The 274,621-nt window shown below is 52.5% G+C and overlaps 1 protein-coding gene across 1 annotated transcript; it reads left to right on the top strand.

Annotated features, from left to right (window-relative positions):
- Window positions 1–77,846: 77,846 nt before the first annotated feature.
- Window positions 77,847–259,935, top strand: LOC140386506 (B-cell receptor CD22-like). Its single transcript, XM_072468900.1, has 19 exons — window positions 77,847–78,010; window positions 105,314–105,369; window positions 106,126–106,488; window positions 128,970–129,266; window positions 163,281–163,541; window positions 169,375–169,725; window positions 190,082–190,378; window positions 194,538–194,813; window positions 197,023–197,310; window positions 210,358–210,624; window positions 222,088–222,354; window positions 223,064–223,327; window positions 227,708–227,983; window positions 230,246–230,333; window positions 233,205–233,289; window positions 237,433–237,581; window positions 239,724–239,814; window positions 250,641–250,821; window positions 258,300–259,935. The coding sequence occupies exons 2-18, from the start codon at window positions 105,324–105,326 to the stop codon at window positions 250,809–250,811; spliced, it is 3,837 nt and encodes a 1,278-aa protein (XP_072325001.1). The 5' UTR covers window positions 77,847–78,010; window positions 105,314–105,323; the 3' UTR covers window positions 250,812–250,821; window positions 258,300–259,935.
- The last annotated feature ends 14,686 nt before the right edge of the window (window positions 259,936–274,621 follow it).

Below are 274,621 nucleotides of genomic sequence, written 5' to 3'. Positions count from 1 at the left end.
CCCTTTTCTTTTATTTAAAAATGTTTTTATTCTCCATTTTCATATTTTCCTTCAAAGTTTACACCCCACCAACAGGCAGCAAACGGTAACAAATACAAAATCAATACTCTTAACATCAACAACGATTTCATCCCACCACTCCACCCAACTGTCAATATATGCATCAAATAAAACAAACCCTCCCACGGTGGAAAAAAAACCAAAGGCGAAAAAGAAAAAGAAGTCCGGAATCGCCCATGGCCACCATTAACCTATAGAGTCGTCTCCCCCCCCCCCCCCCCCCCCACGACGACACTCAATGCCATCCAACCGCCAAAAGAGTACCGTAAATGACGTCCAAGAGTTGTAAACACCCCCCCCTCCCAAACTCCTCCCCTCCACTTCCTCTTGTAAAACTCCTCCCCCCAGCCTCGGTTCCTTCCCCCCAACTTTCCACCCTGGCTAGACCCCTCGGACCCTGTCCTGCCAGGCTCTGATGGCCGCAGCCCCTCCCCCCACCTCACCCACGTTCACTGGCCGGCTTAAACCGGCCAGCGTGGAGGCCCCCGCACGGGTCTCTTTCCCCTTTGCCCGGCCCCAGGAAAAATCCAGAAGTCCCCTTTAGCACACAAACCCCCCATATACACCCACACCCCAAAGAACTCTCATTCCGTCTGAAAGTCCCATTTCTTCCCTTGTTCAAATATATACAACGTTGGTTCCTATAGCCCATACACCAGCACGCAGTGAAACAAAAAAGAAAAAATACAGTCATGAGGCTACATTGGTACATGACCATCTCTCAATTCTGCCACAGTCCTTCTGCCTTCGCAAACTCCTCCGCTGCTTCCGCTGTCCCAAAATAATAGTCCTTGAACTTGTAGGTCACCCTCAGCTTCGCTGGATATACAATGCCGCCCAGCACCCAGCCAACGTACAGTGCCCTTTTCACCCGGTTGAAGGCAGCCCGCCTCCTCGCCAGCTCCACCGTAAAGTTCTGGTATACGCGGATACCAGCTCCAGCCCACTGCACCACCCGCTTCTGCTTCGCCCAGCACAGGACCTTCCCCTTTACACTGTACCTACGGAAGCACAGAGTCACTACTCTTGGCGGCTCACTCGCCTTTGGTACAGGCCTCCACGACCGATGTGCCGGATCCAGCTCATATCGGGAGGGATCCTCCCCCTCCCCCAATAGTTTCGCCAACATCATGGCAAAATACTCAGTCGGCCTCAGTCCTTCCACTCCTTCTGGTAGCCCCACAATCCTCAAATTTTGTCGCCTGGATCTGATTTTCCAGGTCTTCCATTTTGCCTCGCAGATCCTTGTTGATCTCTATCACCTTCCGCATCTCCTTCTCCATCGAGGTAAGTTGACCACTGTGCTGCAGTAATGTCTCTTCCACTTCCTTCAGTGCCCTTGCTCCCGCACCTCCGCCACTGCGCTCGCCACCGCCGTCCTCACCGGGGAAATCGCCTCCTCCACCAACACACTCAAAACCTCCCTCATCTCCTTCCTCATTGCCTCCATATGTTTTGTAAACTGCCTTTCGAATTCCACGGCTATCATCTTAGTTATTTCTTCAGCCGTAAGCAATGCGGCCTCCCCTGGTGCTCCAGCCTCCATTTTGTTTACTGACCCCGCGGTGACCTTTCCACTCCCCGACGGACTTTCAGCTGCTTTTTTCACGGCCGTTTTTTTGCTGGTCTTCGACAGTTCCCTTCTCTGTGCTGTCTCCCGACTTTTACTGCCTTCGCTGGCCCTAGGACCGGGCGTTAACCCCCGACAATGCCATTCCCGAATGGGAGCCCTCCAACGCGCGGCTGCCTCCCGCCCGCCGTCACCGGAAGTCCAAAATCCCTTTTCAAGGGCGTGGCCCAGCACACTGTATTCCCACTTGAATGGGACTGACCCTGTTCCTGAAATTCTGATCCAGTTCCAACCAGCAGATTCAAACTCCTTCCGGAAAGCAACTATATCTGTAAAGTTACCAAGGCAGTTAGCCACAACCCATGGGCTGTTTACTGGAACAGCTTTTAAAATGAAAACAGAGAAAAACAGGGAAAACACTTTTTTCTCGTTCTGTAGTCCAAAGCAATCAAACTGAAACTGAAACCTAAAAAAAAAATCTCTCACCTGACAGCCACATCCCAATGTACTACAAGCCACGTGATAAGAGACCTTTCTTAAAGGGACACTCACATGACACTATCCAGTACCCCTTTTGCAGCCCCCTCCCCAACTACCCCACTCTCTATACACACACACATGTACGTCCACACACACATAAATACACACACATATACATTCTCACACACAAAGAAACAATCCACATGGGGAAAGGATGGTGGAATGGGAAAGAGAATATTAATAAACATAAAATGATAAGTATCTTTGATTCACTGGGATAACTTCCACTCAATGTCTTTCTGAAGTTTAGGCTTTTGTTTCAGTCGTAGTTCCTTCTCGGCATACAATGGTTTTCTCTGGCAAGGTTGTCCAGCTTCTCTGCAGTCTCAGCATTGTTTCAAGTTCACAGCAAAGAATGTGCCAGGCCCTCACTGCTTTCAGAACAATTGAGCAGTGCTGTAACTTCAGTAAGCACAAGAGATCGGGACCATACCTTTCACTTCTAAGATCTAAACACTTCTGCTAAGTTCTCTCAGAAAGCAGCACGCAGGAACCAATTACTGACTGTTGCCAGGCAAAGTACTGTCCCTGACGAATCCACCGGTTTCCCGTTAACCAATCGATCCATCAAGGCACATCCTGATTATGGGTCCACAGACAAAAACCATAAAATAAAACATGGGACAATAGAAATAAACAGGAAGGACTCTTACATATCACCCCACTTAGAGGGATGAAACACCATTGCAAAGACGTTACATCACAAAACACATATCCATTCACCCTTTCTTTTCCATTACCTGTCCTGGTCCACCCACATCGACGCTACCACCAAGAAGGCACAACAGCACCTACACTTCCTCAGGAAACTAAGGAAATTTGACATGTCCACACTGACTCTTACCAACTTTTACAGATGCACTGCAGAAAGCATCCTATCTGGTTGCATCACCGCCTGGTATGGCGACTGCTCGGCCCTAGACCACAATAAACTTCAGAGTCGTGAACACAGCCCAGTCCTTCACACTAACCTGCCTCCCATTCATTAACTCCATCGACACCCCCCGCTGCCTGGGGAAAGCGGGCAGCATAATCAAAGACCCCTCCCACCTGGTTTTCTCACTCTACCAACTTCTTCCATCGGGCAGGAGATACAAAAGTCTGAGGACACACACTAACAAATTCCAAAACAGTTTCTTCCCCGCTGTTACGAGACTCCTAAATGAGTCTCTTATGGACTGAACTGATCTTTTCACACATCTTCTCTACTGAGTAGTACTGCACTCCTGTATGCTTCCCTGTGTTTATGTATTTACATTGTGTATTTATGTACACCCTCTGGGTTTTTTTCATGTATGGAACGATCTGACTGGGCTGTACTCAGGACAATACTTTTCACTGTACCTCGGTAAATGTGACAATAAACAAATCCAAATCCAAATTATGGTCAGTATAGACGAAGCTCAGTTTATTATCTTGCCGGGTAAAAACTCCAAATGCGGAAGGGCCACTATCAATGTTAAGGCTTCCTTCTCAGTGCTGCAGTAGTGGGATCGCTTGCCTCGGAGGCGAGGTTACGCGGGAGATCGAATCGAAACGTTCAGAATCATGAGGGGGGTTTGATCGAGTTGATATGGAGAAAGTATTTCCCAGCAGGAGGCGGCTTGGTAACCAGAGGGGATAGAGATTGGAGAGAATCGGGCAAAGAACCGGGGGCCGGGGAGATGAGGAGAATTTTTATTTCACACACAGCGCGTTGTTGTGATCTGGAAGGTGCTGCCTGAAAGAGCGGTGGAAGCAGATTCAACAGCAACTTTCAAAAGGGAGTATCCTGCAAAATCAGGTCAATTTCAAGAGCTTCAGCTAATCTCCCTTGTGTCACTGGAGAACAGGGGGCGAAATTCTCCCCCAACGGCGCGATGTCCGCCGACTGGCGCCCAAAACGGCGCCAATCAGACGGGCATCGCACCGGCCCAAAGGTGCGGAATGTTCCGCATCTTTGGGAGCCGAGCCCCAACATTGAGGGGCGAGGCCGACGCCGGAGGGATTTCCGCCCCGCCAGCTGGCGGAAATGGCGGTTGTTGCCCCGCCAGCTGGCGGAAATGGCGGTTGTTGCCCCGCCAGCTGGCGCGGAAATGCGGCGCATGCGCGGGAGCGAGTTTACTGGCGCATACGCGGGAGCGTCAGCGGCCGCTGACAGTTTCCCGCGCATGCGCAGTGGGAAGAGTCACTTCCGCCTCTGCCATGGTGGAGGCCGAGGCGGAGGCGGAAGGGAAAGAGTGCCCCCACGGATCAGGCCCGCCCGTGGATCGGTGGGCCCCGATCAGGGGCCAGGCCACCGTGGGGGCACCCCCCCGGGGTCAGATCGCCCCGCGCCCCCCCCAGGGGGTAAATACCAGCTTTTATTTACGCCGGCGGGACAGGCAATTTCTGGGCGGGACTTCGGCCCATTCGGGCCGGAGAATTGAGCGGGGGGGTCCCGCCAACCGGCGCGGCCCGATTCCCGCCCCCGCCCAATCTCGGGTACCGGGGACTTCGGCGGGGGCGGGGGCGGGATTCACGGAGGCCAACGGCCATTCTCCGACCCGGGGGTGTCCAACATATTACTCAACCTCCGAAAGTGCAGCACTCCATTCCTATTGACCCTCTGACAGTGCAGCATTCGCTCAGTACTGACCCTCTGACAGTGCAGCACTCCCTCTGTACTGACCCTCTGAAAGTGCAGCACTCCCTCAGTACTGACTCTCTATCAATGCAGCACTCCCTCAGTACTGACCCTCTGACAGTGCAGCAATCCCTCAGTACTGACCCTCTGACAGGGCAGCACTCCCTCAGTACTGACCCTCCACAGTGCTGCAATCCCTCAGTACTGACCCTCTGACAGTGCAGCACTCCCTCAGTACTGACCCTCTGACATTATCATAGAATCATAGAATTTAATGTGCAGAAGGGAGCTATTCAGCCGATCGAGTCTGCACCGGCTCTTGGAAAGAGCACCCGAACTAAGCCCACAGGAACACCCTATCGCGTAACCAAGTAACCCCACCTAACCTTTTTTGGGAATGCTGAGGGCAATTCAGCATGGCCAGTCCACCTAACCGGCACATCTTTGGACTGCAGGAGGAAAACGGAGGGCCCAGAGTAAACCCATGCAGGCACGGAGGGAAAGTGCAAATTCCACACAGTCACACAAGCCGCATATCGAACCTGGGTCCCTGGAGCTGTGAAACATCTGTGCTAACCACTGTGCTAGCATGCTGCCTGTAACCACTCCCTCGGCACTAATGTTGCAACAATGCAGCTCTCCCTCAGTACTGACCCACTGACAGAGCAGCACTCCCTCAGTACTGACCCTCTGACAGTGCAGCACTCCCTCAGTGCTGACCCTCTGACAGTGCAGCACTCCCTCTGTACTGACCCTCAGACAGTGCAGCACTCCCTCAGTACTGACCCTCTGACAGTGCAGCACTCCCTCAGTACTGACCCTCTGACAGTGCAGCACTCCCTCAGTACTTACTCTCTGAGGGTGCAGCACTCCCTCAGTACTGACTCTCTGACAGTGCAGCACTCCCTCTGTAATAACCCCCTGACAGTGCAGCACTCCCTGAGGACAAACCATTCCACAGGGCAGCAATCCCTCGGTAATGACCGCCTGTTAGTGCAGTAGTCCCTCAGTACTGACCATCTAACAGTGTTGCACTCCCTCAGTACTGACTCTCTGACAGTGCAGTACTCCCTCAGTACTGACCCTCTGACAGTGCAGCACTCCCTCAGTACTGACCCTCTGACAGTGATGCACTCTCTCAGTACTGTCCCTCTGACAGTGCAGCACTCCCTCAGTACTGACCCTCTGACAGTGCAGCACTCCCTCAGTACTGACTATCTGATGTGCAGCACTCCGTCAGTTCTGAACCACCGACAGTGCAGCACTTCCTCAGTACTGAACCTCTGACAGTGCAGCACTCCCTCAGTACTGACCCTCTGACAGTGCAGCACTCCCTCAGTACTGTCCCTCCGGCAGTGCAGCACTCTCTCAGTACTGACCCTCTGACAGTGCAGCACTCCCTCAGTACTGACCCTCTGATGTGCAACACTCGGTCAGTACTGAACCACCGACAGTGCAGCACTTCCTCAGGATTGAGCCTCTGACAGTGCAGCACTCCCTCAGTACTGACCCTCTGACAGTGCAGCATTCCCCTAGTACAGACGCTCTGACTGTACAGCACTCCCTCAGTAATGACGCTCTGACAGTGCAGCACTCCATCTGTACTGACCCTCTGACTGTGCAGCACTCCCTCAGTACTGACGCTCTGACAGTGCTGCACTCCCTCAGTACTGACCCTCTGACAGTGCAGCACTCCCTCAGTACTGACTGTCTGAAGTGCAACACTCCCTCTGTAATAACCCCCTGACAGTGCAGCACTCCCTGAGTACAAATCATCCCACAGGGCAGCACTCCCTCGGTAATGACCGCCTGTTAGTGCAGTGGTCCCTCAGTACTGACCCTCTGATAGTGCCGCACTCCCTCAGTACTGAACCACTGACAGTGCAGCACACCCTCAGGACTGACCCTCTGACAGTGCAGCACTCCTTCAGTACTGGTCCTCCGACCGTGCAGCACTCCCCCTGTAATGACCCTCTGACAGTGCAGCACTCCCTCAGTCCTGATCCTCTGACAGTGCAGCACTCCCTCAGTACTGACCCTCTGACACTGCAGCACTCCCTCAGTACTGACCCTCTGACAGTGAGCACTCCCTCAGCACTGATCCTCGGACAGTGTATCACTCCCTCAGTACTGACCCTCTGACAGTGCAGCACTCCCTCAGTACTGAACCTCTGACAGTGATGCACTCACTCAGTATTAACCATTCGACAGTGCAGCAGTCCTTTGGTGTTGACTCTCCGAAAAGTGTTGCACGCCCTCAGCACTGATCCTCGGACAATGTATCACTCCCTCAGTCCTGACCCTCTGACAGTGCAGCACTGCCTCAGTCCTGAACCACCGACGGTGCAGCACTCCCTCAGTACTGACACTCTGACAATGCAGCTCTCCCTCAGCACTGACCCTCTGACAGTGCAGCACTCCCTCAGTACTGACCCTCTGACAGTGCAGCACTGCCTCAGTCCTGAACCACCGACGGTGCAGCACTCCCTCAGTACTGACCCTCTGACAATGCAGCTCTCCCTCAGCACTGACCCTCTGACAGTGCAGCACTCCCTCAGTACTGACCATCTGACAGTGCAGCGCACCCTCAATACAGATCTCTGACAGTGCAGCACCCCCTCAGTACTGACCCTCTGACAGTGCAGCATTCTCTCAGTACTGACTCTCTGACAGGGCAGCACTCCCTCAGTACTGACCCTCTGACAGTGCATCCCTCCCTCAGTACTGACCCTCTGCCAGTGCAGCACTCCCCCTGTAATGACCCTCTTACAGTGCAGCACTCCCTCAGTCCTGATCCTCTGACAGTGCAGCACTCCCTCAGTACTGACCCTCTGACACTGCAGCACTCCCTCAGTACTGACCCTCTGACAGTGAGCACTCCCTCAGCACTGATCCTCGGACAGTGTATCACTCCCTCAGTCCTGACCCTCTGACAGTGCAGCACTACCTCAGTACAGACCCTCTGACAGTGCAGCACACCCTCAGTACTGACCCTCTGACAGTGCAGCACTCCCTCAGGACTGAACCACCGACAGTGCAGCACTCCCTCAGGACTGACCCTCTGACAGTGCAGCACTCCCTCAGTACTGACCCTCAGAAAGTGCAGCACTCCCTCAGTACTGACCCTCTAACAGTGCAGCACTCCCTCAGTACTGACCGTCTGACAGTGCTGCACTCTCTCAGGACTGAACCACCGACAGTGCAGCACTCCCTCAGTACTGACCCTCTGACAGTGCAGCACTCCCTCAGTACTGAACCTCTGACAGTGATGCACTCACTCAGTATTAACCATTCGACAGTGCAGCAGTCCTTTGGTGTTGACTCTCCGAAAAGTGCAGCACTCCCTCAGTACTGGTCCTCCCACAGTGTTGCACTCCCTCAGCACTGATCCTCGGACAATGTATCACTCCCTCAGTCCTGACCCTCTGACAGTGCAGCACTCCCTCAGTCCTGAACCACCGACGGTGCAGCACTCCCTCAGTACTGACCCTCTGACAGTGCAGCACTCCCTCAGTACTGAGCCTCTAACAGTGCAGCACTCCCTCAATACTGACTCTCTGACAGTGCAGCTCTCCCTCAGTACTGACCCTCTGACAGTGCAGCACTCCCTCAATACTGACTCTCTGACAGTGCAGCTCTCCCTCAGTACTGACGCTCTGACAGTGCAGCGCACCCTCAATACAGATCTCTGACAGTGCAGCACCCCCTCAGTACTGACCCTCTGACAGTGCAGCATTCTCTCAGTACTGACTCTCTGACAGTGCAGCACTCCCTCAGTACTGACCCTCTGACAGTGCATCCCTCCCTCAGTACTGACCCTCTGCCAGTGCAGCACTCCCCCTGTAATGACCCTCTGACAGTGCAGCACTCCCTCAGTCCTGATCCTCTGACAGTGCAGCACTCCCTCAGTACTGACCCTCTGACACTGCAGCACTCCCTCAGTACTGACCCTCTGACAGTGAGCACTCCCTCAGCACTGATCCTCGGACAGTGTATCACTCCCTCAGTACTGACCCTCTGACAGTGCAGCACTCCCTCAGTACTGAACCTCTGACAGTGATGCACTCACTCAGTATTAACCATTCGACAGTGCAGCAGTCCTTTGGTGTTGACTCTCCGAAAAGTGTTGCACTCCCTCAGCACTGATCCTCGGACAATGTATCACTCCCTCAGTCCTGACCCTCTGACAGTGCAGCACTGCCTCAGTCCTGAACCACCGACGGTGCAGCACTCCCTCAGTACTGACCCTCTGACAATGCAGCTCTCCCTCAGCACTGACCCTCTGACAGTGCAGCACTCCCTCAGTACTGACCCTTTGACAGTGCAGCGCACCCTCAATACAGATCTCTAACAGTGCAGCACCCCCTCAGTACTGACCCTCTGACAGTGCAGCATTCTCTCAGTACTGTCCCTCCGGCAGTGCAGCACTCTCTCAGTACTGACCCTCTGACAGTGCAGCACTCCCTCAGTACTGACCCTCTGATGTGCAGCACTCCGTCAGTACTGAACCACCGACAGTGCAGCACTTCCTCAGGATTGAGCCTCTGACAGTGCAGCACTCCCTCAGGACTGACCCTCTGACAGTGCAGCATTCCCCTAGTACAGACGCTCTGACTGTACAGCACTCCCTCAGTAATGACGCTCTGACAGTGCAGCACTCCATCTGTACTGACCCTCTGACTGTGCAGCACTCCCTCAGTACTGACGCTCTGACAGTGCTGCACTCCCTCAGTACTGACCCTCTGACAGTGCAGCACTCCCTCAGTACTGACTGTCTGAAGTGCAACACTCCCTCTGTAATAACCCCCTGACAGTGCAGCACTCCCTGAGTACAAATCATCCCACAGGGCAGCACTCCCTCGGTAATGACCGCCTGTTAGTGCAGTGGTCCCTCAGTACTGACCCTCTGATAGTGCCGCACTCCCTCAGTACTGAACCACTGACAGTGCAGCACACCCTCAGGACTGACCCTCTGACAGTGCAGCACTCCTTCAGTACTGGTCCTCCGACCGTGCAGCACTCCCCCTGTAATGACCCTCTGACAGTGCAGCACTCCCTCAGTCCTGATCCTCTGACAGTGCAGCACTCCCTCAGTACTGACCCTCTGACACTGCAGCACTCCCTCAGTACTGACCCTCTGACAGTGAGCACTCCCTCAGCACTGATCCTCGGACAGTGTATCACTCCCTCAGTACTGACCCTCTGACAGTGCAGCACTCCCTCAGTACTGAACCTCTGACAGTGATGCACTCACTCAGTATTAACCATTCGACAGTGCAGCAGTCCTTTGGTGTTGACTCTCCGAAAAGTGTTGCACGCCCTCAGCACTGATCCTCGGACAATGTATCACTCCCTCAGTCCTGACCCTCTGACAGTGCAGCACTGCCTCAGTCCTGAACCACCGACGGTGCAGCACTCCCTCAGTACTGACACTCTGACAATGCAGCTCTCCCTCAGCACTGACCCTCTGACAGTGCAGCACTCCCTCAGTACTGACCCTCTGACAGTGCAGCGCACCCTCAATACAGATCTCTGACAGTGCAGCACCCCCTCAGTACTGACCCTCTGACAGTGCAGCATTCTCTCAGTACTGACTCTCTGACAGTGCAGCACTCCCTCAGTACTGACCCTCTGACAGTGCATCCCTCCCTCAGTACTGACCCTCTGCCAGTGCAGCACTCCCCCTGTAATGACCCTCTTACAGTGCAGCACTCCCTCAGTCCTGATCCTCTGACAGTGCAGCACTCCCTCAGTACTGACCCTCTGACACTGCAGCACTCCCTCAGTACTGACCCTCTGACAGTGAGCACTCCCTCAGCACTGATCCTCGGACAGTGTATCACTCCCTCAGTCCTGACCCTCTGACAGTGCAGCACTACCTCAGTACTAACCAACCGACAGTGCAGCACTCCATCAGCACTGACCCTCTGACAATGCAGCACTCCCTCAGTACAGACCCTCTGACAGTGCAGCACACCCTCAGTACTGACCCTCTGACAGTGCAGCACTCCCTCAGGACTGAACCACCGACAGTGCAGCACTCCCTCAGGACTGACCCTCTGACAGTGCAGCACTCCCTCAGTACTGACCCTCTGAAAGTGCAGCACTCCCTCAGTACTGACCCTCTAACAGTGCAGCACTCCCTCAGTACTGACCGTCTGACAGTGCTGCACTCTCTCAGGACTGAACCACCGACAGTGCAGCACTCCCTCAGTACTGACCCTCTGACAGTGCAGCACTCCCTCAGTACTGAACCTCTGACAGTGATGCACTCACTCAGTATTAACCATTCGACAGTGCAGCAGTCCTTTGGTGTTGACTCTCCGAAAAGTGCAGCACTCCCTCAGTACTGGTCCTCCCACAGTGTTGCACTCCCTCAGCACTGATCCTCGGACAATGTATCACTCCCTCAGTCCTGACCCTCTGACAGTGCAGCACTCCCTCAGTCCTGAACCACCGACGGTGCAGCACTCCCTCAGTACTGACCCTCTGACAGTGCAGCACTCCCTCAGTACTGAGCCTCTAACAGTGCAGCACTCCCTCAATACTGACTCTCTGACAGTGCAGCTCTCCCTCAGTACTGACCCTCTGACAGTGCAGCACTCCCTCAATACTGACTCTCTGACAGTGCAGCTCTCCCTCAGTACTGACGCTCTGACAGTGCAGCGCACCCTCAATACAGATCTCTGACAGTGCAGCACCCCCTCAGTACTGACCCTCTGACAGTGCAGCATTCTCTCAGTACTGACTCTCTGACAGTGCAGCACTCCCTCAGTACTGACCCTCTGACAGTGCATCCCTCCCTCAGTACTGACCCTCTGCCAGTGCAGCACTCCCCCTGTAATGACCCTCTGACAGTGCAGCACTCCCTCAGTCCTGATCCTCTGACAGTGCAGCACTCCCTCAGTACTGACCCTGTAACACTGCAGCACTCCCTCAGTACTGACCCTCTGACAGTGAGCACTCCCTCAGCACTGATCCTCGGACAGTGTATCACTCCCTCAGTACTGACCCTCTGACAGTGCAGCACTCCCTCAGTACTGAACCTCTGACAGTGATGCACTCACTCAGTATTAACCATTCGAAAGTGCAGCAGTCCTTTGGTGTTGACTCTCCGAAAAGTGTTGCACTCCCTCAGCACTGATCCTCGGACAATGTATCACTCCCTCAGTCCTGACCCTCTGACAGTGCAGCACTGCCTCAGTCCTGAACCACCGACGGTGCAGCACTCCCTCAGTACTGACCCTCTGACAATGCAGCTCTCCCTCAGCACTGACCCTCTGACAGTGCAGCACTCCCTCAGTACTGACCCTTTGACAGTGCAGCGCACCCTCAATACAGATCTCTGACAGTGCAGCACCCCCTCAGTACTGACCCTCTGACAGTGCAGCATTCTCTCAGTACTGACTCTCTGACAGTGCAGCACTCCCTCAGTACTGACCCTCTGACAGTGCATCCCTCCCTCAGTACTGACCCTCTGCCAGTGCAGCACTCCCCCTGTAATGACCCTCTGACAGTGCAGCACTCCTTCAGTCCTGATCCTCTGACAGTGCAGCACTCCCTCAGTACTGACCCTCTGACACTGCAGCACTCCCTCAGTACTGACCTTCTGACAGTGAGCACTCCCTCAGCACTGATCCTCGGACAGTGTATCACTCCCTCAGTCCTGACCCTCTGACAGTGCAGCACTACCTCAGTACTAACCAACCGACAGTGCAGCACTCCATCAGCACTGACCCTCTGACAATGCAGCTCTCCCTCAGTACAGACCCTCTGACAGTGCAGCACACCCTCAGTACTGACCCTCTGACAGTGCAGCACTCCCTCAGTACTGACCTTCTGACCGCTCAGCCCTCCCTCAGTGCTGACCCTCTGACAGTGCAGCACTCCCTCAGTACTGACCCTCTGACAGTGCAGCACTCCCTCAGGACTGAACCACCGACAGTGCAGCACTCCCTCAGGACTGACCCTCTGACAGTGCAGCACTCCCTCAGTACTGACCCTCTGAAAGTGCAGCACTCCCTCAGTACTGACCCTCTAACAGTGCAGCAATCCCTCAGTACTGACCCTCTGACAGTGCAGCACTCCTTCACTCCTGATCCTCCGACGGTGCAGCACTCCCTCAGCACTGACCCTCTGACAGTGCTGCACTCCCTCAGTACTGACCCTCTGACAGTGCAGCTCTCCCTCAGTACTGACTCTCTCACAGTGCAGCACTCCCTCAGTACTGACCCTCTAACAGTGCAGCAATCCCTCAGTACTGACCCTCTGACAGTGCAGCACTCCTTCAGTTCTGACCCTCTGACAGTGCAGCACTCGTCAGTACTGACCCTCTGACAGTGCAGCACTCCCTCAGTACTGACCCTCTGACAGTGCAGCACTCCCTCAGTACTGAACCTCTGACAGTGATGCACTCACTCAGTATTAACCATTCGACAGTGCAGCAGTCCTTTGGTGTTGACTCTCCGAAAAGTGCAGCACTCCCTCAGTACTGGTCCTCCCACAGTGTTGCACTCCCTCAGCACTGATCCTCGGACAATGTATCACTCCCTCAGTCCTGACCCTCTGACAGTGCAGCACTCCCTCAGTCCTGAACCACCGACGGTGCAGCACTCCCTCAGTACTGACCCTCTGACAGTGCAGCACTCCCTCAGTACTGAGCCTCTAACAGTGCAGCACTCCCTCAATACTGACTCTCTGACAGTGCAGCTCTCCCTCAGTACTGACCCTCTGACAGTGCAGCACTCCCTCAATACTGACTCTCTGACAGTGCAGCTCTCCTTCAGTACTGACCCTCTGACAGTGCAGCGTACCCTCAATACAGATCTCTGAAAGTGCAGCACCCCCTCAGTACTGACCCTCTGACAGTGCAGCATTCTCTCAGTACTGACTCTCTGACAGTGCAGCACTCCCTCAGTACTGACCCTCTGACAGTGCATCCCTCCCTCAGTACTGACCCTCTGCCAGTGCAGCACTCCCCCTGTAATGACCCTCTGACAGTGCAGCACTCCCTCAGTCCTGATCCTCTGACAGTGCAGCACTCCCTCAGTACTGACCCTCTGACACTGCAGCACTCCCTCAGTACTGACCCTCTGACAGTGAGCACTCCCTCAGCACTGATCCTCGGACAGTGTATCACTCCCTCAGTCCTGACCCTCTGACATTGCAGAACTCCCTCAGTACTAACCAACCGACAGTGCAGCACTCCATCAGCAATGACCCTCTGACAATGCAGCACTCCCTCAGTACAGACCCTCTGACTGTGCAGCACACCCTCAGTACTGACCCTCTGACAGTGCAGCACTCCCTCAGGACTGAACCACCGACAGTGCAGCACTCCCTCAGGACTGACCCTCTGACAGTGCAGCACTCCCTCAGTACTGACCCTCTGAAAGTGCAGCACTCCCTCAGTACTGACCCTCTAACAGTGCAGCACTCCCTCAGTACTGACCCTCTGACAGTGCAGCACTCTCTCAGGACTGAACCACCGACAGTGCAGCACTCCCTCAGGACTGACCCTCTGACAGTGCAGCACTCCCTCAGTACTGACCCTCTGAAAGTGCAGCACTCCCTCAGTACTGACCCTCTAACAGTGCAGCAATCCCTCAGTACTGACCCTCTGACAATGCAGCACTCCTTCAGTACAGACCCTCTGACAGTGCAGCACACCCTCAGTACTGACCCTCTGACAGTGCAGCACTCCCTCAGGACTGAACCACCGACAGTGCAGCACTCCCTCAGGACTGACCCTCTGACAGTGCAGCACTCCCTCAGTACTGACCCTCTGAAAGTGCAGCACTCCCTCCGTACTGACCCTCTAACAGTGCAGCACTCCCTCAGTACTGACCCTCTGACAGTGCTGCACTCTCTCAGGACTGAACCACCGACAGTGCAGCACTCCCTCAGTACTGACCCTCTGACAGTGCAGCACTCCCTCAGTACTGAACCTCTGACAGTGATGCACTCACTCAGTATTAACCATTCGACAGTGCAGCAGTCCTTTGGTGTTGACTCTCCGAAAAGTGCAGCACTCCCTCAGTACTGGTCCTTCCACAGTGTTGCACTCCCTCAGCACTGATCCTCGGACAATGTATCACTCCCTCAGTCCTGACCCTCTGACAGTGCAGCACTCCCTCAGTCCTGAACCACCGACGGTGCAGCACTCCCTCAGTACTGACCCTCTGACAGTGCAGCACTCCCTCAGTACTGAGCCTCTAACAGTGCAGCACTCCCTCAATACTGACTCTCTGACAGTGCAGCTCTCCCTCAGTACTGACCCTCTGACAGTGCAGCACTCCCTCAATACTGACTCTCTGACAGTGCAGCTCTCCCTCAGTACTGACCCTCTGACAGTGCAGCATTCTCTCAGTACTGACTCTCTGACAGTGCAGCACTCCCTCAGTACTGACCCTCTGACAGTGCATCCCTCCCGCAGTACTGACCCTCTGCCAGTGCAGCACTCCCCCTGTAATGACCCTCTGACAGTGCAGCACTCCCTCAGTCCTGATCCTCTGACAGTGCAGCACTCCCTCAGTACTGACCCTCTGACACTGCAGCACTCCCTCAGTACTGACCCTCTGACAGTGAGCACTCCCTCAGCACTGATCCTCGGACAGTGTATCACTCCCTCAGTCCTGACCGTCTGACAGTGCAGCACTCCCTCAGTACTAACCAACCGACAGTGCAGCACTCCATCAGCACTGACCCTCTGACAATGCAGCACTCCCTCAGTACAGACCCTCTGACAGTGCAGCACACCCTCAGTACTGACCCTCTGACAGTGCAGCACTCCCTCAGTACTGACCTTCTGACCGCTCAGCCCTCCCTCAGTACTGACCCTCTGACAGTGCAGCACTCCCTCAGTACTTACCCTCAGACAGTGCAGCACTCCCCCTGTAATGACCCTCTGACAATGCAGCACTCCCTCAGTACAGATACTCTGACAGTGCAGCACACCCTCAGTACTGACCCTCTGACAGTTCAGCACTCCCTCAGTACTGACCTTCTGACCGCTCAGCCCTCCTTCAGTACTGACCCTCTGACAGTGCAGCGCACCCTCAATACAGATCTCTGAAAGTGCAGCACACCCTCAGTACTGACCCTCTGACAGTGCAACATTCTCTCAGTACTGACTCTCTGACAGTGCAGCACTCCCTCAGTACTGACCCTCTGACAGTGCATCCCTCCCTCAGTACTGACCCTCTGCCAGTGCAGCACTCCCCCTGTAATGACCCTCTGACAGTGCAGCACTCCCTCAGTCCTGATCCTCTGACAGTGCAGCACTCCCTCAGTACTGACCCTCTGACACTGCAGCACTCCCTCAGTACTGACCCTCTGACAGTGAGCACTCCCTCAGCACTGATCCTCGGACAGTGTATCACTCCCTCAGTCCTGACCCTCTGACATTGCAGCACTCCCTCAGTACTAACCAACCGACAGTGCAGCACTCCATCAGCAATGACCCTCTGACAATGCAGCACTCCCTCAGTACAGACCCTCTGACTGTGCAGCACACCCTCAGTACTGACCCTCTGACAGTGCAGCACTCCCTCAGGACTGAACCACCGACAGTGCAGCACTCCCTCAGGACTGACCCTCTGACAGTGCAGCACTCCCTCTGTACTGACCCTCTGAAAGTGCAGCACTCCCTCAGTACTGACCCTCTAACAGTGCAGCACTCCCTCAGTACTGACCCTCTGACAGTGCAGCACTCTCTCAGGACTGAACCACCGACAGTGCAGCACTCCCTCAGGACTGACCCTCTGACAGTGCAGCACTCCCTCAGTACTGACCCTCTGAAAGTGCAGCACTCCGTCAGTACTGACCCTCTAACAGTGCAGCAATCCCTCAGTACTGACCCTCTGACAATGCAGCACTCCTTCAGTACAGACCCTCTGACAGTGCAGCACACCCTCAGTACTGACCCTCTGACAGTGCAGCACTCCCTCAGGACTGAACCACCGACAGTGCAGCACTCCCTCAGGACTGACCCTCTGACAGTGCAGCACTCCCTCAGTACTGACCCTCTGAAAGTGCAGCACTCCCTCCGTACTGACCCTCTAACAGTGCAGCACTCCCTCAGTACTGACCCTCTGACAGTGCTGCACTCTCTCAGGACTGAACCACCGACAGTGCAGCACTCCCTCAGTACTGACCCTCTGACAGTGCAGCACTCCCTCAGTACTGAACCTCTGACAGTGATGCACTCACTCAGTATTAACCATTCGACAGTGCAGCAGTCCTTTGGTGTTGACTCTCCGAAAAGTGCAGCACTCCCTCAGTACTGGTCCTTCCACAGTGTTGCACTCCCTCAGCACTGATCCTCGGACAATGTATCACTCCCTCAGTCCTGACCCTCTGACAGTGCAGCACTCCCTCAGTCCTGAACCACCGACGGTGCAGCACTCCCTCAGTACTGACCCTCTGACAGTGCAGCACTCCCTCAGTACTGAGCCTCTAACAGTGCAGCACTCCCTCAATACTGACTCTCTGACAGTGCAGCTCTCCCTCAGTACTGACCCTCTGACAGTGCAGCACTCCCTCAATACTGACTCTCTGACAGTGCAGCTCTCCCTCAGTACTGACCCTCTGACAGTGCAGCATTCTCTCAGTACTGACTCTCTGACAGTGCAGCACTCCCTCAGTACTGACCCTCTGACAGTGCATCCCTCCCTCAGTACTGACCCTCTGCCAGTGCAGCACTCCCCCTGTAATGACCCTCTGACAGTGCAGCACTCCCTCAGTCCTGATCCCCTGACAGTGCAGCACTCCCTCAGTACTGACCCTCTGACACTGCAGCGCTCCCTCAGTACTGACCCTCTGACAGTGAGCACTCCCTCAGCACAGATCCTCGGACAGTGTATCACTCCCTCAGTCCTGACCGTCTGACAGTGCAGCACTCCCTCAGTACTAACCAACCGACAGTGCAGCACTCCATCAGCACTGACCCTCTGACAATGCAGCACTCCCTCAGTACAGACCCTCTGACAGTGCAGCACACCCTCAGTACTGACCCTCTGACAGTGCAGCACTCCCTCAGTACTGACCTTCTGACCGCTCAGCCCTCCCTCAGTACTGACCCTCTGACAGTGCAGCACTCCCTCAGTACTTACCCTCTGACAGTGCAGCACTCCCCCTGTAATGACCCTCTGACAGTGCAGCACTCCCTCAGTCCTGATCCTCTGACAGTGCAGCACTCCCTCAGTACTGACCCTCTGACACTGCAGCACTCCCTCAGTACTGACCCTCTGACAGTGAGCACTCCCTCAGCACTGATCCTCGGACAGTGTATCACTCCCTCAGTCCTGACCCTCTGACATTGCAGCACTCCCTCAGTACTAACCAACCGACAGTGCAGCACTCCATCAGCAATGACCCTCTGACAATGCAGCACTCCCTCAGTACAGACCCTCTGACTGTGCAGCACACCCTCTGTACTGACCCTCTGACAGTGCAGCACTCCCTCAGGACTGAACCACCGACAGTGCAGCACTCCCTCAGGACTGACCCTCTGACAGTGCAGCACTCCCTCAGTACTGACCCTCTGAAAGTGCAGCACTCCCTCAGCACTGATCCTCGGACAGTGTATCACTCCCTCAGTCCTGACCCTCTGACATTGCAGCACTCCCTCAGTACTAACCAACCGACAGTGCAGCACTCCATCAGCAATGACCCTCTGACAATGCAGCACTCCCTCAGTACAGACCCTCTGACTGTGCAGCACACCCTCTGTACTGACCCTCTGACAGTGCAGCACTCCCTCAGGACTGAACCACCGACAGTGCAGCACTCCCTCAGGACTGACCCTCTGACAGTGCAGCACTCCCTCAGTACTGACCCTCTGAAAGTGCAGCACTCCCTCAGTACTGACCCTCTAACAGTGCAGCACTCCCTCAGTACTGACCCTCTGACAGTGCAGCACTCTCTCAGGACTGAACCACCGACAGTGCAGCACTCCCTCAGGACTGACCCTCTGACAGTGCAGCACTCCCTCAGTACTGACCCTCTGAAAGTGCAGCACTCTGTCAGTACTGACCCTCTAACAGTGCAGCAATCCCTCAGTACTGACCCTCTGACAATGCAGCACTCCTTCAGTACAGACCCTCTGACAGTGCAGCACACCCTCAGTACTGACCCTCTGACAGTGCAGCACTCCCTCAGGACTGAACCACCGACAGTGCAGCACTCCCTCAGGACTGACCCTCTGACAGTGCAGCACTCCCTCAGTACTGACCCTCTGAAAGTGCAGCACTCCCTCAGTACTGACCCTCTAACAGTGCAGCACTCCCTCAGTACTGACCCTCTGACAGTGCTGCACTCTCTCAGGACTGAACCACCGACAGTGCAGCACTCCCTCAGGACTGACCCTCTGACAGTGCAGCACTCCCTCAGTACTGACCCTCTGACAGTGCAGCACTCCTTCAGTTCTGACCCTCTGACAGTGCAGCACTCGTCAGTACTGACCCTCTGACAGTGATGCACTCACTCAGTATTAACCATTCGACAGTGCAGCAGTCCTTTGGTGTTGACTCTCCGAAAAGTGCAGCATTCCCTCAGTACTGGTCCTCCCACAGTGTTGCACTCCCTCAGCACTGAACCTCGGACAATGTATCACTCCCTCAGTACTGAGCCTCTAACAGTGCAGCACTCCCTCAATACTGACTCTCTGACAGTGCAGCTCTCCCTCAGTACTGACCCTCTGACAGTGCAGTGCACCCTCAATACAGATCTCTGACAGTGCAGCACCCCCTCAGTACTGACCCTCTGACAGTGCAGCATTCTCTCAGTACTGACTCTCTGCCAGTGCAGCACTCCCCCTGTAATGACCCTCTGACAGTGCAGCACTCCCTCAGTCCTGATCCTCTGACAGTGCAGCACTCCCTCAGTACTGACCCTCTGACACTGCAGCACTCCCTCAGTACTGACCCTCTGACAGTGAGCACTCCTTCAGCACTGATCCTCGGACAGTGTATCACTCCCTCAGTCCTGACCCTCTGGCAGTGCAGCACTCCCTCAGTACTGACCCTCTAACAGTGCAGCAATCCCTCAGTACAGACCCTCTGACAGTGCAGCACTCCCTCAGTACTGACCCTCTGACAGTGCAGCACTCCCTCAGGACTGACCCTCTGAAAGTGCAGCACTCCCTCAGTACTGACCCTCTAACAGTGCAGCACTCCCTCAGTACTGACCCTCTGACAGTGCAGCACTCTCTCAGGACTGAACCACCAACAGTGCAGCACTCCCTCAGGACTGACCCTCTGACAGTGCAGCACTCCCTCAATACTGACCCTCTGAAAGTGCAGCACTCCCTCAGTACTGACCCTCTAACAGTGCAGCAATCCCTCAGTACTGACCCTCTGACAGTGCAGCACTCCTTCAGTCCTGACCCTCCGACGGTGCAGCACTCCCTCAGCACTGACCCTCTGACAGTGCTGCACTCCCTCAGTACTGACCCTCTGACAGTGCAGCTCTCCCTCAGTACTGACTCTCTCACAGTGCAGCACTCCCTCAGTACTGACCCTCTAACAGTGCAGCAATCCCTCAGTACTGACCCTCTGACAGTGCAGCACTCCTTCAGTTCTGACCCTCCGACGGTGCAGCACTCCCTCAGTACTGACCCTCTGACAGTGCAGCGCTCCCTCAGTCCTGAACCACCGACAGTGCAGCACTCCCTCAGCAATGACCCTCTGACAATGCAGCACTCCCTCAGTACAGACCCTCTGACTGTGCAGCACACCCTCTGTACTGACCCTCTGACAGTGCAGCACTCCCTCAGGACTGAACCACCGACAGTGCAGCACTCCCTCAGGACTGACCCTCTGACAGTGCAGCACTCCCTCAGTACTGACCCTCCAACAGTGTCGCCATTCCTTCAATCAAGCGATCGCCTGGAATTTTGCTTTCCATTCTCTGAATTGGGATGTTGCCTTCCTCGCTTCGTCACTGCGGTGTGATAGGGAAAAATATAAATTCGCTGAATTAGATTTTGCACATGTTCGATGTGTTTGAGAGAGAGAAGGTGAGAATGACAAACCCACATCAGGTGCGAAATTCTCCGTTATTGGCGCAAAGTCCGCCGATCGGCGCCAAAAACGGCGCAAATCCGACCTTCATCACGCCTTCCAAACGTCGCATAGTCTCCGGCCCGGAATGGGCTAGCAGCGACATGACGGGATCCGCGCTTGCTCTCCCCCCCCACCCGACCGGAACACCCGACCGGATGGCCGCCCGCCGCTCATCCCCAACGGGATGTGGAGGCGCTCCTGGACGCAGTGGAGCAGAGGAGGGAGGCCCTGTATCCCGGACACGGCCGCAGAGTTGCCCCAAGCCACAGCCGGCGGCTGTGGAGGGAGGTGGCAGAGGCCATCACCGCTGTGGCCCTGACACCACGGACAGGCACCCAGCGCCACAAGAAGGTGAACGACCTCGTCAGAGCAGGCAGGGTGAGCCTCCCCCTGCCCGATATCCATATCCCCCATATCCCCCCTCCCCATATCCCCCCTTCCCCATATCCCCCTCCCCATATCCCCCCTCCCCCATATCCCCCCTCCCCCATATCCCCCATATCCCCCCTCCCCCATATCCCGTCTCCCCCATATCCCCCCTCCCCCTATCCCCCTCCCCCATATCCCCCCTCCCCCATATCCTCCATATCCCCCCTCCCCCATATCCCCCCTCCCCCATATCCCCCCTCCCCCATATCCCCCCTCCCCCATATCCCCCCTCCCCCATATCCCACATATCTGCCTTCCCCCATTTCCCCAAGTGAATCCAGCCCTAACCTTAACCTCTGCAATACACGCGCAGCCAATGGCGTGCATTCATCTCCCTGTCTAACACTGTTGCCTTTTGCCCCTGCCCACCACCCCCCCGCCCCCCCACAGGAGAAACGCGCACACAACACCAGGGAGCATGTGAGGACTGGAGGAGGCCCCGCTGATGAGAGGCCACTGACCAAACACGAGGAAAGGGCCCTGGAACTGGCTGGCGGACCTGAGGACCGGGAGGTTGCTGATGCAGAGGTCGGGGGCCCACCAGCAAGTGAGCCACCGACAGCCCGTCTCCATATCCCCCCTCCCCCATATCACCTGATCACTGCCTGTGTCTAACCATGCATGCTTCATTGTGTATCGCAGGAGCAAACGTCGCGGCACCCATCCCCGCAGATGCAGACCACCCGCATGATGCCCCTCGGAGGCCACGGGAGACGGAGAGACCCGGACCCTCCGGCATGCGACGCCTGCAGAATGCCCCTCGGAGACCACTGGAGACGGAGAGACCCGGACCCTCCGGCATGCGACGCCCGCAGGATGTCCCTTGGAGACCACTGTAGACGGAGCGACCTGGAGCAACAGGGAGACGATGCCCCCGTCTTCTGCGGGTGCGACGACGCAGGCGTGTGCCACCCAGCGACGAGAGGGGCAGCCACAGGCCCCCGTCACAGCCGAGCCAGGACACCACTACCCAGGACACCACTACCCAGGACACCACTACCCAGGACACCCCTACCCGGGACAGCACTACCCAGGAAGACGAAATACCGGACAGTGACTCAGAGTGGATGGGTGGAGACGAACCCCCACCCCAAAGTGCCATGGACTCAGAGTGGGACGAAGAGCATGACACAACGCCACTGCTGTCACCAACACCCTCCACCATCGCAGAAACACTCACCTCGGTTGGGCACTTTAGTGATGAGGCGTCTGGTACACTCACTGGTGCGCACAACACAGCCGTCCCGGTACAGCAGGCGGAGGTAGGAGCAGCAGAGGGGCCAGGCGGTCGGAGGGCAGCCCAGCCCAAGCGAACATCTGCCGCCCAGATGGATCCCGGGTTCCTGCAGTTACCACACCCACCCATAGATCCGATGCAACCACCGACCCGGAGACGAGCGAAGAGGGTGACGGCCGGCTTGCGGTGGCTGCAGTCGCAGGTGGAGGAGTCCACCCGCGTCTAAGAGCTGGGGGTGGTGCCGGTCATACGTGCCACCCAGGCCGACACCGCACGGGTGGCATCCGCGGTGGAGGCAATGGGTGCGACGGTGTCAGACATGGGGAACGGTTTGCGAGGTCTGGGACCCTCCGTGCAGGCGGCGTCTGTGGCCAAGGACATGGCTGCCCTCTCACAGGAGGCCATGAGCCAGTGCCAGCGCCAGATGGCAGAGGCGCTCAACGCCATAGCCCAGTCTCTGCAGGCCATGGCCCAGTCTCAGCCGGCCATCACTGAGGGCATCGGCGCCATTGGCCATGTGCGAGCCGGCGTCGCACAGTCACAGACTGGGTTTGCCAATCCCCTGAGCTCCATGGCTGCAAACCTTCAGACCCCTGTCGATACCAGCACGGGCCTCCAGGACAGGCAGCTCCAGATATCGGGGGGGCGTCGGATGGCCAGTCCGTTCGCATCCCCCACCCATGTAGAGGCCTGGGGGCCATCGGGCACCCCGAGGGAGGAGGAGGTGGTGTGGTCCATCCCGGCTCCCTCTGTAGGGGAGGTCCCGGAACACCGCGACACCTCCGTCTCCCCCCCTTCCGTCCCAGGTGCATCGGGTGGGCAACGGGCAGGACAGGCTGGCAGCTCGCCATCCCAGTCGCCCGGGCCGCAGCCTGGCCCATCTAGGCCAGGACGCCCCAGGAAACGGCCGCCAAAGGGATCCCGTGTCAGAGGGCAGGAATCACAGGAGTCCACCACTAGTTCTGCTGTACCGTCTGGGGAACCTCGTAGACGTAGTCATCGGGTCCGTAAGGCCAAACAATTAGACACTGAGTAAGTTGGCACGGGTGCAGGGCACAGATGAATTTTAGGGGCTAGGGCACGTGCATGAACTCCGTTCGTTATTAAAGTCAATGTTACACCTACAGAAGCTGCCTTTGTGCTCTGTCCGAAGCGTGCGGGGGTGTCATGTACGTTGAGCGCAAGTATGTGTGTGAGTGGTGGTCTTACCTCAGCCCCAGGTGAGTCTGCCCCCTTCCCCCTGGGCCGCCATCAACATCCCCCTGGGCAGAAGACGGGACCGTGCGCTGCAGTGTCACAGCCGCATGCAGGGATGGTCCGGGTGGATGGTAGTACTGTGGCCATGGGTCAGACATAGTCCAACGATGTGGAGCCAGGAGCTCATCGCAGGGCGGGTTGTCATCATCCTCCATGGCCTGCAATAGACACGCGTCCACCGGCAACTGTGTGAGCCCGGCCGTTGTGCCGCAGGTGGATCGGCAATGGGGGGGTGGTGTGCATGCGGGTGGGGTGGGTGGGGTTGGGGAGGGGGGTGAGGGTGCTGGGTGGGTGGATAGGTGGGGGGTGTGGGTGGTCGGCTGTTGCCATGGTGTGCGGTCTGCGGCTATACTACCCGATTCCCACGCCCATCTAGTCAGTGAAGCGGGCGGCTATCGGTCTGTCCCGTGCCCGCTGGGCCAGCCGGTAACGGTGGACAGCCACCCGCCTGTGTCTACCCCGTCTGCCCTGACCATTGCCCCCATCCCCCTCATCTGGGGAGGACTGCGCCTCTTCCTGCTGCTCCTCCACTCCGCCCTCCTCTGCCTGCGGCACATCGCCCCTCTGCTGGTTTATGTTGTACAGGACGCAGCACACCACAATGATGCGGCCGACCCTATCTGACCGATACTGGAGGGCACCCCCAGAGAGGTCCAGGCACCTGAAACGCATCTTCAGCATGCCAAAGCACCTCTCTATCACTCCCCTTGTCGCTACATGGGCATCATTGTAGCGGTTCTCCGCCTCATTGCGTGGCCTCCGTACAGGCGTCATCAGCCACGATCGCAATGGGTAGCCCCTGTCGCCCAGCAACCAGCCCCTCAGCCGGGGATGGCGTCCCTCGTACATGCCGGTGATGGATGACCGCGACAACACGTATGAGTCGTGTACACTGCCTGGGTAACGGGCGCAGGTGTGCAGGATCATCATGCGGTGGTCGCAGACCACCTGTATGTTCATCGAATAGGTCCCCTTCCTATTGGTGAACACGGCCCTGTTATCTGCAGGTGGCCGCACGGCGACGTGCATCCCATCAATCGCGCCCTGGACCATGGGGAACCCGGCCACGGCAGAGAAGCCCACGGCCCGACATCTTGGCTGGCCCGGTCCACGGGGAAGCGGATGTAGCGGTGCGCCATGGCATATAGGGCGTCTGTCACTGCCCGGATGCACCGGTGCACCGATGCCTGCGATATGCCGGACAGGTCCCCACTCGGTGCCTGGAATGACCCCGTTGCATAAAAGTTCAGGGCCACCGTACCTTGACGGACACGGGGAGAGGGTGTCCCCTGCCAGTGCCACGCGGTGACAGGTGTGCCAGCAGGTGGCAGATGTGTGCCAGCAGGTGGCAGATGTGTGCCACGGTTTCCCGCCTCATCCGGAGTCTCGTCCTGCATTCCCGGTCCATGAGGTCCTGGTATGACTGCCGGGGCCGGTACACACGGGGCACCCTCGGGTGCCTCCGTTGCCGTGGGGCCGCGATGTCCTCCTCCCCCTCCTCGTCCTGTCGGTCAGGTGTCCCTCCAGCCTGGGCGGCTGCCGCCTGCCCCTCTGCGGCAACCTGCGCCGCCTCTCTGGCACGCTCCTCCTCCTCCTCCTCCTCATCCAGGGCAACATGGACATTAGCGGCTACCGCCACGGCGGCCAACATCGCTGGATGATCGGAAAACATGACGGCCTGGTTGCGGGGGGGGGGGGGGGGGGGGGGAGGGAGGGGGGGGGGGAACGACGACGACATGCCATCATTGCCCATACCCCCTCCTCCCCCCAGCCAGGTGGCATGGACCGCGCATGGGTCCAACTGTTGGAGGCTGGCACCTGGCCAGGTGGACCAACTCACTTGCCCTCGCACCCCCCCTCCCCGGCACGGACCCCCCCATCCTCCTCCCCGGCACGGACCCCCCCATCCCCCTCCTCGGCACGGACCCCCCCATCCTCCTCCCCGGCACGGACCCCCCCATCCCCCTCCTCGGCACGGACCCCCCAATCCCCCTCCCCGGCACGGACCCCCCCATCCTCCTCCCCGGCACGGAGCCCCCCATCCTCCTCCCCGGCACGGACCCCCCCATCCTCCTCCCCGGCACGGACCCCCCCATCCTCCCTCCCCGGCACGGACCCCCCCATTCCCCTCCCCGGCACGGACCGCCCCCATCCCCCTCCCCGGCACGGACCCCCCCATCCTCCCCGGCACGGACCCCCCCAGCCTCCTCCCCGGCACGGACCCCCCCATCCTCCTCCCCGGCACGGACCCCCCCATCCTCCCTCCCCGGCACGGACCCCCCATCCCCCTCCCCGGCACGGACCCCCCCATCCTCCTCCCCGGCACGGACCCCCCCATCCTCCCTCCCCGGCCCTCCCCGGCACGGACCCCCCCATCCTCCTCCCCGGCACGGACCCCCCCATCCTCCTTCCTCGGCACGCAACCCCCCTCCCGGCACTCCCCCGGAGCCCAGCCCACTCTAACCACCCCCCCCCCCCCCGCCGCACACACACACACAAAACCCTGGACACACCTCTCCCCCACACATTCAGACTGCGGCCACGCCATCGCCTGCCCAGCGGCCAACCCCCCAGGCCGTCACCCACCTCCACGCTGGTCGGCGTAAACCTTGAGCACAGGTTGACGCCGATTAAAAGGTTTGATTTACGCCGACGTGACCCGTCATCACGTCGGCGGGACTTCGGCCCATCCGGACGGGAGAATATCGGCAGTCCCAGAATCGTCTGCCTTGCGCCCACCCGTGCCATCCTCCGACGTCTGCGGCGCCATTGACGCCCCGCCGACTTTTCTCCCTTCGGAGACTTCGGCGGGCGGCGGGGGCGGAATTCACGGCGGCCAACGGCTGGGGGGTCGGAAAATGATGCCCCAGGTGCTTCCTGAGACTCTAGGTTTACGTGAATATGTTGTCTTGTTATAATTCCCAGCATTGATACTTTTGGTTTTGTTCGATATAATATCGAAAGCCCTCACAGGATATGAAAGGGGAAATGAGAAAACTGACCCAACGTGACACCTGAAGGAGCAACCTCATCTCGTCAAGAATATGCACGTTTTGTATTCATTCCAGCAGTGTAAGCTTCGCTGAGTAGGCCCAACAATTAACTCACATCCTTATTTGCCATTGAGAAGCTGGTGGTGAGCCACATTATAAAACCACTGCAGTCCGTGTGGTGTAGGTACACCCACTGTGCTGTTGGGGAAGGGGTTCCATGATTTTGACCCAGCGACAGTGAAGGAACGGCTGAAATATTTCCAAGTCAGGATGGTGAGTGAGTTGACGGGGAATTTCCTGGTGGTGGGGTTCCCAGGTATCTGGTTCCCTTGTCCTTCTAGGTGGTAGTGGTCGGGGGTTTGGAAGGTGCTGCCTCAGGGTGGTTCTCAAGCAATGTACCGCCATGAGGACCCCCTCCATGCGTGCCGTGAAAAACATTCCAAATGATTCAATATTCACACAATCAAACTAAAACCACCCTTCATTTGTTGTTCTGTTCTGGCATCTCCGAGATCTGAGAAGACATGGGCCTCCCGCCTGTTCGCCTTCTGGGCAAGAGCCCACAACCCAAAGATGTGCAGGGTAGGTGGATTGACCTTGTTAAATTGCCCCTTATATGGAAAAAATGAATTGGGTACTCTAAATTTATGTTTTAGAAAAAGGAGTTTGTCGCCGCAGAATTCCCAGCCCTTGGCAGGATCTACTCCCTGACAAGGGAACCAGATACCCTCATTCTTCTAGTGGAGCGGGCAGAGAGGGGAGCGGTTTTTGAAGGGGAGAGCTGGAAGGTAAGCTGAGTTTTTGATTTTTAACTTACTTTTTCGGAGCAGGAAACCGGAAGTCGGCCTTGGGGAGACCTGGGAAGGTTGTATTACCCAATAAATTTGAACGGTGAGGAAACCCGAGACACTACGTGTGAAGTGTCTCCTACCCTCCATCCTCCTTAAACCTGAAAAAAAAAGACTCAGTGCTGGGAGCAGGTGAGCTATTTACCTTTTTTTTTCTTTTTTACTGGGAGACTAAGTAGAGGCCATGGCAGCTGGGGCAGTGGAATGTTCCTCCTGCAGAATGTTCGAGGTAAGGGAGACCACCGGTGTCCCTGCTGACTTCTCCTGCGGGAAGTCCAGCCATCTCCAGCTCCTCATAGACCGTGTTAGCAAACTGGAGCTGGATGAACTGAGGATCATTCGGGAAGCTGAGGGGGGTGATAGATAGAAGCTACAGGGACATAGTTACACCTGAGAACAAAGGTAGCTGGGTAACAGTTAGAGGTGGAAAGAGGAGGAAGCAGTCAGTGCAGGGATCCCTGTGGTTGTTCCTCTCAACAATAAGAATACCGCTTTGGATACTGTTGGGGGGGATTACCTAGCAGGGTTAGGCTGCAGTGACCGGGTCTCTGGCACGAGGTCCGGCTCTGGGGCTCAGAAGGGAAGGGGGGAGATTAGGAGAGCACTAGTTAGGGGACTCAATAGTTAGAGGTACAGACAGGCGGTTTGTGGGCACGGGTGAGACTCTCGGATGGTTTGTTGCCTCCCGGGTGCCAGGGTCCATGACGTCTCGGATCGTGTCTTCAGGATCCTTAAGGGGTAGGGGGAGCAGCCAGAAGTTGTGGTGCACATTGGTACCAACAACGTAGGGAGGAAAAGGGGTGAAAAGGGGTGTGGATGTAATAAACAAGTTTCGGGAGTTAGGCTGGAAGTTAAAAGCCAGGACAGACAGGGTTGTCATCTCTGGGGCGAAATTCTCCATTAACGGCGCGATGTCCGCCGACCGGCGCCAAAAACGGCCCGGCATCGCGCCGCCCCAAAGGTGCGGAATCCTCCACATCTTGACCGGCCGAGCCCTAACCTTGAGGGGCTAGGCCCGCGCCGGACTGATTTCCGCCTTTGGTCCCCCCCTAAGCTGGTGCGGAAATGACATTGCCGGGTGGCGCATGCGCGGGAACGTCAGCGGCCACTCACGGCATCCCCGCGCATGTGCAGTGGAGGGAGTCTCTTCTGCCTCCGCCATGGTGGAGACCGTGGCGAAGGCGGAAGGAAAAGAGTGCCCCCACGGCACCGGCCCGCCCGCGGATCGGTGGGCCCCGATCACGGGCCAGGCCACCGTGGGGGCACCCTCCGGGTCCAGATCGCCCAGCGCCCGCCCCCCTGGACCCCAGAGCCCACCCGCGCCGCCTTGTCCCGCCGGTAAGAGTTTAATCCACACCGTCGGGACAGGTATTCTAGCAGCGGGACTTCGGCCCATCCGGGCCGGAGAATCGCCGGGGAGGGGTCCGCCAACCGGTGCGGCGCAATTCCCGCCCCCGCCGAATATCCAGTGCCGAAGAATTCGGCAAGCGGCGGGGGTGGGATTCACGCCAGTCCCCGGCGATTCTCCGACCCGGCGGGGGGTCGGAGAATCTCGCCCCTGGTTTGTTGCCGGTGCCACGTGATAGCGAGGCTCGGAATAGGGAGAGAGTGCAGTTGAACACGTGGCTGCAGGGATGGTGTCGGAGGGAGGGCTTCAGGTATTTGGATAATTGGAGGACATCCTGGGGAAGGTGGGACCTGTACAAGCAGGACGGGTTGCATCTGAACCAGAGGGGCACCAATATCCTGGGAGGGAGGTTTTCTAGTACTCTTCAGGAGGGTTAAACTAATTTGGCAGGGGAATGGGAACTGGATTTGTAGTCCAGCAACTAAGGTAGCCGATGTTCAGGACGCCAAAGCGTGGTGTGAAGCTGTGGGGAAGGTAACACTGACAAAGGAGAGTACTTGCAGGCACTGAGATGGGTTGAAGTGTGTATACTTCAACGCAAGAAGCATCAGGAATAAGGTGGGTGAACTTAAGGCATGGATCGGTACTTGGTACTATGATGTGGTGGCCATCACGGAAACTTGGATAGAAGAGGGGCAGAAATGGTTGTTGGAGATCCCTGGTTATAGATGTTTCAATAATATTAGGGAGGGTGGTAAAAGAGGTGGGGGTGGCATTGTTAATTAGAGATAGTATAACAGCTGCAGAAAGGCAGTTCGAGGAGTATCACCCTAATGAGGTAGTATGGGTTGAAGTCAGAAATAGGAAAGGAGCAGTCACCTTGTTAGGAGTTTTCTATAGGCCCCCCAATAGTAGCAGAGATGTGGAGGAACAGATTGGGAAACAGATTTTGGAAAGGTGCAGAAGTCCCAGGGTATTAGTCATGGGTGACTTCAACTTCCCAAATATTGAGTGGAAACTCTTTAGATCAAATAGTTTGGATGGGGTGGTGTTTGTGCAGTGTGTCCAGGAAGCTTTTCTAACACAGTATGTAGATTGTCCGACCAGAGGGGAGGCCATATTGTATTTGATACTTGGTAATGAACCAGGGCAAGTGATAGGTTTGTTAGTGGGGGAGCATTTTGGAGATAGTGACCACAATTCTGTGACTTTCACTTTAGTAATGGAGAGGGATAGGTGCGTGCAACAAGGCATGGTTTACAATGTGGGAAGGGTAAATACGATGGTGCCAGACAAGAACTGAAGTGCAAAAGTTGGGAACATAGGCTGGCAGGGAAGGACACAAGTGAAATGTGGAACATGTTCAAGGTACAGATACTATGTGTCCTTGATATGTATGTCCCTGTCAGGCAGGGAAGAGATGGTCGAGTGAGGGAACCATGGTTGACAAGAGAGGTTGACTGTCTTGTTAAGAGGAAGAAGGATACTTATGTAAGGCTGAGGAAACAAGGCTCAGACAGGGCGCTGGAGGGATACAAGATAGCCAGGAACTGAAGAAAGGGATTAGGAGAGCTAATAGAGGGCATGAAAAATCTTTGGCGGGTAGGATCAGGGAAAACCCCAGGGTCTTTTACACATACCAAGATGTGCAGGTTAGGTGGATTGGCCATGATAAATTGTCCTTAGTGACCAAAAAAAATGGTTAGATGGGGTTATTGGGTTACAGGGATAGGGCTTAAATGGGTCGGTGCATACTCGATGGGCCGAATGGCCTCCTTCTGCACTGTATGTTCTATGTATCTATGTATGTATCTATATGTGAGAAATATGAGAATGACTAGAGCGAGGGTAGGTCCAATCAAGGACAGTAGCGGGAGATTGTTTATTGAGTCTGAAGAGATAGGAGAGGTCTTGAACGAGTACTTTTCTTCAGTATTTACGAATGAGAGGGGCCATATTGTTGGAGAGGACAGTGTGAAACAGACAGGTAAGCTCGAGGAAATACTTGTTAGGAAGGAAGATGTGTTGGGCATTTTGAAAAACTTGAGGATAGACAAGTCCCCCGGGCCTGATGGGATATATCCAAGGATTCTATGGGAAGCAAGAAATGAAAATGAAAATGAAATGAAAATCGCTTGTCACAAGTAGGCTTCAAATTAAGTTACTATGAAAAGCCCCTAGTCACCACATTCCGGCACCTGTTCAGGGAGGCTGGTACGGGAATTGAACTGTGCTGCTGGCCTGCCTTGGTCTGCTTTAAAAGCCAGCTCTTTAGCCCTGTGCTAAACCAGCCCCGAGAGATGAAATTGCAGAGCCATTGGCAATGATCTTTTCGTCCTCACTGTCAACAGGGGTGGTACAGGGGATTGGAGAGTGGCGAATGTTGTGCCCCTGTTCAAAAAAGGGAATAGAGATAACCCTGGGAATTACAGGCCAGTTAGTCTTACTTCGGTGGTAGGCAAAGTAATGGAAAGGGTACTGAGGGATAGGATTTCTGAGCATCTGGAAAGACACTGCTTGATTAGGGATAGTCAGCACGGATTTGTGAGGGGTAGGTCTTGCCTCACAAGTCTTATTGAATTCTTTGAGGAGGTGACCAAGCACGTGGATGAAGGTAAAGCAGTGGATGTAGTGTATGTGGATTTCAGTAAGGCATTTGATAAGGTTCCCCATGGTAGGCTTATGCAGAAAGTAAGGAGGCATGGAATAGTGGGGAATTTGACCAGTTGGATAACGGACTGGCTAACCGCTAGAAGTCAGAGAGTGGTGGTGGATGGCAAATATTCAGCCTGGAGCCCAGTTACCGGTGGCGTACCACAGGGATCAGTTCTGGTTCCTCTACTGTTTGTGATTTTCAGTAATGACTTGGACGAGGGAGTTGAAGGGTGGGTTAGTAAATTTGCAGATGATACGAAGATTGGTGGAGTTGTGGATAGTGAGGAGTTGTCGGCTGCAAAGAGACATAGATAGGATGCAGAGCTGGGCTGAGATGTGGCAAATGGAGTTTAACCCTGAAAAGTGTGAGGTTGTCCATTTTGGAAGGACAAATATGCGGAATACAGGGTTAACGGTAGGGTACTTGGCAATGTGGAGGAGCAAAGAGATCTTGTGCTCTGTGTTCATAGATCTTTGAAAGTTGCCACTCAAGTGTATAGAGCTGTGCAGAAGGCCTATGGTGTGCTAGCGTTCATTAACAGAGGGATTGAATTTAAGAGCCGTGAGGTGATGATGCAGCTGTACAAAACCTTGGTAAGGTCACATTTGGAGTTCTGTGTGCAGTTCTGGTCGCTTCATTTTAGGAAGGATGTGGAAACTTTGGAAAAGGTGCAAAGGAGATTTACTAGGATGTTGCCTGGAATGGAGAGTAGGTCTTACGAGGAAAGGTTGAGGGTGCTAGGCCTTTTCTCACTAGAACGGAGAAGGATGAGGGGCGACTTGATAGAGGTTTATAAGATGATCAGGGGAATAGATAGAGTAGACAGTCAGAGACTTTTTCCTCAGGTGGAACAAACCATTACAAGGAGACATAAATTTAAGGTGAATGGTGGAAGATATAGGGGGGATGTCAGAGGTAGGTTCTTTACCCAGAGAGTAGTGGGGGCATGGAATGCACTGCCTGTGGAAGTAGTTCAGTCGGAAACTTTAGGGACCTTCAAGCGGCTATTGGATAGGTACATGGATTACGGCAGAATGCTGGGGTGTAGATTGATTTGTTCTTAATCTCGGACAAAAGTTCGGCACAACATCGTGGGTTGAAGGCCTGGTCTGTGCTGTATTTTCTATGTTCTATGTACTCCCATTTGGAAGCAAATGGACGTATTAGCGAGAGGCAGCACGGTTTTGTGAAGGGGAGGTCGTATCTCACTAACTTGATAGAGTTTTCGAAGAGGTCACAAAAGTGATTGATGCAGGTCGGGCAGTGGATGTTGTCTATATGGACTTCAGTAAGGCCTTTGACAAGGTCCCTCATGGCAGACTGGTACAAAAGGTGAAGTCACATGGGATCACGGGTGAGCTGGCAAGGTGGATACAGAACTGGCTAGGTCATAGAAGGCAGAGAGTAGCAATGAAAGGGTGCTTTTCTGATTGGAGGGCTGTGACTAGTGATGTTCCGCAGGGATCAGTGCTGGGACCTTTGCTGTTCGTAGTACTTATAAATGATTTGGAAGGAAATGTAATTGGTCTGATTAGTAAGTTTGCAGATGACACAAAGTTTGGTGGAATTGCGGATAGCGATGAGGACTGTCAGAGGATACAGCAGGATTTAGATTGCTTGGAGACTTGGGCGGAGAGATGGTAGATGGAGTTTAATCCGGACAAATGTGAGATAATGTACTTTGGAAGGTCTAATGCAGGTCGGGAATATACAGTGAATGGTAGAACCATCAAGAGTATTGACAGTCAGAGAGATCTAAGTGTACAGGTCCACAGGTCACTGAAAGGGGTAACACAGGTGGAGAAGGTAGTCAAAAAGGCATACGGCATGCTTGCCTTCATTGGCCGGGGCATTGAGTGTAAGAATTGGCAAGTCATGTTGCAGCTGTACAGAACCTTAGTTAGGCCACACTTAAAGTATAGTGTTCAATTCTGGTCGCCACACTACCAGAAGGATGTGGAGGCTTCAGAGAGGGTGCAGAAGAGATTTACCAGGATGTTGCCTGGTATGGAGGGCATTAGCTATGAGGAGCGGTTGAATAAACTCGGTTTGTTCTCACTGGAACGACGGATGTTGAGGGGTGACCTGATAGAGGTCTACAAAATTATGAGGGGCATAGACAGAGTGGATAGTCAGAGGCTTTTTCCCAGGGTAGAGGGGTCAATTACTAGGGGGCATAGGTTTAAGGTGCGAGGGGCAAGGTATAGAGGAGATGTACGAGGCATGTTTTTTACACAGAGGATAGTGGGTGCCTGGAACTCGCTGCTGGAGGAGGTGGTGGAAGCAGGGGCGATAGTGACGTTTCAGGGGCATCTTGACAAATACATGAATAGGATGGGAATAGAGGGATACGGACCCAGGAAGTGTAGAAGATTTTAGTTTAGACGGGCAGCATGGACGGCACAGGCTTGGAAGGTCGAAGGGCCTGTTCCTGTGCTGTACTTTTCTTTTTTCTTTGTGTTGGTTGTTCTGACCTGCTCTGGTCGCCGCAGTATTTGTTTAGCTGGGTTCAGTTCAGTTTCATAGAATTTACAGTGCAGAAGGATGCCATTCAGCCCATCGAGTCTGCACCGGCTCTTGGAAAGAGCACCCTACCCAAGGTCAACACCTCCACCCTATCCCCATAACCCAGTAACCCCACCCAACACTAAGGGCAATTTTGGACACTAAGGGCAATTTATCATGGCCAACCCACCTAACCTGCACATCTTTGGACTGTGGGAGGAAACCGGAGCACCCGGAGGAAACCCACGCACACACGAGGAGGATGTGCAGACTCCGCACAGACAGTGATCCAAGCCGGAATCGAACTTGGGACCCTGGAGCTGTGAAGCAATTATGCTATCCACAATGCTACCGTGCTGCCCGTTTCTGGTCGAGGATAATGGTGTACACTGCTGCCTCCAACTTCACCGTTAACATCAGAATATCCTTCATAAAAGAACAGACATCCAAAAGAGAAACAGGAGTCGGCCCCTTGAGACTCCTCCACTATTCGACAAGGTCACGGCGATGTTTTGGCCTGCAAACTCCCCATCTACTTCCGCTAAACTTCAATGCCTTCGCCCAACAAGAATCTATCCACCACTGCCTGAACAATATTCAGTGACACAGTCCCCACAGACATCCGCCACCTCCTGAGGCAGAGAGTTCCAATGTCACACAAACTTCTCCTCATCTCTGTCCCATAAGGGGTGACCCATAATTTAAAAACCCTACCCTTTAGTTCTAGACTCAACCAACGGAAGGAAGCATCCCTTCCACATCCACCATGTCCACACCGTTCAGGATCTTACCCACCTCAATCCAGCCACCCCTCACCTTTCTAAATTCCCAATGAAACAAGCCCAGTCTGTCCGAATGTTCCTCACAATGTAACAAAAGTAAAGGCGCCATAGCACAGCCGACCATAGGTTTCTTTCTCCCTTGACGGGGTTTTTAGGGGTAGGGGGGCAGGGGGGAGGGGGTTTGACTGGTGGTGATTTGATCTGAGGATCACCACACCTCATGTGAGGGGGCAAGATTGAATAGGTAGGCTCTTCATGGATTAACTCAACTGGTGCGGGAGTTGAACCCGCGCTGTTCACCTCCCTCCGCATCCCAAACCAGCTGTCAAAGCTGAGCTAAACCGGACGCCTAGCAGTTGGAAGAATGCTCATTCAGTCCCCTCGAGCCTGTTACACAGGAACAGGAGGAGGCTCATTCAGTCCCCTCGAGCCTGTTACACAGGAACAGGAGGCGGCTCATTCAGTCCCCTCGAGCCTGTTACACAGCAACAGGAGGCGGCTCATTCAGTCCCCTCGAGCCTGTTACACAGGAACAGGAGGCGGCTCATTCAGTCCCCTCGAGCCTGTTACGCAGGAACAGGAGGAGGTCCATTCAGCCCCTCGAGCCTGTTACACAGGAACAGGAGGCGGCTCATTCAGTCCCCTCGAGCCTGTTACGCAGGAACAGGAGGAGGTCCATTCAGCCCCTCGAGCCTGTTGCACAGCAACAGGAGGCGGCTCATTCAGTCCCCTCGAGCCTGTTACACAGGAACAGGAGGAGGTCCATTCAGCCCCTCGAGCCTGTTACACAGGAACAGAAGGAGGTCCATTCAGCCCCTCGAGCCTGTTACACAGGAACAGAAGGAGGCCCATTCAGGCCCTCGAGCCTGTTACACGGGAACAGGAGGAGGTCCATTCAGCCCCTCGAGCCTGTTACACAGGAACAGAAGGAGGCCCATTCAGGCCCCTCGAGCCTGTTACACGGGAACAGGAGGAGGTCCATTCAGCCCCTTGAGCCTCTTACACAGGAACAGAAGGAGGTCCATTCAGCCCCTCAAGCCTGTTACACTGGAACAGAAGGAGGCCCATTCAGGCCCCTCGCGCCTGTTATACAGGAACAGGAAAAGGCCCATTTAGCCCCCTCGAGCCTGTTACACAGGAACAGGATGAGGCCCATTCAGCCCCTTGAACCTGTTCCCAGGAATAGGAGGAGGCCCATTCAGAGCCCTCAAACCTGTTACACAGGAGCAGGAGGAGGCCCATTCAGCCCCCTTGAGCCTGTTATACATGAAAAGAGGAGGCCCATTCACCTTTGAGCCTTTTCTTATTCAATTAATCCTGGCTGATTTGTATCTTAAATCCACCTTCCCACCTTGGCCCTGTAACCCTTGATCTCACCCAGCAAAAATCTATGAATCTCTGTTCTGAAATTTCCATTTGATCAACGCAACCGGACCAGATTGCACGGACGAGGCTTGTCCTGGATGATTCGAGAGAATCTATTCCCACCTTTTGGTGAGTATTGCTGAAAAAATGAAATTTTTGTCGAAGCTTTTCATCTTGCACTCATCAGGACAGTTTGCAAGAATACAAATACAAGGGACAACAAATTTATACTGTATGACAAGACAGCACTGATTCATTGGCAAGTGGGTGATGATTGGGAGAGGCATCGCTGTGGAGGCTGCACCAGTTGCTGGTGAGTGACAGCTAACTGCTGGGCATTGTTTGAAATTGAAACCTGGCAGCTTGAATCTGATTGGTCTAGGATTGGCCTTGAGGAATGAACTAGCAAATGGCTTTCACTGGTTTGGTTTGGCTGAAACAGTGGCAATGTGTGTTCAAACTCTTTCTGTCCTGAAAGAACAGGGCCCCATCTATTGATATATTGAAGTACCAGTGTACGCAAATGAGAGCTCGCAATCTTAAATTGTTTGCGAGCGTAACTCTGAGCTCACCACCAAATGACTGGTTGAGGGGGAGTTTCAGGAGTCAGGGGGGAGAGATGAGAGGCGGACCTTTCAGGAATGAGATTAGGAAACACTTCTAGGAAGAAAGGCTTAGTGCAATTGGGAACTCTCTTCCTCAGGCAGCAACCGAACTGGATATACTGTTAACCTTAAATCTGAGACAGGTGGTTCTGTGTTAAGCCTTGGAGCCGAAAGACAGATTGGGTTGAGCGCCTCCGAAGAATTGATACTGGATCCATTGTTCTCCCTGAATCTGAAATAGATAGGGCTGTGCTGAGCCTTCGAGCAGAAAGACAGATTAGTGTGTGTGTGACCCAAATAAACATTAATTGCACAGGTAAAACCTCGATAAGAAACAAACTGAATACACCAACTGCAGGCACAAATTTAATTCAGAGGGTCGGAAACCGTGCATGCTGGAGAACCGCACCTGTGGAACAAATCAAAAACTGACTAGTTTGAATAGGATTTTTAAAACATACATTAATGGGATGTGGGCATCATTGGTTGGGCCCAGCATTTATTGCCCACCCCTAATTGCCCTAAAAGTTAGAAAGGCAGCATAGAGGTAGCACGGCAGCATAGTGGTTCGCACTATGGCTTCACAGCTCCAGGATCCTTGGTTCGATTCCCGGCTTGGGTCACTGTCTTGGGTCACTGTCTGTGTGGAGTCTGCACGTTTTCCCTGTGTCTGCGTGGATTTCCTCCGGTTGCTCTGGTTTCCTCCCACATGTCCCGAAAGATGTTCTATTAGGTAATGTGGACATTCTGAATTCTCCCTCCGTGTACCTGAACAGGAGCCAGAGTGTGACGAGTAGGGGATGTTCACAGTAACTTCATTGCAGTGTTAGTGTAAGCCTACTTATGACAATAAGGATTATTTCATTAGATTTTCCCTTGAGAACGTGGTGGTAAGCTGCTTTCCTGAACTGCTGCAGTCCCATGTGGTGTAGGTACACCCACAGTGCTGTTAGGAAGGGGGTTCCTGGATTTTGACCCAGTGACAGGAATGGCCGATTTATTTCCAAGTCAGGGTGGTGAGTGACTTGGAGGGGAACCTCCAGATGGTGGGGTTCCCAGGTATCTGCTGCCCTTGTCCTTCTAGATGGTAGTGGCTGTGGGTTTGGAAGGGCTGCCGAAGGAGCTTTGGCGAGTTGCTGCAGTGCATCTTGTAGATGATACACACGGTTGCTGCTGTGCGTTGATGGTGGAGGGAGTCAATGTTTGTGGATGGGGTGCCAAAGGGCTGCTTTGTCCTTGGTCGTGTTGAGATTCTTGAGTGTTGTTGGAGCTGCAGTCATCCAGGCAAGAAATGATCTCATTGAATGGTGGAGCAGGTTCGAGCGGTTCATAATCCATATGTTAGTTGGTCCAGTCAGCTCTCTCAAGTCTGTTACTCAGGAACAGGAAGAAGTCCATTCAGCCCCCTCGAGTCTCTTATATGAACAGGAGAAGGCCCATCCAGCCCCCTCGAGCCTGTTACACAGAAACAGGAGGAGGCCCATTCAGCCCCTCCGAGTCTGTTACTCAGGAACAGGAAGAGGTCCATTCAGCCCCCTCGAGTCTCTTATATGAACAGGAGGAGGCCCATCCAGCCCCCTCGAGCCTGTTACACAGGAACAGGAGGAGGACCCTTCAGCCCCTCGAGCCTGTTACACAGGGAACACGGGAGGCCCATTCTGCGCTCATGAGCCTGTTAACAGGAGGAGACCAATTCAGCTCCTTTGAGCCTGTTAATTGGGACAAGGAGCTGAGTATATGCTGGAAACGCAAGTGAATTTCTTCAATGTTCCTGGGGATAGTTTTCAGAAGCCAGGGGCCAGTCCATATTAGATTTAGTCATGAGCCAGATTTAGCAAACAGCTAAATGGTGGATGAACATTTATCGAAAGGCCTATCATAATAGGATCGATATTGATGCTGTGTTTGGAAGGTGTAACAGTTATTACAGCTCTGGAATTTGGCACGGCTAAATTCAATGGCACGTAACAGAGAAAATTGGAACAATCTATGAATGAAGGAAATGGCTGGGGATTGGCAATGTACAATTAAACATATGAATTAGGATCAGGAATAAGTCCACTCAGCCCCTCGATTCCTGCTCCCCATTCAATAAGATCATTGGCTGATCTAATTGTAACTTCTTCCCCACATTCCTGTCGACCCCCGATAACCTTTCACCACCTCCCCCTCGTTAATCAGGAATCTATCCAGCTCGACCTTAACAATATTTAAAGATTCTGCTTCCACTGCCTTTTGAGGAAGAGAGTTCTAGAAACTCGTGACCCTCAGAAACGATTTTTCATCATCTCTGTCTTAAACTGGCGACTGCTTGGGCGCGATTCTCCGCTCCCGCGACTAAGTGCCCACGCCGCCGTGAACGCCGTCGAGGTTCACAACGGCGCGAAATGGCCCGATTCTCGACCGATTCAGGGCCCGAGAATGGGCTAGGTTCGGGGCCGCGGGAAATTCGGGGGGGGCGTGTCGCGAAAGCAGCGTCGTCGGCGCGCGCCGGGAATTGGCGCCACGTAAAAACAGCGCTGCATAAATGACGCGGCCAGTGCCACGTAACTGGCGTAACTGGCGTCACCCGCATGGTTGCCGTCCTCCCTGAGGCCGCCCCGCAAGAAGATGTGGGATGGATCTTGCGGGGCGCGGAGGAAAGGAGGTCCTCCTTCAGAGAAGCCGGCCCGCCGATCGGTGGGCACCGATCGCGGGCCAGACAGACCCCTTTTGAGTCCTACCCCGGTGAAAGAAGCCCCCTCGCCCCCCCCCCCCACAGGGCGCCCCCCCCCCAGCGTTCCCGCGCTGTTCCCACCGGCAGCGACCAGGTGTGGATGGCGCCGGCGGGAAGCCGTCGTTTTGGGCAGGCCGCTCGGCCCATCCGACCCGGAGAATAGCGGGTGTAGCGGAGAATCGCCATTTTGGGTGTCCCGGGCGATTCTCCGGCCTGCGCCGCGCAGAACTCGACGGGGCCGCTTGGGTGAATGGCGGGAGGGCGTCGGACCGGCGTCGTGGGGAAAAATGGCGCGCCAGGGGATTCTCCCAACCGGCGAGGGAGCGGAGAATCACGCCTCTTATTTTTAAACCGTGACCCTGAGTTCTAGATTCTACCACAAGATGAAATATCTGCTCCAGATTCACCCTGTCAATACCCTTCAGGATTGCCAAGGTTCCGATCAAGTCATCTCCCACTCTTCTCAACTCCAGCGGATACAAACCCAACCTCTCGGGTTGTTTTCTATGGGGCAGAGAAGGCTGAGGGGTGACCTGATTGAGGCCTATAAGATTATGAGGGGCATGGACAGGGTGGATAGGAAGCAGCTGCTCCCCTCAGTTGAAGGGTCAATAATGAGCCAACATCATGTTAAGGTGAGGGGCAGGAAGTTTAGATGGGATTTGAGGAAATATTTTTTTCACCCAGAGGGTGGTGGGAGTCTGGAATGCACTGCCTGGGAGGGGAGTCGAGACGGGAAACCTCACAACCGTTACAAAGTACTTGGATGAGCACCTGAAATGTTGTAACATTCAAGACTATGGGTTAAGTGTGGGGAAGTGGGAGCAATGTCGATGTGAGCAGTGTTTTCTTTGTTGGTGCAGGCTTGATGGGCCTCTTCTGTACTCTATGATTCTCTGATTCTAAAAATGGGGACATGAAGAAAAACGTTTTCACTGCCCAAGTTAGTGGTTGAGGCTGAAACGTTCAACTCATTTGAAAGGTACCGGGATCTACGTCTCAAGCACTTGAAACTACGAGGCTGTGGACCAAGGGCTGGACAGTGGGGTTAAAATGAACAGCTAGTTTCTTTGCTCACTTTTGGGGCCGGAGGAGACGCGATGGGCCAAATGACCTCTTTCTGCGCCGTAACCGTCCTATGGTCCCACATATTTCTGTCACGAACTCCTGGGCTAGAGCATGCTAAATTCCAGCCCCACTTGACCCGGGCTCGCAACACAGATGAAATCAAAGTTACTTAAATATCCGGTGCCTTTGGCCTGAAGCCGATTATGTACAGCTACATGGTTTGTAAATTCTATCTCATCCCTTTCACTTTCAAGGTCTAAGCACTTCTGCCCCATTCCCTCAAATAGCATTATGCAGGCACCAATCGCTGACACTTGTTAGGCAGAACACTATCCCTGGCCAACCCACAGGTCGCCAGCCAGCCAATCAAACCAACTTCCTCCACCACTGGTTCCCAAGAGTCACTTGATGGTAGGCCGGCACGGTGGCGCAGTGGTTAGCACTGTTGCCTCATTACACCAAGGGCCTGGGTACAATCCTGGCCCCGGGTCGCTCTCCGTGTGGAGTTTGAACATTCTCCCCATGTCTGTGTGGGCTTCACCCCCACATCCCAAAAAGATGTGCAAAATAGGTGAATTGGCCACGCTAAATTGCCCCTTAATTGGAAACAAAAAATTGGATACTCTAAATTTTTTTTTAATTTAGAAAATTAAGAAGAGTCACTCGGCGCTGTAAGGGCTCTTCTGTTAATTCCCTCATTTCCTTTTTTTTTACTTTGCCTTCATCATTTTTGATCCATGGATCTTTAATGGACATGAACCTTTAAGCCAAGCAGAGGAAGTGAGGAACTCAAAAGATGCAAAATAGCTAAGTGGTTGCTTTGACTGGTGCAGATACGATGGGTCAAAGAGCTTTTTCTTTGCTGTAGACCTCTATGACTCTAAAATAGTACACCGTGCTATGACGATTTAGATTTTGAACAGAAAAACTCAGATTTTATGGCACCTAAAAGATTGGAGAAATTTGCTGTGATTGGTTGGCTGATGGCAATGAAAGGACCAAGGACAGTATTCTGCCTGGCAACAGACAGTGATTGAGTCCTGCCAGGTGGGGAGTTTTCAGAGAAACCAGGAGAAAACTCCTGGAGGCAGGGAGGAGATGTTGGGAGTTGCTCTCTCTCTCACTCATTGTCTCTCCAAAACTGCTTCCTGTCTGCTGTTTCTGAGTCTGCAGGGACTCTGATGAATCTGCAGTGAAAACCATTACAGACTGAAAGCAAAGATATCGAACTGGAGGCCTTGACTAAAAGAATCTAACTAGAACGTGTCCATCTGAAACAGAGACTTTTACTTTTACATTCTGTGTTATTTTTCTTTTACACCCCTCTTTCCCCTCTGTGTTTGTCTGTCTTCTGTATGTGTGTAGAGAATGGGGCATGTTAAAGGGGGGGGGAGGGGGGATTTGGAATTGAATAATAGTTAACCAGCTGTGTTTGCTACCTATTTAATTGTAGCTATTGTTAATAATAAAAGTTAATTGTGTTTAAATTTACAAACCTGGTGACTGTAGTTACTGGGCAGCCAACGGCCAAAGACTGTGGGTATTTTCTGAGAATTAATAATTAATTTCAACTGTGTTGCGCCTCCGGGTCAAGTGGGGCTGGAATTGACCACCCATTGGCCCAGGGGGTCATAACAGCACCGGCAAGTCTGTTTTCTCCTCTCCAAAATACAAAACCTGCGAACACACTGTCCTGGCAAGCAGGCTGCTTCAGCTTAAGCCCTCTGCTTAAAGACACATTCCAACTATCAGTTCACCAACCAAAAATAATAAAATAACATAAAACAAATGGGCAGAAATAAAATAAACAGGAAGGAGTCTTACACTTCCACATTCGAAAGTGTCCACTGTGTGCAGCACTGTCTGCTGCAGTTACTACCTGGGTCAACCTTGTGGCAGCGATTTAGTTCCTGATAACAGTTTTTATTTTTATTCATTTAATTTAACCTTTCATTTTGCCGGCTGAGTCCATAGGACCATAAGACATAGGAGCGGAAGTAAGGCCATTCGGCCCATCGAGTCCACTCCACCATTCAATCATGGCTGATTTCAACTCCATTTACCCGCTCTCTCTCCATAGCCCTTAATTCCTCGAGAAATCAAGAATTTATCAACTTCTGTCTTAAAGACACTCAACGTCCCGGCCTCCACCGCCCTCTGTAGCAATGAATTCCACAGACCCACCACTCTCTGGCTGAAGAAATTTCTCCTCATCTCTGTTCTAAAGTGACTCCCTTTTATTCTAAGGCTGTGCCCCCGGGTCCTAGTCTCCCCTGCTAATGGAAACAACTTCCCTACGTCCACCCTATCTAGGCCATTCATTATCTTGTAAGTTTATATTAGATCTCCCCTCAACCTCCTAAACTCCAATGAATATAATCCCAGGATCCTCAGACGTTCATCGTATGTTAGGCCTACCATTCCTGGGATCATCCGTGTGAATCTCCGCTGGACTCGCTCCAGTGCCAGCATGTCTTTCCTGAGGTGTGGGGCTCAAAATTGCTCACAGTATTCTAAATGGGGCCTAACTAATGCTTTATAAAGCTTCAGAAGTACATCCCTGCTTTTATATTCCAACGCCGGCATCTCCACATCATTTATATTCCAAGCATCTTGAGATAAATGACAACATTGCATTTGCTTTCTTAATTACGGACTCAACCTGCAAGTTGACCTTTAGAGAATCCTGGTCTAGGACACCCAAATCCCTTTGCAATTCAGCATTATGAATTTTGTCACCATTTAGAAAATAGTCCACGCCTCTATTCTTTTTTCCAAAGTGCAAGACCTCGCACTTGCCCACGTTGAATTTCATCAGCCATTTCTTGGATCACTCTCCTAAACTGTCTAAATCTTTCTGCAGTCTCCCCACCTCCTCCATACTACCTGCCTCTCCACCTATCTTTGTATCATCGGCAAACTTAGCCAGAATGCCCCCAGTCCTGTCATCTAGATCGTTAATATATAAAGAGAACAGCTGTGGCCCCAACACTGAACCCTGCGGGACACCACTCGTCACCGGTTGCCATTCCGAAAAAGAACCTTTTATCCCAACTCTCTGCCTTCTGCCTGACAGCCAATCGTCAATCCATGTTAGTACCTTGCCTCGAATACCATGGGCCCTTATTTTACTCAGCAGTCTCCCGTGAGGCACCTTATCAAAGGCCTTTTGGAAGTCAAGGTAGTCAATTGAGAGCCAACTCTGGCTTGCATTCAGGACCAGGCAACAAAATATAAATTAGCAGCGAGACTCCTCAGTGAGAGACACCCACCCTAATAAAGTTAGCTAGCTCCAGGGCGGCACTCTGGCACAGCAGTTAGAGGTGCTGCCTCACAGCGCCAAGGACCCCAGTTCGATTCCGGCCTCAGGTGACTGTTTGAACTTTCTCCCCGTGTCTGTGTGGGTTTCCTCCAGGTGTTCCAGTTTCCTCCCACAGTCCAAAGATGTGCGGGCTAGGTGAGGTTACAGGAATAGGGCGGGGGAGTGGGCCTGGGTAGGGTGCTCTTTTGGAGGGTCAGTGCAGACCTAATGGGACGAATGGCCTCCTTCTGCATTGTGGGGATTGTATGAGTACAACGTTTTCAAGTCATTGACAGCCACAAACCGACTTGTTTCCCCAAAGGTGCTCACTCTTGGAGTTTTTTTAATTTACCCATTCATGGGCACTGCTGGCTAGGCCAGCAGTTAATACCCATCTGTAACTGGCCCTATCCGTGAGTATTTAAGAGTCAGCCACTTTGCTGTGAGCTCTGGATTCACAGATCGATCAGACCCGGTAAGGACAGCAGATTTCCCTTCCTAAAGGGTACATTAGTGAACCAAATGTTTTTTTACAAAAATCAACAATTGTTTCATGGTTCATTTTATAAGAATGGCTCCAGAGGTGTGAAACTTAAGCGATGAGGATAGACCAGGGAGGTTGGGACTGTTCTCCTTGGAGAGAAGAATGTTAAGAGGAGATTCGATAGAATCGTAGAATCCCGACAGTGCAGAAGGAGGTGATTTGGCCCATCGAGTCTGCACCCAGCCACTGAAAGAGCAGCCCAGCCAGGCCCACACCTTCGCCCTATCCCTGTACCCCAACCCAACCTGCACATCTTTGGACACCAAGGGGCAATTTAGCATGGCCAATGCACCTAATCTGCACATCGTTGGACTGTGTGAGGAGCACCCAGAGGAAACGCACGCAGACACGGGGAGAACATGCAAACTCCACGCAGGCAGTCACCCAAGGCAGGAATCAAACCCGGGTCCCTGGCGCTGTGAGGCGGCAGTGTTACCCATTGTACTACCATTCAAAATCAGGAAGGGGTTGGACAGAGCAGATGGAGAATGGAGAACGAGAGGCACAGATTTAAAGTGATTTGCAAAACAAGCAAATGTGATGTGAGAAAAAGCTTTTTAACACAAAGCGAGTGGTTTGAGGTTTGAAATGCATGGTCTGGATGTGTGGTGGGGGCAGGCTCAATTGAGGCACTCGAGAGGGCTTCAGATGATTATTTGAATAGAGACAATGTGCAGTGCTCTGGGGAAAAGGCAGGGGAACGTTACAAAGTCAGGATGCTCATTTGGAGAGCTCGTGCAGACACAATGGGCCGAATGGCCTTCTTCTGCAGCAGAACAATCCTTCGATTCTGTCTGCAGGTGAGTCAATCTTCTCTTCTGGTGGTCCATCATTTCCTTCTGTTTGTGTGGATGTATGTATTAGGGGTAATACGATACACCACGTGTCGACAGGCTATTGGTGGAGGGATGCCAGGTCCTGATAGGATCGGCCACCTACTGGACTCCACCCAGAAATGCCGGTAGAAGAACCCAGCTTTTCCCTCCATTTCCCTCAGCAGCTGCATTCTGTAACCACGCTGCTGGGGATAAAGTTCTGCTTAATAAAGCCTTCAATTGACATTACCTCAACCTGCCTCGCGTCATATTGACGGTGTTACAATTTATTAAGCAGAATTTAAATTGAAGAAAACGACGTGGGAACATGGAGCTCCGAATCACCCCGGAGTGCCTGCGCATCGCACCCCAAGCAGCTAACTCGGCCTCTATCTTCAAACACTGGATGGCATGCTTTGAGGGCTACCTCCGAACGGCCCCCGGCACACCGACTGACGAACAAAAGATGCAGGTCCTCTATTCCAGGGTGAGTCCTGACGTCTACTCCCTTATCGATGACGAGGACGGTTTCACCGGTGCCATCGCCGCGCTGAAGGATATCTACATCCGGCCCGCCAAACAGGTTTTTGCGCGCTACCAGCTTGCCACACAACGGCAATTTCCGGGGGAATCGCTGAACGAGTTTTATAACGCCCTGCAGATCCTGGGTCGAAACTGCAACTGCCCGGCGGTAACAGCGAGTGAACACACAGAGCTCCTGGTCCGCGATGCGTATGTGGCAGGTTTGGCCTCTTCCCAGATCCGCCAGAGGCTTCTGGAGAAAGAATCTCTGGGGCTTACAGAAGCTAGGGCCATGGCGGCATCCCTCGATGTGGCCTCGCGTAACGCCCGCGCCTACGCCCCCGACCGCACTACAGCCCCTTAGGCTCCGTGGACCCCCACTGCGGTCGACTCTCCGCCACCCCCCCACCCCCGCAAACCTGCGCGGCCAAAACACCAGACCAACCGGGGGGGCCCCGCTGCTATTTTTGCGGCCAGCCGAAACACCCTCGGCAGCGATGCCCGGCCCGCGCGGCTACCTGCAAAAGCTGCGGGAAGAAGGGCCACTACGCGACGGTGTGCAAGTCCCGCGGGGTCGCCGCTATCTCCGGGGAAGAAACGGGACCACAGACCCAGCCCCACCAGCGATCCACGTGTGACCAACGGACGCTGTCATTTTGGACCCCGGACGCCACGACCGCGCTCGATCCGTGGACGCCGCCATCTTGGCTGAAGGACCCCGACACAGACGGCCACATACTGCCTGATTACGATGCTCAACTTCAGCAACCACGTCTGGCTTCGACGACCCTCGACCAGTCGCGACCCCGGACTCTCCAGACTGCAACCACTACAGTCCTAGTGAATGGCTATGAGACGCCGTGACTTATCGACTCTGGGAGCACGGAGAGCTTCATTCATCCGGACATGGTAAGGCGCTGTTCCCTCGTAATTCGGCCAAGCACCCAGAAAATTTTCCTGCCGGCGGGATCCCACTCCATTCAGATCACGGGGTTCTGCATCGCTAACCTAACGGTGCAGGGGAGGGAGTTCCAAAATTACCGGCTGTATGTCCTCCCCCATCTCTGTGCACCCACACTCCTAGAGTTGGACTTCCAATGCAACCTCCAGAGTTTAACATTTACATTTGGCGGCCCTATACCCCCACTGACTGTCTGCGGCCTCGCGACCCTCAAGGTTGAACCGCCTTTCTTGTTTGCGAACCTCACCCCGGATTGCAAACCCGTTGCCACAAGGAGCAGACGGTACAGCGCCCAGGACCGAGCATTTATCCGGTCCGAAGTCCAGAGGCTGCTGAAGGAAAGCATCATCCAGGCTACAAACAGTCCCTGGCGAGCCCAGGTGGTAGTTGTTAAGACCGGGGAGAAACAGAGGATGGTCATCGACTATAGTCAGACCATCAACAGGTACACTCAACTAGATGCGTACCCTTTCCCCCGCATATCCGACATGGTCAATCGGATTGCACAGTACAAGGTCTTTTCCACCGTGGACCTTAAGTCCACCTACCACCAGCTCCCCATCCGTCCCAGTGACCGCAACTATACTGCCTTCGAAGCAGACGGGCGGTTATACCACTTTTTAAGGGTTCCATTCGGCGTCACGAACGGAGTCTCGGTCTTCCAACGAGAGATGGACCGAATAGTTGACCAGCACGGTTTACGGGCCACGTTCCCGTATCTCGACAACGTCACCATCTGCGGCCACGTCCAGCAGGACCACGACGCCAATCTCCAAAAATTCCTCCAGACCGCTCACGCCCTGAACCTCACTTACAACAAAGAGAAATGCGTGTTCCGCACCGATCGTCTAGCCATCCTTGGCTACGTAATGCGTAATGGAGTGATAGGCCCCGACCCTGAACGCATGCGCCCCCTCATGGAGTTCCCTCTCCCCCACTGTGCCAAAGCCCTGAAACGTTGCCTGGGCTTCTTTTCTTATTACGCCCAGTGGGTCCCCCAGTACGCAGACAAGGCCCGTGCACTAATCCAGTCCACTACTTTTCCCCTGACGACAGAGGCATGCCAGGCCTTTAGCCGCATCAAAACGGATATCGCAAAGGCCACGATGCGCGCCATCGACGAGTCCCTCCCCTTCCAGGTCGAGAGCCACGCATCGGATGTATCTCTGGCGGCCACCCTCAACCAAGCAGGCAGACCCGTGGCCTTCTTCTCCCGAACGCTCCACGCTTCAGAAATCCGCCACTCCTCAGTGGAAAAGGAGGCACAAGCAATAGTGGAAGCTGTGCGACACTGGAGGCATTACCTGGACAGTAGGAGATTCACTCCCCTCACTGACCAACGGTCGGTTGCCTTCATGTTCGATAATGCACAGCGGAGCAAGATCAAGAACGACAAGATCTTGCGGAGGAGGATCGAACTCTCCACCTTCAATTATGAGATCTTGTATCGTCCCGGAAAGCTGGACGAGCCATCCGATGCCCTATCTCGCGGCACATGTGTCAATGTACAAGTGGACCGTCTACAAGCCCTCCACGAGGACCTCTGCCACCCGGGGGTCACTCGTTTCTACCACTTCCCTAAGGCCCGCAACCTCCCTTACTCCGTCGAGGACGTCCGAACAGTCACCAGAAACTGCCAGATCTGCGCTGAGTGCAAACCGCACTTTTTCAGGCCAGATAGAGCGCAACTGGTTAAGGCCTCTCGACCCTTTGAATGCCTCAGTTTGGATTTCAAAGGGTCCCTCCCCTCCACCGATTGCAACGCGTACCTCCTGAACGTCGTTGACGAATACTCCCGTTTCCCTTTCGCCATCCCCTGCCCCGACATGACTGCGTCCACGGTCATTAAAGCCCTCGGTACTATTTTTACACTGTTCGGTTTCCCCGACTATATCCATAGCGACAGGGGGTCCTCCTTTATGAGTGATGAACTGCGTCAATTCCTGCTCAGCAGGGGCATAGCCTCGAGCAGGACGACCAGTTACAACCCCCGGGGAAACGGGCAGGTAGAAAGGGAGAATGGAACGGTCTGGAAGGCCGTCCTGCTGGCCCTCCGGTCTAGGAGCCTCCCAATTTCCCGCTGGCAGGAAGTCCTCCCGGATGCCCTTCACTCTATCCGGTCCCTGCTGTACACCACCATGAATCAAACGCCTCACGAGTGCCTCCTCCTCTTTCCTAGGAAGTCCTCCTCTGGAACGCCACTTCCGACCTGGCTAGCAGCTCCGGGACCCATTCTGCTCCGGAAACATGTGCGGGCGCACAAGTCAGATCCGTTGGTGGAACAGGTGCATCTCCTTCACGCCAACCCGCAATACGCCTATGTGGAGTACCCCGATGGCCGACAGGACACGGTCTCCTTGCGAGATCTGGCGCCCGCCGGAGATACCCACACCCCCCCAACGCCAATCATCACCTCCTCACTCACGCCGGCTCATCCCGCAGCCACCCCCTTCCCGGGGGGTTCGGTTCTCCTCCCAGACCCGCCCAGGAGTAAGGACACAGGGGACAGCGCTACGCTCCTAGAGTCGACGGGACTCGAGCCAGCGCCATCACCACCACGCCCGAGACGATCGGAAAGGACGACCAGGGCATCCATCCGGCTCATCGAATCACTTTAACTCTCAACGTTTTCAGTTATTGTGTCTTGCTATAGTTATGGCATCATGCCGACCCTGTTTGGCCCGTTGGCCCAGTTTTCAGTTATTGTGTCTTGTTATAGTTATGGCATCATGCCGACCCTGTTTGGCCTGTTGGCCCAGTTTTCAGTTATTGTGCCTTGCTATAGTTATGGCATCATGCCGACCCTGTTTGGCCCGTTGGCCCAGTTGAAGCGATAATTTTGTGTTTTGTTCAAAGGTACGGCACAGTACCGACTCTGTAAACCCCTACCACCATGCGAACCACCATCCCGCTGGGTTTTTTTCCAACAAGGGGTGAATGTGGTGGTATGTATTAGCCACGTGTCGACAGGCTATTGGCCAGGTCCTGATAGGATCTGCCACCTACTGGACTCCACCCAGAAATGCTGGTATAAGAACCCAGTTTTTCCCTCCATTTCCCTCAGCAGCTGCATTCTGTAACCACGCTGCTGGGGATAAAGTCCTGCTTAATAAAGCCTTCAATTGACATTACCTCAACCTGCCTTGCATCATATTGACGGTGCTACAGTTTGTTTTCACAGTTTGCAGCTCAGTTTTGCCAATGTACAACGGGCACTCATTGGATGTTACTTTCCATTGAACCCGGCAGAAACCAGGTTCATGCTATTGAATAGAAACAAGTCTTAATCTCCCTGCAACCACAAAACTCTGAACTTGAGCAGGTTTCCGCATGCAAATATCCCGGATCTGGCTGGTCCGTGCTTTGAATTTTATTTCCCATTGTCATTACCCAGTCAGCGATGTGGGTGTCGCTGGTTGGGCCAGCATTTATTGCACATCCCTTATTGCCCTATAGGGGGCAGTCAAGAGTCAATCATATTGCTGTGGATCTGGAGTCACATGTAGGGCCGACCAGGTAAGGATGGCAGATTTCCTCCCCTAAAGGATATTAGTGAAACAGATGGGATTTATGACAATCAACAATGTCATCGTTAGACTTTTTAATTCCAGGTTTTTATTGAATTTAAATTTCATCATCTGCTAAGGTGGGCTTCGAACCAGGGTCCCTAGAGCATTACACTGGGTTTCTGGTTTACATGTCCAGTGACAATAATACTAGGCCACCGCCTCCCCTTTTCCTCCACCATAGTAAGTTCAGCTTTGTTCACTCTGCCAGATGCATCACCGTTCAGATGCCTATCCCACCTGTTTTCATCCCGGTGAGCTTATTGATAAATTGGCCCCAAAAACCTCTCCTGGTAAGTTGGGTGTCCTGTGCCATGACTGAAGTCCTCTTTTCACCCCCCACCCACCCAGTGGCCGGGGCCCGATTGAACTGGTACCCATTGCCCGTTGTCCACAAGGTGCCAACTCCACTGGCCTCCGTTGACGAACCTCGGAGAAACACCTGCTGATTGGAAAAGTTTGTTACATTTTGGCATCTCCTCTTATTATCGGAGTTCACGTGACTTCATCAAACTGCTTGCTCGTTAGGGGAGTTGTTGAAGTAGTGCTATTGCCACAAAATCCAGTAATCCAGAGACCCAGGGTGATCCTTCTGGAGACAGGGGTTCAAATCCCTGCACAGCTGAAGATGAATTTTGAATTCAATAAAAAGTCTTGGATTAAATCACAGAATTGTTCACGGTGCAGGAGGAGGCCATTCGGCCCATCATGCCTGCACCGGCTCCCCAAACGAGTTTCCTGACTTCGTGCCGTTCCTCTGCCTTTTCCCCGGAACCCCCTGCGCATTGTTTTTGTTCAAATAATCATCTCGAGTGATAATAGGCCCTCTCGAGTGCCTCGATTGCAGCTGCCTCCACCACACTTCCAGGCCGTGCGTTCCAGACCATAACCACCCACATTGTGTGAAAAAGCTTTTTCTCACATCACATTTGCTTCTTTTGCAAATCACTTTAACTCTGTGCCCCTCTCGTTCTCGATCCTTTCACAAGCAAGAGCAGTTTTGCCCGACAGATTCAGTCTCAGACCCTCTTGTGATTTTGAACTTCTCTATCAAATCTCCTCTTCGCCTCCTTCCCCCCCGAGGAGAACAGTCCCAACCTCTCCAGTCTATCCTCATCACAACATTCCAGCTGAGGCCTAACTCATGCCTTGTATAAGGTCAGCATCACCTCCTTGCTCTTGTGCTCTATTAATAAAGCCCAGAATATTATCTGCTTTATTACCTGCTCTCTCCACCGGTCCTGCCACCTTTAATGATTTCAGCACAGATGCACGCAGGTCCCTCTGCTCCTGCAACCCTTTAAGAATTTTACCCCTGGAGACTTCCGGTGACGACGATATGCTGAGCAGTCGCACGTTAGATGGCTCTTCTCCCGTAGACCCCAAAAATAGCCACTTTTCAACGATAATTCACCAAAAAGACACAGCAATCCATTCCCCAACTTTAATAGGACAGAGGAAGGAAGAAAGTGGGAGAAATATAAGCAAAAATGCATGAAGGAAGCCAAACTAGAGGCAGAACAGAGACTACGAGTGGAAGGGACCACGGGCGACCACACTCGGACGAGCCAACCGGCGCACAAGGTGGCGGAGCGCTTGTTTCGCCAAAACAAAAAGAGCAGGACAGACAGGAACAAGTCCCTCCGACTGCAGCGGGGAACTGGAAGGCTTCCTTCACCGAGGCACTGAGGGAGTACCAGCAGGAGATAGGCGGAGGAGAAGCGGACATTGAGACTGCCGCGAAGGCAGCGGTGGCCATGACTCTGGCTCAAATACAGCTCACCCAGAGCAGAACAGAGAAGAGGCTGGAAGCCCAAGAGGCTACCATCAAAGAGTTGGAAAAGGCCGCAACTGACCAGAGCGATCGGACCGTGGTGCTGGAGAAAGAGGTGACGAGGTTGGTCATGACGGAGGGCAGTCTGAAGGGCACAGTAGAGGACCAAGAGAATCGATCGAGAAGGCAAAACCTGCGGATTGTGGGTCTACCAGAGGGGATCAAAGGCAGGGACCCCACGGTCAATGTGGCTGAGATGCTGAGCAACTTAGTGGGGAGGGAAACGTTCCCCAACCCACCAGAAATGGACAGGGCACACCGGTCACTGCGTGTGAAACCCATAGCCGGGGAGCAACCGAGGGCAGTAATTGCCGAACTGCACCGGTACCAAGACCAGGAAACAATCCTGCGCTGGGCCAGACAGACCAAGAACTGCCAATGGGAAGGACATAGTATTAGGATACACCAGGACATTGGGGCGGACCTGGCCAGGAAACAGGCTGAGTTTAACAGGGCAAAAGCAGCCTTGTACAAGTACGGCGTATGCTGTACCCAGCGAAGCTCTGAGTCACATACCAAGGCAAAGAACATTTCTTCACAGCGCCCGCTGATGAAAACAAGTTTGGCTTGGAATGCGGGCTGGAGCAGCGACAGTAGGGGAAGCGATAAGGGGCCTCTGGCAAGGGGCAGCAGCACGCCGACGATCCGACGAGCAGGGGGTGGGGATACACCTCGCACCCCGCCCCCACACCTGAACAATAAAAGGCAAACCACTACCCGTGGGACCGCCTCACGTAGGAAATCGGGACCTTGTACAAAAAAACGACCACAGCAGAGAAGGGGAAAGAACAAAGAACAAAGAAACGTACAGCACAGGAACAGGCCCTTCGGCCCTCCAAGCCTGTGCCGACCAAAAAGGCGCAGTGGCAAGCGAGAGGAGTGCAGGGCAAGACGGGGTAAGAATGGGCAAGTACCACAGAAAGCAGGCGAAGGAGAAGCGAGACAGTGACTCCGGGGAGGGGGGCCACCGCACTAGCGGGAAAGCTAGCAGCAGAGCAGGGCGCGGCACACCCCCAACAGGGGGGGCCGGGGGAACACACAACAAGGACGGGGGAGCAAACGGAGTAGGGGCGGGGGGGAAAGGGGGACCAAAGAGGGTAACACGGTAAAGGAGAGATAAAGGGGGGAAGAGAGGGATCGAGGGTGGGGGCCACAGGGAGGGGGGGAAAAATAGGTCCAGAGCGAGAGCAGCAATATGGCTACAAAGGGCTGCAAACAGGGGCCCGGAGCAAAGAATCACTGCGAGCAACCACCCGGTACGGTCTCTGGGCGAAGGGAGACCTCGGAGTGCAGGCGTCTACCCATGTGGTGGACGCGCAGTGGGCTGCCATGTTGGGTGCCCCCTGGACAAAGGGAGACATTGGAGTGCAGGGGCAGATTCACATGGCGGTCACACTGTTGGCGGCCATGTTGGGTGTCCCCTGGACAAAGCGAAACCCCGGAGCGCAGGGACCCGACCGCATGGGAAGAGCAGTAACAGCGGCCATCCTGGACGGCCCCCTAACAAGGGGAAACCCCAGAGTGCAGCGGTTCATCCACCAGGTAATTATGGTTAATCCCACAGGAACGGGGGGGACAGACGCCCCCCCCACCAGGATAGTCACCTGGAATATCGGGGGACTCAATGGCCCAGTGAAAAGATCCGGAGTCTTCATCCACCTGAGAAACATGAAAGCCGATATAGTCTTCCTCCAAGAGACACAGCTGATAGAGCAGGACCGACTGCGGGTAAGGAAGGGTTGGGTGGACAGACCTGCCATTCCTGTTATGGGACGAGGGCCAGGGTGGTGGTAATATTGATCAAGAGGACGATGTTTAAGGCAATAACGATGGTTACGGACCCAGGGGGACGGTACGTCATGGTCAGCGGGCCCTTAGATGGGGCGGCGGTAGTACTCATTAACGTGTACACTCCCAACTGGGGCGACATGAAATTCATTAAAATGACCATGGCCGAAATCCCCGACATAGCGACGCACCAACTGATCATGGGAGGGGACTTTAACTGTCTACAGGACCTACAGACAGACAGGTCTAACCCCAAAACAGGGAAGACCTCAAGCATGGCGAAGGAACTCTGTTGTTTTATGGAGCAGATGGGGGCAGTGGACCCTTGGAGGTTCACCCACACAGGGGAGAAGGAGTTCTCCTTCTTCTCTCCAGTGCACAACGTATACACCAGGGTCGACTTCTTTGTGATGGGGTAAACGGTGCTTCTAGGGCTGATCAAAATGGAACACTCCGCAATCGTAATCTCCGACCACGCTCCACATTATATGGATGTGAGGCTGGAGATGGGCAGGGCCCAACGCCCCGCATTGAGGTTGGACCCGCTCTACAAGCCGACAAGGCTTTCAGCGAAAGGGTATCGCTGGCCGTAGCGGAGTATACGGAGAACAACCAAAACGGGCGGTCTCACCCTCCATGTTCTGGGAGGCGCTAAAGGCCGTGATTAGAGGGGAGGTTATCGCCTTCAAAGCGCGAAGAGACAGGGAGGAGAAAGCGGTGAGGCAGCAGCTGCTCGACTCCATACTGGAGGTAGACCGGAAATACTCCGAGGCACCGACCGTAGAGCTTCTGGCAGCGAGGAAAAAGCTACAAATGGACTTTGACCTGCTCTCAGGAAAGCAGTGCACCAACTCCGCCAGGCACGGGGGACCCTATACGAACACGGGGACAAAGCCAGCCGCCTGCTGGCGCAGCAGCTGAGAAAGCAGGCAGCCGCTAGAGAGATTGTGCAAATCATAGACGACAGAGGCACATTAAAAACAGACTCAGATAAGGTCAACGTGCCTTTGAGGTCTTTTACCAAGGGCGGCACACCTCGGAGCCCCCAACAGGGGGGATGAAATGGTTCCTCACCAGTTGTGGGTGAGGACAGAAAAAGGGGCTTGTAAGCACCAGTAGAACTGGGAGAGGTCATGGACAGTATTAGTTCCATGGAGGTGGGGAAGGCACCACGACCGGATGGGTTCCCGGCTGTCTTCTGCAAAATATTTGCGACAGCACTGGCCCCGCACCAGATTCACTGGCTAGAGACACATTGTCACATAGACTAGCACAGGCCTCAATCGCGCTAATACCTAGGAAAGACAAAGACCCAATGGAATGTGGGTGACACAGACCCATCTCACTACTAAACGTAGACGCCAAAATATTGGCCAAAATCCTAGCCAAAAGGCTGGAGGACTGCGTTCCTGAGGTGGTCGCAGAGGACCAGACGGGCTTTGTCAAAGGTAGACAGCTAAGATCGAACATCAGCCGCCTGCTAAACGTGATAATGACCCCATCCGGGGAGAGAACACCAGAGGTGATCGTCTCCCTGGACGCAGAAAAGGCCTTCGACATGGTCGAGTGGCAGTATCTCATAGAGGTACTGGAGCGGTTCGGGCTCAGATCGGGGTTCACCTCCTGGGTGAGGCTCCTATACAACACTCCCATGGCGTTTGGACAAACAACACCAACTCCCAGTACTTCCAGCTGCACAGGGGCAGCAGGCAGGGATGCCCGCTGGCCCCGCTGCTGTTCGCCCTGGCGATCAAACCACTAGCGATCGCTCTCAGAAAGGCGAAAAACTAGAGGGGGATCCAAAGAGGAGGCAGAGAGCACAGAGTCTTGCTCCACGCAGATGACCTGCTTCTCAACATCTCGGACCCACAAACCAGCTTGGAAGAAATCATCACGCCTTCTCGGGCTACAAACGCAACATGAGCAAAAGCGAGATCTTCCCAGTGAACCCATAAGGGGGAGGGGCAGCACTGGTGGGACTGCCGTTTAAGCAAGCCTGATACAAATTCCGCTACCTGGGGATCCAAACTGCTCACGACTGGACGGGGTTTCACAAGTGGAACCTGACCAGCCTGACAGAGGAAGTCAAAAAGGACCTGCAGAGATGGAACACACTCCCACACTCCCTCGCGGGAAGAGTGCAGACGATCAAAATGAACGTGCTGCCCAGGTACCTCTGATGCACTATAAATTACGACGAGACGAGAGTAGGAGTAATCGAGGCTTTATTACACAGAGATGTGGAGCCTCCCGCAGCTGTTGCCGAAATGGCTGCAGCTCGGAGAGCCCACACATTTATACTCCACCTACTGGGTGGAGCCAGCAGGCAGGGATCTACCTCCGTACCTGCAGTACAGGGGCCTTACCGTAATACCCTCGTATGCAGTATATACAATACTGTCATAATATACACATCAGTATATGATGGTGCAGAGACACACACTGACTGACACACTGCAAGACCAATCAACACACACAACACAGCAGCCAATCACCAGTTAGGGCACGGTCACTATAAAGACAGAGGGCACTAGTTTTCCCGCCCATTCGGGATGCAGCGTCTGAGAGAGAAAGAGCCCGCAGTCAGTAGCACAAACATCCACCATGTGCTAGCAGTATAGGCTGGTCAGATTAGGCATAGGTCTTCAGTCAATCTAGCATAGTGTCGACCCACAGTGCAAGTATGTTTAACGGCTCTCAGTTAAATAAAATAGAGTTGTACTATTACAAGTGTTGGTAGCTTGTCTAAGTTACTGCTAAGGTAAACGCAGTCTCCACAGATCCAGAGTACCCAACACATTATGGTCCCAGTATGTGATGTTGGAGTTTAATAGACCTACCTTCAAGTAATCTGCCTTCGAGCAGCAATCAGCCATCCGGTAGTATGGACAGTGTCCGCCCTCCCCGCCGCTCCGCATCACCGGCAACCTCGGTGCGAACTGGAAAATCTTTAAACAACGATTCCAGCTATACCGCAAAGCTACAGACCTGGAAGCTGCCTCAGACACCAGGAAGATTGCTCTCTTCCTTTCCACGGCCGGGGACCACCCCATCCGTATCTTCAACTCTCTCACTTTCGCTGAAGGTGAAGACAAGTCCAAGTTCAAGACAGTCCTGCTCAAATTCGACAGTCACTGTGACATCGAGGTAAATGAAAGTTTTGAGCGCGATGTCTTTCAACAGCGTCCGCAGGGTAAGGATGAACCTTTTCAATCTTTCCTCACCCACCTTCGCATCCTCGCGCAGTCCTGCAATTACGGCTCCACCTCCGACTCGATGATCTGTGACCAGATCGTTTTCGGTGTGCAATCGGACCCCCTACGCCAGCAGCTCCTCAAGGTTAAACATCTCACCCTTGCGATAGCCATCGAGACCTGCGTTCTGCATGAACACGCCACTAACCGATACTCGCACATTCAAGCGGCTGAAACGGCACGGCAAGGTCCCCACGAGGCAGAGCGGGTGCAAGCCATGAAACAACTCCAGGGACTAAGCCTGGATGAGGGTGGCCATTTTGCGCGCATTTCGCGGGCTCCCGCGCATGCGCGCACTGACCGAGGGGACGGCGAGGCCGAAGACCGCACTACGCAGGCGCGCACTACATATGACCGCACCGCACATGCGCGGTGGTGTACCGAACGTTCTGACGCCACGACGTATGGCAACTGTGGCTCCACCCACTTAAAGCGGCAATGTCCTGCAAAATCCCGACACTGTCTCCAATGTGGCAAGCTTGGCCACTATGCAGCCCTATGCAGGTCTGCTCAACCTACTACCTCTCGTCGCTCCAACCAGCCACGTAGGGATGTCTGAACCATCCAGCCACCGGTCACCAATTCCGACTCCGACTTGATTCCGGACCTTGACACCGAGGACCCTAAAGCACCATTTCGGGTGGGCATCATCACCAAACACAAGATGCTCCAGAAGACAAAAGCCAAGTCTCTCCCAATATTCCGCATTGATCCGGACGACGAGTGGTGTGCCACCCTCACGGTCAACCGATCCCGCATCCGATTCCGCCTGGACACCGGCGCTTCAGCCAACCTCATTGCGCGGTCTGACCTCGAAAGCCTCCATGTCAAGCCTACCATCCTGCCATCCGCCTGCCAGCTTCTGGAGTATAATGGTAATGCCATTGCTGCCAGTGGCTCTTGCCAGCTTGAAGTGTCGCACTGGTCATTAAAGGCTAACCTGCCATTCGAAATAGTGGGATCCACTAAAGCCTCCCTGCTTGGTGCTCAGGCGTGCAAACTTCTAAACCTTGTCCAGAGGGTTCACTCTCTGTCACCCGCTGACGCTTCCGCATCTCAGGACGCTGACTTTCGGACACAGCTGAACGCCATCATCACCCGATACCACGGTGTATTCGAGGGCATGGGCACACTCCCATACACTTATAAAATCTTGTTAAAACCAAAAGCAACGCCTGTGGTGCACGCACCTCGCAGGGTACCAGCACCCCTCAAGGACCGCCTCAAGCAGCAGCTGCAGGACCTCCAGGACCAGGGCGTAATTTCGAAAGTTACAGAACCTACTGACTGGGTCAGCTCTATGGTGTGCGTGAAAAACCCATCCAGCGAATTACGCATATGTATTGATCCCAAGGACCTCAACCGCAATATTATGAGAAAACACTATCCCAGTCCAAAGCGCGAAGAACTCACCTGCGAGATGGCTCGCGCCAAATTTTTCGCCAAGCTACACGCATACAAGCGGTTCTGGCAGATCCAACTCGACGCATCCAGTCGGAAGCTCTGCACCTTTAACACCCCCGGTATTGCTACAACCGGATGCCGTTTGGCATCATCTCTGCATCGGATGTGTTCCACAGAATAATGGAGCAGATGATGGAAGGTATCGAAGGGGTTCACATATATGTGGACGACATCATCGTCTGGTCTACCACCCCGACGGAGCACATTCATCGCTTCCAAAGCGTCTTCCGACGAATCCATGAGCATGGCCTCCGCCTCAACAGGGCCAAATGCTCCTTTGGTCAAACAGAACTTAAATTCCTCGGAGACCACATTTCACAGTTTGGCAAGCAGCCGGATGCTGACAAGGTATCTGCCATTAAGGCCATGAAGACACCGGAGGACAAGAAGGCGGTCCTCCGCTTCCTGGGCATGGTCGATTTCCTGGGGAAATTCATCCCTAACCTCGCCTCCCACACCACGGCTCTCAGGAACCTGGTTAAGAAGACGACCGAGTTCCAATGGCTCGCCGCCCACGAACAAGAATGGCGGGAACTCAGGGTGAAGCTGACCAAGGCCCCCGTGTTGGTATTTTTTGATTCGGCCAAAGAAACAAAGATCTCCACGGATGCCAGGCAGTCGGGCATTGGAGCAGAGCTCCTTCAAAGTGACAAAGCCTCCTCATGGGCTCCTGTCGCATACTCGTCACGTGCAATGACGCCCACCGAACAGCGCGATGCGCAAATTGAAAAAGAGTGCCTGGGCCTTCTTACCGGAGTCGTCAAATTCCATGACTATGTCTATGGACTCCCAAAGTTCACAGTCGAGACAGACCACAGGCCACTGGTCAATATCATTCAAAAAGACCTTAACGACATGACGCCGCGCCTGCAGCGCATTCTCCTTAAACTCAGGCAGTACGACTTCAAACTCGTCTACACCCCGGGTAAGGAGCTCATTGTCGCCGATGCACTCTCCTGATCTGTCACCACACCCTGCGACACAGCGGGCTTCTTGTGCCAAATTGATGCTCAGGTGACATTCGCCGCATCCAATCTGCCCGCCATAGACGACCGACTCATCCAGATTCGTCGTGAGACGGCCAACGGTCCCCTGCTCCAACGTGTCATGCGCCACCTGACAGACGGTCGCTCAAGTGCCAATGCCCTCAATTCTATAACATTAAAGATGACCTGGCGGTGGTAGATGGAATTCTACTAAAGCTGGACAGGATTGTCATTCCGCACAGCATGCGGAACCTCGTCCTTGAGCAGCACCATGAGGGCCACCTGGGAGTGGAGAAATGCCGCCGACTGGCCCGTGAGGCAGTGTACTGGCCTGGAATCAACGAGGACATTGCCAATGCTGTTCTTAACTGCCCAACATGCCAGCGTTTCCAGCCTGCTCAGCCAAGGGAGACCTTGCAACCCCATGTGTTGGTCACGTCCCCCTGGACCAAAGTGGGCATCGACCTGTTCCATGCACTCGGCCAGGACTACGTCCTCATAGTGGACTATTTCTCAAACTACGCGGAGGTAGTTAGGCAACACGACCTCACCTCAACTGCGGTCATTCGAGCGTGCAAGGAAACCTTCGCTCGCCATGGCATCCCGCTCACGGTCATGTCCGACAATGGCCCGTGTTTTGCCAGTCAGGAGTGGTCCAATTTTGCCAAACGATACAACTTCACACATGTCACGTCCAGTCCCCATTACCCCCAATCCAATGGCAAAGCTGAAAAGGGGGTGCACATTGTCAAACGAGTCCTGTGCAAGGCGGCCGATGCAGGATCCGATTTTCACCTCGCCCTGCTTGTTTACAGGTCAGCTCCATTGTCCACCGGCCTGTCACCGGCTCAATTGTTGATGAATCGCACGCTGCGGACGACGGTGCTGGCCATTCATGTCCCGGACTTGGACAACCTTCCGGTCCTTCGTCGAATGCAGTTGTCTCGGGCCCAACACAAATCGGCGTACAACGGCCACGCCACGGATCTCCCTGCTCTGGCTCCTGATGACGAGGTCCGTGTCCAACTTCCCGATGGTGGTTGGTCCGCCACCGCTGTGGTGCTCAGACAAGTGGCCCCCAGGTCATTTTTGGTTCATCTACAAGATGGCTCTCTTCTTCGCCGAAATAGGCGGGCACTACGACTCCTTCCTCGCTCGCCACCAGATCATCATGTCCTGCCCCGCCGTCACGACGAACCCGTCACGGACTTTGCAGATCTCCCTTTCGCTCTGCCACCCTCTGAGTCTGACACAGTCCCGCCCATTCCAGAACAGGCGGCCCCTGACCCACCCTTGAGGCGGTCAACCAGAAATCGTCGCCCACCTCAGAGACTGAATTTATGAACTGCCTGAATTCATGGACTCTTTGAACTCATGAACTGATTGTTTCGTTACTCTGTTTGATTAACTCACTGGTTTGTACATACTGTTGTTCTAGTTATATTTTGTGTTACATACAGTCCATCTGCACTAGACACCTTCCAATGTAAATATCTTAGAGTTTCTGTACATAATCCTGTAAATATGCTCGCATGTGCCACACATAGTTAGGAACATTCGCATACTACATTATTTATTGCCACAAACACATATGATGGTGCAGAGACACACACTGACTGACACACTGCAAGACCAATCAACACACACAACACAGCAGCCAATCACCAGTTAGGGCACGGTCACTATAAAGACAGAGGGCACTAGTTTTCCCGCTCATTCGGGATGCAGCCTCAGACAGACAGAGCCCGCAGTCAGTAGCACAAACATCCACCATGTGCTAGCAGTATAGGCTGGTCAGGTTAGGCATAGGTCTTCAGTCAATCTAACATAGTGTCGACCCACAGTGCAAGTATGTTTAACAGCTCTTAGTTAAATAAAATAGAGTTGTACTATTACAAGTGTTGGTAGCCTGTCTATGTTACTGCTAAGGTAAACGCAGTCTCCACAGATCCAGAGTACCCAACGCATCAAATACAACAGTGGTGACTACCACCTTCACCCCCTGTTAAAAAAGAGTCCAGCGGAAGTGGTGGAAAATTATTTACAGACATGTGGTTAACATTTTTAGAAAGAGTTAACAAATTTAGACGATCGGGCGCCTTGATCCGTTGTTGCGAGTGCCGCAGTTCTGGTGGTGATTCAGGCGTTGGATTGGTCGTCGGTGACTCCGGGAGCGTGTCAACCTCATCTTCATCCCCGGGTGGGACCAAGAGGAGGACAGATCGTCCTGAGCGGGGAATGTGGTGGGGTGCGCTGGGGGGAGGGAGGGTGGCGCCGGGGCAGGGGGGGAGGTGTGTGGGGACCCAGCTGGCGCCAAGTTCCTGAGGGAGACTGTGTCTTGGCGGCCATCGGGATACGCTATCTAGGCGTACTGCGGGTTTGCGTGGAGTAGCTGTACCCTCTCAACCAACGGGTCCGCCTTGTGGAGCCGCACGTGCTTGCGGAGGAGAATGGGTCCTGGAGCTGCCAGCCATGTTGGGAGTGAAACCCCGGAGGTGGACTTCCTGGGGAAGGCAAAAAGACGTTCATGGGGAGTTTTGTTAGTCGCAGTGCACAGGAGCGACCGCATGGAGTGGAGGGCATCGGGGAGGACCTCCTGCCAGCTGGACGGCCTTCCAGACCGTCCCATTCTCCCGCTCCACCTGCCCGTTTCCCCGGGGGTTGTAGCTGGTCGTCCTGCTCGAGGCAATGCCCCTGTTGAGCAGGTACTGGCGCAGCTCATCGCTCATAAATGAGGATCCCCGGTCGCTGTGGACGTCGGCGGGGAAACCGAACAGAGCGAAGATGGTGTTGAGGGCTTTGATGACGGTGGCAGACGTCATATCGGAGCATGGGATGGCGAAGGGGAATCTGGAATATTCGTCGACCACATTAAGAAAGTACGTGTTGCGGTCGGTGGAGGGGAGGGGCCCTTTGAAGTCCACGCTGAGGCGTTCAAAGGGGCAGGAGGCCTTCACCAGGCGCGCACGGTCTGGCCGGTAGAAGTGCGGTTTACACTGCACGCAGACCTGGCAGTCTCTGGTGACAGCCCTGACCTCCGCAATGGAGTAGGGCAGTTTGCGGGCCTTTATGAAATGATAAAAGCGGGTGACCCCTGGGTGACAGAGTTCGTCGTGCAGGGTCCGGAGTCGGTCCACTTGTGCGCTGGCACATGTACCTCGGGACAGGGCATCGGGGGGCTCATTGAGCTTACCGGGACGATACAAAATCTCATAATTGTAGGTGGAGAGCTCGATCCTCCACCTGAAATGAAAATGAAAATTGCTTATTGTCACAAGTAGGCGTCAAATGAAGTTACTGTGAAAAGCCCCTAGTCGCCACATTCCGGCGCCTGTTCGGGGAGGCTGTTACGGGAATTGAACCGTGCTGCTGGCCTGCCTTGGTCTGCTTTCAAAGCCAGCGATTTAGCCCTGTGCTAAACAGCCCCTCAAGATTTTATCATTTTTGATCTTACCCCGCTATGTGTTGTTAAACATGAAGGTAACCGACCGAGGAGAGTGGATCTCCTGCCGGCCAGGTAATGCCTCCAATGCCGCACAGCTTCAACAATAGCTTGGGCCTCCTTTTCGACAGAGGAGTGCCGAATTTCAGAGGCATAGAGGGTGCGGGAAAAGAATGCCACGGGTCTGCCTGCCTGGTTGAGGGTGGCGGCCAGAGCAACGTCTGATGCATCGCTCTCGACTTGGACGAGGAGCGTCTCGTTGACCGTGTGCATCGCAGCCTTGGCGATATCGGCCTTGATACGGTTGAAGGCCTGGTGAGCCTCGGCCCTCAGTGGGAAAACGGTGGAGTGGATGAGTGGGCGGGCCTTGTCCGCATAGTTAGGGACCCAATGGGCATAGTACGAGAAGAACCCCAGGCATCGTTTGAGGGCCTTGGGGCAGTGGGGAAGGGGGAGTTCCATGAGGGGGCGCATGTGATCAGGGTCGGGCCCTAGAACTCCGTTCTGAACCACATTGCCGAGAATGGCTAATCGGTTCGTGCTGAACACGCACTTCTTCTTATTGTAGGTTAGGTTGAGGAGTTTGGCGGTGTGGCGGAATTTGGTAAGGTTAGCGTCGTGGTCCTGCTGGTCGTGGCCGCAGATGGTGACACTATCCAGGTACGGGAAAGTGGCCCGCAGTCCGTACCGGTCAACCATTCGGTCCATCTCCTGTTGGAAGACCGAGACCCATTAATGACGCCGAAGGGAACCCTAAGGAAGTGGTAAAGGCGGCTGTCTGCTTCAAACGCAGTGTACTGGCGGTCCGCCTTGCGGATGGGGTGCTGGTGGTAGGCAGATTTCAGGTCCACTGTCGAGAAGAGCCGGTACTGTGCAAACTGATTGACCATATCAGATATGCGTGGGAGGGGGTACGTGTCGAGCTGCGTGTACCGATTGATGGTCTGACTGTAGTCAACGACCATCCTGTTTTTCTCTCCAGTTTTCACCACTACCACTTGGGCTCTCCAGGGGTTGTTTCTGGCCTCAATGATGCCTTCCCGCAGTAGCCGCTGGACCTCCGACCTGGTGTAGGTCCTGTCCTGGGCACTGTACCGTCTGCTCCTGGTGGCAACGGGTTTGCAATCCCAGGTGAGGTTCGCAAACAGGGAAGGTGGGTCGACCTTAAGGGTCGTGAGACCACAGACAGTAAGGGGTGGTAGGGGCCCGCCGAATTTCAGGGTTAGGCTCTGGAGGTTGCACTGGAAGTCCAGGCCGAGTAGCAAGGCAGCGCAGAGGTTGGGGAGGACGTAGAGCCAGAAGCCGCTGAACTCTTCGCCCTGGATGGTGAGGGTGGCGGTGCAATACCCCCGGATCGCCACGGAGTGGGATCCGGAGGCCAGGGAAATTCTCTGGTTGATGGGGAGTACCGCAAGGGAGCAGCGCCTTACCATATCGGGGTGGATGAAGCTCTCAGTGCTCCCGGAGTCCAGAAGGCAGGATATCTTGTGCCCATCGACTTTCACTGTCGTCGACACAGTCACGAGGTTGTGAGGTTAGGACTGGTCGTTTGTGATGGTGGCCAGTCGCGGCTGGTCGGCGCCGGTTGCAGGCGATGAGCGGCCCGATGAGGTGGCCGACGAGCAGGGGTCCTGAGGCGGGGAAGATGGCGGCGCCCGCGGGCTGCACGTGTCCTGAGGCAGGCAAGATGGCCGCGCCCACGGGCCGCACGTGTTGTGAGGCGAGCAAGATTGCGAACAAGATGGCGGCGCCCACGTGCCGCCGTGTTGTGAGGGGGGCAAGATGGCGGCGCCCACGGGTCGCACGTGGTGTGAGGGAAGCAGGATGGCGGCGCCCGCGGGTCATACATGGGGGTTGCCGGAACAATAGTGGCGACCGTGCGGCCCTGGCACACAGCAGCGAAATGTCCTTTCTTCCCACAGGCCTTGCAGAGTGCGCTCCGTGCCGGGCAGCGTTGCCGGGGGTGCTTTGTCTGTCCGCAGAAGTAGCACCTGGGTCCCCCGGGGTTGGTTGGCTGCTGCGCGGCGCAGGCCTGGAATTGGCTGGGGGAGGTCGCTGATGGGGTCCACGATGCGCAGGAGGGGTGGGCCGTGCTGTCGGGGGCATACGCCTGTATATTGCGTGAGGCGACAGTGAGCGAGATCGCTAGTTTCTTGGTCGCCGCAAGGTCGAGGGTAGCCCCTTCTAAGAGGCGCTGGCGGATGTAGGCCGACCCTATGCCCATAACGAAAGCGTCTCTAAGTAGCAGGTCAGAATTTTCAGTGGCTGAAACGGCCTGGTAATCGCAGTCCCTCGCCAGGGCGTTCAGGACGCCAGAAATCTTCCACAGGAGAAATCTGCCGCGTGGACAGGAGGTGCCTGGTGTAGAGTTTGTTAGTCTGCTGAGTGTAGTTCTCTTTCGGTAGCACCATGGCCTCAGCGTAGGTTGGCGCGTCCCGGATGAGGGGAATGATATCGGAGCTCAGCCGCGTATACAGGATCTGGAGCTTCTGTGCCTCTGGGGGTGGGTCTGTCGCAGATCCCATTTATGCTACAAATCAAGCTAGCTAATGTGCGAAGGCCTACTTGGCATTGTCTGCTCGAGGGTGCAGCTGCAGGCGATCCGGCTTGATGCGGAGATCCATCTTTGTAAAATCTCTGCGTAATAAATTTGATGCGCTATCAATTATGACGAGACGAGAGTAGAGAGTAATCGAGGCTTTATTACACAGAGATGTGGAGCCTCCCGCAGCTGTTGCCGAAATGGCTGCAGCTCGGAGAGCCCACACATTTATACTCCACCTCCTGGGCGGAGCCAACAGGCAGGGATCTACCTCCATACCTGTAGCCTTACCGTAATACCCCCGCATGCAGTATATACAATACAACAGTGGTGACTACCACAACTACCACAACCTTTTCCTACTTAGATCGATCTTGATCCATATCCCCAAGGCCTTTTTCAACTCACTGGACAAATTAATCATGGCGTTTGTCTGGGGGAGGTGGAGGTGGGGAAGAATGTTAAGATTCCAAAGAAGGTCTTACAGAAAACAAAGTCCAGGGGAGGGCTAGCCCTCCCAACTACAATTCTCCCACTGGGTGGCGACAGCAGAAAGAGTAATGGGATGGATTAAGGAGCCATAAGCCGAGTGGGTGCGTGCGGAGGAGGCCTCGCCACGGAGGCACTCCCAGCCCCGCCAAAAAACACTCCAGCAGTCCAGTGGAACCAACCCTCCACACCTCGAATCAACTACGGCAGCAATTTGGCCTGACCGATATGTCCGACAAGTCCCCATCTGCAGCAACCATAGGTTTGTACCAGCGCTCGCTGACGCCATCTTTATAAAGCAAAGACAGGACAGGGGGACCATGACAATTAGGGATCTATATACCGACGGCAGGGTCACAACACTGGACAAGCTGACGCAGAGGTTTCAGCTAGCTAGGGGCAACAAACTAAGGTACCTGCAGCTTAAAAACTTCTTACGGATGGAGACAAGGACGTACCCATGGTTACCACGTCAGACACTACTAGAGGAGTTATTGGACGCAAACATTCTAGGTCAACTCCACCTCACATGCGCAAGACTCAACCTAACGCAACTAAAAATGGTAAATAGAGTCCAGTAAACAAGAACCCGAATGAGTAGGTTCTTCCTGGAGGTGGAGGACAGATGTGAACGGTGCCAAGGAGGCCCGGCCAACCACGGCCACCTATTCTGGTCTTACCCCAGACTTGCTGGGTACTGGACAGCCTTCTTCGAGGCAATGTCCAAAGTGGTGGGGGTGAGGGAGCAGCCGTGCCCGAAAGTGGCGGTCTTCGGGTGATCAGACCAGCCAGATCCCTTCATGGGGTGGAGGGCGGACCCCCTTGCCTTTGCCTCCCTGATCGCCCACCGTAGAATCCTGTTCGGCTGGCGATCAGCAGCACCCAAAGCTGCAGACTGGCTGTCCGACCTCTCGGAATCTCTCCAAATGGAGAAAATCTAATTCGCCATCCAGTGGTTGGAAGAGGGCCTCCTCGGAACATTGGAGACATTCACCTGACTGTTCCAGGACATGTTTGTGGCCAATGAACCAACAGAAAATAATCAAGTGGCCAAGAGACAGGGGAAAGTAGCCAAGACATGAGAAAAGAGAAGACCCGGGGCGCGGGAGGTGTGGGTACAGTTCAGGGCCGGGGTAGCGAAGCACAATAGAAAAGAAAGGACAGCTGCAGGGAGGGAGAGGGAGAGGAGGGCGGGGGAAAGAGGGAGGGGGGTTCTCCGCCGGCGGGAGTCTCCGTTTTGCCGGCGCCCGGGGGTTTCCCGACGGCGTGGGGCTGCCCCACAATGGGAAACCCCATTGACCGGCCGGTGTTACGGAGACTCCCGCCGGCCGGTCGGGGCATGTGGCGGGGCGGGTAGGAGAATTTCGCCCCATGGGTGGGATTCTCCGACGCCCCGCCGGGTCGGAGAATCGTCGGGGGCTGGCGTGAATCCCGCCCCGCCGGTTGCCGAATTCTCTGGCACCGGATATTCGGCGGGGGCGGGAATCGCGCCGCGCCGGTTGGCGGGCCCCCCCTTGGCGATTCTCCGGCCCGAATGGGCCGAAGTCCCGCTACTGGAATGCCTGTCCCGCCGGCGTGGATTAAACCACCTCTCTTACCGGCGGGGCAAGGCGGCGCGGACGGGCTCCGGGGTCCTGGCCTGCGATCGGGGCCCACCGATCCGCGGGCGGGCCTGTGCCGTGGGGGCACTCTTTTCCTTCCGCCTTCGCCACGGTCTCCACCATGGCGGAGGCGGAAGAGACCCCCTCCACTGCACATGCGCGGGGATGCCGTGAGCGGCTGCTGACGCTCCCGCGCATGCGCCGCCCAGCAAAGTCATTCCCCCGCCAGCTGGCGGGGCACCAAAGGCCTTTCCCGCCAGCTGGCGGGGCGGAAATCAGTCCGGCGCGGGCCTAGCCCCTCAAGGTGAAGGCTCAGCCCCCCAAGATACGGAGGATTTTGCACCTTTGGGGCGGCGCGATGCCGAACTGATTCGCGCCGTTTTTGGCGCCGGTCGGCGGACATCGCGTCGATTGCGGAGAATTTCGCCCCATGTTCATGAATTCTCTGGAATACCTTCTTGAGGCGAGCGATGTGTTCCTGGGGCGTTGTGAACCAGATAAGTACGTCATCAACGTATACTCGCACCCCCTCGATGCCTTCCATCATCTGCTCCATGATGCGGTGAAATACTTCGGAGGCAGATATGATGCCAAAAGGCATGCGGTTGTAGCAGTAACGACCAAACGGGGTGTTGAACGTGCACAACTTGCGACTGGACACGTCCAGCTGCATTTGCCAAAAACCCTTGGAGGCGTCCAGCTGAGTAAAGAATTTGGCATGAGCCATCTCACTGGTCAACTCTTCACGTTTTGGTATCGGGTAATGCTCCCTCATGATGTTGCGGTTTAGATCCTTAGGGTCAATGCAAATGCGAAGCTCCCCTGATGGCTTCCTTAAACAGACCATGGAGCTGACCCAGTCTGTTGGCTCTGTGACCTTCGATATGATGCCCTGGTCTTGGAGGTCCTGTAATTGCTTCTTCAGATGATCCTTGAGGGGTGCCGGCACCCAGCGTGGTGCATGATTTGTGTTCGGCTTGATCAGGATTTTATATCGGTATGGGAGCGTGCCCATTCCGTCGAACACGCTGTGGTACTGCGTGATAATGTCATCTATGTCGACTTGCAAGTTTCCACCAGGCGAGGCCATCGCCGGTGATGATGACATGGTGTGGACTCGCTGAACCAGATTAAGGAGCTTGCTGCTCGAGCACCGAGCAGGGACGCTCTGTCAGGCCTGTCGATTTCAAACCGCAGTGTTGCCTTGATCGCCTTGTTGGATACCCCTAGTTGACAGGAGCCACTGGCAGCTATGGCATTGCCATTGTAGTCAAGGAGCTGGCAGGCCGATGGAAGAATGCTTGGTCTGGCGCGAATGGTGTTGAGGTCGGATTTTGAGGTGAGGTTTGCTGATGCGCCGGTGTCCAGTTTAAATCGGATGCGAGCCTTGTTCACTGTGAGGACAGCACACCACTCGTCGTCGGGATCCACACTGAGGATCGAGAGGCGTTGCGTAGGTGTGGTGGAAGGCAGCGCATGTGTAGTTATGATGCCCACCCGGTATGGGGACTTGAGGCACTCAGCATCAGGCTCTGTTGGGCTGTCGGGATCGGAATCTGGCCATGCCTTGTTGTATTGAGCGGACACTTCTGCGCCACAGCTGGGATTGCTGGCTGCTGAGCGGTGGAGCAGATCTGCAAAGGGCTGCGTAGTGGCCAAGCTTGCCACACTGTAGACACCGGCGTCCTTTTGCCGGACATTGGCGCTTTAAATGGACGGAGCCACAATTCGGACACGTCATGACTCCGACGTCTGCGTGTTCCGTGCGCCATCGCGCATGCGCAGTGCGGTCGGTCGATGTACGCACCTGCACAGTCGGGTTGTTGGGCTCGTCGTCCACTCGGTCGTGGCGTGCATGCGCAGGGACCCGGGAAAAGCGCGCAAAATGGCCACTCTCCTCGATGCTCAAGCTCTGCATTTGTGCAATTGCCTGCACCCGTTCCGCCTCGTGGGAGGCCAGCTTCACAGTTTCTGCCACCCTGATGTGGGAATAACAATTCTTAGCATGCTCATGGACAACGCACGTCTCGATAGCGACAGAGAGGGTCAACTGTTTGACTTTCAGGAGCTGCTGCCGAAGGGAGTCGGAGTGGACCCCGAATACGATCTGATCCCAGATTATGGAATCAGCCGTCGAGTCATAGTTACATGACTGCGCTAGGATGTGGAGATGGGTCAGAAAGGATTGAAAAGGTTCATCCTTACCCTGAAGCCTCTGCTGGAAGATGTACCGTTCAAAGCTCTCATTCACCTCAATATCGTTGTGGCTGTCAAACTTCAGCAGGACTATTTTTTGAATTTAGTTTTGTCTTCGCCGTCAGCGAAAGTAAGGGAGTTGTAGATGTGGATGGCGTGGTCCCCCTGCGGTGGAGAGAAATAGCGCGATCTTCCTGACATCTGATGCTGCTTCGAGGTCGGAGGCCTCGATGTACAAGAGGAACTTTTGCTTGAAGATTTTCTAGTTGGCGCCGAGGTTGCCAGAGATGCGGAGCTGCGGAGGAGGCTGGATGTTTTCCATTTCACCGGATGGCTGCTTGCTGGTCAATGTTGATTCACTCGAGGTAGGTCCGTCAAGATCAGTATCACCCTGGTACCATGATGTGTTAGGCAGGTAGGTTCGATGTGGACTGCAGGGAAGCTAGAAACAGACGTCTAACACTGGAGAAGATCCAACACTGTTTTATTCAACGATAGAACTGATATACATATTCAGCTGTGGGTTGACACTATACTGAACTGACTGGAGACTTTTTAGTAGCCTGACCAGACTTACTAACTACCGCATGGTGTTTGCACTTACTAGCTTGTGGATTATGACTGTCTCAGTGGTTGGGTCCCGAGATAGCGGGAAACCTAATGGGCAACACGGTAACATTGTGGTTAGCACAATTGTTTCATTGCTCCAGGGTCCCAGGTTCGATTCCCGGCTTGGGTCACTGTCTGAGCGGAGTTTGCACGTTCTCCCTGTGTGTGCGTGGGTTTCCTCCGGGTGCTCCGGTTTCCTCCCACAGTCCAAAGATGTGCAGGTTAGGTGGATTGGCCTTGCTAAATTGCCCTTAGTGTCCAAAATTGCCCTTAGTGTTGGGTTATGGGGATGGGTGTGGGCTTGGGTACGGTGCTCTTTCCAAGAGCCGGTGCAGACTTGATGGGCCGAATGGTCTCCTTTTGCACTGTAACTTCTATGCTAGTGCCCTCTGGCTTTATAGTGGTAGTGTCTTGTCCGGTGATTGGCTGCATTGTGTTGTGTGCTTATTGGTCATCCTGTGTGTCAATCACTGCCTGTCTGCACTTCATTATATACATGAGTGGATATTATGACACACCCAACCTGCTGAAATATTTTTTCTCTATCGACCCCTACCTGTTCTCTTGATAACTTGATAACTTTGATTGAATCTCTGCCCACCTCCCCTTACCCTTCCGAATTTGGGGGAATACAAGTTAATTTGACTTTAACCTCTCCTCACAACTTAACCCTCACAGTCCTGGTCTTGTTGTGGTCAATTGACACCATGTTCCCTCCGAGGTTGGTGTACCCTCCCTGAGGTGTGGGACGCAGTACATCTCACACTGATTCAGGATGTGATTGAACCAGGGGGTTTGTACAGACTGAAGCACAACTCCTACCGTCTTGTTATTCTAGTCCATCGGCCTGCACCTGCCAGATGTACCATTAGCCTTGTAAATTAGAGGGCGTTGTTGAGCCCACATCTGGAATATTGTGGACAGTATTAGTCTTTTTATTTAAGGATGTAAATATGTTGTAAACAGTTCAGAGAAGGTTTACCAGACTAACACCAGGAATGGGCGGGTTGTTTGATGAGGAAAGGTTGGGGAGGTTTGGTTTGTATCTGCTGGAGTTTAGGAGAGTGAGAGGTGACTCGATTGGAACCTTGGCGATACTGAAATGTTTTCTTTCAGAGGATCATGAGTTTCACAAAACCCCTACAATGCAGAAGGAGGCCATTGAACAAAGCCATTCAAACCATTGAGTCTGCATCGACCCTCTGAAAGAGCACCCCACCTAGGCTGCTCCTCCGCACTATCCCCGTAACCCCACCTAACCTGCACATCTTGGACTGTGGGAGGAAGCCGGAGCACCGAGAGGAAACGAATGCAGACATGGAGAACATGCAAACTCCACACCGTCAACCAAAGGCTGGAATCGAACCTGGGACCCTGGCACTCTGAGACAGCAGCGCCCACCACTGTGCACTGCGGAACTCTTCCCCAAAAGCAGAATCTTTGAATATTTTTAAGGCCAAGCTGAATAGATTCTTGATCAATGAGGGGAAAGAAAGGTTACTGGGGGGTCAGGCAGGAGCATGGGGTTGAGGTCACAATTAGATCAGCCACAACCTTATCAAATGGGGGGGCAGGACTCGAGGGGCCGAGTGTCATCAGTAAGTTTGTGGTTATTACTTTTTGTTCCTGTTCCTGGCATTTTGCTGATCTCTGCACCAAATCTGACAAATTGCTTTGGACCGCTCAACTGTTTTGAATGTTTTCACAATTCAGGAGTTTCCCTGTTCTTTGCTGTATTTATTTAATGTTGGTGACCTCACATTTGCCTACATTGGAATCCACTGGAGCACATCAATACCTCTTTGTAATGCTCTACTTCCTTCTGCACAGTTTGCAAAGTGGCCTATCCCTGCGTCATTAGTTTATTTAAATGTGTGGCTTTCAATGCCAGCATCAAAGTCGTGAATGGGAACACTGAATGTTTTTGTACCCAACACATTTCCTTGTTAGACATCAGTAGTCAGATTCCTCCAGTCTGAGCCTGGCCAACGATCAACATCCTGGGGGGGTTACCATTGACCAGAAACTGAACTGGACGAGCCATATAAATACTGCGAGTATCAGGGCAGGTCAGAGGCTGGGAATCCTGCGGTGAGTAACTCACCTCCTGACCCGCTCAAAGCCTGTCCACTATCTACAAGGCACAAGTGAGGAGTGTGATGGAACACTCTCCACTTGCCTGGATGAGTGCAGCTCCAACAACAACACCCAAGAAGCTCGACACCATCCAGGACAAGGCAGCCCTGCTTGATTGGCACCCCTTTCGCAAACATTCATTCCCTCCACCACTGACAAACATTAGCAGCCGTGTGTACCATCTACAAGGTGCACTGCAGGAACTCGCCAAGGTTCCTTAGGCAGCACCTTCCAAAATGTCCGAGCCTATGTGTGTGACACAGTGAAAGAGATATTTACTGGAGGTGTTGTTGAGTACAACTGGGAAAATGTAAAAGTTATCTCCCACTTGAGAGTGGAAGTGGATTGTAGAAACTTCGAAAGGGCATAGGCATGTTAGTAGTGTGGGTCAGTAGGTGGTAGGTGAAGTTTGTTATGACCCTCTGGGCCAGTGTGTGGTCAATTCCAGCCCCACTTTACCCGGAGTCACAGCACAATTGAAATTAACAAATAATTCTTGCAAAAACATTCAAAGTCTTTGGCTGCCCAATAACTAGTCACCAGGGGTAGGAAGCCCCCTTTCTTTCCTTCTGTTTTTTTTAATCAAAGAGAGCACATACAACACCAGTAATACAAAATAGATCTGGGTGGGGGGGGGGGGGGGGAGAGAGAGAGAGAGAGAGAAAGAGAGAGAGAGGAGGAGGGCGGGGGGGGGGGGGGGGGGAGGGGAGGGGGGACGCGTGGGTGGCGCCCCTGATGTTGCTTGCTTCTCACGGTCGTTTTTCGCTGTTGTTGTGTGTTTGCCTCTGCTTCGGCCGTTCGTCGCTACTTCCTCCGACATAGAACATAGAACGATACAGCGCAGTACAGGCCCTTCGGCCCGCGATGTTGCACCGAAACAAAAGCCATCTAACCTACACTTTGCTATTATCATCCATATGCTTATCCAATAAACTTTTTAATGCCCTCAATGTTGGCGAGTTCACTACTGTTGCAGGTAGGGCATTCCATGGCCTCACTATTCTTTGCGTAAAGAACCTACCTCTGACCTCTGTCCTATATCTATTACCCCTCAGTTTAAAGCTATGTCCCCTCGTGCCAGCCATTTCCATCTGCGGGAGAAGGCTCTCACTGTCCACCCTAGAATGATGCCCATGGTCTCCAGCTCAACAGGGCCAAGTGCTCATTTGGTCAATTGGATATTAAGTTCCTGGGTGACCACATCTCGCAGCAGGGCGTGCAGCCAGATGCCGACAAGGCCTCGGCGATCAACGCCAGGAAGACTCCGGAGGACAAGAAGGCGGTCCTCCGCTTCCTCGGGATGGTCAACTTTCTCGGGAAATTAATTCCCAATATGGCATCCAACACCACGGCCCTCCGCCATCTCGTCAAGTAGTCGACGGAATTCCAGTGGCTGCCCACGCAGATGACATTATCACGCAAAGCTCACCACAGCCACAGTTCTAGCGTTCTTCCACCCAACCAAGGAAACCAAGATATCGACTGATGCAAGCCAGGACGGCATTGGGGCGGTGCTCCTTCAGCGAGATGACTCCTCGACCTGGGCTCCAGTGACGTATGACTCCAGGGCCATGACGCCCACTGAGCAACGGTACGCTCAGATTGAGAAGGAGTGTCTGGGCCTCCTGACAGGGATAGTCAAGTTTCACGACTACGTTTACGGCCTGCCAAAATTCATGGTAGAAATGGACCACAGGCCTCTAGTCCATATAATCCAGAAGGATTGAAATGACATGACACCTCGGTTACAGCGAATTCTTCTTAAGCTACGCCGCTACGACTTCGAACTTGTCTACACGCCAGGCAAAGAGCTGATCGTTGCAGATGCCCTATCCAGGTCCATTACCACACCATGTGAACAAAGTGACTTCATCTGTCATATAGAAACCCAAGTGCAGTTGTCTGCCTCGAACCTTCCGGCCTCCGACGAATGGATGGTCCAAATTCGTGAGGACATGGCCAAGGATCCTCTGCTGCAGTGTGTGATGCAGCACCTTACCAATGGCTGGCAGAAGGGACAATGTCCCCAGTTCTATAACGTAAAAGACGACCTGATGGTGGTGGGGGAATTCTTCTGAAACTTGACAGGATCGTAATTCCTCAGAGCATGCCGGCTATGGTGCTGGGCCAACTCCATGAGGGTCACCTTGGGGTCGAGAAATGCCGACGCAGAGCTCGGGAGGCGGTCTATTGGCCGGGCATCAGCCAGGACATTGCCGACACAGTCCTCAATTGCCCTGCCTGTCAGAAGTTTCAACCAGCTCAACCCAAGGAAACGCTGCAACAGCACGCGATCGTGACCTCTCCGTGGTCCAAAGATGGTGTAGACCTTTTCCACGCCAAGGGGCGTGACTACGTATTCCTGGTCGACTACTTCTCCAGTTACCTAGAAGTGGTGAAACTGTCCGACCTCACGTCGAAGGCGGTAATCAAAGTCTGCAAAGAAACGTTCGCCAGGCATGGGATTCCGCTCATGGTAATGAGCGACAACGGTCCTTGCTTTTACAGCCAGGAATGGTCTGATTTTTCACAGTCCTACAACTTCCGTCACGTAACCTCCAGTCCCCACTACCCGCAGTCAAACGGGAAGGCAGAGAAAGGGGTCCATATTGTAAAGTGGTTGCTGTGCAAAGCTGCAGACTCAGGCTCCGACTTCAACCTGGCGATGATGGGATACATGGCAACCCCACTGTCCACTGGGTTGTCTCCAGCGCAGATGCTCATGAATCGCACTCTGAGGACCACAGTTCTAGCCATCCATGTTCCAGACCTTGACCACCTCACGGTCTTACAGAAAATGCAGCAGTCACGGGCCCAACAGAAGGCTACATACGATGCTCATGCCACGGATCTACCCGAGCTGGCCCCAACTGATCATGTTCGTGTCCAGTTGCCTGAGGGCGGCTGGTCAGCCACAGCTGTTGTGATCAAACAAGTGACTCCAAGATCGTTCCTTGTACCCATGGCTGATGGCTCCCTGCTACGGCGCAACAGACGGGCATTGCGAAGAGTTCCACGCCCGCTACCTGACCGAAGTGCCCCGCCGCCTCGGATGCTTCCTCCGGACGTGCCCTACCACGAGACCACCGATCTACCAGCAATCCTGGCGGCCCATGCGACCACCGCAATGGCAGCGATCCCACCTCTCCACGTGCAGGCGGCTCCTGACCCACCTCTGCGGCGATCGACAAGAATTCGTCGCCCACCACAAAGACTGAATCTGTGGACTGGACTTTTCTACATTTTGTGACTTCATCGATTTAACCTCTGTAAATATTGTTTCGTGTATCTGCACTATCAACACCTTCCTATGTATATACGTTCATTTAGACACCGTTTGTATATAGTCAGGCATATATATATATATATATATACGCACGCACATCTTAGTATTTATTTATCTAAAAAAAAGGGGGGAGATTTCATAATATCCACTCATGTATATAATGAGATGCAGACAGGCAGTGATTGACACACAGGATGACCAGTAAGCACACAACACAATGCAGCCAATCGCCAGATAGGACACTACCACTATAAAGCCAGAGGGCACTAGGTTTCCCGCTCTCTCGGGACCCAACCACTGAGACAGTCAGAATCCACGAGCTAGTAAGCGCAAACACTATGCGGTAGCTCGTAAGTCTGGTCAGGCTACTAAAAGGTCTCCAGTCAGTTCAGTATAGTGTCGACCCACAGCTGAATATGTATATCAGTTCTATCATTGAATAAAACAGTGTTGGATCTTCTCCAGTGTCTGTTTCTAGCTTCCCTGCAATGAGTGCAGTCCACATCAAACCTACCTCCCGAACACATCAGGGTGGGTATCTCGGACCAGGCGCCAGAATCTAAAAATGAGAGGCGGATCCTTCAGGAGTGAAATTCGGAAATTTTCCGACACTCAAAAGGGCAGGAGAAATTTAAAACTTTCTTCCCCAAACGGAAATCGATACTCTGTCAAATTGTTCATTTTAAACCGAAGAGGTTGTGAGATTTTTGTTAACCTAAGGTATTCAGGAATATTGGTTCAAAGGTTGGGTTACAGATCAATCATGATCTTATTGAACAACAGGACGTGTATGAAGGGGCTGAATGGCTTCCTTTTCCAACTTTCTTGTATTAGCTCCAGTCTGGGAGATGAAGTGGATGAACTGATCGAGTGGTTCAAGATGATTGAAGGATTCAATAGGGAAATTATTTGCTTTGGCATAGTGCATAGTGGGTTAGCACTGCTGCCTCACAGCATCAGGGATCCGGGTTCAATTCCGGCCTCTGGTGACTGTTTGGAGTTTACATGTTCTCCCCGTGTGTGTGTGAGTTTCCTCCGGGTGCTCAGGTTTCCTCCCACAGTCCAAAGATGTGCAGGCTAGGTGGATTTGCCTTGCTAAATTACCCCTTAGTGTATAGGAGTGTGCGGGTTAGGTGGGGTTACAGGGATAGGGCACAGGGGAGTGGGCCTAGGTAGCGTACTATTTCAGAGGGTCGGTATGAACTCAATGGGCCGAATGGCCTCCTTCTGCACCGTAGGAATTCGATGGTACTATTCCATGGTGGATGGTGGGTGAGGGAGTGGTTAAGAGAGTCTGGAACAAGGGGGTGGCAAAATCGTGAAATTGGAGCCAGGCCATTTGGGGGCGACGGCAAGAGGGGGTGCGGTGTTAAGAGGCTCTTCCTCACACAAAGGGGAGGGTGGAAAATCTGGAACTTTCTCCCTCAACCCTCCCCACCCCAGAAAGAAAGCTGTCAAGGCTGGGAGGGGGTCAACTGGAAAATTTCCAAACGGGTTTATGGAGGAAGGGGATTGAGGGTTACGGACCGAGGCAGGTGGCTGGAGTTAAGACAGAGATCAGACATGCCATCATCAAGCGGTAGGAGAGGTTTGAGGGGCTGAATGGTCCCCTCCTTTTCGAATGGGCAGTTAGTGATGGGGGAGGAGGTGAAAAAACTGTTTCAAGACTTGTTAAGAAATGTTTACTGCTGATGATTCTGTGGAAAATATGAGTCACTGACGGCAGGGTAACTTGACAGTGGTTAACTTCTCAATCTGACTCTCACTTTAAATGTAGCTCGCCTGTGCCTCTATTGAACTGACAGGCTGTTGCCGAGATATTCAAATCAATAACTTCCTCCTCTCATTTCCCCGCCTCCTCCTCTCGCCACTGAACTCACAGCCTGAAGTTCAGCTCCAGACAAGGCTTTGACATCCCGACGTGCACCCACATCTCCCCACTGTTTTATATCATCCTGAGTTTGGCTTGCTGATGTTTCCAATGCCCTCTCGACAGTGAAGGCAGCCCCAGCACTCCGAACACAGGGTAAGTGACAAACCCACAGTTTATCCTCAGTCGATACGACCGTACAAGGAGTCGATAAGGAGAAAGTGTTTCCCAGCGGCAGGTGCTCGGTAACCAGAGGGGACACAGAATTGAAGAGAATCGAGAAAAGAACCAGAACGGGGGGAGATGAGGAGAATTTTTATTTCACACACAGCGAGTTGTTGTTATCTGGAAGGTGCTGCCTGAAAGTGCGGTGGAAGCAGATTCAATAGGAACTTTCAAAAGGGGCAATTGCAGAAATACTGGAAGGGGGAAAATTTGCAGGAATATGGGGAAAAGAGCAGGGGGGGCGAGTGGGAACTAATTGTAGAGATCTTTCAAAGAAACAGGACAGGCTGAATGGCCTCTATCTGTTGCGTATCTTTCAATTATTCTGTGATTCTCTGATGGGACAGGATTCCACTTTGCCGCAGCCCTCCAGTTAACGCCTTCACCCTGGTCTCAGTCATTCTCTCCATCTCTCATTCCCGCTTTCTCTGCCTCATTCATTCTCTCTGCATGTTCGTCTCTTTCTCTCATGGTGTTGCACCCTGTCACTATCACTTAATTTGTTTTTGCCGCTTCTCCTTCTCTCTCCACACTTATGAATCGGAGGTTGTAAATACTAGTTCGTGCCCCAACGCATGAGCCTTATAATGCAGGCCAATTATCGTCAGCGTTAGTACTGAGGGAGTGCTGCACTGTCAGAGGGTCAGTACTGAGGGAGTGCTGCACTGTCAGAGGGTCAGTATTGAGGACGCCCTGCACCTTCAGAGGCTCAATACTGAGGGAGCGCTGTACTGTCGGAGGGTCAGTGCTGAGGGAGTGCTGTACTGTCGGAGGGTGAGTACTGCGGGAGTGCTGCACTGTCAGAGGGTCAGTACTGAGGGGCAGCGGCACTGTTGGAGGGTTAGTACTGAGGGAGCGCTGCACTGACGGAGAGTCAGTGTGAGGAAGTGCTGCACTGTCAAAGAGTCAGTACTGAAGGAGTGCTGCAGTCAGAGGGTCAGTACTGAGAGAGTGCTGCACTGTCAGAGGGTCAGTACTGAGGGAGCGCTGCACTGTCATAGGGTCAGTACTGAGGGAGTGCTGCATTGTCAGATGGTTAGTACTGAGGGAGTGCTGCACTGTCGGCAGGTCAGTACTGAGGGAATGCTGCACCGTTGGAGGGTCAGTACTGAGGGAGTGCCGTACTGACGGAGGGTCTGTACTGAGGAAGTGTTGTACCGTCAGAGGGTCAGTATTGAGGGAATGCTGCACTGTCGGAAGGTCAGTACTGAAGGAATGCTGCACTGTTGGAAGGTCAGTGCTGATCGAGTGCTGCATTGCCGATAATAATAATAATAAGCTTATATTGTCACTAGGATGAAGTTACTGTGTAAAGCCCCTAGTCGCCACATTCCAGCGCCTGTTCGAGTAAGCTGGTACGTGGATTGAACCCGCGCTGCTGGCCTTGTTCTGCCTCACGAACCAGCAGCAATGAGGGAGTGCTGCACTGTTGGAGTGTCCGTACTGAGGAAGCAACCCACTGTCGATGAGTTGATCTGTTGCCACAGGAGGACAGTTTGGGGTTTGTAGCGCAAATAGACAATGAATTTGTATGGAATAAACTGAATGCATTGCGGGGGTTTGATCCCTTGAAGAGTATGATGTGGGGTGTGACTGTGAGACAACCTGGCTCAGTGCAACCACCAGGCAAACTAACTGATCTCCTATCACAGCCAAACCTGAGGTGGTGGGCGCAAAGAAACCTGAATTAATTTGTCTCAAAATGTAAAGTTAAAATAGGAAAGGAAGATCGATATCTACTGACCCACACCCATATATACTGACAATGCATATAGATTTCCATTTATTTACATTCATGTCTTTCCCGCTGTTATATTGGAGTAACAGTTTGACAAATTCGTACATCATAGTGAACATTGCAAATCTGCGAGCTGCTTGCTGATATCAACAGGCTTTATTTAATTTGGCTCATGCTATCCTAATGACTATATTGATTGTGCAAGTCCTGGAGCAGCTGATGTGGCAACCCAGTCTCCCAGAGCGTCCGATCTCATGCAGGCTCCGGATATACCCACTGAAATTCCTGGCAAGTTCTAACACTCCGATGTCCCGTCGGCCTGCACCGGGAACTATCTGATTCTCCGATATTTAAATCTCACGGTTTTCTTATGAGGCGTGTTTGAGTGGGTTACGCCACTACTCATGGCAGTTTAGAAGGTTGAAAGGGGACCTTATTGACACAGAAAGGATTCTCGGGGGCTTGACAAGGGTAGATGCTGAGAGGATGTTTCCCCTTGTGGCAGAGCCTCGGACCAGAGAGCATAATCTCAGAGGGGGGGGGGGGGGGGGTCACCCATTTCAGAGAGATATAAGGGGGAATTTCCTCTCTTGGAGCGGAGTGAATCTGAGGAATTCTTTACCGCAGAGAGCTGTAGAGGCAGGGTCGTTACGTTGTTCATTGCTAAAAGAGACAGATTTTTAAAAAATATATATGTTTTTATTAAGAATTTTTCAATAACAATATTTTCTACCTTTCAAACAACGCCCCCCCCCGCCCCTCCCACCCCCGTAACAAAAAAAAGAAAATAGAACTGGCGTGGCAAGACATGAACATGGCAAGTCAATAAGATACAAAACTTTGTACAGTGGATTCTTCCCGTACATGTCAGTTTCCAGATCCTACCATGTGTTTCCTTGCTCAAATGCCCCCCAGAAAAAAAACCTCTCCCCCCCCTCAGCCGCTGCCCCTCCCCCCGGGTTGCTGTTGCTGCTGTCCGACCTTCCTCTAACGCTCCGTGAGATGGTCTAGGAACGGTTGCCACCGCCTGTAGAACCCTTGCGCCGACCCTCGCAAGGCAAACTTTATCCTTTCCAACTTGATAAACCCAGCCATATCATTATCCAGGCCTCCACACTGGGGGGCTTCGCCTCCTTCCATATTAGCAGGATCCTTCGCCGGGCTACGAGGGACGCAAAGGCCAGAATGCCGGCCTCTTTCGCCTCCTGCACTCCCGGCTCGTCCACTACTCCAAATAGTGCTAGCCCCCAGCTTGGCTTGACCCGGGCTTTCACCACCTTAGATACTGTTACCGCCACTCCCCTCCAGTGCCGGACATGACCAAAACATATGGACATGGTTCACTGGACTTCCTGAGCACCTCCCACATCTGTCCTCCACCCCAAAGAACCTACTCAGCCCCGCCCCCGTCATATGCGCTCTATGAACCACCTTAAATTGTATCAGGCTAAGCCTGGCACACGAGGAAGCGGAATTAACCCTACTTAGGGCATCAGCCCATAGCCCCTCCTCAATCTCCTCACCCAACTCCTCCACCCATTTACCCTTCAGCTCCTCTACCAAAGCCTCCCCCTCTTCTTTCATCTCCTGGTATATCGCCGACACCTTGCCCTCCCCGACCCATACGCCCAAAATCACCCTATCTTGAATCCCCTGTGCCGGGAGTAGCGGAAATTCCTCACCTGCCGCCTCACAAATGCCCTCACTTGCATGTACCTGAAGGCGTTTCCCGGGGGTAGCCCAAACCTCTCCTCCAGCGCCCCTAAGCTCGCAAACGTCCCGTCAATGAACAGGTCCCCCATTCGTCTAATCCCTACCCGATGACAGCTCTGAAATCCCCCGTCCATCCTTCCTGGGACAAACCGATGGTTGTCTCTAATCGGGGACCACACGGCTCCCGTCGCCCCCCTATGCCGTCTCCACGGCCCCCAGGTCCTTAGCGTTGCCGCCACCACCGGGCTCGTGGTATACCTTGTCGGAGAGAGCGGCAGTGGTGCCGTCACCAGCACCCCCAGGCTTGTTCCTTTGCAGGACGCCATCTCCAACCTCTTCCATGCCGCCCCCTCTCCCTCCATCACCCACTTACGGATCATTGCCACGTTCGCTGCCCAATAGTAACCCTCCAAATTCGGCAACGCCAACCCTCCTCTATCTCTGCTATGCTCCAAGAACCCCCTCCTTACCCTCGGGGTCTTGCTTGCCCACACAAATCCCGTAATGCTCCTGCTTACCCTCTTAAAAAAGGCCTTAGTGATCACAATTGGGAGGCATTGGAATACAAAAAGAAATCTCGGGAGGACCACCATTTTAACCGACTGTACCTTACCCGCCAGCGAGAGTGGCAACATGTCCCACCTTTTAAAATCCTCCTCCATCTGTTCCACCAACTGCGACAAATTAAGTTTGTGCAGTGCCCCCCAGCTGCCTGAATCCCCAAGTATTGAAAGCTCCTTTCCGCCCTCCTCAACGGTAGGTCGTCTATCCCTCTTCCCTGGTCCCCCGGATGGATCACAAAGAGCTCACTCTTTCCCACATTGAGCTTATAGCCCGAAAAGTCTCCAAACTCCCGTAGGATCTGCATAACCTCAGCCATCCCCTCCACTGGATCCGTCACATACAGCAGCAGGTCGGCTGCATACAGCGACACTCGATGTTCCTCTCCCCCTCGAACCACCCCCTTCCATTTCCCCGACTCCCTTAACGCCATGGCCAAAGGTTCAATTGCTAATGCGAACAGGAGAGGGGACAGGGGGCACCCCTGCCTTGTCCCTCGATACAGCCAGAAATACTCTGACCCCCGCCGGTTCGTGGCCACACTCGTCACCGGGGCTTTATACAGGAGCTTAACCCAACTGATAAACCCTCCCCCGAACCCAAACATTCTCAACACTTCCCAGAGATACTCCCACTCTGCCCGATCGAAGGCCTTCTCCGCGTCCATCGCTGTCACTATCTCCGCTTCTCCCTCCACCGATGGCATCATTAGCACATTTAGGAACCTTCGCACATTAGTATTTAACTGCCTACCCTTTACGAATCCCGCCTGGTCCTCATGAATCACCCCCGGGACACAGTCCTCAATCCTCATGGCCAACATTTTTGCCAGTAACTTAGGGTCTACATTAAGGAGCGAGATCGGTCTATACGACCCACATTGCAGTGGGTCCTTATCCCGCTTCAAGATCAAAGAGATCGTCGCCTCCGACATTGTCGGGGGCAGGGTCCCCCCTCCCTCGATTCATTGAAGGTCCTTAACAGGTCTACATATTTCCTGTAGAACTCCACCGGGAACCCATCCGGCCCCGGGGCCTTCCCTGCCTGCATGCTCCCCAGTCCTTTAACCAGCTCCTCCACCCCAATTGGTGCCCCCAAACCAGCCACCTCCTGTACCTCCACCCTTGGGAACCTCAACTGATCCAAGAATCGCCGCATCCCCTCTTTTCCCCCTGGGGGCTGGGACCTATACAGTTCCTCATAAAAGGCCTTAAAAGCCTCATTCACTTTCCCTGCCCTCCACACCGTAGTTCCCCTGCCGTCTAGGACTCCACCTATTTCCCTCGCTGCCATCCTCTTACGGAGCCGGTGTGCCAGCATCCGGCTCGCCTTCTCCCCATATTCGTATATCGCCCCCTGTGCCTTCCTCCACTGTGCCTCTGCCTTCCCTGTAGTCAACAGGTCGAACTCCGTCTGGAGACTTTGTCTCTCCCTGAGCAGTCCCTCATCTGGAGCCTCTGCATAACTCCTGTCCACCCATAAAATTTCTCCCACTAACCTCTCCCTTACCCTGCTCTCTCAGTTCACCCTGTGAGCCCTGATGGAGATTAACGCTCCCCTGACCACCGCCTTCAGCGCCTCCCATACTACTCCCACCTGCACCTCCCCGTTGTCGTTAGCCTCCAGATACCTTTCAATACACCCCCGCACCCTCCCGCACACTTCCTCGTCTGCCAGCAGTCCCACATCCAACCTCCACCACGGGAGTTGGTCCCTCTCCTCCCCCAACTCCAGCTCCACCCAGTGCGGGGCGTGGTCTGAAATGGTTATGGCCGAGTATTCCGTTCCCTCCACTTTCGGGATCAATGCCCTGCCCAGAACAAAAAAATCTATCCGGGGGTAGGCCTTATGAACGTGGGGGAAAAAAGAAAATTCTCTGGCCAAAGGCCTCGCAAATCTCCACGGATCTGCTCCCCCCATCTGATCCATAAACCCCCTAAGCACCTTGGCCGCGGCTGGCCTCTTCCCTGTCCAAGATCTGGAACGATCTAATGCTGGGTCCAGCACCGTGTTAAAATCCCCACCCATTATCAAACTCCCTACCTCCAGGTCCGGAATACGCCCCAACATCCGTTTCATGAATCCAGCACCGACCCAGTTTGGGGCATATACATTCACCAGTACCACCTCCGTCCCCTGCAACCTACCACTCACCATCACGTACCGACCTCCCTTGTCCGCTACTATGTTCTTGGCCACAAACGACACCCCTTTCCCACCAGTATTGCCACCCCTCTATTCTTTGCATCCAGCCCCGAATGGAACACCTGTCCCACCCATCCGTTCCTTAACCTGACCTGATCTGCCACCTTCAGATGTGTCTCCTGAAGCATGACCACGTCTGCCTTCAGTCCCTTTAGGTGCGCGAACACTCGGGCCCTCTTAACTGGCCCATTTAGGCCTCTCACATTCCATATGATCAGCCGGATTAGGGGGTTACCTATCCCCCCCCCACCCACCCCCTGCCGACTAGCCATCTCCTATCTTAGGCCAGTTCCGTGCTCGCGCCTCCCGTACCCTCCAGTCCCCCAGGCGGGGACCCCCGCCCCGACCACCTCTTCCATTTTCAGTTCCCCCTCGGACAGTGCAGCAGCAACCCTAAACTCCCCCCCTCCCTCCCCCCACCCCCCCCTCCCTCCTGCTAGATCCAAATCTAGCACTTTTGCTCCCCCCATATTACTTCCGTGAGTCAGCTGACTTCTGCTGACCCCGGCTTCCTCCGCCTTCCCGTTGATCTCCCCGTGTGGGAGTCTCTCCTCCTCCTTACCTTCCTCCATCTCCCCCCCCCCCCCCCCCCATTTTGGCGCAGGAAAAAGCCCGCGTCTTCCTGAGCCAGCCCTGCCCACTATGGCGCAGCTCCTATTGCGGCCATTATCCCAGTTCCCTCATCCCGAGTCTCACCTCCCTCCAGCACCGACGCCCACATTCCCCATCATCATCATCTTGTCTGCAGAAAAGAAAAAAGGAAATTTTAGGAATTTTAACCAAGACTCTACACACATCCCCATCCATCATCCCACCCATGCAATATTCTTTACCCATATTTACAACCCCATATACAATCAACATCTCCCCCCACAACCACATCCCCTCAGTTCGAGTCCAGTTTTTCCATCTGAATAAAGGTCCAAGCCTCGTCTGGCGTTTCAAAATAATGGTGTCGGTCCTGATAAGTGACCCACAGTCGCGCAGGCTGCAGAATGCCGAACTTGACTCTTTTTTTGTGCAGCACCGCCTTGGCCCGGTTGAAGCCAGCTCTCCTCCTTGCCACCTCCGCGCTCCAATCCTGGTATACTCGGATCACCGCGTTCTCCCATCTACTGCTCCGCACCTTCTTGGCCCATCTCAGCACACGTTCTTTGTCCGCAAAGCGGTGGAACCTTGCCACTATCACCCTTGGCGGCTCATCTGCCTTGGGTCTCCTCGCCAGGACCCGATGAGCTCATTCCAGCTCCAGGGGGGTCGGAGAGGCCTCCGCACCCATCAGCGAATGGAGCATCGTACTCACGTATGCCCCGGCATCAGCTCCCTCCACTCCTTCGGGAAGACCCTGAATCCGGAGGTTGTTCCTTCTCGACCTGTTCTCCAGGACCTCAATTCTCTCGGCCCACCTCCTGTGCACCGCCTCGTGCGCCTCCATTTTTACCGCCAGGCCCAGGATCTCGTCCTCGTTGATATTCACTTTCTCATTCACCACACTAAGCTCCACCACCTGGGTCTACTGGGTCTCCTTCAGCCCCTCGATCGCCAACAGCATCGGCGCCAGCACCTCCTTTTTCAGCTCCTCCACACATCGCTTGAGGAACTCCTGCTGGTCTGGCCCCCATGCTGCTCGCTCTCCGCCCTCCGCCATCTTGTTTTTTTCCCCTTGTTTTGGTCTCTGATCCAGGGCCTCTTTCCTCGTCGCTCCACCGCTGATCTCTGCCATATATTGTGAGGGGGGACCTCACTGCACCTTCCCACATGGGATTAAATCAAAACAGCTCCGTTGGGGCTCCTCTGGAGAGCCCGAAAGTCCGTAGTCGCGGGAGCTGCCGAAACGCGCGGCTTAGCTCCGCATCGCCGCAACCCGCGTCCAGAGACAGATTTTTAATCAGTGAGGGAATCGAGTGTTATGGGGATAAGACGGGAAAGTGTGAGTTGATCTCATTGAATGGCAGAGCGGACTAGATGGGCCGAATGGCCTACTTTTGCTCCCACGTCTTGTGGTCTTAAATCGCATATTGGGGTTGGTTCCAACTCTCGCAGCTGACTAGTTACCCAGGAAAAGTCAGAAGGATTTAAAATAATTTTTAACTCCTGGTGACGATAATACTGACCTCCACCCCCAGTGCAGCAACGTCCAACCACTCCCGAAAACCCAACACCACTCCAAAACCACCTCCTGACCAACCGAGACCCCCCCCCCACCAACCACCAAGCGACCCCCCACATCACCCGACCAGACTACATGAGCCCCTCCATGGACCCCCCGCTCAACCTCCAAGAACGTGACAGCCCCTAACTCTTCCCATCACATCTCACTCCCCACCCAGGGCATCAAAAACATTCCACCACCACCCGACCCCCAGGACCCTCCCTGCCTCCCCCCACCCCATAAGGAGCGTCAACTCCTACCAATCACATCTCTGATCCCGGTCCCCGGACTACACCCGCCAGCACCCCCCCAATTCCACCTGCCAATCACCTCCCCCAACAACTCCAGCCCCTCAGTATTGGTCTGCCCTCCCTAAACCAGGTTATCGGGTCGATGGGAAATGAATATGGCCGACAGCGATGGGCGGGGGTTGAGTTTTGTTTGGGCGAGGAATGAGAGTTCTCTCCAGTGTCCAATATTCATATCCCTCCACCAACTTCATTGAACGAAAACAGGAATGATCAGAGTCATTATCACATTTGACTTTGCGGGATCTCCCTCTGCACAAATGAGCTGGCCCGATTCCTAGGTTATCACAGTCACCCCACTTCCTGAAGTGTACCATTTGGGTTGTCAGGTGCCGTAGGAGGTGCTGAGGAGGTAAAAGACCAAGATAAAAGTCTTTCAATCCAACAGTACCATTTGAAACATGTGCAGAGGCGGTAATGAGAAACATCCATCGACTTCACGCTAACGCATTCATTGCCAAAGTGAGGGGGGATTACAGACAGTCCAACCACTACAACAGGGAAACTTTTAAAAATCCTCATTCTTTTCTTAAATCTCCCCTCTCAACCCTCCCTACCTCTGTAACCTCCTCCAGCAACTATCACCCTCCTTATTTCTGTAACCTCCTCAAGCCCCAACAAACCTCCCTATCTCTGTACCTTTCCAGACCATATAGACCTCCCTATATCGGTAACCTCCTCCAGACCGTATACACCTCCCTATATCTGTAACCTCCTCAGGCCACAACAACCCTCTCTGACTCAGAAACCTCCTGCCGTCCCTACAATTCTCCCTATCACTGTAACTTCCTCCAGCCCCCAATACCATTCCTATCTCTGAAACCTCCTCCAGGACCTACAACTGTAAACTCCTCCTGGCCCTATCTCTGTAACCTCCTCTAGCTGCTACAACCCTCCCTCTCTCTGTAACTTCCTCCAGGCCTGATAACTCTCCCTATCTCTGTAAGATCCTCCAGCGACTACAACCCTCTCGATCTCTATAACATCCTCCAGCGCCGACAACCCCCTCATCTCTGTAACCTCCTCCAGCCCCTCCAACCCTCACTATCTCCTTAACCTCCTCCAACCCTTACAACTCTCCCTATCTCTGTAGCCTCTTCCAGAACCGACAACCCTCCCTACCGCTGTAACCTACTACAGACCCAACAACCCTCCCGATCTCTGTAAACTCCTCCAGCGCTACAAGCCTCCCTATCTCTGTAACCTCCTCCGGAACCTACAAACTTCCCTATCACTGTAACCTACCATGGACCAGCCAAAACCCATATCTTTGTAACCTTCTTCCGACCCTACAACCTCCCTATCTCTGTAACATATTCCAGCCGCTACAGCCCTCCCTATGTCTGTAACCTCCTCCAGACCCGAAACACCTCCCTAACACTAACCCCCTCCAGCCCTCAGTATCTTTCCTATCTCTGAAACCTCCTCCAGCCCCCAGTACCCTCACTATCTCTGAAGCCTCCTCCAGTCCCTACAACCCTCCCTATCTCTGTAACCTCCTCTAGCTGCTACAACCCTCCCTATTTCTGGAACCTACACCAGTTCCTATAACTCCTCTGATCTCAGTAACATCCTCCAGTGCCGACAACCTCCCATCTCTGTAATGTAATCCAGCCCCTACAATCCTCCCTATCTCCTTAACATCCTCCAGCACCTACAATCCAATCTAGCTCTATGACCTGCCCCAGCCCCGACAATCCAATCTTGGTAACCTCCTCCAGCCCCAATATCCTTCCTTTCTCTGTAACCTCCTCCAGCACTTCAACCCTCCCTATCTCTGTAACCACCTCCAACTCCTACAACCTTCCCTATCTCAGTAACCTTATCAAGCCCCAGTACCCTTCTCAAGCCCCAGTACCCTTCCTGCTTCTGTAAGCTCCTCCAGTGCCTAGATCCCTCCCTATCTCGGTAATCTCCTCCAGCTCCTAGAACCCCCCTATCTCTGTAATTCCTCCAGCCCTCCAGAACCCTCCCTAGCTCTGTAACCTCCTCTAACCCCTACAACCCTCCCTATCGCTCTAACCTCCTCCAGTTACTACAACCCTTCTTATCTCTGTAACCTCATCCAGTCCCCGTATCCCTCTCTATCTCTGTAACCTCCTCTAGTCCCTACAACCCTCCCTGTCTCCGTAATTCCTCCAGCCCCAGAACCCTCCTATCTCTTTAACCTCCTCCAGCCCCTGCAACCCTCCCTATCTCTGTAACCTGTTCCAGCTCCTACAGCCCTCCCTATCTCTTTAACATCCTCCAGCCCCTACAACCCTCTCTATATCTGCAACCTCCTCCAGCCTCTACAAACTTCCCTATCTCAGTAATCTCCGCCAGTCCCTGCAACCCTCTCTATATCTGTAACCTCCTCCAACCTCTACAACCTTCATTATCTCAGTTACCTCCTCCAGCCCCTACATCCCTCCCGATCTCTGTAACCACCTCCAGTCCCCCACCACTCTCCCTATCACTGTAACCTTCTCGAGCCCCTACAACCCACCCTATCTCAGTAACCCCCTGCAACCCCCTCCAACCCTCCCTATCTCTGCAACCTCCTTCAGCCCCTATAACTCTCCCTATCTCTGTAAGCTCCTCCAGCGACTACAACCCTCCCTATCTCTGTAACCTCCTCTAGCTGCTACAACCCTCCCTATTGGGCAGCACGGTAGCCTTGTGGATATCACAATTGCTTCACAGCTCCAGGGTCCCAGGTTCGATTCCGGCTTGGGTCACTGTCTGTGCGGAGTCTGCACATCCTCCCCGTGTGTGCGTGGGTTTCCTCCGGGTGCTCCAGTTTCCTCCCACAGTCCAAAGATGTGCGGGTTAGGTGGATTGGCCATGATAAATTGCCCTTAGTGTCCAAAATTGCCCTTAGTGTTGGGTGGGGTTACTGGGTTTTGGGGATAGGGCGGAGGTGCTGACCTTGGGTAGGGTACTCTTTCCAAGAGCCGGTGCAGACTCGATGGGCCGAATGGCCTCCTTCTGCTCTGTAAATTCTATGATAATCTATCATCTCTGTAACTTCCTCCAGCCCCTATAACTCTCCCTATCTCTGTAACCTCCTCCAGCGACTACAACCCTCCCAATCTCCATAACATCCTCCAGCGCCGACAACCCCTTCATCTCTGCAACCTCCTCCAGCCCCTACAACCCTCACTATCTCCTTAACCTCCTCCAGCACCTAGTATCCATCCTATCTCTGTAACCTGCTCCAGCCCTGACAATTCTATCTTGGTAACCTCCTCAAGTCACTACAACGCTCCCTATCTCTGTAACCTCCTCCAGAACCTGCAACCCTCATACCGCTGTAACCTACTACAGACCCGACAACCCTCTCGAACTCTGTAACCTCCTCCAGCGCTACAAGCCTCCCTACCTCTGTAACCTCCTCCGGAACCTACAACCTTCCCTATCGCTGTAAACTACTACGGACCAGACAACACCCCATATCTTTGTAACCTTCTTCCGACCCTACAACCTCCCTATCTCTGTAATGTACACCAGCCCCGACAGCCCTCCCTATCTCTGTAACCTCCTCAAGCCTCAACAACCCTCCCTATCTCTGTACCTTCTCCAGAACCTATGGACCTCCCTATATCGGTAACCTGCTCCAGACCCTAAACACCTCCCGATATCTGTGACCCCCTCCAGACCCTAAACACCTCCCTATCTCTGTAACCTCCTCCAACCCTCACAACCCTCACTGTCTCTGTAACCTCCTCCAGCCCTTCAACCCTCCCTATCTCTGTAACCGCCTCCAACTCCTACAACCTTCCCTATCTCAGTAACCTCCTCAAGCCCAGTACCCTCCCTATTTCTGTAGCCTCCTCCAGCCGCTACAACCCCCCCTATCTCTGTAATTCCTCCAGCTCTCCAGAAACCTCCTTAGCTCTGTAACCTCCTCTAACCCCTACAACCCTCCCTATCGCTCTAACCTCCTCCAGCTACTACAATCCTTCTTATCTCTGTAACCTCCTCCAGTCCATATAATCTCTCTCCATCTCTGTAACCTCCTCTAGTCCCTACAACCCTCCCTGTCTCTGTAATTCCTCCAGTCCTCCAGAATCCTCCCTATCTCTTTAACCTCCTCCAGCCCCTAGAACCCTCCCTATCTCTGTAACCTGTTCCAGCTCCTACAACGCTCCCTATCTCTGCAACCTCCTCCGGCCTCTACAAACCTCCCTATCTCAGTAACCTCCACCAGTCCCTGCAACCCTCTCTATAACTGTAACCTCCTCCAGCCCCTACAACCCTCCCTATCTCTGTAACCTGTTCCAGCTCCTACAACGTTCCCTATCTCTGCAACCTCCTCCAGCCTCTACAAACCTCCCTATCTCAGTAACCTCCACCAGTCCCTGCAACCCTCTCTATATCTGTAACCTCCTCCAGCCTCTACAAACCTCCCTATCTCAGTAACCTCCGCCAGTCCCTGCAATCCTCTCTATATCTGTAACCGCCTCTCGCCTCTACAACCTTCATTATCTCAGTTACTTCCTCCAGTCCCTACATCCTCCCTATCTCTGTAATCCCCTCCAGCCCTCTGCAACCCTCCCTATCTCTGTAACCTCCTCCAGCCCCTACAACCCTCCCTATCTCTGTAAACTCCTCCAACCCCTGCAACCCCACCCAAATCCGTGGAGGGATTTTCAGGTATATGGCTTCACAGATATCCAGCAGTATCCATGCCAACATGCCCACAAGGCCATACCAGAGGCTGCTGTGGGCAGCGGGGGCGGTGCGGGTTGCGCGGTGGAGGGGGAAGTGTAACATGATAACGGTCCCATGTCTATTTGAATGTTTACGACAAACACCTTTCACCAATGTTGTGTCCTGCCTAGCGAAGCAAGCGATGCAGTAGCTGATTTCAATCACTCTTATCTCTTGATCAATATGTGGTTTATTTACTGGGTTTCTATTTTTACAAGCCTGATCATGAGAGTTCCTGTTTTGCTGGTCTCTCTCTCTCTCTCTCTCTCTGCACTACCCTACCAGTTTATACCAGTGCAAAGCTTCCCGTCCAAGTCCCAGGAACTCCCCCTGTCGCTAAGCCTGATTACTTCCTGCCCCATTGGCGGGATGAATGCGCAGGAGCTGTTGGCAGGCGCATCTGAACATTGCCTCCGGAAAAAATGTCTCCACATCTCCATTTTAAACGAGCAACCCCTTATTTTTAAACAGTGACCCTGAGTTCTATATTCTCCCACAGGTAACTCTCCACACCCATCCTGTCAATACCCCTCAAGATTCCGATCAAGTCGCCTCTCACTTTTCTTAACTCCAACGGATACAAACCAAACTTCTCCAGCCTTTCCTCATCAGACAACCCGCCCATTCCTGGTATTAGTCTGTGTGGTGAACCACTGTATTAGGGGATGTAAGGTAGGACCTGTACTACAGGTTCGCCGGTAGCCCCTGCCGGCTGGCTCCGCCCAGTAGGAGGAGTATAAATATGCGTGTCCTTCATTCAGCTGCCATTTCGCCAGCTGCAGCAGGAGGCCACGCGTCTGACTGCAATAAAGCCACAGTTGTACCCAACTTTAGTCTTTGTGCAATTGATCGTGCATCAATTTATTGCAGTCAGATTTCCTGCAGGATGGACATCCGTATCAAACCAGATCGCCTGCAGTTGAATCCGCAATCGACCGACGCCAGAAAAGACTTTAATCACTGGCTAGCTTGCTTTGAGGCCTATATTGACTCAGTGACCACCCCACCGACGGAGGCGCAAAATATACAGGTCCTGTATTCCAGGTTGAGCTCAAGCGTGTTCCCACTGATCCAGGTTGCCCCGACTTACGCAGAAGCCATGGCACTCCTCAAAGAGAACTACGCGCAGAAAACGATCACAGTCTTCGCCAGGCACGTACTCGCCACTCGCTCTCAACTCCCTGGTGAGTCCATCGAAGACTTCTGGCGGGCCCTAATCCCACTCGTCTGGGACTGTGACTGTCAGGCCGCTACGGCCGCCGAACATTCTAATCTCCTCATGCACGATGCTTCCATAACGGGAATTGGGTCGGACCTCATCCGACAACGATTGCTGGAAGGGACCACACTCGACCTAGCAGAGACAAAACAATTAGCGATCTCCATGACGGTCGCCTCCCGTAATGCTCAGGCCTACCCCTCCAGCCGCGCGGCCCACCCCTCCTATCCCTCCTGGACCCCGCAAATGACCGCCCCAGCTGGGGCCCTGCCTAGCCAATACGCCTGCGCCACATGCAAAACTGCGCACCCCAGGGGTCCACGATGCTATTTCTGCGGTCAGCAGAAGCACCCTCGCCAACGCTGCCCGGCTTGCGCCGCCAATTGTAAGGCTTGCGGCAAAACGGGCCACTTCGCCGCAGTGTGCCAGGCCCGCGCAGTTGCCGCTATCGCCCCCTCCCCTCTGCCAAACGCACAATGGGCGCCACTCTCTTCACCCCCACGGACCACGCGCGGCCAGTGGGCACCGCCATCTTCACCGTCCGGGGCACGCACGGCCAGTGGGCGCCACCATCTTCTCCCCCTCAGTCCACGTGCAGCCCATGGGCGCCGCCATCTTGTCCTGCTGCACCAACGTGCGGCCCATGGGCACCGCCATTTTGTTATGCCCCCGCAACGTGTGCCCCACAGGCGCCGCCATTTTGTTCCCCGCAGGACCTCCAGCCGCCATTTAGCCTTCTCCACGGGGCATGGATGCAAACGACCTTCCACGACCTGGGCCCCCAACGCTCTTCGTCTGAAACCAGTGACGATCACCCGCAGCTCGCCTCGGTGACGCTGGACCAGTCTCGTCCACACAACCTGCCACCGCTTCGACAACAGTTAAAATCAACGGCCACGCGACCTTTTGCCTGCTGGACTCCAGGAGCACTGAAAGCTTCATACACCCGGATACGGTAAGGCGCTGCTCCCTCGCGGTTCACCCCGCCAATCAACGGATCTCTCTGGCCTCCAGGTCCCACTCTGTCCCGATCCGAGGGTTCTGAACAGTCACTCTCATAGTCCAGGGCGTAGAGTTAAGTGGCTTTCGCCTCTACCTCCTTCCTAACCTCTGCGATGCACTATTGCTAGGCCTGGATTTTCAGTGCAATCTCCAGAGCCTCACCCTCAAATTCGGTGGGCCCCTTCCACCCCTCACTGTGTGCGGCCTCATGACCCTAAATGTCGAAGCCCCTCCCTTTTTGCCAATCTTACTTCAGATTGCAAGCCGGTCGCCACCAGGAGCAGACGGTACAGCACCCAGGACAAGACCTTCATCAGGTCCGAGGTCCAGCGGCTGCTTCGGGAGGGTGTCACCGAGGCCAGCAACAGCCCCTGGAGAGCCCAAGTGGTAGTCGTTTAACTGGGGAGAAACACTGAATGGTCGTGGACTACAGCCAGACCATCAATCGGTACACGCAGCTCGACGCGTACCCCCTCCCACGCATATCTGATTTGGTCAATCAGATTGCGCAGTACCGGGTCTTCTCAACGATTGATCTAAAATCCGCCTACCACCAGCTCCCCATCCGTAAATCCGACCTCCCATTCACTGCCTTCGAGGCGGACGGTCGTCTCTACCATTTTCTTAGGGTTCCTTTTGGCATCACTAATGGGGTCACAGTCTTCCAAAGGGAGATGGACCGAATGGTCGACTGGTACGGTTTGCGGGCCATGTTCCCGTACCTAGACAATGTCACCATCTGCGGCTATGATCAGCAGGACCACGACGCCAACCTCGCTAAATTTCTCCGCACCGCCACTCTCCTCAATCTTACTTATAACAAAGAGAAGTGTGTGTTCAGCACAACCCGCTTATCCATCATCAGCTATGTGGTCCAGAATGGAGTTCTGGGGCCTGATCCCGACTACATGCGCCCCCTCATGGAGCTCCCATTCCCCCACTGCCCCAAGGCTCTCAAACACTGCCTGGGGTTCTTTTCGTACTACACTCAGTGGGTCCCAACCTATGCAGACAAGGCCCGCCCACTCAAACAGTCCACCCAGTTCCCCCTCACGGCCGAGGCACACCAGGCCTTCGCCTGTATCAGAGCGGATATAGCCAAGGCAGGGATGCATGCAGTAGATGAGACAGTGCCCTTTCAAGTAGAAAGCGACGCATCAGATGTCGCCCTTGCCGCCACCCTCAATCAGGCAGGCAGGCCCGTGGCATTCTTTTCCCGCACCCTTCATGCCTCAGAAATTCGGCACTCATCCATCGAAAAAGAGGCCCAGGCTATCATTGAAGCTGTGCGGCATTGGAGGCATTACCTGGCTGGCAGGAGACTCACTCTCCTCACTGACCAACGGTCGGTAGCCTTCATGTTCAACAACACGCAGTGGGACAAGATCAAAAATGATAAAATCTTGCAGTGGTGAATCGAGCTCTCCATCTATAATTACGAGATTTTGTATCGCCCTCGCAAGCTCAACGAGCCACCAGACGCCCTCTCCCGAGGTACATGTGCCAGCACACAAGTAGACCAACTCTGTGCCCTTCACGACAGCCTTTGTCACCCGGGGGTCACACGACCGTACCATCTCATCAAGGTTCGCAACCTGCCCTACTCCGTCGAGGAGGTACGGACAGTCACCAGGGACTGCCAGGTCTGTGCGGAGTTAAAGCCGCACTTCTACCAGCCGAACCGTGCGTGCCTGGTGACGGCCTCCCGCCCCTTTGAACGCCTCAGCGTGGATTTCAAAGGGCCCCTCCCCTCCACCGACCGTAACACGTATATTCTCAGTGTGGTCGGTGAGTACTCCAGGTTCCCCTTCACCATCCCATGCCCTGATATGACGTCCGCCACCGTCATCAGATCCCTCAACACAATCTTCGCTCTGTTTGGTTTCCCCGCCTACATCCACAGTGACAGGGGATCCTCATTCATGAGTGATGAGCTGCGTCAGTTCCTGCTCAGCAGGGGTATCGCCTCCAGCAGAACGACCAGCTCCAACCCACGGGGAAACGGGCAGGTAGAAAGAGAGAATGGGACGGTTTGGAGGGCTGTCCAGCTGGCCCTACGGACCAGGAACCTTCCAGCCTCTCACTGGCAGGAGGTCCTCCCTGACGCTCTGCACTCCATCCGGTCACTATTGTGCACCGCCACTAATATCACACCCCATGAGCGTCTTTTTACCTTCCCCAGGAACTCCACATCCGGGGTGTCGCTCCCGACTTGACTCACAGCTCCAGGACCGATCCTGCTCCATAGGCACGTCCAACTCCACAAGGCGGACCCGTTGGTGGATAGGGTACTCTTGCTCCACGCCAACCCCCAGTATGCCTACGTTGCGTACCCCGACGGCCGCCAAGATACTGTCTCCCTCAGGGACCTGGGACCGTCAGGTTCCAACCGAACACACTCCCCCGCCCCGGCGCCATCCTCCTCTTCCCCGATGCTTCCATCATTGTCCTCACCAGGCCCATCCCTCCTTCCCCTGCCCACGCAAGAGGATGACGAAGATTTCGGCACACCCCCGGAGTCATCTAACAGCAGGCTGTCGTCGCCACCGTTACGCTGCTCCCAGCGGACATCAAGGCTCCAGACAGATTGAATCTTTAACTGGACCTTCAAAATGGACAATTTTTTTTCTCTCTCCATGTTGTTTCTACGACATTGTAAATAATGTTCAACACTGTATATAGTTCCACGCCACCCTCGCCGGACTCATTTTTAACAGGGGGTGAATGTGGTGAACCACTGTACACCTGCATTAGGGGATGTAAGGTAGGACCTGTACTACAGGTTCGCCGGTAGCCCCTGCCGGCTGGCTCCGCCCAGTAGGAGACGTATAAATATGCGTGACCTTCATTCAGCTGCCATTTCACCAGCTGCAGCAGGAGGCCACGCGTCTGACTGCAATAAAGCCACAGTTGTACCCAACTTCAGTCTTTGTGCAATTGATCGTGCACCAGTCTGATAAACCTTCTCTGAGCTGTTTCCAACCAATTTCCTTCAATAAGGAGACCAATAATGTATGCCAGGAATGTCAAAACCGTTTGATGTGGTGGGCCAGATTAGAGGGTAGAAGGCATTAATGCAGGCCAAAGTCCGTCCAGTGTAATTTTAATCCACGTATCTATCACAATTAGCAGCAGTTAAGACATTGTAGCCTAGGCTAGTAGCTGCTGAATGAAGTCTGGCCTCAATTAACAACAGGCCTACCAAATTTAAAAGCACAATAATACAAATCTACAAATATAATTTAAAACAATTTTTAATCCCATTAATTCTGTGTATTGATGCTCCCTGACACTTGGTGCCTCCATGCCTTAACCAGCGAGCAAATATTGACTGTTTTTTTTAACCAGGGCCCCCGAATAATTCTGCTAATTTGTCTTTGCGTTTGTGATACTTGGCGCCATGGTGCGATATGTAACATCTCTCGACCTCGTACTGCAGCGGTACAGCTGCTTGCATATCAGATGCGTAGGTTTATCATTCACGTTCAAAAAATGTCATGGGCATGATGTACCGACACCATGCAAGTGCCTGATTTGGTGACGAGGCCGTTGAATATCGCGAGATCCAGATTGACATAGTTAAGTGAGCCATTAGACCCATTTAAATGTCTGAGCTGAATTCTTCTGATTCCCTGAAACTAATGGCCGCGCCTGGGTGCCCTTGCCAAGGCACCATTTAGCACTGGTCTACACAAACGTGGAGCAGGCATGACGGCACCAGGGGGAGGGTCTCCCAGGCCATTAGTTAGCCCGGGGGGGGGGGGGGTGTCAGGCTCTGGCCAGATTTGCTTCCTCGCACTCGAACACCTTGCCACTGCCAGCCTGACATCTTAGCACTGCTACCTGGGCACCCAGGCAGTGCCACCCTGGTTGTCTGGGTGGCACTGTCGGGCTAGCTAGGGCACTGCCAGGATGCCAGGGTGGCACTGCCAAGCGCCAAGGCAATATCTGTGGTCATCTTGGACATATCTAGTCTTGCCTCAGTAACAGAGGCAATAGCTTTGCCTGTAGGATGAAAATAAGACCCTTAAAAGGCATTTTCAGAGGTTTAATGTGTATGGTGCTCCAATTGCTGTCATGCCAGTGAACTATTTATTATTTTTTAAAAAATTAGTATATTTTATTTCCATCGCTTCACGGGCTCGATTGCACATGCCACAACTCACAGGCCCCCCAAATAATTCTGCTGAATAATATTCCCCCGAATAATAAAGTTGAGGCATCTGCTGTACACGATACTCAGATGTGGGCGGGATTCTCCGCGAGCCGGCGGGGCGGGCCACTCAGGCGCCGAGGAGTGGCGTGAACCACTCCGGCGTCGGGCCGCCCCAAAGGTGCGGAATCCTCCGCACCTGCAGGGGCTAGGCCAGCGGCAGAGTGTTTGGCGCTGCGCAAGCCGGCGCGGAAGGGCTTACATTAACACTGCAATGAAGTTACTGTGAATATCCCCTAGTCGCCTAGAAATTTCCTAGACACTAGAGTGCCTGTTCAGGTACACTGAGGGAGAATTCAGAAGGTCCAATTCACCTAACAAGTATGTCTTTCGGGACTTGTGGGAGGAAACCAGAGCGCCCTGAGGACACCGCACAGACAGTGACGCAAGCAGGAACCAAACCTGGGTCCATGGTGCTGTGAAGCAGCAGTGCTAACCATTGTGCTATCATGCCTTTATCCACAACACATGTTGCTTCCTCAAAGGACTCCAATAAATTGGTTTAACATAATTTCCATTTCACAACTATGTCACTAAACATTTTATTTTAAGGACTTCAGCTGTTTCTTGACATCATGTGGCATTGCCATCACTGAATCACCCAGTATCGGGGGTTACCATTGACCAGAAACTGCACTGGACCCAGCTATCTGAATACTGTGGCTACAAGTGCAGGTCAGAGACTGGGAATCCTGCGGCGAGTAAATCACCTCCTGAATCCACAAAGCCTGTCCACAATCTACAAGGCACAAGTCAAGACGGTGATGGAATACTCTTTACTTTCCGCACAGTGACAGCCATGTATACTATCTACAAGATGCACTGCAGGAACTCACCAAGGCTCCTTAGGCAGCACCTTCCAAACCCACAACCGCTTCTATCTAGAAGGACAAGAGCAGCAGATACCTCGGAACCCCACCATCTGGAGGTTCCCTTCCAAGTCACTCACCACCCTGACTTGGAAATATGTCGCCGTTCCTTCACTGTTTCTGGGTTAAAATCCTGAAACTCCTTTCCTAACAGCACGGTGTGTTATTACAATCTCGGACAAGGCCCCAACAGTGTCCAGGATACTAGACAGACACCCCAATATTTTATTTTAATTTTGTATGACTGTGAGGAAAGGATACCTCACTGCAGGAGTGATTTCACAAAGAAATAGGGATATGGTTAATTGAAACAAACTTTATTACTGACACAGTGTTAAAATATCTTTAATATCTCACCAGAAAATAGCTGACAATTATCTCTTAGACTATGCTAATCAATACAGTGACACAATAACCATTAACTGCTATCTTTATTCCCATTCAAATAACAAAACCATCTCAGCTCTTAATCCACTTTCAAATACAATTAGCAGACCGAGGCATACTTGTTTAAGATAACCGTTTAAGAGATGGATCTGAATCCTGCCAGAACAATGCAGGATCTCGAGCTGAAGACTTCAAATTGCCTTCACAGTTTGACTTGCATTTCCCAAGTGCAAACTCAAGTTTGTCTCAACTCACTGTTGAAACTGCCGATCCTGATCACAGGCAACCCTGCTTCTGGTCTGTCCCCAGTCAAATCTTTAACTGAATTGCAGCGAGAGAAGATGCTTGACTTCTGCTCTCATCCCAATCTAAATCTCAACTATGCTTTTCTGCAAAATACCAGGTACTCTAACTCCTCCAATTAGTTACATCACCTTACCAAGCTGACACACAGTGCATCAAATTAATTACTCCACAGGGAACCAGCTTAATCCAAAAACAAACTCCATTAGTCTAAGCTTTTATGATGCTTTAATTGTACCCCTGGAATTCTCAAATAATAGTTGCCTTTTAAACCAGGATTATTTTTTAAAACACAGGACCGCAGCAGGCACACAAACCTACACTTTTAGGCCCTTACTGCACCAAATACCTATAACACAATATATTTGCAATTCCTGCAATCATCACAGGGTGTACCTACACCACATGGGACTATGGTGGTCGAAGAAGGCAGCTCACCACCACCTTCTCAAGGGATGGCCAATTGCAGACAGAAGCTGGTTTCTAAAGTGGAAGAGACTGGACTGAAGAGGGGTGGGGTTTCCTGTTTCTTCGAGATCTCTCCTGGGTAGAATTGAGTCAATATGAACCTGTCACCAACATCACATGATCGCAGCCAGAAATATATCGCAGGCTGCAGATGTTCTCGCACATGTGGGTGGAATTACTCAAGTGAAATTCCTGTACCGGCAGTGAGGTCGAGAGAGCTGGAGACATCGAACAGCCGCTTGCACAATCTACCGCTCACAATCATCTTCCCTCACTCCCGCCATCTCTCTCTCTCTCTCTCTCTGTCACAATCACTCTCCTCTGCCTCTCACTCTCCCAGCCACAATCACTCTCACTTTCTGTCTCAGTCTCAATCTATCTCTTGCCTGTTGCAATCACTATCTCTTCCGCCTCTCTCCCACCCACAATCACTCTCACTTTCTCCCTTGGTCTTAAACTTTCTCCCTGTCACAATCACTCTCTCCTCTGCCTTTCTCTCTCACCCATCCATTCACTCTCCTTCTTCCTCTCTCTCTTTCTCCCCTCTTCACAATCACACTCCCTCTGTCTCCATTACTCCATCTCTCATCCAGTCTTCTTCACTCTCACTCTCTTACTGTTTTCCTCGCTCTTACCGTTTTCCTCTCACCCTCTGTCCCTGCTCTCTTCTCCGGGTCTCCATCTCTTCTCAACATCTCTCTCTCTCTTTATCTACCTCTCTCTCCCTATGTGTCCCTAATGCTCCATGCCCCCACCCCAATCCCTCCTCTCTCAGATCCCCATTTCTTTGCCAAAATCCCTCTCTCTTTCCCTCCCTGTCTCCAGTGCTCTCTCCATCCCTCTCTCATTTCCTCACCCTCCCTCTCTCCATCGCTCTCTCTAGTTCCCCATCCTCTCTCTCTCTTATTCTCTGTTCCCTCTCCCCATCTCTCTCTCCCTCACCCTTTCTCTCTCTTTCTCCCCCTCCTTTCCATCTCTACAATTTGTCACTCTCCCTCCCTCTCCATCTCTCTCTATCCCTCTCTCTCCCCCTCCCTTCTTCTCCCTCCATATCCATCTCTCACACTCAAGTCCCACCCTCTCCTTCTGTCTCTCCCCTCCCTTCATCTCTCTTGCTCTCCCTTCCACTCCTCACCATTTCGCTCTCTCAGCTCCACCCTCTATTCCTAATATTCAACCTCACCCCATCTCTCTCCCACTCCTCTCTTTCTCCCCCACCCTCTCTCATTCTCCATTTCTCCCTCCATCTCTCTGACTCTCTCCTAACCTCTCCTTCTATCTCTGCTCCTCCATCTGCTGTGCCTTTTTTTATCTATCTAAACCACAATGTGTGTTTAACCTGTATACGGTGGGCAAATGATCACACAAATTGTTTTGTACAATAATAGTTCATTACCATACACAAGATTGTTTACTTAATCAATCACACGTTCATGCCCATTGTACTGTAAACTAATACATTGTGGATAGCACAATTGCTTCACAGCTCCAGGGTCCCAGGTTCGATTCCGGCTTGGGTCACTGTCTGTGCGGAGTCTGCACATCCTCCCCGTGTGTGCGTGGGTTTCCTCCGGGTGCTCCGGTTTCCTCCCACAGTCCAAAGATGTGCAGGTTAGGTGGATTGGCCATGATAAATTGCCCTTAGTGTCCAAAATTGTCCTTAGTGTTGGGTGGGGTTACTGGGTTATGGGGATAGAGTGGAGGTGTTGACCTTGGGTAGGGTGCTCTTTCCAAGAGCCGGTGCAGACTCGATGGGCCGAATGGCCTCCTTCTGCACTGTAAATTCTATGATAATCTATGAAACCTTAACTTAACTTCTAGGTGACTGGCAAGTACAGAGCAGATAAGGCCTTATCTGAGATCTGGTAGTCTGGCAGTGCTGGAGCTCTTGGTGCTGGTTGTCTGTGTCCTCGGCTCTTGTCCCTCTGTGGATGGCATGGATGGTGCTCTTCTTGGCTGGTGATGAATTCACCGTTGTTGTTGGCTGTCGAAACTTCTAGCTATCGTGCCCTTTTCGGCGGTCCCAGGTGAAGGTCCAATGGATCGATAGGGTCTCAATCACCCTGACCAATTGGGGGCAGATACCTTGATGCTGGCCGTTAGTGTCCGAGGCAAGTAGGCCTTCCCAAATAAGGAAAGCAGGTGCCGTTGAGTCTGCCACTTATTGTCAGTTTCTACCTGGAACCCATTGTCCCAGGAAGACCTTTTAATGGCCTTTCTCCTGTGTTACTTTCTGCATTAGTCTGAGCTACAGCTTTGTATATTTGCAGGCTGCAGGTTGTCTGTGTTCAAGCTTGGCCAAATTTCCCATCGACCTTTGCGGGCGGCCATTTTAGATGGTCACACATCCCTCCTCCCCCTCTCTCCCTATCTCTACCTTCCGCCACCTCTCGGTCCTGTCATAATATACACCAGTATATCATGGTGCAGATACACACACACTGATGGACACACAGCGGGACCAATCAACACACACAACACCACAGCCAATCACCAGTTAGAGCACACGCACTATAAAGACAGGGCGTATCAGAGTGCCCGCTGATTCGAGCTGCAGCCTCCTAATAGGACAGAGCTCACAGCCTGCAGCACAGATTTTCACCATGTGCTGAGTGCATAGACTGGTTCGGAAAAGGCATAGGTCTTTAGATCAATCTAATATCGTGTTAACCCACAGTGAAAGTATGTTCAACAGTTTCTGACTTAATAAAATAGTGTTGCACTATTTTAAGTGTTGGTGGTCTGTATGTGTTCCATGGATCCATAGCACCCAACACATCAGCTCCCATCCTCCATCTCCCTTTGCCCTTCTCTCCCTCTTACTGTCATTTGCTCTCTTTGCCATTCCTCTCTCGTTACTCCTTTTCATCCATTCAGATGATCCTTCCTGCATCTCTTACCGTTTGATCTGTTTTGTACACTCCCTCACTCTCCAGCAAACTGTACTGAATGAATTCTTTCAGCAGTTTTTTCTCTAACTCCATCTCTCCCTCTCTTTGTGTAACTTTCTACATTTTATTAAGCTGACACACATTTTCCTCAGTTTTGGTCCAACCAGTTTTCTCCCTGTGTTTGCACCTTAGAGATCTGCTCTTTTCCTCTTGCTCACAGTCAGAGTGGGAAACAGGCCAGAGTGTGGGCGTGCAGCAAGATCCCACAAGAGGCAATGAGATAATGACCTGGATCAGCTGATGGTTTTTTCGCGTTGAGGGTTAGATATTGGCCCCAGGAAAAGAGGGAGAAACATTCACACATGTCGCCTCCTTCCACCCCACTCCCCACAACTCTCCTTCCAAATAGTGGTCATGGGAGTTTTACTCCTACACAGGATGGCAGTTGGAGCATCGGATTAATTTTTCATCATAAAATACAGCAAATCCGACAGTGTGGCACTTCCTCGTACAAACCCTCCGACAGTGCAGCACTACCTCAGTACTGACTCTCCTACAGTACAGTACTCCCTCAGTACTGACCGTCCGACAGTGCAGCACTCCCTCAGTACTGACTCTCTGACAGTGCAGCACTCCCTCAGTACTGACCCTCTGACAGTGCAGCACTCCCTCAGTACTGACCCTCTCACAGTGCAGCACTCCCTCAGTACTGACCCTCTGACAGTGCAGCACTCCCTCAGTACTGACCCTCTGACAGTGCAGCACTCCCTCAGTACTGACCCTCTCACAGTGCAGCACTCCCTCAGTACTGACCCTCTGACAGTGCAACATTCCCTCAGTACTGACCCTCTGACAGTGCAGCACTCCCTCAGTACTGACCCTCTGACAGTGCAGCACTCCCTCAGGACTGACCCTCTAACAGTGCAACATTCCCTCAGTACTAACCCTCTGACAGTGCAGCACTCCCTCAGTACTGACCCTCTGACAGTGCAGCACTCCCTCAGTACTGACCCTCTCACAGTGCAGCACTCCCTCAGTACTGACCCTCTGACAGTGCAGCACTCCCTCAGTACTGACCCTCTGACAGTGCAGCACTCCCTCAGTACTGACCCTCTGACACTGCAGCACTCCCTCAGGACTGACCCTCTGACAGTGCAACATTCCCTCAGTACTGACCCTCTGACAGTGCAGCACTCCCTCAGTACTGACCCTCTGACAGTGCAGCACTCCCTCAGTACTGACCCTCTAACAGTGCAACATTCCCTCAGTACTAACCCTCTGACAGTGCAGCACTCCCTCAGTACTGACCCTCTGACAGTGCAGCACTCCCTCAGTACTGACCCTCTGACAGTGCAACATTCCCTCAGTACTGACCCCCTGACAGTGCAGCACTCCCTCATACTGACCCTCTGACAGTGCAGCACTCCCTCAGTACTAACCCTCTGACAGTGCAGCACTCCCTCAGGACTGACTCTCTGACAGTGCAGCACTCCCTTAGGACTGACTCTCTGACAGTGCAACATTCCCTCAGTACTGACCCTCTGACAGTGCAGCACTCCCTCAGTACTGACCCTCTAGCAGTGCAGCATTCCCTCAGTACTAACCCTCTGACAGTGCAGCACTCCCTCAGTACTGACCCTCTGACAGTGCAGCACTCCCTCAGTACTGACCCTCTGACAGTGCAACATTCCCTCAGTACTGACCCTCTGACAGTGCAGCACTCCCTCAGTACTGACCCTCTGACAGTGCAGCACTCCCTCAGTATTGACCCTCTGACAGTGCAGCACTCCCTCAGGACTGACCCTCTGACAGTGCCGCATTCCCTCAGTACTGACCCTCTGGCAGTGCAGCATTCCCTCAGTACTGAACCTCTGACAGTGCAGCTCTCCCTCAGTACTGACCTTCTGACAGTGCAGCACTCCTTCAGTACTGACCCTCTGACAGTGCAGCGCTCCCTCAGTACTGACACTCTGACAGTGCAGCGCTCCCTCAGTACTGAACCTCTGACAGTGCAGCATTCCCTCAGTACTGACCCTCTGACAGTGCAGCACTCCCTCAGTACTGACATTCTCGGTAATGGTGTATGAGACGGGGCATCCCATTCTCTTTCTGCTGGAGAATTCCATAGATTTTGAACCATCGGAATGAAAATGGTTCTCTTCACCCTAGTTCAAAATAGCCGACCACTGCCTGAATGGTGCTGGTTTAGCACACAGGGCTAAATCGCTGGCTTTTAAAGCAGACCAAGGCAGGCCAGCAGCACGGTTTAATTCCCGTACCAGCCTCCCCGAACAGGTGCCGGAATATGGCGACTAGGGGCATTTCACAGTAACTTCATTGAAGCCTACTTGTGACAATAAACAATTTTCTTTTCATTTCAATGAGGGAAGGTTGTGGAATGTTTGGAGTTATCTTCCTGCTGGAGGACACCTCAGTGAGATTCGGGGATGAGGGAAATTCAGTGGTTGCTGAGTAAACCTGTCTATTAATTGTCTGTAATTTTCTTTCAGAATTTTGGAAATGGACTCTTTACTTGTGACCTTGCTGCTGTTGTTGGCTTCTTGGGGTAGGTATCCTGGGGTGAGGGGGCAAGAGTGGGATTAGACTGGGTGGGATATTAAAGTGTGAGGGGAGAGTGAGATTAGACTGGGTGGGATATGACAGGGAGTGGGGAGTGAGGGGGAGAGTGGGATTAGACTATGTGGGATATTAAAGTGTGTGGGAATGATGGGGAAAGTGGGATTAGACTGGGTGGGATATTAAAGGGTGCGGGAGTGAGGGGGAGAGTGGGATTAGACTGGGTGGGATATGACAGGGTGTGGGGAGTGAGGGGGAGAGTGGGATTAGACTATGTGGGATATTAAAGTGTGTGGGAATGATGGGGAAAGTGGGATTAGACTGGGTGGGATATTAAAGGGTGCGGGAGTGAGGGGGAGAGTGGGATTAGACTGGGTGGGATATTAAAGGGTGTGTCTGTTAGGGGAGAGTGGGATTAGACTGGGTGGGATATTAAAGGGTGCAGGAGTGAGGGGGAGAGTGGGATTAGACTGGTTGGGATACTAAAGGATGTGGGGGAAGAGTACGATTGGACTGGTTGGAATATTAAAGGTCGTAGGGAATGAAGGGGAGAGTTGGATTAGACTGGGTGGGATATTAAAGGATGTGGGGAGGGCGGGAGAGTGGGATTAGACTCGGTGGTATATTAAAGGATGTGGGGAGGGAAAGGGGTGTGGGATTCGACTGGCTGGGATATTAAATATCTGTTCTTGTGATGTTTAAATTGATATGGTCACTATAATAATGCACAATATTATTGTTCTAGATCTTCTTTGTCAGGAATGGCATGTGAAAGCCCCAGAGTCTGTAACTGGAGCAGTTGGGTTGTGTGTGGTCATTCCTTGCACATTCCAGCACCCTTACACTAACACTGAAGTGTCCATCACAAGAGTCGGGTGGTTACACCAGGAAAAGGTGGATGGAATCCAAGTGGTCAATTCAACTGGCTTCGTGCACTCTCACTTCCAGGATCGCACAAATCTCCTTGGCAATTGGCAGACTGGTACAGATTGCACCTTGGAAATAAAGAATTTACAACAAGGCGATGAAGGAATATATCACTTCAGAATGGAATTCAGTGACAGAAATAAATACTCAGACCCAAACGGAGTCTTGCTCAACCTAACCGGTAAGTTTAAACATTTTCCCAAACAGACATACTCAAATTAAGAGAAGACAGGTTGAGCGGTCTGAATAGGCCTCCTCCTTTTCCTGTGTATCAGACTTGAGGGGGCTGAATGAGTTTATCCTGATCCTGTGTAACGGCGTTATGTTTTCAAGTTTGTGCAGGTTTTGGAGAGTTCAGCATCTTACCCTGCAGGAGCAACATCTCTTAATAAAACCATGAATAATGTCTTTACAAAATTAGAGCATGACACCGCTATTTATTTTCTCTTTTCGGCAAACAACAAAAATATGACAGATGAGAAAACTGGCGATGAGGATTTGGGGCAGAAACCAGCAGCGAGGATTTGGGATGGAAAACGTGCGGCGAGAATTCGGGCCAATAACAACCATTGATGAGGATTCGAACCATAAACCATCTTCGATGAAGGTTTGGACCAGAGAAAACCTTCAGTGAGAATTTGGGCTGGAAGCGATCAGCAGCACGTTTGTCACAAGTTAAAAGAAAAACTTTAACTTCCGGTGATGGTGACGTGCTGAGTGGACGCACGTTAGGTGGCTCTCCTACAAACCAGAACCAGAAAAGGCACTTTTAGTCAAATTTCTCCCAAAATTCGAATACAAAACTACCTCAACAGCAAGAAGAAAACAACCATGAGAGCATGCCAGCAAACGGGAGCGCGAGGGGCCGAAGAGACGGCATAAGTGGCCACCCAAGAGAGAGGGAGACCAATGACCTGAGCATCAGCCTTCCCCCATCATCTGGAGATGGATGGAAGAACTTTCTTATGAAAGAGCTGACGGCCATGAAAGAGTCAATCAGAATAGAAATCCAGGTGACGGTCAAGGTGGCGGCGACAGAGGCGATGGCCACCATGCAAAAGGGTATTGATGGGTTGGGGAAGAAAGTGGAGACGAAGAAGAAGATCCTCGATCTGGAGAAGGCCTCGACGGATCAGAGCGACAGAATTGGTGCCCTGGAAGCGAAAAGGTTGGTGGCGGCCCAGGGGAACTTAAAGGGGAAGGTCGAGGGCCAGGAGAAGAGGTCCCGATGACAAAATATTTGGATTATGGGCCTGCCAGAAGGCATTGAGGGAAGGGATCCGATGGGCAATGTTGCCCAAATGCTGGACAACCAAGTCGTGATAGACAGTTTCCCCAACCCCCCAGAGCTCGACAGAGCGCACAGGTGGCTCTGGCCGAAATCCAAAGCCGGGGAGCATCGCAAAGCTCCACCGATACCAGGACTGTGAGAGGATCCTGCGGTGGGTGCGTCAGACAAAATCAAGCACCTGGGAAAGACACAAAATCCTAATTTGTCAGGACATTGGGGCAGATCTGGCAAAAAGCAGGCCCAAATCAGCTAGACGAAGTCAGCGCTGTACAAGAACGGGGTACGTTTTGGTACCCAGGCTCTGGGTCACAAACCAGAAGAAAGAACATTACTCTAACACCCCGGAGGAAGCGAATGAATTTGTTAGAAACAATGGCCTGGACAAGGAACAGGCAAGGCAGCGATGAGAGGGGAAATCAAAGACTCATTGGATTGTGAGCCAGTTTGTGCGGGACTGTGCTGCCTCACTCTGATCATAAGGGGAAGACTGGGTCATAGAAGGAAGCGAGGACAGGGGAAGGCAGGTGAGAGGTTAGACAGGGAAAACTGGCAGTCAGTGGGCATAAGGAAGGCGCTACACCAGTCCCAGGAGAGGGGGCCACAACACTAGCAGGGATAGCTAGCACAGGAAGACAGAACGCAATGGGACTGCGGTGCACCTCCCGGGAGGGGCGGAGTGCCTGGCCTGAGGGGGTAGCGGGTGGTGGGGGGGGGGGGGTGGACAAAGGCACGGGGAAGGGGAAAGCAGAGGAGGAGATGGGAAAAGGGCGATGTAGGAAGAGGGGCTGGGGGGGCGCGGGGCGAAAGAGCGCAAAAGAAACAGAACAAGGAAACTTAGTTGGCTTTCATACAGGCTTTGGTGGGTGAGGAACGAGCTGAGGAAACAAGATGGCGCCGCAAGCAGCCACTTTGGATGGTCTCTAATCAAAAAGAGACCCCGGAGTGCAGGGTCTCACCCACGTAGTGTGTAGTGATATTCAGATATCAATATACATGATCAATGTATGTAAATGTAATATAGTCATTTCAACACTAGATGTCTCACAGTCAGATACTATAAGAACAGGATTCCCGCTCCTTTTAGTTAGTCAGAGTGTATGATCTAGAACAGTGAACAAGCAAGACATAGAATAGCTAGAGTGAGAGAAGTTAGAACTAGATTGTTATAATAGTTTATAGTTATATAGTTATCGGTATTGTACTTTATTTCTTTGTAGTTAGTTTAGTATTGAGTAAAAGGACTCACAGTTTATTATTTTGTTACTCATTAAATAGTTCATCTTTCAACAAGAAGACTATTGGGCATTTTATCATCCTCGTGGATTCAAGAGTAATATATATATTTTAAATCAGTCATTATTTAAAATATAACATGGTACCAGCGAGTTTAAAATCTTTTAAAAAAGACGAACGAAGATTTAGTAGAGAAAAGAAGAAAGAAAAAAGAAAAACCGGATTCAACTATAGCAATCATCGCAACTTTGAAAACTTCGATGCAAACAACCTATCAATGGACCAAGTTCAAGGACCAAGACATCTAAAGACCACTGGTAATTTAAATTTAAATTGGAAATTGTTCAAGCGACAATTTCAACTTCACCTCGAAGCTACAGATTTAAGTGCAGCACCAGAATCTAGAAGAATCGCGTTATTTCTGTCCCTGGCAGGACAGCAAGCAATCAAAATATTCAACTCATTTAATTTCAACTGATGCAAGTAAAAATGGCATTGGCGCTGTTTTACTGCAACAAGACCATTTTGATAATTGGGTTCCTATTGCCAATGCGTCAAGATCAATGACTGACACTGAGTGTAGGTACGCCCAAATCGAAAAAGAGGTTAGTCACGGGGATATCCAAATTCCACGACTAAGTATATGGTCTATCCAAATTCACAGTAGAAATTGACCATTGTCCACTAGTACACATCATAGAAAAAAACTTTAATGACTTGACTCCCAGACTTCTACGTTTAATGATGAAATTGAGAAGATACGATTTCACACTGAAGTATACACCAGGTAAAGCATTAGTAATTGCTGATACTTTACCTTGGTCAGTCAACACTGACATTCTCCAAGAAGAATCCATCAATGATGTTGATTCACATTTGCAACTATTGAAAGAATTACTACCTGTATCAGATGTCAAGTTTCAGCAAATTCGCATTGAAACACAGAAAGACACCACGTTGAAGACAGTTATAAAACATCTTCAAGAAGGATGGCCCAAAGGCAATTGTCCGCAATATCAATCCATTCAGTCGGAACTGGCTATTGTAGGTGGTATACTGCTGAGACAAGATCGCATTGTAATTCCACAAAGCATGCGTTCTGAAATGCTGTTGAGATTACATGAAGGTCACCGAGGCATTGAAAAATATAGAAGACGTGCCAAGAGACTGGAGAATTGCGTACCGGAGGTGGTCGCAGAGGACCAGACGGGCTTTGTCAAGGGTAGGAGTCGAATGGAAATATCTCATAGAGGTACTGGAGTAGTTTGGGCTCGGGACGGGGTTCACCTCATGGGTGAAACTCCTGTACAACACCCCCAAGTTGAGCGTTCGGACCAGCACTACCAGCTGTGAATATTTCCAGCTACAAAAGGGCACTTGGCAGCGATGCCCACTGTCCCCGCCTCTGTTCACTCTGGCAATTGAACCCCTGGCAATCGCTCTGCGAGACGCGAAAAGCTGGAATGGCATCCAAAGAGAGGGCAGAGAGCACAGAGTGTCGCTCTATGTGGATGAAATCATAGAATTTACAGTGCAGAAGAAGGCCATTTGGCCCATCGAGTCACCACTAGCCCTTGGAAAGGGCACCCTACTTAAGCCCACTCCGGGGCAATTTATCATGGCCAATCCACCTAACCTGCACATCTTTGGACTGTGGGAGGAAACCGGATCACCCAGAGGAAACCCATGCAGACACAGGGAGGAAGTACAAACTCCACACAGTCATGCAAGGCTGGAATTGAATCCTGGAGCTGTGAGGCAGCAGTGCTAACCATTGTACCACCATGCCGCCCATGTGCCAGCATGCTGACCTGCTCCTCTACGTCTTGGACCTACAGAATGCCTGAAAGCAATTGTGCAACTGCTCTGGAAGAGTTTGGAGCCTTTTCGAGCTACAAACTCAACATGGGCAAGAGCGATGCATTCCCTGTGAACCCAAATGAGGGAGGGTCAGAGCTGGAGGGACTAAATTGAAACAAGCCCAAAACAAAATTCGCTACCTGGGGATCCAGATAGTCCATGACTGGACTCGGATCCACAAGTGGAATCTCACCAGTGTGGCGGAGGAAGTTAAAAAGGACCAACAGAGATGGGACGCACTCCCACTGTCCCTGGCGGGGAGAATGCAGATGAATATCCTGCCTAGTGTCCTCTTCCTGTTTAGATCCATACTGATCTTCATCCCCAAGGCCTATTTACACAAAGTAAATAAAATGATCATGGTGTTTGTGTGGGTGTGTGTGGGCGGTGGGGTGTAAGAGCCCAAGAATCCCGAAGACAAGAAAAACACAGGCAGTCTGGCCCTGCTGAACAGTATTGCCACTGGGCAGTGTTATGGGCGAGGCGAGGCGTTTTCAGAAGCCCAAAATGTATCATGGAGTTCAACCAACCTCCCCCTTTAATGTATTTGTTGCTTTTCCAAGCACACGGCTTGTTCCACAGGTGTGATATTGCAATTATGGACACGTGGTTTTTAACACAAAACAATGTTTATTCTATGAACTCAACTTAACCTTTTAAATAAACATTGGATCCCTTAACACCCCTTACTTCAAAGATAACCCCGAAAATAATACAGCACTAAATAATCCCTCAAAATGTTCCTTCAAACATCCAAAAGGCTTCAAACCTTCAAAACAGTAACACACCAGGTCACAATTAATATATATTTTCTCTTGGACGGCAAAGATATATCAGCTTGGTTGCTTAAGCTCCAGCACCTTGCTTTTCTTTCTGCAGCTCTCTGGAAACATGCAGACACACACAAGCTGCTTTTTCAAACTGAAACCAAAAGCAGAAGTGAGCTCAGCTCCCTCTTGACATCACTTCAGTAATATGAGCAGCTTCATTTGTTAAAGGTACATTTCTTCAACATCCAATTCTTAAAGGCACTCTCGCATGACACCTCCCCCCCAAGAAAAAAAACAAAAAACCATCAACTTCAAGATGGTTTCATTTTTCACTTTTGCACCATCCACTAAGAAATGTACACACTAAATATACCTTTTCTTTTTTTTTTAAAAACAGCACATGCAAACAGGTATAATAATATAGTCCATTTTTCTTTGTTCTTCTTCCTCCAACCGAAATCCTTCTCGATTGACAGTCTCTTTGAACAAAGTCTCTGCACGATCCATCCATTCCGCTACTCCTCGGCATTTCTCTTTAGAATCAGATACTTTAGTTCAATCACAGAGTCCCTTGCAATTCTCCAATACAGGAGCATTGGTTATCACAGCTTTCAGGCAGTCAAATGCCTGTTGAAAGTCCGCTGTCCATTGAAATTTTTGACGTTTCTTTAGCATGTCCATCAGTGGAGTAATCATGCCACAAAACTTTAGCACAAATGTTCGATCAAATCCGCTCACGGTAAGTCTTGAGGGTATCAGAAACTCCGCAAGGAGAGTGATTCTGGCTTCTCCAAATTCACTTTCGGCTAGGTTCATCACCAAACCCACCTCCTGAAGTCAATCGAAAAACTCCATATGATGTTTTCAATGTTCTTTCCATGTCTGGAAGTTGGAAATAAAAGCAGATTGTCCCACTTTCTCAATGCAATCCTTCAAACATGGGATAGGATAAGAGTCCTTTCTTGTAACTGTATTCACCTTTTGATAGTCCACACACAACCTTTGGGTACCATCTGGTTTCGATACCATCATTATGGGTGAGCTCCATTGGCTGCAACCTACTTCAATTATGCCATTTTTAAGCATACTCTCAATCTCTCTGTTAACTTGTGCCAATTTTAAAGGATTAAGTCTATATGGATGTTGTTTGATCGGAACAGCATTTCCCACATCCACATCATGTATAGACATTTTAGTACTTCCCAATTTATCTTTACAATCTTGCCCATGTGATATCAATAACTCTTTCAGGTCAGTTTGTTTTTCCTCTGGAAGGTAACTTAACAATTCATCCCAATTTTTAAGAACATCCTTATTTTCCAATTTAATTTGAGGTATGTCAAATTCACAGTCATCTGGATTTGGTTCGTCACTTTGAGTTAGAATCACTAAAACCTCCTTTTTCTCTCCTTCCCTTTCAAAGTACCTTTTAAGCATATTCACATGACACACTCGGTGAGTCGTCCTTCTATCTGGTGTTTTTACCACATAATTCACCTCACTTAATTTCCTTTCAATCTGATACGGTCCACAAAACCTAGCTTGTAAAGGCTCCCCTACCACTGGTAACAACATTAAAACTTTATCCCCACTGGCAAAACCACGAACTTTGGATTTCTTGTCCGCTACCCGTTTCATCACATTTTGTGCAACTTTCAAATGTTGTCTGGCCAATTCACCTGCTCTATTTAATCATTCCCTAAAATTTGATGCATAATCCAATAATGTAATTTCCGATTTCTCACCCACCAATTTTTCCTTAATCAATTTAAGTGGTCCTCTTATCTCATGACCAAAAATTAGTTCAAAAGAACTAAATTTGGTAGACTCATTAGGTGCATCCCTAATTGCAAACTATACAAATGGAATTCCTTTATCCCAATCCTCTGGATAATCTTGACAATACACCCTCAACATTGTCTTTAATGTCTGATGCCACCTTTCTAAAGCGCCCTGCAATTCTGGATGGGTATGCAGTTGATTTAAATTGTTTTATTCCTAAGCTATCCATAACTTCTTTTAATAACTTTGAAGTAAAATTTGATCCTTGCTCTGATTGAATTTCTGTGGGTAGTCCATATCGAGTAAAGAATTTAAGTAACTCCTCCACAATCCTTTTAGCTGTAATATTATGTACTGGAATTGCCTCTGGAAACCTCGTAGACACATCCATTATAATCAAAAGATATTGATTCCCACTTTTTGTTTTAGGAAGCGGTCCTACACAATCAATTAGGACCCTCGTAAAAGGTTCCTCAAATGCTGGAATGTGTATTAAGGGCGCTGGTTTTATCACTGCTTAAGGTTTCCCTATCACTTGACATGTGTGACATGATTGACAAAGTTTAACTACATCTTTATGTAGTCCAGGCCAATTAAAAAGGTTTCTGGATTTTAGCTTGAGTTTTCCTTGTTCCCAAATGACCTCCCACTGGTACCTCATGTGCCATTCGCAACACCTCCTGTCTATACCCTACCGGCAATATTACTTGATGAACTTCTGCCCACTTTTCATCCACCTGCATATGTACAGGTCTCCACTTTCTCATCAAGACATCATTTTTACGGTAATAACACTCTGGTATACTCTCAGATTCCTCTTCCGTATATGCTTTCTGACTCAAAGAGAGTATATGCTCTTCCGTATATGCTTCAACATCCAATTCTTAAAGGCACTCTCGCATGAAAGCAGCCACAGCCGAGAGGGTGAGTGGATGGGTTTGAGAGCCAAACATGACATGGGTGAGGCTGGAGGAGTCCTCCTGCAAGGGAATGACCATCGGAGCCCTCTCCATGGCAGCGCTCCTACCCCCCCCAACAAAGTACACATCCTGCCTGGTGGTGGTAGCCACACAGAAAACATCAAATCAAATGAGGCAACATTTCAGTTTAACCATGATGTCCCCCATGGCCCCCATCTGGGCAACCACAGAGTCCCACCAGCCATCCTCGACGCCACATTTAAAAAATGGAGACAGGACGGGAGCACGCTAGCAGTCAGGGACCTTTACATGGGAGACAGTCTTCGGCGAACTGACGAAGGACCTGGAACTACCGACAGGACAGGAACTCAGACACCTCCAAATTAATCACTTTCTCCGCAGGGGCGGCAAGATACCCCAGGGTCCGAGCGACTCACTGCTGGAGGAACTAATAAATACGAACAGGAAAGAGGGGGAAAACTGTGGAACATATACGGATGGTTACTGGATAGGGCACTGGAAGAAGCCAGACAAAGGTTTGAGGATGAATTGGGGACAGATGTGGGTTGGAGACTCTGGAGTGAAGCACTGAGCAGGGCCGACGCCACCTCCTCCTGTGCAAGGTTAATCCTCATGCAGTTTAAAGTGGTGCACAGAACACACAAAACAGAACCTGAATGAGCAGGTTTTCTTCCTGGAGAGAGACTCGGCTAACCACACCCACGTGTTCGGGGCCTGCCCAGACTTGTCGGGTTCTGGACAGTCTTCTTTGAGGTGATGTCCAAGGTGGTGGCGATGAGGGTGGAGCCGTGCCCAGGAGTGGCAGTCTTCGGGGTGTCGGATTAGCCAGAACTTCATATGGGGAAGAGGGCGGATGCCCTGGTTTTTGCTTCCTTAATCGCCCATTGGAGAACGCTGCTTGACTGGCGATCAGCAGCATCCCCCACACCTGCAGGCTGGCTGGCAGACCTGTCAGGATTCCTCCATCTGGAGAAGATCAAATACACCATCCGAGGTTCCACAAAGCGTGGGGGCAATTCATCAGCCTGCTCCAGGGCCTGTTCGTGGCCAGCAGCGACTAGGAAGAGAGGGGTGGGGGGGGGAAAGAGAGGGAGAAAGACAAGGAAAGTCACACAAGAGAAAGAGGCAGACGAGGGGGAGGGGAGAAGGGAACCCAAGAGGGTCATAAAACAGAACATAGGGAAAAGGAGAGGAGGGGAGGGACCACGCAACCCCCCCCCCCCCCATCAAAAACTGAAACCCGAACAGAAAGAAGGCAACACTAAGCGGAATACCAAGCTACCAACCCGGGGTGGGGGCTGCAGATGGGGGAAATCACAAGTAAAATGTTGGGTAAATAAGAAACACCTTTATTTGTAAATATCAGACACACTTGCTGTTACTCTGTATAAACTGGAAAATACCAATTAAAATATTTCTATAAAAAAGATTTTGGGACGGTATCGATGAGCAAATTGATCAATTGCCACCATCGCTCGTGCAAATGGGGCTTGGAAAATAAATCGATATAACTGTGGGTAACAGGAGCATATCTTTAAGCAAGTAAGCAAAGTTTTGTGGTATTGCTGTTCGTAGTGGGTAGGAGCTCCGGAGACGACATACGTGGCTTCATAAATGGTTTGAGTAAGGCTGCCAACTCTGCAACCTCCTGCTCGGGGATCGGTAGTCCAGGCAAGGGAAGAACCAGTTTGTTTGTGGGCTCGGAGATGGTTGCTTTCGGGAAATGAAATGGAAGGGAGGAAGGCTGAAGTCTGAAGAAGCGCAGACCAGGGATCCAGGATCCAGAAAATGGTGGGAAAAAGCGGCTCCATGAACACATATGACGAGGATTATGAGACGTGATTTCTATGAGAAGCAGTTCCAATTGTATCTTGCAGCAAATCAAACATTGGAAAACTTGTAGGCTGCCACTTTCCTCAGCTCGGTTGGGCGATAAACATTCATGTTGTTACAAAATTTTGCCCACCCAGCTAAACCAGGAGAAAACACTGACAAAGAGTTAATGACTATCTTGGAAGGGCATTTCTCTCCCCTTCCCTTGCTGATGGCTGAAAGATTCCGCTTCCATCGTCTTGCTCAAAAGGAAGGGGAAAGCATTTTGCAATTCGTAAATGAGCAAAGCGCTGTGAATTTGGTCACATACTTGATGATACCCTTCGAGACAGGCTGGTCTGTGGACTCAGAAATGAAGCCATCCAAGGGACACCGTGGACTTAAGGTGCATTAACCATGAAACCCACTGTGGAAATCGCTACTTCCATGGAACCTACATAAAAGAGGTTGCGTTGATTGGAATCTGAGTCAAAGTTCATAAGGTGGAGGCTGCTAAAAGCAAGTCTGCGAACAATCCACCCTGTCATCTTTGCACTCAAGTGGGATATTGAACAGGAGAATGTTGAAGTAAGGAGAATAACTGCAAAAACTGTGGTAAAGTTGGCAACATCGTCAAGGCATGTTGTCACACCAACCTTCATCGGCACAAAAGAATTATACCAAGAGAAATACAGCCAAGTCTTTTCGGCTTATCAGTTTGATGACTGAACTGTGTCAAGTCAGCTTCAAGAATTCAATCTTGCTGTTTTGTCAGTACAAGGTGATCAGCAACACCCTCAGGAGAAGAACGACAGATGGTATTTGCCTCTAGAACATTATCTAGGGCAGAATTGAATTATGCCCAGCTAGAAAAAGAAGCTTTGAGCATCATTTTCGGCATAAGGAGGTCTCACCATTACCTTTATGGATGTCACTTTACAATTTTGACTGACCATGACTCTTAACTACAATCTTTGGGAGATTTAAGACTTCTTTAGCAGCCAGTCGATTGCAAAACTGGTTGATGGTTTTGTCGGCATACCATTATGACATCCAGTATCATAAATCAGAGCAATACGCAAATGTGGAGGCTTTATCCAGACAGCCGCTATAAGTCAAACAAGGATCAGAAGAAAATCTATCGTGTTTCTCATTGGCGGGATTCTCCGGTCCGCCAGCCACATTTTCCTGGCCAGCGCACCCTCACCAGCAGTGGGATTCTCCATTCTCACCACCTGTCAATGGGATTTCCCATTGGGGCCACCCCACACCACCGAGAAAGCCGCAGGTGTGGGTGCGCTGCCAGCGCAACGGAGAAGCCCGCCAGTGGAGAATCCAGACCTATATCTCTCGCACGTGGATAATGGACCTATGACTTCATCTCAAGTACTGAGGCATACAAGAACCGATCCATTGATGGGGGGGTTATTTGATATATGATCCTAAAAGATATGGTAACAGATGCGCAATGGAAGAATCCAGGTCTCGAGCCCTACACCATGTGGCGACATGAGTTCACTGTCCGGAGCAGAGTTCTGCTAGGGAGTTTGAGTGATTATTTCTCTGTGCCTGCATAACAGAATCTGTGATCGGCGACATGAAGGACATCCTGGTATGGTGAGGATGGAGGAATTGGAACGCAGTCAGTTTTGGTGGCCGGGATTAGAAGCCCAAATTGAGGAAAAGGTTGGGCAATGCCAATCCTGCGCTACATTGAGGAATACTCCACCCCTGCAACCTTTGCATCAGCGTGAATGGCTGACAGAGTCATGGCAGAGAATTCATATTGACTTTGCTGGTTCAACTGAGAGGCGTATGTTCCTATTGATGGTCAACGCACACTCAAAATGGCCAGATGTCACAATCATAAAACCCATGACAACTGAACAAGCCACTGAGAGTCCAGATGAGGTATGCACAAGGTTCATAAGGTCGGAGAAACTCAGAAGTGATAACGGAACTCAATTTGCATCAAAAGAGTTTGAAGATTACTTGAAAGGGTTTGGTATCCGCCATATTAAATCTGCTTTATTTTACCCTCTAACCAAAGGGTTTTGTTAGCCAGACATGTTAACGACTGACTAATGTCATATAGAAATTCCGCCCATTCAACAACGCAGAGCTCACTGGCGATGCTACTCTTCAAGAGGAAACCGAGGACACAATTCGACCTCTCGGTACTACCAGATACTTCAGAAATTGTCAGGTGACAACCGCAGAGAGCAAAGCGCGAAGTGTAGTCTTCAACCGAGGGGAATGAGTATCAGCCAGAAGCTATTCCACAAGTGACAGCTGGATACTAGCCATCATCCTAGCGAAGATGGGTCCACTATCTTACACCTTCCAGACGGATGATGAATGAGTTTGGCGATGTCACACTGATCAATTACTAACATCGCAAAGTGAATATACTGAGTCTTCACCCTGAGTATTCACGTCGGAGTGTATGGACGGTGATGGGTCAGAACCAAAATCTACCACTGCAGAAATGACTGAATCTGTCACTACAGAATCATCAGTACCACAAAGACAGGTACCGAGGTAGTTTCTTAAGATGTATCACCAGCAAGTGAACAGGAAGACTGGTGAATATATTATACCAATAATCCACCACTGTATCAGTACCATGCTTTGCCTTTGTATTTGCATCTATGCTATGTTGTTGCCCTTGTGGGCTCCACATATGGGCCATTGTATGGCATCATCCATAGGCGAACATGTTGGGACACATACGGGCTCCGCCCATGGCTCCTCCCCTTGAGGGGGGTATAAAGAGCAGTCGACCTGTAGGAGGCGCACAGTATTGCACACAGTATCCAAAGATGTGCAGGTTAGGTGAATTGGCCAATGATAAATTGCCCTTAATGTCCAAAATTGCCCTTGGTGTTGGGTGGAGGTGTTGAGTTTGGGTAGGGTGCTCTTTCCAGGAGCCGGTGCAGACTCAAAGGGCCGAATGGCCTCCTTCTGCACTGTAAATTCAATGATAATCTATGATTAATCTAGGACAAAGGTTCGGCACAACATCGTGGGCCGAAGGGCCTGTTCTGTGCTGTATTTTCTATGTTCTATGTTCTATTGTATCAGTCGCAAGCAGGCACTGTTCTAAGTTGATTGAAGCCACGGTTTACCTTTACTCTTGCCTCGAGTGAATTGATGGTCGAATCAATTTAATCAACTTAAACGCAACTATGGAATCGGCCCTCAAACCTGACCGACTGGAATTCGGTCTGCAGGCCGCAGAGGCAAAATAATTTTTTTTGCATTAGCTTTGATGCTTCAAGGCTTATCTCGCAGCCTCCTCCACGCCTTCCGTCACTGACGAACAGAAGCTGAGCCTCCTCCACGCACGGGTGAGCCATTAGATCTCTGTTCAACTCGACGTGGCCTCCTCCTATACAGATGCCCTCGCGAAGCTCGAACGCCTCTATGCGCGGCCCGTGAACGAGGTCTACGCGCGACACATCCTCACCACTCGCCGCCAGCGTCCCGGGGAGTCGCTAGATGACTACCTACGCGACCTCAAAGCCCTTGCACATATAATTTTAAAATTATTTGTGCTCCCAGACCTCTGCGCTCCTCTCCTATTGTGACTAGATGTACAATGCAACTCGATGCGTACCCCCTTCCCTGGATTGCAGACATGGTAAACCAGATCGCACACTACCGGGTGTTCTCCACGGTGGATCTGAAGTCTGCATACCAACAGCCCCCAATCCCCCAAGAGGACCGCCACTACACGGTTTTTGAGGCAGACAGCTGCCTTTTCCACTTCCTCCGGGTCCCCTTTGGCGTCATGAACGGGGTTTCGGTGTTCCAAAGAACAATGGACCAAATGGTGGACCAGTACGGGCTGCAGGCCACATTTCCGGACTTGGACAATGTCACCATCTGCGGCCGTGATCAACAGGACCACGAAGCCAACCTCCACCGATTTCTCCAAACCGCCCAAACCCTCAATCTCACCTACAAGAAGGAGAAATGTGTTTTCCACACGACCAGACTAGCCATCCTCGGCTACGTCGCGAAGAACGGGGTCCTCGGACCCGACCCTGACCGTATGCGTCCCCTCCTGCAACTCCCCCTCCCTCACTGCCCCAAGGCCCTGAAGAGGTGTCTCGGGTTCTTCTCATATTATGCCCAGTGGGTCCCCAAATATGCGGACAAAGCCCACCCACTAATCAATGCCACCATCTTTCCACTGGCAACTGAGGCCCGCCAGGCCTTCAGCTGCATCAAGGTAGACATCGCCAAAGCCGTGAGCGCACGGTGGACGAGTCCGACCCCTTCCAGGTGGAGAGCGATGCATTAGAGATCGCTCTCGCCACTACCCTCAATCAAGCAGGCAGACCGGCAGCGTTTTGTTCGCACACCCTCACCACCTCTGAAATTCGACACTCCTCGGTCGAAAAAAAAGCCCAAGCCATTGTGGAAGCCGTACGGTACTGGAGGCACTACCTCACTGATAGGAGGTTTACCCTCGTCACCGACCAACGATCGGTAGCCTTCCTGTTCGACAAAATGCAGCGGGGCAAAATCAGGAACGATGAGATCTTGAGGTGGAGGATCGAACACTCCACCTGCAACTACGATAGAGTATATCGTCCTGGGAAGCTCAACGAGACCCCAGATGCCCTGTCCCGTGGCACATGTGCCAGCGCGCAAGATGACCGACTAGGGGCTATCCACGATGACCTCTGCCACCCGGGGGTCACCCGGCTTATCCACTATATCAAGGCCCACAATCTGCCCTCCTCCACCGAGGAAGTCAGAGCCATGACCAGGGACTGCCCGATCTGTGCGGAGTGTAAACCGCACTTCTATCAGCCAGGTAAGGCCCACCTGGTAAAGGCATCCCGGCCCTTTGAGCGCCTCAGTATCGATCTCAAAGGGCCCCTCCCCTCCAATAACCGCAATTCATATTTCCTCAATATTATTAATGAATTCTCCCGCTTCCCCTTTGCAATCCCTTGCCCCGATATGACCACGTCCACCGTCATTAAAGACCTACATAGTGTCTTCACCCTGTTTGGTTTCCCCCAATTATGTCCACAGTGACCGGGGCTCGTCGTTCATGAGCGACGAACTGTGTCAGTACCTGCTCGGTAAGGGCATCGCCTCGAGCAGGACTACCAGTTAGAACCCCCAGGGAAACGGGCAGGTGGAGAGGGAGAACGCAACGGTCTGGAAGACCATCCTACTGACCCTGCGGTCCAGGAATCTCCCAGTTTCTCGCTGGCAGGAGGTCCTCTCCGATGCGCTCTACTCTATTAGGTCCCTACTTTGCACGGCCACAAACGAGACCCCTCATGACCGCCTATTTGTTTCCCCTAGGAGATCCATCTCAGGGGCCTTGCATCCATCCTGGCTGAAGACACCGGGGCCAGTCCTACTCAGAAAACACGTCAGGAGCCATAAGTCCGATCCCCTGGTAGAGGGGGTCCAGCTCCTACACTCAAACCCTCAGTACGCTTATATGGAACACCCCGTTGGCCGACAGGATACGGTCTCCCTCCGGGACCTGGCGCCCGCCAGTTCCACCACCACCGCCGCCCCTCCACTATATCCCGCCCAACCTACCATGACCAGCGCCCCCGCCCCTATATGGCTCCCGCGCTCCCTCCCACCCGCCATCCCCCCATCACTGGTCCACAGGAATGAAGCTCCAGAAGAGACGCTCCCGGAGTCCATGTGTGTGCCCGCACCGGCGCCCCCACTACCGATGCCAGCACGGATGAGCTCGACACCCGGGCCAGCAGCAACGCCAGAGCTTTGGCGATCACAGCGCACGATCCGTGCGCCGGACCGGCTGAACATATGAACACGTCACCCCTGCCGGACTTCATTTTTTTTAACAGGGGGTAAATGTGGTGAATGTATTATACCAATAATCCTCCACTGCATCAGTACCATGCTTTGCCTTTGTATTTGCATCTATGCTATGTTGTTGCCCTTGTGGGCTCCACCTATGGGCCATTGTATGGCATCATCCATAGGGGAACATGTTGGGACATGTATAGTCTCCGCCCATGGCTCCTCCCCTTGAGGGGGGTATAAAGAGCAATCGACCTGTAGGCGGCGCACAGTATTGTGTCAGTCGCAGGCAGGCACTGTTCTAAGTTGATTAAAGCCACGGTTTACTTTTACTCTTGCCTCGAGTGAATTGATGGTCGCATCAAAGACACTTCTCTTATCTCTAAGAGCCAGACTCCTGAATGTCGGATATTATCTAAACGAGTCAGACATCGGCCAAAGAGACTGGCTTCCCGATGTGCAGATATACAAATACCATAATGGTGAACTGCAATGAATATAGTGTTGAATCTGAAATGAAATGAAATGAAAATCGCTTATTGTCACAAGTAGGCTTCAAATGAAGTTACTGTTAAAAGCCCCTAGTCGCCACATTCCAGTGCCTGTTCGGGGAGGCTGGTACGGAAATTGAACCGTGCTGCTGGCCTGCCTTGGTCTGCTTAAAAAGCCAGCTATTTAGCCCTGTGCTAAACCAGCTCCGAGACTAAGCAGAATCTGCTGCTTAGTGTTTACAGAGTGTTTAAAAGAAAGATCATTAGCACTAAAGGAGTAAAAGGGGAAGGATGTTATGTATTCAAGTAACACTATTGGCTGGTAGAATGTTGCGTGATCTGTAGTGACGTCAGGAGTGTTTGTCGGGGTTTGGGGTGTTCACCATCTTAGCCTGTACAAGCTCTGAATAAAACCCTGCACTATTTTCTGACGAACTCTGACACCTCTACTTCTTTTTCTCTTTGAGGCAACCAATAATAATATAATGAACAGGCTTGTGGGGGGCTGAATGGCCCTCATCCTCATCCCTCATGGAGGTTGAAAGTCTCAAACAGAGTAATTTTGTTTGGTGGATAAGGGCTTTGAAAATAGACCAAACGTATGAAGCTCTCAGAGAAATTATACTTTTGGAGGAGTTTAAAAATTCAATTCCTGATATAGTGAGAACTCATGTGGCAGAACAGAGGGTTAAAACTGCGAGATTAGCAGTGGAAATGGCAGATGATTATGAATTAGTTCATAAATCAAAGATTGGTTTCCGACATCAGTTTCAGCCGGTGAGGGATAGAAACTGGGGACATGAGAAATACTCAAGTAGTAAAGGTAAAGGTGATCTGATGGGAGACAATAAAGAGAGTGCACCTCAGATTAAAAAGGAAATCCAGGAGGGTGAAAAGAGATGAAAAGTTTCAGATGTTTTCACTGTAATAAACTAGGCCATGTAAAGTCACAGTGTTGGTGGTTGAAGAAAAGCACTGGGAAGGCTGATGTGGAAACAGGATAAGGCAGTGGGGTTTGTTAGAGTGGTAAAGGAACACCCAAGGGAAACGAAGGAGGTGCAAACGATTGTACAGCCTGTTCAAGAAGTCATTGTTAAGAAGGTGACAGATGTCTTTAAAGAATTTACTTGTGTGGGTAAATTCATGTGTATCAGGAGGAGCAGGTAAAGAAGTAACAATTTTAAGAGATACAGGGGCTAGTCAATCTTTAATGGTAAGAGATGAGGAATTATGTAGTTTGAGAAGAATGTTGCCTGAAAAGGTGGTGATATATGGAATTCAGGGTGAGAGGAGTAGTGTTCCATTATATCAGGTAAGGTTGGAAAGTCCAGTGAAGAGTGGTGAAGTGGTAGCAGGAGTAATAGATAAACTATCTTGTCCAGGAATACAGTTTATCTTGGGTAATGATATAGCTGGATCGCAGGTGGGAGTGATGCCTACTGTGGTTGATAAGCCATTGGAAAATCAGTCAACTGAAGTGTTGAAGGACGAATATCCTGGGATTTTTCCGGATTGTGTAGTAACAAGGTCGCAAAGTCACAGGTTAAGACAAGAGGAGAAATCAAAGAGTGAAGATGAAGTTGAAGTGCAATTATCAGAAACGATTTTTGATCAGATGGTTGAAAAAGAACAAGAACAGGTGGAGGATCAGGTGGATATTTTTAGTTCAGGAAAATTGGCGGAGTTACAACAGAAAGATGTAGAAATAAAACAGATATATCAAAAAGCATATACGGAAGAGGAATCTGAGAGTATACCAGATTGTTATTACCATAAAAGTGATGTCTTGATGTGAAAATGGAGACCTGTACATATACAGGCAGATGAAAAGTGGGCAGAGGTTCATCAAGTAGTATTGCCGGTAGGGTGTAGAAAGGAGGTGTTGCGAGTTGCACATGAGATACCAGTGGGAAGTTATTTGGGAATCAGGAAAACTCAAGCTAAAATCCAGAAACATTTTTATTGGCCTGGACTACATAAAGATGTAGTTAAATTTTGTCAATCATGTCACACATGTCAAGTGATAGGGAAACCTCAAGTAGTGTTAAAACCAGCGCCCTTAATACCCATTCCAACATTTGAGGAACCTTTTACAAGGGTCCTAATCGATTGTGTAGGACCGCTTCCTGAAACAAAAAGTGGGAATCAATATCTTTTGACTGTAATGGATGTGTCTACTAGGTTTCCATAGTCCATTCCAGTATGTAATATTACAGCTAAAAGTATTGTGGTGGAGTTACTTAAATTCTTTACTCGATATGGACTACCCACAGAAATTCAATCGGATCAAGGAACGAATTTTACTTCCAAGTTATTCAAAGAAGTTATGGATAGCTTAGGAATAAAACAATTTAAATCAACTGCGTGCCATCCAGAATCGCAGGGAGTGTTAGAAAGGTGGCTCAGACATTAAAGACAATTAAATGTATTGTCAGGATTATCCAGAGGATTGGGATAAAGGAATTCCATTCGTATTGTTTGCAATTAGGAATGCACCTAATGAGTCTACCAAATGTAGTCCTTTTGAACTAATTTTTTGTCATGAGGTAAGAGGACCACTTAAATGGATTAAGGAAAAATTGGTGGGTGAGAAATCAGAAATTACACTATTGGATTACGTGTCAAATTTTAGGGAATGATTAAATAGAGCAGGTGAATTGGCGAGACAACATTTGAAAGTTGCACAAAATGTGATGAAACGGGTAGGGGACAAGAAATCCAAAGTTCGTAGTTTTGCCAGTGGGGATAAAGTTTTAGTGTTGTTACCAGCGGGAGGGGAACCTTTAAACGCTAGGTTTTGTGGACCGTACCAGATTGAAAGGAAATTAAGTGAGGTGAATTATGTGGTAAAAACACCAGATAGAAGGAAGACTCACTGAGTGTGTCATGTGAATATGCTTAAAAGGTACTTTAAAAGGGAAGGAGAGAAAAAGGAGGTTTTAATGATTCTAACTCAAAGTGACGGACCAAATCCAGATGACTGTGAATTTGACATACCTCAAATGTAATTGGAAAATGAGGATGTTCTTAAAAATTGGGATGAATTGTTAAGTTACCTTCCAGAGGAAAAATGAACTGACCTGAAAGAGTTATTGATATCACATGGGCAAGTTTGTAGAGATAAATTGGGAAGTACTAAAATGTCTATACATGATGTAAATGTGGGAAAGGCTGTTCCGATCAAACAACATCCATATAGACTTAATTCTTTAAAATTGGCACAGGTTAACAGAGAGATTGAGAGTATGCTTAAAAATGGCATAATTGAAGTGGGTTGCAGCCAATGGAGCTCACCCATCGTGATGGTACCTAAACCAGATGGTACCTAACGGTTGTGTGTGGACTATAGAAAGGTGAATGCAGTTACAAGAACCGACTCTTATCCTGTCCCACCATTGAAGGATTTCATTGAGAAAGTGGGACAATCTGCTTTTATTTACAACTTCCTGACATGGAATGAACATTTCAAGCATCGTATGGAGTTCTTCGATCGACTTCAGGTGGCAGGTTTGGTGATGAACCTAGCCGAAAGTTAATTTGGAAAATCCAGAATCACTTTCCTTGCGGAGTTTCCGATACCCTCAAGACGAAGGGAAATAATGCGATTTCTCAGCATGAGTGGATTTGATCGAACATTTGTGCAAAAGGTTTGTGGCCTGATTACTCCACTGATGGACTTGCTATAGAAACTTTAAAAATTTCAATGGACAGCGGACTTTCAACAGGCATTTGACTGCCTGAAAGCTGTGATCACCATTCTCCTGTATTGGAGAATTGCAAGGGTCTCTGTGGTCAGATTGAACTAAAGTATCTGATTCTAAATTGAAATGCCGAGGAGTAGAGGAATGGATGGATCGTGCAGAGACTTTGTTCAAAGAGACTGTCAATCGAGAAGGATTTCGGTTGGAGGAAGAAGAACAAAGAAAAATGGACTATATTATTATACCTGTTTGCATGTGGGGTTTTTTTTAAAAACAAAAAGGTATATTTACTGTGTACATTTCTTAGTGGATGGTGCAAAAGTGAAAAATGAAACCATCTTGAAGTTGATGGGTTTTTTTTTTCTTGGGGGGGGGGTGTCATGTGAGGGTACCTTTAAGACATGGATGTTTAAGCATTGTACCTTTAAGAAAACAGTGATGTCAGAGAGTGGGTGGGGCTGAGGTCAGTTCAGCCATTTTGAAGTTTTGGCAGTTTAGTTTTGCAGTTTGCAGGAAGAAAGCAAGGTGCTGGAGCTGAAGTCACCCAAGCTAGTATATCTATGCCATTCTACAGAAAGTCTTTATATCCTTTAACCTGATGTGATTTTGTTTAAAGGTGTTAAGTCTCTTGGAAGTTTGAAGGAACATTTTAAGGAATTATTTACCGTTGCAATATTTTCTGAGTTATCTTTGAAGTAAGGGGTGTTACGAGATCCAATGTTTATTTAACATGTTAAGTTGAGTTCATGGAATAAACAGTGTTTTGTGTTTAAAAACCCATGTGTCCATAATTGTAATCCCACACCTAGGGAAAAAGCTGCGTGCTCGGATAAGCAACAAATCCATTAAAGGGAGAGGTTGGTTGAACCCCATGATACATTTTGGGGTTCTGAAAACGCTTCGCCCATAACAATAAATAAACACAGAACTAACCATATTAACATCAAATAAATTCCTTTACAATTCACGGTTAAACAATTCTTAAAATAAAAGGAAAACATCTTTAACTTATGCCCTATACCTTCACTATAAATATTCCCACCGAGCAACCCCAATACAGTTCAAAGCCATTTATACATCAAGTTAACACAACAAGTTTACTTGTGGTTTTTTGTGTAGAGACTTGTGGAGAGAGAGAGACCCTTTCAAGAGCAGATCCAGTACACATCTGTCTTGTCAGACCCTTTTGTTCAATCTAACAGCATTTGACAAAACTGTTTCCCACTAAGATGTCTCATCACCTGCTTAGTGAGGACTAAACACAATCCCTCAGATTATCTACACTCCAGGGAACCTCCTGCAATCAAAGCTATGTTCCATTAGCCATCTGTAAACAAGTAAATGGTTAAAATCAATGATTGCCTCACCTTTTATGGCTCCTTAATTATAACTTTAATAGACACACTGCCTGTATGTATTTTAAACCAAGGTTTTTAATACCAGTATTGCTACAAATATGAAATATAATATATAACAATTTCAACATTCATCATACAGTCACTCCACATGTTCCTCACCCCTGGATATGTTCCAATATATCTTCTCACACCCTGTCTGAGACCCTGACATCCTACCGAAAGTGCAACAGGCCCAGAATTGGGCACAACACTGCAAAACCTAAGAACAAGTGACGGGTGAGCCTGGGGGAGGGGGAGTATTTTTGCATAGGAACAGGAATTGTTTGGGGCATACAAAAAGGGGTCAAGATGGAGGATAAAGTTCACAGTCTAAGGTTGTTGACTTCAATGTTAGGATCTGAGGGTTGGAACGTGCTAATAGGAAGATGAGGTGCTGCTCCTCCAGCTTGTATTGGGCTTCACTGGATTATTGCAGCAGGCCAAGGACCGACAGGTGGGCATGGGAGCAGGGTGGTGAGTTAAAGTGGCAAGCGACAGGAAGGTTGGGCTCACACTTGAGGGCGCAGCTAAGGTATTCTGCAAAGGGGTCACCCGGTCTGTGATCAGTCTCCCCAGTGTAGAGGGGACTGCATTGGGAGCAGTGAATACAGTCGACCAATTTGACAAAGATGCAAATCAAACACTGCTTAACCTGGAAGGTGTGTGTGGCCATGGACAGTGGGGAGGTGGGAGGTAATGGGGCAGCTTTTGCACCTTCTGCAATTCTCAGTGAGGGTGCCACGTCGGAAAGGGATGAAGGGTTGGACATGATGGAGGAGTGTACCAGGGTATGACGAGGGACTCAGTCCCTGCGGAATGCTGATGGGGTGTGGGAGAGGGGAAGATGTAATTCTCAAACTCGAAAGGTGTCTCGGGGTATGGGGAGAGTGGGGGTGTGATGTTCAGATAGAGGATCAGTCATGTCACATTGAATGGGAAGCAGGCATGAAGGGCTGAATGGTCACCTCCTGCCCATCCTTTCTATCTTTTTATGCGCACAGCTCTGGCCCCCATATCCCTTGGTCAGACCACACTTGGAGCACTGTGCATAGTTCTGGAGCTGGATTCTCCGCCGTCGGGATGCTCCATTTTGCCGGCAGCCCGGGGGCTTCCCGATGGCGTGGGCCTGCCCCATTGACCAGCCAGCGTAACAAAGCATCCTGCCGGCATGCTGAACCAGAAATCTGTCGGGACGGAGAATCCAGCCCCTGGTCTAAATATCTCCCAGTTAGCCCACACTTGGAGCACTGTGCATAATTCTGGTCTCCATATCCCTTGGTTAGGCCACACTTGGAACACTTTGCATAGTTCTGGTCCCCAGATCCCTCGGTTAGACCACACTTGGAGCACTGCACAGTTCTATTCTCCATATTCCTTGGTTGGACCACACTGTCCCTGCCTCCATATCCCTCGGTTAGACCACACTTGGAGCACTGTGCATAGTGGTGTCCATTTGACTCAATATAATGTAATCTGTGCCTGCTCGCCCAGGAGGCATCTGGGTGATTTATTTATTGTTTAAAACTGTTGTTAATTAATTAAGGCTGTGTTTCCCTTCTCCATTTCTATAAAGATGCGTCTAGTTTGATAACTATATCACCACGGACAGCGATGAAGGAGGGAACGGAGGTGGACATTCTTTGTTCGGTCAGGTATCTGTGCCGTGGCCTCCTCAGATGGATTGATGTTGATCGCTTAAACAGATCCAAATCATCAGAAATCATTGGCACTGCCCAAAATGAATGGGGTACCGGCCTTCAACTGAGCTTCGTCACCTCGTATCGGGATAATGAAAGGACGTTGAAATGCAAAATACACACATCCACATCTCAGGAAGAAGCCAACAGAGAAACCATCTTAAACGTGCAGTGTAAGTAATGAGCTCACTGTATTCTAGAGATTGTTAGAATTCCCCTTGGCTCAAACATAAAGTCATTCCGGCACAAGATGAGGCCATTCAGCCCATGCTGTCTATTCTATCTCTTTAAGTAGGCCAATCCCGTCAGTCCCATTACCCCCACTTTACACCTCCGGATATCCGTAAGTTACTTCACTCAGGTCGCTGTCCACTTTCTGGATTTGAGTCCCTCAGTCAGGACGTGCAGAGTACAAGGCCGAGACTTCACACGTAAGCGGTCTCTATGAGAGAGAGTCAGTACTGAGAGAGTGTTGCACTGTCAGAGGGTCAGTACTGAGGGAGTGCTGCACTGTCAGAGGGTCAGTACTGAGGGAGTGCTGCACTGTCAGAGGGTCAGTACTGAGGGAGTGCTGCACTGTCAGAGGGTCAGTACTGAGGGAGTGCTGCACTGTCAGAGGGTCAGTACTGAGGGAGCGCTGCACTGTCAGAGGGTCAGTACTGAGGGAGTGCTGCACTGTCAGAGGGTCAGTACTGAGGGTGCACTGATCTGTCAGACGGTCAGTACCGAGGGAGTGCTGCACTGTCAGAGAGTCAGTACTGAGGTAGTGGCGCACTGTCGGAGGGTCAGTACTGAGTAAGTGCTGCACTGTCAGCGGTTCAGTAGCGAAGGATTGCTCCAATGTCGGAGGGTCAGTACTGAGGGAGTACCGCACTGTTGGAGGGTAAGTACCGAGGGAGTGTTGCACTATCGGAGGGTCAGTACTGAGGAAGTCCTGCACTGCCAGAGAGTCAGTTCTGAGGGAGTGCTGCACTGCCAGATGGTCAGTACTGAGGGAATGCTGCACTGTCGGAGGGTCAGTACAGAGGGAGTGCTGCTCTGTCGGAGGGTCAGTACTGAGGAAGTGCTGCACTGTCAGAGGGTCAGTACGGAGGGAGTGCTGCACTGTCAGAGGATCAGTACTGAGGGAGTGCTGCACTGTCAGAGTATCAGTACTGAGGGTGTACTGCACTGTCAGAGGTTCAATACTGAGGGAATGCTGCACTGGGAGAGAGTCAGTACTGAGGGAGTGCTGCACTGTCGGAGGGTCAGTACAGAGGGAGTGCTGCACTGTCAGAGGGTAAGTAGTGTGCTGGTGCTGCACTGTCAGAGGGTCAGTACAGAGTGAGTGCCGCACTGTCGGAGTGTCAGTACTGAGGAAGTGCTGCACTGTCAGCGGTTCAATACTGAGGGAGTGCTGCACTGTCGGAGGGTGAATACTGAGGGAGTGCTGCACAGGCAGAAGGCCAGTGCTGACGGAGTGCTGCACTGTCAGAGGGTCAGTACTGAGGGAGCGCTGCATTTGTGGGGAGTCAGTACTGAGGAAGTGCTACACTGTCGGAGGGTCAGTAATGAGGGAGTGCCGCACTGTTGGAGGGTAACTACTGAGGGAGCGCTGCATTTTTGGAGGGTCAGTAATGAGTGAGTGGTGCACTGTCAGTGAATCAGGACTGAGGGAGTACTGCACTGTCTCATAGTCAGTACAGAGGGACTGCTGCACTGTCGGAGGGTCAGTACTGAGGGACTGCTGCACTGTTGGAGGGTCAGTACACGGGAGTGCTGCACTGTTGGAGGGTCAGTACTGAGGAATTGCTGCACTGTCAGAGGGTCAGTACTGACGGAGTGCTGCCCTGTCAAAGGGTCAGTACGGAGGGAGTGCTGCACTGTCAGAGTGTCAGTACTGACGGAGTGCTGCACTGTCAGAGGGTCAGTACGGAGGGAGTGCTGCACTGTCAGAGGGTCAGTACTGAGGGAGTGCTGCTCTGTCAGAGTATCAGTACTGAGGGTGTACTGCACTGTCATAGGTCCTCTGCTGAGGGAGTGCTGCACTGGGAGAGAGTCAGTTCTGAGGGAGTGCCTCACTGTCAGAGAGTCAGTACTGAGGGTGCACTGCTCTGTCAGAGGGTCAGTACTGAGCTCATGGCGCACTGTCAGAGGGTCAGTACTGAGGAAGTGCTGCACTGTCAGGGGTTCAGTAGTGAAGGATTAGAACATAGAACATAGAACAATACAGCGCAGTACAGGCCCTTCGGCCCACGATGTTGCACCGAAACAAAAGCCATCTAACCTACACTATACCATTATCATCCATATGTTTATCCAATCAACTTTTAAATGCCCTCAATGTTGGCGAGTTCACTACTGTAGCAGGTAGGGCATTCCACGGCCTCACTACTTTTTGCGTAAAGAACCTACCTCTGACCTCTGTCCTATATCTATTACCCCTCAGTTTAAAGCTATGTCCCCTCGTGCCAGCCATTTCCATCCGCGGGAGAAGGCTCTCACTGTCCACCCTATCCAACCCCCTGATCATTTTGTATGCCTCTATTAAATCTCCTATTAACCTTCTTCTCTCCAACGAAAACAACCTCAAGTCCATCAGCCTTTCCTCATAAGATTTTCCCTCCATACCAGGCAACATCCTGGTAAATCTCCTCTGCACCCGCTCCAAAGCCTCCACGTCCTTCCTATAATGCGGTGACCAGAACTGAACGCAATACTCCAAATGCGGCCGTACCAGAGTTCTGTACAGCTGCAACATGACCGCCTGACTCCGGAACTCAATCCCCCTACCAATAAAGGCCAACACTCCATAGGCCTTCTTCACCACCCTATCAACCTGGGTGGCAACTTTCAGGGATCTATGGACACCTAGATCCCTCTGCTCATCCACACTTTCAAGTACTTTACCATTAGCCAAATATTCCACATTCCTGTTATTCCTTCCAAAGTGAATCACCTCACACTTCTCTACATTAAACTCCATTTGCCACCTCTCAGCCCAGCTCTGCAGCTTATCTATATCCCTCTGTAACCTGCTACATCCTTCCACACTATCGACAACACCACCGACTTTAGTATTGTCTGCAAATTTACTCACCCACCCTTCTGCGCCTTCCTCTCGGTCATTGATAAAAATGACAAACAGCAACGGCCCCAGAACAGATCCTTGTGGTTCTCCACTTGTGACTGAACTCCATTCTGAACATTTCCCATCAACCACCACCCTCTGTCTTCTTTCAGCTAGCCAATTTCTGATCCACATCTCTAAATAACCCTCAATCCCCAGCCTCCGTATTTTCTGCAATAGCCTACCGTGGGGAACCTTATCAAACGCTTTCTGAAATCCATATACACCACATCATCTGCTCTACCCTCGTCTACCTGTTCAGTCACCTTCTCAAAGAACTCGATAAGGTTTGTGAGGCATGACCTACCCTTCACAAAGCCATGCTGACTATCCATGATCATATTATTCCTATCTAGATGATTATAAATCTTGTCTCTTATAATCCCCTCCAAGACTTTACCCACTACAGACGTGAGGCTCACCGGTCTATAGTTGTCGGGGTTGCCTCTGCTCCCCTTTTTGAACAAAGGGACCACATTTGCTATCCTCCAGTCCTCTGGCACTATTCCTGTAGCCAATGATGACATAAAAATCAAAGCCAATGGTCCAGCAATCTCTTCCCTGGCCTCCCAGAGAATCCTAGGATAAATCCCATCAGGTCCCGGGGACTTATCTATTTTCAGCCTGTCCAGAATTGCCAACACCTCTTCCCTACGTACCTCAATGCCATCTAATCTATTTACCTGGAGCTCAGCATTCTCCTCCACAACATTGTCTTTTTCCTGAGTGAATACTGACGAAAAATATTCATTTAGTATCTCGCCTATCTCTTCAGACTCCACACACAACTTCCCATCCCTGTCCTTGACTGGTCCTACTCTTTCCCTAGTCATTCGCTTATTCCTGACATACCTATAGAAAGCTTTTGGGTTTTCCTTGATCCATCCTGCCAAATACTTCTCATGTCCCCTCCTTGCTCATCTTAGCTCTCTCTTTAGATCCTTCCTCGCTACCTTGTAACTATCCATCGCCCCAACTGAAACTTCACACCTCATCTTCACATAGGCCTCCTTCTTCCTCTTAACAAGAGATTCCACTTCTTTGGTAAACCACGGTTCCCTCGCTCGGCACCTTCCTCCCTGCCTGACCGGTACATACTTATCAAGAACACGCAGTAGCTGATCCTTGAACAAGCTCCACTTATCCAGTGTGTCCAACACTTGCAGCCTACTTCTCCACCTTATCCCCCCCAAGTCACATCTAATGGCATCATAATTTCCCTTCCCCCAGCTATAACTCTTGCCCTGCGGTGTATACTTATCCCTTTCCATCCTTAACGTAAACGTCACCGAATTGTGGTCACTGTCCCCAAAGTGCTCACCTACCTCCAAATCCAACACCTGGCCTGGTTCATTACCCAAAACCAAATCCAATGTGGCCTCGCCTCTTGTTGGCCTGTCAACAAACTGTGTCAGGAAACCCTCCTGCACACACTGTACAAAAAATGACCCATCTAATGTACTCGAACTGTATCTTTTCCAGTCAATATTTGGAAAGTTAAAGTCTCCCATAATAACTACCCTGTTACTTTCGCTCTTATCCAGGATCATCCTCGCTATCCTTTCCTCTACATCCCTAGAACTATTTGGAGGCCTATAGAAGACTCCCAACAGTGTGACCTCTCCTTTCATGTTTCTAACCTCAGCCCATACTACCTCGGAAGATGAGTCCCCATCTAGCATCCTCTCCGCCACCGTAATACTGCTCTTGACTAGCAGCGCCACACCTCCCCCTCTTTTGCCTCCTTCTCTGAGCTTACTAAAACATCTTAACCCCGGAACCTGCAACATCCATTCCTGTCCCTGCTCGATCCATGTCTCCGAAATGGCCACAACATCGAAGTCCCAGGTACCAACCCATGCTGCCAGTTCCCCTACCTTGTTTCGTATACTCCTGGCATTGAAGTAGACACACTTCAAACCACCTACCTGAACACTGGCCCCGTACTGCGACGTCAAATCTGTGCTCCTGACCTCTATACTCTCATTCTCCCTTACCCTAAAACTACAATCCAGGTTCCCATGCCCCTGCTGCATTAGTTTAAACCCCCCCCCCAAAGAGCACTAACAAATCTCCCCCCCAGGATATTTGTGCCCCTCAGGTTCAGATGTAGACCATCCTGTCTGTAGAGGTCCCACCTTCCCCAGAAAGAGCCCCAGTTATCCAGAAATCTGAATCCCTCCCGCCTGCACCATCCCTGTAGCCACGTGTTTAATTGCTCTCTCTCCCTATTCCTCATCTCACTATCACGTGGCACGGGCAACAACCCAGAGATAACAACTCTGTTTGTTCTAGTTCTGAGCTTCCATCCTAGCTCCCTGAAAGCCTGCCTGACATCCTTATCCCCTTTCCTACCTATGTCGTTAGTGCCAATGTGGACCACGACTTGGGGCTGCTCCCCCTCCCCCTTAAGGACCCGGAAAACACGATCCGAGACATCACGTACCCTTGCACCTGGGAGGCAACATACCAAACGTGAGTCTCTCACGCTCCCACAAAATCTCCTATCTGTGCCCCTGACTATCGAGTCCCCAATTACTAATGCTCTGCTCCTCTCCCCCCTTCTCTTCTGAGCAACAGGGACAGACTCCGTGCCAGAGGCCCGTACCCCATGGCTTACCCCTGGTAAGTCATCCCCCCCACAAGTATCCAAAGCGGTATACTTGTCTCTCAGGGGAACGACCACAGGGGATCCCTGCACTGACTGTTTTTTCCCAGTCCCTCTTACAGTTACCCATCTATCTCCAATCTTTGGTGTAACTAATTCCCTGAAGCTGCTATCTATGACCCCTTCTGCCTCCCAAATGATCCGAAGTTCTTCCAACTCCAGCTCCAGTTCCCTAACTCGGTCTTGGAGGAGCTGGAGATGGCAGCACTTCCTGCAGGTAAAATCAGCAGGGACACTGACGGCATCCCTCACCTCAAACATCCTGCAGGAGGAACATTGCACTCCCTTCCCTGCCATTCCTCCAACTTTCTACCAAGATCTGGCTAACAACTAAATTAAATTTTAAAAACAAAAAAAATATTAATAACAATAATAAAATATGGTACTTACCTCACACCAATGGCTTTTATTATTAGGTTAGAGGAGGAGGGCGGGTGGGAGACACTACACGTGTAGTGTCTCGGGTTTCCTCTCCACCAGAATTTATTGGTGAGGGTCTTCCCAGACGTCCGCAGGTCGACTTCCTGTTCCCACCTTAAACACTAAAATTAAAAAAAAATTAAAAATAAAAAAAAATTTAAAGGAGAGACTTACCTCCCAGAAATCACTTCCGCACTGCCACCGCTGAAATGGACTAGCCTGCTCCGCTCCTGCTGAAATCGACTGGTCCTGCAAGGTAAGTAAGTTGTTAATCAGTACTTACCTCACCCAGGCAGCGACCTTTTAAACGGTCCCCTCTGCCTCGCAGCTCCCGCGCTTTTTCAAATTCCTGCGCTGTTTCTAAGGTCCCGGCTCTCTCTCCCGAACTAAACAGCTGACCTGCAAGGTAAGTAAGTAGTTAATCAGTCCACTGTCGGAGGGTCAGTACTGATGGAGTGCCGCACTGTTGGAGGGAATGTACCGAGGGAATGTTGCACTGTCGGAGGGTCAGTACTGAAGGAGTCCTGCACTGTCAGAGAGTCAGTTCTGAGGAAGCAAGCACTGTCAGAGAGTCAGTACTATGGGAGTGCTGCATTGTCAGAGCATCAGTACTGAGGGTGTACTGCACTGTCAGAGGTTCAATACTGAGGGAGTGCTGCATTGTCAGAGAGTCAGTACTGAGGGAGTGCTGCACTATTGGAGTGTCAGTACTGACGCAGGGCTGCACTGCCAGAGGGTCAGTACTGAGGGAGTGCTGCACTGTCAGAGCATCAGTACTGAGGGTGTACTGCACTGTCAGAGGTTCAATACTGAGGGAGTGCGCACTGGGAGAGAGTCAGTACAGAGGGAGTGCTGCACTGTCGGAGGGTCAGTCCAGAGGGAGTGCTGCACGGTCGGAGTGTCAGTACTGAGGGAGTGCTGCACTGTCGGAGTGTCAGTACTCAGAAAATGCTGCACAGTCAGGGGGTCAATACTGAGGGAGTGCTAAACTGTCGGAGGGTGAATACTGAGGGAGTGCTGCAAAAGCAGATGGTCAGTATTGAGGGAATGCGGCACTGTCGGATGGTCGGTACAGACAAAGTGCTTCACTGTCAGGGGACCAGGACTGAGGAAGTGCTGCATTGTCAGGGGGTCAGTACTGAGCGAGTGCTGCACTGTCAGAGTGTCAGGACTGAGGGACTGCTGTACTGTCAGAGGGTAAGTACACAGGAGTGCTGCACTGTTGTCGGGTCAGTACAGAGTGAGTGCCGCACTGTCGGAGTGTCAGTACTGAGGAAGTGCTGCACTGTCAGCTGTTCAATACTGAGGGAGTGCTGAACTGTCGGAGGGTGAATACTGAGGGAGTGCTGCACAGGCAGAAGGTCAATACTGAGGGAGAGCTGCTCTGTCAGAGGGTCAGTACTGAGGGAGTGCTGCACAGGCAGAAGGTCAGTACTGACAGAATGCTGCACTGTCAGAGTGTCAGCACTGATGGAGCGCTGCATTTGTGGAGAGTCAGTACTGAGGAAGTGCTGCACTGTCAGGGGATAAGTAGTGGAGGATTGCTGCACTGTCGGAGGGTCAGTAATGAGGGAGTGCCGCACTGTTGGAGGGTAAGTACTGAGGGAGCGCTGCATTTTTGGAGGGTCAGTAATGAGTGACTAGTGCACTGTCAGTGAATCAGGACTGAGGGAGTACTGCACTGTCTGATAGTCAGTACAGAGGGAGCACTGCACTGTCAGAGAGTCAGTACTGAGGGAGAGCTGCACTGTCAGAGGGTCAGTACTGAGGGACTGCTACACTGTCAGAAAATCAGCACTGCGGGGGTGCTGCACTGTCAGAGAGTCAGTACTGAGGAAGCAATGCACTGTCAGAGAGTCAGTACTATGGGAGTGCTGCACTGTCAGAGAGTCAGTACTGAGGGAGGGCTGCACTGTCAGAGGGTCTGTACTGAGGGAGTGGTGCACTGTCAGATGGTCAGTACTGAGGGAATGCTGCACTGTCGGAGGGTCAGTACAGAGGGAGTGCAGCACTGTCGGAGGGTCAGTACACGGGAGTGCTGCACTGTTGGAGGGACTGTACTGAGGAAGTGCTGCACTGTCAGAGGGTAAGTAGTGAGGGAGTGCTGCACTGTCGGAGGCTCAGTCCAGAGGAAGTGCTGCACCGTCAGGAGGACAATACTGAGGGAGTGCTGCGCAGGCAGAAGGTCAGTACTGAGGGAATGTGGCACTGACTTAGGGTCAGTACAGAGGGAATGCTGTACTATCCGAGGGTCAGCACTGAGGAAGTGCTGCAATGTTGGCAGGTTAGCACTGAGGGAGTGCTGCATTTTTGGAGGGTCAGGAATGAGTGAGTGGTGCACTGTCAGTCAATCAGGACTGAGGGAGAACTGCACTGTCTGATAGTCAGTACAGAGGGAGCACTGCACTGTCAGAGAGTCAGGACTGAGGGAGAGCTGCACTGTCAGAGAGTCAGTATTGAGGGTGCACTGCACTGTCAGAGAGTCAGTGCTGAGGGAGTGCTACACTGTCAGAGAGTCAGTACTGAGGGGGCACAGCACTGTCAGACGGTCAGTACCGAGGGAGTGCTGCACTGTCAGAGAGTCAGTACTGAGGTAGTGGCGCACTGTCGGAGGGTCAGTACTGAGGAAGTGCTGCACTGTCAGGGGTTCAGTAGTGAAGGATTGCTCCACTGTCGGAGGGTCAGTACTGAGGGAGTGCCGCACTGTTGGAGGGTAAGTACCGAGGGAGAGTTGCACTATCGGAGGGTCAGTACTGAGGAAGTCCTACACTGTAAGAGAGTCAGTTCTGAGGGAGTGCTGCACTATCAGATGGTCAATACTGAGGGAATGCTGCACTGTAGGAGGGTCTGTACAGAGGTAGTGCTGCACTGTCGGAGGGTCAGAACTGAGGAAGTGCTGCACTGTCGGAGAGTCAGTACACGGGAGTGCTGCACTGTTGGAGGTTCAGTACTGAGGAATTGCTGCACTGTCAGAGGGTAAGTAGTGTGGGAGTGCTGCACTGTCGGATGGTCAGTACGGAATGAGTTCTGCACTGTCGGAGTGTCAGTACTGACGGAGTGCTGTACTGTCAGATGGTCAGTACGGAGGGAGTGCTGCACTGTCAGAGGGTCAATACTGAGGGAGTGCTGCATTGTCAGAGTTTCAGTACTGAGGGAGTGCTGCACTGTCAGAGGTTCTATACTGAGGGAGTGCTGCACTGGGAGAGAGTCAGTTCTGAGGGAGTGCCTCACTGTCAGAGAGTCAGTACTGAGGGACTGCTGCACTGTCAGAGAGTCAGTTCTGAGGGAGTGCCTCACTGTCAGCGAGTCAGTACTGAGGGTGCACTGCTCTGTCAGAGGTTCAGTACTGAGCTCATGGCGCACTGTCGGAGGGTCAGTACTGAGGAAGTGCTGCACTGTCAGGGGTTCAGTAGTGAAGGATTGCTCCACTGTCGGAGGGTCAGTACTGAGGGAGTCCGGCACTGTCAGAGAGTCAGTCCTGAGGGCGTGCTGCACTGTCAGAGGGTCAGTACTGAGGAAGCAATGCACTGTCGGAGGGTCAGTACTGAGGGAGTCCGGCACTGTCAGAGAGTCAGTTCTGAGGGCGTGCTGCACTGTCAGAGAGTCAGTACTGAGGAAGCAATGCACTGTCAGAGAGTCAGTACTGAGGGAGGGCTGCACTGTCAGAGGGTCTGTACTGAGGGAGAGGTGCACTGTCAGATGGTCAGTACTGAGGGAATGCTGCACTTTCGGAGGGTCAGTACAGAGAGAGTGCAGCACTGTCGGAGGGTCAGTACACGGGAGTGCTGCACTGTTGGAGGGACTGTACTGAGGAAGTGCTGCACTGTCAGAGGGTAAGTAGTGAGGGAGTGCTGCACTGTCGGAGGCTCAGTCCAGAGGGAGTGCTGCACTGTCGGAGTGTGAGGACTGAGGAAGTGCTGCACCGTCAGGAGGACAATACTGAGGGAGTGCTGAACTGTTGGAGGGTCAATACTGAGGATGTGCTGCACAGGCAGAAGGTCAGTACTGAGGGAATGCGGCACTGACTTAGGGTCAGTACAGAGGGAATGCTGTACCATCCGAGGATCAGCACTGAGGAAGTGCTGCAATGTTGGCAGGTTAGTACAGAGGGAGTGCTGCATTTTTGGAGGGTCAGTAATGAGTGAGTGGTGCACTTTTTGTGAATCAGGACTGAGGGAGTACTGCACTGTCTGATAGTCAGTACAGAGGGAGCACTGCACTGTCAGAGTCAGTGCTGAGGGAGTGCTACACTGTCAGAGAGTCAGTACTGAGGGAGTGGTGCACTGTCAGATGGTCAGTACTGAGGGAATGCTGCACTGTCGGAGGGTCAGTACAGAGTGAGTGCTGCACTGTCAGAGAGTCAGTAGTAAGGTAGTGGCGCACTGTCGGAGGGTCAGTACTGAGGAAGTGCTGCACTGTCAGCTGTTCAGTAGCGAAGAATTGCTCCACTGTCGGAGGGTCAGTACTGAGGGAGTGCTGCACTGTTGGAGGGTAAGTACCGAGGGAGTGTTGCACTATCGGAGAGTCAGTTCTGAGGGAGTGCTGCACTGCCAGATGGTCAGTACTGCGGGAATGCTGCACTGTCGGAGGGTCAGTACAGAGGGAGTGCTGCACTGTCGGAGGGTCAGTACTGAGGAAGTGCTGCACTGTCGGAGGGTCAGTACACGGGAGTGCTGCACTGTTGGTGGTTCAGTACTGAGGAAGTGCTGCACTGTCAGAGTATCAGTACTGAGGGTGTACTGCACTGTCAGAGGTTTAATACGGAGGGATGCTGCACTGTCAGAGGGTCAGTACTGAGGGAGTGCTGCACTGTCAGAGGGTCAGTACTGAGGGTGTACTGCACTGTCAGAGGTTCAATACGGAGGGATGCTGCACTGTCAGAGGGTCAGTACTGAGTGAGTGCTGCACTGTCAGAGTATCAGTACTGAGGGTGTACTGCACTGTCAGAGGTTCAATACGGAGGGATGCTGCACTGTCAGAGGGTCAGTACTGAGGGAGTGCTGCACTGTCAGAGGGTCAGTACTGAGGGAGTGCTGCACTGTCAGAGGTTCAATACGGAGGGAGTGCTGCACTGGGAGAGGGTCAGTACTGAGGGAGTGCTGCACTGTCGGAGTGTCAATACTCAGAAAATGCTGCACAGTCAGAGGGTCAATACTGAGGTAGTGCTAAACCGTCGGAGGGTGAATACTGAGGGAGTGCTGCAAAAGCAGATGGTCAGTACTGAGGGAATGCGTCACTGTCTGACGGTCGGTACAGAGGAAGTGCTGCACTGTCAGGGGATCAGGACTGAGGAAGTGCTGCACTGTCAGGGGGTCAGTACTGAGGGAGTGCTGCACTGTTGTCGGGATAGTACAGAGGGAGTGCTGCACTGTCAGAGGGTGAATACTGAGGGAGTGCAGCACTGTCAGAGGGTCAGTACTGAGGGAGTGCTGCACTGTCAGAGGGTCAGTCCTGAGGAAGTGCTGCACTGTCAGGGGGTCAGGACTGAGGAAGTGCTGCACTGTCAGAGGGTCAGTACACAGGAGTGCTGCACTGTTGTCTGGATAGTACAGATAGTACTGACCCTCTGACAGTGCAGTGCTCCCTCAACACTGACACTCTGACAGTGCAGCACTCACTCAGTACTGATTCTCTGACGGTGCAGCGCTCAGTCCTGACTGTCTGAAAGTGCAGCATTCATTCAGTACTGACTCTCTGACAGTGCAGTACTCCCTCAGTATTGATCTTCTGACAGTGCGGCACTCCCTCAATACTGACCATCCAGAAATGCTGCGCTACCTCAGTACTTACGCTCCGAACATTGCGACACTCCCTCAGAACTGATCCTACGACAGTGCAGCATTACTTCACTACTGAACCCCTGACAGAGCAGCACTTCCTCAGTACTGACCCTCTGACAGTGCAGTGCACCCTCAGTACTGACTCTCTGACAGTGCAGTGCTCCCTCTTACTGACCCTCCGACAGTGCAGTACTCCCTCAGTCCTGATTCACTGACAGTGCACCACTCACTCATTACTGACCCACCAAAAATTCAGCGCTCCCTCAGTACTTATCCTCCAACAGTGCGTCACTCCCTCAGTACAGAGCCTCCGTCAGTGCAGCAATCCGTCACTACTGAACCCCTGACAGTGCAGCACTTCCTCATTACTGACCATACAAAAATGCAGCACTCCCTCTGTACTAACCCGCCAACATTGCAGCACTTCCTCAGTACTGACCCTCTGAGAGTACAGCATTCCCTCTGTACTGACCCTAAGTCAGTGCCGCATTTCCTCAGTACTGGCCTTCTGCCTGTGCAGCACTCCCTCAGTAATGACTCTCCGACAGTTTAGCACTCCGTCAGTATTGTCCCCCTGACGGTGCAGCACTTCCTCAGTACTGCCACTCCGACAGTGCAGCACTCCCTCTGTACTGACCCTCGGACAGTGCAGCACTCCTTCACTACTAACCCTCTGACAGTGCAGCACTTCCTCAGTACAGATCCTCCAACAGTGCAGCACTCCCGTGTACTGACCCTCCGACAATGCGCCACTCCCTCAGTACAGACCCTCTGACAGTGCAGCCCTCCCTCAGTACTGACTCTCTGACAGTGCAGCACTCCCATAGTACTGACTCTCTGACAGTGCATTGCTTCCTCAGTACTGACTCTCTGACAGTGCAGGGCTCCTTCAGTACTGACCCTCCGACAGTGCAACATTCCCTCTGTATATACCCTCCAACAGTGCGGCACTCCCTCAGTACTGACCCTCCGACAGTGCGCCATGACCTCAGTCCTGACGCTCTGACAGTGCAGTGCACCCTCAGTACTGACTCTCTGACAGTGAGGCACTCCCTCAGAACTGACTCACTGACAGTGCACCACTCACTCATTACTGACCCTCCAAAAATGCAGCGCTCCCTCAGTACTTACCCTCCAACAGTGCGGCACTCCCTCATTACTGACCCTCCGACAGTGCGCCACTACCTGAGTACTGACTCTCTGACAGTGCAGTGCACCCTCAGTACTGACTCTCTGACAGTGCAGCACCCCCGCAGTACTGACTCTCTGACAGTGCAGCACTCCCGCAGTACTGATTTTCTGACAGTGCAGCAGTCCCTCAGTACTGACTCTCTGACAGTGCAGTATTCCCTCAGTCCTGATTCACTGACAGTGCACCACTCACTCATTACTGACCCTCCAAAAATGCTGCGCTCCCTCAGTACTTACCCTCCAACAGTGCGGCACTCCCTCATTACTGACCCTCCGACAGTGCAGCAATCCTCCACTACTTATCACCTGACAGTGCAGCACTTCCTCAATACTGACTCTCCACAAATGCAGTGCTCCCTCAGCACTGACCCTCTGACAGTGCACCACTCGGTCAGTACTGACCCTCTGACAGTGCAGCACTTCCTCTGTACAGACCGTCCGACAGTGCCGCAATCCCTCAGTACTGGCCATCTGCTTTTGCAGCACTCCCTCAGTATTCACCCTCCGACAGTTTAGCACTCCCTCAGCATTGACCCTCTGACTGTGCAGCATTTTCTCAGTACTGACACTCCGACAGTGCAGCACTCCCTCTGTACTGACTCTCCGACAGTGCAGCACTCCCTCTGTACTGACTCTCTCCCAGTGCAGCACTCCCTCAGTATTGAACCTCTGTCAGTGTAGTACACCCTCAGTACTGATACTCTGACAGTGCAGCACTCCCTCAGTATTGACCCTCTGACAGTGCAGCACTCCCTCCGTACTGACCCTCTGACAGTACAGCACTCCGTCAGTACTGACACTCCGACGGTGCAGCACTCCTTCCGTACTGACCATCCGACAGTGCAGCACTCGCACACTACTTACCCTCTAACAGTGCAGCAATTCCTCAGTACTGAACCTCCAACAGTGCTGCACTCCCTCTGTACAGATCCTGAGACAGTGCAGCACTTCCTCAGTACTGACCATCTGATAGTGCAGGACTTCCTCAGTACTGACCCTCCGATAGTGTAACACTCCCTCGGTACTTACCCTCCAACAGTGCGGCACAACCTCAGTACTGACCCTCCGACAGTGGAGCAATCCTTCACTACTGAACCCCTGACAGTACAGCACTTCCTCAGTACTGACCCTCCGACAGTGCGCCACTACCTGAGTACTGACTCTCTGACAGTGTAGCACTCCCTCAGCACTAACTCTCTGACAGTGCAGTGCACCCTCAGCACTGACTCTCTGACAGTGCAGTGCACCCTCAGAACTGACTCTCTGACAGTGCAGCACTCCCTCAGTACTGATTTTCTGACAGTGTAGCAGTCCCTCAGTTCTGACTCTCTGACAGTGCAGTGCTCCCTCTGTACTGACTATCAGACAGTGCAGTACTCCCTCAGTCCTGATTCACTGACAGTGCACTAGTCACTCATTACTGACCCTCCAAAAATGCAGCGCTCCCTCAGTACTTACCCTCCAACAGTGCAGCACTCCCTCATTACTGACTCTCCGACAGTGCAGCAATCCTCCACTACTTATCCCCTGACAGTGCAGCACTTCCTCAGTACTGACTCTCCACAAATGCAGCGCTCCATCAGTACTGGCCCTCTGACAGTGCAGCACTCCATCAGTATTCACCCTCTGACAGAGCAGCTATCCCTCAGTATTGACCTTCTGACAGTGCAGCACTCCCTCAGTATTGAACCGCTGACAGTGCAGCACTTCCTCAGTACTGACAATCCGACTGTGCGGCACTACCACACTACTTACCCTCTGACAGTGCAGCACTTCCTCAGTACTGACCCTCCAACAGTGCAGCACTCCCGTGTACTGACCCTCCGACAGTGCTGCACTCCCTCTGTACTGACTCCCTGACAGTGCAGCACTCCCTCAGTACTGACTCTCTGACAGTGCAGCACTCCCTCAGTACTGACCCTCTGACAGTGCAGCACCCCCTCAGAACTGACTATCTGACAGTGCAGGACTCCTTCAGTACTGACCCTCCGACAGTGCAACATTCCCTCGGTACATGCCCTCCAACAGTGCGGCACTGCCTCAGTACTGACCCGCCGACAGTGGACCAATCCTTCACTACTGAACACCTGACAGTGCAGCACTTCCTCAGTACTGACCCTCCGACAGTTTAGCACTCCGTCAGTATTGTCCCCCTGACGGTGCAGCACTTCCTCAGTACTGTCGTGTACTGACTCTCTGACAGTGCAGTGCTCCCTCAGTACTGACTCTTTGACAGTGCAGCACTCACTCAGAACTCACTTTCTGACCGCAGCACTTTCTCAATACTGAACCTCCAAAATGAGGCACTCCCTCGGTACATACCCACCAACAGTGCGGCACTCCCTCAGTACTGACCCTCCGACAGTTTAGCACTCCCTCAGTACTGACATTCCGACAGTGCAGCACTCCCTCTGTACTGACCCTCCGACAGTGCAACACTACCTCACTAGTTGCCCTCTGACAGTGCAGCACTTCCTCAGTACTGACCCTCCAACAGTGCAGCACTCCCGTGTACTGACCCTCCGACAGTGCTGCACTCCCTCTGTACTGACTCCCTGACAGTGCAGCACTCCCTCAGTACTGACTCTCTGACAGTGCAGCATTCCCTCAGTACTGACTCTCTGACAGTGCAGCACCCCCTCAGAACTGACTCTCTGACAGTGCAGGACTCCTTCAGTACTGACCCTCCGACAGTGCAACATTCCCTCGGTACATACCCTCCAACAGTGCGGCACTGCCTCAGTACTGACCCGCCGACAGTGGACCAATCCTTCACTACTGAACACCTGACAGTGCAGCACTTCCTCAGTACTGACCCTCCGACAGTGCTATCCAGAGGGAGTGCTGCACTGTCAGAGGGTAAGTAGTGTGGTAGTGCTGCACTGTCGGAGGGTTAGTACAGAGTGCGTGCCGCACTGTCGGAGTGGCAGTACTGAGGAAGTGCTGCACTGTCAGCGGTTCAATACTGAGGGAGTGCTAAACTGTCGGAGGGTCTATACTGAGGGAGTGCTGCACAGGCAGAAGGTCAGTACTGAGGGAATGCGTCACTGTCTGACGGTCGGTACAGAGGAAGTGCTGCACTGTCAGGGGATCAGGACTGAGGAAGTGCTGCACTGTGAGGGGGTCAGTACTGAGGGAGTGCTGCACTGTTGTCGGGATAGTACAGAGGGAGTGCTGCACTGTCAGAGGGTGAATACTGAGGGAGTGCTGCAAAAGCAGATGGTCAGTACTGAGGGAGTGCTGCACTGTCAGAGGGTCAGTATGAAGGGAGTGCTGCACTGCCAGAGAGTCTGTACTGAGGGAGGGCTGCACTGTCAGAGAGTCAGTACTGAGTAAGTGCTGCACTGTCAGAGAGTTAGGACTGAGGGAGTGCTGCAAATCAGAGAGTCAGTACTGAGGGAGTGCTACACTGTCAGAGAGTCAGTACTGAGGGAGAACTGCACTGTCAGAGGGTCAGTACTGAGGGAGTACTGCATTGTCAGAGGGTCAGTACTGAGGAGGGGCTGCACTGTCAGAGGGTCAGTACTGAGGGAGTGCTGCACTGTCAGATTGTCAGTACGGAGGGAGTGCTGCACTGTCAGATTGTCATTAATGAGGGAGTGCTGCACTGTCAGTGAGTGACACTGAGCGAGTTCTGCACTGTCAGAGAGTCAGTATTGAGGGTGTGCTGCTCTGTCAGAGAGTCAGTACTGAGGGTGCACTGCACTTTCAGAGAGTCAGTACTGAGGGAGGGCTGCACTGTCGGATGGTCACTACTGAGGGAGTGCTGCTCTGTCAGAGGGTCAGTACGGATGGAGTGCTGCACTGTCAGAGGGTCAGTACTGAGGGATTACTGCACTGTCAGAGGGTCAGTACTGAGGGAATACTGCAGTCTCAGAGGGTTTGTACTGAGGGAGTGCTGCACTATCAGAGAATCAGTACTGAGGCGTACTGCACCGTCAGAGGGTCAGTACTGAGGAAATGCTGCACTGTCAGGGGCTCAATACTGAGGGAGTGCTAAACTGTCGGAGGGTCAGCACAGAGGGAGTGCTGCACTGTCGGAGTGTCAGTACTGAGGAAGTGCTGCACTGTCAGCGTGTCAGTACTGAGGGTGTGCTAAACTGTTGGAGGGTGACTACTGAGGGAGTGCTGCACAGGCAGAAGGTCAGTACTGAGGGAGTGCTAAACTGTTGGAGGGTGAATACTGAGGGAATGCTGCACAGGCAGAAGGTCAGTACTGAGGGAGTGCTGCACTGTCGGAGGGTAAGTACATAGGGAGTGCTGCACTATCGGAGGGTCAGTACTGAGGAGGTGCTACACTGTCGGTGGTTCAGTACTGAGGGAGCACTGCATTTGTGGAGAGTCAGTACTGAGGGAGTGCTGCACTGTCAGGGGATAATTGGTGAAGGATTGCTGCACTGTCGGAGGGTCAGTACTGAGGGAGTGCCGCACTGTTGGAGGGTCAGTGCTGAGGGAGTGCTGCACTGTCAGAGGGTCTGTACTGAGGGAGGGCTGGACTGTCAGAGGGTTAGTACTGAGCGAGTACTGCACTGTCAGAGGGTCAGTACTGAGGAGGGGCTGCACTGTCAGAGGGTCAGTACTGAGGGTGTGCTGCACTGTCAAAGGGTCAGTACTGAGGGAGTGCTGCACTGTCAGATGGTCAGTACTGAGGGAGTGCTGCACTGTCAGATAGTCAGTACTGAGGGAGTGCTGCACTGTCAGATGGTCAGTACTGAGGGAAGCTGCACTGTCAGATGGTCAGTACTGAGGGAGTGCTGCACTGTCAGAGGTGAAGTGTTGGGTACTCTGATACACAGACGAATCAACACGGTTGCGAATTGTACAACACAGTTTTATTTCAATCAACTATTAACATAATGTGGAGATGCCGGCGTTGGACTGGGGTGAGCACAGTAAGAAGTCTTAAAACACCAAGTCAAAGTCCAACAGGTTTGTTTTGATGTCACTAGCTTTCGGAGCGCTGCTCCTTCCTCAGTTGAATGAAGAGGTATGTTCCTGAAACCTATATATAGACCATAAGACCATAAGACATAGGAGTGGAAGTAAGGCCATTCGGCCCATCGAGTCCACTCCACCATTCAATCATGGCTGATTTCAACTCCATTTACCCGCTCTCTCTCCATAGCCCTTAATTCCTCGAGAAATCAAGAATTTATCAACTTCTGTCTTAAAGACACTCAACGTCCTGGCCTCCACCGCCCTCTGTGGCAATGAATTCCAGACCCACCACTCTCTGGCTGAAGAAATTTCCCCTCATCTCTGTTCTAAAGTGACTCCCTTTTATTCCATGGCCTCACTATTCTTTGCGTAAAGAACCTACCTCTGACCTCTGTCCTATATCTATTACCCCTCAGTTTAAAGCTATGTCCCCTCGTGCCAGCCATTTCCATCTGCGGGAGAAGGCTCTCACTGTCCACCCTATCTAACCCCCTGATCATTTTGTATGCCTCTATTAAGTCTCCTCTTAACCTTCTTCTCTCCAACGAAAACAACCTCAAGTCCATCAGCCTTTCCTCATAAGATTTTCCCTCCATACCAGGCAACATCCTGGTAAATCTCCTCTGCATCTGCTCCAAAGCCTCCACGTCCTTCCTATAATGCGGTGACCAGAACTGTACGCAATACTCCAAATGCGGCCGTACCAGAGTTCTGTACAGCTGCAACATGACCTCCCGACTCCGGAACTCAATCCCTCTACCAATAAAGGCCAACACTTCTTCACAACCTATCAACCTGGGTGGCAACTTTCAGGGATCTATGTACATGGACACCTAGATCCCTCTGCTCATCCACATTTTTAAGAACTTTACCATTAGCCAAATATTCCGCATTCCTGTTATTCCTTCCAAAGTGAATCACCTCACACTTCTCTACATTAAACTCCATTTGCCACCTCTCAGCCCAGTTGGTAGGATTTCGCAGGCCAGATGGTGGGGGATGAATGTAATGCGACATGAATCCCAGGTCCCGGTTGAGGCCGCACTCATGTGTGCGGAACTTGGCTGTAAGCTTCTGCTCGCCGATTCTGCGTTGTTGCGCGTCCTGAACTCCGCCTTAGAACGTTGTCTACCTCATACGCTGCAGGAAAGGATATCCCGAAGCATGGTACATTGGCGAGACCATGCAGACGCTGCGACAACGAATGAATGGACATCTCGCGACAATCACCAGGCAGGAATGTTCCCTCCAGTCGGGGAACACTTCAGCAGTCAAGGGCATTCAGCCTCTGATCTCCGGGTAAGCATTCTCCAAGGCGGCCTTCAGGATGAGCAACAACGCAGAATCGCCGAGCAGAAGCTTATAGCCAAATTCCGCACACATGAGTGCGGCCTCAACCGGGACCTGGGATTCATGTCGCATTACATTCATCCCCCACCATCTGGCCTGCGAAATCCTAGCAACTGTCCTGGCTTGACACAATTCACAGCTCTTTAACCTGGGGTTACCCATCTCTGGATCTGTAAAGATTTAATTACCTGCTAATGCTCGCATTCCAAGCATTGTCTGGCATCTTTGAATCTGTCTATATATACGTTTCTGGAACATACCTCTTCATTCACCTGAGGAAGGAGCAGCGCTCCGAAAGCTAGTGGCATCAAAACAAACCTGTTGGACTTTAACCCGGTGTTGTACTGAACTATTAACATAGTAAACTCTGGTACTCAGCACATGGTGAATGTCTGAGTGGCTGGCAATGAGGTCTGTGCCCTGAACCGTCTCTTTCTCGAGTGCCCAGGAAGTGTTGTGTTCCCTGTGTTGTACTGTGTATGCTCTTGCCTGCGATTGGCTGTCGTGTTGTGTGTGTTGGTTGGTCCGTTGATCTGTCCATCATTATGTATGTATGTGCTGTGATGTTCACCTGAATATCATGACATCCCCCTTTTTTTACAAGATTATGTGCCTATGTGGTTATAAATAGAGATGTGTAATGAGTGTAGCTAAATGTGTGTGTGTGCAATATCTACAGCATGTACATGGGGCTAAACTATATACAAGGGGCGATGTCGGGTGTGACATAATAACGAGATTGTACCATTATCAAAGAACAGGGAAATGTGTAGCGATAAAACAAATTCCTGTAACGATAAGAACATAAACATATTAACAAAGTGGTTGCATGAGTTCAATGTATAAACAGTCTCATAAGTCCAGTCTAGTAGGTGGGCGACGAATTTGTGTTGACCGCCTCAAGGGTGGGTCGGGAACCACCGGCTGAGGAATGGGCCTGGCCACGGGCGACGACGGAAGGGGCATGGTAGCAGGCAGCTCCACGAAGTTGATATCAGGAACAACAGGAGGGCACGGTGTCAGTGTAAGGTCTCGTAGTGAGCGTGGAAGCAGGCGAAAAGCCCGGCGATTGCGCCTACGAACGGATCCATCAGACATGCGAACCAGGAACAAGCGGGGAGCCACACGTCGGAGAACTTCGGCAGGTGCTGACCAGCCACCTCTGGTAGGTGGATGCGGACTTCGTCTCCAGGGGCCAGGGCGGGAAGATCAGTTGCCCGTGTGTCATATGACCTCTTCTGGTGACCGCGCTGCAGTTGCATCCTGTGCAGTACAGGAGCATGGTCGATTGTGGGTGCCAGAATGGATGGCACAGTGGTCCTGAGGGTGCGACCCATCAACAGCTGTGCTGGTAAGAGACCAGTGGCTAGAGGGGCCGAGCTATAGGCCAGCAGGGCGAGGCAGAAATCCGATCCGGCAGCAGCATCCTTGCAGAGGAGCCGCTTGACGATGTGAACGCCCTTTTCCGCCTTTCCATTTGACTGGGGGTGCAGAGGGCTGGATGTCACGTGTGTGAAGCCATACGAGGCAGCAAAGGATGACCATTCCTGGCTGGCGAAACAGGGCCCATTGTCCGACATGACAGTCATCGGAATGCCGTGGCGAGCAAAGGTGTCTTTGCAAGCCCCAATGACAGCGGACAATGTCAAATCGTGCAGGCGTATGACCTCTGGGTAGTTGGAGAAGTAGTCAACAATGATGACATAGTCCCTGCCGAGCGTGTGAAAGATGTCCACACCCACCTTCGGCCAGGGGGACGTCACAAGGTCATGGGGCAGAAGCGTTTCAGCAGGTTGCGCCAGCTGAAACCTTTGGCAGGTGGGGCAGTTGAGCACCACATTGGCAATATCATCACTGATGCCCGGCCAGTATACCACCACTCGGGCCCTCCGTCTGCACTTCTCGACCCACAGGTGGCCGTTGTGTAGTTGGTCGAGAACCAGCATGTGCATGCTGTGCGGAATCACAATCCGGTCCAGCTTCAGAAGGACACCATCAATGACGGCCAGGTTGTCTCGGACATTGTAGAACTGCGGGCACTGCCCTTTGAGCCACCCTCCCATCATGTGGCGCATCACACGTTGTAGAAGGGGGTCGGCCGCAGTCTCTCGGTGAATACGGGCCAGACTGGAGTCGTCAGCTGGCAGATTTGCTGATGTGAAGGCCACCTGCGCCTCGACCTGACAGACGAACCCCTCCGCATCTGGCGGCGTGCTCACTGCTCTGGATAGGGCATCCGCCACGATGAGGTCCTTCCCTGGAGTGTAGACCAGTTGGAAGTCATACCTCCTAAGTTTAAGTAGGATGCGCTGGAGGCGAGGGGTCATCTCGTTCAGGTCATTGTTTATGATGCTGACCAGGGGGCGGTGGTCAGTTTCAACAGTGAACCGGGGAAGACCATACACATAGTCATGGAACTTGTCTAAACCGGTTAGCAAGCCCAGGCACTCCTTTTCGATCTGCGCTTAGCGCTGCTCTGTGGGGGTCATGGCCCGCGATGCATGGGCGATCGGGGCCCATGACGCAGTGTCATCCTGCTGCGTGAGCACTGCCCCAATGCCGGACTGGCTGGCATCAGTCGAAATTTTAGTGTCACAAGATGTGTCGAAAAACGCCAATACCGGGGCTGTGGTGAGCTTAATTTTGAGCTCCTCCCATTCCTGCTGGTGTGTGTGCTGCCACTGGAACTCCGTGGACTTTTTGGCGAGGTGGCGCAGAGCTGTCGTGGTGTGGGAGGCAAGGTTGGGAATGAACTTCCCCAGGAAGTTGACCATGCCAAGGAAGCGTAGCACTGCTTTCTTGTCTGCCGGCTGCGGCATGGCTGTGATGGCGCTCACCTTGTCTGCATCCGGACAGACCCCTGACCGGGAAATGTGGTCCCCCAGGAACTTCAGCTCGGTTTGGCCGAAAGAACACTTGGCTCTGTTGAGGCGCAGGCCGTTTTCACGTATGCACGCAAAGACGCGCTGGAGACGATTGATGTGCTCCTGTGGTGTGGTGGACCAGATGATGACGTCGTCCACATATACGCGCACCCCTTCGATGCCTTCCATCATCTGCTCCATGATCCTATGAAAGACCTCGGATGCCGAGATGATGCCAAATGGCATTCGGTTGTAGCAGAGCCTGCCGAAAGGGGTGTTGAAGGTGCACAGCTTTCGGATGGACGGATCGAGTTGGATCTGCCAAAAACCCTTAGAGGCATCCAGTTTCGTAAATATTTTCGCCTGGGCCATTTCACTGGTGATCTCTTCCCGTTTGGGTATGTGGTAATGTTCCCTCATAATATTGTTATTTAGGTCTTTTGGGTCAATACAGATCCGGAGCTCGCCGGAGGGCTTCTTGACACACACCATGGAGCTGACCCACGGCGTGGGCTCCGTGACCCGGGACAGCACCCCTTGGTCCTGGAGATCCTGCAGCTGCTGCTTGAGGTGGTCTTTGAGTGGCGCAGGGACTCTGCGAGGTGCGTGAATGACTGGGGTGGCGTCTGGTTTGAGCCGAATTCTATAGGTGTATGGCAGTGTTCCCATGCCCTCGAATGCCTCTTGGTTGTGGGCGAGGAGCGATTGGAGCTGTGCGTTGAACTCTGCATCCGTGAAGTCAGACGTACCGTCTGGAGAGAGAGAGTAGACTCGTTGCACGAAGTGGAGAGCCTTACATGCCTGTGCCCCTGGCAGGGAGTCCTTCAATGAGCCGACTATCTCGAATGAGAGTATGGCCGTGTGTGCGTTGTGTGTCACCTGGAGCTGGCAGGATCCCATAGCCGGGATAATGTTCCCGTTGTAGTCGACCATCCTGCACCGGGACGGCCGAATTGGTGGTCTGACCTTCATGGCGTAGAAGGCTGACCATGCTATGAGGTTGGCGGAGGCGCCAGTGTCCAGGCAGAAAGTTATCGGCGATCGGTTGACCGTCAGGGTGGCACACCATTCATCACCCGGATTGATCGTGTTAACTCGGTTCCCATCAATAACCGCAACACGGAAGGCGTCTCGGACATCTGTGTCACCGGTCTGGATGTCGTATGGGCACGATTCATAATGGGGAGGCTGAAGGGTCCACACGTCCCTGCGAGGTTGTCGGAGTTGTGGAAGATTGACAGGTTGAGCTGCTCGACAGTAAGCAGTGTAGTGGCCCACCTTGCCACAGCGTAGGCATTGTCGGGTTCTTGCCGGACATTGCCGTTTTAAATGTGCAGCTCCACAGTTGCCACATGTCGTGACGTCATGGCGTTCGTTGCGCCACTGCGCATGCGCAGTTCGGTCGTGCGTCGCGTGCGCCTGCGCATCACGTCCCTCAGTGTTGCCGTAGGTTTTGGCGCGCACAAGCGCTGGAGGCCTCGAAAAGTGCGCGAAATGGCCGCCCTCGTCCGGGCCGCCGGCCGGGAGGAACTCGATCGCCTGGACCCGTTCGGCCTCGTGGGGCACCTGGCTCGCCGATCCGGCCGCGTAGAACCCCCGCAGCGCCGATTCGGTCGCCTGAAATTGGGCATAGCGGCTAGTTGCTGTCATGATATTCAGATGAACATCACAGCACATACGTACACACATAATGATGGACAGATCAACGGACCAATCAACACACAAAACACGACAGCCAATTGTGGTGTTGGGTGCTCTGGTGCACAGATGAGCTAACACAGTTGTATGTGGTACAACTCTATTTTATTTTAACTCTTATAATACAGTTCGTTCTGGATACTCTGCACGTGCTGTCTCCCTGAGTGTGTTTGGTAGCAGATCTGTCCTGGTCCTCCTCTGCAGCTAATACTGACCACCGGGGGTCGTGTCTGTGCTTTTATATCTTTCTGTCATTGGTTGTGGTGTTGTGTGTTCTGATTTGTCTGTTGATGTGTCTATCATGATGTGTGTGTTTGAATATCATGACATCCCCCTTTTTTACAAAGATATGTGCCTACGTGGTTATAAATATAATTGTGTTGTGAGTGCATCTAAGAGTGTGTGTGTGTGTTGTGTACAGCGTGTGTATATGACGTAACTATTTACATGGGGCGATGTCGGGTGCGTCACACTAACAAGGTTGTACCATAACAAAACATGGATGCGAGAGAGAAAAAAAAACTTGAACAGTGGTCCGGTCAGACGATATCTGGAACAATAAACAACAACAGGTTATAATACAGAAGTGTTTGACTTTTTGAACGTATGAACAGCGTTATAAGTCCAGTCTAATGGGTGACCGCCTCAAGAATGGGCAGGTCCTCAAGCCGGTTCAGCTGTGGAGATTTGTGGTCACACTGGTTCACCTTGGACTGTTGGAGGTGATGCTGTTGCCGAAGTCTCTACTTTACCATTTGTTGTACTTCGTGCAGTGCTTGGTTTTTTCATTCGTGCAAATATAACATTCAACATCTTTGTTAGTGTTGCCTTGGCTGTGGTTTGGTTCTGGTGGCGATGGAAGGGGCATGATCCGTGGCATCTCCACGAAGTCATCCTTGGGAACCAGTGGAGGATCCGGCGTGTGCGTACGGTTCAGTTGCGAGCGTGGAAGGCGGCGCAAAGCTCGCTGATTGCGCCTACGCACCAATCCATCCGCCCTGCATGCCAGGAACAAGGTGGAGTCTTTTTTCTTTTTCTGTTTGTGGTGGACGGCATCTTGTAGCCGATGGGTCGTTGCCATCGAAGTAGCACCATCACTAATATCATGCAAGGCGATGACTGTGCCAGATGTGGAAGTTGGCCGAGACCGTGCACGCTGGTTCCGGCCACCTGCTGTGCCGGAAGGGCGACTCCACAGAGAAACGTTGAAGCATGTCGCCTTGGAGAGGGAATTGTTGCTCGCATCAACGTCTGGCGATGGCGCGAATTGGTGTGTCCATCTTGGACCGCCGGTGCTGGTTGCCACTGCCGACCCAGTGGGACTGCCACGCGATCCATTCCCTGTCGCCGTGGCATCCGCCGTCACCCTGAGCGTGCCATCACCGAGGCCGCGACACCGCCCGTCCGGAGCAAGGTCTGGCGTGTGCGAATCAGAGTCGGCGCTTGGCTGCTCCCCATCTGGAGTCCGGTCTGCCTTCCGTCGATGCCCCCCGTCCGGAGTCCCAACAGGTTCACTGGAGGCAGCCGAGATTCCCTGAAGCTGCACTTCTGGAGTCGGAACATGCAGGAATGCACCAACCAGTGGAGAGGGTCGAGCCATCGAGGGTGGAAGCGGTGCGCTGCCACCGCAGTCGTCAGTGGTCCCACCGCGATCGTCGAGTGCCTCGGTACGCACTAGGCGAGGTCTGTCACCTTGCACCTTTTGCATGGGAAGTGGGATGCTGTCGTCACTCGTCTCACATCCCGTGGATAGATCCTCATTAGCAGCTTGCTGTTCACTAGGGTTGGGTAAATTGTCAGAGTTTTCATCTGGTGGTGCACACCATGTCGGTGGATTGTCATTGTCTTGCCGTTGTCCTTCATTTGGGCTTTTCTTCTTTGGAATTTTAAATCTTCCCCCAGACATTGCAGAACCTTGTTTATTATCCCCAAATTCTCCCATATGTATGGTCTCGAATATAGGATCCAATGTTTCTATCGACATTGTACTATTTTCCAAAGAACATTCCGTTTCACTTTTCTTCTCAGGTACCTCATATGTATCTTTGTCTAATGTACATGCCTTCATGGTCTCTGGGTCTGATTTTGCTGGGACTGGCATGGTCACAGTCTCTCTTTTACTGTTCTCAATTGCCCACATTATACTCCCCATACATAACTGCTTAATCACTGGGGTTAGTGTGGTACAATGGATAATTGGTCGACCTTATCTGCATCTTCACCATTAGTGGAAAGCACACTTGGTTCACTTGAAACTGCTGCGGGTTTTAAATTCGTTATCTGGCTACTCGATGTCGGTGTCCTCAGGATTCTTGCTCCAATGTTCTGCTCATTTATCAGTGGAGTGTGTATAGGTTCAATGCAATTAATGTTCCCCTCAAGGTTTGAAGAGTCATTACTGACTAACTGCTGGTCTTCGAAGTTGGGACTTTGCGGCGTTTTGTTGAAGGGAGACATTTGTCCCTGCTGTAGATATGATTCAGGTTGTGTTATTTCCATTAAGTGAGGATCAATGTCTTGTCCATTTTTTCGATCCGTACTAAAACACTGGCAATTCTCAGTCTGCTCCTTGCAAGTTAAACATTCAATTAATTTCTTTAGCAAATCCTCAGCATCCTTCTGTGGCCGTGCAGCATTATTCATCTCTGTTCGGCTATAATGATCCTGAAGGTCAGCGCATAAACCTTTTTTCTTCGGGCTTGGACGAGGCGATTCCTTTGGCTTGTCTTCAGTTGGGCTTGAACAGTCTTCAGCGCTGTGCCCTTCATTGTAGCATGAGAGACCGTCATGGTCATGCTGCTGTGTAGTGGAGCATGGTAGGCTGTTATAGCCTTCTTGCTGTTCACGTGAGCATGGCAGACTTGCATCGTCTGCCGCTGGTTGGTCAGGAGAGGTTGCTAGACCCTCATGGTCGTGTTCCTGCAAGGACTGCACTCTGGAGTCTTGCGTTGCTTCTATCGTGGAGGCTGTCCACGAGCTCCCTGTGGAGGCTTGTGACTCTGGAGTCACTTCTTGTTCATGCAAGGACTGCGCTCTGGAGTCTTGCGTTGCTTCTATCGTGGAGGCTGTCCACGAGCTCTCTGTGGAGGCTTGTGACACTGGAGTCACTTCTTGTTCGTGCAAGGACTGCGCTCTGGAGTCTTGCGTTTCTGCAATTGTGGAGTCTGTCCACGAGCTTGCTGTGGAGGCTTGTGACACTGGAGTCACTTCTGGTTCATGCGAGGACTGCGCTCTGGAGTCTTGCATGTCTTCTTTCATAGAGTCGGGAACGTTGAGCGGGACGTGGACCACGCTCTGTGTGGCAGCAGGGCGCTCTCCGTGTGCTTGCAGCGCTCTCTGTCTGTTAATGTCAGGCTGCAGCATCATCCGGTACTGATAAGTTGGGACGTCATATCTGCTGGATTGAAGATCCTCAAATCCGAAAAATGAATCCGCATCTGCGTCGGATTCAATGTGGGGGCCGCCAATGTGCAACACGAAAGGTTCGTCCGAGTCATAGTCGTATAGGACCACGGAGCTATCATTGGGCTCGCGAGGTCCGGAAACACTGTAAAAATCGTCATCGAAGTATTCGAGGTCGGAATCATCGGCTTGTGCGTAGGTAACTGCTTGTCGGAGGGTTCTTCGGAGGTCAAATTCATCTCCTGGGTCAATTTGCGGCAATGTGCTGTCATTCCAGGTGAGGGAAGGTTGTTTTACAGCTTTAACAGATTTTAGTTTTTTTGATTTGGGACGTTTCCCTTTTAAATTGGATTTGGGACGTTTCCCCTTTAAATTGGTGCAGTCTGGGGCCTCTGACATCCTGACGCTCGGTATGTAGCACGTAGCAAGCGACTGCGCATGCTCAGATCGCTGTTCCTTTACCGATGGCCGTTTTCTTGACTGCGCATGCGCAGCATCTCGCGCATGCGCAGCATCTCGCGCATGCGCAAACGAAACTTCTGGTTCTGCGCACTGCTCGCGCAACTGTGCTAGCGTGATACCTTTAGCAAGATGGCCGCCGACCTCGACCCAGCCCTCTCTCAGGCACGGGATTTCGGCCTCTGGGAATTCGGGCTCCGGGATCCCGGCCACGAGGTGAGTACTACAGCTTTTCTTACCTTTACTTGCCGATTGGATTGCGTTTTCTTCACAGTACTTGGAGAATTTGTCCAGGACTGCCTGGTAATCGTACCTTTGCTGCCTCCTGAAGAACCTGAACCTTGTGAATATTTCTCTTGCCCTTGCACCGGCGATGGTGAGGAGAAATTCAATTTTTTCGCTATCACCCAGGTCTTGGAGTTCAGCTGCCACCAGGAACAATTCGAACACTTGCCGGAATCGCCGCCAGTTTTCGCGGAGATCGCCGTAGCACTGGAGCGGCTGCGGAACCGGGAACTCTATCATTTTGCCTGGGCACTGCTGGTTGTCTGTGTACACTGAGGTATGCCGGCAGGTATCGATCCACTCCTGTACCATGTGGTGTTGGGTGCTCTGGTGCACAGATGAGCCAACACAGTTGTATGTGGTACAACTCTATTTTATTTTAACTCTTATAATACAGTTCGTTCTGGATACTCTGCACGTGCTGTCTCCCTGAGTGTGTTTGGTAGCAGATCTGTCCTGGTCCTCCTCTGCAGCTAATACTGACCACCGGGGGTCGTGTCTGTGCTTTTATATCTTTCTGTCATTGGTTGTGGTGTTGTGTGTTCTGATTTGTCTGTTGGTGTGTCTATCATGATGTGTGTGTTTGAATATCATGACACCAATCACGGACAGGAGCACACACAGTACAAAGCAGGGAACATGACACTTCCTGGGCACTCGAGCAGGAGAGGGCTCAGGGCACAGACCTCATTGCCAGCCACTCAGAGGTTCACCATGTGCTGAACACCAGAGTTTAATATGTTAATAATTTATTGAAATAAAACTGTGTTGTACCATTCGCAACAGTGTTGGTTCGTTTGTTGGATCCTCATAAGGTCTTCCCTCCATACCAGGCAACATTCTGGTAAATCTCCTCTGCAGCCTTTCCAATGCTTCCACATCCTTCCTACAATGCGGCGACCAGAATTGCACGCAATACTCCAAATGCGGCCGCACCAGAGTTTTGTACAGCTGCAACATGACCTCGTGGCTCCGAAATTCAATCCCTCTAGGAATAAAAACTAACACACCGTACTCCTTCTTAACAACCCTCTCAACCTGGGTGGCAACTTTCAGGAATCTATGTACATGGACACCGAGATCTCTCTGCTCATCCACACTGCCAAGAATCTTACCATTAGCCCAGTACTCTGTCTTCCTGTTATTCCTTCCAAAATGAATCACCTCACACTTTTCTGCATTAAACTCCATTTGCCACCTCTCAGCCCAGCTCTGCAGCTTATCTATGTCCCTCTGTAACTTGTCTGTATCCTTCCGCACTGTCCACAACTCCACCGACTTTAGTGTAATTTGCTAATTTACTCACCCATCCTTCTACGCCCTCCTCCAGGTCATTTATAAAAATGACAAACAGCAGTGGCCCCAAAACAGATCCTTGTGGTACACCACTAGTAACTGGACTCCAGTCTGAACATTTCCCACGCACCACCCTTTGTCTTCTTCCAGCTAGCCAATTTCTGATCCAAACTGCTAAATCACCTAGAATCGCATGCCTCCGTATTTTCTGCGATAGCCTACCGTGGGGAACCTTATCAAACGCTTTACTGAAATCTATATACACCACATCAACTGCTTTACCCTCATCCACCTGTTTGGTCACCTTCTCAAAGAACTCAATAAGGTTTGTGAGGCATGACCTACCCTTCACAAAACCGTGTTGACTATTTCTAATCAAATTATTCCTTTCCAGATGATTATACATCCTATCTCTTATAAACCTTTCCAAGACTTTGCCCACAACAGAAGTAAGGCTCACTGGTCTATAGTTACCGGGGTTGTCTCTACTCCTCTTCTTGAACAAGGGGACAACATTTGCTGTCCTCCAGTCTTCTGGCAGTATTCCTGTCGACAAAGGTGAATTAAAGATCAAAGCCAAAGGCTCAGCAATCTCCTCCCTGGCTTCCCAGAGAATCCTAGGATAAATCCCATCCGGCCCAGGGGAATTATCTATTTTCACACTTTCCAGAATTGCTAACACCTCCTCCTTATGAACCTCAAGCCCTTCTAGTCTAGTAGCCTGTATCTCAGTATTCCCCTCGACAACATTGTCTTTTTCCTGTGTGAATACTGACAAAAAATATTCATTTTGCACCTCTTCTATCTCCTCAGACTCCACGCACAACTTCCCACGACTGTCCTTGACTGGCTCTACTCTTAACCTAGTCATTCTTTTATTCCTGACATATCTAGAGAAAGCCTTAGGGTTATCCTTGATCCTACCTGCCAAAGACTTCTCATGTCCCCTCCTGGCTCTTCCTAGGTCTCTCTTTAGGTCCTTCCTAGCTAACTTGTAACTCTCGAGCGCCCTAACTGAACATTCACGTCTCATCTTTACATAAGCCTCCTTCTTCCTCTTGACAAATGTTTCAACTGCTTTAGTAAACCATGGTTCCCTCGCTCGACCACTTCCTCCCTGCCTGACAGGTACATACTTATCAAGGACACGCAGTAGTTGTTCCTTGAACAAGCTCCACATTTCCATTGTACCCATCCCCTGCAGTTTTCCTCTCCATCCGATGCATCCTAAGTCTTGCCTCACCGCATCATAATTGCCTTTCCCCCAGATATAACTCTTGCCCTGCGGTATATACCTATCCCTTTCCATCACTAAAGTAAACGTAATCGAATTGCGGTCACTATCACCAAAGTGCTCACCTACCTCCAAATCTAACACCTGTCCTGGTTCATTACCCAGTACCAGATCCAATATGGCCTTGCCTCTTGTCGGCCTGTCTACATACTATGTCAGGAAACCCTCCTGCACACATTGGACAAAAACTGGCCCATCTAAAGTACTCGAGCTATAGCGTTTCCAGTAAATATTTGGAAAGTTAAAGTCCCCCATAACAACTACCCTGTTTCTTTCGCTCCTATCCAGTATCATCTTTGCAAACCTTTCCTCTACATCAGGAGGGTCAGCACTGAGGGAGTGTCGCACTGTTGGAGGGTAAGTACCAAGGGAGTGTTGCACTGTTGGAGGGCAGCACGGTCGCATTGTGGATAGCACAATTGCTTCACAGCTCCAGGGTCCCAGGTTCGATTCCAGCTTGGGTCATTGTCTGTGCGGAGTCTGCACATCCTCCCCGTGTCTGCGTGGGTTTCCTCCGAGTGCTCCGGTTTCCTCCCACAGTCCAAAGATGTGCAGGTTAGTTGGATTGGCCATGATAAATTGGCCTTCGTGTCCAAAACTGCCCTTAGTGTTGGGTGGGGTTACTGGATTATGGGGATAGGGTGGAGGTGTTGACCTTGGGTAGGGTGCTCTTTCCAAGAGCCGGTACATACTCGATGGGCCGAATGGCCTCCTTCTGCACTGTAAATTCTATGATCTATGATCTCTGGAACTTTTCGGAGGCCTATAGAAAACCCCTAACAGGGTGACCTCTCCTTTCCTGTTTCTAACCTTAGCCCATACTACCTCAGTAGACGAGTCCTCATCAAACGTCCTTTGTGCCACCGTAATACTGTTCTTGACTAACAATGCCACCCCTCCCCCTCTTTTACCACCTTCCCTGAGCTTACTGAAATATCTAAACCCCGGCCCTGCAACAACCATTCCTGTCCCTGCTCTATCCATGTCTCCGAAATGGCCACTAGGGTCAGTACTGAGGGAGTGCTGCACTGTCAGAGGATATGTACTGTGGGAGTGCTGCACTGTTGGAGGGTCAGTACTGAGGGAGTGCCGCACTGTTGGAGGGCAAGTACCGAGTGTCGTGTTGGGTGTTCTGGTCTACAAACAGGTCAACACGGCTGGAGATGGTGTAACTCTATTTTATTAACAACTTGACTGTAATAACATACTGTAAGCTTGGGTATGTGCATTACCAGCTTATCTGTGGACCCTGTCCTATCACTATCTAGGTGAGGCACTCAGCACATCGTGAATGTCTGAGAGGCAGGCTGTGAGCTCTGTGCTCTGAGCTGGCTGCTGCTAGAATGAACAGGAACTCTGGTGTCCCCTGTCTGTATCGTGCGGATGTTGTGCTCTCACTGGTGATTGGCTGCGATGTTGTGTATGCTGGTTGGTCCTACTGTATGTCCATCAGTGTGTCAGTGTGTGTGTGATTGCACCATGATATGCTGATGTATATCATGACATCCCCCCTTTTCGCAAAGAATATGTGCCTACATGAGAATAAATAAAGTGTAGTGAGTGTGTCTGATCATGTGTGTGCATTATTTACATCAATATGTACATGTGGCTAAACTATATACACGGGAAGGTGCCAGGTGCAGAGGAAAACTATGTTCCACCAAGAACGACGCAAATGCTGTTAACAAACGATGAGAAACTCTTAAACAGTACGGCGGAACAAATCAGGGAGTCCAATACTGCAAGGTTTATAAATCAAGTCTTTGGGGTGGGCGGCGAATTCGGGTTGACTGTCAGGGTGGCACACCACTCGTCGTCCAGATTAATGCTGTGCACCGACAGCGGCTGGTGCGTTCGACTCGGGGACAGCTTGTTCTTGTTGATGACAGCAATGCGGAAAGGCTCCCTGTCCTCAGTGTCACTGGTCTGTATAATGTCAGGATCGGACTCGGTGAACGTGGGTAGAATTGCCCAAACATTTCTACGAGGCTGGTTAAACTGTTGCGAGTTGGCAGGCTGAGGTGCTCGACAGCAGGCAGCAGAGTGGCCAAGCCTGCCACAGCGTAGGCATTGTCGCGCTTTGGCCGGACATTGCTGCTATAAATGGGCGGAGCCACAGTTGCCACACGTCATGACGTCAGTGCGTTCGTTGCGCCACCACGCATGCGCGGTGTGGTCTTGCGTAGTGCGCGCCTGCGCATCGCGTTCCTCCACGTCAACATCCCCTCTTTTGCCGCGTACAAGTTCAGGAGGGCTCGGAAAGCGCGCAAAACGGCCGCCCTCCTCCGGGCCGCAGGCTGGGAGGTACTCGATCGTCTGGACCCGCTCCGCCTCGTGGGGCCCCTGCCGCGCCGTTTCAGCCGACTGGATGTGTGAGTACCGGCTGGTGGCGTTCTCATGCAGGACACAGGTCTCGATGGCCGTCGCTAGGGTGAGTTGCTTGATTTTAAGGAGCTGCTACCGCAGGGTGTCCGACATGACCCCGAAAACTATCTGGTCGCGTATCATGGAGTCAGAGGTGGGCTCATAGACTGGAAAGGCTCGTCCTTACCCTGCAGGTGCTGCTGGAACAGCTTTCGAAGCTTTCGTTAACTTCAACGCAGAAGTGTTCATCAAATTTTAGGAGCACCGTCTTGCATTTGGTTTTGTCCTCGCCGTCCGCGAATGTAAGGGAGTTAAAGATGTGGATGGCGTGTTGCCATGCCGTGGAGTGAAGAAGGGCAATCTTCCTGGTGTCCGATGCATTCTCCCTGTCTGTGGCCTCTAGGAAGAGCTGGAAGCGCTGTTTAAAAAGCTTCCAATTCACCCCGAGATTGCCAGCAATGCGTAGCGGCAGGATGGCGGATTGCTGATAAGTTGCAGGTAGGTCTCACAGGGGCTAGTATGCATTGACTCCTGGAACCATGTCGTGTTCAGTGTTCTGGTCTACAAACAGGTCAACGCGGCTGGAAATGGTGTAACTCTATTTTATTAACAACTTGACTGCACCATGATATGCTGATGTAAATCATGACACCGAGGGAGTGTTGCACTGTCGGAGGGTCAGTACTGAGGGCGTGCTGCACTGTCAGAGGGTACGTACTGTGGGAGTGCTGCACTGTTGGCGGGTCAGCACTGAGGGAGTTTTGCACTGTTGGAGGGTAAGTACCGAGGGAGTGTTGCACTGTCAGAGGGTCAGTATTGAGGGAGTGCTGCACTGTCAGAGAGTTCCTACCCAGGGAATTGCACTGTCTCCTTTTCCTCTGTAACAGATGCGAGGGGTTGAATGGGTCTGCTCCTGTTCCTGTGTCCCTATTACCTTCCAAATACAGATGTGTCATCTGTGGTAATTTGTTGTTTTTGACGGGCTTTGGGCCGTCTGTATTGCGCCTGATCTCTGTGATATCCTGCTGGTTTTAACGTGTTTTATTTACTCTGTTCTCTTGTTAATCAGATGCTCCGAAGCTGGTTTACATCGATTCTTCTCATTATACACAAAGCTACGAAGGTGGAAGAGTGACTTTAACATGTGTGGTTTTAAACAGTAACCCTCCAGTGACAAGTTACACATGGCGGAGAGAAGGTAGAGTTGGATTCTATGGAAGCACGCATGAGAAATCTTTGACGATATCTACAGTTCATCAGTCTTATCGATGTGAAGCAACTAATTCATTGGGAACAACCTCCTCTGATGACGCCAGCCTGGTAAAATTAAGTACGTATCGAAATCTTCCACCCTCAGTGAACATCATCTCATCCATAACTGCTGAACCTCCCATGCCCTCCGTCTTAACCCAAACTGAGACCCGTTTACCCGTCACCCACTGTCCGCTCACTTACTGACTCGGGCTCTCTATGCAGTAAACCCTCACATTTTCTAATATCATCCCTGGGTTATTTCCTCACGCCTTCCAACCTCCTCCCTTCTCTCTACAACCTCCTCCACCCCCTGCAACCCTCCCTATTTCTGTACAAGATTCTATGGAATCCTCCAGGCCGTAAAACTTCACGGTAGCACAGTGGTTAGCACTGTGGCTTCGCAGCGCCAGGGCCCCAGGTTCGATTCCCCGCTGGGTCACTGTCTGTGCGGAGTCTGCACGTTCTCCCCGTGTCTGCGTCGGTTTCCTCCGGGTGCTCCGTTTCCTGCCACAAGTCCCGAAAGACGTGCTGTTAGATAATTTGGACATTCTGAATTCTCCCTCTTTATACCCATAATGTGGCGATAGGGAGCTTTTAACGGTGGCTTCATTGTAGTATTGATGTGTGCCTACTTGTGACAATAAAGTTTATTAAAATTAAAACATTCCTTATCTCTGTAATCACCTCCAAGACCTACAACTATCCCGACCTCTGTAACCTCCTCCACACCCTGCAAACCTCCCTATCTCTGTAACACCCTTCAGCCCCGACAACTTTCCCTATCTCAGTAATCTCCTCCAGTTCCGATAACCCTCCCTATCTATGCTACCCCCCTCCACCCGTTAAAACCCTCCCAATCTCTCTAACCTCCTCCTGCCCCGACAACCCTCCCGGTCTCTGTAACATCCTCCAGCTCCTAGAATCCTCCCTATCTCTGTAACCTCCTCTAGCCCCTACAACACTCCCTGGGCGAAATTCTCCGGAAACGGCGCGATGTCCGCCGACTGGCGCCCAAAACGGTGCAAATCAGACGGGCATCGCGCCGCCCCAAAGGTGTGGAATGCTCCGCATCTTTGGGGGCCGAGCCCCAACATTGAGGGGCTAGGTCAGCACCGGACGAATTTCCGCCCCGCCAGCTGGCGGAAAAGGCCTTTGTTGCCCCGCCAGCTGGCGCGGAAATGACATCTCCGGGCGGCGCATGCGCGGGAGCATCAGCGGCCGCTGACAGCATTCCCGCGCATGCGCAGTGGAGGGAGTCTCTTCTGCCTCCGCCATGGTGGAGGCGGAAGGGAAAGAGTGCCCCCACGGCACAGGCCCGCCCGCGGATCGGTGGGCCCCAATCGCGGGCCAGGCCACCCTGGGGGCACCCCCCCCCCGGGGCCAGATCGCCCCGCGCCCCCCCCAGGACCCCGGAGCCCGCCCGCACCGCCTTGTCCCGCCGGTAAGGTAGGTGATTTAATTTACGCCGGCGGGACAGGCATTTTAGCGGCGGGACTTCGGCCCATCCGGGCTGGAGAATCGAGCGGAGGGGCCCGCCAACAGGCGCGGCGCGATTCCCGCCCCCGCCAAATCTCCGGTGCCGGAGACTCCGGCAACCGGCGGGTGCGGGATTCACGCCAGCCCACGGCGATTCTCCGACCCGGCGGGGGTTCGGAGAATTTCGCCCCCTGACCGGGATTCTCCGACCCCGCGCCGTGTCGGAGACCCCGGAGATTCCCTGGGCCCCGACCGGCCAAGTGGCCGCCGAGTTCAGCTGAGTCCCGCCGGCGTGGGTCACGTATGGTTCACGCGGCGGGACCCGGAAGTTCTGTGTGCGGGGGCTATCCTGGTGAGGGGACGGGGCAATCCAACCACGTGGGGGATCTCCAAGGTGATTGGCCTGCGATCGGGTCCTACCGATCGGCGGGTGGGCTGGTTCCGTGGGGGCCTATGTTCCTCCGCGCCGGGCCCCTGGAGGGCTCCGCCATATTGCCCGGGGGCTGGCGCGGAGACGCGAACCCACACGCATGCGCGGAATCACGCTGGCCATAGCGGCCATGCGCGAACCCGCGCCGGCTGGAGCTGCGGGGACCATTCCGGCACCGACCTAGCCCCCCAGAAGGGGAGCGTGCTGGACAATTGAGAACCGTTTACGCTGGAGTGGCTCATGCCACTTTTCACGCAGGCATCAGAACTTGGCTGCGGCACTGGAGAATCCTGGCCCCGATCTCTGTAACCTCCTCCAGCCTTTACAACCCTCCATATCGCTGTAACCTCCTCAACCTCCTGCAACCCTTCCTATCTTAGTAACATCCTCCACCCCCTGACAATTTTCCCTATCTCTGTAACTCTCATCCACCATTAATACCACCCCTATCTCCCTAAACGCCTCGTGCCCCTGCAACCCTCCCAATCTCTGGAACATCATATAGCTCCTACAATCCTCCCCATCACTGCAACCACCTCCATCCCCTAGAATGCTCCTATCTCTGTAACTTCCTCCATCCCCTCCAACACTCTCTATCTCTACAACATCCTCCAGCCCCAACAACTGTCCCTATCTCTGTGACCTCGTCCAGCCCATATAACCCTTCCTATCTCTGTAACCTCCTCCAGACCCTTCAACCCTACCAATCTCTGTAATATTCTCCAGACCCTACAACTTTCAATATCTATGTAACCTCCTCCAGCCCCTATAAGCCTCACTAACTCTGTATCCCTCCTCCAGATGCTAATACCTCCCATCAGTCTAACCTCCTCTAGCGCTTACAACCCTACCTATGTCTGTAACCGACACCGCCCCAAACAACACTCTCCATCTCTGTAACCTCCTCCAGCCCCGACAACCCAACCTATTTCTTAATGTTCCTCAGCCCCGATACTTTTCATGATCTCTGTAACCTCATCCAGCCCCTTCCACCCTACCTATCTCTGTAACTTCCCCAACCCCTGCCACCCTCCCTATTCCTGTAACCTCCTTCAGCCCGACAACCCTCCATATCTGTGTAACCTCCTCCAGCCCCAACACCCCTCTCTATCTCTCTAACATCGTCCATCTCCTATAATCTTCCCTATCTCAGTAAACTCCTCCAGCCCCTACAATCCTCTTATCTCTGGAACATCATCCAGCCCCTCAACCCTCCCAATCTCTATAACCTCCGACAGCCCTTACAGCCTTCCCAATCTCTGTAACCTCATCGAGCCCCTAAACCCTCCCTATGTCTGTAAGCTCCTCCAGCCCCTACAACACTCCATATCTCAATAACAACCTCCAGCCACTCCAACTTTCTCAACTTCTGCAACATTCTCCAATCCCTACAACCAGCCCTATTATTGTAACCTCACCCAGCCCCTTCAACTCTCCCTACCACTGTAACCTCCTCCAGCTCCTCCGACCCTCCCTGTGTCTGTAACCTCCTCCAGCTCCTACAATCCTCCATATCTCTGTAACATCCTCCAGCCACTCCAAATTTCCCATATTCTGTAACTGCCCCGGCCCCTTCAGCCCTCCATATCTCTGTAACATCCTCCAGCCCCTATAACCCTCCCTATTTCTGTAACCTCCTCCAGCCCCTACAACCCTCCCTATCTCTGTAACCTCCTCCAGCCCCTACAACCCTCCCTATCTCTGTAACCTCCTCCAGCCCCTACGACACTCCCTATGTCTGTCAGCTCCGCCAGCCCCTACAACCCTCCCTATCTCTGTAACCTCCTCCAGCCCCTACGACACTCCCTATGTCTGTAAGCTCCTCCAGCCCCTTCAATCCTTCATATCTCTGTAACATCCTCCAGCCCCTACGACACTCCCTATGTCTGTAACCTCCTCCAGCCCCTACAACCCTCCCTATGTCTGTAAGCTCCACCAGCCCCTACAACCCTCCATATCTCTGTAACATCCTCCAGCCCCTACAGCCCTCCCTATGTCTGTAAGCTCCTCCAGCCCCTACAACCCTCCATATCTCTGTAACATCCTCCAACCCCTATGACCCCCCCTATGTCTGTACGCTCCTCCAGCCCCTACAACCCTCCATATCTCTGTAACATCCTCCAGCCCCTACGACCCTCCCTATGTTTGTAAGCTCCCCCAGCCCCTACAACCCTCCATATCTCTGTAACATCCTCCAGCCCCTATGACCCTCCCTATGTCTGTAAGCTCCTCCAGCCCCTACAACCCTCCATATCTCTGTAACATCCTCCAACCCCTATGACCCCCCCTATGTCTGTACGCTCCTCCAGCCCCTACAACCCTCCATATCTCTGTAACATCCTCCAGCCCCTACGACCCTCCCTATGTTTGTAAGCTCCCCCAGCCCCTACAACCCTCCATATCTCTGTAACATCCTCCAGCCCCTATGACCCTCCCTATGTCTGTAAGCTCTTCCAGCCCCTACAACCCTCCATATCTCTGTAACATCCTCCAGCCACTCCAAATTGCCCAAATTCTGTAACCGCCCCGGCCCCTAGAAACCTCCCTGGCTCCGTAACATCGTCCAGCTCCCCAATCCTCCCTATCTCTGTAACCTTCTCCAGCCTCTACAACCCTCCCTATATCTTTAACCTCCTCCAGCCCCTACAACCCTCCCTATCTCTGTAAGCTCTTCCAGCCCCTACAACCCTCCCTATATCTTTAACCTCCTCCAGCCCCTACAACCCTCCCTACCTATGTAAGTTCCTCCAGCCCCTACAATCTCCTTATCTCTGTCACATCGTCCAGGCCCGACAACCCTCCCTATCTCTGTAACCTCCTCCAATCCCATACAACCCTCCCTATCTCTGTAACCTCCTCCAATCCCATACAACCCTCCCTATCTCTGTAACCACCTCCAATCCCATACAACCCTCCCTTTCTCTGTAACCTCCTCCAGTCCCTACAACCCCCCCTATTTCTGTAAGCTCCTCCAGCCCCCATAGCCCTCCATAATCTCTGTAACCTCCTCCTGCCCCTATAACTCTCCTTATCTCTGTAACATCGTCCAGCTCCTATAATCATCCCAACCTCTGTAACCTCTTCCAGCCCTGACAACCGTCTCTATCTCTGTAACCTCCCCCAGTCCCTCCAACGTTTCCTAATGCTGTAACCTCCTCCAGCTCCTTCAACCCTCCCTATCTCTGTGACACCGTCCAGCTTCTATAATCATCCCTACCTCTGTAACCTACTCCAGCTCCTACAACCTTCCCTTATCTCTGTGTGGTAGTATGTATTGGGGGTCATGTGGGACTGGAAGCCCTAATGTCATTGGCTGACAGATCCCGGGTCCTGGTTGGCCGTTGACCTCATACTCCGCCCTGAAGGCGAAGTATAAGAAGCCGGTGCCTTCCCCCGCATGCCAGTTTACTATCGGGCTGCTGGGGAACAGACACGCTTAATAAAGCCTCATCGACTTCACTCTGTTTGTCTCACGGAGTCTTTGTGCGCCACACTCTGTTACATCCTCCAGCCCCTACAACCCTCTCTATCTCTGTAACCTCCTACAGCCGCTACAATCCTCAGAGTGCTCTGCCTGATCGGGTGGTCGTGTTGGATCCCTCACATTTAAGAAATATTTAGGTGAGCACTTGAAACTCCAGAGCATACAAGGCTACGGACCACTGCTGGAAAATGGGATCAGAGTACTTGACGACTGGCACACACACGATGGGCCGAAGGGCCTTGTTGTGGGCTGTAAAACTCCACGACTCTGTAAAAGTGACGTGAGGACAGGTTTATCTCACCCAGAGGGGGGACAGAGACTGGAAGGATCTTCTGAAGAGGGCAGGTTTGATCGAGGCGTTTGAAAGGGGGATGGGATGGCTCGCTCGCTGAGAAGGGATAATGTGTGGGGTTTACGGAGGACAAGGGCTGGGAAGCGAGGGATGAGGCGCAGCGCTCTTTCAGCAAGCCCCAATCCCCCGACACTGTAAAGGAGTCTGTGATTGTGTGTCCATTACAGGCGACAACAGCTGGGGGGTGTGGAGCCCCCTCGCAGTGCGGGCTATAGAAGGTTCATGTGCGGTCATCCCCTGTCGGTTCCACTACCCAAACACGGTTCAGGGTACCGGTGAGAAGACTGGAAAATGGCTCAAAGGACACCATTACCACGGAGACCAAGTGTATCTCAGCACAGGACAAAATGCCGCTGATCACAGTCGACGTGTAGAGTTTCTCGGAAGTATGGACAGCGGAAACTGTACTTTGAGGATAAATGATTTAAATAGAACGGATAGCGGGAAATATTATTTCCGGATCGAGATAGGTGAAGATAAATGGTCGCAGAAAACCGGAAGCCGACTTCTGGTATCTGGTGAGTTTGTGATCAGAATGGTGAATATTAATTTTCTCCAGAATTTCAGATGTGGCTAAATGGATATTCTCTCTCTTTCCATTTCTCTCCCCGCTCTCTCTCTGTCTCCCTCGCTCTCTCACACACTCTCTCTCCTTCCACTACTCTGTCGCTCTCTGCCCCTATCTCTACCTCTCCCCCACTCTCTCTCTCCTGCTCTCCCTCTTGCTCTACTGCACTCTCCTTCCCGCTCTCTCTCTCATGCACTCTCTCTCCTTCCTTCTCTCTCATTCTATCACTCTCACCTCAACCTCTTTGTCTCTTAATCCCCCTTTCTGTCTCTGTCCCTCGCCCCCACTTTCTCCTGCACTCCTTCCCTCTCTACCTCCTGCACTCTCTCACTCCCTCTCTCTATTTTCAGAACTCTCTCACTCCCTTTCTCCAGCAATCTCCTACTCCCTCTCTCTCTCTATTTCCAACACTCACTCACTCTCACTCCAGCAATCTCTCACTCCCTCTCTCTATCTCCTGCGCTCTCTCACTCCCTCTTTCTCTCTATCTCCTGCACTTTCTCACTCCCTCTCTCTATATCTAGCAATCTCTCACTCCCTCTCTCTGTGACTCCTGCACTCTCTCACTCTGACACTCTCTCTATGGCAGCACAATGGTTAGCACTGTTGCTTCACAACGCCAGGGAGCCGGGTTCAATTCCCGACTTGGGTCAATGTCTGTGAGGAGTCTGCATGTTCTCCCCGTGTCTGCGTGGGTTTCCTCCAGGTGCTCCGGTTTCCTCCCACAAATCCCAAAAGACGAGCTTGTTAGGTGAATTGGACATTCTCAATTCTCCCTCAGTGTACCAGAACAGACGCCGGAGTGTGGCGACTAGGGGATTTTCACAGTAACCTTATTGCAGTGTTAATGTAAGCCTACTTGTGACACAAATAAGGATTATTACTATCTCCAAAAATATCCCACTCCCTCTCTCTCTCTGCAGCCCTCTCAGTCTCTCTCTGTCTATCTCCTGTACTCCCTCACTCTCTCCCGATCTCCTGTAGTCTCTGTAATGTATTGTTGAATGGGCTGATTTATATTACAAGAACATTTGCAGCTAAAGCTATAAATGATTTATTCACATTCACTGTGGGTAAACTATGTGTGGTAAACCACTGTGTTCTGATATTAGAGGTTGTACGGTAGAACCTGCACTACAGGTTCACCTGGGCCCCTGCATGCTAGCTCCGCCCAGGAGCCGGGTTATAAATATGCATGGCCTCCAGCTCGCAGCCATTTCGTCAGCTGCTGTGGGAGACCACACATCTGACACTAATAAAGCCTCAGTTTGAATTCAACTTCGTCTCCAGCCAAATTGATCGTGCCTCAATTTATTAGTATCAGATTCAGAAGATGGACCTCCGGATTAAACCAGATCGCCTGCAGCTGGATCCACACACACGCGACGCCAGAAAGGACTTCCAGCACTGGCTAGCTTGTTTTGAAGAGTATATCGACGCGGCGCCGATCCCTGTTCCAGAGGCTCAGAAGATTCAAATCTTGTACTCCAGACTCAGCTCTAAAATCTTCCCGCTGATCCAGGATGCGCCCAATTATGCTGATGCTATGACTCGACTCAAAGAAAATTATGAGCAGAAGGCGAACACGCTCTTCGCCAGACACATGCTCGCAACGTGCACTCAACGACCTGGTGAGTCAATCGAGGACTTCTGGAGGGCTCTGATCCCACTAGTTCGGGACTGTGACTGTCAGGACGTTACAGCTAAGGAGCACTGGGATTGGGTCCGATGTTATCAGGCAGCGGCTCCTAGAAGGGGCCACACGCGACCTCGCAGAGACTAAAACACTAGCGCTTTCCATGACGGTCGCCCTGCGCAATGTACAGTCCTACGCCCCCAGCCACGCGGCCTACTCCTCCTATGCTTCATGGGCCCCACAGGCAGCCGCCCCAGCGGGGGCGCTACCCACCCAATACGCCTGCGCTACGCGCCAGCCAGTGATCTCCGGGGGGCCCCAATGCTATTTTTGCGGCCAACAAAGACACCCCCGCCAACGCTGCCTGGCCCGCGCTGCCCTTTGCAAGGTCTGCGGGAAGAAGGGCCACTATGCAGTGGTGTGCCAGGCCCGCTCAGTGGCAGCGGTCGCCCCCACCCCCCCCGGTCACGGACAATGGGCGCCGCTATCCTCCCCTCCTCCCCAGGCCATGGGCGAGCAATGGGCGCCGCCATCTTCTCTCCTGCACAACATGTGCGTTTCATGGGCGCCGCCATCTTGCTCCAACCCCGCAACGTGCGTTCCAAGGGCGGCGCCATTTTGTGACCCTCCAGGATCTCCGGGCGCCGCCATCTTGTCCACCCCGCAGCACATGGAGACCAACGGCGTTTCAGGACCCTGACTCAGTGGCCGCCTCACGACCCGACGATCAACCACGACTCGCATCCATGGCAATCGACCAGTCCCGACCACACACTCTGACCAACGCATCCACCTGCGTGAAAGTCAACGGCCACGTGACCTCCTGCCTACTGGACTCCAGGAGCACCGAGAGCTTTATACATCCAAATACGGTAAGGCACTGCTCCCTTACGGTACACCCTACCAATCAAAGTATCTCCCTGGCCTCCGAATCCCACTGCGTAGCGATCCGGGGGTACTGCACGGTCACGTTTACAGTCCAAAGCGTAGAGTTCCACGGATTTCGCCTCTACGTCCTCCATAACCTCTGCGCTGCATTTATCCTTGGCCTGGATTTTCAGTGCAATCTCCAGAGCCTGACCCTTAAATTCGGCGGACCCGTACCACCCCTCACTGTGTGCGGCCTCGCGACCCTAAAGGTCGATCCTCCTTCCCTCTTTACCAATCTAACTCCAGATTGCAAACCCGTCGCCACCAGGAGCAGACGGTACAGCACCCAGGATAAGCCTTCATCAGGTCCGAGGTCCAGCGGTTGCTTCGGGAGGGAGTCATTGAGGCCAACAACAGCCCCTGGAGAGCTCAAGTGGCAGTGGTTAAGTCTGGGGAGAAAAAACGAATGGTCGTGGACTACAGCCAGACCATCAACAGATACATGCAGCTCGACGCGTACCCCCTCCCACGCATATCTGACATGGTTAACCAGATTGCACAGTACCGGGTCTTCTCAACGGTGGACCTGAAATCCGCTTACCACCAGCTCCCCATCCGTAAATCGGACTGGCCATACACCGCCTTCGAGGCAGACGGCCGGCTATATCACTCCCTTAGGGTCCCCTTCGGCGTCACCAATGGGGTTTTGGTCTTCCAAAGGGAGATGGACCGAATGGTCGACCGGTACGGCTTGCGGGCCACGTTTCCGTACCTAGACAATGTCACCATCTGCGGCCATGATCAGCAGGACCACGACGCCAACCTCGCTAAATTTCTCCGCACCGCCACTCTCCTCAACCTCACGTATAAGAAGGAGAAGTGTGTGTTCCGCACAAACCGCTTAGCCATCCTCGGCTACGTGGTCCAGAACGGAGTTCTGGGGCCCGATCCCGACCGCATGCGCCCCATCATGGAGCACTCCCTCCCCCACTGCCCCAAGGCCCTCAAACGCTGCCTGGGGTTCTTCTCATATTACGCACAGTGGGTCCCCAACTATACGGACAAGCCCGCCCACTCATACAGTCCTCATTTCCCCCTGATGGCCGAGGCCCAAGAGGCTTTCCCCGGATCAGAGCTGATATTGCCAAAGCTGGAATGCACGCTGTAGACGAAACACTTCCTTTCCAAGTAGAAAGCGACGCATCGGACGTCGCCCTTGCCGCCACCCTCAACCAGGCAGGCCCGTGGCATTCTTTTCCCGCACCCTCCATGCCTCCGAGATTCGGCACTCATCCATCGAAAAAGAGGCCCTGGCTATCGTTGAGGCTGTGCGGCATTGGAGGCATTACCTGACTGACAGGGGATTCACTCTCCTCACTGACCAAAGGTCGGTTGCCTTCATGTTCAACAACACACAGCGGGGCAAGATCAAAAATGACAAAATCTTGCGGTGGAGAATCGAGCTCTCCACCTATAACTACGAGATTAAGTATCGCCCTGGCAAACTCAACGAGCCCCCAGACGCCCTATCCCGAGGTATATGTCCCAGCGCACAGGTAGACCGACTCTGGACCCTGCATGACAGCCTTTGTCACCCAGGGGTCACTCGGTTGTACCACTTCATTAAGGCACAAAATTTGCCCTACTCCGTCGAGGAAGTAAGGATAATCACCAAGGACTGCCAGGTGTGTGCGGAGTGCAAACCGCATTTCTACCGGCCGGACTGCGCGCACCTGGTGAAGGCCTCCCGCCCCTTTGAACGCCTCAGCGTGGATTTCAAAGGCCCCCCTCCCCTCCTCCTCCGACCCACACATGTATTTCCTCAGTGTGATCGATGAATACTCCCGTTTTCCCTTCGCCATCCCATGCCCCGACATGATGTCTGCCACCGTCATTAAAGCCCTTAATTCTATCTTCACTCTGTTTGGCTTCCCCGCCTACATCCACAGTGACAGGGGATCCTCATTCATACGCGAGTTCTTGCTCAGCAGGGGTATCGCTTCCAGCAGAACGACGAGCTACAACCCCCGGGGAAACGGACAGGTAGAAAGGGAGAATGGGACGGTATGGAGGGCCGTTCAGCTGGCCCTACGGTCCAGAAATCTCCCAGCCTCCCGCTGGCATGAGGTCCTCCCTGATGCACTACATTCCATTCGCTCATTACTTTGCACTGCTACTAACAGTACACCGCATTTTTGCCTTCCCCAGGAAGTCCACATCCGCGGTATCACTCCCAACTTGGCTAACAGCTCCGGGAACCGTGCTTCTCCGTAAACATGTGCGGTTCCACAAGGCGGATCCGTTGGTGGAAAGGGTGCACCTGCTCCACGCAAACCCACAGTACGCCTACGTGGCGTTCCCCGACGGCCGCTGGATACCGTCTCCCTCAGGGACCTGGCACCAGCAGGTTCCACCCCCGCACCACCCCCGGCGCCACCCTCCCCTCCCCCGCCGTCTCCATCACCCCCCCCCAGGACTGTCCGTCGTCCCCCTGCCCACCCCCGTTGATGAAGAGGATTTTGGCACGCTCCCGGAGTCAACTTCGACCACGATAGCACCAACATCACCGGCTCCACTTTGTCAATCCCAGAGGACGATCAAGGCGCCGGACTGGCTGAACCTCTGACCGGCCCACCGGATGACCAGAGACATTTTTTTACCATTCTGTAAATATTAAAGATTGCGAATTGTATATAGTTATCCACCAACCCCGCCGGACTCAATTCTAACAGGGGGTGAATGTGGTAAACCACTGTGTTCCTATAATAAGGGTTGTACGGTAGAACCTGCACTACAAGTTCACCTGTGCCCCTGCATGCTAGCTCCGCCCAGGAGCCGGGTTATAAATAGGCGTGGCCTTCAGCTCGCAGCCATTTTGTCAGCTGCTGTAGGAGGCCACACGTCAGATACTAATAAAACCTCAGTTTGAATTCAATTTCGTCTCCAGCCAAATTGATTGTGCCTCAGTATGTACAAAACAACAGATGAATAACAGTCTGATCATGCATAAGCAACTTCTCTTTCCAGCTCCCTCCAGCCAGTCTGAGGGGGTCACCTGACTCTAACGTGCACTTATATACTAATGAGACACCTAGAGGTCAGTTGGTGAATTCCAACACATCCATGATATCACAACAGCCTCATTCCCACTCTCTATCTCCTGCACTCCGTCGCTCTATCCCTCCCTCCCTTCATCTTTGTGCCTCCCAATCCCCCTTTCTGTCTCTGTCCCTCACCCACAATCTCTCTCTTACACTTTTCCTCCCTCTATATCTCTATCTTTGCTCTCTATCTCTCTCTCAATTTTGTTACGGGCGGGGCTTAGAAACTCCAAAGTGTATTATGAAGTTCACCTGACCTACAACATTTACGTTGAATTTGGCTGGGATGAACACAAGAGCCTTCACTGCAGGTGTGATTCATCAGACTTCCGAGACACTTTAATCAAAACAAGGTTTATTCTAAGAACGTAGTTAACATATATATTTATAAACGAGCAAGGATGTTTATCAATTACAAACATAAAGACACCACACAGCTACTATAATCTATGTACATAACACTTAATGAATTCTCCTGTAGCTGTTCCAATTCAATAACTAAATCCAATTAATTAAAACCCCTTTTCAAGTGTGTGGCCCAGTACACTGTATTCTCACTTGAATGGGACTGGTCCTGTTGCTGAAATTCTGATCCAGTTCCAACCAGCAGATTCAAACTCCTTCTGGAAAACAACAATATCTGTGAAGTTACCAAGGTAGTTAGCCACAGCCAATGGGCTTTTTGCTGGAACAGCTTTTAAAATGAAAACAGGGAATACACTTAATTCGCCTTCTGAAGTCCAAAGCAATCAAACTGAAACTAAAACCTAAAAAAATCTCTCACCTGACAGCCACAGCCCGATGTGCATGATAAGTCACATGATAAGAGACCAAACCTTTCTTAAAGGTTTGTCCCTCTCCCACTCTCTCTCTCTCTATCTTTACTGACCGTCCAACAATGCAGCACCCCTTCAGTACAGATCCTCTGAGAGCGCAGCGCTCCCTCAGTACTGACCCTCTGACAGTGCAGCACTCCCTCAGTACTGACCTTCTGACAGTGCAGCACACCCTCAGTACTGACCCTCTGACAGTGCAGCACTCCCTCAGTACTGACCCTCTGACAGTGCAGCACTCCCTCAGTACTGACCCTCTGACAGTGCAGCACACCCTCAGTACTGACCCTCTGACAGTGCAGCACTCCCTCAGTACTGACCCTCTGACAGTGCAGCACTCCCTCAGTACTGACCCTCTGACAGTGCAGCACTCCCTTGATACTGAACCTCCATATTTCTCCCTGAAGCCTTTTTCTGGAAGGTTGAGGCGTTGAACTCAGAATTTGTGTGGGTGGGGAAGGTGCCGAGGGTGAGGAGGGCTCTGCTACAAATTCAGAGGCAGGGAGGTGGGTTGGCACTCCCAAAGCTGATACACTGCTACTGGCCAGTGAATGCGGAGAAGGTGAGGCATTGGTGGCGGGGTGGAGGAGTGGGGAGGGGGCGGGTGGATTGGATCAGGATGGAGGAGGAGTCCTTTGAGGGTCCTGGTGACGGCGCCGTTGCCGTTGGCTCCGAGGAAGTATAACGGGGTTCTGGGGGTCGAGTTGACTATAAACATCTGGAATCAGCTGAGGAGGCACTTTAAACTGGGCCACTTGTTGGTGCTGACACCACTGTGGGAATCGTACGTTTTTGCCGGGAGGATGGATGGGGTATAGGCGGGGGGTCGGAGTGGGCCAGGGATATGTTCTCGGAAGGGAATTTCACTGAGTTGGATGAATTGCGGGAGAGGTTCGAGATGCCGAGGGGAGTGAGTTTAGGTACTGGCAGGTACTTTGTGCGAGAGGATCTGTCTACCTTCCCCAACTACTGGGTGACACGCTACTGGAGAAAATAGTGCCCCCAAATGAGTGTGGGATGGCAGGAGTAGGGATATGTATGGGTAGTTGTGAGGGCAGGGCAAGGCATTAATGAAAAGGATCAAGCGAAAGTGGGAGGGAGAGAGGATGGGGGGCTCTGGCGTGAGGCGATTCGGTGAGTGAACTCGACCTCCCCCTGCACACGAATGAGCTTGATTCAGTTTAAAATGGTGCACAAGGTGCACATGACTCGGGCTTAACTGAGTGGGTTTTTTCCAGGGATAGCAGACGGGTGAGACGTGTAGGCGGGGGGCCGGCGAATCATGTCCACATGTTTTGGGGATGCAAGCAGTTGGAGAGTTACTGGCAGGTGGTGTTTGGGACAATGGGAGCCGGGGTGACGCCAGACTCCGTGGCGGTGATCTTTCGGATGTTGGAGGTGCCGGCGCTGCTGGAGGGGAGGGGGGCCGATGCCGTGGCCTTCGCCTCTCTGATTGCCCGACGACAGGTTCTTTTCAATTGGAGTTTGGATACGCCACCGGGGACTGCGGCCTGGCTGGGAGACATGTTGCAGAAGATTAAATTTGCCTTGAGGGCGTCAAAAGAGGGCTTTGAGGTACAGAGGCGGCCATTCATAATGATACTTGAGGAACTGTTCATCGCGGGAGGGAGGGGGAGGGAAGGGAGTAAAAGGGGAAAATGTACAAACTGTTACCATTGCTTTCTTGGAATGTTGTCTTGTTATTTACGATTGGGACAAAGTATCTTTTTTTGTAAAAAGTGCTGACCTCATGAAGGGGAGCACTTTCTCCGCACTGACCCTCAGAGAGTGCAGCACGCCCTCAGTACTGACTTTCTTGTCATGATATCCAGATCAGCATATCATGGTGCAATCACACACACACTGATGGACAGGCAGTTGGACCAACCAACACACACACACACAACATTGCAGCCAATCACCAGTGAGAGTACACGCACTATAAAACAGGGAACACCACAGTTCCCGCTCATTCTACCAGGAGATAGCTCAGAGCACAGAGCTCATAGCGCGCCACTCAGACATAGACCATGTGCTGAGTGCCTCACCAAGATAGTGATAGGGCTGGGTCCACAGGTTAGCTGGTGAAGCATGTACCCAAGCCAGTAGTTAGTTGTTACCGTTGATTAGACAATAAAACAGAGTTGGACCATCTACAGCCGTGTTGGATCATTTGTGCATCCGAACACCCAACACGACATGGTACCAGTAGTGGACGCAAACCAGCGACTGTGAGACCTACCTGCACCCTTTCACACATCCGCCATCCTGCTCCATGGAAAACATCAGCCCGCCGCAGCCGCTCCGAATCGCTGGTAATCTCGGCGTAAACTGGAAGCTGTTTAAACAGCGCTTCCAGCTCTTCCTCAAAGCCACAGACAGGGCGAATGCATCGGACACCAGGAAGATCGCCCTCCTCCTCTCCACAGCGGGGCAACATGCCATCCACATCTATAACTCCCTGGCATTCGCGGAAGGCGAGGACAAAACAAAATATAAGACGGTGCTTCTGAAGTTCAATGAACACTTCAGCGTGGAAGTCAATGAGAGCTTCGAGAGGTGCCTGTTCCAGCAGCGCCTGCAGGGTAAGGATGAGCCTTTCCAATCTTACTTAACACACCTCCGAATCCTCGCGCAGTCCTGCAGATATGAGGCCACCTCCGATTCCACGATACGGGATCAGATAGTTTTTGGGGTCATCTCGGACACCCTCCGCCAGCAGCTCCTTAAAATAAAGCGACTCACCCTAGCGACTGCCATCGAGACCTGCGTCCTCCATGAGAACGCGACCAACCGGTACTCCCAAATGCAGGCGGCCGAAACGGCACGACATGGTCCCAACGAGGCGAAGCGGGTCCAGTCGATCGAGTACCTCCCGGCCCACGGCCCGGACGAGGGCGGCCATTTCGCGCGCTTTCCGAGGCCTCCCTTGTTCACGCCAAAAGAGGGGATGTTGATGCAGAGGAACGTGATGCGTAGGCGCGCTCTACGCAGGACCGCACCGTGCATGCGCGGTGGTGCAACGGACGCCATGACATCACGACGTGCGGCAACTGTGGCTCCGCCCACTTAAAACGGCAATGTCCGGCCAAAGCGCGACAATGCCTACGATGTGGCAGGATGGGCCACTATGCTGCCTGCTGTCGAGCAGCTCAACCTGCCAACTCTCCGCAATGCCACCAGCCTCGCAGGGACGTGCGGACCATTCAGCCCACATACACCGAGTCATATCCAGATAGTATGCAGACCAGCGATACCAAAGACAGGGAGCCCTTCCGCGTTGCGGTAATCCACAAGAACCGGATGTCCCCAAGTCGGAACCACCAGCCGCTGCCAGTGCACAGCATTGATTCGGGCGATGAGTGGTGTGCCACCCTAACGGTCAACCGATCACAGATCACATTTCACCTGGACACTGGAGCCTCCGCCAATCTCCTCGCATGGTCAGCCTTCCAGACCTTGAAGGTTAAACCACTGATTCTGCCATCCCACTGTCAGCTGGTTGACTATAACGGAAACGTCATCCCGGCCATGGGGTCCTGCCAGCTCGAGGTTACACACAACTCACACAAAGCCACATTGTCTTTTGAAATCGTAGGATCCTCGAAGGACTCTCTGTTAGGCGCACAGGTGTGCAAGATCCTCCACCTCGTTCAGCGGGTACACACTCTGTCTCCAGAAGGCACGTCCGATTTCCCAGATGCAGACTTTAGGGCGCAGCTCCACTCACTCCTCGTGCACAACCAGGAGGTTTTCGAGCATATGGGCACACTGCCCTACACGTACAAAATACGGCTCAAACCAGACGCCACCCCGGTCATTCACGCACCTCATAGGGTCCCAGCACCACTCAAGGACCGCCTCAAGCAACAGCTGCAGGACCTGCAGGACCAAGGAGTGCTTTCCCGGGTCACGGAGCCAACGCCATGGGTCGGCTCCATGGTGTGAGTCAAGAAGCCCTCCGGCGAGCTCCGGATCTGTATCGACCCAAAAGATTTATATCACAACATTCTAAGGGAACACTACCCCATACCCAAACGAGAAGAAATCACGAGCGAGATGGCTCGGGCAAAAATATTCACCCAGCTTGATGCCTCAACGGGCTTTTGCCAGATTCAATTGGATCAGTCCAGCAGGAAGCTGTGCACTTTCAACACTCCATTTGCCAGATACTGCTACAATAGGATGCCATTCGGCATCACCTCGGCCTCCGAGGTGTTCCATCGCATCATGGAACAGATGATGGAAGGCATCGAACGTGTACACGTCTACGTAGACGACATCATCATCTGGTCCACCACACCGCAGGAGCACATCAGTCGTCTCCAGCGTGTCTTTGCACGGATACGGGATCAGGGCCTGCGCCTTAACCGAGCCAAATGCTCTTTTGGCCAGACTGAGCTAAAGTGTTTGGGGGACCACATCTTCCGGTCAGGGGTGCGGCCGGATGCCGACAAAGTGGCAGCCATCGCAGCCATGCAGCAGCCGTCAGACAAGAAGGCAGTGCTGCGCTTTCTCGGGATGGTCAACTTCCTGGGGAAGTTCATTCCTAACCTTGCCTCACACACGACTGCTCTTCACCACCTGGTCAAAAAGTAAACGGAATTCCAGCGCTCCCTCAGTACGGATCCTCTGACAGTGCAGCACCCCCTCATCATAATTCCCCGCCAGTGCAGCACTCCCTCAGTACTGACCCTCTGACAGTACAGCACTCCCTCAGTACTGACCCTCTGACAGTGGAGAACTCCCTCATTTTCTGAACATCTGACAGTGCAGAACTCCCTCCCTACTGACACCTCGACAATGCAGAACTCCCTCAGTACTGACCCTCTGACAGTGCAACACCCCCTCAGTACCGACGCTCTGACAGTGCAGCACTGCCTCGGTACTGACCCTCTGACAGTGCAGCATTGCCTCAGTACTGACCCTCTGACAGTGCAAAACTCCGTCATTATGACTCCCCGACAGTGCAGCACTCCCTCAGTACGGACTCCCCTTAAGTACAGCAATACCTCAGTACTGATCCTCTGACACTGCAGCACTCTCTAAGTACTGACCCTCTAACAGTGCAGCACTCCCTTAGTACTGACCTCTGACACTGCAGCACTCTCTAAGTACTGACCCTCTAACAGTGCAGCACCCCCTTAGTACTGACCCTCTGACAGTGCAGCACTCCCTCAGTACTGACCTCTGACACTGCAGCACTCTCTAAGTACTGACCCTCTAAAAGTGCAGCACTCCCTTAGTACTGACCCTCCTACAGTGCAGCACTCCCTCAGTACTGACCCTCTGATAGTGCAGCACATCCTCAGTACTGACCCTCTGACAGTGCAGCACTCCCTCAGTAGTGACCCTCCGACAGTGCTGCACTCCCTCAGTACTGACCCACTGACAGTGCAGCATTGCCTCGGTACTGACCCTCCGACAGTGCAGCACTCCCTCAGTAGTGACCCTCTGACAGTGCAGCATTGCCTCAGTACTGATCCTCCGACATTACAGCACTCCCTCAGTATTGATCCTCTGACAATGCAGCATTCCCTCAGTACTGACCCTCTGACAGTGCAGCACTGCCTCAGTACTGATCCTCCGACAGTACAGCACTCCCTCAGTACTGACCCTCTGACAGTGCAGTACTGCCTCAGTCCTGACCCTCTGACAGTGCAGAACTCCCTCATTATGACTTCCCAACAGTACAGCACTCCCGCAGTATTTATCCTCTGACAATGCAGCATTCCCTCAGTACTGACCCTCTGACAGTGCAGCATTGCCTCAGTACTGATCCTCCGACAGTACAGCACTCCCTCAGTACTGACACTCTGACAGTGCAGCACTGCCTCAGTACTGACCCTCTGACAGTGCAACACTTCCTCAGTACTGACCTCCTCACTCCCTCAGTGCTGATTCTCCGACAGTACAGCACTCCCTCAGTACTGGCCCTCTGACAGGGCATGGCTCCCTCAGTACTGACCCTCTGACAGGGCAGCAGTCCCTCAGTATTGGCTCTCTGACAGTGCAGCACTCGCTCAGTACTGACCCTCTGATACAGCAGCACTGTCTCAGGACTGACCCTCAGACAGTGCAGCACTCCCTCAGTACTGACCTCCGTGTAGTAATACCAGGTATTGCGGTACCTGAGAGGTGGATGACTCCCTGACAGTGCAGCACTACTGCAGTACTGACTCCCCGACAGTAAAGCACTCCCTCATTACTGACCCTCTCACAGTGCAGCACTCCCTCAGTACTGACCCTCTGACAGTGCAGCACTCCCTCAGTACTCACCCTCTGACAGTGCAGCACTCCCTCAGTACTGACCCTCTGACAGTGCAGCAGTCCCTCCGAACTGACAATCTGACATTGCAGCATTGCCTGCGTACTGACCGTATGACAGTGCAGCTTTCCCTCAGTACTGACCTCTGACAATGCAGCACTCCTTCAGTAGAGACCCTCTGGCAGTGCAGCACTCCCTCAGCACTGACCCTCCGACAGTGCTGCTCTCACTCAGTACTGACCCTCTGAAAGTGCAGCAATGCCTCAGTTCTGATCCTCTGACAGTGCAGCACTCCCTCCGTACTGACCTTCTGATGGTGCAGCATTCCCTGCGTACTGACCGTCTAACAGTGCAGAACTCCCTCAGTACTGATCTCTGACAACGCAGCACTCCTTCAGTACTGACCCTCCGTCAGGGCAGCACTCCGTCAGTACTGACCCTCTGTCAGTGCAGCACTCCCTCAGTACTGACCCTCTGACAGTGCAGCACTCCCTCAGTACTGACACTCCGATAGTGCAGCACTCCCTCAGTCCCGACCCTCTGACAGTGCAGCGCTGCCTCAGAACTGACCCTCTGACAGTGCAGCACTCCCTCAGTACTGACACTCGGATAATGCAGCACCCTCTCAGTACCGACCCTCTGACAGTGCAGCACTGCCTCAGTACTGACCCTCCGACAGTGCAGCACTCCCTCAGTACTGACACTCTGACAGTGCAGCATTGGCTCAGTACTGACCCTCTGACAGTGCATCACTATCTCAGTCCTGACCTCTGACAGTGCAGCACTCCTTCAGTACTGACCCTCCGACGGTGCAGCACACCCACCGTACTGACCCTTTGACAGTGCAGCACTCCTTCAGTCGCCCCGACAGTGCAGCACTCCCTCAGTACTGACCCTCTGACAGTGCATCATTGCCTCGGTACTGATCCTCTGACAGTAAAGCACTCTCTCAGTACTGACCCTCTGACAGTGCAGAACTCCCTCATTATGACTCCCCAACAGTGCAGCACTCCCTCAGTTCTGATTCTCTATCAATGCAGCACTCCCTCAGTACTGACCCATTGACAATGCAGCACTCCCTCAGTACTGACCCTCTGACAGTGCAGCACTCCCTCAGTCCTCACCCTCCGACAGTGCAGCACCCCCTCAGTACCCACCCTCTGACAGTGCAGCATTGCCTCAGTACTGACCCTCTGACAGTGCAGGATTGTCTCAGTACCGACCCTCTGACAGTGCAGCACTCCCTCAGTACTGATCCTCTGACCGTGCAGCACTGCCTCAGTACTGACCCTCTGACAGTGCAGAACTCCCTCATTATGACTTTTAAACAGTACAGCACTCCCGCAGTACAGACTCCCTGACAGTGTAGCACTCCCTCAGTTCTGACTCTCTATCAATGCAGCACTCCCTCAGTACTGACCCCCTGACAGTGCAGCACTCCCTCAGTACTGACCTCCGTGTGGTAATACCAGGTATTGCGGTACCTGAGAGGTGGATGACCATTGGCTAGACCCAGGAGTCTTCCATTGTCTGATGTACATAGCTCCGCCCTGAGAGGCGGAGTACAAGACCCAATGCCATCCCAGCAGCCTTCTCTTTCTGTATCGAAGCTGCTGGGGAACAGTTCTAGCAGATTAAAGCCTATTAGTTATGACTCACCTGACCTGAGAATAATTGATTGCGCATCAATTTAATCTGCCACAACTTTAGTTGAAAGGATGGATCTCCGTATCAAACCGGAGTGCCTTCAGCTCAGCCCCCACGCGGACACCTCTGCTGCTATCTTCAAACATTGGCTGGCGTGCTTTAAGGGCTACCTCGACACGGCCGCCGACACCCCCACGGAAAGACAAAAGATTCACCTTCTACACTCACGGGTGAGCCCTGGGATCTACCCTCTGATAGAGGAGGCGGAGAATTATGCTGCAGCGATCGAGCTGCTAGAAGGACATTATATCCGCCCTGTGAACCAGGTCTACGCTCGTCACCTGCTGGCGACTAGGAGGCAAAGCCCCGAGGAAACGTTGGAAGACTTCTACCGGGCGCTGCTGGTGCTGGGACGAAACTGCGGCTGCCCGCCTGTTTCGGGGAACGAACACACGGAATTTTTGATCAGGGATGCTTTCGTGGCAGGCATGACCTCCCCCGATATCCACCGAAGGCTCCTAGAAATGGGCACTCTGGGACTGACTGAGGTGCGGGCCCTGGCGGGGTCCATGGACGTTGCGTATAAAAACGCGCTGGCTTTTCCTCCCAGACGCGCGGCGGCCCCCTGGGCTGCGTGGCACCCCTCGGTGGCAGCCCCGCAGACCTTCCCCCTGACCCCGCAAACCTGCGCGGCGAGACGGCCCGCTACCGCCGCCGGACAACGCTGGTTCTTCTGCGGGCAGGCGAATCATCCCCGCCTGCGCTGCCCGGCCCGCACCGCCACCTGCAAAGGGTGCGACAAGAAGGGCCACGGTGTTGGGGCCTGCCAGGCCCCCGCCATGGCCGCTGTCTCCAGCGACTATCAGTAGCCCCCCTTTCAGGCCCCGGCTGTCCAGCGCCCACTGCCACCCCCCTATCCTCAGGCCGCGTGCGACCTGCGGGCGCGGCCAATTTGCCCCCGGCCACCACGCTGGACGGATGTGCGCTGCCATTTTGTCCCTCGCCGCCGCCATCTTCTTCATCCCCAGACTCCATGTGCGACCCGTGGCTGACGCCATCTTGGATGGGGCCCCAGGCCCCCAGCACAGCCGACTACATGCTGCCCGACCAGAACTCTCCATTACTGCAGCTGGCCTCGGTGACTCTGGACCAGAGTTGGCCCCGGACGCTTGCGAAAGCTACAACGACGATCTCCATCAACGGCCATGTAACGTCGTACTTGGTCGACTCTGGGAGCACGGAAAACTTTGTTCACCCCGACACGGTAAGGCGCTGTTCTCTTGTCACCCATCCCGTTAACCAAAGGATCTCTCTGGCCTCCGTGTCACACGTGGTGGAGATAAAGGGGTTCTGCCTAGCGATCCTCACTGTCCAAGGCAGGGAATTCCACAATTTCCGTCTGTACGTTCTGCCGCATCTCTGCGCAGCCACCCTCCTTGGGCTGGATTTCCAGTGCCATCTGCAAAGCCTGACTTTTAAATTTGGCGGCCCTATACCCCCCTTACTGCCTGCGGCCTCACGACCCTTAAGGTCGACCCGCCCTCCCTGTTTGCGAACCTCACCCCGGATTGCAAACCCGTCGCCACCAGGAGCAGACAGTACAGTGCCCAGGACAGGACCTTCATCAGGTCGGAGGTCCAAAGGCTGCTGAGGGAAAGGGCCATCGAAGCGAACAACAGCCCCTGGAGGGCTCAAGTAGTGGTGGTAAAGACCAGGGAGAAACATAGGATGGTCATTGACGACAGCCAGACCATCAACAGGTTTACGCAGCTGGATGTGTACCCTCTCCCCTGTATAGCCGATCTGGTGAACAGGATTGCGCAATACAAGGTTTTCTCCACGGTGGATCTCATGTCTGCCTCCCACCAGCTACCCCTCCGTAATGGTGACCGCCAGTACACTGCCTTCGAAGCAGATGGGCGGCTCTATCACTTTTTAAGGGTTCCCTTCGGTGTCACGAACGGAGTCTCGGTCTTCCAACGAGAGATGGACCGAATGGTTGACCGGTATGGCTTACGCGCAACGTTCCCGTATCTCGATAACGTCACCATCTGCGGCCATGACACCAATCTCCGAAAATTTCTCCAGACCGTGAATATCCTTAATCTGACCTACAATAAGGATAAATGCGTGTTTAGCACCGACCGGCTAGCCATTCTGGGCTATGTGGTGCGAAGTGGAGTCATAGGCCCCGACCCTGAGCGCATGCGCCCCCTCATGGAGTTCCCCCTCCCTCACTGCCCCAAGGCCCTAAAGCGCTGCCTCGGCTTCTTCAGCTATTATGCACAGTGGGTCCCCAATTACGCAGACAAGGCTCGACCCCTGATCTAGTCCACAACCTTCCCCCTGTCGACGGAGGCCCGCCAGGCCTTCTGCCGCATCAAAGCAGACATTGCTAAAGCCACGATGCGCGCCATCGATGAGTCCCTCCCCTTCCATGTCGAGAGCGTTGCGTCCGACGTAGCTCTGGCCGCCACCCTCAACCAAGTGGGCAGGCCTGTGGCTTTCTTCTCCCGCACTCTCCATGCTTCCGAAATTCGCCACTCCTCGGTCGAAAAGGAGGCCCAGGCCATAGTAGAAGCTGTGCGACACTGGAGGCATTACCTGGCCGGCAGGAGATTCACTCTCCTCACGGACCAACGGTCGGTTGCCTTCATGTTCGATAATGCGCAGCGTGGCAAGATAAAGAACGATAAGATCTTGCGGTGGAGGATCGAACTCTCCACCTACAATTACGAGATCTTGTACCGTCCGGGGAAGCTGAACGAGTCTCCTGATGCCCTGTCCCGCGGCACTTGTGCCACCGCACAAGTGGACCGCCTCCGATCCCTCCACGAGGACCTCTGCCACCCGGGGGTCACTCGTCTCTGTCATTTTATCAAGACCCGCAACCTGCCCTACTCCATCGAGGAGGTCAGGGCCATCACCAGGGACTGCCAAATCTGCGCGGAGTGCAAACCGCACTTCTACCGGCCAGAGAAGGCGCACCTGATAATGGCTTCCCGTCCCTTTGAACGCTTCAGCATGGATTTCAAAGGCCCCCTCCCCTCCACCGACCGCAACACGCACTTCCTGAACGTGATTGACGAGTACTCCCGGTTCCCATTCGCCATCCCCTGCCCAGACATGATAGCAACCGTTATCAAGGCCCTCCAGGGTATCGTTACACTGTTCAGTTTAACCGCATACATTCACAGTGATAGGGGGTCCTCCTTTATGAGTGATGAACTGCGTCAATTCCTGCTCAGCAAAGGCATCGCCTCGAGCAGGACGACCAGTTACAACCCCTGGGGAAACGGGCAGGTTGAGAGGGAGAATGGCCCTGCGGTCCAGGAATGTCACAGTCTCCCGCTGGCAGGAAGTCCTCCCGGTCGCCCTTCATTCCATCCGGTCGCTGCTCTGTACTACCACAAATCAGACACCTCATGAACGTCTCCTTGTTTTCCCCAGGAAGTCCTCCTCCGGGACCTCGCTCCCAACCTGGCTAGCGACACCCGGACCCATCCTGCTTCGGAAACATGTGAGGGCGCACAAGTCGGACCCGTTGGTTGAGAGGTCCACCTGCTGCACGCCAACCCCCAGTACGCCTATGTAGCGTTCCCTGACGGCAGCCAAGACACGGTCTCCCTTCGGGACTTGGCGCCCGCCGGAGCCCCACGCGCACCCGTACCAGTGCCCCCACCCCCACCCTCCCCGCAGCACCTGACCAGAGGGTCAGCACTCCCGCCGCCCCTGCCTAGGCCCGAACAAGCACCGACATCCCCTACAGGCGCCCCCCCTGCCCACGTTTCGCCCCCACAGCGCCGCCTAGGGGTGACGAAGCTGCCTGGGAGGACGACACCACGTTCCTGGAATCGCAACCGCCGGGACCCTCATCAGGATCACCACCGAAGCCCAGACGCTCCAGAAGGATGACCAGGCCACCCGATCGACTGATTGCTGCACCATGAACACTTTACTATTACCCTCGACATCACAGCACCTCAATACCTGGTCCTACCATGCGAAAGGTGACATTAACGCTGGCCATCACCCCGCCGGGCTCTTTTTTAACAGGGGGCGAATGTGGTAATACCAGGTATTGCGGTACCTGAGAGGTGGATGACCATTGGCTAGACCCAGGAGTCTACCATTGGCTGATGTACATAGCTCCGCCCTGAGAGGCGAAGTATAAGAACCGATGCCATCCCAGCAGCCTTCACTTTCTGTATCGAAGCTGCTGGGGAACAGTTCAAGCAGATTAAAGCCTATTAGTTATGACTCACCTTGTCTCAAGAGTAATTGATTGTGCATCACTCCGACAATGCAGCACTCCCTCAGTACTGACCCTCTGACAGTGCAGAACTCACTCATTGTGACTTCCCAACAGTACAGCACTCCCGCAGTACAGACTCCCTGACAGTGCAGCACTCCCTCAGTACTGACCTCCGACAATGCAGCACACCATCCATACTGACCCTCTGACAGTGCAGCACTCCCTCAGTACGGACACTCTGACAGTGCAGCACTCCTTCAGTCCTGACACCCCGACAATGCAACACTCCCTCAGTACTGACCCTCTGACAGTGCAGCACTCCCTCAGTACTGACCCCCTGACAGTGCAGCACTCCCTCAGTACTGACCCTCTGACAGTGCAGCACTCCTTCAGTCCTGACACCCCGACAATGCAACACTCCCTCAGTACTGACCCTCTGACAGTGTCGTGCTTCCTCAATCCTGTATCCAGTAACCTGGAGTCATCTTCTTTCTGGTCTGCGTATTCCACAGATATCCCGGAGGAACCAGTGATCACATCACCAGAGATGATGAATGAGGATCAATTTGGCACCGTGACCTGTTCTGTTCAGAGTTCCTGTCTTGACAGTGCAGCACTCCCTCAGTACTGACCTCCACACTCCCTCAGTCCTGATCCTCTGACAGGGCAGCAGTCCCTCAGTACTGACCTCCACACTCCCTCAGTCCTGATCCTCTGACAGTGCAGCAGTCCCTCAGTACTGACCCGCTGACAGTGCAGATCTCCCCCAGTACTGACCCTCCTCACTCCCTCAGTACTGATCCTCTGACAGTGCAGCACTCCCTCAGTACTGACCCTCTGACAGGGCAGCAGTCCCTCAGTACTGACCCTCTGACAGGGCAGCAGCCCCTCAGTACTGACCCGCTGACAGTGCAGATCTCCCTCAGTATTGACCCTCCGCACTCCCTCAGCACTGACCGTAAGACAGTGCAGCACTCGCTCAGTACTGACCTTCTGACAGTGCAGCACTCCATCAGTACTGACACCCCGACAGTGCAGCACTCCCTCAGTACTGTCTCCCCGACAGTGCAGCCCTTCCTCAGTGCTGACCCTCTGACAGTTCAGCACTCCCTCAGCCCTGACCCTCTGACAGTGCAGCACTCCCTCCATACTGACCCTCTGGCAGTGCAGCACTCCCTCAGTACTGACACTCTGACAGTGCAGCACTCCATCAGTACTGACCCTCTGACAGTGCAGCACTCCCTCAGTACTGACGCAACGACGGTGCAGCACTTCCTCAGTACTAACCCTCTGACAGTGCAGCACTCCATCAGTATTGGCACCCTGACAGTGCAGCTCTCTCTCACTCCTGACCCTCTGACAGTGCAGCATTCCCTCAGTACTGACCCTCTGACAGCTCAGCACTCCCTCAGTACTGACCCTCTGATAGTGCAGCACTCCCTCAGTACTGACCCTCTGACAGTGCAGTACTACCTCAGTACTGACCCACTGACAGTGCAGCACTCCCTCCGTACTGACCCTCTGATAGTGCAGCACTCCCTCAGTACTGACCCTCTGACAGTGCAGTACTACATCAGTACTGACCCACTGACAGTGCAGCACTCCCTCAGCACTGAGCCTCTGACAGTGAAATGCTCCCTCAATCCTGTATCCAGTATTCTGGAGTAATCTTTTTCCTGGTCTGCGTATTCCACAGATACCCCGGAGAAACCAGTGATCACAGCACCAGAGATGATGAATGAGGATAAATTTGCCATGGTGACCTGTTCTGTTCAGAGTTCCTGTCCTGATGAGATCCCTGTTTTGCAGTGGAACACCACATTGCGCAGCAACCTATTGGACACTGTGAATTCTTATAGGGATAATCTGTGGATATATTCCCGTGCGGTGACTTTCACCCCGAGATTTGAGGACCGGGACCAGACTCTGAGATGCTGGGCTCAGTTTGAGAAGGGTGTCACTGCCAAAAGTGAGCTGCAACTGAATCTTCAATGTGAGTATGTGAATGTAAACTGTACTCCTAACCTGAGCACCAAGCACATTCTGGTAAGGATAGAATAATATAGCGCAGCAGCGGCCATTCAGTCCAACATCCCTGAGTTGTCTCTTTGATCAGACTCATCGATTAATCCCGTACCTCCCATTCTAACTCGTCCCAATCATTTGTTACTTTGTCGAATCTTATACCTGTTTTAAGATTCTGTTTTTAAGTGGGATTTGTTCGCATTTAGCTCCGATTTCCACGTATCTCAGTGAATTTGATCTCATCTGAAACCCCTGCCTTCACTCGCAACACATCCCAACCAGTTGACTGGCCGATCTTGGCTCCTGATCAACCAACATCCGGACTTCAAAATTCCAATTCATATTTTCAAACCCTTACCACCTCTAATCTCTGTAATCTACTCCAGCCCCTACAACGCTCCCCATCTCTGTAACCTCCTCCAGCCCCAACAACCCTCCATATATCTGTAACCTACTCCAGCCCCAACAACTCTCCCTATCTCTGTAACCTCCTCCAGCCCCAACAACCTTCCCTATCCCTGTAACCTCCTCCAGCCCCTACAACGCTCCCTATCTCTGTAGCCTCCTCCAGCCCCAACAACCCTCCCTATCTCTAACCTCCTCCAGCTCCGACAATGCTCCCTATCACTGTAATCTCCTCCAGCCCCACTAACCCTCCCGATCTCTACAACCTCCTCCAACCCCAACAACCCTCCCCATCTCTGTAAACTCCTCCAGCCCCTACAACCCTCCCTGTCTCTCGCACTTCCTCCAGCCCCTGCAATCCTCAGAGATCTCTGCGCCCTTCCAATTCCAGTCTCTTGAGCATCCGTCTGTGCGGTGCACTGTCTGTGAGGAGGCTGCACATTCTCCCCGTGTGTGTGGGTTTCCTCCGGTGTTCCGGTTTCCTCTAACAGTCCAAAGATGTGCAGGTTAGGTGGATTGGCCATGCCAAATTGCCCTTAGTGTCCAAAAAGGTTAGGTTGGGCTACAGGGCTACGCGGATGTGGTGGAGGTGTGGGCTTGGATGGGGTGTGATGCACAATCAATACGTTTGAGTCCTACGTTTGTGTTGCAGCTGGCCTCCGCCACGCTGGAGCAGCGTGCACCGCCAGTTTGCTCCACCCCGCCGCCATCTTCCGAGTCCACGGACTCCACGTGCGATCCATGGCCGGCGCCATCTTGGATGGGGCCTCAAGCCCCCAGCGCGGATGGCTACGCGCTGCCCGACCAAAACCCGTTGTTGCAGCTGGCCTCTGCCTCGTGGAAGCAGAGTGCGCCGCCATTTTGTCCCGACCGTTCCAGGCCCACCGCCGCACTCCCTTTTCCCAGCCCCGCCGGCCCAACGCGCACCGCAGTTTTTGCCCCGCCAGGCAACGTCGCTGCCACAGCCTTTCTTCTCCACGGCAACCACGCTGGAGGAGTACGCACAGCCATTTGGTCCCTCGCCGACCCAATTGTCGGGGTCTCCGTCCCCGAACTCCACGGGCGACCCCTGGACGGCGCCATCCTGGACGGGACCTCAAGCCCCCAGCGCGGCTGGATACGCGCTGCCGGGCCAAAACCCCTCGCTGTAGCTGGCCTCCGTCACACTGGAGCAGCATGCGCCGCTAGTTTACTCCTCCCCGCCCAAAACGCCGCAGCTCCAGGCCCCGACCACCCACCTCTCCCCGCCCCGCGCCGTGGCCGCGGTCTTCTGTGCACCCGGAACGACGTAGCATGCCCCGCTCCGGGCCCCGACCGGTCAGCGCTCACCGCCCAAAACGCCGCGGCACGCCCCGCTCCAGCGCTCACCTCCACCCCCCTGCCCTAGGGCCACGGCCGACCCACGGGCGCAGTCTTTCTGGCAGGTCCCGGCCGTCCAAGGCCCACCTCCGCCAGTTTGCTCCCCCCCGCCGCCATCTTCCGAGTCCCCGGACTCCACGTGCGATCCATGGCCGGCGCCACCTTGGATTGGGCCTCAAGCCCCCAGCGCGGCTGGCTACGCGCCGCCCGACCAAAACCCTGTGTTGCAGCTAGCCTCCGCCACGCTGGAGCAGCATGCGCCACCAGTTTGCTCCTCCCCGCCGTCATCTTCCGAGTCCCTGGACTCCACGTATGATCCATGGCCGGCGCCATCTTGGATGGGGCCTCAAGCTCGCAGCGCGGATGGCTCCGCGCTGCCCGACCAAAACCCGTTGTTGCAGCTGGCCTCCGCCTCGTGGGAGCAGAGTGCGCCGCCATTTTGTTCCTCCCCGCCGCCATCCTCGGAGTCCCCGGACTCCATGTGCGAGCCATGGACGGCATCATCTTGGATGGGCCCTCAAGCCCCCAACACGGCTGACAATGCGCTGCCCGATCTTCACTCCTTGCTGCAGCTGGCCTCTGTCACCCTGGACCAGAGTCGGCCTCGAACGCTAGCAAAGGCCACCGCGATGATCGGCATCAACGGCCACGTGATGTCATGCCTCATCGACTCCGGGAGCATGGAGAGTTTCGTCCACCCCGACACGGTAAGGCGCTGTTCTCTGGTCACCTACCCCACCCAACAAAGGATCTCCCTGGCCTCCGGGTCACACACGGTGCAGATAAAAGTGTTCTGCCTCGCGAACCTCACTGTCCAAGTCAGGGAATTCCACAATTTCCGCCTATACGTGCTGCCGCACCTCTGCGCAGCCACCCTTCTGGGACTGGATTTCCATTGCCACCTACAAAGCCTTACTTTTAAATTTGGCGGCCCTATACCCCCCCCTTACCGTTTGCGGCCTCGCGACCCTTAAGGTCGACCCGCCTTCCCTGTTTGCGAACCTCACCCCGGATTGCAAACCCGTCGCCACCAGGAGCAGACGGTACAGTGCCCAGGACCGGACCTTCATCAGGTCCGAGGTCCAAAGGCTGCTGAAGGAAGGGGTCATCGAAGCGAGCAACAGCCCCTGCAGGGCTCAAGTAGTGGTGGTAAAGACCGGGGAGCAGCATAGGATGGTCATAGACTATAGCCAGACCATCAACCTGTTTACGCAACTGGACGCGAACCCCCTCCCCCGTGTAGCCGACCTGGTGAACAGGATCGCGCAATACAAAGTCTTCTCCACGGTGGATCTCAAGTCTGCCTACCACCAGCTACCCCTCTGTACTAGTGACCGCCAGTACACTGCCTTTGAAGCAGATGGGCGGCTCTACCACTTTTTAAGGGTTCCCTTCGGTGTCACAAACGGGGTCTCGGTCTTCCAGCATGAGATGGACCGAATGGTTGACCGGTACGGCTTACACGCAATGTTCCCGTATCTTGACAACGTCACCATCTGCGGCCATGACCAGCAGGACCACGACACCAACCTCCGAAAATTTCTCCAGACCGTGCACCTCCTGAATCTGATTAAATTGATGCACAATCAATACGCTTGAGTCCACGTGGAGTCATATCGATTCAGCTTTAATCAGATAGAACTGTACCCAGCAGCGAAGTTACAGAAGTGAAGGCTGCTGGGGACGGCACTGGTTCTTATACCCCGCCTCTCAGGGCGGGGCTATGTACATTGCCCAATGGTAGACCCCGCGGTCTAGCCAATTGTTATTCCTCTCTCTGGTACCGCAATACCTGGTATTACCACAGGGTGCTCTCTCCAAGTGCCGGTTGGGGCTAGAGGAGGTTACAGAGATAGGGAGGGTTGTAGGGCTGGAGGAGGTTATCGAAATTGGGAGGGTTGTAGGTGCTGGAGGAGTTTACAGAGATGGGGAGGGTGTTGGGGTTGGAGGAGTTTACAGAGACTCGATGGGCCAAATGGCCTCCTTCTGCACCATAAATTCTATGATTCTATGATGTCCCGAATCCCATCGCTCCGCCATTGGCCTGGGGCGGGGGGGCCTAATCTCTGGACTTCCCTCCCTAACCTCTCTACCTCTCTCTGTCTCACTCCCTATCCCTCACCCGTCCTTGAAGACGCTCCTCCTAAACTGACCACTTTGACCAAACCTTTGATCTCCTGACTCTGATATCTCCTCATGTGACTGAAAGGCGATTATTGGGGAACGATTAGGTGACGAGTTGCGAGTTGAGAAGGGGATCTGTTCGCACCATAAGCTGTGAAAGGGGCGGCTTGCGCCCAATGGCCTGTTCCCTGTGTTGTTGGGTCGATGGATTTCATTCTCTGCATTGTGCACATTTTCAGATAAACCTCGTAACGTGAGCATGTCACTGACCATAAACGGGAAAGCAGCCAGCAGGATGAAAGAAGGAGATCATGTTGTTTTACAGTGTGATGCTGCAATCAGTAATCCAGCAGTCAGTCAATACACTTGGTACAATTTAAAGGGGATAAGGCAAACCTCAGGTCAGATCCTGGAATTCTATCAAATCACCTACACTGACTACGGGAAGTATTTTTGCAAAGCTTCCAACAGCATTGGGGTCGGCATCTCAGAGGTTATTGAACTGCAAGGCCAGTGTAAGTATTTAACAGAGGAAAGCTCGGTTTGTCGGGGGGAGAGTGGGAATCGGTGACGGGACACTGTCCCTTTAATGTTCACTTGTTACTGTGCAATCATGGAAATGACACGGCACAGAAAAAGAGGCTACTCCGCCCATCACATCTGCGATGGAGGAGAGGAGAGTCTGTCTCAAGGGCCAGCACGGTAACACAGTGGTTAGCATTGGTGCTTCACAGCTCCAGGGTCCCAGGTTCGATTCCCTGCTGGGTCACTGTCTGGGCGGAGTCTGCACGTTCTCCCCGTATCTGCATGGGTTTCCTCCGGGTGCTCCGGTTTCCTCCCACAAGTCGCGAAAGATGTGCTGTTAGGTGAAATGAACATTCTGAATTCCCACTCAGTGTATCCGAACAGGCGTTGGAATGTGGCAACTAGGGGATTTTCACAGCAGCTTCATTGCAGTGTTGATGTAAGCCTACTTGTGACACTAATGAAGATTATTATTATTAAAAAAACATTGACAGGATAAGTGATTTTAGTTCATGCGGAGAGACTGGGAGAAGCTGGGATCATTTTCCCTGGTGGAGAGAATGTTAAGGGAGAGATTGAAATGAGACGTTCAAAATCATGAGAGGTGTTTGGATAAAGTTGATAAGGAGAAAGTGTTTCCCAGCGGCAGGAGGCTCGGTGACCAGAGGGACACAGATTGAAGAGAATCGGGAAAAGAACCAGAGTGGTGGTGGTAGTGGTGGTGGGTGGGGGGGGGGAGATGAGGATACAGCGAGTTGTTGTGATCTGGAAGGTGCTGCCTGAAAGGGCGGTGGAAGCAGATTCAACAGGAACTTTCAAAAGGGGCAATACGAGAAATACTGAAATGGGGAGAATTTGCAGGAATATGGGAGAAAGAGTGAGATATACTGAGGGCCTCTCTCTGGTGGGTATAACGATCCCAACGGGATCACAGCAGGGAGGTGTTCTGGGACCAATAGCCATGCCATCAATATAACATTCCTTCTCCCTCAGTAGAGATGGTTACACTTGTGCATGGGGAGCAGAGCCCTCGGGAGAGGGGTCATTAATATGCAACAGTAAGAATTCGGGAGAAACGTCTTTACCCAGAGAGTGGGGAGCATGGGGGACTCGCTCCCACAGGGAGTGGGGAGCATGGGGGACTCGCTCCCACAGGGAGTGGGCAGCATGGGGGACTCATTCCCACAGAGAGTGGGGAGCATGGGGGACTCGCTCCCACAGGGAGTGGGGAGCATGTGGGACTCATTCCCACAGAGAGTGGGCAGCATGGGGGACTCGCTCCCACAGGGAGTGTGAGAATGTGGGACTCATTCCCACAGGGAGTGGAGAGAATGTGGGACTCGCTCCCACAGGGAGTGGGGAGAATGTGGGACTCGCTCCCACAGGGAGTGGGGAGAATGTGGGACTCATTCCCACACAGAGTGGGGAGCATGGGGGACTCGCTCCCTCAGGGAGTGTGAGAATGTGGGACTCGCTCCCACAGGGAGTGGGGAGAATGTGGGACTCATTCCCACAGAGAGTGGGGAGCATGGGGGACTCGCTCCCTCAGGGAGTGTGAGAATGTGGGACTCGCTCCCACAGGGAGTGGGGAGAATGTGGGACTCACTCCCACAGGGAGTGGGGAGAATGTGGGACTCGCTCCCACAGGGAGTGGGGAGAATGTGGGACTCATTCCCACAATGAATGGGGATAATGTGGGGCTCACTCCCACAGGGAGCGGGGAGAATGTGGGATTTGCTCCCCACAGGGAGTGGGGAGAAATTGGAACTCTCTCTCACAGGGAGTGGGGAGAATGTGCGACTCGCTTTCCACAGGGAGTGGGGAGAATGTGGGACATGCTCCCACAGGGAGTGGGAGAATGCGGGACATGCTCCCACAGGAAATGGAGAGAATGTGGAATTTGCTCCCCACAGGGAGTGGGGAGAAATTGGAACTCTCTCTCACAGGGAGTGGTTGAGGTGAATTATGTTGATGTATTTCAGGGGGAAGCTGGATAAACACATGAGAGAGAGAGAAATAGAAGGATATCATGATGGGGGGAATGAAGAGGGGGATAGGAGGAGTCTTGTGAGGGGCATTAATACCGGCAGGGTGTGTATGGGCCGAATAGCCTGGTTCTGCACTGGAAGAATTCTGTGTAACATGAATACCAGAAAATATTACACCCGTGACTGAAACTAACAAAATTCTCTGTTGCAGATGCTCCCAGAGATTTTGACATTTCGTACATGCTTAACAATGAGAAGATTCTTAATTTGGTAAATGTTATGGAGAATGACTGGCTGAATATTACCTGTCAGAGTAGGAAAAGTGATCCAGCAGTCACAGGATACAACTGGTTCAGGACTGGAAGGACACAGTCCATCTGCAACACTCAGATGCTCCTCTTCAACAACGTCACCAGACAAGACAGGGGTGAATATTACTGTCAGGCGTGGAATGGTATCACGGCCGGGAAATCGAACATTATCACCATTAATGTAAATTGTGAGTATACTCCACATCACCCTCCTCCAATAGATTGACTGTACTTCACTGATCCATCCACTAATGCCTGGTGTCACTGAAACATTAAATGATTGAAAATAGGAGCAGGGGGAGGCCATCCAGCCTTTCCAGCCCGCCCCGCCATTCAATATGATCATGGTTGACCATCCAACTCAGCAGCCTGATTCTGACTCTCCCCCCACCCCCCCCACCCCCCCCCCCCCCCCCCCCCACCCCAATCCTTTGATCCTCTCCTCCCCAAGAGCTATATCTACCTACTCCTGGATTAACTACACCTAACTACTACAATGATTTTGGCCTCAACTGCTTCGTGTGGTAGAAAATTCCACAGGATTACCACTCTCCGGGAGAATACATTTCTCCTCATTTAAGTCCCAAGCATCCCTAAATAGCACTGGGTTCTCTTGAGGATTGTGTCAATGGCTTTGTTCAAGAGATCAGGGCGATATCCGATCTCACCACTGAGGCAGTATTTCGGAAGGTGGGGGAGGGGTGGTCCCTCGGCGATGTTGCCCGAGGTACCCGCCGCCTCTCCGGAAGCTTTGCCGCCGCTTTGGGAGGCTCCTGGTTCAGCCGCTTCGGTGGGATTGTTGTAGATTTTCGAGGGGTCTTTGAGGGCGCCCTGGAGGCATTACCTCGGTCCTCCCGTATTGAAGCAATAACCGGTCAACAGGATTCTACAAAAGTGCAATTGGAAGAGTGTCTGTCCCCTGTGAAGAATGTACTTCACTGAATGCTTTGATAAATTGTTCCTCACACATTGTCCAAATGTTAGACACACCTCAATTCTGACATAGCAGAAGCAAAGTGTTGTTTAGATTTGTTCAGACAACAACAGAGAAGAACCTCACTGAAACTCACCATTAACACAAAACATGCTTCAGTCCCACACACCCAGAGATGGAAACTATAATCCAATATGGACATCTATAATCCAGTACTGAGATAGTTCTGAACTGTCAGAAGATCAATACAATGGGAACGCTGAACTGTGGGAGGGTCAGGGCTGAGAGAGTGCTGCACTGTGGGAGGGTCAGTACTGAGAGAGTGCTGCACTGTCAGAGGGTCAGTACTGAGGGAGTGCTGCACTGTCAGACGGTCAGTACTGAGGGAGTGCTGCACTGTCGGTGGTTCAGTACTGAGGGAGTGCTGCACTGTCGGAGGGTCAGTACTGAGGGAGTGCTGCACTGTCAGAGGGTCAGTACTGAGGGAGTGCTGCACTGTCAGAGAGAGGGTCAGTACTGAGGGAGTGCTGCACTGTCAGAGGGTCAGTACTGAGGGAGTGCTGCACTGTCAGAGGGTCAGTACTGAGGGAATGCTGCACTGTCAGAGAGTCAGTACTGAGGGGGAGTGCTGCACTATCAATGGGTCAGTACTGAGGGAGTGCTGCACTGTCAGAGAGAGGGTCAGTACTGAGGGAGAGCTGCACTGTCAGAGGGTCAGTACTGAAGGTGTGCTGCACTGTCAGAGTGTCAGTACTGAGGGAGTGCAGCACTGTCAGAGTGTCAGTACTGAGGGATAGCTGAACTATCAATGGGTCAGTACTGAGGGAGAGCTGCACTGTCAGAGGGTCAGTACTGAGGGAGTGCTGCACTGTCAGAGGGTCAGTGCTGAGGAAGTGCTGCACTGTCAGATAGTCAGTACTGAGGGGGTCTTGCATTCTCAGAGGGTCAGTACTGAGTGGGTGCTGCACTGCCGGAGGGTCAGTACTGAGGGGGAGTGCTGCACTGTCAGAGGGTCAGTACTGAGGGAGTGCTGCACTGTCGGAGGGTCAGTACTGAGGGAGTGCTGCACTGTCGGAGGGTCAGTACTGAGGGGGAGTGCTGCACTGTCAGAGGGTCAGTACTGAGGGAGTGCTGCACTGTCGGAGGGTCAGTACTGAGGGAGTGCTGCACTGTCAGAGGGTCAGTATTGAGGGAGTGCTGCACTGTCAGAGGGTCAGTACTGAGGGAGTGCTGCACTATCAATGGGTCAGTACTGAGGGAGTGCTGCACTGTCAGAGAGAGGGTCAGTACTGAGGGAGAGCTGCACTGTCAGAGGGTCAGTACTGAAGGTGTGCTGCACTGTCAGAGTGTCAGTACTGAGGGAGTGCAGCACTGTCAGAGTGTCAGTACTGAGGGATAGCTGAACTATCAATGGGTCAGTACTGAGGGAGAGCTGCACTGTCAGAGGGTCAGTACTGAGGGAGTGCTGCACTGTCAGAGGGTCAGTGCTGAGGAAGTGCTGCACTGTCAGATAGTCAGTACTGAGGGGGTCTTGCATTCTCAGAGGGTCAGTACTGAGTGGGTGCTGCACTGCCGGAGGGTCAGTACTGAGGGAGTGCTGCACCAGCAGAGGGTCAGTACCGAGGGAGTGCTGCACTTTTACATAGTCAGTAATGAGGAAGTGCTGCATTGCCGGAGGGTCAGTAGTGAAGGAATGCTGCACTATCGGAGTGTGAATAGTGAGGGAATGCTGTACTGTCAGAGGGTCAGTACTGACGGAGATCTGGACTGTCAGGTGGTCTGCACGAAGAAAGTGTTGCACTATCAGAGTGGGTCAGAGAATTGGCATGGTTTTAAGCAACAATTCAAACTCTTATGTTGTAGCCCTTGGCCTGCAGGCACAGCCTGACGAGAGGCGGATCACGGTGGCAGGTTCTGAAGCCATCTAAATTCATAATACCTTCGCGTTTGACAGCGAAGGAGGAAGCAAAAATATTGATGAAGTAATTAAATACTTTGATCGGCATTGCTCCCCGTAGAAAAATTAAACGTTCAAGCATTATATCTTTCGCACGCATATTCAGAAGGCATTAGAATATTTCGATAGTTTTCTAACTGACTTGCGGTTGATGGCGCAGTCGTGCAATTTTAGTACGTTCAAGTCATCGATGCTCCGCGATCAGATAATGTTCGAGATATCAAATGATAAGCTATACAAGAGGCTATTGAGGGAAGAAGAGCTTCAATTAGAAAATGCTACAAAGATTTGTCATGCAAGTGAGCTAACTGCACATGAAACATTTTGGTGCCAATGTGGAAGAAGACGCCAGTGCCATAAGCTTAGCGATGCTTCCAATAAGAATCATGATCCAGTGTGGGCGTCCATTTTAAACAGCCAACCACTGGATCTACCATTTTGTGCCAGCGTTCATTTTGATAATAAACAATCTTACGAGTCAAGGAACTAGATGTTCTGTGTGCATCTTTACCACGGCCACAACACAGAACATAACAGGAGTGCTGCACAGTCAAGGCATCAGTACTGAGAGAGTGCTACACCGCCGGAGGGTCAGTACGAAGGGAGTGCTGCACTGTCATAATATCAGTACTGTCAGAAGGTTAGGACTGAGGGAGTGCTGCACTGTCAGAGGATCAGTAATGAAGGAGCACTACACTATCTGGGGGTCAGTACTGCGGGAGTGCTGCACCGTAGCAGTGTCAGTAACGAAGGAGCACTGCGCTGTCGGAGGGTCAGTACTGAGGGAGTTCTACACTGTCAGAGGGTCGGTGCTGAGGGAGTGCTGCACTGTCAGAGGGTCAGTACTGAGGGAGTGCTGCACTATGAGAGGGTCAATACTGAGGGAGTGCTGCACTGTCAGATGGTCAGTACTGAGGGAGTGCTGCACTGTCAAAGGGTCAGTACTGAGGGAGTGCTGCACTGTCAGAGGGTCAGGACTGGGGGAGTGCTGCACTGTCAGAGGGTCAGTACTGAGGGAGTGCTGCACTGTCAGAGGGTCAGTACTGGGGGAGTGCTGCACTGTCAGATGGTCAGTACTGAGGGAGTGCTGCACTGTCAGAGGGTCAGTACTGGGGGAGTGCTGCACTGTCAGATGGTCAGTACTGAGGGAGTGGGGCAGCACGGTGGCGCAGTGGGTTTGCCCTGCTGCCTCACGGCGCCGAGGTTCCATGTTCGAGCCCGGCTCTGGGTCACTGCCCGTCTGGAGTTTGCGCATTCTCCCCGTGTCTGCGTGGGTTTCGTCCTCACAACCCAAAGATGTGCAGGGTAGGTGGATTGGCCACGCTAAATTGCCTCTTAATTGGAAAAGAATAATTGGGTACTCTAAATTTAAAAAAAAAGAACAAAAAAGTACTGAGGGAGTGCTGCACTGTCAGATTGTCTGTACTGAGGGATTGCTGCACTGTTAGGGGGTCAGTACTTCGGGATGTAGTGATCTCTATATGAATATACATGATCAATGTATGTAAATGTAGTACAGTCAATTCAACACTAGGGGCAGGATTCTCCCGTAACTGGCCGGATGTCCCGACACCGGTGCCAAGAGCGGCGTGAACCACTCCGGCGTCGGGCCGCCCGGAAGTTGCGGAATCCTTTGCACTTCCGGGGGCTAGGCCGGCGCCGGAGGGGTTGGCGCCGCGCCAACCACGCCGAAGGGCCTCCATGGGCCGGCGCGAGTTGGCGCATGTGCAGAACTGCCGCCGTGTTTCCTGAGCATGCGCAGAACCGCGGGCGTGTTTCCTGTGCTTGAGCAGGCGGTTTCTTCTCCGCGCCGGCCATGCGGAGCCTTACAGAGGCTGGCGTGGAGGGAAAGAATGCCCCCACGGCACAGGCCCACCCTCAGATTGGTGGGCCCGATCGCAGGCCAGGCCACCGTGGGTTGCCCCTGGGGCTGGATCCCCCCCCGACCCCCCCGAGGACTCCGCTCACCGCCCTCCGAGCCAGGTCTCGCCGGGTGGCCGCTCGGCCCATCGGGGCCCGGAGTATTGCCAGGGGGGCTGCTGCTAAAAACCGGCGCCGGAGAATTCGGCAGCCGGCGTTGGAGTGGCGGGGCGGGATTCATGCCGCCCCTGACGATTCTCCGACCCAGCGGGGTGTGGGAGAATCCCGCCCCAGATGTCTCACTGTCAGTTGGTATAAGAACGACTTTCCCGCTCTTTCTGAGAGAGTGCTTCAGGAAAGTGAATAGACAAGACCTAGATTAGCTGAAGAGAGAGAAAAGTTATAACTTATTTCCTTATTACATTGTATAGTTAGTTAGTTATAATTACTGTATTTTATTTCTTTTACTAGTTGTGTATTAAGTACTAAGGACTCACAAATATTATTTATATTACTCATTAAATTAGTTCATCTTTAAAAGAAGACTATTGTTTATTTCATCAACTCGGCTGGTTCAAAGAGTAATATAACATGGTACCAGAGTGATTAAAGCTTTCAAGAAAGACTTGTGAAGATTTAGAATAACAAGGAAAAAAAAATCAAAATCAACTATTTGACTACAGAAGTCATCATAACATCGGAAACTTCGACAAAAACAACTTTTCAATGGCCTAAGTTCAAGCACCCAGACATTTCAAGACCACTGGTAATTTAAATTTGAATTGGAAACAGTTTCAACTCTGTTTAGAAGCAGGTGACTTAAGTGCTGCACCAGAAGCTAGAAGAATTGCTTTACTTCTGTCCCCGGCAGGACAGCAAGCAATCCAACTCTTCAATTCCTTGAATTTTAATGCTGGTGAAGATAAAACAAAATTTGATCAAGTTATAGCGCAGTTCGATGAACATTGCAAAATGCAGACCAATGAAATTTTAGAACGATTAAGATTTCACAGAAGAGTTCAAAAAGTTGGTGAACCGGTGAATAATTTCATCACTGATCTCAAACAATTTGCTAAGACGCGTAACTAAGGCAGATTTACATGATTCACTTGTACGGGACCAAATTGTTTATGGCATACTTGATGAAATAGTCAGAGAAGCATTAATTTGGCAACATTACAAATCGCGATTGATAAGTGCATCTCTGTGGAACAGACCAAAAGTCAGTATTTAGCATTTTATCCCAAGGAAAAAAGCGCGAATCTCTACCACGTGGCAGAGAAAATCAAAATGGTGTCGCAGGCAAAGCAGAAGACTGTGAGGAACGGAAGCTATCCTTCACAAGCATTTTCGGGCTCTGCACAAGCGCACTATGCACAGAAATGCGAGACGTCAAAAAAGGAGTATGCTCATGAGCGCCCACTTTAAGGGAAACTGCCCTGCTTTTGGTAAACGGTGTTCAAGATGTCAGAAGTTAAACCATTTTGCTTCTCGGTGTCAATCATCCACAAGTTACATTCCTCCTGCACAGAAAAAATATTACAAAGTGAGGGCTGTGGACAAGAAAAGAAGAAATCAACACACAAGAAGATTTCACGGACGATGATATTTTCTCATTATAAAATACTTTCTTCATTGGTGTAGTTGAATCGCCCACCAAGAATGATTTGCAAGCAAGTAAGAATCATCTGAGAGCAACAAAGCCAGCTCATGAAGAAAATGGACAGGATCTTTAAGCTACGAAAGATCAGAGTCAATGTCGTTGGCAATGAATGGATGACTACTGTGTACATTAACACAATTCCAATTACTTTCAAACTGGACACAGGTGCCTCGGCGAATGTTTTGAATTCCAAGGACTTGTCCAAGATGCAAAGTCATAATTAAATGATACCTCCAGAATGCTCATTGCATGACTTCAATGGTAATCCCATTTTCTCACATGGTTCGTGTTTCCTGAGTGTCACAAACAGGGACATTCAAAAACAAGTACGATTTGAGATTGTCAATGATACTCGTTCCTCTTTACTTGGAGCTCAAGCGTGCAAAGATTTGAAGCTCATTCAACAAATTTTTTGAATACCTGTCAGTCGACTACGCTCAAAGATGACATTCAACAACTCTCACAGGAATACCCTGATATATTTCAAGTATGGGTACGTTACCTTTTCAGTACAAGATACAACTGAAGAAGGATGCCAAATCGGTAATCCATCCACCGAGTCGTGTACCTGCTCCCCTTAAAGACAGACTGATGGCTGAACTTTCAAGTTTACAAGTTCAAGGTACCATATCAAAGATTACTCAACCCACTGACTGGGTTAGCTCCCTAGTCTGCGTAAAAAAAACCTACAGGTGGGATAAGAATCTGTGTGGATCCAAAGGATCTCAATCGCAACATCAAAAGAGAGCATTATCCAATATCTAAGCAGGAAGATATTACTGCAGAGATGGCCAATTCCAGAATTTCTACCAAACTTGATGCCTCTCAAGGTTTTGGCAGATGCAACTAGAAGACTTCAGTAAACTTCTCTGTACTTTTAATACACCTTTCAGAAGGTACTGTTTTAACAGGATGCCCTTTGGAATTATCTCAGCTGCGGAAATTTTCACAAAACGATGGAACAAATGAGCGAGAACATAGAAGGTGTTCGGGTTTATGTTGACGACATCATCGTCTGGTCAACAGCACCTGAAGAGCATATGAAACATCTTTGGGAAGTATTCAAAAGGATTAATTAATATGGTTTGAAACTGAACAAAGCCAAATGCATGTTTGCCGCCTATTCTTTCAAATTCTTAGGTGACAACATCACAGCTGGCGGAATAAAGCCAGATCAAGATAACGTGCAAGCTATCAACGCAATGCAAATTCCGAAAGACAAGAAGGCAATCTTACACTTCCTCGGTTTTGTCAACTTTCTTGGAAAGTTTATTTCAAATCTAGCTAACAGAACAACTGCACTACGGCAACTGATTAGAAAGAACACAGATTTCATTGGACTGAAAAACATACTGAAGAATGGACAGATTTAAAACAACAATTGATACAAGCTCCGTGCTTATCATTTTTGATCCGACGAGCCCTACTAAAATCTCAACGGATGCTAGTAAAAATGGCATAGGTGCTGTTTTACTTCAACAAGACCATTTCAATAATTGTGTTCCTATTGCCTATGTGTCAAGATCCATGACTGAGACTGAATGTAGGTACGCCCAAATTGAAAAGTAGTGTCTCGGGTTAGTTACTGGGATTTCCAAATTCCACGACTATGTTTATGGTCTACCCAACTTCACGATAGAAACTGACCATCACCCACTTGCACACGTCATTGAACAAAACTTGAATGATATGACTCCCAGACTTCAACGTCTGATGTTGAAATTAAGAAGATATGATTGCACACTGAAATACACACCAGGCAAAGAATTAGTAATTGCTGACACCTTGGGCGGAATTCTCCGGAAACGGCGCAATGTCCGCCGACTGGCGCCCAAAACGGCGCAAATCAGACGGGCCTCGCGCCGCCCCAAAGGTGCGGAATGCTCCGCATCTTTGGGGGCCGAGCCCCAACCTTGAGGGGCTAGGTCGGCGCCGGATGAATTTCCGCCCCGCCAGCTGGCGGAAAAGGCCTTTGGTGCCCCGCCAGTTGGCGCGGAAATGACTTCTCCGGGCGGCGCATGCGCGGGAGCGTCAGCGGCCGCTGACAGCTTCCCACGCATGTGCAGTGGAGGGAGTCTCTTCTGCCTCCGCCCTGGTGGAGACCGTGGCGGAGGCGGAAGGGAAAGAGTGCCCCCACGGCACAGGCCCGCCCGCGGATCGGTGGGCCCCGGTCGCAGGTCAGGCCACCGTTGGGGCACCCCCCGGGGGCAGATCGCCCTGCGCCCCCCCCAGGACCCCGAAGCCCGCCCGCGCCACCTTGTCCCACCGGTAAGGTAGGTGGTTTAATTTACGCCGGCGGGGCAGGCATTTTAGCGGCGGGACTTCGGCCCATGCGGGCCGGAGAATCGAGCGGGGGGCCCGCCAACCGGCGCGATTCCCGCCCCCGCCGAATCTCTGGTGCCGGAGACTTCGGCAACCGGCGGGGGTGGGATTCACGCCAGCCCCCGGCGATTCTCCGACCTGGCAGGGGGTCGGAGAATCTCGTCCCATATCTAGATCAGTCAACACTGACATTATTCCAGAAGAATTGATAAATTATGTTGATTCTCAACTGCAATTATTCAGAGAATTACTTCCTGTCTCTGATGTCAAATTTCAACAAATTAGCTTGAAACACTGAAAGATGCTACTTTGATGAAAGTAATGCATCATCTTCAACAAGGATGGCCTAAAGGTAATTGTCCGCAATGCCAAAGCATTCAGTCTAGAACTGACTATTGTAGATGGTATTTTGCTGAGACAAGATCGTATTGTGATTCCACAAAGCATGAGGTCTGAAATGCTTTCTAGACTTCATGAGGGACATTTAAGCATTGAAAAACGTAAACGTCGTGCCAGACAATCAATCTATTGGCCAGGTATCAACAATGATATCTCAGACATGTTATCATCATGTTCAACATGCCAGTCACATCAAAAGCATCAATGCAAAGAACCACTGCAACCACATGATCTTGTAACATCACCATGGATCAAGGTTGGTGATGATCTCTTTCACTTATTTGGTAAGGACTATCTCGTAGTCATTGACTATTTTTCCAATTTTCCTGAACTAGTGAAATTGAACGAAATCACATCCAGTACTGCCATAAAGGCGAGCAAGAAAATATGTGCCAGGCATGTTATTCCTCGTATCATCATTTCTGACAATGGCCCATGTTTCTCAAGTCATGAATGGCAAGAATTCTCATTGAAGTACAATTTTGAACATGTAACTTCAAGCCCTCATTTTCCACAGTCCAATGGAAAAGCAGAAAAAGGTGTTCACATTATGTAACAGCTGCTTAGCAAATCAAAAGATTCGCAATCTGATTTTTATCTAGCTTTACTCAATTACAGAACATCACCTTTATCCACAGGATTATCTCCATCTCAAATGTTATACAACAGAACTTTGGGGACAACTTTACCTCAGTTACATTTTCCTGATCCTGAACAACATTGCACTGTGAAGAAAATTCAACAACAGCAAACAAAGCAAAAGAGATATTTTGATCTTCATTCAAAAGAATTGTCTACTCTATCTGAGAATGATACTGTTAGATTAAGACTTCCTGAAGGAGGTTGGTCTGACATTGCTCGCATAATTAGGCAACACTCTCCAAGATCTGATCTGATAAGAACTTCAGATGGAAACATTCTGAGAAGAAATCGTAGAGATCTACTTCAAGACACAGATACTGCGAAGGTTTTTCCTAATCTTGATTTGAATCAGAAAATCCCAAAACAAACTGAACAGCAAATGCATTCAAATTTGATGATTGACAAAGACATAAAAACTTCTTCATCACCTTTGATGTTAAGAAGGTCGTCTGAATTTGTGAACTTTTTCATGATTCTAGTGATTACTGTACATTGTGTACACTGCATTTCACATGTAACTAAATTTTCTTTTAACATTTGCGAGAAAATGTTGAAAAAAAAGGATTTGTAATGATCTCTGTATATCAAAATACATGATCAATGTATGTAAATGTAGTACAGTCAATTCAACACAGATGTCTCACGATCAGATGGTATAAGAACGACTTTCCCGCTCCTTCAGAGAGAGTGTGCTTCAGAAGAGTGAACGGACAAGACTTAGATTAGCTAGAGAGAGAGAGAGAAGTTATAAGTTATTTCATTATTACATTGTACAGTTAGTTAGTTATCTTTACTGTATTTTACTTCTTTTATGGGTTGAGTATTAAGTGCAAAGGACTCACAAATATTATTTATATTACTCATTAAATTAGTTCATCTTTAAAAGAAGACTATTGTTTCTTTCATTAACTTGGCTGGTTCAAAGAGTAATATATATATATTACATAACGTAATATAACAAGTAGGTGGTGGACTCTCGGAGGGTTAGTAAAGGGGAGCACTGCACTGTCAGAGTGTGTGTATTGAGTTTGTGCTGCACTGTCGGAGGGTCAGCCCGAAGGGAGCGCTGCACTATTGGAGGGTCAGTTCTGAGGGAGTGCTGCACTGTCAGACGGTCAGTACTGAGGGAGTGCTGCACTGTCACAGGGTCAGTACTGAAGGACTGCTGCACTGTCAGAGGGTCAGTACTGTGAGAGAGCTGCACTGTCAGAGGGTCAGTACTGAGGGAGTGCTGCACTGTCAGAGGGTCAGTATGAGGGAGTGCTGCACTGTCAGAGGGTCAGTACTGAGGGAGCACTGCACTGTCAGAGGGTCAGTACTGAGGGAGTGCTGCACTGTCAGAGGGTCAGTACTGAGGGAGAGCTGCACTGTCAGAGGGTCAGTACTGAGGGAGTGCTGCACTGTCAGAGGGTCAGTACTGAGGGAGTGCTGCCCTGTCGGAGGGTCAGTACTGAGGGAGTGCTGCACCGTCAGAGGGTCAGTACTGAGGGAGTGCTGCACTGTGAGAAGGTCAGTACTGAGGGAGTGCTGCACTGTGAGAGGGTCAGTACTGAGGGTGTGCTGCACTGTCAGAGGCTCAGTACTGAGGGAGTGCTGCACTGTCAGAGAGTCAGTACTGAGGGAGTGCTGCACCGTCAGAGGGTCAGTACTGAGGGAGTGCTGCACTGTGAGAAGGTCAGTACTGAGGGAGTGCTGCACTGTGAGAGGGTCAGTACTGAGGGTGTGCTGCACTGTCAGAGGCTCAGTACTGAGGGAGTGCTGCACTGTCAGAGAGTCAGTACTGAGGGAGTGCTGCACCATCAGAAGGTCAGTACTGAGGGAGTGCTGTACTGTCAGAGCATCAGTACTGAGGGAGTGCTGCATTCTCGGAGGGTCAGTACTGAGGGAGTGCTGCACTGTCGGAGGATCAGTACTGAGGGAGCACTGCACTGTCAGAGAGTCAGTACTGAGGGAGTGCTGCATTGTCAGGCTTTCAGTACTAAGCGAGTGCTGCACTCTCAGAGGGTCAGTATTGATGGAGTGCTGCACTGTCAAGGCACAATACTGAGGTAGTGCTGCACTGTCAAGGGACAAGTAGCGAGTGAGCGCTGCAGTATACGAGGGTCAGTATTGAGCGAGTGCTGTGCGATATGAGTGTCAGTACTGTGGGAGTGCTGCACTGTGCTCATGTGAGAGTACCTTTAAGGAATGGGTGTTTGTAAATAGGTTTGTATATAAATATCTGTAGTGAGAGTACCTTGAAGAAATTGGTGTTTATTACTGTAGTGATGTCAGAGAGTGGATGGAGCTGGGCTAGCTGTCCGCTTTTTACTTTTGTTTTAGACTGTTTGCTGCAGGGTGTGTTTTAGTTTTGTTTTCAGAGCTGGATAGCTGCAGTTACAGCCAGAAGGTGTATTAGAGTCTCGCTCTATAATCTAAAGACTGTAAATCGATCTTGGTGATTTAAAAGTAATAACAGTAATGACTTTAACCTGATGTGCTTCTGTAAAAGGTGCTTTAAGTCTTATAGATGTTAAAAGAAAACTTTAAAGGATTACTTAGTGTTGTATTCTTTGGGGGTTGTATTTGAATTAATGGTTGCTAAGATGTTCGCTGTATGATTTAAAAACGTTAACTTTAGTTCATAGAATAAACATTGTTTTGCTTTAAAAAATACTTTTCCATTTCTGCTGTCCCACACCTGTAGAGTGGGTCGTGTGCGCCCCATACCACAATCTATTAAAGGTTGTGAGTCAGGTGAGCTCCATGATACACTTTGGGGTTTGCTAAACCCTGGGCCATAACAAATGTCAGAGGGTCAGTACTGAGGGAGGCTGCACTGCCAAGGTGTCAGTACTGAGGGAATGCTGCACTGTAGGAGAGTCAGTACTGAGTGAGGGCTGCACTGTCAGAGGGTCTGTACTGAGGGAGTGCTGCACTGTTAGAGGGTCAGTACTGAGGGAGTGCTGCACTGTCACAGGGTCAGTACTGGGGGAATGCTGCACTGTCAGATGGTCAGTACTGGGGGAGTGCTGCACTGTCAGAGGGTCAGTACTGAGGGAGTGCTGCACTGTCAGAGGGTCAGTACTGCGGGAGTGCTGCACTGTCTGAGGGTCAGTACTGAGGGAGTGCTGCACTGTCAGAGGGTCAGTACTGAGGGAGTGCTGCACTGTCAGAGGGTCAGTACTGCGGGAGTGCTGCACTGTCTGAGGGTCAGTACTGAGGGAGTGCTGCACTGTCAGAGGGTCAGTACTGAGTGAGTGCTGCACTGTCAGAGGGTCAGTACTGAGTGAGTGCTGCACTGTGTGATCTCTTTCCTTTCAGAATAGATGTTAAAATCCATTGGATTCTCGGACGGGTAATTTGGATCCCAGGGTCCGTATCTGAATGAAAATCAGAGGGGGAGATATCCCTGGTACTGGGGACCAATTTTTATCCCATGGTGAACCTCACTATTTAACCATCATCTCTTTTCATAGATCCTCCCAGCAATGTGAGAATCGATTGCTCGAATTCCGTTCAAGATGGAAAATCAGTGAAATTAACTTGTGAATCCGAAGCCTATCCGAGTCCATATTACTTCAGTTGGAGTAAGGAATGCAGTGGTGCTCCATCAGCTCTCTGTGGAAATGTCCAAAGTTGTACCTTCACGGTTACGGTGAAAGATGCTCTCTGTAAATATTACTGTACAGCAGCTAATCGTATTGGTAACCAGAGGTCTGGACCCAAACAATTGAATGTGCTGTGTAAGTATTCACAGTGTTGACTCACTCTGACTCAGAATATTCAGTCAAACCCCTTATACACATTCAATTCGGATCCTCAGGATCAAATTCCTTCCTAACCCCCTCGTCCTGCACAATTTGTGTAACCTCCTACAGCCCCCTTGACACTCCCAATTTCTGTAACGTCCTCCAGCCCCTTAACCTCATCCTATTTCTGCAACCTCCTCCAGCCACTACAACCCTCGCTATCTCTGTAACCTCCTCCAGCCCCACCAACCCGCCCTATCTCTGTAACCTCCTCCAGCCCCTACAACCCTCCCTATCTCTGTAACCTCCTCCAGCCCCTACAACCCTCCCTATCTCTGTAATCTCCTCATGCCCCTACAACCCTCCCTATCTCTGTATCCTCCTCCAGCCCCACCAACCCTCCCTATCTCTGTAACCTCCTCCAGCCCCTACAACCCTCCCTATCTCTGTAACCTCCTCCAGCCCCTACAACCCTCCCTATCTCTGTAATCTCCTCATGCCCCTACAACCCTCCCTATCTCTGTAACCTCCTCCATCCCCACCAACCCTCCCTATCTCTGTAACCTCCTCAAGCCTCACCAACCTTTCCTATCTCTGTAACCTCCCTCAGTCCCTCAGATCCCCCCTATCTCTGTGTCCTCCTCCAGCCTTTACAACCCTCCCTATCTCTGTAACCTCCTCCCACCCACTACAACCCTCGCTAACCATCTCCAGCCTCTACAACCCTCCCTCTCTCTATAACTTGCTCCAGGCCTTACAATCCTCCCTATCTCTGTAACCTCCTCCAATCCCACCAACTAATGTCCATTAGGGAAGGCAATCTGTCATCCTTACCTGGTCTGGCCTACATGTGACTCCAGACCCAAAGCAACGTGGTTGGCTCTTGAATGCCCTCTGAAATGGCCGCGCAGGCCACTCTGCCACAAAACACAAAAAAGGAACGAAACCGGCCGGACCACATAGCATCAACCCTGGCACTGGAAACAACAATGTCAAACCCTGTTAACCTGCAAAGTCTTCCTCACTAATATCTGGAGGCTTGTGCCAAAATTGGGAGAACTGTCTCACAGACTAGTTAAGCAACAGCCTGTCATAGCCATACTGACAGAATCATACCTTATAGACAATGTCCCATACAGCTTGATCGCCACTCCTGGGTATGTTCTGTCTCACCGGCAGGACAGACCTAGCAGATGGGGCAGCACGGTAGCATTGTGGCTAGCACAATTGCTTCACAGCTCCAGGGTCCCAGGTTCGATTCCGGCTTGGGTCACTGTCTGTGCGGAGTCTGCACATCCTCCCCGTGTGCGCGTGGGTTTCCTCCGGGTGCTCCGGTTTCCTCCCACAGTCCAAAGATGTGCAGGTTAGGTGGATTGGCCATGCTAAATTGCCCTTAGTGTCCAAAATTGCCCTTAGTGTTGGGTGGGGTTACTGTGTTATGGGGATAGGATGGAGGTGTGGACCTTGGGTAGGGTGCTCTTTCCAAAAGCCGGTGCAGACTCGACGGGCCGAATGGCCTCCTTCGGCACTGTAAATTCTATGAAAGCAGAGGTGCCAGCACAGTGGTATACAGTCGGGAGGGAGTTGCCCTGGGAGTCCTCAACATTGCCTCCGGACCCCATGAAGTCTCATAGCTTTCGGTTAAACATGGGCAAGGAAACTTCCTGTTGATTACCACGTACCGGCCCTCATCCCCAAATGAATCAGGACTCCTCCATGTTGAAGACCATTTGGAGGAAACACTGACGGTAGTCCTGGCACAGAATATACTCTGGGTGGGGGAACTTCAATGTCCATCACCAAGACTGGCTCGGCAATACCACCACAGACTGAGCTGGCTGGTAGCTGGGTCCTAAAGGACATAGCTACCAGAGTGGGACTGCAGTAGGTGGAGAAGGAACCAACAAGAAGGAAAAACATACTTGACCTCATCCTCAACAATCTGCCTGCTGCAGATGCATCTGTCTATGACAGTATAGGTGCTGCTGAGGGCCCACAGCGTCCCAGGGGTGCCCAGTCTTGAGTTGCTAGATCTGTTTGAAGTCCATCCCATTTAGCACGGTGGTAGTGCCACACAACACGATGGAGGATATCCTCAATGTGAAGATGGGACTTTGTCTCTGCAAGGACTGTGCAGTGGTCACCTCCAGAATTGTATTCAAACACAATCTGTAACCTCATGGCCTGGCATTTCCCCCACTCTGCCATTACCACCAAGCCAGAGTTTAACCCTGGTTCAATGAAGAGTGCAGGAGAGCTGTCCAGGAGCAACATCGGGCATACTGAAAAATGAGATGTCAACCTGGTGAAGCCACAACACAGAACTACTTGTGTGTCAAACAGCATCAGCAGCAAGTGATAGACAGAGATAAGCGATTCCACAACAAACGCATCAAATATAAGCTTTGCAGTCCTGCCACATCTAAACATGATTGGTGGTGGACAATTAAACAACTACTGGAGGAAGAGGCTCCACAAATATCCCATCCTCAATGATGGAGGAGCCCAGCATGTTAGTGCAAAGGACGAGACTGAAGTATTTGCAACAATCTTCAGCCAGAAGTGCCAAGTGACTGATCCACCTCAGTCTCCTCCGGGGGTCCACTGCATCACAGATGTCAGTTTTCAGCCAATACGATTCACTCCACGTTATATCAAGATAAAGCTGAAGGCACTGGTTACTGCAAAGGCTATGGGCCCTGACAATATCCTGGCAATAATACTGAAGACATGTGCTCCAGAACTTGCGGCACCCCTCGCCAAGCTGTTCCAGCACAGCTACAACGCTGGCATCTACCCAGCAATGTGGGATATTGTCCAGGTGTGTTCTGTACACAAGAAACAGGACAAATCCAACCCAGCCAATTACCACCCTATCAGTGTACTCTCCATCATCAGCAAAGTGTTGGAATGAGCCATCAAGAGCGCTATCAAGCAGCACCTACTCAGCAATAACCTGCTCACGGGCACTCAATTTGGGTTCTGCCAGGGTCACTCAGCTCCTGACCTCATTACACCCTTGGTTCAAACATGGACAACTGATGCTGAATGCCAGAGGTGAGGTGAGAGTGACTGCCATTGACTTCAAGGCAGCATTTGACCGAGTATGTATCATAGAGCCCGAGCAAAGCTGGAGTCAATGGGAATCAGGGGAAAGCTCTCCGTTGGTTGGAATCATACCTGGCACAAAGGAAGATGGTTGTGGTGACTAGAGGTCAATCATCTCAACTGCAGGGCATCACTGCAGGAGTTCCTCAGGGTAGTGTCCAAGGCCCAACCATCTTCAGCTGATTCATCAATGACCTCCCTTCCATCATAAGGTCAGATACGGGGATGTTTGCAGATGACTGCACAATGTTCAGCACCATTGGTGACTCCTCAGACACTGAGGCAGTCCATGTCCAAATGGAGCAAGACCTGGACAATATCTAGGCTTGGGCTGACAAGTGGCAAGTTACATGGGTGTCACAAAAGTGTCGGGCAAGGACCTGCTCCTACAAGAGAGGATCTAACCATGATGCCTTGACATTACCATTGCTGAATCCCCCACAATTAACATCCTGGGGGGTTACGATTGATCGGAAACTGCATTGGATTAGCCATAGTAACACTGTGAGAGGTCATGGAGAGTATTAGCTCCATGCAAGTGGGGCAGGCGCCGGGACCTGACGGTTTCTCGGCGGACGTCGACAAAACATTTGCGATGGCACTGGCCCCACACCTGTGGGAGACATTTACAGACTCACTGGCGTGGGGCACACTGCCACCTATGCCAGCACAAGCCTCAATCTCGCTGATACATTTTTACATTTTATTTTATTTAATTTTTAAAATAAATTTAGTGTTCCCAATTAATTTTTCTTCCAATTAAGGGGCAATTTAGCTTGGCCAATCTACCTCCCCTTTGGGTTGTGGGGGTGAGACCCATGCAGACAAGGGGAGAATGTGCAACTCCACGGACAGTGACCCGGGGCCGGGATCGAACTAGGGTCCTCGGTGCCGTGAGGCAGCAGTGCTAATCACTGCACCATTGTGCAGTCCTAATCTCCCTGATACCTAAGAAAGACAAAGACCCAACAGAATACGGTTCCGACAGACCCATCACGCCACGAAATGCAGACGTGAAAATACTGGATAAATTCCTCGCCGAAAGGTTGGAGGAGTGCATACCAGAGGTGGTAGTAGAAGACCAAACGGGCTTAGTTGGCTGGACAGCTAACATCGAACATCAGGCGCCTGCTGAACGCGATTGTGGTAAACCACTGTTACACTTGTAACAGGTGATGTAAGGCAGGACCTGTACTACAGGTTCGCCGCTAGCCCCTGTCTGCTGGTTCCATCCAGTAGGAGGAGTATAAATATGCGTGTCCTTCATTCAGCTGCCATTTCGCCAGCTGCTGTGGGAGGCCACACATCTTACTGCAATAAAGACACAGTTGTATCCAACCTGAGTCTTTGTACAATTGATCGTGCATCAATTTATTGCAGTAAGATTTTCTAGAAGATGGACCTCCGAATCAAACCAGATCGCCTGCAGCTGGATCCGCAGTCTAGCGACGCCAGAAAGGACTTTAATCACTGGCTAGCCTGCTTTGAGGCCTATATCAACTCAGCGACCACCCCTCTGACGGAGGCTCAGAAGATACAGATCCTGTACTCAAGGTTGAGCACCAGCGTGTTTCCGCTGATTCAGGGCGCCCCAAACTACGCGGACACCATGGCGCTTCTCAAAGAAAACTACGCACAGAAAACGAACACACTCTTCGCCAGGCACGTACTCGCCACTCGCTCTCAACTCCCTGGTGAGTCCATAGAAGACTTCTGGCGGGCCCTAATCCCACTAGTCCGGGACTGTGACTGTCAGGCCGTTACGGCCACTGAACATTCTAACCTTCTTTTGCACAATGTTTTTGTAACGGGGATTGAGTCGGACCTCATTCGCAAAAGGCTGCTTGAAGGGGCCACGCTTGACCTATCGGGGACTAAGAAGCTAGCACTCTCCATGACGGTCGCCTCACGTAATGCTCAGGCCTACCCCTCCGGCCGCGCGGCTAACCCCTCCTATCCCTCGTGGACCCCACAAACGGCCGCCCCAGCCGGGGCTTAACCCAGCCAATTCGCCTGTGCCACACGCCAATCCGCGCACCCCGGGGGTCCCCGATGTTACTTCTGCGGCCAGCAGAAGCACCCTCACTAACGCTGCCTGACCCGTGCTGCCATTTGCAAGACTTGCAGCAAAAAGGGCCACTTCGCCGCGGTGTGCCAGGCCTGTGCAGTCACCGCTATCGGCCCCTCCCCCCTGACCCACACACAATGGGTGCCGCCATCTTTATCCCGGAGCACGCGCGGCCAGTGGGCGCTGCCATCTTCACCTCCCGGAGCCGCGAGCGGTCAGTGGGCGGTGCCATCTCCCCCCCCCCCGCAGTCCACGTGCGGCCCATGGGTGCCGCCATCTTGTCCAGCCCCCACAACGTGCGGCCCATGAGCGTCACCATTTTGTCCCCCGCAGGATCTTCAGGTGCCGCCATCTTGTCTTCCCCACGGGACATGGACACCGACAGCATTCCTCGACCTGGGCCCCCACCCTCTCCATCTTCGGACGCCAGCGACGACCAACCGCAGCTCGCCTCAATTGACGCTCGACCAGTCTCGTCCACACAACCTGGCCACCGCCTCGACTATGGTGAAAATCAACGGCCACATGACCTCTTGCCTGCTGGACTCCGGGAGCACTGAAAGCTTCATCCACCCGGATACGGTAAGGTCCTGCTCCCTCATGGTCCACCCCGCCAATCAAAGAATCTCCCTTGCCTCCGGATCCCATTCCGTCCCGATCCGGGGGTTCTGCACAGTCACTCTCACGGTCCAGGGCGTAGAATTCAGCTGCTTCCGCCTCTACATCCTTTCTAATCTCTGCACTGCGCTACTACGAAGCCTGGACTTCCAGTGCAATCTCCAGAGCCTCACCCTCAAATTCGACGGGCCCCTACCACCCCTCACTGTGTGCGGCCTCGCGACCCTCTTTGCCAATCTATCTTCTGATTGCAAACCCGTTGCCACCAGGAGCAAATGGTACAGCACCCAGGACAAGACCCTCATCAGGTCCGAGGTCCAGCGGCTGCTTCGGGAGGGCATCATCGAGGCCAGCAACAGCCCCTGGAGAGCTCAAGTGGTAGTGGTTAAAACTGTGGAGAAGCACAGAATGGACTACAGCCAGACCATCAATCGGTACACGCAGCTCGACGCGTACCCCCTCCCACGCATATCTGATATGGTCAATCAGATTGCGCAGTACCGGATCTTCTCAACAATAGACCTAAAATCCGCCTACCACCAGCTCCCCATTCATAAATCAGACCGTCCATACACTGCTTTCGAGGCGGACGGTCTTCTCTATCACTTCCTCAGGGTTCCCTTTGGTGTCACTAACGGGGTCTTGGTCTTCCAAAGGGAGATGGACCGAATGGTCGACTGGTACGGTTTGCGGGTCACCTTTCCATACCTAGACAACGTCACCATCTGCTGCCATGAATAACAGGACCACGATGCCAACTTTGCTAAATTTCTCCGCACCGCGACTCTCCTCAACCTCACCTACAAGGAGAAGTGCGTGATCAGCACAACCCGCCTAGCCATGCTTGGCTATGTGGTCCAGAACGGATTTCTGGGGCCCGATCCCGACCGCATGCGCCCTCTCATGCAGCTTCCCCTCCCCCACTGCCCCAAGGCCCTCAAATGCTGCCGGGGGTTCATCTACTGCGCCCAGTGGGTCCCAAACTACGTGGACAAGGCCCGCCCACTCATTCAGTCCATCCACTTTCCCCTTACCGCCGAGGTACAACAGGCCTTCGCCCGTATCAGAGCTGATATAGCCAAGGCCGGGATGCATGCAGTAGACGAGACACTGCGCTTCCAAGTAGAAAGCGACGCATCAGACGTCACATTTGCCGCCACCCTCAACCAGGCAGGCAGGCCCGTGGCATTCTTTTCCCGCACTCTTCATGCCTCAGAAATTCGGCACTCGTCCGTCGAAAAAGAGGCCCAAGCTATCGTTGAAGCTGTGTGGCATTGGAGGCATTACCTGGCCGGCAGGAGATTCACTCTCCTCACTGACCAATGGTCGGTAGCCTTCATTTTCAACAACATGCAGCGGGGCAAGATCAAAAAAATGATAAAATCTTGCGGTGGAGAATCGAGCTCTCCACCTATAATTACGAGATTCTGTATTGCCCCGGCAAACTCAACGAGCCCCCAGATGCCCTATCCAGAGGTACATGTGCCAGTGCGCAAGTAGACCGACTCCGGGCCCTACACGACAGCCTTTTGTCACCCGGGGGTCACACGGTTGTACCATCTTGTCAAGACTTGCAGTCTGCCCTACTCCATCGAGGAAGTACGGAGAGTCACCAGGGACTGCCAGGTCTGTGCGGAGTGCAAGCCGCACTTCTACCGGCCGGACCGTGCGCGCCTGGTGAAAGCTTCCCGCCCCTTTGAACGCCTCAGCGTGGATTTCAAACAGCCCCTCCCCTCCACCGACCATAACACGTATATTCTCAGTGTGGTCGATGAGTACTCCAGATTCCCCTTCGCCATCCCATGCCACTGTCATCAAGGCCCTCAACACAGTCTTCGCTCTGTTCGGCTTCCCCGCCTCCATCCACAGTGACAGGGGATCCTCATTCATGAGTGATGAGCTGCGTCAGTTCCTGCTCAGCGGGGGTATCGCCTCCAGCAGGACGACCTGCTATAACCCCCGGGGAAACGGGCAGGTCGAGAGGGAGAACGGGATGGTTTGGAGGGCTGTCCAACTGGCCCTACGGTCCAGGAACCTCCCAGCCTCTCGCTGGCAGGAGGTCCTCCCTGATGCACTACACTCCATCCGGTCACTATTGTGCACCGCCACTAATAACACACCCCATGAACGTCTTTTTGCCTGCCCCAGGAAGTCCACATCCGGGGTGTCGCTCCCAACTTGGCTCGCAGCTCCAGGACCGGTCCTGCTCCGTAGGCACGTCCGGCTCCACAAGGCGGACATGTTGGTAGATAGAGTGCACTTGCTCCATGCCAACCCCCAGTATGCCTATGTGGCGTACCCCGACGGCTGCCAAGATACTGTCGCCCTCAGGGACCTGGCACCAGCAGGCTCCAGTCATACACACTTCCCGGCCCGGCGCCACCCTCCCCTCCCCCGGTGCTCCCAACATTAACCCCACCAGGACCATCCCTCCTTCCCCTGTCCACACAAGAGGATGAAGAGGATTTTGGCATGCTCCCAGGGTCACCCGACGTCAGGCCAGCACCGACGTCGGCAGCATCGACATCGCCGCCACCGTTACGTCGCTCCCAGCGGAACGTCAAGGCACCAGACCGGTTGAATCTCTTGGCACCGGACTTTCAAAAGACATTTTTTTCTCTCCTAATAAAACACTGCACATAAATTCACTACTGTATATAGTTCTACACCACCCCCGCCGGACTCATTTTTAACAGGGGGTGAATGTGGTAAACCACTGTTACACCTGTATTAGGTGATGTAAGGTAGGACCTGTACTACAGGTTCGCCGGTAGCCCCTGCCTACTGGCTCCGCCCAGTAGGAGAAGTATAAATATGCATGTCCTCTATTCAGCAGACATTTCGACGGCTGCTGTGGGAGGCCACACATCTTACTGCAATAAAGCCACAATTGTATTCAACCTGAGTCTTTGTACAATTGACCATGCATCAGTGATCATGACCTCATCCGGAAATAACACCTGAGATGATTGTCTCGCTGGACCTGAAAGGGCCTTCGGCAGAGTCGAGTGGAAGTACCTCATAGAGGTACTGGAGTGATTCGGGCTTGGAACAGGATACACCTCCTGGGTGAAACTCCTGTACAACGCCCCTAAGGTGAGTGTATGGACAAATACCACCAACTCTTGAGTACATCCAGCTGCACAGAGGCACAAGGCAGGGATGCCCGTTATCCCCCCTGTTGATCGCCCTAACGCACCACAGCGATCGCGCTTCGGGCAGCAAAGAACTGGAAAGGGATCGGGAGAGGAGACAGAGAGCACAGAGTCTCGCTCTACCCGGATGACCTGCTCCTCAACATCTCGGACCCACAAAGCAGCATGGACGGAACCATCGCGCTCCTGAAAGAGTTTGGTGCCTTCTCGGGCTACAAACTTCACCTGAGCAAAAGCGAGATCTTCCCGGTGAACCTGCAAGAGGGAGGGGCAGAGATGGGGGGGGGGTTGCCTTTTAAACAGGCCCGTCACAAATTCCACTACCTGGGGATCCAAATTACTCATGACTGGACAGAGATCCACAAGTGGAACCTGACCAGCCTGACGGAGGAAGTTAAAAAGAACCTGCAGAGGTGGAACACACTCCCACTCTCCCTGGCAGGGAGGGTGCAGATGGTCAGAATGAACGTACTTCCCAGATTCCTCTTCCTGTGTGTGGCGGTCTTCACGGTATCGGAACAGCCAGATCTCTTCATGGGGAGGAGGGCCGACGCTGCTGCCTTTACCTCCCTGATTGCCCACCAGAGAATCCTGCTCGGATGGCGGTCAACAGCACCACCCAAAGCTGCAGATTGGCTGTCCGACCGATCGGAATTTTTCCAAATGGAGATAATTAAATTCGCCATCCGAGGGTCGGAGGAGGAGGGCTTCCACAGAACGTGGGAGCCATTCACTCAGCTGTTCCAAGATCTGTTTGTAGCCAACAACGAAGAAGCCAAGGAACAGGAGGGGGTAGCCACGACACAGCAAGAGAGGGGGGCAGGGGGGGGAAATAGGGGAGTGGGGGGGGTGGGGGCAAGGAAGCATGGAACCTAACCATGCCCAACAAAAGAAGCATGAGAAACAGTGTGTGTTGGGGGGGGGGGGGGGGGTTGCAGGCAGGGACAGGGGCAACAACCTGAACCGAGGGGGAAAAAACAAAAGAGAGAACCGGTGGGGAACGAAACACAGGAAAACCACAATCACCGCTGCAAATAATGTAAAGGGGAAGAAAAACAACTACGATGTATGTATGTAAATGGTTGAAACCGACAGATGTGTAAATAGTTTTCATTTTACTTTTTGTCTCCAACTGTTTGTCCATATTTATACTTGTTTTGTATTCCAAAAACGTAATAAAAACATGGACAAATATATCTCTGTAACCTCCTCCACACCGGACAACCCTCCTGATGTCTGTAACCTCCTCCACACCGGACAACCCTCCCTGTCTCTGTAACCTCCTCCACACCCTACAACCCTCCCGATGTCTGTAACCTCCTCCACACCCTACAACCCTCCCGATGTCTGTAACCTCCTCCACACCGGACAACCCTCCCGATGTCAGTAACCTCCTCCAGAGCCTACAACCAAACCTATCTCTGTAACCTCCTCCACACCCTACAACCCTCCCGATGTCAGTAACCTCCTCCAGAGCCTACAACCAAACCTATCTCTGTAACCTCCTCCACACCCTACAACCCTCCCTATCTCTGTAACCTCCTCCACACCCTACAACTCTCCCGATGTCTGTAACCTCCTCCAGAGCCTACAATCAACCCTATTTCTGTAACCTCCTACAGACCCTACAACCCTCCCTGTCTCTGTAACCTCCTACAGACCCTACAACCCTACCTATCTCTGTAACCTCCTTCAGACCCTACAACCCACCCTATCTCTGTAAACTCCTCCAGAGCCTACAACCCTCCCTATCTCTGTAACCTCCTTCAGACCCTACAACCCACCCTATCTCTGTAACCTCCTCCAGAGCCTACAACCCTCCCTATCTCTGTAACCTCCTCCATACCCTACAACCCTCCCTATCTCTGTATCCTTCTCTGGACCCTACAATCAAACCTATCCCTGGAACCTCCTCCAGACCCCACAAACCTCCGAGATCTCTGCTCGCCTCAATTCCGGCTTCTCGAACATTCCCCGATTCCCATCGCTCCACCATTGGCGGCCGTGCCTTCAGCTGCCTGGAGCCCTGAGCTCTGGAATTCCCTCCCTAAACCCCTCCACACCTTCTGCCTCTCTGGCTATCCCCCTCTCTCTGTCTCTCCACCCCTTTATCAGGGTGTGGGTGAATTCTGTCTGATGATGCCTCTGTTGCTCTTTGGGAAAGGTTAATTTTTATTGGTGGCACACAAGCACAAGGTTGGTTATTCTATTTCTGCTGTTTATCTGTTTAGATTTCCGGTTTACCGTTTAAAAAAAAATATTGGGCGGGATTCTCCGCCGTCGAGATTCTCCATTTTTCCGGCAGCCCGGGGGTTTCCCGACGGCGTGGGGCTGCCCCACAATGGGAAACCCCATTGACCAGCCGGCGAAATGGAGCATCCCGCCGGCGTGCTGAACCAGAAATCTGGCGCGGTGGGACGGAGAACCCAGCCCATTATTCCCCATTTTGTCTGTTGACAAGAATATTTGAGAGATGTTGGAATATTTGAACAGTTTAATTCTCCACAGACAAGCCGCAAAGTGTGACGATTGACTCTAAGGATACAGTAAAGGACGGAACAAAGATCACATTGACGTGTAAAAGCGATGCTAACCCAAGCGCAAATACCTTTCAGTGGAGAAAGCGATGCAATGGGAGTGCCAAAACTCTACAAGGAATGTATTCGTCAATCCAGATTACAGTGACAAGTGTTGATGAGTTGTGTGACTATACCTGTCAAGCACAGAATTATATTGGTGTCCAGGAGTCTGAACACAAACACATTAATGTACAATGTAAGTAATGGGTGTGTGATATACCTGCGACCCCATCTGTACAGTGAGCACCGTGTACAGTTCTGGTCTCCATATCGCTTGGTCTGACCACACTGGGAGCACTGCGCACAGTTCCAGTCTCCATGGCCCTTGGTTAGCCCACACTTGGAGCATTATGCACAGCTCCAGTCTCCATATCCCTTGATTATACCACACTTAGAGCATTGTGCACAGTTTCTGGTCTCCATATCCCTTGGTTAGACAATACTCGTAGTACGGTACACAGGGGGTGGGGCGAATGTGGAACTCATTCCCATGTAAAGTGGGGTGAATGTAGGACTCGCTCCCACAGGGAGTGGGGAAAATGTGGCACTCACTCCCCAAGGAGTTGTTGAGGTAAATAGTGTTGATGTACGTCAGGGGGAAGCTGGATAAACACATGAGAGAGAGAGTGATAGAAAGATATGGTGATGAGGGTGAGACGAAGAGGGGGGGAGAGGAGGGTGGTGTGGAACAGATGGGCTGAATGGCCTTCTTTGTCCCCAGGTGCTGCATTAGCCTTGTTGTGTCTCGCGCAATGGGGAGGGAGGGGGGATTAACATGTTGGGGGTAACATAACAGGGAGTGTCCGGATAGTGAGGGGTTTGCCCTCCCCCCACCCCCACACACACACCCTCATTCCATTGTTACTTCCGTCACTAACTGAATCGAGCTTCAATTTATCTCGTAGACCTTCCGAAAAATGTAAAGGTGGAAACCAAAGATAAGACGAGACAAGAAGGTGACAAGGTTACGTTGGAGTGTGAGTCACGGAGTAACCCAGAAGGTAACTACACCTGGATAAAGGACAGCGTGGAGCTCAGGACTGCAAATAGTCAGAGAAAAACACTAACGATAAACAGTGTCAGTGTCAGCGATTCCGGAAATTATTCGTGTGAGGTGGAAAACTCATTGGGAAAGACTGTCTCACTGCCAATTACAATCAAAGTGTTGTGTAAGTGTTTTTAATTCTCAGATTCATTCATCCAGCTTCTCCACGGTCTGACACAGAGACATTTCCAGAAACTTTTCTTCAAGCCTGACCTCGCCTCACCCCCAACAACCCCACAGTTATCCATTACAGCACCAACACAACACTGCCTCTATCTATCCAAGTCACATTGACACTTCCATCAACCCTCCCTATCCTGTAACCTCCACCTGCACCGACAACCCTCTCGATCTCCGTAATCTCCACCAGCCCCAACAACCCTCCCTATCCCTGTAACCTCCTCCAACCCTGACAACCCTCCCTATCTCTGTAACCTCCTCCAGCCCCGACAAATTTCTCTATCTCTGTAACCTCCTCCAACCCTGACAACCCTCCCTATCTCTGTAAACTCCTCCACCCCTGACAACCCTCCCTAGCTCTGTAACCTCCTCCAGCCCCGACAATCTTCCCCATCTCTGTAAGCTCCTTTCGCCCTGAGAACACAGACTTTCTCTGTAACATCCTCCATCCCCTAAAATCCTCCCGATCTCTACAATCTCTTCCAGACCCAATAACCTTCCCTATCTCTCTAACCTCTTCCAATCCCAACAACCCTCCCTATCTCTGTAACCTCATCTAGCCCCTACAAATCTTCCTATCACTATAACCTCCTCATGCTCTGACAACCCTACCCTATCTTTGTAAACTCTTTCAGCCCTGACAACCCTCTCTCCCTTTGTAACCTCCTCTGGCACCTACAACCCTCCCTATCTCTGTAACATCCTCTGGCCCCTACAACCCTCCCTATTTCTGTAACATCCTCTGGCCCCTACAACCCTCCCTATTTCTGTAACCTCCTCCAGCACCGACAACCTACCCTATCTCTGTAACCTCCTCCATCCCCGACAACTTTCCCTATCTGTCCAGAAGGCATTTGGTAGGGTGCCGCATCAAAGACTGTTCCAGAAAGTGAGATCGCAGGGGATTGGAGGAGAGTACTAGACAGATGACGATTGGCTGACTGACAGAAAGCAGAGGGTCAGGAAAAATGGGTCCTTCTCTGGCTGATGAACTGTAACTAGCGGGGTGCCGCTGGGGTCAGTCCTCGGACCTCAACTGTTTACAATCTATATAAATGATCTGCAAGCAGGGACAGAGGGTAACATAGCAAAACTGCAGATGATACTAAAATAGGTGGGAAAGCAGGCAGAGAAGAGGAGATGAAGATTTTACAGGCGGATATAGATAGGCGAGGAGATTGGGCCAAAATTTGGCAGATGAACTTTAATGTAGGTAAGTATGAAATTATCCATTTTGGCCAAAAAAATAGAAAGGCAAATTATTATCTAAATGGAAAGCAGATTCAAAATGAGTCTGGGCAGAGGGATCTGGGTGTCTTGGTTCATGAATCACAGAAAGTCAGCTTGCAGGCACAGCATGTAATTAAAAAGGCAAATGGACTGTTAGCATTTATTGCAAAAGGGCTGGAGTATAAAAGTAGAGAAGTGTTGTTGAAATTGTACAGGGTGTTGGTGAGACCACATCTGGAGTATTGTGTCCAGTTTTGGTCTCCTTATTTGAGGAAGGATGTGGTGGCATTGGAGGCAGTTCAGAGGACATTCACCAGACTGATTCCAGGGATGAAAGGGTATGAGGAGAGATTAAACAGTTTGGGCTTATGCTCGCTGAAGGATGAGAATGGATCTGTTTGAGATATATAAAATACTAAAAGGGGTTGATAAAGTAAGCATAGGCCAAGTGTTCCCCCTTGTGGAGCAATCTAGAATGAGAGGTAATAATAATCTTTATTAGTGCCACGGGTAGCATTAACACTGTAATGTAATTACTGTGAAAATCCCCTAGTCACCACACTCTGGCGCCTTTTCGGCTACAAAGAGAACAAAGAACAAAGAAAGGTACAGCACAGGAACAGGCCCTTCGGCCCTCCAAGCCTGTGCCGACCATGCTGCACGTCTAAACTAAAATCTTCTACACTTCCGGGATCTGTATCCCTCTATTCCCAGCCGATTCATGTATTTGTCAAGATGCCCCTTAAATGTCACTATCATCCCTGCTTCCACCACCTCCTCCGGCAGCGAGTTCCAGGCACCCACTACCCTCTCTGTAAAAAACGTGCCTCGTACATCTCTAAACCTTTCCCCTCGCACCTTAAACCTATGTCCCCTAGTAATTGACCCCTCTACCCTGGGAAAAAGCCTCTGACTATCCACTCTGTCTATGCCCCTCATAATTTTGTAGACCTCGATCAGGTCGCCCCTCAACCTCCGTCGTTCCAGTGAGAACAAACCAAGTTTATTCAACCCCTCCTCATAGCTAATGCCCTCCATACCAGGCAACATTCTGGTAAATCTCTTCTGCACCCTCTCTAAAGCCTCCACATCCTTTTGGTAGTGTGGCGACCAGAATTAAACACGATACTCCAAGTGTGGCCTAACTAAGGTTCTATCCAGCTGCAACAGGACTTGCCAATTCTTATACTCAATGCCCCGGCCAATGAAGGCAAGCATGCCGTATGCCTTCTTGACTACCTTCTCCATCTGTGTTGCCCCTTTCAGTGACCTGTGGACCTGTACACCTAGATCTCTCTGACTTTCAATACTCTTGAGGGTTCTACCATTCACTGTATATTCCCCACCTGCATTAGACCTTCCAAAATGCATGACCTCACATTTGTCCGGATTAAACTCCATCTGCCATCTCTCCGCCCAAGTCTCCAAACAATCTAAATCCTGCTGTATCCTCTGACAGTCCTCATCGCTATCCGCAATTCCACCAACCTTTGTGTCATCTGCAAACTTACTAATCAGACCAGTTACATTTTCCTCCAAATCATTTATATATACTACGAACAGCAAAGGTCCCAGCACTGATCCCTGTGGAACACCACTAGTCACAGCCCTCCAATTAGAAAAGCACTCTTCCATTGCTACTCTCTGCCTTCTATGACCTAGCCAGTTCTGTATCTATCTTGCCGGCTTATCCCTGATCCCGTGTGACGTCACCTTTTGTACCAGTCTACCATGAGGGACCTTGTCAAAGGCCTTACTGAAGTCCATATAGACAACATCCACTGCCCTACCTGCATCAATCATCTTTGTGACCTCTTCGAAAAACTCTATCAAGTTAGTGAGACACAACCTCCTCTTCACAAAACCATGCTGCCTCTCGCTAATATGTCCATTTGCTTCCAAATGTGAGTAGACTACAGAGAGGGAGAATTCAGAAGATCCAATTCACCTAACAAGCACATCTTTTGGGACATGTGAGAGGAAACCAGAGCACCCACAGGAAACCCACTCAGACACGGGGAGAACATGCAGACTCCGCACAGACAGTGACCCAGCCAGGAATCGAACCTGAAATTAAATGAAAATGAAAATCGCTTATTGTCACAAGTCGGCTTCAAATTAAGTTACTGTGAAAAGCCCCTAGTCGCCACATTCCAGCACCTGTTCGGGGAGGCTGTTACGGGAATCGAACCGTGCTGCTGGCCTGCCTTGGTCTGCTTTCAAAGCCAGCGATTTAGCCCTGTGCTCCCTGGGACCCTGGCGCTGTGAAGCAGCAATGCTAACCACTGCGCTATGTGCCACACTCACAGATATAGGATGAGATGCAGTAGATTTAGAACTGAGATAAGGAGGAACTACTTCTCACAGAGGATGGTGAATTTGTGGAACTCGCTGCCCCATAATGTGATGGAATCGGAGCCCGTTAAATGGTTTCAAGAAGGAGATGGATATATTTCCGATTTTAAAAAACGGGTTAAAGGGATATGGGCAACTGGTGGGGAGGTGGATTTGAGACCAGGAAGAGGTAGCTATGACCTGATTGAATGGCGGAGCAGGCTCAAAGGGCTGCTCCTAATTCCTATGTTCCTGTGTTCCTCCTCCAGCCCTGACAACCCTCCCTATCTCTGAAACCTTCCCCAGCACCAACAACTCTCTCTATCTCTGTAACCTTCTCCAGCTCCTATAACTGCCCACCTCTATAACCTCTTCTAGCCCCTGTACCCATCCCTATCTCTGCAACCTCCTCCATTTACCTTCATCCCTCCCTATCTTTGTAACCTCCTCCAGTCCCTACAGCCCTCCGAGGTCTCTGTGTTCCTCCAACTCCGGCTACTCGAACATTCCCCGATTCCCATTGCTCCACCATCGGCGGTCATTCCTTCGGCTGCCTGGGGGCCCCGAGGCCTAGAATTACCACCTTAAACCTCTCTGTTCTCCCTCTCTTTCTCACTGTCTCTGACCTCCTTTGAAACTTCTCTTTGGCTGATCTTTTTGTCCCCTGTCCCTGACAGCCCAGGGTTTAATGTTCCCTGAGCTATTGCTCCTCAGTATGTTAACGGGCCATGTAAATGTGCATGTTTGTCTGTTCATCCAGATATTCCAAGAAACACCAAGGTATCGATCTCTCAGGAAAAGGATGCGATTTGGGAAGGTGACAATGTCACGCTGACATGTAACACTGACTGCAACCCTCCAGCTCAAAGTTACAAGTGGACTTTGCATCGAGGTGGAAAGAGAATTGTTCTGCCCTTGGACAACAGTGTCCTGACCTTGTACAGAATCACTGGCAAAGATGAGGGCCTTTACTTCTGTGAGGCAAGGAACCAACTCGGTACCCATGAGTCCAGTGGAAGTAGGCTGAGTGTTCGCAGTAAGTACATGCACACTCCTGCTAACGGAGACTTCGGCTCCTTGACATCCCAGCCCAGTCACGGAGCCCACCCTCTCACTGCAGAAACCCATGGGCTTCCAAAGGAACTCGGGGCCCTCGATAGTGCCAAACAGAGGTTCTGCAGAGAGTAACTCACCTCCTAACTCCTCCCCAAAGCCTGTCCACCACCTGCAAGGCACGAGCTAGGAGTGTGATGGAATACTTTCCACTTGCCTGGATGAGTGCAGCTCCAACAACACTCCATAAGCTCAACACCATCAAGGACAAAGCAACCCTGCTTAATTGGCACTCCTTCCACAAATATTCACTCCCTCCATGCTGACGCACAATGGCAGCCGTGTGCACCATCTACAAGATGCACTGCAGTAACTCACACTCCTTAGGCAGCACCTTCCAAATACACAACCTCCACCATCTAGAAGGAAAAGGGTAGCAGATGCCAGGGAACCCTACCACCAGCATTTATTGCCCATCCTTAATTGCCCCTCAAAAAGGTGGTGGACAGCCTTCTTGAACCATTTCAGTCCCTGAGGTGCTGTTAGAGAGAGGGTTCCAGGTTATAGATCCAGCGACAGTGAAGGAACGGCCGATAAATTTCAAAGTCGGGACGGCGAGTGAATTGAAGGGGAACCTCCAGGTGGTGTGGTAATTGAATGTTTGAGCATGAGGTGCCAATCAAGCAGGACTGCTTAGTTCTGGATTGTGTTGAGGGTAATCACGGAGGGGCAATCACCAGTGACCAGGCCAGTGACACCGGCACCTTGGGAATAAACTAAATGAAAGTTTCAAATTGTCACTCCCACTTCCAACCTTATGATGGAAGGGAGGTCAATGATGAAGCAACTGAAGATAGGTGGGCTCAGGACATGAGTGGTAGTGGATGGAACATATTCCAACTGGAGGTCGGTGACCAGTGGTGTCACGCAGGGATCTGTTCTGGGACCTCTGCTCTTTGTGGTTTTTATAAATGACTCGGATGAGGAAGTGGAAGGGTGGGTTAGTAAGTTTGCCGACGACACCAAGGTTGGTGGAGTTGTAGATAGTGTTGAGGGCTGTTGCAGGTTACAACAGGACATTGACAGGATGCAGAGCTGGGCTGAGACGTGGCAGAGTTCAACCTAGATAAATGTGAAGTGATTCATTTTGGAAGGTCGAATTTGAATGCTGAATACAGGGTTAATGGCAGGATTCTTGGAAGCGTGGGGGAACAGAGGAATCTTGGGGTCCACGTACATAGATCCCTCAAAGTTGCCACCCAGGTTGATAGGGCTGTTAAGAAGGCGTATGGTGTGTTGGCTTTCATTAACAGGGGGATTGAGTTTAGGAGCCGTGAGGTTTTGCTGCAGCTTTATAAAACTCTCGTTAGACCACACTTGGAGTATTGTGTCCAGTTCTGGTCGCCTCTTTATAGGAAGGATGTGGATGCTTTGGACAGGGTGCAGAGGAGATTTACCAGGATGCTGCCTGGACTGGAGGGCATGTCATATGAAGAAAGGTTGAGGGAGCTAGGGCTTTTCTCACTGGAGCGAAGAAGGAAGAGAGGTGACTTGATACAGGTGTACAAGGTGATGAGAGGCCTGGATAGATGGATAGCCAGAGACTTTTCCCCAGGGCGGAAATGGCTGTCACGAGGGGACATAGTTTTAAGGTGATTGGAGGAAGGTATAGGGGAGATGTCAGGGGTAGCTTCTTTACACAGAGAGTGGTGGGTGAGTGGAATGCACTGCCAGCGGAGGTGGTGGAGTCAGAATCATTAGGGACATTTAAGCGACTCTTAGACAGGCACATGGACAGCAGTAAATTGAAGGGGTGTAGGTTAGGTTGATCATAGATTAGGATAAATGGTCGGCACAACATTGTGGGCGGAAGGGCCTGTACTGTGCTGTACTGTCCCAGGTTCCATGTTCTATGTTCTGTGTACCCTGAGGAACTCCTGCAGTGATGTCCCAGGACTGAGATTATTGACTTCCAACAACCACAACCATCTTCCTTTGTGTCAGGTATGACTCCAACCAACGGATGGTTTTCTCCCGTTCCAGTTGACTCCAGTTTTGCTCAGACTTCTTGATGCCATATTCGGTCAAATGTTGCCTTGATGCCAAGACAGTCACTCTCACCTCACCTCTGAGTTCAGCTCTTTAGTCCGTGTTTGAACCAAGACTGGATTGAAGTCAGAGGACAAAGTGCACAGGATTTTAATTCATGTATCTATAATATTGTAATTAATTTTCTCTATTGCAGAAAGTAACATCAAACTGATAGTCATCATTCTCGTTCTGCTGTTGGTCATCTTATTTATGGTGGGGTCGGCAGTCATGTTTTACAGACGGTAAGCGCAGTCTGAGTCAGATTTCTCAAAAACGAAGGAAGGACTTGAGTTAAAATCTGTATCCAACATTGTGTTGATCACTCGTGGAGCACTGTGCACAGTTCTGGGGCGAAATTCTCCGGAAACGGCGCGATGTCCGCCGACTGGCGCCCAAAACGGCGCAATTCAGACGGGCATCGCGCCGCCCCAAAGGTGCGGAATGCTCCGCATCTTTGGGGGCCGAGCCCCAACCTTAAGGGGCTAGGTCGGCGGTTTGACGAATTTCCGCCCCGTCAGCTGGCGGAAAAGGCCTTTGGTGCCCCGCCAGCTGGCGCGGAAATGACATCTCCGGGCGGCGCATGCGTGGGAGCGTTAGCGGCCACTGATGGCATTCCCGCGCATGCGCAGTGGAGGGAGTCTCTTCTGCCTCCGCCATGGTGGAGACCGTGGCGGAGGCGGAAGGGAAAGAGTGCCCCCACGGCACAGGCCCGCCCGCGGATCGGTGGGCCCCGATCGCGGGCCAGGCCACCGTGGGGGCACCCCCCGGGGCCAGATCACCCCGCGCACCCCCCAGGACCCCGGAGCCCGCCCGCGCCGCCTTGTCCCGCCGGTAAGGTAGGTGGTCTAATCTACGCCGGCGGGACAGGCATTTTAACGGCGGGTCTTCGGTCCATCCGGGCCGGAGAATCGCGCGGGGGGGCCGGCAACCGGCGCGGTGCGATTCCCGCCCTCGCCGAATCTCTGGTGCCGGAGACTTCGGAAACCGGCGGGGGCGGGATTCACGCCAGCCCCCGGCGATTCTCCGACCCGGCGGGGGGTCGGAGAATCTCGCCCCTGGTCTCCATATGATCAAAAGTGTATTCAAGCACTGGAGAAGGTGCAGGCAAGATTTATGAGGCTGTTGGGAATGTGCAACACGCTCCCACATGGAGTGGGGAGAATGTGGGAATCGCTCCACAAGGAGTGGGGAGAATGTGGGACTCGTTCCCACAGGGAGTGGGGAGAATGTGGGACTCCCCGCTCGATTCTCACGCCCGAATGGGCCGAAGTCCCGCTGATAAATTGCCTGTCCCGCCGGCGTGGATTAAACCAGCTTTTGAACGGCGGGACAAGGCGGCGTGGGCGGGCTCCGGGGTCCTGGGGGGGGCGCGGGGCGATCTGGCCCCGGGGGGTGCCCCCACGGTGGCCTGGCCCGCGATCAGGGCCCACCGATCCGCGGGCGGGCCTGTGCCGTGGGGGCACTCTTTCCCTTCCGCCTCCGCCACGGTCTCCACCATGGCGGAGGCAGAAGAGACTCCCTTCAATGCGCATGCGCGGGAATGCCGTCAGTGGCCGCTAACGCTCCCGCGCATGCGCCGCCCGGAGATGTCATTTCCGCACCAGCTGGCGGGGCACCAAAGGCCTTTTCCGCCAGCTGGCGGGGCGAAAATTTGTCCGGCGCCGACCTAGCCCCTTAACGTTGGGGCTCGGCCCCCAAAGATGCGGAGCATTCCACACCTTTGGGGCGGCGCGATGCCCGACTGATTTGCGTTGTTTTGGGCGCCAGTCGGCGGACATCACACCGTTTCCAGAGAATTTCACCCAGAATGCGGGACTCGCTCCCACAGGGGGTGAGGAGAATGTGGGACTAGCTCCCACAGAGGGTGGGGAGAATGTGGGACTTGCTCCCACAGGGGGTGAAGAGAATGTGGGACTTGCTCCCACAGGGGGTGAAGAGAATGTGGGACTAACTCCCACAGAGAGTGGGGAGAATGTGGGACTCGCTCCTACAGAGAGTGGGGTGAATGTGGACAGCGAGTGGGTAGAATGTGGGACTCGCTCCCACAGGGGATGAGGAGAATGTGGGACTCGCTCCCACAGGGAGTGGGGAAAATATGGAACTCTCTCTCATGAGGAGTGACAGAATGTGGGACTCGCTCCCACAGGGAGTGGGAGAATGTGGTGCTCACTCCTACATGAAGTGGTTGATGTGAATAGTGTTGATGTATTTCAGGAGAAGCTGGATAAACACATGAGAGAGAGGGAAACAGAAGGATATGGTGATGGGGAGATGAAGAGGCATTGAGGGGATGAGGCCTATGTGGGGCATGAACACCAGCAGGGAGCAAATAGGCCAAATGGCCTTCTTGTGCATGTTCTGGAAATAACTCCCTGACAGTCTCAGCGATATCGTGGATATGCTTTTTTAAATTTTATTTTAATTTAGAGTACCCAATTCTTCTTTTTTCCAATTAAGGGGCAATTTAGCGTGGCCAATCCACCTACCCTGCACATCTTTGGGTTGTAGGGGTGAGACCCACGCAGGCACAGGGGGAATGTGCAAACTCCACACGGACAGTGACCAGGGGTCAGGATCAAACCTGGGTCCTCAGCGCCATGAGGCAGCAATGCTCACCACTGTGCCACTGTGCCACCTGGTATCCTGGATATGCTAACCCTTTCCGTACCCCATCTCCAAACTGACATCTATTGAATTCTGGAACATTCTATGAACCTACAAGTTTGAATTCCTACTGCTTACTTCCATTTCTTCATGAGACGCTATTATTATTCCCCATCCCGAAATGCCCCTTGAGAAGGTGTTGGTGAAACGCCTTCTTGAACTGCTGCAGTCCCGTGTGGTGTAGGTACACCCACTGTGCTGTTAGGCAGCGAGTTCCAGGATTGTGACCCAGCGACAGTGAAGGAACGGCCGGTATATTTCCAAGTCAGGATGGTGCGTGATCAGGAGGGGAACCTCCAGGTGGTGGGGTTTCCAGCTATCGGCTGCCCTTGCCATTCCAGGCTGTATCAATTTCATGATTGATGGTTCTTTTCTCAGTGAAGATATCTGAATTTGTGGAGCTAAAGTTCTTTGCCGAGATGTTCTCAGTTGTTTTGCTTTACTCCCAGGAGGAAAATCAATGAGGATTCTATCAGTCAGCAGCAGATTGAAGCCTCTAATACTGTTTACAATGTGGTCATGAAACGCAACAGGGTAAGTGGCACAATAAAATGATACAAATCAGGGAGGAGGAGGTCATTCAGTTCCTCATTTCTTTAAAAAAATATGTTTTAAATAAATTTAGAGTACCCAATTCATTTTTTCCAATTGAGGGGCAATTTAGCGTGGCCAATCCACCTAGCCTGCCCATCTTTGGGTTGTGGGGGCAAAACCGACGCAGACACAGGGAGAATGTGCAAACTCCACACAGACAGTGACCCAGAGCCGGCATTGAACCTGGGATCTCGGCGCTCTGAGGCAGCAGGGCTAACCCACTGCACCACCGTGCTGCCCCATTTCCTCATTTTCATAGAATTTACAGTGCAGAAGGAGGCCATTCGGCGCATCGAGTCTGCACCGGCTCTTGGAAAGAGCACCCTACCTAAGCCCACACCTCCACCCGATCCCCATAACCCAGTAACCCCACCCAACACTAAGGGCAATTTTGGACACGAAGGGCAATTTAGCATGGCCAATCCACCTAACCCGCACATCTTTGGACTGTGGGAGGAAACCAGGGCACGCGGAGGAAACCCACGCACACACGGGGAGAACGTGCAGACTCCGCGCAGACAGTGACCCAAGCCGGGAATCGAACCTGGGACCCTGGAGCTGTGAAGCAATTGTGCTAACCACAATGCTACCGTGCTGCCCCAATTTCTAATTCGCAACTCAATACGGTCCCTCCTGATTTTACGGCCAACTGAGCCTAGGAAATCATAGCAGGAGTACCTACTCGCCCTTCTTTTTGTGATTTCTTCATTCCCATTTAATATTAATAATAATCTTTATTGACACAAGTAGGTTTACATTAACACTGCAATGAAGTTACTGTGAAAAGCGTCTAGTCGCCACATTCCGGCGCCTGTTCAGGTACACTGAGGGAGAATTCAGAATGTCTAATTCACCTAACAAGCATGTCTTTTGGAACTTGTGGGAGGAAACCAGAACACCTGGAGGAAACCCACGCAGACACGGAAGAACGTGCAGACTCCGCGCAGACTGTGACCCAAGCTTGGAATCACTGTACTACCATAGCGCCCCCCACCCCCACCCCCTTGCCACCTTCTGAGGCAGTGAGTTCCAAAGTCGCCCAACCCTCCGAGAGAATACATTTTAATACTGTGCCCCCCTAGTTCTGGACTCAACCCACAAGAGGAATTGCCCTTTCCATGTCCACCTTCTCAATGCCATTCGATACTTAGTATTGCAATCCCGGACGAGCCCCCAATTTCATTAAAATCCCCAACAGTTATTCGGATATCGGACAGAAACCCCAATCTTTTATTTACTTTGTAAGACTGTGAGGAAAGGACACTTTGCTCCAGGAGTGATCCCAAACACCAATAGGGAGATGGTCTATTAAAACAAACTTTTTTCCAACACAAGGATTTCATCAACTTTGATATCGTGCAAGAAAATAGCTTAGTTACCCATTAAACAATGCTGAACAGAACAATGCAGCACTACATCCGAACTGCTATCTTTTATCTCAACTCAAGCCAAAAATTCAAGCTGTTTTTCAAACCAAGATTTTCAAAAACATGACTGCAGCAGTCACACACACTAACCCAGGTTTTTAATCCTTGCTCACCAAATACATATAATACAATATATCTGAACTCCTTACATTCATAGAATCACAGAATCACTACAGTACCGAAAGAGGCTCTCGGGTCTGCACTGACCCTCTGAAAGAGCACTCCACCTAGGCCCAATTCCCCCGCCCTCTCCCCGCGAGCCCCTAATCCCACCTCACCTTTTTGGACACTAAGCCTCAATTTAGCATGCCAATTCACCTAACCTGCACATCTTTGGACTGTGGGAGGTAACCGGAGCACCCGGAGGAAACCCATACAGACATGGGAAGAACGTGTAAACTCCACACAATCACCCGAGGCTGGAATCGAACCTGGGTCAATGGTGCTGTGAGGCAGCGGTGCTAAGCACGGTGCCACTATGCCGCCCATTCTTCAAACAAGTCGCTCCAGTCTCCTCCAAATTCCAGTGGAGGCAGGCTCAGCATGCTCGATCTTCCCTCATCAGGCAACCTGCTCATTCCCACTATCGAGCAACTAAACATCCTCTGAACCTCCTCCAGTCCATTCACAAATTTCCTTCAATGAGGAGACCAAACCCTCACACAGTAATTCGTTTATTGGGTCTGGGTGTTACCAGATGGGCGAGCATTTATTGCCCATCCCTAATTGCCCTTGAAGGGAGGGCAGATAAGAGTCAACCACATTGCTGTGTGGGACTGGAGTCACAGGTCAGACTGTGTAAGGATGGGCAGATTTCCCTTCAACGAAAGGGTGTGAGTGAACCAGATGGGGGTTTTACAACAATCGGCATCGGTATCAAACTTTTATTTTTTAATTCCAGATTTTCAATTGAATTTAAATTTCAACACTTGAGATGGTGAGTTTCCAACCCGGGCCCCCCAATTAGTAGTCCAGCGACAATACTGCGCCATTGCCGCCCCTGCGATATACTGCAATCAGTTCTGGGCACCATACCCGATGAAGGATATTTTGGCCTTGGAGGGAGTGCAACGTAAGTTGACTAAATTGATACTTGGACTACAGCGAGAGAGATGACACAAATTAGGCTTGTTTTTGCTTGAATTTAGAAGGCTAAGAGGTGATCTGATCGGTATTCAAGATATTAACAGGGAAAGACGGGGTAGATAAAGATAAACTGTTTCCACTGGTTGGAGATTCTAAAACTAGGGGGCGTAGTCTAAAGATTAGGGCCAGACCGTTCAGGAGAGCTGTTAGGAAGAACTTCTTCACTCAAAGGGTGGGAGAGGTTCGGAACTCTCTCCCACAAACAGCAGTTGAAGCTCGAACAGTTGTTCATTTAAAAAAAGAGAGATAGATTTCTGTTAAGCAAGGGTGACCTGGGCCCAAGGCAGGTATATGGAGTTAGGCCACAGATCAGCCATGATCTCATTGAATGGTGGGCCCAGGCTCGAGGGGCTGGCTCAGGCCCTAATCTTTAGACCATGCCCCTAGTTTTAGAATCTCCAACCAGTGGAATACTTTATCTTTATCTACCCGGTCTTTCCCTGTTAATATTTTGAAGACTTTGATCAAATCATCTGTTAATCTTCTAAATTCTAGTGAAAACAGGCCTAAGTTGTGTAATCTCTCCTCATAACTCAACCCCTGTAGTCTAGGTATCATTTTCGTAAACCTACATCGCGCTCCCTCCAAGGCCAAATTATCCTCCCTAAGGTGTGGTGCCCAGAACTGCTCACCGTCACTCCAAATGGGGTCTAACCAGGGTTTTGTAAAGCTGCGGCAGAACCCCTGTTGTCTCCAATCCTCTAGATATAAAGGCCAGCATTCCATTATCCTTCTTGATTATTTTCTGCACTTGTTCCTGTCATTTTAAGGATCTATGCACCTGAACACCCTGGTCTGTTTGGACATCCACTGTACCTAAGCTGTTCCCATTTAGAAAGTACTCTGCTCTATCCTTTTCGGTCCAAAATGGAGAACCCAACTTGCTTACATTGAATCACATCTTCCACACCGACAGTGTAATGTTTCCTGGCTCCCTCAAAGTATGGCCTCTCCAGCTCCACTCTCGCCTGATGATTTGACGGACGATGGGAGTCTTATTTTGCCTCCTCCCATTGCCTAATATTATTGATTTGGCCGGTGTGTCCGGAGGATCTGTCTGAGACATCTGCCGATGAAGGATGCCCCCCCACTCCCTCAGTGCCCCTAAAATAAATGCACAGATCTCCCAGCCTGGAATATACCCAACGACGGAGAACCCTCATAAGAGCTGGGGGAAGGGGGGGCGCTGGAGAATACAAAATAAACTAATAACCCTCGCGAGGCCCACGGGGAGATCCTAATCAACCTCCCCGCAGGACTCATGGAATACGAGCTTCCTCGCTAGCGGGCAGAGGCGCACCCTGCTGTCGCTGGTTATTGGACTGTACAAAGGTCAGCCCGGAGAGGGACCGGGCGTCCTGGTAGTACCAACGATGGCTTATTGTGTGTGTGTGTCATTCACCAGAACAACTGTTTCCTTTGATCTGAATAAACTGCCGTTTAATTACCTATCAGGCCTCCTAGGTCTTCATAGAAAAGTACTTTAAAATTCCGCCATGTGCTTCTCCAGGCAAAGGAGACGACGGTGTATGAAAACATGGTGATGACTGAGAACATGGACAGCCGGAGAGCTTCCCCGTTTGAGGACAATGTGGAGTACGCGTCCATCAACTTCACATACGCACACCCAGGAGGACAGCAGCAAAAGGAAGCCGCTCGGTAGGTAAAGCATTATCAATTAGAAGAGAGTGCCTGAGGGGGTATCCTTGTGCATCAGTCATTGAAGGTGGCAGAACAGATGGAGAGAGTGGTTAACAAAGGCAGCTTATTATCTAAATAGAGAGAGCCTGCAGGTGAGTGAAGTTCAGAGGGAGCTAGGTGTACTAGTGATTAATCACAAAAAGCTAGCAGGCAGGTCCAACAAGCAGCTAATAAGGCAAACAGCATTTTGGCCTTTGTTGCAAAGTGGTTGGTGTTTAAAAGTAGAGAGGTTTTTGTCGCAATTGTATAGGGTGTTGGTGAGGCCTCACCTGGAATACTGTGCACAGTTTTGGTCTGCTTACCTAAAAAAGGATATAGTAACATTGGAAAATCCAAGGGAGATTCCCCAGGCTAATTTCTGGGATGAGAGGGTTGTCCTATCAAGAGAGACTAATTGGACTGGCTCTGTATTCCTTGGAGTTTAGAAGAGTGAGGGTGACCTTATTCAAACATGAAGATTCTGAGGTGGTTTGACAGGGTAAATGGTGCGATGTTTTCACTCGTGGGAGAGTTACGAACAAGCGGACGTAGCTACAAGGCCGGTCATTTAAAACTGAGATGTGTAGGAATTTCTTCTCGCAGAGAGTGATGAATCTCTGGAATTATCTGCCCCGGGGGTGGGGGGAGGGGGGGGAGGCTGGATCATTAGAAATATTTAAAGAGATGAAACAGGGGACAGCAGAGAGAAATGACTGAGGAGGATTCTGGGAGCGCTGACTGCAGATACAGGAGGCAACAATCAGTGAGATAGAAAAAGCAGCGGCCAACCAGGGTGACCGGGTCGCCTCCCTGGAGGAAGAGGTGGCAGGATTGATGGCGACGCAGGGGGCATTAGAGGGGAAGGTCGAGGCCCATCTCACTCCTTAAGTGGATGCAAGGATCCTGGCAAGGGCCCTGGTGAGGCAGCAGGAGAGTTGTGTCCCGGGGGTGGTCACGGAGGATCAGAGGGCCTTTGTCAGGGACGGGCAGCTGGCCACGAGCAACGTTGATCACACGCCGGAAGGTCCGCTGGGCTGGCGATCGGCACCGCCACCCGGACTGCAGACTGGCTGTACGATTTGGGCTGGAGAGGATACGGTGCACCATCCTCGGATCGGAGGAGGGCTTCCATACAACTACAACGAGAAGGCCGTTCACCGACTTGTTTCAGCACCTGTTTGTGGCCAGCAACCAGTAGCGCAACGGGCGAAGAGATCGGTGGAGGCGGGGGTGGGGGAGAGAGATTAGGGGGGGGGGGGCTGTGGTGGGGGAGAGAGATGGGGGGGGGAGGCGGTGGGGGGCGGTGAAGGCAAACAAAAAGGAACGCGAGGTTCGTTTACCACACCGCAAACGGATGTACTGCAGGAGAGTTTGGGGGAGGGGAGGAAGATTCAATCCAGGCTTTCAAAAGGCGATAGAATCAGAGCCTGAGCAGGAAAAATGTTCAGGGTGACAGGGTAGAAAGTTTGAGGAGACACGCTTCTTGAAGACAGCCAGAAGGGAGACAGTGGGCGGAAAGGCCTCCTCCTGGGAGGCAACCATCCGATGATTCTGTCAAACTAGTTTTGCTGAGCTCGCTGGAAACAGTGCCATCTCACATCCAGGTCATAATTGTAGTGATCTCTATGTATGCATGTACACAAGGGGTTAATATGTAATCAGTAGCACCACATGATGACTAGAGGGCCGGACAAACAGGGGCATAGAAGGCAGCCACATTGGGTCTCTCGCTCTCTCTTGGGTGCACTGTGATTAAAGCAACAGCAGACTAGTTAAGACGGCTCGTGGAGTTACGTATAGTTACCATAGTTGGATCATTTTAACCTTATCACTAGTATCATAGCTAAAGTAAAGAACTCATGTAAATACTGTTGTAGTTACTCAATAAAACTTTTGTTACTACTGGACGAATTTGAATCTTCCTCATCGAGATTCAGAAGACCTCATCACTTACCAAGGATTGAGTAGCACATGTTACCTACCACACAGGTAACAAAACAATAATCATCAGCTCTGGCCTTTTCACCACTCTTCCTTCCCTCCCGCACACTCTCCTGCAGTATATTCCCACCCTATCAGCTTGCAGTGTCCAGGTCGTTAAACTCTTTCTCATCTTCACAGGAAAAAAAGAAAGAAGACTCCAATAGTGAACTGTGACAATGATCCAAGTGTAATCTACAGTCTGGTTCAGAAAGCCCCACCATCGTCGAAGGTATGAATCTGGGAATGACGTTGAGGTCAGGTTGGGCGATGTTGGGTTGGGCTCAATTCATTGGTGGATTAACTCCGACAGAAGCACCCCTCCCCCTTCCCCAGAGCACGGGATAACCTCCTGGCGGAGAAAAATGTTCTCCGCCAACTGTGAGTTCATTTGAGTGGAGGCGGAGAGGTGTGAGGAGCAGGTTATCACCGGGGATCAATGAGTAAATCTGACACCCCGGAGGGGGAAGGTGACAACTCGAGACCCCCATCAACTCCAGAGGTTTGAGTTTGTTATCCAAGGTGACACTCTTAGAGACAGGACTGAGGGGGAGCTGCCCTGTCGAACGGTCAGTACTGAGGGAGTGCTGCACTGTCAGATCAGTACTGAGGGAGTGCTGCACTGTCAGAGGGTCAGTACTGAGGGAGTGCTGCACTGTCAGAGGGTCAGTACTGAGGGAGTGCTGCACTGTCAGGGTCAGTACTGAGGGAGTGCTGCACTGTCAGAGGATTAGTACTAAGGGAGTGCTGCACTGTCAGAGGGTCAGTACCGAGCGAGTGCTGCACTGTCAGAGGGTCAGTACTGAGGGAGTGCTGCACTGTCGGTGGGTCAGTACTGAGGGGGAGCTGCACTGTCGAACGGTCAGTACTGAGGGAGTGCTGCACTGTCAGACGGTCAGTACTGAGGGAGTGCTGCACTGTCGAACGGTCAGTACTGAGGGGGCGCTGCACTGTCAGAGGGTCAGTACTGAGGGAGTGCTGCACTGTCAGAGGATCAGTACTGAGTGAGCGCTGCACTGTCAGAGGGTCAGTACTGAGGGAGTGCTGCACTGTCAGAGGATCAGTACTGAGGGAGTGCTGCACTGTCGGTGGGTCAGTACTGAGGGGGAGCTGCACTGTCGAACGGTCAGTACTGAGGGAGTGCTGCACTGTCAGAGGGTCAGGACTGAAGGAGTGCTGCACTGTCAGAGGGGCTGTGATGAGGGAGTGCTGCACTGTCAGAGGATCAGTACTGAGGGAGTGCTGCACTATCAGAGGGTCAGTCCTGAGGGAGTGCTGCACTGTTGAACGGTCAGTACTGAGGGGGCGCTGCACTGTCAGAGCGCCAGTACTGAGGGAGTGCTGCACTGTCAGAGGGTCAGTACTGAGGGAGAGCTGCACTGTCAGAGGGTCAGTACTGAGGGAGTGCTGCACTGTCAGAGCACCAGTACTGAGGAAGTGCTGCACTGTCAGAGGGTCAGTACTGAGGGAGTGCTGCACTGTCAGAGGGTCAGCACTAAGGGCGTGCCGCACTATCAGAGAGTCAGTACTGAGGGAGTACTGCACTATCAGAGAGTCAGTACTGAGGGAGTGCTGCACTGTCAGAGGGTCAGTACTGAGGGAGTTCGGCACTGTCAGAGGGTCAGTACTGAGTGCGTGCCGCACGATCAGAGGGTCAGTACTGAGGGAGTTCGGCACTGTCGGAGGGTCAGTCCTGAGAGAGTGCTTCGCTGTCAGAGAGGCACTTTTGAGGGAGTGTTCGACTGTCAGAAGGGGTCAATACCGAGGGAGCATTGCATTGTCGGAGGGTTAGTTCTGAGGGAGTGCTACATTGTCGGAGGGTCAGCTCAGCACTGAGGGAGTGCTGCACTGTCAGAAGGTCAGTACTGAGGGAGTGCTACACTGTTGGAGGGTGAGCACTGAGGGAGTGCTGCACTGTCAGAGGGTCAGTACTGAGGGAGTGCTACACTGTCGGAGGGTGAGCACTGAGGGAGTGCTGCACTGTCAGAAGGTCAATACTGAGGGAGTGCTGCACTGTCAGAGGGTCAGTACTGAGGGAGTGCTGCACTGTTAGAGGGTCAGTACTGAGGGAGTGCTGCACTGTCAGAAGGTCAATACTGAGGGAGTGCTGCATTGTCAGAGGGTGAGCACTGAGGGCGTGCTGCATTGTCAGAGGGTCAGCATTGAGGGAGCTGTGCTGATCTGTGAACTGATGGCTCCCCCTGCTGGCGATCAAGCACAGCGCTTCCTCCCAAATAGTTCATTTGTTTTTTTCCTGAATCCCCTCAGGGCATCCTGAAGCTTTTTAATTTAAAAAAAAATCTTTATTATTGTCACAAGTAGGCTTACATTAACACTGCAATGAAGTTACTGTGAAAATCTCCTAGTCGCCACATTCCGGTGCCTGTTCAGGTTCACTGAGGGAGAATTCAGAATGTCCAATTCATCTAATAGCACATCTCTTGGGACTAGTGGGAGGAAACCGGAGCACCCGGAGGAAACCCACGCAGAGACAGGGAGAACGGGCAGACAACGCACAGACAGTCAATCAGGCCGGGAATCGAACCCAGGTCCAGGGCGCTGTGCTACCGTGCTTTCTGTTACAGGGCCAATGAAGGTTTTTGTTTTTTATTTTAGAAGTGGGTGGTCGGTTTTGTAGTGTCAGAATCGCTGCAGCTAACATGTGTACAGTATGATCACAGGGAGGAATAGTAAAGTGTTTGAATGTGTCTGGGGGGTGGGCCGGGGGGGGTGGGAACATTGTTGAAAGGTCACTCGCCGGACACTGTGAGTGGGAATCCGACCCCTGTGCCGAATCGTATTGGGGGAGGGCACCTTGATTGATTTCCAAGCACGGATGGGGAAACGGGAATTGCGACTCTTCCTGCGGGATTGTTCCTGTGCACTCGTGTGCCAGGACCGACACGCATGCCGGCGGTTGCGCCGATCTCCGTTCATTCGCCCCGGGCAATTTCTGTTCCCGCCACGTCCCTCCCCACCCCACAACCCCCCACCCTGATTCGAATGTGAGGAAGGGACTCAAAAAGTGACCGGTGAAAAATGGCAGGTCTCGCATTTGTGTAGCACCTTCAGTCACATACCACAGCCCCATGGTGCGTACGCCAGACTCAAACCCAGGTTGCGCAATGCGGGATCAGGGACAGGCAGGGAAGGCACTGGAGCAAAGAGGGCGGTGTACAAACATGCGGATCAGGAGCAGGAGGAAGGTCACATTCCAGTAATATCATTGGCTGATCTGCTTGTGACCTCGATCCCACAATCCTGCTGACCCCGCGATAACCTTTCACCCCCGTCATTAGTTGAGAACCTACCCACCTCCGCCTTGAGAATACTCAATGGCCTCTGCCTCCCCCATTCTCTGCGAAAGAGAGTCAAATAACCCCTGAATGGGAAACAACTTACTTTTAAAAAGTGCCCTGAGTCATCGTCTCTCCATCAAGGATTTTAGAGTTCCTTCCAAAATGGAGAGACATGGGAGAGAGAGAGAGAGGAGGAAGAGAGAGAGAAGGGGAGAAAAGGGGGGGGAGGGGCAGAGAGAAAGAGGGGGGAGAGAGAGAGAGAGGAGGGGAGAGAGAGGGAGAGAGAGGGGGGAAGAGAGAGGGGGAGAGGGGGAGAGAAAGAGAGAGGGGGGAGAGAGAGAGAGGGAGAGGGGGGAGAGAGAGAGGGAAGGTGTGATGAACAGTTACTGCCTTGTCATCATGTAAGGTGATGTCCCCTTTAAGACCGGCCTTGGAACCCTGGGGACTCCGCCTCTGGCTCCGCCCATCTGTGAGCCATATATAAGGGGCTGCCTTGTGGGCTGTGCAGCAGTTAGCACATGTCTCAGCTCTAGCATAGTTCTTAGTCTATTAAAGCCTTCTTTACCGTTTACACTCTAAGCGTCGTTATTGAGGGTACCTCAATTTAATAGACTAAACTAGATCAGGATGGACGCAGGCCTAAAACCAGAGAAGCTCAATCTGGAAGCACGGACACCGGAGGTAAAGGAAATTTTTTAATACTGGCTCCGATGCTTCGAGGCCTACCTGGACTCCGCAGAGACTCCCATCCTGGGGCCACGCAAGCTGAGCCTACTCCACGCCCGGGTGAGTCACAGAATATCCGGCACGCTCAAAAAGGCGACGACTTATGAAGAGGCGGTCGAGTTACTTCGCAAGCGGTTTGTCAAACCCATCAACGAGGTACACGCCAGGCATCTGCTCTCTACCTGCCGGCAGCGCTCGGGGCAATCGCTAGACGAATTCGTCGAGAAACTCACAGCGCTTGCTAGGGACTGTGACCATCAGGATGTGACAGGGGAAGCCCATATGAACCTGCACATCAGAGACGCTTTCGTGTCTGGCATCCGCTCCACCTACATCCAGCAGCGGCTGCTCTAAAACGGGGCAAAAGATCTCCAGGACACGCTAACGCTCGCCTCCTCGCTGGAGGTGGCCCGACATAACTTGGGTACGTACCCCGTGAACTCTGCGAGCCCCCCCCCGGACTTCCTCAGACTCAGCCGTATTACAGGCCTGCGCCATGGGGGCACACCGTGCTACTTCTGAGGGCAGGGCCAGCATCCACGCCCACGCTGCCCAGCCCACTCCGCGATCTGCAGCGACTGCGGGAAGAAGGGGCATTTTGCGAGGGTCTGCCTGGTCAGACCCAGGGGCCAGAAAAACAAAGAACAGCCGGCCCGAAAATCAGGCTCTCAGGCCCGTGGGCCTCGCAATGCGGCTGCGCACCGACCCGACACGCCCCCTTCTGACGCATCATCAGCCTCTTGCAAATCATGGGAGCGGCCATCTTGTCGGCGGCCATCTTCTCGACCCGACACGTGCGACCGACGGCGGCGGCCATTTTATGAGTCCGACTCGGCTGAGGACTCAGACTACCCACGAGTGGGTGCGATCACCCTCGACCAAACTCGGCCAAAACACCTGCAGAACTCTATGATGCAGGTCCAGGTCAACGGGCGCGACACTGCATTCCTCTTCGACTCCGGGAGCACGGAGAGCTTTATCCATCCTGAAACGGTAAGGCGCTGCTCCCTACGCACCCATCCCGCATCCCAAACCATAGCCCTCGCATCTAGGTCCCACTCGGTACAAATCAAGGGGTACTGTATTGCGGATCTCTCGATCCAGGGCGCCAAATACACCCGTTTCAAATTTTATATCCTCCCTCACCTCTGTGCCCCCCTGCTGCTCGGACTGGATTTCCAGTGCAGCCACCGAAGCCTGACACTGAAGTTCGGTGGACCCTTGCCTCCCCTCACGGTATGATGCCTTGCGACACTGAAAGTCGCATCCCCCTCGCTATTCGTGAACCTCACTCCCGACTGTAAGCCAGTCGCCACCAGGAGCCGGCGCTACAGTGCCCAAGATATGACTTTTATCAAGTCAGAGGTCCAGCGTTTACTGGGAGAGGGGGTCATCGAGGCTAGCAACAGCCCTTGGAGAGCGCAAGTGGTGATAGTCCGGTCCGGGGAGAAGAAACGGATGGTCGTGGATAATATCCAGACCATAAACCGATTCACGCAGCTTGATGCGTACTCCCCTTCCTCGCATCGCGGAAATGGTAACTCGGATCGCCCAATACCGAGTCTTTTCCATGGTCGACCTCAAATCCGCCTACCACCAGCTCCCCATCCAACCAAAAGACCGTCCCTATACTGCCTTCGAAGCAGCCGGCCGGCTCTTCCACTTCCTCAGGGTCCCCTTCGGTGTCACAAATGGGGTCTCTGTCTTTCAAAGGGCGATGGACAAAATGATGGACCAGTACGGTTTGCGGGCTACATACCCGTACCTGGACAATGTCACCATCTGCAGCCATGACCAGCAGGACCATGACGCTAACCTCGAAAAGTTCCTCCAGACCGCCCGAGCCCTTAACCTGACCTATAACGAGGAAAAATGCGTTTTCCACACCACCCGGCTAGCCATCCTCGGCTATGTCGTGGAAGACGGGGTCCTAGGTCCCGACCCCGACCGCATGCGCCCCCTTAAGGAACTCCCTCTCCCCCGCAGCCTCAAGGCCCTCAAACGGTGCTTGGGGCTTTTCTCTTGTTACGCCCAGTGGGTCCCCAAGTATGCGGACAAAGCCCCCCACTCATAAAGACCACCATTTTTCCCCTCTTGGCTGAGGCTCAATTGGCCTTCAACCACATCAAGGCCGACATCATCAAGGCCGCTATGCACGCGGTGGACGAAATCATTCCTTTCCAGGTAGAGAGCGATGCATCAGACATCGCCCTGGCTGCTACCCTCAATCAGGAAGGCAGACCAGTAGCGTTCTTCTCCCGAACCCTCACCGCCTCCGAGGTTCGACACTCTGCAGTCGAAAAGGAGGCACAAGCCATTGTGGAGGCTGTGCGGCGCTGGAGACACTACCTCGCCGGTAGGAGGTTTACTATCGTCACCGACCAACCGTCAGTCGCCTATATGTTCGATAACACGCAACGGGGCAAAATAAAAAAATGATCGAGGATCAAACTCTCCACCTACACGTACGATATTAAGTATCGTCCAGGGGAGCTCAACGAGCCCCCAGATGCCCTGTCCCGCGGCACATGTGCCAACGCGCAGGACGACCGCCTGCAAGCCATCCACAATGACCTCTGCCACCCGGGGGTTACCCGGCTCGTCCATTTTATCAAGTCCCGCAACCTACCTTACTCAACCAAGGAGGTCAAGGCAATGGTCAGGGCCTGTCAGATCTGTGCGGAGTGCAAACATGATGACAAGGCAGTAACTGTTCATCACATTCACCCGCTGTTTAAAAAAGAGTCCGGCAGTAGAAGGCCGGCCAGACAAGTTTCGGCTCGTGAAGGCCTCGGGTCCCTTTGAGCTACTGAGCGTGGACTTCAAGGGGCCCCTCCTGTCCACCAATCGTTATGCCTATTTCCTCACCGTTATCGATGAGTTCTCCCGTTTCCCATTCGCCATTCCCTGCCCCGACATGACCTCAGCCACCGCGATTAAGGCACTGCACAGCATCTTCACTCTGTTCGGTCTCACCGCTTATATCCACAGCGACCGGGGTACATCGTTCATGAGCGATGAACTGCGTCAGTATCTGCTCAGCAAAGGCATCGCCTCGAGCAGAACAACCAGTTATAACCCACGGGGAAACGGGCAGGTGGAGAGGGAGAACGCGACAGTGTGGAAGGCTGTCCTTCTGGCCCTGCGGTCGAGAAGTCTCCCAACCACCCGCTGGCTGGAGTTCCTACCCGATGCCCTACACTCCATTAGGTCACTCCTCTGCACGGCCATGAATGAGACCCCTCACAACCGATTGTTTGTCTTCCCCAGGAAGTCTACCTCCGGGGTCTCGCTTCCACCTTGGGTGATGGCTCCAGGACCTGTTCTTCTCCGGAGGCACGCGAGGAGCCATAAAACGGACACCCTGATTGAAAAGGTCCGACTGCTCCACGCCAACCCCAGTTACGTCTACGTTGAGTACCCCGACAGCAGGCAAGATACGGTTTCCCTCCGGGATCTGGCACCCGCTGGATCCCCCACCACAGACGTCCCTTCCCGCGCCGCTCCCCTGCAGGACCCGGCGCCCCCTACAACCCACCCCTTTCTGGCCCTACCCCCCATTGGTGAGTACCTACCACGCACCCCCCTTGCGCCCCCCCTTTACACACCCCACCAGCGCCTGCACCGCTACCCCCAGCCTAGCCTAGTCCCCCTGCCTCGACCCGGACCGAAGCTCCGACCGCTGTGCTCCCGGATGTGCCCTCAACCGGGAAGTCCGTGCCCGCCGCACCACCACCCGAAATGAGGAGGTCGATGAGGACGATCCGGCCACCGAGATGGATGGACCTATGATGGCACTTCACCCCCGCCGGACTCTTTTTTAAACAGGGGGTGAATGTGATGAACGGTTACTGCCTTGTCATCATGTAAGGTGATGTCCCCTTTAAGACCGGGCTTGGAACCCTGTGGACTCCACCTCTGGCTCTGCCCATCTGTGAGCCATATATAGGGGGCTGCCTTGTGGGCTGTGCAGCAGTTAGCACATGTCTCAGCTCTAGCATAGTTCTTAGTCTATTAAAGCCTCTTTACCGTTTACACTCTAAGCGTCATTATTGAGGGTACCTCAGGAGGGAGGAAAGAGGGGGAGATTGAGCAGGTGGGGGAGAGGGAGAGAGGGGGAAGAGAGGGGGCAGAGGGAGAGGGGGCAAAGAGAGAGAGAGGAGAGAGAAGGGGAGAAAGGGGGCAATGAGAGAGAAGGGGGAGAGAGGGGAGAGAGAAGGGCTAGAGAGGGGAATAGAGAGAAGGTGTAGAGAGAGGGGAGAGAGAGGGGGGAAAGAGGGGGGGAGAGAGGGGGAGAGTGAGAGAGGGGAAAGGGAGTGGGAGAGAGGAGAGAGAGAGAGGGAGAGATGGGCACAGGGAGAGAGGGGGAAAGAGAGAGGGAGAGAGAGAGGAGGGAAGAGAGAGGAGAGAGCGAGGGCGGGAAATGAGAGAGAGAGAGAGAGAGAAAGAGAGAGAAAGATGGAGGTTGAGGGGGGGAATTCCAGAGCTCGGGGGACGCCAGCCAGCTGAAGGGATAGCCGCCAATGATGGAGCGATGGGAATTGTGGCATGCACAAGAGACCGGAACTGGAGGAGCGCAGAGACAAAGAACAATACTGCACAGGACCTCAGAGATTTGTGTGTGGTGGAGGAGGTTATAGAGATAGGGAAGTTGCAGAGACTGGAGGAGGTTATAGAGATAGGGAGGTTGCAGAGACTGGAGGAGGTTACAGAGATAGAGAGGTTGCAGGGAATGAAGGAGGTTACAGAGATAGGGAGGTTGTAGGGACTGGAGGAGGTTACAGAGACAGGAAGGTTGTAGGGACTGGAGGAGGTTACAGAGATAGGAAGGTTGTAGGGACTGGAGCAGGTTACTGAGATAAGGGGTTGAAATTTATTATTGTAGATTTTGTGGGGGGGAATTAAGTCATGAGATGGTTTGGGTAATGCAGGGATATACCGTAAATCTTGCCTCATATTTCTATTGCTTCTGAAGTTACTGATGTGTGTTTTGAAATGTTTTGTTTCCATTGCATATATCCCAGTATAAAATTTCACAACAATGATGCTCATTTCAGGAAGTAACAAACAGAGGTTTCAAGAATCAGAAGGAAGTGAGCTTTGGGGCGAGTGTGGGGATAGATCAGTCTATGTCTGTCTAGACAGACTTGGTGAGCTGAATGTCCTGATTCTGAGCTATAGCAGGGGGTGTGTCTTGTCTTAGAGCGTCAGGACCGCCGGTGAAGGTGGCTAACCCCACCATCCCCACAACAGACCCCCACAGACCCCATTCCCCCCTCTCCCCCTGTGGTATTCGGTATTCGGGGTATTACCTGATGCTGTAAGATCATTGGTGTTGGAGGTACCTGATACTGTAAGATCATTGGTGAAGCCTGCCTGCGGGTTCCGCCCAGTAAGGCGGAGTATAAGAGTCTGTGTTTCCCCAGCTGCTGCATTCTGTATCTCCGCTGCTGGGGGAAACATCTAGTTCAATAAAGCTTCAATTTTTCTACAATCTCGCTTCGGGAGTTATTGATCGAGCATCACCCCCCACCAAACCCCATCCCCTGTCTGCCCTCTCAGGAGGATACGAACGTTCCCCACATTTACGGGGCTGATATTTATCCTTCGACAAATACCACTGAAGGAAGGTGATCTGGGTCGTTGGCACCTTTCTGCTTTCGAGATCTTGCTGTGTGCCAATTGGGACATGGCGCAGAATCAGAGGAAAGCAGCGTCTTCACTCGGTGGTTGCAAATCGTTGGGTATCTTGGGCCGATATTTGTACCATGAATAATTACCAGGTCGCCTTTCACTACCTCAGGACTTGAAGCCAGTTTCCGCACAGCAATATCCCGCAAACATCAACGTGACAAAGAACATAGCACCGACTCTCTGACAGTGCAGCACTCCCTCAGTACCGACTGTCCAACAGTGTAGCGTCCCTCAGCACTGACCCTTCAACAGGGCAACTTCCCTCAGCACCGACCCTTCAGCAGTCCAGCACTCCCTCAGCACCGACCCTCCGGCAGTACAGCACTCCCTCAGCACTGACCCTCCAGTAGTACAGGACTCCCTCAGGAATGACCCTCTGACATTGCCGCACTCCCTCAGTACTGACCTTCCGACAGTGCGGTGCTCTCTCAGTACTGATCCTCTGACAGTGCAGCACTCCCTCATACTGACCCTCTGACAGTATAACAGTTTCTCAGTACTGACCCTCTGACAGTGCAGCACACCCTCAGTACTAACCCTCTGATAGTACAGCAGACCCTCTGTACTGACCTTCCAACAATACAGCACTCCCTCAGTACTGACCCTCCAATAGTGCAGCACTCCCTCAGTACTGACCCTTCCAAAGTTCAGCATTCCCTTGGCACTGACCCTCTGACAGTGCGGCACTCCCTCAGTACTGCCCTCTGACAGTGCAGCATTCTCTCTGTACTGACCGTCTGACAGTGCAGCACTCCTTCAGTACTGACCCTCTGACAGTGCAGCACTCCCTCAGTACTGACCCTCTGACAGTACAGCACTCCCTCATTACTTACCCTCCAACAGTGCAGCACTCCCCCAGTATTGACCTCTGACAGTGCTGCACTCTTTCAGTACTCACTCTACGACAGTGCTTCACTCCCTCAGGACTGACTCTCTGACAGTGCAGCACTCCCTCAGTACTGACCCTCCGACTATGCAGCACTCCTTCAATACTGACCCTCTGACAGTGCAGCACTCCCTCAGTACCTACAGTGATGGTGTTGCAGCCTGGATTGTCTGGTGTTTCGGGATGCTGGTCTCGAATGTACTACCTGCTCAGATCCAGGAGAGGCAGAGAGAGACAGCACAGCTGAGAATTGATTTTGAGAAGCTCAACATTCTCCAGCCTTCGCACCACATTCAAGGATATGGAACATGTGCTGGGAAGTGGGATTAGCGGGAGATTACGGGTAGATAGTGTTGGTGCAGACTCGATGTGCCGAAGGGCCTTTTCTGCGCTGTACGACTCTGTGACCCGTCAGGTTTTGATCTGACACCTTTTGATTTTACCCTCTTTCAGCATCAGGCAAGCGATGACTATGAGAACGTGAGTAATCTGTACCGTCCTGTAGCTGAATCCAGTGACGATGAACTTAATTACACCTCGCTCGTTCTTGTGAACCATCCCGGGAAACGTGTACAACGACAGGATTCACTGGAGAGCACCGAATATACTGACATCAAGTTTTGATTCCGTGCAGGTAACTATTCCCACACAACTCCTTCAGAAACGCCAACACCCACTCACGCCAGACACCGCAGGCAATTTTACAATTATTCGCATTTATATCGCACCGCCAATGCTGGGGAAATCTCCCGAGCTGCTTGATTGTAGCACCTGGTCAAACGGTATCTGAGGTCAAACAGGTTCAGGAGATGCTGGGGGACAGGCGACTAAACGCTCAACCAAAGAGGTTGGTTTGTGCTGAACGTCTTAAAGGACAAGAGGGAGGGGGGGAGAGAGAGAGAGAGGGAGAAAACAGAGAGAGAGGGAGAGAGAGGGAGGGGAAAGAGAGAGAGAGATGTTACATTTTGATGTTTGGTCGGACGGAATTGGTGCACTAGAGAACGTCTAGTTCGTGACTAATTGAATGTTTATTGTTAAACAATAACATGGGTCAGATGACAATAAGAAAACTGTCAAAATCTACAAACGATTATATCACTATTATGAATTATCTAAGAGCTACTACAAATATGACTATTCACTACGAAAACTACCTCCAGGCTCCCCGAGGTAACAGTGTCACGTGGTTGTTCTTTACTGCCACCTGTTGTTTGGAGGTCATATCTGTTAATATTTGCATGATTGTTTATGCATATTATCACAAGCCAGAGAGAGAAAATGGAGAGAGGGAGAGGGGGAGAGCGAGAGAAAACACAAGAGAGAGAGGGAGAGAGAGGGAGGGGACGGGGAGAGAAAGAACAGATAGGGGGGGGGAGAGAGAGAGGTGGAAGAGAGGGGAGAGAGAGATAGAGCGGAGAGAGAATAGAGAATGCAAGAGAGGGAGGGGAGAGAGAAAGAACAGAGAAGGAGTGAGGGAGAGAGGTGATAGAGAAAGAGAGGGAGAGACAGAGAGAAGAGGGGGAGGAAGAGAGCGAGTGAGAGAGGGGAGAGGGAGGGATAGAAAGAGAGTTCAGTGACTGACAGGGGCGATGGTTGACCCGGTGTCAGTGAGAGTGGGAGAAGGGAAGAGCAGCCATTGAGAGTATTAGAATGATCCCATTTGGAGCTAATGAACATTCTGAGATGGAAAGAAAGAAGCATTTTAGAACCCACAACTGACCTAGCAAACTGTTAATCCCACATCCTGCCTGCATTTTGATGATAAATCTCCAAACATTTGTGGTCCAAGAATGTGGTTCAACACCAACTTTTCAAGGGGCTGTCAGAGATGTGCAAGAAATAAATTTTTAAAATGTCAGCCTAATGCCCCAGAGAGATGAGCCTGGACTCTTTTATCCAGGAAAGAAAAGGCTGAGGGGGAACCTGATAGAGTTCTTTAAAACCCAGAAAGGGTTTTGATAGGGTCAACAGAGAGAAATTGTTTCCATTTTGTGTCGGGAGAGAGACCATGGGCGTCATTCTCCGACCCCCCGCCGGGTTGGAGAATCGCCGGGGGCTGCCGTGAATCCCGCCCCTGCCGGTTGCCGAAGTCTCCGGCACCGGATATTCGGCGGGGGCGGGATTCGGCTGCGCCGGTTGGCGGGCCCCCCCGCTCGATTCTCCGGCACATGGCAGAGGCGGAAGAGACTCCCTCCACTGCGCATGCGTGGGAAACTGTCAGCGGCCGCTGACGCTCCCGCGCATGTGCCGCCCGGGGATGTCATTTCCACGTCAGCTGGCGGGGCAACAAAGGCCGTTTCCGCCAGCTGGCGGGGCGGAAATTCCTCCGGCGTCGGCCTAGCCCCTCAATGTTGGGGCTCGGCCCCCAAAGATGCGGAGCATTCCGCACCTTTGGGGCGGCGCGATGCCCGTCTGATTGGCGCCGTTTTGGGCGCCAGTCGGCGGACATCGCGCTGTTTCGGGAGAATTTTGCCCCATAACTCAGGGCCATTGATATGCAAAACTTACTAATAAATCCAGTGGGAAATTCAGAAGAAATCTCTTTACCCAGAGAGTGAGGAGAATGTGGGACCCGCTCCCACAGGGAGTGGGGAGAATGTGGGACTTCTCCCACAGGGAGTGGGAAGAATGTGGGACTCGCTCCCATGGGGAGTGTGGAGAATGTGGGACTCGCTCCCACAGGGAGTGAGGACAATGTGGGACTCGCTCCCACAGGGGGCGAAGACAATCTGGGACTCGCTCCCACTGGGAATGTGGAGAATGTGGGACTCTCTCCCACAGGCCGTGGGGAGAATGTCGGACTCGTTCCCACAGTGAGTGGGGAGAATGTGGGACTCGCTCGCACGGGGAGTGGGGAGAATGTTGGACTCGCTCCCAACGGGGGTGGCAAGAATGTGGGACTCTCTCCCACTGGGAGTAGCAGGAATGTGGGACTCGCTGCCACAGGGAATGGGGAGAATGTGAGACTCACTCCCACTGCGTTTGGGGAGACTCACTGCCACAGGGAGTGGGGAGCATGTGGGTCCCGCTCCCACTGAGATTGAGGAGAATGTGAGACTCGCTCACACAGGGAGTTGCAAGAATGTGGGACTCGCTGCCACAGGGAATGGGGAGAATGTGAGACTCGCTCCGACATGGAGTGGGGAGAATGTGGGACTCATTCCCACTGGCATTGGGGAGAATGTGGGACTCGCTCCCACACGGAGTGGGGAGAATGTAGGACTCGCTGCCACAGGGAGTGAGGAGAATGTGGGACTCGCTCCCAACGGGGGTGGTGAGAATGTGGGACTCACTCCCACTGGGATTGGGGAGAATGTGAGACTCGCTCTCACAGGGAGTGAGAAGAACTTTCGACACACTCCCAACGGGAGTGGACAATGTGGGACTCGCTCCCACTGAAAATGGGGAGAACATGAGACTCGCTCCCACAGGGAGAGCAGACAATTTGGCACTCACGCCCACTGGGAGTGCGGAGAATGTGGGACTCGCTCCCACTGAGGATGGGGAGAATGTAGGACTCACTCCAAAAGGCAGTGGGGAGAGCAGGGTACTTGCTCCCAAGTGTTGTGGCGAGAATGTCGGACTCGCTCGCACAGGGAGTGGGGAGAATGTAGGACTCACTCCCACAGGGAGCGGGGAGAATGTGGGACTCAGTCCCAATGGGAGTGGGGAGAATGTGGGACTCACTCCCAATGGGAGTGGGGGAATGTGGGAATCACTCCCAATGGGAGTGGGGGGAATGTGGGATTCACTCCCACAGGGATTGGGGAGATGTGAGACTCGCTCCCACAGGGAGTGAGGAGAATGTGGGACTCGCTCCCAACGGGAGTGGGAAGAATGTGGGACTCGCTCCCACAGGGAGTGAGGAGAATGTGGGACTCGCTCCCAACGGGAGAGGGAAGAATGTGGGACTCGCTCCCAACGGGAGTGGGAAGAGTGTGGGACTCACTCCCACAGGGAGTGGGGAGAATTTGGGATTCACTCCCACAGGGAGTGGGGAGAATGTGGGACTTACTCCCATCGGGAGTGGTGAGAATGTGGGACTCACTCCCATCGGGAGTGGGGAGAATGTGGGGCTCACTCCCACTGCGATTGGGGAGAACATGGGACTCGCTCCCACAGAGAGTGGGGAGAATGTGGGACTCGCTCCCATCGGGAGTGGTGAGAATGTGGGACTCACTCCCATCGGGAGTGGGGAGAATGTGGGGCTCACTCCCACTGCGATTGGGGAGAACATGGGACTCGCTCCCACAGAGAGTGGGGAGAATGTGGGACTCACTCCCATCGGGAGTGGGGAGAATGTGGGGCTCACTCCCACTGCGATTGGGGAGAACATGGGACTCGCTCCCACAGAGAGTGGGGAGAATGTGGGACTCGCTCCCACAGAGAGTGGGGTGAATGTGGGACTCGCTCCCAACGGGAGTGAGGAGAATGTGGGACTCGCTCCCAACGGGAGTGGTGAGAATGTGGGACTCACTCCCATCGGGAGTGGGGAGAATGTGGGGCTCACTCCCACTGCGATTGGGGAGAACATGGGACTCGCTCCCACAGAGAGTGGGGAGAATGTGGGACTCGCTCCCATCGGGAGTGGTGAGAATGTGGGACTCACTCCCATCGGGAGTGGGGAGAATGTGGGGCTCACTCCCACTGCGATTGGGGAGAACATGGGACTCGCTCCCACAGAGAGTGGGGAGAATGTGGGACTCGCTCCCACAGAGAGTGGGGTGAATGTGGGACTCACTCCCACAGGGAGTGGGGTGAATGTGGGACTCACTCCCACTGGGATTGGGGAGAACATGAGACTCGCTCCCACAGGGAGTGGGGGGAATGTGGGACTCGCTCCCACAGGGAGTCGGGTGAATGTGGGATTAACTGCCGCCGGGAGTGGGGAGAATGTGGGACTCACTGCCGCTGGGAATGGGGAGAATGTGGGACTCACTCCCGCCGGGAGTGGAAGGAATGTGGGACTCGCTCCCACAGGGAGTGGGGAGAATGTGAGACTCATTCCAATCGGGAGTGGGGAGAATGCGGGACGCTCTCCCAAGGGGTGTGGGGAGAGTGTAGAAATCACTCCCATCGGGAGTGTGGAGAATGTGGGACGCACACCCACCGGGAGTCGGGATAATGTGGGACTCGCTCCCAACAGGAGTGGGAAGAATGTGGGACTCACTCCCACAGGGAGTGGGGAGAATGTGGGAATCACTCCCACAGGGAGTGGGGAGAATGTGGGACTCAATCCCACAGGGAGTGGGGAGAATGTGGGACTCAATCCCACAGGGAGTGGGGAGAATGTGGGACTCACTCCCACAGGGAGTGGGGAGAATGTGGGACTCAATCCCACAGGGAGTGGGGAGAATGTGGGACTCAATCCCACAGGGAGTGGGGTGAATGTGGGACTCATTCCCACAGGGAGTGGGGTGAATGTGGGACTCACTCCCACCGGGAGTTTTGAGAATGTGAGACTCACTCCAATCGGGAGTGGAGAGAATGTGGGAGTCACTCCCACCGGGATTCGGGATAATGTGGGGCTCACTCCCAAGGGGTGTGGCGAGGGTGTGGAACTCACTCCCATCAGGAGTGAGGAGAATGTGGGTCTCGCTTCCACTGAGATTGGGGAGAATGTGAGACTCGCTCCCACCGGGAGTGGAGGGAATGTGGGACTCGCTCCCACAGGGAGTGCGGAGAATGTGGGACTCGCTCCCATTGGGAGTGGGGAGAATGTGGGACTCACTCCCACTGGGATTGGGGAGAACATGAAACTCGCTCCCACAGGGAGTGGGGTGAATGTGGGACTCATTCCCACAGGGAGTTTTGAGAATGTGAGACTCACTCCAATCGGGAGTGGAGAGAATGTGGGAGTCACTCCCACCGGGAGTCGGGATAATGTGGGGCTCACTCCCAAGGGGTGTGGCGAGGGTGTGGAACTCACTCCCACCGGGAGTGGGCAGTATGTGGGACTCACTCCCATCAGGAGTGAGGAGAATGTGGGTCTCGCTTCCACTGAGATTGGGGAGAATGTGAGACTCGCTCCCACCGGGAGTGGAGGGAATGTGGGACTCGCTCCCACAGGGAGTGCGGAGAATGTGGGACTCACTCCCACAGGGAGTGGAGGGAATGTGGGACTCATTCCCACCGGGAGTGGAGGGAATGTGGGACTCATTCCCACCGGGAGTGGAGGGAATGTGGGACTCACTCCCACAGGGAGTGGGACGAATGTGGGATGTACTACCACAGGGAGTGGGGAGAATGTGGGACTCACTTCCACAGGGAGTGGGGAGAATGTGGGACTCACTCCCACTGGGATTGTGGAGAACATGAGACACGCTCTCACAGGGAGCGGGGAGAATGTGGGTCTCGCTCCCATAGGGAGTGGGGTGGATGTGGGACTCGCTCCCGCCGGGAGTGGGGAGAATGTGAGACTCACTCCAATCGGGAGTGGGGAGAATGTGGGAGTCACTCCCACCGGGAGTCGGGATAATGTGGGACTCACTCCCAAGGGGTGTGGGGAGAGTGTGGAACTCACTCCACCGGGAGTGGGTAGTACGTGGGACTCACTCCCACCGTGAGTGGCAGGAATGTGGGACTCGCTCCCACAGGGAGTGGGGAGAATGTGGGACTCGCTCCCACAGTGAGTGGGGAGAATGTGAGACTCACTCCAATCGGGAGTGGGGAGAATGTGGGACTCACTCCCATAGGGACTGAGGAGAATGGTGGTCTCGTTCCCATTGGGATTGGGGAGACTGTGGGAAACGCTCCCACCGGGATTGGGGAGAATGTGGGACTATCTCCCATAGGGAGTGGGAAAGATATGGGACTTGCTCCCACTGAGATTGGGGTGATGTGGGAAGCACTCCAACACGGAGGGCAGTGAATGTGGTACTCACTCCCACCGGGAGGGACAGAATGTGCGAATCGCTCCCACTGAGAGTGGGGTTATGTGGGACTCACTCCCACCCGGAGTCGGGATAATGTGGGACTCACTCCCAAGGGGTGTGGGGAGAATGTGGAATCAACTCGCACAGGGAGTGGGGAGAATGTGGACTCACTCTCACAGTGAGTGGGGAGAATATAGGACTCACTCCCACAGGGAGTGGGGAGAATGTGGGACTCGCTCCCATAAGGAGTGGGGAGAACATGAGACTCGCTCCCACACGGTGTGGGGAGAACGTGGGTCTCGCTCCCACAAGGAGTATTTGAGGTGAATAGTATGGAAGTATTTAAGGGGGAAGCTTGATAAACACATGAGGGTGAGAGAAATAGAAGGATATCGTGATGGGGGAGATGAAGGGGGTATGTGGGAGAAAGCTGGGGCGTCATTCTCCGACCCCCCGCCGGGTCGGAGAGTGGCCGTTGGCCGCCGTGAATCCCGCCCGCGCCGAAGTCTCCGGTACCGGAGATTGGGCGGGGGCGGGAATCGGACCGCGCCGGTTGGCGGGACCCCCCGCTGGATTCTCCGGCCCGGATGAGCCGAAGTCCCGCCCAGGAATTGACTGTCCCGCCGACGTAAATCAAACCTGGTATTTACCGGCGGGACCAGGTGGCGTGGGCGGGCTCCGGGGTCCTGGGGGGGGGCGCAGGGCGATCTGACCCCGGGGGGTGCCCCCACGGTGGCCTGGCCCGCGATCGGGGCCCACCGATCCGCGGGCGGGCCTGTGCCGTGGGGGCACTCTTTCCCTTCCGCCTCCGCTACGGCCTCCACCATGGCAGAGGCGGAAGAGACTCTCCCCACTGCGCATGCGCGGGAAACTGACAGCGGCCGCTGACGCTCCCGCGCATGCGCCGCATTTCCGCGCCAGCTGGCGGGGCAACAAACGCCATTTCCGCCAGCTGGCGGGGCGGAAATCCCTCCGGCGTCAGCCTAGCCCCTCAATGTTGGGGCTAGGCCGCCAAAGATGTGGAGCATTCCGCACCTTTGGGCCGGCGCGATGCCCGTCTGATTGGCGCCGTCTTTGGCGCCAGTCGGCGGACATCCCGCCGTTGGGGGAGAATTTTGCCCCTGATGTGGAGCAGGAACTCCGGCACAGAGCAGATGGGCTGAATGTCGTTTTCTCCTCTGTAAAAGTCATGTAACTCTACAACTTACTTATTTTTCTCTTGTTCCCCTGTTCCCAGTTCTTGCAGTCACTGAAAGGATAATGAACTACCTTCAACCAGGTCGAAAGATTCTAGCAAAACGTTCCATCCACCCTCCGGAATCGAGAAGAAACCAAAGTTGAAGAAACAGGGGCGAAATTCTCCCGCAACGGCGCGATGTCCGCTGACTGGCGCCCAAAACGGCGCCAATCAGACGGGCATCGCGCCGCCCCAAGGGTGCGGAATGCTCCGCATCTTTGGGGGCCGAGCCCCGACATTGAGGGGCTAGGCCGGCGCCGGAGGGATTTCCGCCCCGCCAGCTGGCGGAAACGGCGTTTGTTGCCCCGCCAGCTGGCGCGGAAATGACATCCACAGGCGGCGCATGCGCGGGAGTGTCAGCGGCCGCTGACAGTTTCCCGCGCATGCACAGTGGGGAGAGTCTCTTTGGCCTCCGCCATGGTGGAGACCGTGGCGGAGGCGGAAGGGAAAGCGTGCCCCCACGGCACAGGGTCGCCCGCGGATCAGTGGGCCCCGATCGCAGGCCAGGCCACCGTGGGGGCACACCCCGGGGTCAGATCGCCCCGCGCCCCCCCCCCAGGACCCCGGAGCCCGCCCACGCCGCCTTGTCCCGCCGGTAAATACCTACTTTAATTTACGCCGGCGGGACAGGCAATTTCTCGGCGGGACTTCGGCCCATCCGGGCCGGAGAATTGAGCGGGGGGGGCCCGCCAACCGGCGCGGCCCGATTCCCGCCCCCGCCCAATCTCGGGTACCGGAGACTTCGGCAACCGGCGGGGGCGGGATTCACAGCGGCCAACAGCCGTTCTCCGACCCACTGGGGGGTCGGAGAATGACGCCCCAATTCTTCATTTCAGAGGGGTCACACTTCCATGAACCATTGCTGAGTGACTGAATTGCACTGAAGATGTGATTGTTAGTTTTGACCAATTATGACTTCAATTTGAGCCCCGCGCACAGGTCTGGTCTCCATATCCCTTGGTTAGACCACACTGGGAGCACTGTGCAGTATTCTGGTCTCCATATCCCATGATTAGACCAAATTGGGAGCACTGTGCACAGTTCCAGTCTCCATATCCCTTGGTTAGACCACACTGGGAGCACTGTGCACAGTTCCAGTCTCCATATCCCTTGGTTAGACCACACTGGGAGCACTGTACACAGTTCCTGTCTCTATATCCCTTGGTTAGATCACACTGGGAGCACTGTGCACAGTTCCTGTCTCCATATCCCTTGGTTAGACCACACTGGGAGCACTGTGCACAGTTCCTGTCTCCATATCCCTTGGTTAGGCCACACTGGGAGCACTGTGCACAGTTCCAGTCTCCATATCTCTTGGTTAGCCCACACTGGGAGCACTGTGCACAGTTCCAGTCTCCATATCCCTTGGTTAGCCAAAATGGGAGAACTGTGGATAGTTCTTGTCTCCATATCCCTTGGTTCGACCACACTTGGAGCACTGTGCACAGTTCCAGTCTCCATATCCCTTGGTTAGACCAAACCAAGAGAAAGGGAACACGCCAGGTGCATTGAAAAGAAAGGTGTATATTGTTTATGTTTCATTTACGTTGAATGTTCTCTACTGTTTAAATATTCTGTACTTGGAGGAAATCTCTTAAACAGGTGAGGGGGAAAAAAATTAAAATTTTCTGGGAAATGAAGTGTTGTTGGATTTGTCAGAAGGCATTACGCGGTCCGCATGATTGGTTATCACCGAGGGCCAGTGGGGCCAAAGAGGTAGTTCCTATGATGTAAAAACTGGACGAATCAGAATTGAGATTCTCAAAGCAGTCTCTGCCATCCTGTCTGAAGATTTAATGGGCCCAGGCAGGTAAATTATCACCCCGATCCGTCTGGTTTACTCATTTCTGTTAGACACATTGGATTTCACTTTGGGGAGGTTTGATACAACTGAGCGTCTCGCTGTTCTATTTCCAAGGGGCAGTTAAGAGTCACCCACATTTCTGTGCGTGCCTGGAACCGCATGTGGGCCAGACCAGGGTAAGGATGCAGATTTCCTTCCCCAAAGGGGACATCATTGAACCAGCTTGGATTTTAATGACAATCATGCTCCACGTTTTACTATTAAATTTAAATTTCCGCAGCTCCCAAGGAGGGATTTGAACCCCTGTCACCATCAAATTAGGCTGGGCCAGTAGAATACGAGTCCAGTGACACAACCACCACGTCACCGTCGCAGAGGTTTGACATCATCTGGGACAAGTTGATCGGCACCTCATCCACCGCGTTCATCATTCACTCCCTCCGCCACCGAGCACAGCGGCAGCCGTGTGTCCCATCTACAAGATGCACTGCAAGAACTCATCAAGGTTACAGAAATGTTACAGCACAGAAGGAGGCCATTTCGCCCATCTTGTCTGTGCCCGTCCGAGGACACCCAGATATCCTTACTAATCCCACCTTCCTGCATCCTGTCCATAACCCTGTAGCTTACAGCACTTAAAGTGTAGGTCCAGATGCTTTTTCAGAGAGTTTAAGGTCTCTGCCTCCACCACCAACTCGGGAAACAAATTCTAAACTCCCACTACCTTCTGCGTAAAAAAGTTCTTCCTCATGTCCCCTCTACACCTTCTGCCTCTTATCTTGAATCCGTCTCCCCTGGTTCTAGAATTGTCCACCAAGGGACAATTTTATCCTGTCCACTCTATCTCTTCCCCTCATAATTTTGTACAACTCAGTTAAGTCATCCCTCAGCCATGAGCAGCACCTTCCAAACCCACAATCACACCCATCTAGAAGGACAAGGACAGCAGATAGCTGCGAACCCCACCACCTGGAGATTCCCGTCCGTGACGCTCACCACCCTGACTTGGAAATATATTGTCCGTTCCTTCACTGTCACTGGGCCTGAATCCTGGAACTACCTCCCTTGTGTTTATGTATGTCCTATGTTTTTCATGTATGGGATGATCTGTCCGGACTATATGCAGAACAATACTTTTCACTGTACCTCGGTACACGTGACAATGGCCGGGCTTCTCCAACCCTGCGCCGGGTCGGACAATCCCTGGGGGTAGGCCCAAATCCCGCCCTGACGCCGGCTGCCCTATTCTCCGGCGCCGTTTTTCAGGGACCGGCGGGATTCCCGCCATGCCGGTTGGGGGCCTTGGACAGCGCCCCGCCCCCCCCGCGATTCTCTGGGCCCCGATGGGCCTAGTGGGCGTAAAGTTCTGGCCAGTCGCCCCGCGTGAATTACTCACCTCACGCATGGCAGGACCCGGCAGGGAAGTGTGTGGGGGCGATCCTGGGCTGGGCGCGGGGGCCTGTCCCGCAATCGGGGCCTACCGATATGCGGGCGGGCTGGTTCCGTGGGGGGCCTTCTTTCCTCTGCGCCAGGCCCTTTAGGGCTCCACCATATTGCCCGAGGGCCGGCGTGGAGAAGGGAACCTCCGCACATGCGCTGAAATACGCCGGATGGCCCGCGCATTCCCAAACTCGCTTCAGCTTGGCTGGAGCGGCGCCAACCACTCTGGCGTCAAAATAGCCCCCGGAAAATTGGAGAATCCCTCACTTTCGGGGGCTGTTGACACCGGAGTGGTTAGCGCCCGTTTTCCCGCCGGCGTGGGGACATAGCCCCATTTTCGGAGAATCCCGCCCAATAAACCAAATCCAATCTAACAGCACGGTGGGTGAGCCTACACCTCAGGGATTACGGGGGTTCAAGAAGGTGGCTCACCCACCACCTTCTCAATTGGGCAATTAGGGATGGGCAATAAATGTTGGCCCAACCAGCGACGCCCACATACTGTGAAAGAATTTTTTAACGAGTTTGACATCGATGGAGCGCCGACTTGGAGAATATGCCTTTAGGTTCAGCAAGATCCCATACCATTTCCCCGACCCTCAACAAGATTGACGTTCTCAACCTGTCAGAACACAGCAATGGACACAACTGGTGTGAGCAACACAGATTGAAGAGAATCGGGAAAAGAACGAGAGATGGGGGCAGATGAGGAGAAGTGTTGTTTTACACACAGCGAGTTATGATCTGGAAGGTGCTGCCTGAAAGGGCGGAGGAAACAGATTCAACAGGAACTTTCAAAAGAGGCAATTGGAGAAGTAGTGGAAGGGGGAGAATTTACAGGAATATGGGGAGAAAGAGCAGGGGGGAGAGTGGGGACTGATTGGATAAATCTTTCAAAGAGGCAGCACAGTCACTGGGCCGAATGGCCTCCTCCTGGGCTGAAGATTCTATGCTTCTAAGAATAGTAACCTCAATTTGGATAGTGTGCTGCCTTCCAACATTACTGCTAAATTTGTTTCATGAAAGAGAGAGCGAGACAAAGAGGACGGAGAAGTTTAGGGAGGGAATTCCGTGGCTCGGGGCCCCAGGCAGCTGAAGGCACGGCCGCCAAAGGCGGAGTGATGGGAATCGGAGGATACTCAAGAGGCCAGAATTGGAGGAGCGCAGAAATCTCGGAGGGTTGAAGGAGCTGGTGGAGGGTACAGAGATAGGGAGGGTTGAAGGAGCTGGAGGAGGATCCAGAGATAGGGAGGGTTGTAGGGGCTGGAGGACGTTATAGAGATAGGGAGGGTTGTAAGGGCTGGAGGAGGCTGCAGAGATAGGGAGGGTTGTAAGGGCTGCAGGAAGTTACAGAGATAGGGAGGGTTGTAAGGGCTGGAGGAGGTTACAGAGATAGGGAGGGTTGTAAGGGCTGGAGGAAGTTACAAAGATCGGGAGGGTTGTAAGGGCTGGAGGAAGTTACAGAGATGGGGAGGTTTGTAAGGGCTGGAGGACGTTAGAGATAGGAGAGTTGTAAGGGCTGGAGGAGGTTACAGAAATAGGGATGTCATGAGTTCGCCATGCAGAGATCTGAAAACAAGGACAGGAATTTTACTTTGCAATTTTCTGGATTGTTAACCAGTCTGTGATGGTTTGATTCAGGATATGCAATGGGATTGGGATGCTCAAGAGGTTGGAATCGGAGGAGCTCAAAGATCACGAAGGGTTGTAGGGTCTGTTGGAGGTTTCAGAGTTAGGGAGGGTGGTAGGGGGTTTCGGAGTTCACAGAGATGGGGAGGGTTGGAGGAGGGTTATAGAGAGAGGGGTTGTTGTTGAGACAGGAGGAGGTGACAGAGATAGGGAGGGTTGCAGGGGCTGGAGAAGGTTGCAGAGTTAGGGAGGGTGGTAGGGGCTGGAGGAGGTTACAGAGATAAGGGGAGAGTTGTAGGGACTGGAGGAGGTTACAAAGATAGGGGGAGAGCTGTAGACTGGAGGAGATTAGACACATTGGGAGTGTCTTACGGGCTGGAGGAGGTTACAGAATGGAGAGGGCTGTAGGGACTGGAGGAGGTTACAGAGATAGGATTGTAGGGGCTGGATGAGGTGACAAGAGATAGGGAGGGTGGTACGGGCTGGAAGAGGTGACAGATATGGAGGGTTGTAGGGGCTGGAGGAGGTTACAAAGAAAGGGGAGGGTTGTAGGGGCTGGAGGAGGTTACAGACATTGGGAGTGTTGGACGGGCTGGAGGAGGTTACAGAATAGAGAAGGCTGTGTGGACTGGAGGAGGTTACAGAGATAGGGAGGGTTGGAGGAGGTTACAGAGACGGGGGAGGGGTGTATGGGCTGGAGGAGTTACAGAGAAAAGGGGAGGGTTGTAGGGACTGGAGGAGTTACAGAGATAGGGGAGGATTGTAGGGGCTGGGGAGGCTACAGAGATGGGGGAGGGTTGTACGGGCTGGAGAAGATTAGAGACATTGAGAGTGTTGGACGGGCTGGAGGAGGTTACAGAATAGAGAAGGCTGTGGGGACTGGAGGAGGTTACAGAGATAGGGAGGGTTGGAGGAGGTTACAGAGAAAGGGGGAGGGGTGTATGGGCTGGAGGAGTTACAGAGATAAGGGGAGGGTTGTAGGGGCTGGAGGAATTCCAGAGATAGGGGGAGGGTTGTAGGGGCTGGAGGAGGTTACAGAGATAGGGTGAGGGTTGTACGGGCTGGAGGAGGTTGTGTTATGCTGCTTCGGATAACACAGGCTGCTGCTTGATGCAGTCTTAACTAAAGGATGATCCAGACTCTGAAAGGGGTTCAACGTGTTTATTGAACTATTAACACAGTTCTCAAATGACTTTGACTCTCTGCTAATCTAACTGTAGTAACTCAGTCTAACAGTACCAGCTTGCTCTAAGCCACGTGCTGGGTGCGATGCTGCTAATCAACCCTGTGTAACTCTCCAGATGTCTGTCTGTGGAAAGAGGCAGGGTGTGAGTGCCTCCTCCCTTTTATAGTGTTTATGCCATGCCCCTTGAGGTGATGCCAACTCTGAGTGTCCTGACTGCCCATTGGTTGAGTCCTATTCTGAGTATTCATTGGTTGCATGTTTGCATATCATGACAGAGGTTACAGAGATAGGGGGAGGGTTGAGGGGTTAGAGGAGGTTACAGATATAGGGGGAGGGTTGTAGGGGCTGGCGGAGGTTACAGAGATAGGAGGAGGGTTGTAGGGACTGGAGGAGGTTACAGAGATAGGGGGAGGGTTGTAGGGACTGGAGGAGGTTACAGAGATAGGGGGAGGGTTGTAGGGACTGGAGGAGGTTACAGAGATAGGGGGTGGGGGGTATGATTCAAATCCAAGGATAAGGATTTAAAATCCAGGTGTAGCTGGAGCTCAGCGTGATGGAGAGTTAGGGATTAACGAAGCTCGGTTTGTGTTCTTGATGCAGATAAACTAACATTCATGAGTGAAAGAGGAGAGTATTGGTAAACCCGTGTGTGGTAGTATGTATTGGGGGTCATGTGGGACTGGAAGCCCTAATGTCATTGGCTGACAGATCCCGGGTCCTGGTTGGCCGTTGACCTCAAGCTCCGCCCTGAAGGCGGAGTATAAGAAGCCGGAGTCGTCCCCCGCAGGCCAGTTTACTATCGAGCTGCGGGGGAACATACACGCTTAATAAAGCCTCATCGACTTCACTCTATTCGTCTCACGGAGTCTTTGTGCGCTACAATTTATTAAGCGTGCCTAAAAAAAAAGGACTATGGAGCTCAGGATCATTCCGGAATGCTTGAGGATCAGCCCCCACGCAGTGAACGCGGCAGCAGCCTTCAAGCACTGGCAGACTTGCTTCGAGGCCTACCTCAGAACGACCACCGGCCGAGTCTCAGAAGACCAAAAACTGCAGGTCCTGCACTCGAGGGTGAGCACGGAGATTTTCTCCCTCATCGAAGACTCGGACGATTTCCAGACGGCGTTCGCAGCACTGAAAAGTCTCTATGTCCGCCCTGTTAACCAAATCTACGCTCGCTACCAGCTCGCGACGAGACGGCAAGGTCCCGGAGAATCGATGGACGAATTCTACGCCGCGCTGCTGATTTTGGGACGAGCCTGCAGCTGCCCGTCGGTGAACGCAAACGAACCCACGGACATGTTAATGCGCGATGCTTTTGTGGCAGGTATGCAATCCTCCCAAATCCGCCAAAGACTTCTAGAAAGAGAGTCGCTAGGACTCTCAGAGGCACGGGCCCTAGCAGCCTCCCTAGACGTGGCCGCGCGTAATACCCGCGCCTACGGCCCCGACCGCGCAGCAACCCATTGGGCCCCGTACGTACCCGTCGCGGCAAACCCCCTACCCCCCCCGGACACCCCACAGGCTTGCGCGGTCCAAACGCCGAGTCGCACCGGGGGCGCCCGCTGTTATTTCTGCGGCCAGGCGAAACACCCCCGACAGCGCTGCCCGGCCCGCGCAGCTATCTGCAAAAGCTGCGGGAAAAAGGGCCATTATGTGGTTGTGTGCCGGTCCCGCGAGGTCGCCGCCGTCCCGGGAGCACAGGGAGCCCTGCAAGAAGTTTACGCGCCCCAACCCCCCCAACACGCCATGTACGACCCGCAGGTGCAGCCGCTCTGGGTCCCGACCACCGCGGTCCCGGGAGAACTGGGAGCCCTGCACGCCGCCTACGCTCCCCAACCCCCCTCCCCGCAGCCCATGTATGACACGCCGCCGGCGCTACCGCTTTGGGTCCCGGCCAACACTCTCCACGGAGAGGGGGGAGTTTTCCGCGTCCCTAACGCCACCCTAACCCCCACCCCGCGCCCCACGCCTGACCCGCCGGTGCCACCTACTTGGGCCCCGACCACCGCTGTCGCCGGTGAGGGAGCTCCGCGCGGTCCTAGCGCTCGCGGTCCTAGCGCTCGCGGTCCTAGCGCTCGCTGTCCTAGCGCTCCCCAGCCCCCCCAGCACACCATGTGCGACCCGCAGACGCAGCCATTTTGGGTCCCGGCCACCACGAGGGGAGGAGGGGCGCCGATGTGCGACCCGCAGACGCCGCCATTTTGGGTCCTGGCCACCACGAGGGGAGGAGGGGCGCCGCCATCTTGGACCGCCCCAGACCTGTACGACGCATGGGGGCGGCCATTTTGTCCACCCCCGCCGCCATCTTGTGACCCCCCAGCCACGTGCGATGTATGGGGGCGGCCATTTTGTTCATCCCCGACGCCATCTTGGACGGCAACAACGGATCCCACTCCACTACTACAACCACGGCTCGCTTCGATTACGCTCGATCAAGCTCGGCCCCGGACACTCCAGACGACGACGACAACGGTACTAATAAACGGCCACGAGACGCCATGCCTAGTCGACTCCGGGAGCACGGAAAGCTTTATACACCCCGACACGGTAAGACGCTGTTCCTTGACCACCTATCCCAGCGCACAAAAGATTTGCCTAGCTGCAGGATCCCACTCCGTACAGATCCAGGGATTCTGCATAGTTACCCTAACGGTGCAGGGGAGGGAGTTCAAAAACTACAAACTAAACATCCTTCCCCAACTCTGTGCCCCCACCTTGCTGGGATTAGATTTCCAATGCAATCTACAGAGCCTTACGTTCAAATTCGGCGGCCCCATACCCCCACTCACTATCTGCGGCCTCGCAACCCTCAAGGTGCAACCCCGTCCTTGTTTGCGAACCTCACCCCGGATTGCAAACCCGTCGCCACTAGGAGCAGACGGTACAGCGCCCAGGACCGGACCTTAATTCGGTCCGAAGTCCAGCGGCTACTAAAGGAGGGCATAATCCAGGCCAGCAATAGTCCCTGGAGAGCGCAGGTGGTAGTAGTGAAGACAGGGGAGAAACAAAGGATGGTCATTGACTATAGCCAGACCATCAATAGGTACACACAACTAGACGCGTACCCTCTCCCCCGCATATCCGACATGGTCAATCGGATTGCCCAATATAAAGTCTTCTCCACCGTGGACCTCAAGTCCGCCTACCATCAGCTCCCCATCCGCCCAAGTGACCGCAAGTACACAGCCTTCGAGGCAGACGGGCGATTATACCATTTCCTACGAGTCCCTTTTGGCGTCACAAACGGGGTCTCGGTCTTCCAACGGGAGATGGACCGAATGGTTGATCAACATGGGTTGCGGGCCACGTTCCCGTATCTCGACAATGTAACCATCTGCGGCCACGATCAGCAGGACCACGACGCCAACCTCCAAAAATTCCTCCAGACCGCCAAAGCCTTGAACCTCACGTACAACGAGGACAAGTGCGTTTTTAGCACCGACCGGCTAGCCATTCTGGGCTACGTAGTGCGCAATGGGATAATAGGCCCCGACCCCGAACGTATGCGCGCACTCATGGAATTTCCCGTCCCGCACTGCCCAAAAGCCCTGAAACGCTGCTTGGGGTTCTTTTCGTACTACGCCCAGTGGGTCCCCCAGTACGCAGACAAGGCCCGCCCCCTAATACAGACCACGACCTTCCCTCTGTCGACAGAGGCTTGCCAGGCCTTCAGCCGCATCAAAGCGGATATCGCAAAGGCCACGATGCACGCCATCGACGAGTCCCTCCCCTTCCAGGTCGAGAGCGACGCCTCCGACGTAGCTCTAGCGGCCACCCTTAACCAAGCGGGCAGACCCGTGGCCTTTTTCTCCCGGACCCTCCACGCCTCAGAAATCCGCCACTCTTCAGTAAAAAATTAAGCCCAAGCCATAGTGGAAGCTGTGCGACATTGGAGGCATTACCTGGCCGGCAGGAGATTCACTCTCCTCACGGACCAACGGTCGGTACCCTTCATGTTCGATAGTGCACAGCGGGGCAAAATCAAAAACGACAAAATCTTAAGGTGGAGGATCGAGCTCTCCACCTTCAACTATGAGATTTTGTATCGTCCCGGAAAGCTGAACGAGCCGTCCGATGCCCTATCCCGCGGCACATGTGCCAACGCACAAATTAACCGCCTCCAAACCCTCCACGAGGACCTCTGCCACCCGGGGGTCACTCGGTTTTACCACTTCATCAAGTCCCGTAATCTCCCATACTCTTTAGAGGAGGTCCGTACAGTCACAAGGGACTGCCACATCTACGCGGAATGCAAGCCGCATTTTTTCAGGCCAGATGGAGCGCACCTGATTAAGGCTTCCCGCCCCTTTGAACGCCTCAGTCTCGATTTCAAAGGGCCCCTCCCCTCCACCGACCGCAACGCATATTTTCTTAATGTAGTGGACGAATACTCCCGCTTCCCTTTTGCCATTCCCTGCTCTGACATGACCGCGGCCACAGTCATTAAAGCCCTGAACAGCATCTTCACACTGTTCGGTTACCCCGCATACGTCCACAGCGACAGGGGGTCCTCTTTCATGAGTGACGAGCTGCGCCAGTTCCTGCTCAGCAAGGGCATAGCCTCAAGCAGGACGACCAGCTACAACCCCCGGGGGAATGGGCAAGTAGAAAGGGAGAACGGCACGGTCTGGAAGGCCGTCCTACTGGCCCTACGGTCCAGGGACCTCCCAGTTTCACGGTGGCAGGAGGTCCTCCCGGACGCTCTCCATTCCATCCGGTCGTTATTATGTACGAGCACTGATCAAACGCCTCATGAGCGTCTCCTTGTCTTCCCTAGGAGGTCCTCCTCTGGAACGTCGCTGCCGACCTGGCTGGCGGCCCCAGGACCCATCCTGCTCCGAAAGCATGTGCGGGCACATCAGGCGGACCCGTTGGTCGAAAGGGTTCACCTCCTCCACGCGAACCCCCAGTACGCCTACGTGGAGTACCCCGACGGCCGACAGGACACGGTCTCCCTGCGGGATCTGGCGCCTGCCGGCAACACGCACACCCCCCCGACACCATCAACCCAACCCCCCCCCTTCCTGCCACCGCCGCACCCCGCGACCGCCCCCTTCCCAGGAGGATCGGTTCCCCTCCCCTCAGCACCGACCAAGAATCAAGCCCGAGCTGAAACCGTACGGCTCCTGGAGGCGACAACACTGGTACAAGCACCACCACCACCGCCGGGGCCGAGGCGATCGACACGGACGACCAGACCGCCCGACCGACTCGTGGCGTCGATGTAAAACAAATATGGACTGTTCACAAGAACATTTTGCTTTTCTTCCTATACCCTCTGTAAATAGTTGCAACAGGACGAAATTGTCCAATACTGTATTGCCATGTGAATGTTTTGTCCTCCCAGGACCAGCCCTGTAAACCCTTACCACCATACGAAGCATCACCCCGCCGGGTTCATTTTTGACAAGGGGTGAATGTGGTTGTATGTATTGGGGGTCATGTGGGACTGGAAGCCCTAATGACATTGGCTGACAGATCCCGGGTCCTGGTTGGCCGTTGACCTCAAGCTCCGCCCTGAAGGCGGAGTATAAGAAGCCAGAGTCTTCCCCCGCAGGCCAGTTTACTATCGAGCTGCGGGGGAACAGACACGCTTAATAAAGCCTCATCGACTTCACTCTATTCGTCTCACGGAGTCTTTGTGCGCTACACCGTGTCTGGAGCAAACTATCAATAAATAGTAATATGTAAAAGCACTCAATAACCGACTGAGTGAAGGACCAGTGGCCTTGAATTGTCATATTATTCTCAACCCTGTTTACGTTCCTGCTGAAAAAGAGGAAGGGAGGGGATATATCAGTGTGTCAAGATTTCATAAGTTCTGTAATCGTGCAATAGAACTCTGCCACTTCCTGGAATTTACTGTAACATTTGTTGTCAGCGGTGATTAGGGTAAGATAAAATAGCTCACCAGTGTACCAGTGCTGAGGGAGTGCTGCACTGTCGGAGAGTCAGAACTGAGGGGGTGCTGCACTGTTGGAGGGTCAGTACTGAGGGAGCGTTGCACTGTTGGAGGGTCAGTCCTGCGGGAGGCTGCACTGTCGGGTGTCAGTGCTGAGGGAGTGCTGCACTGTCAGAGAGTCAGTACTGAGGGAGTGCTGCATTGTTGGAGGGTCAGTATTGAGGGAGCGCTGCATTGTCAGGCGGTCAGTACTGTGGGAGTGCTGCACTGTTGGAGGGTCAGTACTGAGTGAGCGCTGCACTGTTGGAGGATCAGTACTGAGGAAGTGCTGCACTGCCAGCAGGTCCGTACTGTGGGAGTGCTGCACTGTTGGAGGATCAGTACTAAGGGAGCGCTGCACTGTTGGAGGGTCAGTGCTGAGGGAGCGCTGCACTGTTAGAGAGTCAGTACTGAGGGAGTGCTGCACTGTCAGAGAGTCAGTACTGAGGGAATGCTGCACTGTCAGGGAGTCAGCACTGAGGGAGTGCTGCACTGTCAGAGGGTCAGTACTGAGGGAGTGCTGCACTGATGGAGGGTCAGTACTGAGGGAGCGCTACACTGTTAGAGAGTCAGTACTGAGGGAGTGCTGCACTGTCCGAGAGTCAGTACTGAGGGAGTGCTGCACTGTCAGAGAGTCAGTACTGAGGGAGTGCTGCACTGTCAGAGAATCAGTACTGAGGGTGACTGCACTGTCAGAGGGTCAGTACTGAGTGTGTGCTGCACTGTCAGAGGGTTAGTACTGAGGGAGTGGTGCACGTTTGGAGGGTCAGTACTGAGAGAGTGCTGCACTGTCAGAAAGTCAGTGCTGAGGGAATGCTGCACTGTCAGAGGGTCAGTACTGAGCGTGTGCTGCACTGTCAGAGGGTTAGCACTGAGGGAGTGCTGCACTGTCAGAGGGTTAGCACTGAGGGAATGCTGCACTGTCAGAGGGTCAGTACTGAGCGTGTGCTGCACTGTCAGAGGGTTAGCACTGAGGGAGTGCTGCACTTTTGGAGGGTCAGTACTGTGGAAATGCTTTACTGATGGAGGGTCAGTACTGTGAGAGTGCTGCACCGTCGAAGGGTCACTATTGAGGAGGTGTTGCACTGTTGAGGTTTAGTCCTGACAGGGTGCAACACTGTTGAAGGGTCAGTAATGAGGGAGCGCCGCACTGACGGAAGGTCAGTACTGAGGGAGTGCTGCACTGTCAGAGGGTCAGTACTGAGGGAGTGCTGCACTGTCAGAGGGTCAGTATTGAGGGAACCCTGCACTGTCGGAGGGCCAGTGCTGAGGGGGTTCTGCACTGTCAGAGGGTTAATACTGAGGGAGCACCACACTGTGGGATGTTATTTGGAAGAAAAGTGGGGGGGGGGGGGGAGTTGTGCGGTGGGGAGAGGGGTGCGGGGGTACTGTGGTCGGGGGAGGGGGCTTGCCCTCAGTGTCCTGGGACCAACAGGCCAACATTGATCCCTGAACCAACCTCACTAAAAAGACTGTTGATTGGTCATCATCGAATGGCTGTTTCTGGGAACTTGCTGTTCCAAAACTGGCTGATGCATTCCTGACATTGCAACAGTGAGCTCACTTCGAAAGAAGGCCTTGACCTGCTCTGAAAGGCCTTGGGACGTCCTGAGGGGACGGAGGGGTTTGAGAAAACGAGCCGGAGAAAGGGGAGTCTGACATCCCTGTTTGGGGATTCCACCGCCATTCCGAATGGTAGTTAGGGGAAAGGTGGATGAATTCTAACCTCACCTCATAACAGCCACGGATTGAAGCCAGACAAAAGGAGACATTCACTTGGCATCACTTTATACAAATCTTCAATTTACAACCAGTGGGCTTGGCGAGGGCAGCCCGTGACTTGGCTCACAATTCCCGAAGCTGCGTTGCCATTCAGTTTTTTGTGGCTTACTGACAGAGGTCAATTTTTTTTTTAATATAAAGAAATAACGGCTATTCCCATTTACGTTCCAAGGTCTCTCACGATAGGTCACGTCTTTTGAATATGTTCTGTGCAAAGCTTACCACAACGAGCGAGCAAGCGAAGCAGGACATTTGAACCAGTGACTCCCCCTGTTCCACAGCATCAGGAGGTTTTCTGCTTATGTCAAATCTTTTCGCCGGAGGGTATAAACGCAGCACACATGCAGGTTAGGAGCAGGTTTCGGCCACTCGGCCCCTACGGTCCACTCCCCCACTCAATGGTTATCACGGCTGATCTGACTGAGGTTCCAACCCCTCATAACCCTGGACTTCTCGAGACCAAAACTGTACATGGTACCAGGTGTGGTCTCGCCGTGCCCTGGACAGGTGTAGCGAGGCTTCCTGACTTTTATATTCCATTCCCCCTTTGCAACGAATGGCAACGTTCGCCTTCCCAATCACTCACTGTTTACGCGGATTAAACTTTTCCTGATCCATCTACTGAGACACTCAGATCCCTCTGTACCTCAGAACTCTCCGGGAGTGTGAGGCTCAATGGGATGGGCTTTCGACCCTTGCCGGGAATGTGACGGAGACAGACAAAATCATCGATATTTGGCACCGATGTATTTGGGGCGGGAGGAGGGGTAGATAATGAGAATTTTTATTTCCCACACAGCGAGTTGTTGTGATCTGGAAGGTGCTGCCTGAAAGGGCGGTGAAAGCAGATTCAACAGGAACTTTCAAAAGGGGCAATTGGAGAAATACTGGGTGAGGTAAATTTACAGGGCTGTGAGGGGGGATAACCTGGGTGGGTGGGGGGTGTAGAGTCAGGAATGATGGGTTAGATCATTCAAAGAGCACGTATAAGATTGATGGGATGAGTGGGCACCTCCTGTGCTGGATGATTCCACAATTCTGATAGAATCCCCGGGAGGGAGTCAGCGAGTGCCCAGAAGGAAAATACCCAATGGGGCTGTTGTCTGGTCTCGGAATATCCCCACCCAGTGTCCCACAAGTCTCCAAAACTGAAGACTAATGCTCATATTCTGAGTAGCCAGCAAAAGAGTACACACAGGCCAGAACTGTCCTGCTGTTGGGATTCGGCCCATCGGGTCTGCACCGGCTCTTGGAAAGAGCACCCTACCCAAGGTCAACACCTTCACCCCATCCCCATAACCCAGTAACCCCACCCAACACGAAGGGCAATTTTGGACACTAAGGGCAATTTATCGTGGCCAATCCACCTAACCTGCACATCTTTGGACTGTGGGAGGAAACCGGAGCACCCGGAGGAAACCCACGCACACACGGGGTGGACGTGCAGACTCCGCACAGACAGTGGCCCAAGCCGGAATCGAACCTGGGACCCTGGAGCTGTGAAGCAATTGTGCTATGCACAATGCTACCGTGCTGCCCTTAGTCTCAGTGGGAAATCTTTTTGACAAGTGATGGAAGAAGAATCCCGCCGCTAGTGAATGGCGTGCCACCAAGTAACGTGCGGTGGGCAGGAACCGGAAAATCCAGCCCACGGTGTCCCCCAGACATCCTGTCCGACAGAGCGGCAGCGGGATGGAAGGGTGAAGTTTCAACCAAAAGTGGAAGGGAGATTTGATCGGGGGAGAGGGGGGTGGGGGCAGTTTTGAAATCATGAGGGAAGGGCCCAGGACAATGGGAGGATTGAGAAGCTGTTTCTATGGGCAGAGGGATTGGGAACCAGAGGAGACACAGAATGAAGGCAATTGGCGACGTGAGGAGGATCTATTTTCACACAGCGAGCAGTCAGGATCAGGAATACGCTGTCGGAAAGTGGGGGAGAGACGGAGAGGCAGATTCAATTGAGGCTTTCAAAAGGGAACTGGATCAGAGCCTGAAGAGGAATTAGTGGGTTACAGGGAGAGAATGAGGGAGTTGGAGGGGCGGGGAAGTGAGGCACTAGCCAAACGGCCTCCTCCTGCGTTGTGAGAATTCTGAGATTCCGCGAAGCTGGAGCTGTGACCGTTTCTTTTCTAAGCCGGTACAGAGGCAGGAAGTGGAGGAATGAGACAGAGGGGAGTTCATCTGTGACCGGAGGGAGGGCCGGACCAACCAAGTGGAGACAGGACAAGGGAAGGTGTGTCTGGAGGATGTGTAAATGGCAGCAACAGCTGCCGGCGAGGCAGGGGTTACAGCGTGGAATTGTTGAACGCGATGCTGAGATGGAAAGCATTCCCTGAGCTAGCATTGAGCTGCCTTGATGCAGCGCAGACCGAGGGCAGGGAAGTTGGTGTGGGAGCGAGGCGCAGAATCAAAATGGGTGAGCTCAGCATCACTCTGGCGGTCTGAGCAGAGGCGTCCCACAAGGTGGAGGGGACCTGGGGCGTCATTCTCCGACCCCCCGCCGGGTCGGAGAATGGCCGTTGGCCGCCGTGAATCCC

The sequence above is a fragment of the Scyliorhinus torazame genome, chromosome 12 (genome assembly GCF_047496885.1).
Source record: "Scyliorhinus torazame isolate Kashiwa2021f chromosome 12, sScyTor2.1, whole genome shotgun sequence".
Lineage (NCBI taxonomy): Eukaryota > Metazoa > Chordata > Chondrichthyes > Carcharhiniformes > Scyliorhinidae > Scyliorhinus > Scyliorhinus torazame.
The sequence above is the reverse complement of the archived record's forward strand: the minus strand, read 5'-3'. Positions and strand labels throughout refer to the sequence as shown.

Bases quoted from the DNA above. Each gene is read 5' to 3' on its own strand.
- LOC140386506 (XM_072468900.1), top strand. From the start codon at position 105,324: ATGGACTCTTTACTTGTGACCTTGCTGCTGTTGTTGGCTTCTTGGG. The intron at 106,489-128,969 runs GTAAGTTTAAAC...ATTTCTATAAAG, and splicing joins AGTCTTGCTCAACCTAACCG to ATGCGTCTAGTTTGATAACT. The intron at 129,267-163,280 runs GTAAGTAATGAG...CTTGTTAATCAG, and splicing joins AACCATCTTAAACGTGCAGT to ATGCTCCGAAGCTGGTTTAC.